The sequence below is a fragment of the Mastacembelus armatus genome, chromosome 10 (assembly GCF_900324485.2).
Source record: "Mastacembelus armatus chromosome 10, fMasArm1.2, whole genome shotgun sequence".
NCBI lineage: Eukaryota > Metazoa > Chordata > Actinopteri > Synbranchiformes > Mastacembelidae > Mastacembelus > Mastacembelus armatus.
This window is the reverse complement of record NC_046642.1, coordinates 19,233,672-19,522,029: the sequence shown is the minus strand read 5'-3', so window position 1 is coordinate 19,522,029 and position 288,358 is coordinate 19,233,672. Positions and strand designations below refer to the sequence as shown.

At 39.9% G+C, this 288,358-nt stretch overlaps 12 protein-coding genes across 18 annotated transcripts in view; 5 read left to right on the top strand and 7 right to left on the bottom strand.

Annotated features, from left to right (window-relative positions):
- The window catches only part of purab (purine-rich element binding protein Ab), a 1,952-nt gene extending 109 nt beyond the window's left edge, over positions 1–1,843 (bottom strand). Inside the window, exon 1 of the mRNA XM_026330340.2 lies at positions 1–1,843. This exon is cut by the window's left edge and continues 109 nt beyond it. Within this exon, the coding sequence (XP_026186125.1) occupies positions 871–1,716 (846 nt within the window). The 5' untranslated portion in view covers positions 1,717–1,843 and the 3' untranslated portion in view covers positions 1–870.
- Positions 1,844–5,564: 3,721 nt separating this feature from the next.
- On the top strand, positions 5,565–62,178 carry nrg2b (neuregulin 2b). The gene is made up of 12 exons (XM_026330457.1): positions 5,565–6,054; positions 37,709–37,871; positions 39,467–39,585; positions 40,579–40,702; positions 47,699–47,757; positions 52,373–52,394; positions 53,687–53,791; positions 54,455–54,584; positions 55,628–55,755; positions 58,022–58,237; positions 59,648–59,831; positions 60,409–62,178. The coding sequence occupies exons 1-12, from the start codon at positions 5,643–5,645 to the stop codon at positions 60,883–60,885; spliced, it is 2,139 nt and encodes a 712-aa protein (XP_026186242.1). The 5' UTR covers positions 5,565–5,642; the 3' UTR covers positions 60,886–62,178.
- Positions 62,179–65,643: 3,465 nt separating this feature from the next.
- LOC113144593 (N-acetyllactosaminide beta-1,3-N-acetylglucosaminyltransferase 2) lies at positions 65,644–66,975 on the top strand. The gene has a single exon (XM_026330759.1). The coding sequence runs from the start codon at positions 65,644–65,646 to the stop codon at positions 66,973–66,975; it is 1,332 nt and encodes a 443-aa protein (XP_026186544.1).
- Positions 66,976–67,546: 571 nt separating this feature from the next.
- Positions 67,547–71,170, bottom strand: eif1ad (eukaryotic translation initiation factor 1A domain containing). Its single transcript, XM_026329642.1, has 5 exons — positions 71,032–71,170; positions 70,295–70,413; positions 70,078–70,186; positions 68,672–68,780; positions 67,547–68,592 (listed from the first exon to the last, which is right to left on the bottom strand). Exons 2-5 carry the CDS (start codon positions 70,379–70,381, stop codon positions 68,367–68,369), a joined length of 531 nt encoding a protein of 176 aa, XP_026185427.1. The 5' UTR covers positions 70,382–70,413; positions 71,032–71,170; the 3' UTR covers positions 67,547–68,366.
- Positions 71,171–72,691: 1,521 nt separating this feature from the next.
- On the bottom strand, positions 72,692–79,277 carry ctsf (cathepsin F). Its single transcript, XM_026330195.1, has 14 exons — positions 78,855–79,277; positions 78,032–78,142; positions 77,354–77,435; positions 76,332–76,393; positions 76,079–76,151; positions 75,466–75,579; positions 75,186–75,334; positions 74,967–75,063; positions 74,744–74,824; positions 74,480–74,599; positions 74,193–74,257; positions 73,897–73,987; positions 73,672–73,730; positions 72,692–73,363 (listed from the first exon to the last, which is right to left on the bottom strand). Exons 1-14 carry the CDS (start codon positions 79,101–79,103, stop codon positions 73,289–73,291), a joined length of 1,428 nt encoding a protein of 475 aa, XP_026185980.1. The 5' UTR covers positions 79,104–79,277; the 3' UTR covers positions 72,692–73,288.
- A 667-nt stretch (positions 79,278–79,944) lies between these two features.
- Positions 79,945–88,442, top strand: aup1 (AUP1 lipid droplet regulating VLDL assembly factor). Of its 2 annotated transcripts, none has more exons than XR_003297147.2 (12): positions 79,945–80,251; positions 81,331–81,468; positions 82,013–82,163; positions 82,577–82,764; positions 83,343–83,415; positions 83,885–83,958; positions 84,364–84,430; positions 84,714–84,816; positions 84,922–85,059; positions 85,265–85,531; positions 87,293–87,381; positions 88,094–88,108. XR_003297147.2 is itself a non-coding variant. In XM_026330196.2 (12 exons), exons 1-12 carry the CDS (start codon positions 80,211–80,213, stop codon positions 88,137–88,139), a joined length of 1,248 nt encoding a protein of 415 aa, XP_026185981.1. In that variant the 5' UTR covers positions 79,946–80,210; the 3' UTR covers positions 88,140–88,442. The 2 variants fall into 2 exon arrangements, 1 of the variants encoding a protein (XP_026185981.1); XM_026330196.2 differs by having other exon boundaries at positions 79,946–80,251; positions 85,265–85,404; positions 88,094–88,442.
- Positions 88,443–90,069: 1,627 nt separating this feature from the next.
- On the top strand, positions 90,070–93,575 carry fnta (farnesyltransferase, CAAX box, subunit alpha). The gene is made up of 9 exons (XM_026331284.1): positions 90,070–90,389; positions 90,751–90,836; positions 90,970–91,084; positions 91,270–91,374; positions 91,539–91,665; positions 91,896–92,044; positions 92,406–92,468; positions 92,709–92,883; positions 92,988–93,575. Exons 1-9 carry the CDS (start codon positions 90,262–90,264, stop codon positions 93,135–93,137), a joined length of 1,098 nt encoding a protein of 365 aa, XP_026187069.1. The 5' UTR covers positions 90,070–90,261; the 3' UTR covers positions 93,138–93,575.
- A 6,673-nt stretch (positions 93,576–100,248) lies between these two features.
- On the top strand, positions 100,249–101,229 carry tmem271 (transmembrane protein 271). The gene has a single exon (XM_026331285.1). It carries the CDS (start codon positions 100,356–100,358, stop codon positions 101,145–101,147), a length of 792 nt encoding a protein of 263 aa, XP_026187070.1. The 5' UTR covers positions 100,249–100,355; the 3' UTR covers positions 101,148–101,229.
- A 14,245-nt stretch (positions 101,230–115,474) lies between these two features.
- pigg (phosphatidylinositol glycan anchor biosynthesis class G (EMM blood group)) lies at positions 115,475–181,390 on the bottom strand. 3 transcript variants are annotated; one of them, XM_026330302.1, is made up of 13 exons: positions 180,963–181,116; positions 180,668–180,873; positions 173,102–173,311; positions 172,132–172,320; positions 168,346–168,484; positions 161,885–162,097; positions 157,134–157,351; positions 156,434–156,718; positions 144,991–145,394; positions 142,939–143,130; positions 130,083–130,392; positions 122,217–122,377; positions 116,292–116,508 (listed from the first exon to the last, which is right to left on the bottom strand). In XM_026330302.1, exons 1-13 carry the CDS (start codon positions 181,114–181,116, stop codon positions 116,292–116,294), a joined length of 2,898 nt encoding a protein of 965 aa, XP_026186087.1. The 3 variants fall into 3 exon arrangements, with proteins under 3 accessions (XP_026186088.1, XP_026186087.1, XP_026186089.1); XM_026330303.1 differs by lacking the exon at positions 122,217–122,377 and having other exon boundaries at positions 115,475–116,508; positions 180,963–181,390; XM_026330304.1 differs by lacking the exons at positions 116,292–116,508; positions 122,217–122,377; positions 130,083–130,392; ... (2 more) ...; positions 156,434–156,718; positions 157,134–157,351 and adding an exon at positions 158,359–158,701 and having other exon boundaries at positions 180,963–181,390.
- Positions 181,391–185,469: 4,079 nt separating this feature from the next.
- On the bottom strand, positions 185,470–193,010 carry guf1 (GTP binding elongation factor GUF1). 4 transcript variants are annotated; one of them, XM_026331268.1, is made up of 18 exons: positions 192,975–193,010; positions 192,612–192,737; positions 192,387–192,498; positions 192,016–192,164; positions 191,550–191,630; positions 191,381–191,458; positions 191,205–191,288; positions 191,049–191,113; positions 190,754–190,957; positions 189,947–190,086; positions 189,540–189,663; positions 188,941–189,073; positions 187,973–188,116; positions 187,475–187,608; positions 186,844–186,945; positions 185,934–186,053; positions 185,797–185,833; positions 185,470–185,714 (listed from the first exon to the last, which is right to left on the bottom strand). In XM_026331268.1, exons 2-18 carry the CDS (start codon positions 192,729–192,731, stop codon positions 185,580–185,582), a joined length of 1,962 nt encoding a protein of 653 aa, XP_026187053.1. In that variant the 5' UTR covers positions 192,732–192,737; positions 192,975–193,010; the 3' UTR covers positions 185,470–185,579. The 4 variants fall into 4 exon arrangements, with proteins under 4 accessions (XP_026187053.1, XP_026187052.1, XP_026187051.1 ...); XM_026331267.1 differs by having other exon boundaries at positions 192,612–192,830; positions 192,975–192,992; XM_026331266.1 differs by having other exon boundaries at positions 192,612–193,010.
- Positions 193,011–197,454: 4,444 nt separating this feature from the next.
- On the bottom strand, positions 197,455–231,548 carry gabra2b (gamma-aminobutyric acid type A receptor subunit alpha2b). Its single transcript, XM_026330179.1, has 9 exons — positions 231,466–231,548; positions 229,651–229,766; positions 224,108–224,175; positions 221,637–221,857; positions 220,484–220,566; positions 219,513–219,656; positions 205,265–205,417; positions 204,398–204,600; positions 197,455–197,763 (listed from the first exon to the last, which is right to left on the bottom strand). The coding sequence occupies exons 1-9, from the start codon at positions 231,534–231,536 to the stop codon at positions 197,455–197,457; spliced, it is 1,368 nt and encodes a 455-aa protein (XP_026185964.1). The 5' UTR covers positions 231,537–231,548.
- A 22,660-nt stretch (positions 231,549–254,208) lies between these two features.
- gabra4 (gamma-aminobutyric acid type A receptor subunit alpha4) lies at positions 254,209–271,908 on the bottom strand. The gene is made up of 9 exons (XM_026330170.1): positions 271,820–271,908; positions 271,573–271,691; positions 270,484–270,551; positions 269,974–270,194; positions 268,905–268,987; positions 263,301–263,444; positions 262,657–262,809; positions 256,758–257,014; positions 254,209–254,739 (listed from the first exon to the last, which is right to left on the bottom strand). The coding sequence occupies exons 1-9, from the start codon at positions 271,906–271,908 to the stop codon at positions 254,209–254,211; spliced, it is 1,665 nt and encodes a 554-aa protein (XP_026185955.1).
- Between the last annotated feature and the right edge of the window lie 16,450 nt (positions 271,909–288,358).

Below are 288,358 nucleotides of genomic sequence, written 5' to 3'. Positions count from 1 at the left end.
TGATTCACAAAATCATAATTAGTACATCTAAGTTAGCACTTTTTTTCATTTAAGTTTATATGGACATGGTGCAAGAGGGTTGATATTCAATATAGTAGCTAGAGATAAATTTATCCCATTGGTTTGAGGCGCACAAAATAGGCTATTTTTGAGTCTCGACCTTTCCATAACAGCATGATAGAAATGCTTTAATTAGCCTACTACTTTAGGTCAACTTAAAGAGTATAGCCTACTTTGCCAAACTTCTTTTCAAAACATGGGCCTACACGCATGCTGACAGGTGTTTACAGGCCTGTAGTGCTGCGTACTGCAATTCATACACTTTTAGAGCGCTTCCATATTTATTCTGCGTACCTTTATAATAAACTATACATCTGGTATCAGATTTTGGTTTCATAAAGTCCATAATATATTTTGTTTGTGCTGATGGCAAATATTTGTTCTGCATGAAGACTTTCCTTTAATATAATAGACCTCTGGTTTTATTTTTGATTAAATCTTAGTTTCTTACCAGTTTGAAAACATTTCAACATTTTTTTTTTTTTTCGAAATAGCTTTGATGTGTGCAAAATCTGTCATTGATAGACATATAAACACTCTGTTCATTGTCATTTAAATCAAGTAGGAAACAGTTCATATCTTACAGTTCAATCCTTGATAGCAGCGGCTTACTGTTACATGGGTGGTAAGTGGGGTGACATCCAGTAAAATGAGCGAGGAGACAGCAGTGGTGCTGCCATGTCTGTGGAGGTTGTGTGTGGGGGGTGATTCCCTTGGAATTTCTCGTTATATTTTACAGTTAAAGTCTCGTTTTCTCTCAAAGTTCAGCTTTGTCTTGGTTGTTTCGTTTCTGCTCTCCTAAAATCCGCGTCAGTCATCGTCGCCGTCGTCTCCGCCGTGCGGGCCCTCAGGTAGCAGTTCAGAGGCCCGTTTCTCTCTACTCCTCTCCTGGATCTTCCTCATCTCCTCCGCGTATTTACAGAAGGTGTTGCCGAATTTGGACCACACTTTACAGGGAACCGTAATGGAGTTCCGGTACGTGGGCTTCACCTCGCTGACCCGCATGAAGACCCCGTACTTATTGGACCCCACGTCAAAGAAGAAGCGTTTGTTGTCGACCGTGAGTGAGGTGCCCTCCGGGAGCTCCGCCGGCTCCTCGTCCACACCGTAGTCGTCTATGAGTTTGGCCAAAGCGTCGCGGAACTCGATCAGACCCTGCGCCGGCAGAGCTATGGTCTGGCCTTGCGCGCTTCCCAAACCGGGCCCCCGATTAACGGTCTGTCGGATCCTCAGGAACCGCCCCCTCTGGTTCTCTTTCAGATCCATGTAATATTTCCGATTCTCCCGCACCAGGAATTCGCTCTTGAGCGCCCGCCGGGGCTCATCTTGCACCATGTCCGGGTTGGTCGGGCCCAGCTGGGCGTAATGTTCGATAAAGTCCCCGAGATAATCGCGGAACTCCACGGCCACCGACATGGAGAGAGTGAGGCGGCTCTTGTTTCCCCCAGCCCCGACCTCGGCTATCTTTAGGAAGCGGCCTTTAACATTTTGCTTCACGTCAAGGTAGAAGCGCTTGTTTTGGATGTCGACGCGCTTAGAGGCGAGCTCCTCGGTGTCGTGCTGCAGCCGGGACATGGCGCCCATCGCACCCGGGGGCAGCGAGCCGGGGCCTGCGGTGGGCCCTCCGTGGTCACTGCCACTGTCTCTGTCCGCCATGATGCTGCCTCCCTGCTTTACCTTCCACCGTCTCCCTATGCCTGCTGCAACCTCGACTGCCCGTCAAACCAGTCCGCCGCTCTATCGCGAGAGGAGAGAGGATGAAAAAATGAAAGTAGCTGTAGTTGGAGCTGCTGTGGTACTCCAGGAGGGCTGCGTTCAAGACACACGCGCTGTTTTTGCAACGTTTCTCTGAATTTTCACTTTAGCCTCTAGAAGAGCCGTGTATTGCAAATGAAAAGTTCCCCCCCACCCATGTGAGCCTAAAACACCGCAGTACTAACACAGCACGGACAGACAGGTAGAGGGATGCCGCACATGACAGTACACTGACATGCACCCTGTGTGAAAATAAATAAAGCGAAGAACAGAGTCACTGCTGATGGTTTTGGTTTGGGCGTTTCAGCACCATGGACAGTTGTTGTGGTTTTCAACACCACAGTCACTGAACCCATACAGTCCCTGTGGAAGGAGACAGAGAGCTGGGCGAAAGAAATTTCTGAATGAACAATAGTTGATGGCTGTGTGGGAGTCTGGGTGGGGGGGGGAGCTGATACACTGTGAAGCATCATGAATCAATACCCTGTGATTGGACTTGCTTGTGTGTCACTGTTTCTCAAAGGGGAAATATTGATGGTCTTAAAGGGTTTATCAGCGTAAAGTGGCAAAAAGCCAGCTCTACGATAAAAAAATTCAACTTGGACAACTTGTTAGGATTAAAGGAAAAAGTGTGTAGTTATTATAAATCTGCACAAATCTTCAGAGATAAATATGACATAATATAAATATAAACACATTAATGTAAAAAAAAAAAAAAAAATCACCTATATTGGAGTCAGCACATATTCTGCTTATACTGTTAACGGTCATGGTGGGGGGCTGGATCTGATCCCAGTGACACTGGGTGAGAGGTGGCATTCACTGTGGACAGATCACCAGTCTATCACAGGACTGAAACACAGAGACAAACCCTCACATTCACACCTACAGGCAATTTAGAGTCACCAGTTAACCTAACGACAACCTGCATGTGTTTGGACTGTGGGAGGAAGCTGGAGTACTGCAGAAAACCCACATGGGTACAGGGAGAACATGCAAACTTAATTATAGTTAATGGATGTTCTAACAGCTTGATGGGACTGGAGGGTCATGGAATATTATTATATGTTTTATTATTTATCAAAAGACTAAACATAGAGAAGGAGAACCACACCGCTTACTTTAGCTGTACACTGACACCTGAATTTGTCTAAAAATCACAAGCATCGTATATATATAAAATTAAATGTCCTAACCCCAAATATAATTGTGGTGGACGAGGAGCCGGAAATGGACAGTAGAAGCACCACAGCCTGCAGACTGGACGTTAAAACCATATGGGATGTGAGTTTGCTCCTGATTTTTTCTGATGACGTAGAAAAAGAGAGAAAGAGGACTACAAAGACAACATCTGGGTCAGGTGTACGAGGATATATTCCGAGTGATTACCGTAACAAAAAAGGGTATATTTTAGCACTGTGTAAGAAACCGTTACCTAGGCAGTGAAACAGATTAGACAGAAAATGTATAATTAGAAGCCACCCCAAATGACCTCTTCAACACCCTGCTAAATATCTGGTGTGTTACCAAACATAGATCCTCTGATACCTCCCACAAGTTTAGTACAGTGGTATCGGAGTATCAAGGGAGTCAGGAGAAAATCCTCCCTGGGTTAGTCAGCAGGAATTGGGTTTTACTCCCCTTCACTTTGTCAACAAATGATTTGCTTTCAAGGCTAATTTGGAAATTCTTAAATTGTGTGCAAGGTCTCTGAATGGGGGCTTTAGTGAATGCACTAATGGCTGAATGGCTGAAGCAGAGAAGATCAGTGAATGGGTGGGCAGTGGGCGGAAAGGGATTGAGGTGGGGGTGGGTCACTGGACAGATCACAGACTCCAAAGGGACGTATTTACCTCTTGCAATGCTATGGTGATCCCTGAACCAGAGAAAGAATCCCCATAATGTGGCACTTGAAAAGATCAAACCTGCGTGTTTGGCAGGATTTAGCACCATGGACAGCACACGGGAAACGGGACTTCACTGCAGCAGCCTGGCTGTGGCCTTCAGTCCATATGAGGTCTCATGTGATTGGTCTGTTGGGACAGAGCATAAACCTGTCAAGCCTTTCAGTACCACGGAGAGAGACTGAATCCCTCTGATGGTGAAAGTGTGGATGAGGCCATGGTGTAGGTGCATACTGTGATGAAATGTCCTTTGGTTTTGAATATTTTCTTCATCATTTCAGTCATCTATAGTATAAGGCTTGTCAGCATGTGCCCTTTAGGACTTAGACCACTATTAGGAGAGACAGTAAAAGGCTTTCTGACCTCTAGCGAAGGGCAAACATCACCTGACAGGACTGGAAAAGGCAAATCTTATGAATGACTGGATTGATGGATACAGAGATGGAGGCAGGGACTGGTTTGTTGGTGGAGGGAGGAGGGAATACCTGTGGTCATAGCAATAACCTGGGCATATTGTGCAAAGCTCTCGTTCCATTGGTGAAGATGCATTCACTGGAATACTTTTATTATCTGTAGCTGAGCAGGGTTGGCAGAATACTCTGGTATAATGTCTTTCCAACAGATTAGGGTAACTGATGTATCCACGTGTTGCCATGGAGTAGTTGAACTGTAGTACTGCTTCCCAAGGCTTTACTGGTGAACTGCAACAACTGGCATCATAGAGTGGCAAATGTCAGGTTTGGGGTGTGCTCTCCTCCAGTGTGCAGCGACCACACATATGTCTGAGGGTTTTTGAAGCTGAAGTATTTTGGATACTTTAGCTGGTTCGCCCCGCCGTTCAGAGGGGTCCATTGAGAGGATTTCGCAGCGTTAGTCATCGCAACAGCTATCCGCAGTGTGTGTAGTGGTCGCCTATAGCCTCTCCTACACCTCTTGCACTGAGAGCCACGGTGGGCGCCGTACAGGGCTTGACTACAGACGCACTCTGTGCTGTGTGCGTGTGGACTGCGTGCGCGAGTTCTCGTGCACCCACCCACAGGGGTTTAACACAGTCCGCCGGCATGATCACATGCCGGTTGGGTCGGTGGCGGTGTGCCGGTGGGTGCCCGGGTCATTAGGGTGTTTGCGCAGGAGGCGGCGAGCCGACGCCAGTGACCGGGCAGGTGATGTTTGCTCACGTAAGCCGCTCGCGTTTGATGAGGGGCGCAGGGGACGCGGCTGGAGGGTGCGCGCTACTGTTGCATCGCCTCACCGGATAACAGCTGCTATCACATCCTGTCCATCTGTACCTCTACGGTTTTCTGTTCTTTTTTTTTTTTTTTTTTTCGCCGACAGACTACTGGATCTGCAGGAGTGGGGCTGTATTGACGGTCGACATAAGTGAACAAAGGAGCCGACCTTGCGTGTGCTTGTGCGAATCGTTTCTGTACGCGCAAGCTGCTTTTTTTTTTTCCTTCCAGAGAGGCAGTGCGCCCACCCATGCGATGCTAGCCTATTAGCTGGAGGGAGAGAAAGAGAAAGAGAAAGAGAGAGAGAGAGAGAGAGGGAGAGAGAGAGAGAGAGAGAGAGAGAGAGAGAGGGGTTTCAGCCCTGGTTTCGAGAGGAGGCTAATTTACGAGTCTTGTTTTGCCTTTCAGGAAAAGGGTAGATAAGAGGGGGAGGGTGGTTGGTGAAGGAGAATGCAGCAATCACATATTTAAGCATGCAGAAGCGGGCCGTTTCCGGTTCCTAGACTGGTGTGTCCCCCCCATCCGAGGCCAGCAGCCGTATGGGGAAAGCAGCGGCAGACACAGATGGCATGGACACTTCCACAAGGTCTGCCGCTCTGCCCTGCCTGCTCTGCCGGAGCCCGTTCACCACCGTCTCTCTCTTCCAGCTCGCTCCGCCGCCCAGCAGCACTGCAGCACAGCACAGGCTGACGGCATGAGGCTTGATCCAGTGCATTTCTCCATGCTGGTCATCGGGGTCTCCTTCGCCTGTTACGCCCCGAGTCTCAACTCCCTCCAGGACCAGGCGTACAGAGCAGCCGTGGTCATCGAGGGCGAGGTGCGCTCCTCCCCGGAGAACGTCTCCTCCCGGGAGCCCTACAGTGTGAATGTCAAAGTGCTGGACGTGTGGCCCGTCAACAGCGGCGGCCTCGAGAGGGAGCAGCTCGTGACCGTCGGGGACTTCGGCTCCGAGCCCCCGTGTACCACGGTGGAGAAGGACCACAGATATATATTTTTTATGGACCCGACCGCCGAACCCTTGGTATTCAAAGCATCGTACGCCCCTGTGGACGCCAGCGAGCCGGAGCTGAAGAAGGATGTGGACAAAGTGTTGTGCGAGGACTGCGGTAAGTTTAAGGCTGTTCCGTTGTTCCTGCCATACTCTCACACCGCACTGTAAGGGCCACCGGAGCTGCCATGATGTAAGGAGACAGTCAGCGCTGTCTGGATGCGCGTGCACTCGTGTAGTCTATACAGTGTGTCAGCGTGCATCCACATATGAACGCGCGCGAGCCGACTGGCACTTGAATTGTGCATAACCCGGTCACCTATAATGAAATGAGAAGCATGGCAGTGTGTGTGTGTCAGAGAGTTAAACCTGGGGTTAAGCTCCACACAACAGTCTCTTCCTGAAGACTAGACCAGCACTGAAACTTCAGTGTAACCTGGATTCCAGCAGCATCTGCATCATCACATCATTACAGTGAAGTAGCCTGCATGTGGAGTCTTAAGGTGGAGCACAGGGGAAGCTAGAGGCACAGAGACAGTTAGGCCAAGCATTTTAGGGCAGTCAGGGACAGAAACCTGGTCTTGAGTTAACCTACTTTCCAAGCGGTATGTTTTTGTCCTCAGCAAATACTGGGTGTCAAAATTGTTGTCCTTCATAAAACTGAAAGAGTTGCAAAATCCTTTGCTGGCATTAAGTATAGGGACGCCGCCAAAATTTCTCAACTTTCTGCCAGTTTCCACCACAGATATCTGAAAACGGGTTTTGTTCTTGTACCGATGACAGAAACTCCTGTAGCACTTACTGCTTTTCAAATGCAGAATTTTTGTGAGAGGTGACTAAAACTGTGTTGCAGCAGCTGGACAGGCCTGCACGAGTTACACCTTTCCAGCAGTATGGCTTTTATATAAAACAGTCTGAACATGACACAAAAAAAAAGACTAAATGACCATTTGCTTTCCAAAGGTCTGTCAGAATTATGGACAGCTCCTCATAAACTGACGTTAGAGACTGTGGTTATTGCCTGTTACTCAGCCCATGGTTTCTTTTAGCATCAACACGGTTCTTGAGATGATTTCAAAACAATTTGTAGCATCTACCACAGTGTTAAGCATCTACCACTGACTGTCCTGAAATAAACCTCACACAGGAAGTAGCTTGTTTACATAAATGAGAAAAATAAAAAAAAGATCTTAACTATGGAAATCATGCATCTTTTTTGTTTTACAAGAAGGTGAAAAAAACAACTTAAATACAGCGTGACTAGACCAAGACTTACTTTCTACCTTTACATTCTTCAAATGAAGATTCAGCATAATTTCCATGTTTGACAACAGCGTCAATAAAATGTTACATCCTAGTAGGAATTAAATCCGATGTCTTGACAAAAGGTTCATCCAACATTTGAGCTAACAAAGCGACGTTCTATTTTTACCTCCCTGACTGGCTAAAATGATCAAGTCATTTATTTATGACAGTGCTTTTTGCAATCAGCCTTTAGTCTAAAACACATTTTCCAGGAGAGGAGATACCCACTTCTGAGCTGATTCACCCAAGGCCTGCACACACACACACACACACACACACACACACACAGACAACACAGCAGAAGCCAGAGAACAGGGAAAAACACAACCTAATTAGACACTTTAGAGTGTGGTGACACATGAGACAGCCACTAGCCTCTGATTGTCCACAGCTTCATAACACTCGTATTTGTTCCTGTCATCACTTGTGTTTATTTCCGAGGATTGATTGGATTCATCTGCTAAAACCAATTACAAAATTGCCAGTACTATGTCCAGAAACAGGCATGATATTAAAGGAACATTTCAGCTAAATGTTTGTTTTTTTTTAAGAATATTTGTGCTGCAAATAGCTTTGTATGTCATTTGTGCTCAATTTCTTCAGCCATATCTGTTGTTATGTAGTTGAGTGAGGATCTGGTTATTAAAAACAACAAACCAATATCACAAAATACAAATTTTCTCCGCAACAGAGCTTCACATGTGGGTAATTGTATGCTTTGTGTATCTGAAAGACATACTATTTTAGTAACGAATTACAGAGCAATGGAAAATGCCTACAACTGTTTGGCCAGCACTCGTGCTTAGTTGTAGCTCAGTCACTGGCTCTTTTCCTAGGGCGGATGCATAAATGTCAGAGTAACAGGTGAATGAGCTATGACAGAGCAGGACTCCTGCCCAGTGACAGGCATACTGGATACTTTAGAAAAATTTCATTTGAGATAGAAGTAATTGCAGCTCATACATTGGTTAAGAGGGGACACACACCTTGAGCCGAACCAATCCTAAACCAAGTTTAAGGAAATCACACCCACTCCAGTCAGCACCACAGTTTTTAATATTACCCAGTAAAAAGCTGTGTCTGAGTTGTGTGGAACATATCCTTCATATTTGAGACAAACTTAGCATTATGTTTTAAATGACATTTGTAGGCATCGTTTGCTAAAACAGCAAACTGCAAGTGTTTCTGATGTAAAATGCTGGTAAAAGAATGGGTTGAGACAAAACATGTAGGTGTATATTTGGAATAAAACAACAAAACATCTTAATAAACATGTCTGACCATTTCACCATGAGAGTATACACTTGACTCTCTGACATATATATGTACCAAGCATAAAGAGGATAATACCTTCCAGTAGCTCTAGCTGGCTTTCTCTGTTTCAGGACGACCAGCACCTGTTGGGCAGATCTGTCAGAGTTTAGAGAGCTACTCTTCATGTTTTTGAGTTACATGAAAACATAGAAGCCTTATGATATCAGCAGTGTTTCCTGTAATACACATAATAATGCTCTAAGCTAATATCTGTTTAAGGCAACTTGTTATAGGTTACTATCTCCCCGTTTAATTCAGACTTTCTGCCAGTGAATATTGACATTTACATCAAGTTAAAATAGCGCAAAGTTAAAAACACAGACCATTCACTGAGAGAAATGATGAGACCTCATTTTTACACTGTAAAAGAACACAGCCATCCTCTAAAAGTATGGAAGTTTTCTGGACTCTATACTCAATTTGCAATTCAATTTGCAATTGGCAATTCAATGTTCAATTTTAACATGCAATCTGAAAATGCATTTTACAATTGGAAATTCAGTGTGCGAAGTGGCAAGGCAATAACCAATTCACTTTGAATAATATTGGTTAAAATCTTCAATAAAAACTCAATCAGTTTCATGTCATTTTGCAATGCGATTTTGGGCGTTTTATTCAATTTGCACTTCTTTTTATAATTGGCAAAACTGTCACTCACTCATCCAGGCAGGTGCCTGCATCTGCTCTGACCTGCTCCTATCCTGCTTCTATATGGCTAACTCAAACCATAAGCTTGACCAATCAAGGCAACAAGTCCCAGACTGTGAGAAAAGGGGTGAATCTTTGGGCTTTTGTTTACAAAGAGTAAACCAATACTATTCAAAGTTAGTTGCATATTGCATTGCCACTTTACACACTGAACTGCCAATTGCAAAAATGCATTTTTCAAATTGCATGTTTAAAATTGTATATTGAATTGCCAATTGTAAATTTAATTGCAAATGAAATAGTGTCCAGAGAATGTCCATATAAAAGTAGACCCAAACGTGATTAAATGGTGAGACTGTTTATGCTATGATGTCTGCCATATCTATCCCACCTTCCCAACTCCAATGCCTATGCCACACCTCACACCTCTAACCATGTAAATATCTCAGGCATATTGTCAGGGCAGTAAGTATGTAAGTAATGTTTTGTCTCAAACAACTAAAACTATACATATGTCTCCACTGAGCTCAGTGGCCTTCACTGCTTTTCTTGTTTTATTGTGTGAAAATAGTGTGTGGACCGCTCCCACTCCTGTTAAAAAGCACGAAATGAATCCTATCTAAAATCCCAGGCAGTCTAATGCGTAATGTAGGTCTACTCTGATCATAGCTGTTGGCATGCCTTTTGAGAAGCATTGACAGTTTCTTCCTAAAATAGCTTTATCTGATGGCCAAACATGCTCATGTCACTGATGCTGTATCTACTGCTGCATACCTCAAGTCTCATGCTCTCCCTCTCTCTGCGTCCTCTTTCTGTCTCTCCTGCTGTAGCTGACTATAGCTGGAGTGTGTGGTTCAGCTTATGCCTGCCCACCCTGTCAGTCAGCCACACAGAGGAGGAGAGAAACGGGGGGAGGGAGCGAACAAGATGGAAAGATCTTTAGTTCTGAGGTTAAAAATTGATGCTGTAATAACACATACTGTAAAGCCTCCAGTAATAGCCTGCACCTTGTTTTACTTCATTAGAGGGAGAACACTAAGTTCAGCGATAATTTTATTGTACCTATAGATTATCAAATTGAATTTATGAATATTTTCAGAAATACTCTTACCTTATTCTACTTTAAAAACATCTTGCTTTTAGTTATTCAGCAACATTAGAATATAGTTCAACATTTTGGGACACATGTTTATTAGATTTTTTTCCCCCAAGAATGACTTTAGAAAATCAATATTAATCTCATGTCAGTATGGAAATGGCATCAGACTAACTTTGTACGATGATTACCCTACCTCAGTTTTAATGCTGAGCTAGGGTATTTCTCAAAATGACTGCAAGCAAGGGGGAACTGCTGTCATGGTGTCCAAACTTAAAAAAGAATATGTGCAACATGTCAGACAGAGTCAGGTCAAATGTGTTCCCTTGTTTCCAGCATTTATGAGAAGCTAATCTAACCACGTCGTGATTCCAACTCTGGTCTTTACACACATACACAATCTCAATCTCTGAAAGACAGCAACTAAGGATACTTCCAAAAATGTCGATTTATTATGGCGTTACATCAACATCAAAACTAGGGGGCGGAAAAACACAGGGTGAAAAATTTTGTCCTGCACATTTTAACAGTTCGCGAGCGCAAATATCCCACTTGTGAGCACAAATGTGAGGCTTGCACGCACAGAAAGAAGAGCTGCATATATTTTTACCATATCATGCTCAAACTGTGTTTTTTCCCTCTTCAAATGTGTTTTTTGCTCTCCATTCGACAGTTTCCCTCTAACTGTTAAAACATGGAGGTCTATATTTTTCACCCTGTGTTTTTACACCCTCTAGTTTAGCGTTGATGTAACGCCACACCTGACCTGCAACATAAGCAGTGATATCTTTTCTTCAGCTGACGTACACTGCTGTCTCTCAGCTTAGGCTCATGTCAGTGTGTTCAGCAGCTGCAGGGCAGAACCACCATGGCATTGATCTCCAAATCCTAGAATTAGGAGACTTTTGCTGTGGGGGCATGTCAAAACAGTCCTTCCAACAGGAAATATATCCAAGGCCACACCCTTGAACAAGTTGTTAAACCAATCCCAGTAAATTTGTGCTTTCATTTGGTCTTTTTTGGTGCTAACACATTCTGGTCTGTAGTGAACTGTTGTCTTGATTAGCCACAGATGAGAGAGAGAAGTGTTTGGAGAAATGTAATAGAATTGGGACTATAGATTTCTTGTTCCTCAGTGCATGTGAATCACATGCCCAGACTGTTTGCACTGGGACTAATACTTTGTGAATTCTTTTAATTAAGATGTATTCCACCTTAAGCCAGAGCAAAGGTGGTGCTCAGACTGACGTAAATAATGTATATTAATATGAATGCGCATCTAGGGAGATTCACTGGTTGAATCAGCGACAAGACTCTTGAGTGTCTGTGTGTGTGTGTGTGTGTGTTGCAAGAGGCCTCTCACTTGTCTCTCTACCCTCTTTGTTGCTTTATCTGTGTCTATTTCAGACATCCTCTGTGTATCTTTTTCTTGTTTCTCTTTCCTTCTGTCTCTCTCACTGTCCTTGCCTCAGCAGACCATTATACCTCTGTACACGCGTGCACGCACGCGCGCGCGCGCGCACACACACACACACACACACACACACACACACAGAGCCATACCAGTTAGCTGTTGCTGTTACTGCTGTGCTGCAGATGCCCCAGTGTGCTGTCATTAGCAGGGAGATCTGGGGCTGCTATAAATTATGCACACTGAATAACAGAAGGCTGAGGATTTCTTCCCTCTGCTGCCTGCATGTGTATGTACAATATGTGAAGGATGTATAGACCGCGCCTTTGCTCATTTAAGTTCCCCTACTGATTAGTTTTACTTGTCAGTGTGTGCGTACAGTATATAGCGCACTTTTCTGTGCCTCAGCTCACTCATGACGGCCTCGTATGCATGTCCTTCAGTTATGTTGCATATCATAACAGAGTATGTGTGCGCCTGTGTGTGTTGTTCCTTGTGAATAATGTATCAGCACTCATCTTTTCTAGTCAGCCTTAGTTGAAAACTTCGACACATGCCTCTTAAAGAGACCAACCCGGTGCCACATGGTTTAGTTTGTGAATGGGAGAGGTCTTTGTGCAATGTTGCCAGACACATATACATAGAAACACACAAGCACACACGGAGATATACTGCGCACACCACCCACACACTCATGCAGTGGCCTCTGCACACACCCTCCTCACTGCATCAGCCTGTTTCAGACAGGATGGATTTGGCTGGTGCCCTCTCAGTTAAGATTGTTTTTTCCACACAATTAGATTAGACATCAAATTCAGATTTGAATAATTAGAAATGGTTATGCCAAGAACTTGTCATGTGCTATTCCATATAAAACATTAAAAAAGAACTAGGGCTGTCAATAGATTAAAATATTTTATCGCGATTAATCGCATGATCGTCATGAGTTAACTCATGATTAATCGCACATTTTTATCTGCTCTAAATGTACGTTAAATTAATACTTTTCAAGTTTTTACTCTAATCACATGGGCATGGACAAATAAGGATGCTTTATGCATATGTGTGTTAATAATTAGTGAAACTATCCTAAACACACAGCATAAAGAACATAGACATGTTTCAAAGACAGTAGATATTTTTTCAAAGAACCTGTTCATGTAAACACATGGAAAAAAAGAACATAGAAAAAACAGAAGTTCATATTATTTCTCTTTCTTTGCACTGAGCCAGTTGCTCAAACAGACAAGCCTGTTTACATTTTCAGATGACAGGGCAGCTCGCTTTTTCTGAACAACATGCCCTGACAGTGAAAACAATCTTTCACTAGGTATGGATGTGGCAGGTATTGCTAAGTACCTGCAGACATCATTTAGTAAATGAATTTACTGTTCAGACCTTTTTCCTTCTCCATTTCTCTTTGTTGCTGCACTCTTTACTGTCTATGAATATTTTCCATTTCTCCTACTATGGGTCAGGCCACAGGTCAAACAGGAAATGCGAGCTGAGTTAATCGCGCATTAATAAAATTAGTGTCGTTAAAATGAGTTTGCGTGAACGCATTAATTTTGACACAACTTTGCTACCTTTTTGATAAATCTGAGGCATCTTAACATTTTCTTGGAAAGTCAGTTTAAACATTGGCATTCTTCTCAAGAAGTTGTCCTTCTGTGCCAGACTCAAAGGGTTTGGCGTGCAGTCAGTGAATGCTTCAAAGGTGTAAAGTCACATTCTGAGTAACATTTCAAGAGCTGCTTTCTTTCTTTTCTTCAAGTACTTTGGAGCAAGGCATTTAATTCATGAAGTCTGTTTCAGAGGTGTTGCTCAGCACAACACTGTCAACACCCATACAAACCTTACTGAAACACTCAGCAAACAGTCATAGGGAAGGAAAGGGTTAAACGTCCCTTTAGTTCTATATCAGACTGTGGCTCAGAACGGTGGGCTATCTTTATCTCTCTTTGTTGTGACGATCTTTGATGGTGACAAGTAAAGTATCTTCATTTGCCTTCCAGATGTCCTCCTCTGTCTCTGGATGTTATCTTGGACTATTACAGGGTTTGGTATCTAGTACTGTGTATATATGTTTGTTTATAACTCTGGGTGAGGACATATTTGACCACTTGAAGGTAGAAATATGTGAAAAGTGGCTGTTCTTTTGAAGGAGTATTGTTCATTTGAGAAGATGATGGTATTACATTGTCTAATTCTAACTTATGAAGTTGTACAAAAGGCCCAATGATGCATGTAATATCCATTCAGAGTTACGCTAGTAGTTCTTTAGCACTCAGAATTCCTACACTCTTGTTGGTCAGTGAAATATACCAATTTTTTCCTTGTAGAGACTGTAGAGAAACATGGAGGGACACAGGTAATTATCCTTGCTAACTCCAACCTGCTGACTCACGGTTATGTTTGAAATAGTGTGCGTTCATGACTAAAGTAAGTTCTGTAACTTTAGTGAAGTTATGAGTGTCTTTTATCTGCTAAATGACTGCCGGTGTTAGCGTATGTTTCTAAGTCAGCAAAATAAACTTTGCTAGCTTCTCAGCCTGTAGCCTGTACATTGAGCTAAGCTAATATTCCTTGCCCTGTGGTGGCGCAAGCATATGTATGTCTTGGGTTTGGTTTGTGTTCTCTATGTGCATGTATTGCCTAAATGAGCAGAGTAGAGCCATGTATATGTATTCTGCTAGTTACGTGTCTGTATAGAAGGTCAGTCTGTAACGTGACCTGTGATGATGTTGCTGTATAATATAAGGAGTTAAAGAACTGCCTCTGTCTCATCATTGCCTCCAAGTGAGTTTCCTTGGTACTGAGTCAGCCTACATACACCTAATATCTCTCCTGGCCTTGAAGTGGTGTTCTGGCGGACACTCCAGGATAGTAGCAGTGACAAAACATGTTCCTGCGTCTTACAGTCATTCATTCACTGATTTAAATTTTCTAAGACACCTTTTGTCTAGAAAAGACATATGCAGGAAGGTGTGTCTGATCATGAACAGTCATGTGATTTACCTGAGAAGACAAAGACCTGCACAAAGACCCACATAATGAGCCTTCCAGTCAGGAATGTGGCTGAGAGGGGATTAGTGCAATACAATGCAGATGTAAACGTTCATCATTTGAGTCGTGTTTTTCCTCTGAGGAGAAAGTAAACACTTCATCGCAGTCTGGAGCATACAAAGTGCTTCTTCACCCGCATAGCGTGCCATCATACAAACGCACAGAAAAAGTGAGTAAATTCTATGATGAAGTTTGACGTTTTATGCCATTTCTCAGGGGCGTGCACATAATTACTTGGCTCACCTCAGATTATTTCCATCTGAACAGTGCGATCAGTGCGAGGTGGGATCAAATTAGCTGTAATGAGGTGAGACAGGAGAAACGTACTTCTTACGTTCATACAGACTAAATAAAAAGTGATGATTTTTTTTAACTTGAATTGTTTCATTTAAAGAAAACATTTCAAGCTTTCTAGCCATATATTTCTTATTTTTATGAGGCAAGTATTCGCTGAGATTCTGGTTGTTTTATTTACGTGTCTGTGAAGAGAGATGACAGAGACAGAGAAGACAGAGAGCGCACCCTGTCTGCTTTCTTTATTTTACAAAAACAGAGCATTTTGTTATGACTGTATACAAATAAAACTAGACCCTTTACAGATTCAAATGATATATTGTTCATCTGTACGATCAAAACCGACGGAGTAATTTAAGTTTTTTTCAGCGTTATCAGGAGAAGATGCCACAAAACGTGCCAGCACGTTCGGCAACCCCTGAGGGTTAAGTGGTCCTTCGAGCCGGATACAAGCTGCTTCTACTCTAGTAAAGATGGATGATGTTCAAAACTTCACAGCCCTTAGTGCACGACCGCAGCGCCATGTTCGCCCGACACGCTGCTATGAGGATTATGAAGTTTACCTCAACCGGACTCAGTACACGCCATCATGAGGATAGAGAGGGAAGGCGCTAACTATTCCCCTCAGCGTTCTCTCTGGATAGAACAATGACCGGCCAAACAAACCCAAGTCCGAGTCAGCGTTCACTTCACCTCTGGTAAAGACCACATCTACTCCATATACAACATCAGTCCAGCGTCATATAGTGTACCACCAGCCAGAGGCCTACATCCCCTCACTATGTACCAGGGCGAGCGCCCCTGGACCACAGCCTTCCCTATCCATTAACAGTTCCAGAGACCACCTACAGGGGGCCTCGTACAAGAATTCCAAACCTCACACCCAGAGACCCAGGGGAGTTTGCCTGCCTCAAGATTGTTCTAGAGAACCTACCTACCTCAGACAGTGCGGAGTACGGAGCTATTCAAGTATGAAGTCCTGTTAGATCACCTGAACCTAGAAGAGGCCAAACTGATAGCTGATGCATACCTTACGACGATATACATCGCCACCCCACCCCACTACGCTGTTATGCCTAGTTTGAGGATTGTAGAGAGAAGGCTCCAGAGAGACCCAGAGCGAGCTAGGATCTACTGCACTGAGATAGAAAAGCTGGTTCAAACTGGTGCTGTCGTCAAGTTATCCCCGTCGGTGGTGCACCGAGCAGCTGAGTCCTGGTACACTCCGCACCACCTAATTAGCCACAATGGCAAGCATCAGCTTATATTTAATTGTTAATTCCAGTACCAGGGTCAAGCCTTAAATGAGCATCTCTTGCCCGGCCCGACCTTGGGGGCATCTCTCCTTGGCATCCTACTTAGAGCATGCAGTAGCAATTAGTGGAGATGTGAAGAGCATGTTCCACCAGATCTGTCTTCTCCCAGAGGATTGCTCTGTCCTGCGTTTCTTGTGGTGTGACCTGCACCTCGACAAACCTGTTAACAGTCTTTGAATGGCAGGTTCTCTGTTTCTGCACAACCTGCAGACCATGTTGGGCAATTTTCGTTCTGCAGTGCCATACAAGGACCGCAGTCAAGCCAATGAACAGCAACGGCAATCTGTGGAAAGGTGCTTCTATGTCGATAACTGCCTTCAGAGTCTACCAACCCCTGAAGAAGCATGGAACCTGGTGGACAAGCTACGAACCCTTCTGTCTCCTGAGGGATTTGTCCTTTGCCAGTGGCCTAGTAATGAGCCCAGTGTTATTAGCCATCTCCCTGAAGACCTCAGATCCACCAGTGCTGAACTTTGGCTTGCCCAAGACAGAGTAGACACTTCTGAACAAACTCTAGGGCCTAGCGGCCATTTCCCCACTGACACCTTAGGATACAAACACCGCCCAGTCAGTTATGGTGCGCCCCTCATGAGAAACATTTATAAAGTGCTCGCTAGTCAATATGACCCCCTAGACTTCAGCTTACCCTACACCACCAGGGCCAAGATGCTGGTGAGGTGTCATGGGACCAACATCAAGGCTGGGATGACCCCCAGCTACCACCAGAACTACTCCAGCAGTGGAAAACCTGGGAGGAAGAGCTGCAGTTCCCCCCTCAAGTCCTTCTGTCCTGCCCGTACACATCGAAGCATATCACTGCACCCATTGGAGAGAGAGAGATTCACATATTCTGTGATACATCAGAGCAGGCCTATGGCGCAGTGGCCTATATGAGAATGGCGATGAGCGAAGGCAGCAAACATCTGGCATTTCTGATGGCTCAGTTGCTCCCAAGCGCTACTCTCCATGCCCCACCTGGAACTGTGCGCTGCCCTCGCCGGGGCTCATCTCTCCAGTCTCCTCAAAAATGAGCTCACCCTGGACAAGAAAACAGTAACAGTCTTGTGGTCTGACTTTACTACAGCACTCACCTGTCGTGCCGCTTCAAAGTCTTTTTGGCACCCGCGTAGCTGAGATCCAGGAGCTGACCCACCGTCACACTTGGCATTACGTCGACTCAGCCCTCAGCCCTTAGAGCCATATATATGTATCCTGCTAATTATGTCTGTGTATAGAGGGTCAGTCTGTAACGTTAATATACACGCAGCAGTACATGTGGACATTTATTCATATTTTGTATCTCCTTTCTGTTATTTGCAGAAACCACACTCATACCCCCACACACGTGGTAATACCCACACCCAGACCTCCTGCTCCTAGTTATGTGACCTGTGATGATGTTGCTGTATAATATAAGAAGTTAAAGAACTGCCTCTGTCTCATCATTGCCTCCAAGTGAGTTTCCTTGGTACTGAGTCAGCCTACATACACCTAATATCTCTCCTGGCCTTGAAGTGGTGTTCTGGCGGACCCTCCAGGATAGTAGCAGTGACAAAACATGTTCCTGCATCTTACAGTCCACAAAGTTAGAGCTATCTCACCTATAGAAGTGATATTTGTTGTTGTTGTCAGCTTGATTCAAGATATTGTTTTACTATTTGTTATTTGGTTAATTATGGTACAGTTCCAGCAACTTCCAGGATCTATTTTGCCTCATTTTGATCTGCTTCAAGGTAAAAAAACAAAAAAAAAAAAAAAAAAAAAACTGCAGATTTGGCATCACACAGGTAGTTGAAAATGATCTGAATAATGTGGCATTACAGGAAGTTTTGTTGCCTTGTTTTTTTCTGAATATTCTTGTTGAACATTTGGCTTTGCATTACCTCTTATCTACCATACCTGTGGCTCTCCGCCCTAAGCCTAAATGTTCCCACTCAAGATCTTTTAACACTACACAGAAATACATACATACATACAGAAAACTGTACTCCATTGTGGTTGTTGAGAAGCATAAGTAAAACAATAGTAAATACTGCATTTTTTGGGGACTATTTTCAGCTATTAATACACCATTGGTTCTCCAGTGAGTATTAACTGCAGCAGGAGCAGGTGTATCTGGGATCAATTGAAAATAAACAAAGTTCCCATTTCATGGTAATGAAGGAGCAAGTCAATCAGTGTAATGGTGTGGCTAATTGATGCGTTTTTAATAGTTTTTAAACAACCATGGAAGTCTGTGGCAAAGAGGAATAAGTACTTTATAGCAGCTTTTTTTAAATACAAAAGCAATATTTAGGTCAGCTCGTTGTTTTGGGCCTTTTCATGGGATTTGTGGATAAAAAAATCTAAACTATAACAATTATCTAAAATATCATTGGAGCTATCCTGTGTTTGTATATCTTTAGGTAAATCATTTTGGTAAGTTGATATATTGGTGAACAATTAGAATGTATGTTGTTTTAGGTGCATGTCATTCATGATTTTACAGTGTTGTCGACGTTTTCGGTCGTCTGGGATGTTAATGCCTTTCTATCCTCATTCACTTTCTGCCTTCATTAGTCACCATTAGTCCATTAATCTGCCATGTGTCATTTGGAAAAAAGCACATACATTTTAGTTTTAGATGTTTTAGATGACTGTTTGACTGTGCTATATTAATATTATCTGTAATTAAAATCTTTTGTTAAAATAAGCCAGAGGTATCTAAGATAGGCTGTTTGACTGAAATAGGAAGATTAAGAGAGTGTGTCATCGTTCTGAGTTTCATAAATTATTACTAAAACCTGATAAGTTTAATTAATTTTATAGTAGCTAACAATTGTAACACCACTAATTTTCTGTGACCAGGGCCAAAAAGGAAGTCAGAAGTCAAATAACTCCTTTCTTCTGTGCTTTAAGGATATCTTAAACCAGACCATGTAAGATTTGTATTTGAAAATGAAAAATCAGGTCTCTTGAAATAGAAAGAACGCAGTTTAGGAATGAGAAACAAAGAATATCTTCAGCAGCAGTAAATGAGCACTCCTGTCTACTGAAAGTTGGGCTATCTCACATGAAGTCTTTTGTTGTGCATCCGAGGCTGACCGGCTGATCAACAAGCATGTAGTGATAGGTTTATTGAGGTTATGTTATTTGATTTCTATGAAATCAATTTCAAACATTAAAGACTGGTTCCTCTCGCTGCTGTTTGGTGCTGCCAACATGCAAAGTTGCCAAGAGCAGATTTAAGCCTCGGTAAACCTTTGTCAGTGCTCTGCACTGGAAAGCCAGTGGGACTTCCATAGACAGTAGTGACAGTTAAACAAAAGGCCAGGAGGCTAGTGGGAATTTTTTTTTAAATTTATAATGTAGTGCCATTGTGTATGAACAAACTTAAACAAAACATTTTCCCCTAAACAAGAACACACAGAGAGAACATTAAAATTATCCACATAAAGGTGATAACATGAAGTAAACAATGAAAATGAAAGGAACTTGACATGTTTGACATTGCTGTAGCAGGGTCTTTCCTTTTCTTAACGTCACACAATATTAAGATCAGAATCAAATGCATTCATATACCACATATACAGTGTAGAGGAGAAAATCTCATGTGTGCATGTTTACATATTACTTGTATTGAGAATTTTAATTTCGTTAGCAAAACCTCAAATGTTCATACAGACACAACTTTGGCTTCCATTTTTAATTACCGTATTTTCTGGACTAAAAGTCATACTATTTTACTCCTCTAGCTTGTCCTGCGACTTATACAGCAAAGCCACTTATATGTGTATATTTACAGTCATTTTGTTGAGTAGTCACTAGTGTTAGATGACACTCTTGACTCAATTGAAGATAATACTGTACCGCTGAAGAAATAAAAATGTTTATGTTCACACTAAACCCTAACTCCTAGTCAGTGGTGGACTTAGAAATTTGGGGGCCCAAGGCGGACATCTGTATGGGGCCCTCCACATTCAGGGTTTTTAGTCATGCCTTTAACATCTTCTCATTCTCTTCGACCTCACACAGCAATGTATTACCCTTGTATTACTCCTGCTCTTCTTTGACTGTTTACTTTCTCTTTCTTGAATCGTTTTGCTCATGTCTTACATTGTTTCTTCTATGTCATCACTATATTTTCTTCTTCTGTTATTCTTTTCATGTCTTTCCTCATTTTCTCGTCCTTTGTCATTGTGTTCCTCCAGTTTTTATTCTTTCTCCCTGTTATTTCTTTCTCCTCAAATGTTATTTTCAGGTCTTTCCTTCTTTCTCCTCTTTTGTCTCTGAAATATGACGTTACCTTTGCCAAAGATCCTACGAACGTCGCCTGGATTGTAGATGAGAACAGGCGGCTATAGCAGTGGGCAGGGAAAAACAGCTGTGTTTAAGTTGGACACTTTCGCGCATCCATTTCAAAGTGTATGAATGCTCCTGTTTCCTTTCCACACCCTTGTCTCTCATATATTAGACACTGCAAATTGTATAAACCTATTCTTTTAGTTGTATAGTTTGTCAGCTTTGATTTGAAATAAATGATAGAGATCTATGATCAGAGGTTAATTTATTCTCAATGAGATAATTATGTCCTCCATATTTAACACCCTGAGCAGTTTCCATCACATTTACGTTTGATAGCATAAAAGTAGACCGCAGGGCTGTAGAAAAGTGGGGCATGATCGTCAGTACATCGCGTTTCTGATCAAAACAACTCGCATCCAATCAGTTGTCAGTGCACGTGTTGACAATGACACCATTTCCCATCATGCATTCAGTGTTTGTAGTCCATGCAGGCAGTTTGCTCAATTCCTTAATCAGAACATAAAATTACAAACAAACAAAAAAATCCAGTTGGTTATTACGTCCTGTTACACTTGTTAAACCTTTTATTTGTATTTTCTCAAACACAAGGTTTATGCATAAAGACAGCAAGACGCTAAGAAAACTGTTTCTCCCTAATTTTTCTGCCCCCCCCCCAACAACCTTGAGTCACAACCTGTGCGTGGCTATTAGAGACAGAACCCAAATTATACATCAGAAAACATAAGAAATAATACTGAAACATATATGTAGGAAATATCAATGTTGCCTCTCAAAGAAGGTTATAAAATTGCACTTTAAGTTATTACATGCAAATCAACACTCTAAGAAACACTAATTATTTAAATTATTGATATAATAAATCAGCTCTTATATACCAGCCCCTAATTGTCTTTGTTAAACAGAACTATTACCAACCTATTTATATCAAAGAGCCAAACAAATTTCTTAAAGATAACCTATATTCTTGACATATTATCAACCATTTCAATATGAGACCCTTATAGTCTGTGATTGTTTGTAGCACACATCCCATTACCCAAGAGTTTCAGGGTGCGGACTCATCAGACATTATTTTCAGCAGTAGCAAATGATTCGAGAGTGAGGGCCTCTAAGTCGTTTGGGTCATTGGACACCTTAGTGGTAGGATGACTATTAATTATTGCCTCCACCTCACATAAGAGCATTTGAAGACTTTCTTCATCAAGAGACTTCTGTTTTACAAAGGAGTTGAGAGTTTTTCGGACATTTCGTATTTGTCTTTCCCAAACTCCTGCATGGTGAGATGCAACTGAGGGGTTGAAAACCCACTGCACACCCTTTGCAAGCATTGTGGTTTGAATCCTGCCGTTATTCAAACTTTGTATGGCCTTTCGCAACTCCCTTTTTGTCCCAATGAAATTCGTTCCATTAGCAGATGTGATTGCAGCTGATCTGCTTAGTCTGCCACCTACTCTTAGGAATTTGTCTTGTAAAACTGGTGACAACCTGTAAAGAGTGCAACTGCGTTTCACAGTTTTACCTTGCTGGAGGGCTTTGATTTCTTCTGGAAACATGATTGTTTGGCTGTAGCGAATGATCTCTTTCCCAGCATTTTCAATGTCACTTACAGTTAATGTAACACCTGACAGTGAAGCTTTGAAGTTTTCCATTTCCTTTTCAAGTTCAGAATTCACTGATGCATTGCATCTTAGAGTGTGGCACAACTCTTTCCTTTTTTCCATCAGTATTTTCAGAATGCTTTTCAATTTGAGGAACCATGCAATGGCTTTTCTCAAACGGTACCAACGTGAGTAGTGTGATAAGAGCTGAGAAGTATAGTCATAATTATCATTATGATTGATACTTCCTTCACTTCAAGATCATTGTCAGATATCTTAAGAGTGTGACTTGGAATTTTTGGCCACTCCGATTCTGGCTTTTTCAGAAAGGCTGGACCTGTGAGCCATGAATTTGCTTTAAGGAAAGCAATGCATCTACAGTAAGTCCTCTGGAGGCAATCCATTCTAGCAGCCATTGTAGCTGCAGTGAGCTCAAGACGTGGCACAGTAACTGATTTTACTGGAGCAACCCTTGATTTACCCATAACAAAGACAAAATGTTGGTTACCTCTGTGATTCTCCATGAGCAAGTACGATACAGTGCCATAACCCAGCTCATTGGCATCTGCAAAAGATGCAGCTGTGCTGAAGTGACTTCACCAAAGTTAAGTGGCTTTATGCACCTCTCAACCTGAGAATCAAGTTCTAAAGACTAGCAAACCACAGTTTCCACTGATGACTGAGCGTTTCTGGAATACTCTCATTCCATTCATGTTTTGTTCTAAATAGCTCTTGCAGTATTTGTTTTGCAGGAAGAATGACTGGAGAAAGTATTCCAAGGGGATCATAAATGGAGCTGACCATGGACAAGATACGTCTCCTTGTAAGAGGCCTTTCCTGTAGACTTACTTTGAACTGCCAAGTGTCAGTCTCTACACACCACTGCACCTCTAGAGCCCTTTCCAATGGCAACTTGTCCTTCTCCAGATCCAAGTCCTTCACTGTCTTTGCTTTGCTCTCCTCACTTTTGGATGTGCTTCCACAGTGTGACTATTGGACATCAATTTGGTCAAATTAAATCCTCCTGATGCACACACCTCCCTTAATTCATGCATTAAAGCAATACCCTGCTGTTCAGTAGCTACAGACGTCAAACAGTCTTCCAAATAGAAATTCCTAAGGACTGTTTGTATTACCTCTGATCTGTAATGTGCATTGCTGTTTTTTGCGCAGCTTTGCAGAGCGTAGATTGCACAATTTGGGGAGGATGTGGCGCCAAATAAGTGGACAGTCATTCTGTACTCCTCCATTTGCTGAGCAGTGTCTCCTTTAGGCCACCAAAGGAATCTCAACAGGTCTTTGTCTTTAGCAGGAACTCCGACCTGATGAAACATCCCTTCTACATCTGCCGCAAGGGCTATTGGCTCTCGTCTGAATCTCATGAGCACACAAATGAGAGAATTATTCAAATTGGGTCCTTGTAACAATTGAGAGTTGAGTGATTTCCCTTGGTAGGTAGCTGCGCAGTCGAACACCATTCGAAGTTGTGTGTTTTTGTGGGTGATACACCCCATGATGTGGGATGTACCAAATTCTGCCAAGGTTTAGTTTAAGTTCACTTGCAGGGACCTTTTCAGCATGACCTTTGAGTAGCATGTCCTCCATAAAACTACAGTAGTCCTTGTGGAAATCTGAATTTCTTTTGAATTTCCTTCTCAGATATTGCGCATGCAGAGAAGCAACAACATAGTTGTTGGGAAATGCTACATCCCTTTTCTTCAATGGAAGGTCAATGCAGTAATGTCAATCAACAAGCTTTATGGACTGTGATACTGATACTGATATGGACATTTCCAATTTTTCAGCTTACTTACACTGTTGAATTAGGTTCTCCAGGCTTACCACTGAAATCCTGTTTGCCATCACCTGTGGCCATTCTGTGCCTCTGTTAGTTGGGATGCTCTCTCTCTCCAAAGGTCCATTTACAATCCAGCCCAGGATGGTCTTCACAGCATAAGGTCCGTCTCCCTTACTGTTGATGACTTTTCAAGGTTAGGTTGCATACATCCTTTACTCATGTGCATACATCCTTTACTCATGTGACCTGCTAACAAGAAACCATAGCATAAGCCCTTGGATTTCAGAAAGTTAAGTTTTTCTTTGTGTGGCATATGCTTCAGAACGTTGCAAATGTCCAATCCATGGTCCTTATTACAACATAAGCAGAGAGTTCTGTGGATTGCTTTCGTTCCATCCTTTTCCTTTGCTCTTTGTTTTTTGAGTTCTGGAACAGGTGTCACACTTGTTACAAATGTGGTTTTCTTGTCTTTCATTTGTAAGTTACTTGATTTGTTTAGTTTGAATTTGGAATTGTCTGTTGCCATTTTTTTTAATCTTGTATATTACCAAACAGTGGATGCAAAACAATCTTTGCCTCTCTACAAAATTAACCAAGTCAGAGAATCTCGCTCCCAAACCAGTCCTTTCTTGAAGCTCACAGGCAACTACTCTCCGCTTTAGCCTCTTAGTAGCCCCTTTCAGAAGGCATGTGTTGACAACTACGTACCAGTACCTTTGGTTGCCCTGTGGTAAACTGCTCTAAAAAGTATAATCTGTCTTAGTTGTTTGTTGTCTTATTCTCTACTCTGTGTTCAAAGGCTCGAATAAAGAACGTGAATTCAAGCGGGTCTCCACTAAAGACTGGAATATCCATAGGCAGGAGAGTAGACAAAGACTCCTGTTTCATGTAAATCTCAGCAATGTTATTTTGACCTTGCATGATGTTGAACAAACTTCCTGTATCAACATGTGCAAATCAAGAGGCAAAGCTCTTGATTTACCAGTTTACCATTAACTGACTGAGTGTTGATGGCTCGTTCCTCCCTTCACTTATGGTCACAAGCTTTGGGTTGAGACCAAAAGAATCGGATCTCGAATATAAGCAACTTAAATGAATTTCCACAGAAGGGTGGATGGACACTCTTTTAGAGATAGGGTGAGGAGCTCAGTCATTCGGGAGGAGCTCATGGTAGAGCCGCTGCACCTTCAGATTGAGAGGTTTTGGCATCTGTTTCGGATCCCTCCTGTGCACCTCCCTGGGGAGATGGTCCAGGCATGTCCCACCGGGAGGAGACCTCGGGGAAAACCCTGGACATGCTGGAAGGATTACATCTCCCGGCTGGCCTGGAAACAGCTCGGCATTCACTGGTCACTGAAATGCTGGCAGTGGTAAATGACAAGCTGACTACCCACTCGCCAATCTCGTTAACCCAATGGTAACTCCAAATTCCTCCGCGGGCGACTCACATTCCTACCCCAGTAACCCATTGAATATGTAACTGACTCAGCAGGTAAAACTGGCTGTGGCATTACCGTTAGATATGCATTAGCTAATTAACAATACCTTACATTAAAATGTTACTTATTTAGCCTAAAAAAGTAATATTATGCTCATGAGTTGGACGGGTTGGACTAGCACTGTTTGCCCAGGAATGCTATTAGCAACCCCAGAGATGCTAATGACTAGTTGTCTCAGCTACATATTTGTTGGGTTACCGAGGGAGGAATTAGAGTCACTCGCAGAACAATGGGAGTAATGGGTGGGTGTGCGTGTGTGTGTGTGCGTGCACACTGTCCCAGAGACAACATAACTGTATCTAAAATATTAATGTTAATTATTTAGCCTACTGACAGTCTAACTCACTTCATGAGCAAGTCTGCTAGCAGCTGACAGTCCTTTGACTCTGGAGATGGAGGTGTAATGTTATAGTTTTTTACTGTTCGTAAAGAGCTACTGCTGCCGATCAGTTCAGCTACTGCAGCCGATCAGTAGAGCTGCTGCTGCCGACTTAGCCATACTGTTAACATTACTATTCTTAAACAAAGGTGGAAGGATTCACTTATCTTCTCATGGCCTGGGATTTGTTGGCTTGATTGGTCAAGCTTACTGTTTAGCCAATCAGAGGCAGAGTAGGGGTGGATCATAGCAGATGCAGGCACCTGACCTGATGAGTGAGTGAAAGTTTGAATTGCAGATTGATTTTTGATACACTAAAAGAGCATGGTGACAGTTTCAGCTGTTTCAGTGCCACATTTGAATAAAGAGCCCCAAAACTCATGGCAATATGACATGCAATTCTTTCTGTTTCCATTTAACATTTAATCAAAATAATTCAAAGTGTACTCCTGCCTTTCACCCAAAGAGAGCTGGGATAGGCTCCAGCAGATCCCTGTGACCCTATATAAGAATAAGCAGGTATAGATAATGGATGGATGGATGGATGAATGAATAATTCAAAGAGAATTGAATATTGCATTGCCACTTTTTACATTGAATTCCCAATTGCAAAAATGCATTACAAATTGAATAACAAGCCCAGAAACACATGGCAATATAACATGCAATTGATACTGTTTTCTTTTACAATTTTAATCAAAATAATTCAAAGTGAATTGCATATTGAACTGCCACTTTGCACGCTGAATTGCCAATTGCAAAATGTAGTTTCAAATTGCATGGGCAAATTGCCATGCAAGCCAGAAAACGTCCATATAAATAGGATCAAGGACGGAACCATGTAGTAAGCCACAAGAGTTATGGCTCACTCTATTTTGACTTTCAAAGCTGCAGTAGGGTACTGTCTAACAACATCCCAGCAGGACATCTTTCTTGTATAGAATCTGTAACTGCTCATGAGGATGGATGTGATCAAGGCTTCAATTCCCTTATCAGGTGAATTGTATCACTTAGTCTGCTTTAGCAGCCTATAGTTAATGGTGTGTGCCCTTGTTGCGTGTGTGTGTGTGTGTGGGGGGGGGGGTGATGTGAGAGATGAAAGGTGAGAAATAGATGGGCGAGGGGTGGAGGAAAAGAGATGGGGGGGCACAAGAGAACAGGAAAGGGGGTAGAGGTGAGAGAGGAGTGAAGATGGATCAACAGAGAGAAAGATAGAAAATGTTGAGGGGGTGCAGAAAAGAGGGGAAAGAAAAAAGATGAATGGAGGACAGGTGGGGAGCAGAATGACTTGCACACAACTCCCAGCCCTGAGAAAGAAAAAGAAGAGAAGAAAGGAGCATCAGAGAATAGCTTTTCCCCACCGTCATGCCCGCAAGCCCTTCATTAACTATTCATTACCAACTCTGCACATCTATCTATCTATCTATCTATCTATCTATCTATCTATCTATCTATCTATCTATCTATCTATCTATCTATCTATCTATCTATCTATCTATCAGCATCTAACGTAAACCATCACCGACACAAATACATTTCTTCACTTCCTCTCATGGTGTTTCTCTGTATTTCTGTCCTCCCCCTAATTCTTCACTTCTCTCAGTCAAACCTTCTCCCTGGCTTTCTCACACCCAATCCCTTTTCTCTCTCTCTTACAAAAGCTTGACTATACATCCGGAGCAGAAGACAGCCTCTATGTGTGTGTTTTTAAAAAAAATCAGATTTCTCTTGAATTTGTAGATTGTATTTATAACTAAATAGATAGCACCACATTCAATAGATGAATACCAACAATGAGACAAGGTCAAGGTAGTGTGTTTGTGTATGTTTCTGTGTGTGTGTGTGCGTGTGTGTGTGTGTGTGTCTGTGTGTGTGCGTGTGTGTGTGTGTTAAACTACAAAAACAGAAACAGAAAAAAGGGAGTGACTTATTGACAGTCATAAGTCATCACACACATCCACTCACATTCACATTCAGATTGGGAGTAACAGGCAAGCACACACATCACACACTGGTAAATGTTCTCCAGTTGCAAAACACAAACACAGACACAAAGGGCTGCCCTGGGCTTGGTATCGCTGCTGTGCAGAGGTTAGCTTGGGTGATACTGCATGAAGGCCTGTTGTGGCTGCTATCGTTCAACAGCCAATACTGGTCTCTGTCTCTCCTTCACCTTTTTATTCTTTTCCTCTCTCCCTCCTTCTCTCTCACAGACACACATACTCTCCTCCCCTAGTATTTTTCAGTCTTATTTCCCCCTTTTCTTTCTGCCTTACATCTTCTCTATCTCCTGCTCCCTCCCTGGTTTCCATGGTGACAGCTGTGTGCTGCAGAAATCACACTGATCACAGAATCAGATAGGAGCTTCTGTCTTTTATACATGAACACACACATGCACACACACACACACACACATGCGCATATACAATGAATGTAATACATACAGTGTGTTTGCAGACTCCTCTGTTGTGACACACACACACTGGTTTCTTCTCCACATGTCTTTGGACATTTTATGAATGTACTAGTCTTCTTCGCTCACTGCTTCACTAGTCAGCTGACTGTCACACACATTCAGCCCATGTGTGCAGGCATGTTGCTGGCCATGCCTTCTCAGGGTGCCATACCTGTCTGTAAACACACCTAATTGGTTTGGCTTACATATCATTCTCTGTTATTGGATCATGCTTAGCAAGAAATTAGTTCAATTTTGTTGATGACTGCTTTGCTGGACAGAGAGAGCCAGTGAGGGAGGAGAGGAGGGAGGGAGCGTCAGCTGACCTTGAAAGAAGGACCTCTTGATGGATGAGGAGCACTGGTCACAAGTGATTGGCTGGTGGAGCATGCTGATCAGAGGCTATTGGCCAGAAGATGCAGTCCATCTGTGTGCCCCTGCCCCCCACACCCACCTGCCCATCCACTACCCCCACCCCTCTGTGCTCTCACTAAGGACTTCTCCCATCACTCAGTTCCTCAGATACAGAAGGCAACAGCAACTTACACTGTATACATGCACACATACAATACACATTTATAGACAGAGAGAATCAAACCGGTGCAAACAATAAAAAGCCCACATACACATGTGTGAGTCACATGCTGTCATGTATGCATTCTCACAAATTCACACACATTCATAGTGCCATGGAAAGTCTTTGTGTCTCTGTGTAAATTGCAGCTGCAGAATTAGACTTGTTATGGCTTGCTTGGTGCCTGTGCTGTGTGGGATGTGTGAATCCACCCTAATTAAGTTTGTGCACATGTTCAGATTCTCTCTTTTTCTTGCCGTTTTTTTTTTTTTGACTGAATATTAATGTGCAGGTTTTCCATATCAAACTAAATCACAATACAACATTAAAACAATACATTTTTAATTTATTTCTTTACAGTTTTTTATTCCATACTTGATATGAAGTAGTGCTGCCAACAAAGGCTTTTTTGTGAGATCTTAGAAGAGGTTTTAAAGGGGCCCAAAGCAGTTACGGCTTGGATGTTTTCCAGTATATTTGCTAATAATTTTACAGGTAAAAACATATAAAGATGGATTTAAATAGTCTTCCTTTTGGATTTTACCACAATTTTAAGGTCAATGTTAGATTGTAATACAAAATGTAAATTTGTGTAATATGGAAAAGGGTTGTACTGATGTTATTTCCAAAGGGAAATTCAGGTAGTTTTGTAGTGAAAGTAATAAGTAGTTAGTAGTAAGAGTAGCCAGTAACAACCATAGATGCGTTTAAATGTAATTAATGTAGTGAAGATGAAGGTCAGTCAGTGTGGTAGGATGGAAATATCAATGGATTTACTTATTTAAAACATCAACTCCACAACATCCGCTTTAGCAGCTCCGTTGACTCCACAATGTCCGCTATAGGTGCTCACATGCTTCTGGCATCGAGAAAGTGGTTTTAGGACTTAATTAAGAACCCTTCACAGTGAAATCCACCTGCTCAGCATTTGTGATGTGGCTGTGGAACGTCAAGCAGCATCGGTCGACTGAGCAGATAAGTTGCTTATATGTTTTACAGTTTCTTAAACCTGTGAAAATCATAAGAATTTTGTCTGTACTGATCAATCATCATCATTTGAATTAAATTTAAAGTTAATGCACATGAGCATTGGAAAAGAGTCTATTGATACAGCAGGCAAGATCTGTGACTATACACTGTAGCCACACAATAACACACAATTTCGATATATCAAATGTTATAAATGACAAACTAATGAGGATGATTGAATACCCAAAGTGACAAGGAGAATTATGTCAGATCCTTAAAACGAGTTGAAATTGGAGAAGGGATTTGATCCAATCAATCCGACACTGTTGTACCCATGAAATGTGGATGTCACATCCATGAAGGGTAATTTCTTAATGGTTTTCAGCTAACCTTCCCAGGCTGACAAAACCTCCATGTTGCCTGAACAGTGTCCCAGAGCTAGATGAGCTCACTGGTGACCAGGTTCACCACTCACAGCTGTTTCAGGGTTCCTTTTACTACTCATTTCAACTCTCACCTGCATTAGAGCCTGACAGTTTCACGTCAGTTGTGTCTGCGTGGTTGTAAAGTGCAGCTGCTACTGTAGAGCCCATCTTAAAAATACAGTCTACAAGTCTTATTATTCTTAAAACAAGAAAGAATATGTGCCAGTAGGGCAAATTAATCATCTTGTTTCAAGTATTCAAGGATTCTTGAATAGTAGCAGAAATTATTTCGCTTACTTGGCCAGTGGGTTTTTAGTTAAGTGAATGTGCATTGGAAACAAATGGGATTTTCCTTCCAATTGGTAAAAGGTTTTTACTTGTTTTATGAAAAATGCAGCTAGGCAGCGGTTTAGTCACAGGAAATATTTCCACTACATAAAACATACAGCACATGTCAGGTTTTAGCTCTTTCTGGAGTCACTGTGTTAGACATGCAAAGAACAAACATACATGAAAGAAACTGAAAAGGCTATGACTCTTCCTAATACTATAAAATTATGTTTACATACTACTAATCTGATGTGTGGATTATCTTCACTGGTAATGCTTTTTCCAGGAAATGCCATGTTCCTGTACTGCTCAGAGGTTGTAGGGAGGTATGGGGGCTTCGCATACAAAGCACATTAATCTGACACCAGAGACCAGAGACTGAAGTTCACATCCTGAGTCTGTCCTAAAAAATCCTGGTTAAGGTGAAGCAGAGTTTAAGTCTTGGTCAGCATTAAAACGTTGACACAAAATCCTGCTGCTTAGTATGAGGAGTTTGTTTGGGAATTCTCAGCTAAGTCCACAGTACTGAATAAAATTACATTTCAATACTTTAGCACAAAATCTGCTGATTATCACAAACTGATGAGAGTTAGTGAGGATTTGGTTCCTCTAAGGAAAATTATAGGGCAGCACTGGCTGGTGGATTACTGGTTAGCACTGTTGCCTCACAGCATGAAGGTTCCTGGTTTGAAACCCATCAGGGGCCTTTCTGTGTGGAGTTTGCATGTTCTCCCTGTGCTTGTGTGGGTTTTCTCCAGGTACTCTGGTTTCCTCCCACAGTCCAAAAACATGTATGTCAGGTTGATTGGTGACTCTAAATTGCCCATAGGAGTGAGTGTGAGTGTGTGAGGTTGTTTGTCTTAATCTCCTACTTGTATGTGCATTTTGCCAAGCTTTAGAAAAAAATGCCAGCCTGTTTGAACCTAAATTTCATTTTAACACCTAACTCCATTTCTCCCACACATATTTTTAATGGACTCCCTGGTTTCAGAGAAGTCACAGCTATCGTGCTGTCAGTTGTTTTATTTTTCTATGCTGCCTTGCCACAGAGAAATTATACAAATATCCTAACAACTGTAGTTTGTGTAGAGTGTAGTTTGACTCATTCAGACTTTGAAACCATGGGTGTTTTACCACAGATGTGAAAGCATTTGTCTGAAAGAATAGGCAGGATTTTTGTAATGTACATACTTGATTCTGCTGTATTATTTGTTTCCTCTTGCTATATTGTCTTTCTTTCATTTGGTCACAAGGTCACAGGTCACAGTTGATTATTTCTACTGTCTTTACTGACTATGTAGGCCTCTGTAACTTTTGTAAGCTTTTGAAAAATGAAATACAAACAAAGATTATTATCCTCAGGGCTATTTTGTCACTGTGAGTCTAAAAGTCAAATCCGTACTGCTCGAATAAGCCTAAAGTTGCCCCTCCTACAATGAAATCTCATCTCTTCGCTACACATGGTACATTGGTTATTGGATTACAGCTCCTCTGATTTCCTCATTGTCTCATGTAAAATATCCAAAGGATAACGCAGGATGAAAACTGCAAGTAGGCTGCTCATTGTCCTTTAAAAAACAATTTATCAGGACCAGGATAAAGACAGCAGACTGGTGAGGTCTGACTTTATGCATTTTTACCAAACTAATAAAGGCTCCTGATAACTCCTCCTTTTTTATATGTGAGTCACACAAAATATTTCCTGCAATAACTTCCAGCTAGCACTATGATGTAGTGTATACTGTATAAGGTATTAATGCCATGGAGGATTCATTATGGATACGACCCACCATCCAGGATTTCAGAGACGCATTAAGCATGTGAGTTTCCATGTGTCTCTGCTCCCGTCCACCTAATGTAGCAGGTCACAGGAGTATAAGGTTTATGGACAAAAAGAAGCTGTTTGTGCGACTTATTGTGTGACCACATAAGCATACAAAAGTGTTTCTAGTTGTTCTGAATGGCTGCTCTGATTTTCATGCAGTGTCAGATATTCATAGTGATGCAGTCAGTGGTCAGCATGACACAAGCCTATGAACTAGGGGTAAGAAATGAAATCATAAAACTAGACAGGAAGGTTCAATAAGTTTTGGCCACGTGGGACAACAAAAAAAGCTGTAAACACAATACTGACACATTAATGCAATATAAAATTAAAGGTCGACCGATATGGGTTTTTCAATGGCTGATGCAGATTTTCAAAATCCAGTTCAGCCGATGGCCGATAATCAATGCTGATTATTTGGGGCCGATATGCATGGCCAGTTTTCTTAATTGTAGGAAAGAAACTATTTAACATACAGTATCACACAGAAGTGAGATACTGTATGTTAGATGATACACATGTTTGTAAATAATATATTATATCTTTTCATGTGACAACACTGAAGAAATGACACTTTGCTACAATGTAAAGTAGTGAGTGTACAGCTTGTATAACAGTGTAAATTTGAGGTCTCCTCAAAATAACTCAACACACAGCCATTAATGTCTAAACCGCTGGCAACAAAAGTGAGTACACCCCTAAGTGTAAATGTGCAAATTGGGCCCAATTAGCCATTTTCCCTCCCCGGTGTCATGTGACTCAGTGTTACAAGGTCTCAGGTGTGAATGGGGAGCAGGTGTGTTAGATTTGGTGTTATTGCTCTCAGTCTCTCATACTGGTCACTGGAAGTTCAACATGGCACCTCATGGCAAAGAACTCTCAGAGGAAACTGAGAGAAATTGCTCTGTGTGAAACCCAGAAACTGAGCTGCAGCACGGTGGCCAAGACCATACAGCGGTTTAACAGGACAGGTTCCACTCAGAACAGGCCTCGCCATGGTCGACCAAAGAAGTTGAGTGCACGTGCTCAGCGTCATATCCAGAGGTTGTCTTTGGGAAATAGACGTATGAGTGCTGCCAGCATTGCTGCAGAGGTTCAAGGGGTGGGGAGGTCAGCCTGTCAGTGCTCAGACCATACCCCGCACACTGCATCAAATTGGTCTGCATGGCTGTTGTCCCAGAAGGAAGCCTCTTCTAAAGATGATGCACAAGAAAGCCTGCAAACTGTTTGCTGAAGACAAGCAGACTAAGGACATGGATTACTGGAACCGTGTCCTGTGGTCTGATTAGACCAAGATAAACTTATTTGGTTCAGATGGTGTCAAGCGTGTCTGGCGGCAACCAGGTGAGGACTACAAAGACAAGTGTGTCTTGCCTACAGTCAAGCATGGTGGTGGGAGTGTCATGGTCTGGGGCTGCATGAGTGCTGTCGGCACTGGGGAGCTACAGTTCATTGAGGGAACCATGAATGCCAACATGTACTGTGACATACTGAAGCAGAGCATGATCCCCTCCCTTCGGCGACTGGGCCACAGGGCAGTATTCCAGCATGATAACGACCCCAAACACTCCTCCAAGATGACCACTGCCTTGCTAAAGAAGCTGAGGGTAAAGGTGATGGACTGGCCAAGCATCTCTCCAGACCTAAACCCTATTGAGCATCTGTGGGGCATCCTCAAAAATGAAAGGTGGAGGAGTGCAAGGTCTCTAACATCCACCAGGTCTGTGATGTCATCATGGAGGAGTGGAAGAGGATTCCAGTGGCAACCTGTGAAGCTCTGGTGAACTCCATGCCCAAGAGGGTCATGGCAGTGCTGGAAAATAATGGTGGTCACACAAAATATTGACACTTTGGGCCCAATTTGGACATTTTCACTCAGGGGTGTACTCACTTTTGTTGCCAGCGGGTTAGACATTAATGGCTGTGTTGAGTTATTTTGAGGGGACAGCAAATTTATACTGTTATACAAGCTGTACACTCACTACTTTACATTGTAGCAAAGTGTCATTTCTTCAGTGTTGTCACATGAAAAGATACGATAAACTATTTACAAAAATGTGAGGGGTGGACTCACTTCTGTGGGATACTTGTATTTAACAAACACGTCTGTTTAATAGATTAACTGTTAAAACAGACATACATTCAAGCAATGTTTCAGTTCAGATTACTTCACGTGGTCTGTAGAAACTGGCCGCCTGCACAAGTGCCTGAACAAACCCTGACCTGGACGCTACAGTGCCAGCCGATAGCCAATTGTCTAATATCATCCTACAGATACTGTTTTGTATCTGTAGAGTGAAACACTCTTTCGTCAGTCAGCACTACTGTAGTGTCAGTCCAGACAAAGTCCCCTCATGATTAAACACAGAGTCTTGGCAGCTGGAGCCTCATTTAAGACAATACCAAACGATCAGCCAAATTATTTCAAAAATATAGTGTGTAACAGTGACAGTGCTCTTCTTGAGAACTATACATCAACAGTGTGTCGAGTCTGTGACAAGACTAAATCCTAGTTACATAACGGCAAGCTGTTTGGGGGATACTTTAAGGGTGTAGCAGAAACTAGGAGGTTCAGGTTGCATCTGAGAGACATAGATGAAGAATTTTTCTTCACCAGTTTATTTGCAGAATTTGTAGTGTCTGGAAGAACAGACTGGGCTGTATGGATGAGAGTGTACGTGTGTGTATGTTTGAGTGTGTGTGTGGTCTGCAGACACAGAATACAACAATTACAATTAGTACATTCTATCACTAATACTCCTTAAATAAAAGCAATCGCTATTGATCACATTAAGAGTAGATATACAATATACTACATAGTGTTTAGAACTGGGAGCAGGCATTTTATTTATATAGTAGCAGTAACATTAATTTAAAACTATGTCAAAATATTATATTAATTATAACTGACTATTTTATCAAAGCGTAATATAGGCATTATTCAGTACACAACAGCACTGTTTAACAGGGTTAACAGCTGAGACATATACTATATAAACATGCTGGCAATACAGCTAACTGCATTATTAGCATTGCTACATTAATATTACAAAACCAGCAAGCTACTACAAACACTTGTATTGGGTAAAAAAAAAAAAAAAGAAAATACTTTTCTTAATTTGCACTATCTTACAATATAGTGTAATTATTTACTCACACACTGCCAAACGCCACACTGACGAACGGTGACTAGCCTGCAATGAGACCATTAATATTAGCTGCTAACCAGCTAACTGATCTAACTAGCAATGGAAGAGCAGGTTTTTCCCCTAATTGTTTTAAGTGTGGACAGTAATTCAGAGGTCTAGGACCTGTTTATTGGTACAGTGCACTAAGATGTGAATCATGTCATCAGTTCATGTTTGGACAGAGACTTTTGTACCATGTCATCCTCATATCTGTTTACTAAATGTTTTTTTTTTCACTGCTGGCAAAATTGTCGAGTAAAATGACACAAGGTAATGTAAAAACCGAACAATCAGAGATGAGTGTAGTACTTAACCATTAATCATAATCATGACTCGCTGTGAAATCTCAACCTATAGGTTGTTTGCCATCCACTGTTTTTTCTAGCTCATTTCAGATTTGTGTATAAAAAGAAAAACTTGAGGGAAATGCCTGAAATTGAAAAGAAATACAATAAATGAGTTGCTGAATCAATAAAAGCAAATTTGTCGACGTTTATTGGAATTAGTGAATTTAGCGAATAAATCACGATGTACATAAATCATGTGACTTAAATGTCACTTCAGTTTACATTGAACAGATAGAAAATAGCAGAGTTAGTCAGATGTGTGTGGATTGATAAGGAGAATATGTCACTAATGTTCCTCCAATTAATACATAAAGCAAACAGAAACGCCATGTGTCCATCATGTTTTCTACATTTTTGTATAGTTTGATGTTTGACTGGCACTTTAATTACTTCGTCTTGTTGCAGTTTAATGGAAATTCACTGGAAAATTAGCACCACAAGCTGTTTATCTTAATAAACCAACTCTTCCTGTTCACCTAACAATAGTTGCACCTTTAGTGACATAGATTTGGTTCCAATATGTGCTGTTTTGCACATTTTGTATGATGAAAAAGATGACGGTTAGTTTCTGGAGCAAAACTGAAAGAACAAAAACTGGAGTTATGAGGTTTGTACGGGATAAGTATCACATAGTATTCGATATGTTGTATGTAATTTGCAAGATTTACAAGACACATTCAGGGACACTGCCCTGCAGTGTCTTATATAAATATATCAAACTCAAGATCTATATAGTAATATCTGCTGCACATACTGTATATGAGGAGTAAATGGAAGATGCAGCAGTGCTGTGAAGAGCTGTGGGCCCGTATAACAGTTGCCATGCAGTTGATCAAGCATGTCCTATCACTACAACACTGTATGTGTGTGTTGGCGTGTCAGTATGTGTGTACAGGCCCATGTGTGTGTTGGGCCCATATTTTCCACACAGACATCTGTGTAAAAATGTACGCTCCGTGTTTTATTGGCTGTGTGTGTAAATGGTACTAGATGTTGCTGAGTTGTCTCTTTGCTTTAGCTTCTGTGTGCGTGTATTGCCGGCGCTGGTGTCAGTGATGCAGTCTGTTGTAGTTTTTAAGGAGAGAAGAGAGAGAGTGAAACTCTCCTGAGACTGATGAAGCATTCACACACACACACACACACACAGATTGCTCCAAAGTGAAAAAATCTACTGCAGAGAGGCAAGATTTTTTCCTATGAGCTTTCAGTTTGTCTTTGTTTTTCAGGATTCAGACCATACCAAAGTTTACCTGTGTGTGTGTGTGTGTGTGTGTGTGTGTGTGTGTGGGTGTGTGTGTGTGTGTGTGTGTGTGCGCGCGCGCGTGCATGTGTTAACTGTCATTGATTTTCGTCCTTTCTTTAGCCATTTCTCATGAGAACTCTGACCTGTTGCCTCAGAATTTTCACCCCGACACCCAAACCAGCACTAGCAGACTTTCATTGGCCACACACATAAATGTGCACATATACTCAGTGACACATACACACTCACACAATTGGAGATGGACAATGGATAGATGAATTCATTATCTGTAGTTGATTTCAATAATGCAAGCTTTTCTCTCTCCCCTCCTTTTTCTTCTCTTTCTCTTACTTTCACTCCCCACTCTGTGTCTCCGTCTCTGTCCAGCTTCTGCTCCTAAGCTGCGGCTGATGAGAGACCAGCCTCTGATGGAAGGGGACAAGCTGAACTTGAAATGCGAGGCGTCAGGGAATCCTAGCCCTTCTTTCCGCTGGTACAAAGACGGACATGAGCTTCAGAAAGGCAGAGACCTTAAAATAAAGACCAACAAGTGAGTCAGACTGGATATTATCCTTAATATTCACACTCCACGCTCGCATGGACCACAAAACTGTTCAAAACCCAGACAGACGACTGTTTCCTCACACATTCTGTACATACTGCAGTGGTTCTCACCACGCAGCGCTATTTTGGTGCCACTGGGCAACTCAACTTTATACCCCTACTTTGAATGCTGGTGAAAAAAAAAACTAAACCTGCAAGTTGAAGCTGCATTGTCATGTTTTTCTATGAATGACTCATATATCATCCACTCAGCCCCTCTGAATATGTTAGCAGCTTTTAGCTTGTTGTTTTGGTTTTACAGTCTGCACCTTTACTGTTTTGGTTCATTCATACTTCTCTCACAAAGGTGTTTTCAGCTGCAGCAGGCAGCTGTTTTCAGCACAAGAGCTCTAAAAACATACTGTGTGTACATGCCCAACACCAAAACGCTGACAAAGTTAGCAACTAATAAACCAGAGTCAGATATTCTTATGTTTGTCATGAAATGCTGATGTTGCCAAGTGTTGATGTCGTGTTGAAAAGCTGTGTATTGCCAAAAAATTATGAAATACTTAGATGGTTAGACGGTCCATGAGACATAGATGGTTCCACTGGCATTGCAATACTGATTTTACAATATTTGATACATTAAAAATGTAAAGTTTATATATTGGCAAGGTTTTATCAACATCCACATTAAAAGAATACAAAAGTCTAACTTAATACAATAGCAGGATGCAAAAAAGTCGTGAAATGTCATTGGTTTTGTAAAGCTCAGTCAAAACTAATATAAGGGTTTAGCAGGGTGACTTGTCCCAGTCTCAGTCTCAGTCCTAGTGTTTTACAAAGCTGCTTCTTTTTAGCATGAAGTTCACAATTTTTCTTTCCCTGGACACTGTTCCTTAGAGGAAGATAGGATTGTTGACAAAATATTGACAATAGCTACCGGATGAATCTATTCAAAAACTACTGAAGCCTCATATTAGCTCTAGTTGAACTTTACAATGCATTTTTCTAATATACATGGATTGTGGATTTTGTACCACATTTCTTATAGTATCTTATGGGGACAGGATGTGTTTCTTTCAGTGTACTGTTTATAGAGCCTTGTATTGAGATAGACTTGAAAAAAATCCACACTTATCCTTTACAGTGCACTGTGAAAACTGTCTTTATTCTGTCCCTTAGCAACATAGTTCACAGATACATTCAACATTTAAGTATCTTCGGTCCTTTCAGATGTGGTTTGAGTGTGTGTTTTTTATGTTACTGTACTGTATCAAATCACTGCCATTGCCTGTGATTAATTTCTGTAATCCTGTAAAGGGTAGGCCTGTTTCTGACCCAAACCTAGTACTTGTACAATAGCTTTGCTGGCCATTGGTTTTGGTATATTTGGTATATATAAATTTGGTATAAACATTTGTATAAAACAATCAGTGGTTTCTTGCTTATCTTGGCTGGAAATAAAAATGACATTTCTTGTCCAGCCAAAGATGAGTCTGCTGCTTGTTTGCAATAACGATAACTGACATTGTCTTTTCCTCTTCTCTGTATCAACCTCTCTGTCTTCCTCCATCTCTGTTTCTCTCTTCACTAAAGGAAAAACTCAAAGGTGCAGATCAGTCGTGTTCGTGTGGAAGACTCTGGCAACTATACCTGTGTGGCTGAAAACTCACTAGGACAAGAAAACGCTACAAGTATAATCAGCGTGCAGATCTGTGAGCGACAACACATCTAACTGTCTGCATGTCTTACATACACTACCACTCAGACATCTGGACAAGCTTTCCCATTCAGCTGAATTATCAAACATTTGACTGCTAATGTAGTTTGACTGCCAAAAATTAGCGATGAAAATTATAAGATAACTTCTGTTATGTTACACCAATATAAATTCCCTTGTTTTGTCCTTTCGTGAATTTCTTTTTTCATGGTTTCTTTCATCTTTCTTTCTTAAAGGCTGAAGCTCTATACTGGGGTTCTCTGTCCATATCCTAAGATCAATGGATATCTTCTCCCGCACTGGCTACTAAAATTTGATTGCCCTGTCCTTTATGAGACGTGATAACTGTTACATTTCACAGTTTCACCTTTCTGCAAAGACTTGACAACACATATGGAGCTTTTTTACGAATAAATAAGTTAAGAATGACATGAATAGAGCACCATAGAGTAGAGGCACATGTTTAATATAAACACTGTTTAATATCTAACATGCAGCAATCTAAAAATCCAGTTATAAACTGAATTTGTCAAACTGTGTTGTGTCACTATTTTCAAAGCTGTGGGAATGTGTGCAGAGAGAACCAAGGCAAGAAAGCGAAAGCAGTTACAAAACTGCAATAAGATAAAACAAAATTATTGTTACTTGTAAATACATCTAAATAATTTCAAGTTATGAAGGAAGAGGATAGGAGTATACTGGCAAACTAAACTGTATCCAGCTGAACCTGGCTCTTTGCACTTACCAAACCAGTAGCTGTAAGCTGGAGAGCTGCAGCAAGCAAACTGACTGAGGGCTCCCAAAAAAGTAGATAGATTTGTCACACTAATGTGTTTGAAGATCACTACAGAAATCCCAACGGTCTGTAGCATGGTGTTTCATAATATCTAGTATTAGGTTGCAGTAAAACCTAAACACCTTTTTATTTTAGCAAAGAGATGACAACTTTTTCCTCTGTCTGCTTCCTGTCCGTCTGTCCTCCTTGTAGTGACCACCACCACCCCATCTCCAGGTGTGAGTCACGCAAGGCGCTGCAACGACTCAGAGAAGGCCTACTGCGTCAACGGAGGAGACTGTTACTTCATACATGGTATTAATCAGCTGTCTTGCAAGTAAGTTGGTTGCTCAGTCAGCCCCCATCCCCTCAGTCATCAGTGCGTAGTCACTCCCCCCTGTCTCTCCTCCCTCCATCTCTCCCTCTGTCTGCCTCTCTTTGTCTCTGTGTTCTTAGAGACTGTGTTTGCTGGTCACTGCACCAGCTTGTCTTCTGTTCCCTGGTTGTGAATTCTCCATCATAAACACACCTACAGCAGCCCACCTAGCCATGCACCGTGTCTAAAGGGCAAGTTATTTACATTCAGTTGCCACTGTTAAAAAGGGTTTTATGCATCTTGAGGAGGCTGGCTTAAGATTGTGACTCTGAAATGTCCAAGTGCATTCAAAATTTGTTAAGTGGACCAGGAAGGTCACTTCAGTTTACAATGAAAATACAGCAACAGTAAGAGAAAGTTATAAAGAGGTGGGCAAATTGTGAGGGGTATTCAAATTAAATAAAGACATTATTATATATACTATATAATATTTACATTTCAGTGCACTATATTGGTGTCAATAAAATCTGATTTTAAATCATTTTTTTTAAGTTGTAACTATTCTAGATGTAATTTCACCAAAACTGATCAAGTATTTTTTCCACTTCTTAGCAATATGCTAATAGAATCCAATGGAAACGATTAGCATTTTCATCACAAGGGTCGATGGTGAAGTTTTCTGTTTGGTTTTGAGTAACGATGCAGGGTGATGCTCTTATGGTCAGTATTTATTTCCAAGCATTTTCCACCCAGTTTTTATGTTCTCGGATGCTTACCATGTATTTAAAATATTTCCAAGCACAGTGTTGATCACACGAACTATGCTGGCATGAAAAGCTGAGCAGGACGACCTGCTGATGTGGCGTATTAGCCGCTGTCTCTGCTGTCACCCACTCTGTTGGCATGCGACCATAAAACACCATATATGCTGAGGGCACTCAGTGAGACAAAGAGGACAGAAGACATATTTTAATTGTTTAAAAAATACAATGATGCAGACTGCCCTGAATTTTTACTGTTCAACTTATTCAATTATTTCTGAGGCAGCACAGTTTTAGGGTAAAGCGGGTCACAGATATTTTACAAAATATATTGCTTGCCCCTGTTAGCAGCTATGCTAGATGCTTAGCAGCCATAATAACAATATTGGTAATTCCTAATAGCTTTAACTGTAACATGCAGATGATAGTTTACCAGAAAATTAAAATTACTATAATGACCATAAAGGTGGTCCCAAGGTAAATAATAGAAATTAAACTGATAATCTGAAGATACTGATAAGTAGACAGTTAACACTGAAAGATCTACATATAGTGCAGCCAGTTTACTACTGGACTGTTGGAAGTAGATTTATTTTTATTTCTTCCTGACTTGCAAAGTTAACAACGTGCACGGGGTCATGAGGAAGCTGGCTACATAGCTAACTGTTTGTCAGAGGTGAAGCAGAAGCCTTGACCGCCGGACAGTGTGTTACTGACAGTGTCTGCAACAAGTTATGCAGCATTGATTATTCGTGCACAATCAGAATTTAATGTTATTAATACATATTTAATATCAAATATATTTAATGCATTGCCCATCTGGTTTAAAATTGTCTCCCTCTGATGCTGCAGAAACATAATTCTACAAAGCTACCAAATACACAACAGACTATATCAATTTCTTGCTGTTTATTTTCAGCTTTTTCTTTATGACAAGAAAGTAGAATTGCTGTTCAGAGCAGCCTATGTGTATTTTTTTAGACACAAACATGTTTAGACATTCGCCCATCAAATGTCTTCTTCCATGTTTTTCTCTTTTTCTCTGTGACTGTTTGTGTTACCATGTTTTGTGTTGTCTCAGTAGAGAGGCAGGATGAGCTATTTGATAGCAAGCTGGATCTGAGAATATTAGTAGTAGTGATGCTTAAGCTATTTCTGCCAATACAGACCAAGAGCAGTTAAAATAATTTACTGCTCATGCTACTTTTGTGTTCCTCTGGTTATAATTATTTGAAATAAACTGTAAACATATAATGCATCACTTCCTGTGAGTGGGAGGATGTCTTCCCCAAGAGAAGACCTAGACTGGCGTTAAGAAGAGTATGTACAAAAAAATGAATATTAGATGAATCACTGTGTAATTACAAAGGAAAAGTGAAAAGATCAATTATTCATATGTAAACGTCAAAAGGTACAGGACAATACAGACACAGTACCATAAAGCATCATATAATAAATAGGTCAATTTAGTGAAAATGTCAGTATTTTCCAGCACATTTGCGAAGTGATATAACATTTAAACCCTAGTGAGAATTTGCAGCTGCTAGTGTAGTAGTGGTGGGAAATGGTTTCATATTAGCAGGTATCGGTACAGTTTCCCTTTAAATGGTACAGTATGACTTTCAGCACAGCGCAGTGTTTGCCACCAAACCTCTGAGCTATGAAAAAAGCTAAAAAGTTCTTGTCTTCCATCAAGTGAAATGTATATTTTCTAAAGTGGAGGTTGTAATCTTTTAGTTCCACCAGCCCTACATACTGGGTCATTTTGTAGATGTGTAACAAACACTTCCCCTGACGGCGCAGATAACAGATGGTGTGTATGGTCATGCATGATCAAGGGCTTTTTCGTTATGCTTTCTGTACAATAGGATCTATCTTCTAGAAATCCATCCTTAGATCCTTGGGCGACTGTTCCAGATCTGCACTCTTTGCTTCCAAGTTTTTTTCATTTCCATCTCTCTGTCTGTCCTTGTGATATCCCATGCTTTTCCTTTCAACTCACTCTGTGCCGTTCTCTCTGTTTCTTATCTAATGTACCTTCTGGCCATTGCTGAAGGATAAATCAGGATGGTACAAATAGACATTAAGAGCTGTGTATATAGTCATTTAGGGTTACAAAATTTGCAGGACTGTACAACCTTCTGTTTATGATTGTGCTACATACGGACACACTGTGTATTTAAAGAAACTACAGCAAACAGCAGCAGACCAGCCAGCAGTTTGCAGAGAGTTACTGTAGCTTCTCAGTTTTGTCATCCTTTGTTGACCTGTCTGTTGGGGCCAATGGATAACAGGATGTAAATAAGACTGCTGTCTGTAGACTGTCTGCACTGCTTGTACATTTCAGAGATACAGTATGTAGATCCCCACTCTCACACTCTCTCTCTCTCTCTCTCTCTCTCTCTCTCTCACACACACACACACGCACACACACATAAAGACACTCCTGAATCTGCGCAACAGCAGCAAATCAGTGCACTGCATGACACTGTCAGGCAGCTGTCATTGGTAATATCCTGAAATCTGAGTTGCTTTTTGCAAGCCCCTTTTCTTTAGAAACATACAGTCTCCTCTCTCCTAAAGGGGAAAGTGATGCTACACAGCCAAGTGGAGTCTGTAGGTTGAAGTGGAGGACAGTGCATGCAAACATTCCCTCTGGCAAGCTGTTGACAGGGTCCTTTCAATCTGTCTTTTCTCTGTAAAGCTGTTGATATCTCTGATTCAAATTAATCTGAATTTGTTAGTAAACTCCAGTCTGACAGCCACCAGAGAATACTAGTTCCTGTATTCCCAGCTTTAGGCTGAAAATGCCAAATTTCCACTTGTGGATCAATAAAGTTATTTTAATCTAATCTAGAAATGCCATGGCTACTATTGATGCCTGAAAATAACATCCATGGTTGTCTGTTTTTTCTCTCTTAAATTTGATAAGCCTTTCTATAATGAATATAATTAAATGAATCACAGGTTTTACATTCATTCAGATGGTTGGAACAAAAGGTGTTCTGACTTTTTTTCCCTCTATGCTCATTCTCAGAGCTGAAATAACAGTACAGTTACCAGAAACAGGGAAAGCAAGCAGAGGCAGATAAAAAAGGGTGGAGAAAAGAGGTGAAATGAGAAACAGAGAGTGAGAGAAAAGCAAAAAGAGAAAAGAAATGATATACAGTAAAAGCTCTGCCAGCATAGGGCTGCTTCTGCTCCAAGTGTCTCCCACCTCCCTCTCTCTTTCTCTACTCTATTTATAACTCTATGGGAAATTGCTGAGTGGGCTTTTCTGAGGGTTTTTGCTGTAATTGATTCAAAATGCAAGTTGTCTCTTTAGTATTGAAAAGGAGGAGAAAAGGATAACCAGTCAGTTATATGGACAGTATCTGCATAAGGGTAAGACACAGGTTCTTGTGTTTTAAAATGTATGCATTTGTTAATCACCGTAACAAATAGAGTGAGGGTATTAAAGCCAGACAGCTTGTGTTAACCTGTAATGGAGCCACACCCATAGTATCATCAGTTGTGTGATTCTTCTAGATGTTCACTGCAGTTGGATCATTTTTACTACATCATGTCTGTCTTTCATTTGACTGCAGGAAAACCTTACCCATTATCAATTATAACAACAAAAAAATTAAGTCACTCATGCTCAGCTTGGTAAAATCCATGACACCCATTGTAACACACAATTGAAGACATTTCAGAATTTGAAGCTCTCTCTTAGAACCAAACTTTAGTTTTCTCAAGGATAAAAATTATAATGAGGCCATTAAATCTTAGGAGCTGATAAGAATTAATAAAAAGGTATTGTAGTATCAATACTTTGGATAGTACTATAAATACAAATATTTTGGACTATGTATGTGTCTAAAATTTCAAGTTGCTTTAATGCATTGAGGAGCATACTTGTTAGTTTCAGAGTTGTGGGTTTGATAGCTGATGCCAGAATATGAATCATACTGAGCCTGTGGTATCGCTGACAGCTTGCCACCCATCCAGAAACAAAACACCACATTCTGCAGCTGCATGTAAACTGTTGCTGTTATTTATGCCCAAGAAACACCAAAGCCTGTTCCAACCATTTTCACGCTCACACACTGTGGAGGGATGTCTCTCTTTCTGTGTGTGTGTGTGTGTGTGTGTGTGTGTGCATGCTCTATTACTTTTAGCTAAAACTGAAGATTTACCATTTTTGCATTTGCCATAAAGAAGGGGTTGGCAACTCCGTTCAAAACGAGGGCCACTGTCCTGCTTGTTTTGCCCGCCCTATCCATTGCTGATGCTGAGGTGTGTTCAGTCAGTCAGAAGCTGGAAGATACCATGTCAGATGTGGGTGGAGTGCTGCATGATTAAAGGACACAGCGCTTTGTTTTCCTGCTGGGTTTTTGCACCCCAAATTTCAGCTTCATTTAACTTTGACCTCAAACTATAGTAACCTAGTAATAGTACAGTATTAGTATTGTATTAGTGTTAATATATTAGTATTAGTATAATAATGCTAAGTCACATTCAAAGACGTGTTGGGTGGAGTACCAACCACAGCGACACTTTTTCACTGCATCACTTTTAAAAAGGCAACATACTGTATATCCCATTTTGTTTGTCAGTCGATTTGGTGGGTATATCACTATTCAGCAGCCTGCTGTCGCTTGTTAGCAGGACCATAGTTGTGCTCAGTGTGGCCCTGCACCCATTACTGGTCGGCTCAGAAGCTTGTTTTCATGCCACAAAGCTTTGTTATCATGGTTACATTTAAAGCCGCACACACCATCTTTATGCAAAAAATGACTTTATTAGGGTTGAAATAGTTACTTCCTTAACATTAAACTGGGAGTATATGTAATAATTATTAGCCTACTAGTAGGTGCAGTTTGTCTACTAAACCCCGTAAAAGAAACTACTACTGGAAGACATGACACCATCTGAATGGGCTGTGTATATTAATAACATAATGGATTTAGCACATTGTCCATGTCAGGTACAATGCACTGAAGCTACCAGCTATCAGTGACAGTATAGCAGCAGTGTGTAAAATGACTCTTTGTAATGTGAATATGGCTGCTGAGTCAACAGACTCACAGATAACTATCACTCCAAAGTTTACTCAGGCTAAAGGACATTTTTGTGTCGTCCAGCTCCGTGTTTTGGTTTTATGGCCCATAACTTTGCCGTTCTGGTTTACTCCCATAGCTAATGTCAGACTGTTTATATTATACACTTCCCGCTCAGCACCGAAGAGCAGGCAAACAAAATTAGAAACTAGCTTGTAATGAAGAAGAACATTTGCAGCTGAAGAGCCAAATATTTTCGGGAGTGCACAGCTAAATGAACAGTGACCATTGGACTTGCATTGAACCTCCTAAAAATTCCCAGAAACATGACTCTGTATTGATTCCTGATGAAAAGCTAATGCCACTCTATACCTCCTAAATGTGTAAGTAGACAATCACCGCTGTTTGTCTCATTGTCTTTATCGTAAATAAGTATGTTTGTATATAGTTTGTTGTATTGCTCCTGTTTGGCCAAATAAATAATATCAATTAATGTAGGTATATGTATTTACTGCCATTGCATCTTGTCAATCAGTGTTAATTACATGAGAACATCAATTTCACTGTGTATCAGGTTAGGCTGTGAAAATGATGTTGTCATGTAATGGTCACCCACTAAAATGAGTTTAGTTTGGATAAGGTCTAAAATACTTTTTTGACTTCTGAGGAAGTTTTACAAATATTAAATCTTAATGGTTTAAACAATTTCAATACACCAATACAAAATAAACATCAATGTAATGGACCTACAATTTTGCTTTGCTTCTCTATGTCATTGTGGTTTAGGTCAGGGTTTAAGATATAGATGCACTGAGGGAGAGTCAATAATCTACTGTGAGACATCTGTGAGTGAATATGTGTGTGTTTGTGTGTGAGAAGGACTGGAGGTTAACAACCTTTTGACCCCTCCTACTTCCTGTACCACCCTTGTGATTGTGATGATGCCTCAACTGTAGCAGTTATGTCATATTAATGGCGGTGATGTCATGGTATGCAGGTCATCTCGCTCTCTCCGTAGTTGGTGGACTGTGCTGTTTCTAATCCCTCATCTCTGCTCTCTTATGTCTCCCTCCTTCCCTTCCTCTCTTTTCCCTCTTCTCTGTCTTTGTGTTCCTCTCCTCTCTTTCCTCCTGTTTTATCCTCTTTCTTCCCTCTGTATTTTTAACCCCCTCATCCCCCTTTCCCCCTTCTGTGTCTTGTTTTCCCTCCATCAGGTGTCCCAATGACTATACGGGGGACCGCTGTCAAAACTCCGTCATGGCCGGTTTCTACAGTATGTCCATTTGCTCTTGTCTGTCTCCTTCCCACTGAGATGCTGCATGCTACATGGAGGGGTTGGACGGAGTGAGCACTGTGTGTATGTGTATGTGTATGTGTATGTCGATGTGTGTTTGCAAACCAGTTCTTAAGCTTCATGTAAGTTAATGTATTTTTGTATGTGAGTGTGAGCTTGCATGGTTCAGTGTCCATTCCTTCCTCTCCCGGTCTCCCCTGGTTCCTATGTGGTGCTTCTCTGGTAACCAGAAACACATATCCGGATATTTTACAATTTACACAGACAGTATTTTTCACAGTAGCTCATCCTGCTTGAAATCGTGTGACTGCTTGAAAATCGTGTGAAGCTGCTAGCTAAAGCCACTCAGAACCCCTAGTGTGTTATGTTGTCTCCTTGTATGTTTTAAAGTTCAATCATTTTAGGCTGCAAATTGCGCACAAAATAGTTATGTTGCATCTTGATCCAGAGAACACAAAAAGAAACAGAGGAGACAGAATGAACACAAAATGCAATAGAGGAGGTTAGAGTTATTTGCTTCTATTGCGAAACTTTGTCACTTTTCTCTGTAGATGGTCCATCAATGCTGCTTATTTTTCTGGCAGTAAAAAATATAGCAAAACAGTGTGGATAGCATTAAGTCTACACTCTATGCTGTACCCCTAAACAAAGAGTAAAAAAGAATTCATTGTTTTTACCTTTTGGAGCTGAGACAGGACTGACAATTGATGGGTTTCCATCAAGAACAATCTAAGTCCTTCTGATGTTTTTTGAACTCCGGCCAGTCATTAGTAGATAGAGTATGTATAAAATCCAAATAATTTGGCAAGTTATCAGAAATAAGATTTAGAGTTAGAGTGTGTTCAACATTTCAAGTCCTAAGGTAATGAGATCTGAAAGCATCACTCATGGTTATTCATCTGAGGGTCAGTACCTTTGTGATATTGATCCTCATATAAATTGAGTTTCTTGATTTCAGGAGATCAGGATAAAACCCACAGTGGTGAATATGATACTCTGTTTTATTTTTCACTCTGAGCATCTATGGATCATCCAGTTAATTCTGTCAGTATGGCATGTGGCAAAAGGCTGCTTAAAAAGGTTTTAGGATTGACTTCCAATATGCTCAAAAATACTGTCACACGTTCAGCTTTTGACCACAATGTCATTGAATTAAAGGAATAGTTTCATGTTTTTATGAAATATGTTTGATTCTCTCTGATTCACTATGAAAAAGCAGCCAGGATATGGTTAGTTTTGTACGGCCTAAACTGGGGGAAACTGCTAATCTGGCTCCGTTCAACGGCAACAGAGTCAGCCCAAAAGCACCTAAAAAGCATACTATTCAACACATTACTCTATAGTTAGTTTATTTACTCTAAGCTAACTTGTAAGGTACAATGTAATTTACATGTCTTAACCAAGGGCAGTAGCCTCCCATCATGCTGTTAGCCTGAGGTTATCTGGCGGTGTGTGGTGCTAGAAGGCAGATGTTTTCCCCTGTTTTCAGCGGTTATGCTACACTAAGCTAACAGTTTCCTGGCTCTAGCTTCAAATTGAGTGTACAAATGTGTCAGCAGCATTGGTCCTTCATCGATCATTCATCTAACTCTCACCAAAAAAACAAATATACAGATGTCCCAAAATATAAAACTATTCTTTTAAGTTAAAGGGATACTTATTGGCTATTTTTGGTCAATCTCCTGTGATTGCATGGCCAGTGACACACATTTTGTCCCAGTTGGCACGATCAGATAAGAGACATGCAGAAGTTTCAAAGATTCCTGGTTGTTTGGCCCTTCTATACTTTTTTTTATCCAGGAAGAGCCTCGCTCACCATTTGCCATGCCATGATCATGTTACTGTCCAAGCAATCACAGAGAAAAAACTGTGATGAAAATGAGCCTCTTTTTGTTTCCAGGGATTAAACACCGTTGCTTCATGCCATGTTGTCTTCCTTTGCAGTTTGTCTGCTGTGAATGTCTCCACTCAGAATAATGCTATATTTACACCAAGAGCTGGTTTTAACTCCTCAGATGTGATGCTAAATATAATGCCTGACCCCATCATTAAGGCCTGTCTACTTGCAGAAATCTGTGTGATGTTGTGCTTTTTGTTTTGCATCGTGATGCTCTCTCAGTCAGAAGAAACACCTTCTGTTGTTCTTAATCTGTCGTGATTTGTGATTGCCTGCTTTCCTCATGGTACAAACATAAAGCACTGTCATGTAGAGCAGTCAAGCTCAGGGTGGACAGGAGATTGGCTGACTTTTCTTTTCTTCATGGCCAGTAATGCATGCAAAGCCACTGAAAATGGGAATGCTGAGATGATTTCTCTGTACATCATATGAAAGGTTATAATAGCTGTACGCAGCAGTAGTGGGACAAAGTGCAATACAAGAGGTATGCTGTAATCAATACAAAGGCACACAATCACCATTAGTCAAATGAGTTACAGCACCCACCTCCATTTGCTGTGCCAGCCTCATCGACTGTACTGTGTCTTTATGTTGGAGAGTAACTCACTGCTTTTTATCGTTTTCTTGTTTTTTTTTTTCTTTTTTTCTTTTGTCTTGTGTTTTTTATTTTGTATTTCTGCCCAATGTTGTTTACTCCAGAAATGAGGTGTAGTAAATATAGCAGTAAGTGATGTGGCTTCTTGTCTTGCTGTCTTTGTCCGCCTGTCTCTGTCTCTGCATGCCTTTTCCTGCCTGCTGGCTTCTCTTTCCTTCTATCTTTGGTTTATTTTCTCCCTTTGCTTTTTGATCCTGTTTGATTCAGTTTTTTGTTTTTTTTTTTTGTTTTTTTTTTTCCTGTCATTTCTGGGGGTCACAGAGCTCAGGCTGTCTGAGTTGTCTGTCTGTTACTGGACGGTACATATGTAAATCACTATGGCTGACAACACTAATTAAATTATATCCTGGTTCAGCATATACAGGACATGAGAGTAATATATCTGCTCCAAAGTGGACATTACACCTGACCCTATGTGTCTCTTTTCTTTTACCATGACAACTTTCTGCGCTGGCAGAGCTTCTCAGAATTGAATTTATGGGTATGGACCATTATTATTCATTTTGCTGTGCTTAAAGGGTTTGCCAAGATCCTCTCACAGTCACGCATTATTGTGCCATCTTCTTTCTAAAACCAACAACTGGGGTCTCTCTCAACCTTTCCTTCTTTTTCTTCTGCCCACTAACCCAGTTTTAAGACATCTAACCTGCCCTCTTTGCATGCACTCTTATTGTAGTATGACAAATTTGGAAAACTAGACACACATATCAACTAGTAAAGATACAGTAATAAAACAAAGTGCAGAGGTGAATTAAATCACAATGTAATGGCCCTTAATACCAATCAAAGCTGTGTTTATTTGGACAGCATATCAGAGCAAAAACTTGTCCAAAAATCAGAGAATGTTTTGCATCACTAATAAATCCAAGTATCTGGCTTGTCGTCTGTGTTTTGGCAATGTGCACATTGGCTTCAACAGCCTGTCATATAAAAACATGCAAGCTATGAGTATTTTTGCAAAGCATTGCCAAAATCTAGCAAAAGGCCTGACCACATAGTCTGTCATTATTCTGCCCTTGATTGACTCAGTGTCAGAGTCAAGAGCTCGCCTGTCCTAAATCACGATTGCTGCTGGCTCCACTGAGCCAGCAAGCTTGCCTTCCCATTTCCCTTTGCTTTTCGGTATCAGTACCCTGTGACACACACACAATGTCGGGCTAAGGCTCTCGTAGGCTTGTCAATCCCTACAGACCCCCTTTATTTAGAAACTCTCCCCCTCCCTTCACTCGGCCCCTTTCCTCCCCTTCAGTGGCGTGTCTAGAGTCTTTTTTAGTGACGGAGAGGGAAAAAGTGAGGTGATGAATTATGTAAAGGGGACAGTTTTTGAGTCATCTGCCCCGTTTCCCACTGATCAGATTTTGCAAATGCTATCAATAAATTTAACTTTCTGATGCATTCTTCTTGCTCATTTTGAACAAACTCCATGAGAACCATAGCTAGATACACAGATATGCTACCAGTCAAAATAACTTTGATACCTATAAATTTCTCTTTGGTGCTACTGTGTTAAGTGGATAGTTTTAGTTATAGCCAAACTAAGAGAAAACATTGAAATTAAGGAATATTTGTGTTTGAGAAAGACATTGAACTGTCCTATTAACCTACAGGGACTTTAAATCTGCCGTAACCAACAATTCAAGGCCTTCTGTAATTCAGTTTTTTGTTAATAAGGGGGCAGTAAGGTCAGTCTTTGATTTGTGGGGACTAGTTTCTCTCTGGGCCTTTTTACTGGACACGTCCCTGCCCCCCTTTTAGCCCCCTTCCTCTCCCTCTGTCTATGTGTTTCCTCCTGCTCCTCATTCCTCATCATTTTGCTTTTCTCCTTTTATTGTTTTCCATGTCTCCTCATGTTCTCTTGCTGGTCCCTCTGACATTGTGTCGTGTGCACTTGCCGTTCGGACAGAGTGTTGCACCACAGCAGGCCCTGTAAGTCTGAATCAACTCAAATACACCAAGATGGTGCATTATTCCCATGGCTTCACTTTAAACCTGTTCATGAGTTTAATATAATGACATATAATGTGATCCAAATCTTTCCTTAGACCTATTCAAAGAAAAGTTCTCATTATGACAAAAAAGGTGCTGTAACCAACTTGACTCTGTCACCAACAAATCAAATAGAAATGAATGATATACTTTACTTGAAAGTAATTTTAAAGTGTGACAACATATCAATAACTTTATTAAACAATACTTATCTTTGACAGTAACTATGACACATTCAGTATACAGTCTTAGAAACTGTTACAAAAAACTAACACCATGAAACCGTGCATAGGGTTACACTATTTCTAACTGAAGCATCAGCCCATGGAAACCTTGTTTTAGTGTCTCTCTGTTGGTTTAGTTTTAATGTAACTCATTTTGCTGCAGTGACACACAAGTGCATTCCACAATGTTTTGACATCACAGTCGGGCGTGGTTAAAGGTGCAAATAAGTGTCCGATCACGCCCTACCAGACGTCTCAGAGAGCAGCAGAACACTGCTTCTCATCCTGGTGTTAAGTGACGGTGTCATTTGGAAGCAAATAAGGAATCAGGGATTAATGGTGTTTCTGCTAACAGAAAAGTAAATAAAAAATTTTAATTATTAAGTACATTTAATTTAATAAAAATGAAAAAATCAAATTCCATCCATAGAAGTGGAGTGGAGTTAAACTGAAAACAAGTTAAAACTTGTTTCAAAACACAGAAAACCTTGAACCAAGTCACCAGAGGGTGCATAAAATTATCTAAAATCATCTCTGAGCAGTTAAATTTGATAGTATGCATGTAAACACCAGTTCATATAATTATGCCAAATGAAAAACATACCTGCAATTTTCATCAAATGTCATTAGTCATGGTGAGCTTTGGGAATATCAAATCTTTTATTTTAATCCCAAGTCACTGTGGTGGTAACACTCTGAACAAACCCTTCTTCCCCTCCAGATCAACTTGTCTTTTTTTATTCCATTCACACAGGCATGTTGCATTAAGAGCCCAGCCACCTGTAGCACTACATGCCCATGGCCATCGTAAATACACTTGCATAGGGACAGCAGGAAGTGTGTGTCAGGATAGAGGCTCACTTCTTTGCATTTCATCATAATATTGAATTGTAGTAGCACTGTATTGTTGTAGTGGAGTTAAAATTGAAAGGCATGTGATAGAGCTAAAGAGTTGTACAGACAACACAGGGGATGGGATGGCAGCAAATAATATTAAGAAAACAGTTTCTGTAGTTACCATCAATGGAGTAGCGCTCATGCTGTCTGTGTGTGTACTGTTGTCTGTTCTGTGTGTGTCTGCAATACATGAATGTGTGCGTGCATGTGAACATGTGTGCGTTTGCACATGCACATGTGTCCATCCACAGAGGCTGAGGAGCTCTACCAGAGGCGGGTGCTGACGATCACAGGCATCTGTGTGGCGTTGCTGGTGGTTGGCATCGTTTGTGTGGTGGCCTACTGCAAAACCAAGTACGTGTCTTTGAAGGGAAGAAAAGTGGACCAAATAGTCAAATTAACCCACTGTGAGAAAAATGGAAATTCACTGAGGAGCTGTTTGGTTTCATGCTGCAGATCAGATCTATTATTGCTATGTTTATATATATATGTCTGTTTATAGAGAAATGTGTGGAAGGCAGTGATTTTTAATAAGGGATCACAAACTAGAAATGTACTGGTTAAATTTTCAACAATATACTGTATTTTATAATATTATTGGATATTTATTAGCTAGTAATTAAATCTGTCATATCAATAAAGTGAGGTTAAAAGTACAATATTTCCTTCTGAACTTTCATGCAGTAGAAAATAATTAATAGAAAATACTCAAGTCCAACATGTAGCTAGAAATTATAAAAATCTTCGCTGAATCTTTAAACTCAACTGTTGATCATGTGTGCGATATATTGCCTTGACCTTAAAATGATCACGTGATGAGTAGTGTCAGAGTAGATGTGTTTGTAATAGAAGTAATGAAAGCAGAATGAAGCTGCGTAATGAAAAAAGAGGGAGATGGGTAGGAGTGAAAACGGCGTAAGCAATTATAGTGAGTGGCAAAAATGTGTCAGTCACTATCTCTACACTAGCACTTTTGCCAGATCACTTAGTGTTCCTTCATCATCCCCGCTTGTCCAGGAAGCAGAGGAAGAAGATGCAGAGTCACCTACACCAGAACCAGAATCAGTGTGTGGAGCAGCCCAATCGCATGCTGGCCAACGGGCCTAACCACCCAGGGCCCGGTCCTGAGGAGATCCCCATGGTTGACGTGAGTCCAGACGACAGAGATACACAGCGGAGGCAGGGTATAGGTGATGCTAAGATCAGATTCAACTGATAAACTGGAAGTACGGTAAAATCATGTTGAGGTCACCTCATTACTCCAGACATACTCCAGATTTCCTCACTGGCAGAGCTGGTCTCTAGGAAAAAATAAATAAGTAACTTTCTTTTAAAAAATGCAACAGAATCACCTATCCAGATTAAATGTAAAACAGCGAAGTTAGTGGCAAAGAGGATAGGTTTATAATATCTCAGTTTTTACATTTTTTTTTAGCATTTGTCATTAAGAGTCATTTTTGGATTGGATTAGGTTTTGTTTTAGCATCTGGTATCCACATAACAGAAATACAGTACAACAATTGTAATTAATATCTATTCACTAATAGTCAGGCCGCATAAAAGTCCTGTTTTGTAAGTTCTGGTTGGACTTAGTCTTTCTATCAAAGTGCTGCTGAAATATAGCCAGCCATATATTTTTGTGCTTTTAATTAACTATAGCCTAACTGTCCTATAAAAAGGAGTTTGGTGTCAAAATGTTCAGAATCTTCTCAGATATGAATTCCCGATAAAGCAGGGACAGAAGAAGAAGAAAGTAGAACAAGCCGTGAACTGCAGGAGACCCACAGTGCTCCCTTCACGTCACTTCACTGAGTGACTTCATCTTTGCACTTAGATTTAACTCCATCAAGACATTTGTTTAAGCCTCCAAATGAATGTCTGTGTAAATAACCTGATCCACTGACAACACAGAAATAAGAAATATGGTGGCACGTAGCTGACAGATGTTAAAGAGAGGGCAGATAACACATACCACCCTGTTGGAAACACAATAGGTGTGTGTCAGCATGGGAGCAACAATGAAAACACAGCGGGAGAGAGAACTGATGAGCAGTTACAGTAGTTTCATACATATTAAGATATCATATTATATTTACATATATTTTGTTCATATTTATGATCAGTTTATGGTTTTTAAAAGAAGGATATTATAAAAGCAATAAAATGTATTTCTATGTGTGCTTTATTCAGTACATCTCCAAAAGTGTCCCTACAACAGAGTGTGTGATCAGCCACGGAGCTGAGGGTGCAGGCAATTATGCTGGCAGCCGAATGTCGACCCGCTCCCACCACTCTACCACTGCCTCACATGCTTCCAGGTATAGCCTACCTTACACTCACACACACACATGCATAAAAGTCAGCAAGATCTTACAGAGTCTGTTGGGTTTGGCGTTGGGAGAAATCTCAGACTGCTAAACCTGGTTATATAAAATGAAAATTGTCTTAAATGGCTAAGTAAGAACATGTGTTTTTGTAATATGGCGAGCAAAAACTTTTTGAAAACATCGAGTGAGGTGATTGACTTGTTCAACAAGTTTTAGATCAACTGAGTCACAGGGAGACAAAGTGTGAAATCACATAGACTTGCAGTGAAAATTTGCTACATTTACATCATAAACCCGTTTTAAGATGTTTTCACCACTAGAGGGCAGAGTATGAACTCAATGGAAACCCAAGCTTCAAACACAAGCTTTGTGGCTCTGGCTTCACATTTTGCTATTTGGCTAGTTGATTGTGAAACTGTCTGGCTGCTCTTCACAGCACCTGAAAGCACTGAAAAGCCAGACACTCCTGCCGGGATTCGAACCTGGTAATTCAACCTGATGTGACAAATGTACTATGGGAACACCACGTGATTTCTATGAATATAATCACCACAATGTTTACCCTACTCAACCTGCATGTAGGTTACACATTAAAAGTATCTTCCTATGACTGCTAATGTTGTAATAGCCAAAGAAGCAGCTACAACAATGTTCATAGTTAAAGCAACAGGAATAGCTATAGCCACGCCCCTAGTCTAATAGTCCAGCGTGCTACAGCCCCAGCCTGTTACAGTCACGTACAGCAGTCAGTCAGAATAAACTGGCTCTGCAACATCCTTAACAAAAGCTGCAAAGACACAGATTTGAGACCATCATATAATTTCAACCACCATCTCAGCACAACATAAGCAATATTCTGCTTAAGTAACCCAAATCAGATTTTTTTCCCTCCATGTGACTCAGATCTGATGTTTTCACAGAACAAACAAAATCAGATGTTTTCATATCAGAGCTATCTGTACTATAAGTGTGGTCAATTCATGTGTGTTTTTTGAAAATCCCACTTCTCATGCACATATGGCATGTGCTTGCAGACAGGATAAAATACACATGGAGGAGAGCAGCAACAGTAATGCTGGACAATATCGACAGTATAGACATAGCAGTATAGACATAGCATAACCAAGCACAGGACCATGTGCAATTTGACTGCTGCCCAAATTATGTTGTTATCCCTGTAATCATGCTTCTCACATAAGAGTTAAATCTGTGCAGGCGTGGCAGGCTCAACATAGGGAGTGTTGAAATTGGAATTAAAGTTTTTCAACACAACACAAAAGAGCAGAGCTGACAAAATATTAGAATTGATCTTTAAGGACAGTAATGTGAATGTAGTCAGAGTGACCTAATATCAGCTATTGTAATAAAATGTATATTACTACATTATGACTAGTCCTACTAACTAAAATATATTTACAGTTAAGATGACCTGACTGCTAAATTGTTGCAAAACTGTTGCCTGATACCTACCAGCTTCTATAAATCGAAGTTTAGGTTTGACTTTAACCTGCACCCATTACCTAGACAACCTGTAACTGGCTACAGCTGTGGCCTGGTAGGTTTTCTTTAAACTCATTAACCCATAATACACATTCTGCAAACACAGACCAACATGAGAAAACCAATTCCCGTACTGTTTGGCACTTAGCCTCTGGTTTATTTACTTTGTCTGGTCACCATGTCATGTTGGACAAATAGTGAAGAATCACACTGTGTTAAGCAGCACAGTTGGCTATTGATTGTCAGTGGGATCAGCAGATTTAGAGTGATTTGACTTTTTCATTAATATTTTGGCATGCAGCTATCCAGCTATATGTATTAGTTTGAGTATCTCTAACTTAAGATATCTGGTGACATCAAGTACTGATCCAGTTGTTCTCTTCCACATCATTAGGCCATGGGTTGCTGTTTCTCTAATTACTGATTTGGTGGCCTGGTCTGACTGTGTGATGGGAAACGATATAATGACATTCACAAAGAAAATTATTCATTGTTGATCAGTCACACCTTGCATAATACACAAACCAGATAACAGGGTTAACATTGACTCCAATAAAGATCAAGTGTGCTGGAGCAAGCATCCCTATTAAAATGATCACTTGATGCTGCTTTTAGTTTTTCTTTATTTAACAATGGCATGTGAACATTTTTGCAGTATAGCCTCATTACCCAACCTTCATTCCTCCTCTGCATCCTCCTGCCTCCTGAGTGCTGTTTTAGCATTTTGCACTTGCTCTGTTAACACCCACAACTGCAGACACGAGGAGCAGACGTGGAGCATGGAGCGAACAGAGAGTATGAACTCAGACTGCCAGTCAGGTGGGCTCTCCAGCTCTGTGGGAACCAGTAAGTGCAGCAGCCCGGCATGCATGGCGAGGAGGGCCGCCCACTGGGGCTGTACAGACACATCTGGACTGGGAATGCAGTATGGGGACTCCTACGACTCTCTAAGAGACTCACCTCACAGTGACAGGTAGGGGAGGTGTTAATGTGTGTGTGTAGCGACAGCAATGGTAAGTGGGGGAGGGAGAACTCTGCTTCTGCGTTGGCTCATGACTCTACAACACTTTTCCTTTGTTGCATTTTTTGTTACACCAGGGCCTTTCACTCTTTGGCTCCCCCCAGTGGCAAAAAAAACTTTTGTAAGTCTGAGGACTTCCACAGCCAGATACTGCTAACTGTAATAAGACGTTAAAAATCAGTAGTAGTAGTGGACCTAAATATGTAGTGGTAGTGAAGGCAATAAAATCATTCGAACATCTTAGCTCTCACTGATCTTTGTCCACCCTGTGTTCTTTGATTCATTACTAGACGTGAAGCTCAATTATCAAAGGGTCATTTAAGGGTCATAAATTTGGCCGTAAATAACTTTGCTTTCTACTTTGATTGAACCTTTCAATCAATTGATTGGACAATAATACAATACAATACAATAATGTATTTATTTGATATTGGACATGTATATGTATGTTTTCTCACATTAAAATACCTTCGAAAAGAACATGGCAAAAATGTAGAAGCTTGTGAGTCGAAAGAAATAATTTTATTATATATTCAAGGTGATTTGTCTGCACTGCATAAAAGCAGTGGTCATCTACTCTGTCTCCCTATTGTGCTTCCTATATCGTTTGAAAAAAATTTCAAGTTTATGTAGGGAGGATTTTAATGCAACAAATATGTAACTTTTGGCGAGATCTCTCCTTTGGAAAAACATCTCTCCTTTGGCAAAACTGTGAATTATACAGTGATGCTTTTTGAAATTCTAACTCTCAGCGATCATCATTGTCAGAAAGGTTCTGAATGTGACCCTGAGCCAAATGGCTGCAGTGTTTCCAACAGGTCAAAGACCTGCAAATCAGGTGGGCTGGAAACATTAACCTGTCTGCAGATGTGAATGTGGTTCCTACTGGCCTGTGTGGGGTGTGCTCCTTCTCTTTTCCAGTGCATGCTGGGAAGGCTCCAAACCCCCATGGCTCTGCAGAGATACAAGTGGTTTTAAAAACAGATTGATGGCACCGACTGACAGAGTGCCTGACACTGATGAGCTACTGTGCTGTCAAATTGAGGGTGTCTACATCAGAGAAGTGCATCCCATCCCCCACTTTTTTATCCCACTGATTTATCTGAGGACTACTGTTAAGGTCACTGGCAATCAAACAACATACCTTAGTGCCAAACAGAACTAAAAATGAAATGCACAAATGTAGCTCTTCAGCGAGGAGTGAATTCAATACCCTGCCCCCCACCAACAGTCGTGTTTTTTTCTTTCTTATTGCTTTGGTGAAAAGCAGCACAAACCAATTGGCAATATGATTGCTAGCTTTGATGTACTGTAAACTGTACATGTAAACTGTAATAATCTGTTGTCATGTTTTCCATCCAGGTATGTGTCGGCACTGACCACACCTGCACGTCTGTCTCCAGTAGAGTTCCACTACCCCCCTCTGCCACCCCAGGTGCCCACCTTCCAGATCACCTCGCCCAACACAAGTCACGCCCTCTCCCTTCCCCCTGCTGCTGCTGCCTACCACAGAGATGACGACCAGCCGCTGCTACGATGCCCTGATGTACGTCAGCAGAAATAATACCTTCATCCATCTCTCAACTTCCTTACCCTGTCTGTCGTATTCAGCCCCATTTGTTCCTAATCTTTAATCTTTAAAAATGTGTCACAGATATCTTTCAGTTTTTAAATGATTAATAACTTCTTATAACATAGCCACTGTAGTTTTGACTTAAGGTTAGTCAAACTGGAGTAAAGACTGTCTATGGTGGGGACTATTTTCTGTTGTAGACTAATACATATTTTTGTATTTTAGCAAGTATTCACAGCAGATAGAGGGTATTTTGGGGACTGAGTCCAAATAATCTGTGCCACCTAGTGCAATAGTGTGGCCCACTGATGTGTTTTTAACCATTTTTTGAGAAACAATGAGTCTCAGTGGCAATCCGCCATCATCTATATCTAATATATCTCGACTTCTTCAACCTGAGGGTTCAACACCCTGAGTTGTACACACCCTCCTGACATTCCTAGTTCCTACGAGCAATCAAACTGACAAACCTACACATTCAATATACAGACAGTTATGTTCAGTGCTGTTGCTGACTTTAACTATTCCTCCACTGTGTTGTCCATTTTAGGATCGAAGTTTATACAGGCAGCCGCGACGTCCGCGGCGACCCTACCTAACTGAGAGCACAGGAAGTCTACCGTCCAGCCCCTATCGTCTCCCTGATGAGGAGGCCTATGAGACCACGCAGGAGTATGCCTCTTCACAGGAACCCATCCGTAGCCAGCGCCGCCCACGACGCAATCGCCTCAATGGACACATCTCTCAACGTTCGGCGGGTCTACGGGACTACAGCTCACAGAGCTTCAGCCAATCAGAGGAGGAGGAAGAGGAGGAGGAGGAAGAGGATGCTCACGGGGAGAGTACGCCTTTCCTTAGTATGCAGAACATGAATGTGGACCCGCCTTTAACCACCCCAGGTTTCCGTTCGTCATCTGGTGTGGAAACACGGACTCATCGCGGGCTGAGTCGGCCGGGGACACGCAGCAATGGACAGAGCAGAGGCTCTCAGTCACAGCGCTCAAAGGCTGACAACATGCCCCTTTAAAACTTAACCTGCCCTCAGCACCCACCCATACACCCCTGCCACCCCCAACCCCTCCACCTCACACTCTCCTACACACAACCAGTGGACTAGAGACCTGCACCTAGGAGAAATATTTTTATTTTGTATAACAGACAGATATTCTAAACAAATGAAATATTTATTTTCATTTCAGCAAAAATTGTCTACTGGCTAACAGCAAAGACTTTTTTTATAACGGGGGGGAATATTTATATAAGTTTTTTGATTTACAGCATTATGAGAGATGAAAAAATAAGAGAATTACGTGCCAATTTTTTCACGAGTTAGATAAATAGAATAATATTGTGGTGCCTTTTGCTGTTTGCTGAAGTTGGAGGTCCCATTGAGTTTTTGTAGCCTTTCTTATAAAGACTCCTCGTTTTTATAGAGACCAACCCTCTTCCTTCCTTTTGCTTTGTTTGTTTCTCTGATTTGGGATCTTCCTCTTTTTGAACTGTGATCTGATTATGTCATCATGCAATATTGATTCCTCCTGTGTAAAAGGTGTCTGTTTACATGAATATGATCCACGCGATGCGCTCGTTTCACAGGGACATTTAGCCACTGACGCAACCAGACGAGTAGGGTAGTTTTCTTTGATGATTTTTGGGTGAATCTTTCCAGATTAACACACATTTATGTCCTAGTTCTCTACTTGTTAGTCATTTGTTGTTATTTCTGTGAGAACAAGATTGTTAGGGAGTTGTTGGGAATGTGGCTCCAGATTCCTGTGTAGGTGTTCAGGGTGCTGCCATGACGGTGGTGGTTGCAGTGCGCGTGTGTGTGTGTGTTTCTGCGTGCATATGTGCATGCCTGTATGTACACTTCATGAAGTCCCATTTCGTTGGCGCCTTTGTTCACCTTTGAGATTGTGGTTTCTTGTTTGACTGACATGCTCCTCACACCAATCCTCACGCTGCCAGAAGCTCCATTGCACTGTAAGAACCTCCCTCCGTGAGCAGTCATTGGCCAGGGAGCTGCCAATCCAAACCGAACCTAACCAATCCAGTTTTAATCCAGCCTGACTCTGGCCTCCCGTGGACTGCCCAGCCCGCCCGTTTCCTATGCCAGCAGCTTAGAGCCGCACTGTGTCTCAGGACTTCCTCATCACATCACAGCCAAAAGACTCAAGACAGAGAGAGCACGTCATCTCAGTGACAGTTTAGTCCACAGGCCAGATCCACATCTTCTCACTCTCCTTCCTGTCCGTCCATCGGGTTTGTTGTTGTGTTCACTTGTGGCCATGATGAAAGGAGCTTGGGTAAAACCTCTTGAAATCAGAGCAGAAATTCAGATTTTTTAAAATTTATTCAGAAGTGTCTGTGTGTGTGTGTGTATATATATGTGTGTGCTTATGTGTGTGTGAGTGGGCGTATGTATAGCTGTGCATGGGTCACAGTGATGATGATGAAAATATGATGTGTGGAGACCACATCAACTTGTGTTTGCTCTGATGCAGGGGTGTAACTAGGAATTACAAGCCCCCTGAGAGGAGGATATCACTCTGGGTTCCTTCTTTTTATCAGCCCTCTCCAGCTATGGGCATCTAGAATCACCATCACTTTTCACCACATTAGCAATGCCACTGCTCTGATGGGAAAAATTGCTTGCGGGTTGCCGCATGCAGGTTCACACTGCTGGAGAGCAGGTTTCTGAGTTTGCTCTATTTTTTCTTTAGCTCACAGCCAAATGATGGTATATGATAATACTGATTACTGCATCCTTGATTTGAATTCTTATACTTATTCTTATACTTTATTGATTGAACTTCTTTTGCCAGGTCATATTGATTGAATGATCTGTGTCTGTCTCTGTCCCCTCCATTGACCCTCACCTTCATGACTTTCTCACCCCTTTATTAACCTTCAGAAGCAACTAGTGGATGAACTTAGGCCCCATCTCTGGACAAGTTTACTGAACAGCACACTAACAGTAGACTGATCATGTCAGCAACTCTTCCACAGATATACATTAAGTTTTAGAAACCCTTTTATCAAGCGCACTGAGGGAAATATTACTGTGTCCCAATTAGACTTCATTTTCAATGTGTAGAGTTTTTTTTTTTTCTTTTTTCACACAGGAGATGCATGGATCACAGAAATGGAAAGTATCTTAAAAATGACAAACAGCCCCACAGATTTAGGGGAATCATAATAGAAATATATAAAAACATTACTTGGGCCCACGGCCCAGAGGCCTGGCTAGTTTTGTCTTATTATCACTGTAATCAATCGGGGATTTGCAATCTGGAAATACTGCAAGTGAGGGTAGTGTGCTTTTAGAGATAGATGACTTGTTAACACCCCCTCCCACCCTATTTCTCTTCACCCTATGTACCCCCTTACCCTCTGCGTAGACACACACACACATTTCACACACATACATATCAACATCAGACATAATGAAGCACACACTGAGACGCACACAAACACACAAACCCTTGTATGACACACTCGCCCACAAGGCCCTTCCATGTTTGTGTTTGTCAAGCAGTTTGCCTTTGTCTTTTTAACTTACCGACTCCCTCTCTTCTCCGCCTCCCTCCCACCTCCCCCTTTTCCTCGATTCTCACCCCTAACTGCTCCCACCCCACCCCCCTCCACGCATGTCCTAGTGGTACTGGTAGTTGGGTGCATGGAAAAAGCAGCAAGCAAATCGTTTTTCCATTCGGTGAAAAAATAAAAATGTGTCTTCATTTTAACATTCAGCAATAAATCCCCTTCTCTTCATGTCCATCATTCTTGGAATATGCTAGAAGATTTTTTGCAAGTTTTATCAAAAACATATTACTTGTAAAAAGAAGAAAAATCCAAAACCACCCCTTCATACGAAAAATAAAACTTTATTCCTACCATTTTGAAACAGTCCTGTCATCTTTTGCTCTGAAACCAAAACTGATGTTTCTTGTTTTTTATTTGGAGATTTTTAGATTCTGGTATTACATCTTTATTTAAACAAAGCATTAGTGCTAAACTCAAAAAGCCACAAGTCAGAGGTGCACATGTACAGTAAAAATAGAAGCGTCACAGTAGCCGATTGATGTCTATAATTTCATATGAATAATGGCGTCCTCTATGTATTAATTACTGAACATAATTTATGTTATACACAGCAGGTACCTATAGTCTGTGGTATAGCAGTCTGAACCAGGTATGTTGCAATCAAAGACACACACACACATACACATAAGTTAACATGTGGTTACAATTTCAAATGTCATAGATGCTTGAAACAGTTGAAATAAATAAACACTGAAGACCAGCACAATATTACTGGTCTCTACCCTTATATGTATACCTGTACATTGTCTTTGTAAGGACCATTTTAAGCATCATTCTAGCAGAGTGAGGCCATTTGGGCAAAGTAAGGACATTTTAGCTGGTCCTCACCTTTTCAGACTCCTCTTTGAGATTTAAGACTTAGGTTTAGGTTAGTGTTAGGGTAAAGGTCTAGGGACTACATTATGTCAACGAGTGTACTCAAAGATAGAAGTGCAAAAATGTGTGTGTGCATAGACATCTTTCTGTTGTGGGGACACATTTTACTCTGATACCATTCTTGTGTGAACATTTTGACCTTTTGTGTGGACATTTTAGCTGGTCCTCACAACTTTACATGTTTTTTTGAGGGTTAAGACTTTGTTTTAGGGTTCGGGTTAGCGTTAGGTTGAGGTTAGTGTTAGGGTCTAGGGAATGCATTAGTGAGACATGACTGTGTATATGTGTGTGTGTGTGTGTGTGTAGAATTGACACTGTCTCCAATTAGTAGATAAAATAAAATTAATTATGGAATATATTTGTGCCACACTAACCTAACTCTTAGCTAGCTGACATCAATTAGTTTGAAGCATTGAAAGCTGGGAAGTGTACCTTTAGTTAAGGTTATGTCTATTTGTCTCTTCTCATCTTAGCTATTTGACCTGCTGGCTGTCAGATGTCAAGGCTCAGAAATGATGACACTTTGCTGGCTTACTTGCTAGATCTTCAGCTAACCAGTTTATTGCAAAACAGCCACCAAACCTGTTCTGAACAACTTTTCCTCCAACACCACTATTGTCTTTAAGCTGAGTTTGTATTTCTCCGGTCTCATACAGGACCACCACCTTTACCTATCAAAGCACAGGAGTATTCAGTGAATAGGGGAACTTTCACCTAAAGGAGGTAAGCAAAGCCAGCTGCTGATTATTTATATTTCAGCACTCTAAGAGGAGATGATTCCATCTTGTAAATGACATATGGTATGTAATGTAATGATGTGTATATATAATTAAATACAGTAAGATAATTGTTATTGTCATTGCACATTCTTGACCTTGTGAACAGTCGGTGGAATATCAGTTTTACCACAATGTCCATTTAGTAGCTGATCTGGAGTTTTTAAGCATATTACACAATCTTTTAAGGTGGATATAGTTAGCCCAGTTTTCGTGGTATTGTAGAAGTGCATGCTCCAATTGCCAAATTCTATCTGCTGATGAGGATCATGTCATACAATCAAAAACCAAAGAACAGCTACAACAGTTTATGGACCTTTTGGTGAGCTTGTTTTGTCAACTTTTATATTTGTGGTCTTTTAATGCTTTTCCCTGTGTTTGTCTGCCTCAGTCTGACTCCTCCTGCCTCCCTGTCCATGCACACTCTAGCTTTGGGTTACTGTGAAATATTTCATGTGTTTGGGTCCTGAATTACAAATACTTGGGATCGGTCCCACCTAACATGTTGTTTGTGCATTTGCAGTTGGATGGCACGGTGTTACTGTCTTTGGCGTCGCGTGCTTATCTGTGTGTGCACCCCATGCATCTGCCTGGCCCTGCTGTTTGTCTATGCTGGTGTCACACTATTTATGACCATGAATAGTTTAAAAACAGCAGAAATCATAGTCACAGAGAGTGTCCCAGGAGATGTTTATTTTGTGGCCCCAGGAGCACTGCCCAACAAAAACTTTGGCCCAGTGCCTATAACTTTCTGGGAGCGACACCCATTTAAAGGTGCCATTTGGAATATTCTCCAGCTAGCCGTTGACCACCATTTCAACCCCATACTGCACCCGCTTAAAGCCAACAGGGAAGCTGACGACGATAGTATTTATGACTCCATACTGAGGCAAAGTTTTACTGAAGTTAATGACCTGGACAGCATGAGAAGAAACTTTGACAAGCTACCAGAGGAGCTGCAAGACTTTGTGAGCCACATGCAAAGGAGGGACTATCCAACACTCATCCAGCCACCTGGAGTATGTGGCGCTGGGGCAAAAGACGAGAAGAAGGCCCCTCTGCTTCTCCTGGCCATCAAGACAATAGAGTCGAACTTTAAGGACCGGCAGGCCATTCGACATACCTGGGGTCAGGTGGGATGGGTGTCAGGGCTGAGGCAGCGTGGCAGCAGAGACGGTGGAGGATACATCCGCAGGGTCTTTTTGCTAGGCAGAGAAAACTCTGAGGAGGTGGTTGTGAATTTTTCTGACATGCTGCAGATGGAGAGTGCACACTATGGAGACATCTTGCAGTGGGATTTCAGGGACACATTTTTCAACCTCACCTTGAAGGATGTGCTGTTCTGGAGATGGTTCTCCAAATTCTGCAGCCAGACTCTTTTTGTCTTCATGGGAGATGATGACGTTTTTGTCAACACCCTGAGAATTATAACCTATCTTGAGGACCAGCTACAGAAACCACAAGCACACAGGATTATAAAAAACTTCATGGTTGGAAATGTATCAGGTACAGGAATACCCAGCCAAGTCAGCAAGTCCAAGTACTTTATACCAGATAGCTTCTACAAGGGCCTCTATCCCATGTATGCAAGTGGCAGAGGAGTCGTATACTCAGGTCTTTTGACCAAACGCCTACACAGTGTGTCTAAAAGGGTTCACCTGTTCCCCATTGATGATGTTTATGTGGGGATGTGTATGATGCGGCTTAATGCCTATCCCATCCACCACCCTGCCTTCCTCACATTCGACTTCTCTAAAAAAGAGACAGAGGAGCAGTGTTCGTACCGCAAAAACCTGCTGGTCTACAAATGCAACTCCAACCAGTTAGTTGAATTGTGGGCTGAAGTAAACGTGACATAGGTGTAGTGTTGGGATGTGCCTCTAAAGGACCAACAACAGAAGGAAAACAAACCGAAACTGTGAGACTCTTTAATTTTTCTATTGAAGAATTGTTACCTTTGCAGTCTGTCAGTCAAAACCACTATTTTTATACTTTTTTGTTTTTTAATAGTTAAATCTGTGGAGCTTATTGTTCCTTTCAGGCAACTGTTAATTCACATTATGAAAACAGCCTGAGAAGTTTTGAGACCGTGATATTTTTGTGTTATATCACTACTTTTTATTATTTTCAAATCTATTCACAATTCTCTTGCCATGAAATTATAAAGTTGTTACATGTAGATTTTTTACTGGATTGATGTCTGCAAATTCATTGTGACATAGTACTGAAATGAATGCAGTCTTGTGCTAGTTTTTGCAAAGACTGTGAATAAAAGTGTACTATAACATATATCAACCTTAAATTACCTATATGATCTTACTGTGGTTGACCTACTTTTACAAAAACTAAAAGCTCAGATTTTGGTTTTTTTTTTCCTTTGCTCAAGCAAATCGGACTGCAATAAAAACAAATCCAATCAGCAAACCGAAATCTTTGAAGAAAAACTGGTGTTTAATGAAAATGTCTGCAGCAAAGATATTTCACAGCATTTTACATTTCACACATTACTATCTATCTCTTTGCAGAAGAATGTGTGAAGAAAAAAAAGTCTGTAGAACTGGTTCCACAGGCAAACTGCTCAACAGCTTTATGTCAAATTCTTTCAGGTTATTTTTATACCCAAAAAGAAACACATTCAAAACAAAATGTTGGACTTTTGTAAGTGGGAGACATGGACAGAAAGTCCATGTAATAGCCTAAGTCATTAAAGAAAACACAGGTTTATTCATCAAACAAACCCAAATCAGTAATTGAATCAGTAATGTTAAACAATGAGGCACAAAGCAGTCACAATGTTATGTTCTACCAGGTCAGCTGAAACTAGAGCAGCTGGACAAGCTCCTTTGGTGCTTAGGCAAAGTAAATCAGTGTAAAAGTTTATTTAAAAATCATATTAATGCAATCAGTACTAACAAAAGGGCTCAGTAATTGAATGACACCCTGAACAATTTACTTACCAACACCCCATACAGAACTAGTAATACAGGAAAATCCTCTCAGTTTTTACCACACACCTGCGACCCTCTAACAACCCCTGAAAGCAGTTTCAGGAGAAATTCACACTGACCTGAAAAATCACTGGATTCTTACTTTCAGACTCAGTTTGAACATAACATTTTTTCAATCAAGTGAGATCTTGATCAAACAAGAGCTGCAGATGGAGCTGTTGCTGGAGGAGCATCATTTCATTTCATCACCACATCAGTTAGTGGTAACAGCAGCACAGCAGAGTAGGTCTTTTGTGCTCCCACTATGACCCATTCTCTGTCCTTCCTTCTTTCTGCTCATCTTCTTCCTCACTGTCCTCCTCACTGTCCTCCTCGTCCTCACTCTCGCTGAACTGGTAGTTGGAGCGGTTGGTGTTCACGAAGAGGTCGCTCTCATCATCTTCAGACTCACTGACGTCCTCTTTCTCACCTTTCTCCTGTGTCTCTTGTTCCTTTCCCTGTTTGCTTGTCTCCATGAACCCCTGTGGCCTGGACGAAGTGAAGGCATCAACAAAGTAAACTCTTGTTCGACAAAATGATGCTGGCCATGTGATGTGTTTCCACTCACCAGAGCTGCTGTTTCTGCAGATACTGAATATGATCTTTGTAGAGAATAACGCTGATCTCTGCCTTCACCTTCTCTCCTTCCTCAATGGGATCCACAATCACATAGTCACCTTAAAGATCAGAAAGCAAACAAGAGTTTAATTGTGACCTAAACTATCAATGTCAGTTGGCCATCCTTTACTCTTCACCTTAATGATTTCTAAAAAATGATTAGGCAGATTTAGACACAGGTTTGTAGTTAACAGGGAACAAATTTAAGGTGATATAAAACAATTCAAATATATATGTCATCATATCAAAAGTGTCTAAAGGGAAATCACTGATTTGGGCTTTATTAATAAAATCTGACTCGACAGACTATTCTGTTTCTTCTTCACTGGTCAGTCAGTCAAACAAAAAGTAAACCTCCTGATGGTTCAAGTGTTACTGTGTATCTAGAGATGAATGCTCTACAATGCAATGATGCTCTCTCTCCAAATGGACAACAAAGTATCCATCATCTAAACCCACTTATTCCTATTTACGGTCACGACGATCTATCCCAGCTCTCTTTGGGTGAAAGGCAGGGGTACACCCTGGACAGGTCACCAGTCCATCACAGGGCCACATAGAGACAAACAACCTCACACACTCACACTCACTCCTATGGGCAATTTAGAGTCACCAATCAACCTGACACAACGAAGTATATGTTATCTTATTATAAACACAGAGAAACAGAGATGCAAATATCTGTCACACTAGTGCCTGATATTGATAAGATATCACCAGAAAGGGCCAACAACTTTTCCCTTTAAAGGGCAAGTCAAAATTCCTGCGTGTGCTAACTTAGTAGCTTATGTATATACTATACATTTTGGAAAACATACTGCTGGAGAATATATCAGTAGTCCATTTCAACAATATTACATTTGCTATGCACTAACACCAACTGAGATCAGATCAGAAACACTATAAAGGACAAATGATACAGACAATGGATTTTTCCCTGCTTGGGGCTATGCTGAATAATAACATAAATAGTGCCATCTTGCATCAGGTCTAGATATTACACTTTTTCTCCAAAATCAATGCAGGTCTTTGCCAGTGGTGCGATGGCTATTAAAACCGTCTTGAAAAAGAGGAAAAGGGGAAAAACTGTTATTTACATAGGCTTAGCTAGACATAACAATTTCTGTTTTATCCAAACATAAAATATACTTCACAGATACAAATGAAGTAAGGAATATCAGTTTGATAATTCACAGAGTGCCATAATTCTGCTCAAGACAGGATCAATAAAAACACATTCATAATTAGGACAAGTTTCCCTAGTAGCAGAATTTAGACTTTTGAGCTGGTCGACTGATCCAGTCTTATCTCTGTAATCTATAACATTTAATGTATACAATCTACTCTGCAACTTACCCCTCTTTATCCAGATGTTCTTGCGAAACTTGGTGGGCATGCTCACCAGGAAGATCTCACCTTGAGCTGTGACAGTCTCATGAAGGTTGTTACCACGGCTACCGATAATCTACAAGTGCACAGGTTTAGGATGGAGACACAAGACATGTCCTATTATTTACCGTAAGGTGTGGTTGTTTCATCATGTTAAACACATCGCCACTCATATGCAGCTTACCTTCACAATCATCTGGTTTTCTGTAGGTGTGACAAAGTCGCCCAGAACCTCCTTGACAACATGTTTGCGTTTAGTGGCCTGTGACATTATAAATGGTCAGCATCAGCTGCCTTCGCCAGCTGAGGACAGAAGACAATGGCTGGTCAAGGTGCTGATTGATGATATCGACTGTACCAGAGCTCATATCGAGGAAAACCATGTGACTGATGACGTCTGAGGCTTCAGAATGGGCCTCACTGGGTTAGTTTTACAATCACACCACCTTGTGACTTCTGTGAATTGTCAATATCAACCAGTAAGTCCAGAGTGACACTGATGCTCAACCTACACTAATTACCTACATTAATATTTAAAGTTAAGCATTAGACTTTATTACACACGTGGTAAAAACTGTTCAAATCAGTAAGATGTCTTTAAGGTCTGCTTTATGTTACAAGCCTCCAAATGTGGTTGTAGTAGCTTTGTTAAAGCCAGACAGACTTAGCAGTCAGTCTGCTGCTGCATTAGAGGAGACAACAACTGAAACAAGAAGGAAAATCCAACGATAGCTCGCTCAAGCCGGTTACCTGCTCCTAAAAAACACGGGCTACATCAGTACTTTCAGTGATGGACGAATGACAACACATTTGGAGCTAGTTAGACAGAAGCGTTTGCAAATACCTCGTTGGCTCGCTAGGCTAACACCAGCCCTCACAATCCGTGTCCCCACCCTGCAACATGTCACATAACTAACTTACCTTGGAAGAATGAAAAGAGGGAACTGCCTCTGTGCAGTTTGACAGCGGCTAGAAGACTCGTTTTGTTTTATTATTAAACCCAAACCACGTGTGTCCGTGTTTTCTGAGATCAGGAGCGACGACGAGCAATACACTTCCGGGGTCAAGGGCTTCGTTTTTCACAATAAAAGTCGCCATCACGTGACAGAAGCTTAATCTTAAACTTAACATTTCAGGTATAAAAATGATTATAGATGAGTTTAACTTTGTCACTTCCACATCAAGGCCATTTATGGTCTGATAATACTAATAATCCATAACAAAGACAGTTTCTTCCCCCACGCTGTCGCTCTCATGAACATTTAATGTCAGACAGTGGCAGAAATAACCACTGTGCAATAATACTGCGTGTATATTTGCACATCTATTCCTATCTCATCGCACCACTGTCAAGGCTATACTTACAGTTGTAGTTAAATCCTTGCACTCCTGCTGCACTAGTTCACAAATTCTACATATTGTAAGGACCCGGCAGTCAACGATAACAGCCAGGTGCATTATGGGTATCTGTATATAGTTGAATTATGTGTTAACTAAGCAATGTGTTGGGTTTTGTTACGTAGAAGTGTTATGCGTGTTTAGGTTCGAGTTATTTAGAGTGGGGTTCATTCACTGCTGTGTTGTGAAAAATGTGGCGTTCACCATCAGGGAGAGGGACGTGTGGTACAAACACTTACCTGTATAATTGTATTTTTTTTTTTTTTTTTTTTTAAAGCTGTGTCCAAAGCCAAGAGTAGAAATAAGATAATACTGTTCTCTAACAGTTTGTGTTTTCTGTGCTCTTATTCATTAAGGCGCTCAGGGTCGTGTAGTCCATGGGACATGAGTGTTGTCCTGTCCAGGCCAAGTGAAGGTCGCGCGGCCTAGACGCTATCACTCTGCTAGCCGTTACCTACGCAACAGTTAAATAGTCTCCTTTGGCGCCAATCCACCCGACGCTTACAGAGCAACAGCCCATTGTTTAAGTCTTACATATTAAAACTATTTTTTTTGTTTTCTAGCCCTCTTTGAAATTTTTATGTTTTATTTCTTTAGCTTTCCATATTTTTAAGCTCCCATCTTCCTGTTAAAGAAAGTTTAGTTTTATTTGAATTGTACAGAGAGAGCTTAGTGAATTGGAGTTACATTTCTTGTTTGTGTGCACAAACTTGGCCAATAAAGCTGATTCTGATTCTTTACAGAACACATTTTTGTTTCTTAATATCTGATGCTCAGCTCAGGCCCAGGCACTCCATGGTAGTACCTTTGCAATGAAATAGTTTTGTTTTGCTAAAATGAGCAACATTCAAGATTGCTTGTGTTACGAATACCACAGGCATGATAAATCTTTGTTTTTCATGTCTTTATTGATGCCAATTTTCAAATTTTAAACTTTTTGTTCGCTTAAGGCACATGATGCTAAATATTTGTATGTAAACTACAGCACCCAGTCAACACAACACAGCATGTTTATGAAACAATGTGGTCTCTCCCTATTAAATTATAATAGTATGTCAGTTTTCATTTTCATGGTTTTTCTGCAAATATAGACACAATATGGAGAAATGTGTTATTTTTTGTTTTTAGATTAAGAAAGTCTGATTCTATTTTTCTAGTGTATGCACAAATCATGAACAACAAATAGGATTCCACAGTTTTTAATTCATTCTCATTGACATTGTGCAGATCAGTATATAGCAACACCCGTATCTTTCAAAAAACCCTCTAGTTCTATGTAACATTAGCACAAAACACTGGTAATTGATCAGTCTACAATTAGTGCACACCTTTAAATCAAACTGTGTACTGCCTTTAAATACACATACATACTGGCTTTAAAACCAGTACTGTCTGAAACACAGCAATTATTTTGACCTGAAGAACTAATAGAAACAAATGCACTTATAACATCTACCTTAAATTTACTATAAAACTTCTCAGCATAGCTAGTGTTAGAGCTGTGTGAGGTATGAACACTAGTCGGGTTTGATGGAAAAGTAACATCTATAGGGTTTTTTCTGTTCCTCATTTTGATGTTCATGCATCCTGGCTGAAATGTGGCTCTGTGTGTGTGTGTGTGTGTGTGTGTGTGTGTGTGTGTGTGTGTGTGTGTGTGTGTGTGTGTGTGTGTGTGTGTGTGTGTGTGTGTGTGTGTGTGTGAAGGTGGGATCAGCTGGTAGCTGTTGCATATGCAGTATGATGATGATGTGTGCGTTTGTGTGAATGTATGGTGAGTTGTTTAATTGACTACAGCAGATGAGCACATCTTGTTGATCCCACAAGCAGCGGACCCCCTGTATAAGTAGTAGTAACCCTATATGAGACAGACAGCAAGAGAGAATGTCAATAACCACACACAGTCTCTTTGTATGGCCAGAAATAAAGGTGGGCAGTGGTTTACGCTACTTTTACCTTGAGTCAAACCTTCCAGTTTAATTTAATTTAGTCTGATACAAAAGAGTAAATAGTTTTGTAAGTACAGGACGACACAAAATCCAACATCTGTGTCAGTGTAATCTTCACAGTGATACAGGTTGTTACACATTCTGTAGTAAATTGTAATGGTGACTTTTTGACATTTCATAGAAAAGTAATTGTTAGCTGCAGCCGTAGCTGTCTTACCTGCTCTCCATAATCCTCTCCCCAACTGTTTTTGATGGCCCAGTATGGGATACCATTGCCTGTACACACACATGAACATACAGGGCACTTGACTTTATCCTGCATCTTGATTCAAATCATCCTCCTTTATGTTGATCAACAGGACAATCAAACATATATCTGTTTTTTGCTGCTGAGGAGTGAGAACAAGATAACCGAAGAGAGGATTAAAAACTGGACACTCACGTTCTCCGTATGCCACCATCAGCACAGCATGGTCGATCATCCAGGGATTGCAGAAGATCTTCAGTGGGTGAGACACACCTTTTCTATAGAACTACAGGAAATCAAACGCCATTGCAGTACAGTTAAATATGGTTTTATGCAGGTAATGGAAATCTAGTAAAACTAGGATTCATCATGAGACAATAAGTGTTATTTTCTCTTGATGCTGCATAGAGGTGATAGTGCATTAAATACCCACCTCACTGCATCAGTAGTTGCTGTGGTGGGTGAGTAACAGCAGTGACACATTTGCTTACCTGCATGGCAAAGGCATTCAGAGCAGCAGAAACCGGTCCATTCTCAGCCAGCCAAGCTGTGATTTCTGAGGGAAAGAAAATCCAAGTCAGTCCATTATTAACCTCCCCTCTCACTTCTCTGTCCTAGACATCATTGGAGTTATGTAATTTGTGTTTAGTTATTTTATCTGAATTAGTGTCTTATCAATTTGAGATAAAAAAAAAAAAAAAAAAACATCTAGGTGTGTAGGAATTTCTGCTGCCTTTTTTTCAGTAGAGTGTTTCTCCTTCTTCTTCAGCTCACTCACCTTTCTCATCTTTGGACAGCTCCATAGAGCTGTTGATGTAGGCGGCCACCTTCTTGGCAGTGAAGTCACAACTCTGCTTGTGACCGGTGTAGGAGTAGTCAGTCTCTGTCTCCAAACCGCCTTAAACCACACAAAAGGGAGAGGAAAGATTTGCCCAGTTTAAATGCAAAAATCAAGACATATGCAAGTCTACATGAAAAAAAGCTGTAATTTATTTCAAAATGGTTTCATATATCTCTTATAGCCCACTCATTTAATCCTCACCTAGCTTCTCAATGGCTTCGTAAGCATTAGATGGTAGCCCTCCTCTGCACGCCTCGTCCAGCCTATCACAGTCAACTAGCTCTGTCAGGGACAAATCAATACACCAATCAAATCATGGATTTTTAGTAGGAAATAGTCATTTTCTGTATGAGATTGTTATTTAATTCTTTTATCCTCTGTGTTTGTTTGGTTCTGTACACATGTGCATATGTTTCTTTGTTACCTTGTTCAGAAAGTGACAGCAATGTTCCATTTTTCAGGAACCACTGGCCTTCGATGTTGCCTGTAACAGAAAACGCCCAGCAGGATCCACACATACCCTGGAGGAAACACACACATTTACACCCCAATCAGCATGAAGTAGGAAGAGGTTTAATTTATTCATTAGGAACAGGCTATTTAGGGTGTATAATTGCTGTATAATTAACCTGTTTGTTGGTACCTGGTTCTTAACAGGACTGACAGCGCCATGATCTCGCCAATCCCAGCTGGCAGGGGCGGGACTTCGGGCTGGAGAGGCCGGTTTCATCGACTGTTGGAGAGTCCATTGGCTCAGATGAGGGTTCAGGTATGTGGAGCGAAACTCCTCCTCTGGACAAAAAGAGAAGAACAGTAACGTGTTTATGTTGCTTCAGAAGAAAATCTGATGAAAACGGCAAAAAGCAGATGTGTTTCTTCACTGGAAACTATTTGGAAATACAAGCATGTGTACACACACGTACCCGTTAGGTCACTGAACTTGGTGACTCCATATTCAGCTGAACCCTGATCCAAAGCCTGCAGCTTCTCAGCAGTCTTGAGGTTCTCATGGAAGATGCGCAAACGATGGTCTGTCTCTGTAGAGTCACATTTAGAAGCACTTTGTTTTACTGACCTGCATAAGTAGATTTTTTTTATCTTTTAAATTTTTAATATTTATATTACTTGATATAATGGCACTCTTAGAGCAAATTAGTTGCATAATCAGTGTTTGATCTGGATTGCTTTTAAAAGACCTTGAATATAAACCAACACATTACTTTTCATTTCCTTTGACCATCTCTCTTCTAGTGATTTTTTGGAATGTGTTGGGATTCTTTTATTATACTTTATACTTTTCTTATTTATTATCTGCTACTTTATAAACATAAACTATTCTTCTATATACCATTGTTTATATTTTGGATTTCTGAAAATGAAGTCATGTTTATGTGGTTAGTTGTCCATATATAGTAATATGTTTTCATATAGCATGAACACAGTAGTTGTGTTTAGGGTGTGTGGACACAAATGCAACACACTATGCACCTGGTATGTTTGGCATGTACATTGTGTGTATGCATGCCAACTACCCACCTTCCTGGCTGCTGTAAACCTTATTGTATTTAACCATGAATGCTTTAAACTGGCCCAACAGCTCCACAGATTCCTGCCAGATAAAAAGCAGACAAATACACTGAGTCAACAACCTTAGTCTCACATTTAAAATGATTATTGCAGTTCACACAACAGATAGACTGGTGGGGTGTATTTAAAACAGACAGCAGGACAGAAGTTTATACTCTATATATACTATTTATACTCCTTTTATTAGTTTATGTATTTATACCTCCAGAGGCTGGCTGGTGGATGGATCCTCCACCTTGTTAGTCTCTTTCACTTCAGGTTGAACTAATGAGAAACATACAGGAATATATGTGTCAATGTACATATTCATAGTTCGTGGCTTCTATGATGCACTGGGTATAAAATAGAAGAGTATACCTGTAAAACAGTTTTGATATTATTCATTATTTCCTCTGCTTGGGGAAAAATACTCTCAGGTTTAAATCAGAAACTGGGGCTACAGCAGTAAAAAGCCTAAAATAAATATTATTCTTATATATATGGACTCATTAGTATTCACCTATTACCTAATTTGTATCACTTATTAACCAGGTTAGTAAACATCAATGTTACATAAGGAATGAAGGTTATATCACCATTACTTTTACTGGAAACATGCATTTTTTTTTCAATGTCCAAACTGAACAAGACTCATGGTTCACATAAAGGGAATGTTTGCTCAGTCAGTAACCTAACAGGTTGATTTGGGCTCCAAGGTGAGATCAGTGCAAGTCAGCAAGATACTGGTGTAAAAAGTATTTTAAAAGATTATTTTCTACATACACTTTGTTTTAATCAGAACATGAACATGCTTTATGGATCATTATCATCTGGGAACATAGTGCTGCTATTATTGAAAGCGCAAAGCATTATGGGAGAACACTAAAAACTACATAACAGTCAACATAGAACATTTTGGGTGTAAATATGACTAGTGCAGAGGAACTAAAACCATTTCCTGTAAACTGTAGTGTATAGTTAGGGCTGGCTTCAGGTAACCCTGAACCATCCCTTAGTTATGCTGCTATAGGCCTAGACTGCCTGAGGACAATCGGTGCACTGAGCTCCCCTACCCCTTTTGTTTTTTGTTTTTTGTAAAGTACCTTGAGATGATTGTATTGTGATTTGGCACTATACAAATAAAATTGAATTGAATTGAATTGTTCCTCAGGTGTAGCTTGACCACAGGACAATGGTAACACAAAAGGCCACGAATCTTAGATGAAGATACAGCTGTCAACTGACCTTTAGGCTGGCACTTTTGTTTGAGCAGAGTTGAAGTGCCCTGCCAAGGAATGTCCCACACTTCGAACACGCACACCTCTGTCTGACATAAACACAGGCAAACACACAGGACAGTGATATTGTGATTACAAACACTGTGTTCATCTGATTATTTTGTCATATGCATAGGGAGTGTTAAAAACTGTTTAGGTAAGTAGAATAATGTGTCTGACACACTGGAGGCCAACCTGAAGAGGTTATTCATGGCTCTTTCATGTATTTACTTATAAAAGAATGAAACAGTTTCACTATGAGCATTTATTTACTTTCTCTTCTTGAATAAACAGCGTTTTTTTCAACCAGGAATGGGTTTCCACTTTCAAGTTTAAGAACAGAGAACAAGAAAAAAGCAACAAAAAAACATTTGTGTATCTGTGGAGTGTATGCATGCATGTGACCATGAGGCATAAGCGTGCTTGTGATTACTCTAAGTCAAAGTCAAGTCATAAGATCAGATGACTGGTGACATCTTGCTGAACAAACACAACTACATTGCTGCCATAAGTAATCAATATACAGAAAACACAAGCACATTCCCACCATGGTATATGACATGCCTCTTAGTGAAACCGGCTGATTGAACACCATGACAGTGACCTCCTTTTTCTCTCCGACTTCACACGTACACACACAGCCTACCTTGAGATTCTCTGACTCAGGATAGAAGTCACATGTCCTCATCATGGTAGATTTCTTACACTGAGTGTTACTCAGTTCCACTGTTATAGTATAGCGGATTCCCTTTACTAGCTGGAAAACAGACACAATTGTCATTTTAAATGGACAAACATAAACTCCTAGGCACAATAAAGCATAATCACTGCAATTCCAGTATAGCAACTGGTGGCCACAATATGTGTGGATTAAAAAGAGACTTGGCCAGACTACATATATAGATATTGTAGTGTTTGGGTTAGTGTTTTGCTGCAGTGAGACTCTAGTGGCATTGGGCCATACTGCACAGACGGATGGGGCTGATAAATAGCAACGCAGCGTCGGACGGGCCATTTGATTGCAGTGTCAAGTCAGTGTCAACGCTCAACGAAGTGACTTTCTAACAGGATGAAAACATGAGCAGTTTGGGGGGCATATGCTGCCTGCAACCTTCTTTGTTCGCTTTCTACAAAGTGCCAAATTCCAAATAAACTACAAGCCTAACAATAAGTCTGTAGAAAATAAAAACAAGTGTATTCTTTAATTTGCACTGAACATTTACACTGCACGGAGCAGTTTATGCCATTATTGTGAAGGTATATCTGCGTCTTTCCGGCCTCTTGGCGTAGCTTTAAATATCCTGCAGCTGCACCGTTGTTTACAAAAAAATATAGCCCTAATTGCAATGTCATAAATCGTTCATTAACCAATATTCTGCAGTCGTATATCGAGATCCTGTGACAACATAAGACGAGACAATATAGTGAATCAATGAACATACTGTTGGAAGTGGCCGTGTTTATGTTACCTGTTTGGTTGCGGAGATGAGCCGGCTGACTCTGCGGAGGTGCATGGCGTTAGAGCCCCGGTTGTAGCGCTCCTCGGCAAACTTCAGGGCATTCTTCAGACCTGGGTCAGACTCATGCAGCCGGATAGGAGAGCCGGGAGGCCCGAACAGAGGCCGGTCCAGGTCCTCACCCAGCCCGAGCACCGAGCCCAGCACAGTAGCCAGGGCCAGCCATAGGATTATCGGACAACAGCGGAATCCAAGAAGCATGTTGGCCCTGGCGTGTTTAAAAGAAAAAGGGGCTGGGGTCCTTTCTGTGCTCGGTTAAAAAGAGGGATGTTTGTTTTCCTGGAAGAAAAATCGATGTCCAGTTATTTCAGCGGTTACACAAGAGATGTAACAGTGATGTTGCCAAACAAGTGTGAGATGAGGTGTGGGAGGAGACAGACTCTTAATGGGCAGGGTGTGTTCAAGAAACATACAGCTACTGTGGCTCCGACACCCATAAGTACATGTCTGTGTCACCTAAAAAAAGCAATAACTGGTTAACAGATCACATAAGATGACAGTGCTCTCGCCTGTTAATCACATATATTGACGGCGGCAGGTATTTAATACACAGGCTCTTTGCACTAACCTGTGAAAAAGTAGGGCACAGCAAAGGAATCCGGGAACCCACTGATAATGTGAAATGTTTGATGCTGGCAGACCAGAGAAAACAGTCAAAATATAATTATTCAAAATCACCCCAGTCAGTTATCATGGACAACACCCATAATACTGGGGCTCAGGGATTACATGCATGAGTTATTAATTTGCACAAATGCAAAAAATTGTATTTAAAAATCATTCTGGCCATTTTTGAAGTATTATTATACTTATATATTATTTTACCTTAATTATATTATGGTAAAATCTAAATATATTAAATACTGAAGGTGCAATAAGTTCTTCAGACGTGCGAGTATCTAACTCAACGACTAGAGGGCGACGACACACCGTCAATTTCTCCGCTTTGCATGGTCAGCGGGCTTTTATTTTGAAAGAATGCTATTGAGCTACAACCAGTACGAGACATTACCATAGAGGCGCTTTTAATCTAGAGGGTTCTGACCGGAAGGCTTCTTGATGCTGTTGGTAGCGCGGGTGCTAGCATTGCTAGCAGCACGGAGCGAGCCATCTGTTGACGTTGCTAACATTGTAAAGTTGATGATATAGGCTGCCAGTAAACGTCTTCATCGGCGGAACAGCAGCGTTATTTGTCAGTTTAACCACCGGAGGACACAGCTGCTGTCGTGAAAGTTATGACTTATTTATTTTTAACGATCACGCTGTGTACTTAGCATTAGCCTCGGAGCAAAGGTCTGACTGGGAGACATGGAGACTCGAGGGATTGAAGACATGTTTGACTTTCGTCGGTAAGCTGCCCGCTTCACCTTTAGCTAATTAGCCACTGTTACAACAGCGTAGGGTATTATGCTGTAACGTTTTGTTCAAGAAAAACAGTAACGCTATATTGTTAGCTAACTACTGTGGCATCCAAACGAAAGGCTAATCTTATATAAAACGCTCCACTAGCCAGCTAACTTAACCGTGTAGCTAGCTAGCTGTGGCGTTAACTTATGTGTTTTATTGCGAACAATTTGCATTTATTATGCAAACATCGACAGTTTTACTTTAATCCACATATTATGTCATCACCAGCTGTAACGTTAACATCAGGATTCAGCGCTTTAGCTAGCTAGCCTAATCTAGCTAGCTAATAGCACGGCTGATAGATGAAAAATTACAACAAAACTGCATTTTCTTTAAACTGGAAACTGGTACCAGAGATATTATCTGTACCCCTGTTTCCCCAGAAAACACTTTTGTAAAGATTGTATCCCCATCATATAATCCAAGAATAAGTGACCCATATTTCACATGAATACAGATGGGACATGAGGCCTACAGGTGCAGCAGAGTTGATTATGGTATGGGACAGGACTAATATTGGGCACCCCAGATGGTTTCGAGCACCTAACCACAGAGTCAATCACTCAGTGACACGTGTAATAACATGTGGAAAGTGAAAGTTGCTGACTGAATGCAGGACTGAAATGCACTCAGTTCTGCAGTTTATTTAACAATGAGTAAGATAATCATGTCCAGTACATGCTAAATACAAATGATTGTAATCACTGGCTCCTTTGGATGACATATTTTATCTGTGTCACTGGTCTTTAAGAAGGTAATGGTTATTGTTAGATAAGATTTTAAAAAAAGCTATAAATATTGGCAATTAATTTTGGTATGGGTTTATTTATTGTCTCAGTGCTTTACACATGAGTTATGTTTTAAATGTTTTTTTTCTAGGGTAAAGTTTATTTTCTGCAATTTGTCAGTGTAATTCATGTGACCCATTAAGATTTCTCCAGCAGTGATATTTTACCTTTTTAATTTTTATTCTATTGCATTTAAAAATGTTGTTTACAATTCTGATTCTTTCCTTGAACAGGTTTCCTAAAGATGCAGCTGTTCTCCTGCTGTTGCTGATTTACTTTCCAGTTGGCATTTGTTTGATGTTCATACGGATTTTTATTGGTGTTCATGTGTTCTTGGTCAGCTGTGCACTTCCAGAAAGTTTTATTAGAAGGTGGGTATAACAGTTTTTTATTTGTACGTTTTACTGTCAGTAGCATTTAAAAGTTCTGGTTATACAGTAGCTGTAGTGTATTGATAATAACTGAGGTGTAAGTATTAGTGCAAATAGAATAAAAACAGTGACAGTATTAATGCACTACATAATGAGTTTGATCTATCCTATTCAAAAAATAACAGCAGCGTGTCTACCTCTCACATCTATAATGCCCATGTTAAGTTCAGACATTAGTAACCATTAAGACAAATGGCTGCTTAGCATATGTGATTATAGTACACTTCTTTTACTCAGTGACCTCTGGTAAATGAGACCATGCTTACAGCCATTTTGACTTTTTAATAAAGGTGGTGACTGTATTTTTGAAGGTTTTTAACATATATACATTATGAAATATTGCAGAGTGTATTATTCCTAAGGAACATTACTCAGATTGGTTCACTACATGTTAGAATAAATAATACATCTTAAATTCTTTTTGGAAAGTGTAGTGACTTTCATGTTAGCTGTTAAATACTGTTTACATCCACTTTGCTTTTAGATTTGTTGTGAGGGTCATGTGCTCAGTTCTGGGGATGCATGTGAGACAGAGAAACCTTCGCTCCAGAGACAAAAACACCAAGCTCTACATATGCAATCATGTGACAGAGTTTGACCACAACATAATCAACCTCCTGACCCCCTGCAATACTGTGAGTGTTTGAATTTGGATCATTTCATTAATTAGTAGTAATATACAGTATGTTTTGAACATCAGTCCTATCACTGTACTAATGGCTTTAGATTTCCTTGTGCATATTTTGTGTTAACTGGTGCATAAAGTTTTTAGATTACCTGCATTTAATTGTTACTTTTGAAGCACTGTAAATGCTCTCCTAGTGAAACTGCAAAGATGAAAGTGCATCATATTCTGTATGAACATGTCAGTGGCTGCAGGTAACTCGTACATTTACAGAGAAGACAGTGTGCATGAAAGCATGTCTGAAGCATTTTACCAAAAAAAGTTTTTATATGCGTTTCCTTTGCCTTTTTGTTTTGCCAGTGCAACATTAAGTATTTTACTGTAACAGTGTTAGGTGAGCTTGGACTATCTCTTTTTTTTTAGCCACAGCTAGAGGGCTCAACAGGCTTTATGTGTTGGGCCAGAGGCTTCATGGAAATCCATTTAGCATCAGGCCAGGGAGCGATAGGAGAGTCTCTTCGAAGATATTGCTCCACTGCAGGCACCCCACCTTTGCTTCTATTTCCTGAAGAGGACACCACAAATGGCCGTGTTGGCCTGCTCAAGTTCAGGTTAGTGCAGAAATTTAATTTGCAGGATAAACTGCTCACTTCAAGAGCACATTTAATTCAGCTTTCTTGCTTTTCTTTCTTGATTTTAGTAAACTGGCCACCCAGCACAGCAGTAACTGCTTGGGGATCCATCAGTTTTTGGACATTTAGAATTTTTTAACTTCATAGTCATGTCGTTGTAAAAAGATAGACTTCTGAGATAGAGCTGAATACTTTTGGCAGTTGTGTCTCCCTACTGACTTTCCTCTTGAATTCTATGGGGGAAATAAGTCTACGGAAGTGAAAACAGTTGCAGAATTGCTCAATTCCTATCATTTATTTGAGTAACTCAGAACCAAGTGTACTGTGTTTTCACTGAAGTCTCCTGGAGATGCACAGGATGCTGATAAAGCTGTTTACTTTATGTTTCTCTGTTTTCACTTTGTGATATAATAACTATAAAAATAGAGCACATTTCACTTGCTCAAAATTCAGTTTGTTTTTAGTAAAAATAAAAGTCAGATTTTGCTTATCCAGATTGATTTGTTCACAATATGCACATGCAGACTAAACATGCTTTTTTTTCTTTTCCTTTTCAGTTCCTGGCCTTTCTCGCTGACTGATTCTGTTCAACCTGTGGCCTTACGTGTAACAAGACCATTGATTGCTTCGGTAGTGTCATTTGAGCATGACTTTTGAGATAGTACAAATACTCCTTGAGTCTTGTATGTGTGTAAAAAAAAAAAAAAAAACAGTACATGGAGGAGAGATTTATGGTGTGGTTGGTAGTTACATAACTAAAACAATATGACTAGATTTAGCAAGATAGAAATTGACTAAGTCAGAGGATGGAAGGAAATCAGAAAAGGAGAAAAATCCATCTAGAAATAAATTCAAAATAAATGTCAGTTTGTGGAAGCAGCAGAAAATTGATTAGTTTGGGCTGTTTAAATCTAATACATGTATCTCAGTACTTAAAATAATTATCTCTGATGGTCAGAGGTGAGTAAAGATACAATCTGTGAGGATATTTTTAATAGCTGCAGGATTGTTTTGGGTCACTAGGACACTACTACAGCTATTCTTGTCCATATCCTATGTGTGTCCTTACACTTCACTTTATTGCCTTTTCTGTTCACAGAGCACACTGGAGTCTAGTTGGCTGATGGAGCTCTTGTGGACATTTTTTGTTCCATGTACAGTGTATCATGTAAGGTACTAAATAATTTGTATCATTATTTATAATGGCAATTGCTTTTTTTATTCACCCATTGTATTCTGCAGCAGAATGACTGATAAAAATCCAATGGTTTAGTTTTTTTTCCTCTTGTAAACTGAGATGATTTTATGGTGATGGGACTCATGTAAACTAGATCCACTGAGTGCAAAATAGCTAAAGCTAAAGGTCACAGTCTCAGACTCATTGTCTGTAGCCAATGATGTTGATTAATGAGCAGGAGTTTGACAGGATGGAAAACAAAACTCTTTACATATAATTCTTGATTCTATGATTTCCAAATTCAGTTTTATATACTCTCCTGTCGCTTTTTAGCCATGTTGCTGAAATCGTTGTCAGAATCCTTCTCAACATTGCTTTGTTGTTTCTTCATTTCCTCCCAGTTGGCTCCCACCAGTGTCCAGACAAGATGGCGAGTCTGCGCAGGAATTTGCCAACAAAGTTCAGGAGGTAACACTCAATGTTTGCCTGGCAAGTCAGTTCATAAAGAATATATATTCTCTGTTAGTAAAGAACATATCTGGGAAAACATGCACTACTGCAATTTACAGTTCTTGCATTGCCTATACTCAGATTTCTCTTAGTAAACTACTAGGAGCTTTAGTTCACTAAATATTATAGAATTTATGATTTCCTTCTTTATTCTGTCCATCTGTGTCCCTAATTGCCTCTTTTCTGCTTTTGTGCTCCAGCTGTACACTAAAAGTACACTATGTATGTTTCCTCAATTCAGCTACTGGCAGGTGAACTTGGTGTGGTCTCCACGAAGATCACTAAAGCTGATAAAGCCGAGCACATCAAAAGGAAGAGACACACTGTGCAACAGACATCTACAAGTAAAAGAAAAAAAAAAAACCCACAACACATTTGAGTATCTGCATGTGAGGATTCAGCTGGTGGTTTTGAGTTTTTTAGTGGGGGATGTCTTGTTTTTACCCTAGGTGTTCGACCTGGCTCTATTGGGCTCAGTTTCATGGTCCAGAGTTTGGGCACAGATGATCATAGGATTGCTAAGATGGCCCAGCAAGTGAAGGATGTGCTGCCTCATGTCCCCCTGAATGTCATCACAAAGGATTTAGGTAGGATTCAGTTACATTTTGACCCCATATCCCAGCCACCCCTTTGTAATTTACTGTCACCCTACCCTACCAATTCCATCGCTCTGTCCACACCACGTAGTCTTCATTAAACTAGTTGTTGCCTAATCATGTGCAACTCTTCCCCTACAAACTACAATTTCATCTTATTTGTTGCACGCTTGAGTCTTCCCTTGATTATTTACAGCAAAAACCAATTGTGTTGATACCACTATAACAAATCTGCTGGAGAACAAGGAGGAAACTCCGACGGAAGCAACTGGGGCATCTGTATTTGGGCCTTCTAAGATCAGCTCCTACTCCCCTGGTTCAGCTACCACAATTAAGGTTTGACTTCTTGATTTTATGTGCAACAGTGTATTTAACTAGGGAAGTTGGAGTTTAGGATCCATTTTCCATGAACACATGAACTCCATGTTCCCTGGATTACTTGGGATTTCTATGTTGCATTGAAGTAAGTACATGTTAATATTTAGCTTTAGAATTAGAATCAGCTCTATGTTGTCACAGCTTTAAATTGATAATATTTGTAGAACACATTGCTCAAAATAATAGCAGTACAATGTGACTAACCAGAATAATCCAGGTTTTTAGTATATTTTTTTATTGCTACATGGCAAACAAGTTACCAATAGGTGCAGTAGATTCTCAGAAAACAAACAAGACCCAGCATTCATGATATGCACGCTCTTAAGGCTGTGCAATTGAGCAATTAGTTGAAAGGGGTGTGTTCAAAAAAAATACTGTCTGCCATTGACTGTACAAACTCAAAACTATTTTGTACAAATGTTTTTGTTTCTAGGATTTAGCAATCCTGTGAATCACTAAACTAATATTTAGTTGTATGACCACAGTTTTTTATAACTGCTTCACATCTGTGTGGCATGGAGTCAACCAACTTGTGGCACCTTTCAGCTGTTATTCCACTCCATGATTCTCTAACAACATTCCACATTTCATTTACATTTCTTGGTTTTGCTTCAGAAACAGCATTTTTGATATCACCCCACAAGTTCTCGATTGGATTAAGGTCCGGGGATTGGGCTGGCCGCTCCATAACATTAATTTTGTTGGTTTGGCACCAAGACTTTGCTCGTTTACTAGTGTGTTTGGGATCATTGTCTTGGTGAAACAACCATTTCAAGGGCATGTCCTCTTCAGCATAAGGCAACAAGACCTCTTCAAGTATTTTGACATATGCAAACTGATCCATAATCCCTGGTATGTGATAAATAGGCCCAAAACCATAGTAGGAGAAACATGCCCATATCATGACGCTTGCACCACCATGCTTCACTGTCTTCACTGTGTACTGTGGCTTGAATTCAGAGTTTGGGGGTGGTCTCACAAACTGTCTATGGCCCTTGGACCCAAAAAGAACAATTTTACTCTCATCAGTCCACAAAATGTTCCTCCATTTCTCTTTAGGCCAGTTGATGTGTTCTTTGGCAAATTGTAACCTCTTCTGCACATGCCTTTTTTTTAACAGAGGGACTTTGCGGGGGATTCTTGAAAATAGATTAGCTTCACACACATGTCTTCTAACTGTCACAGTACTTACAGGTAACTCCAGACTTTGATCATCCTGGAACTGATCATTGGCTGAGCCTTTGCCATTCTGGTTATTCTTCGATCCATTTTGATGGTTGTCTTCCGTTTTCTTCCACGTCTCTCTGGTTTTGCCCTCATTTTAAGGCATTGGAGATCATTTTAGCTGAACAGCCTATAATTTTTTGCACCTCTTTATAGGTTTTCCCCTCTCCAATCAACTTTTTAATCAAAGTACGCTGTTCTTCTGAACAATGTCTTGAACGACTCATTTTCCTGAGGCTTTCAAATGCATGTTCAACAAGTGCTGGCTTCATCCTTAAATAGGGGCCACCTGATTCACACCTGTTTTTTCACAAAATTGATGACCTCACTGATTGAATGCCACACTGCTATTTTTTTTTTTAACACACCCCTTTCAACTAATTGCCCAATTGCACAGCCTTAAGAGCGTGCATATCATGAATGCTGGGTCTTGTTTGTTTTCTGAGAATCTACTGCACCTATTGGTAACTTGTTTGCCATGTAGCAATAAAAAATATACTAAAAACCTGGATTATTCTGGTTAGTCACATTTTACTGCTATTATTTTGAACAATACTGTACATGTGTTTTTTGTTGTTTTTTTTTTTACTAAATTCAAATCTGTTTTTCTTTTCATTTACAGCCTGCTGCCAAATGTTTTGGGAAATCCCCAGCTGATAGACATTTGTCTCTCCAAGAGAGAAAAGAAGCACTGTATAATTTTGCAAGAAGGTGAGATTTGCTTGGATTTTACACTGTCAACTCAAAAAGATTAGTTAATCATTAATAAGAGGAGGTGCATTCATGTTAATATTACAGCAGAAATATGTGTTGAAATAAATGTTTCTGTTAGTCTCGTTCATTTGAATTGGATATTTTGGGGCTCATTGAAAATGCTCCATGTCTGTTCAGTTCATGTTAACAAGCCAGAGACAAGTCAAAGCTGCTTTATTATGCACAATGTCTTGCAGTTTTGCAGGTGTGGATTCATTCTTGGGGTCATGTCTGTCATTCAGCACTGATTCTATGTAGTGTTAAAGCTGTGCTAGGCAAAAGTCTTATGTAAAAAGACACTGCCCTCCCTAATTTAAACCCTACAGATTTGTTCTAAATCCAACACTGGAAGCGGAGTGAGATCAATATGCCCAGAGAAATATGGAATAGGAGTAATACGAGATCCCTTAAAAGACTATAAAAACATTGAATAAAACATTGTCAGACTCATGATGGACAATTATGTTTTTCTTCCTAATGAAAACCTGCACCTGTGAGACCCACAGCTTGACCTCTGACACTTTAGTTAGGAATTCAGGCGAGTTATACCAGTGGTAGCAAGTGTAGCATTATTTGATATGAACACCATGATGGTACCAGGTGTGTCTGTGCTACATTTGTGAGATTAACAAAGCAAGCGTTGACTTAATTTGATGTATTTCCCTACCAGACGTTACATTGAAAAACATGGATTGAATCAAGAAGACAGTCACTGAACGCACTTCGGGTCAAGCCATCATCGAACACTCGTCAGAAAGAAGCATATTCAACTTGCATAGCTGTCTAATTTAATTGGTGATTTTATATTCTGTCAACAGGTTCAATACAGATATTGGAAATAAGTATTCAGAACATGTATAAGTTCATGAAACAGTTATCATGCATGTGTTTAATTCTTCATTCTGGCTGATACATAATTTTGATAACAATTTGTATTATGATCCACTGACTGTGAATCATTTATTTATTTTTATAATGTCCAGAGTTGTCGATAAAAATAAAGTATAGCTTGATCTTGTCTTCAGAAAAATTATTTCAAAAACACAAGATACGCATACTGTGGCATTGGAATTTGAGTCAGATGTCTTAAGGAGAGCATAATTTAGTAACACTTTTAAGCAGGGTCTGGCAAGAAAAATTACTTTGGAATATATATTAATTTGCTTCCTCTCACACAGACTATGTACCACAACTGCATTTTTATCAAAATCATTCATATTTCAGGCGCCACACACAACATAGCTCCAAATGACCTGCCAGTGTTGGGGAAATAAGTCTTACACCTTCACTAATTTCATTTATAATTGTTTGGAAATAAATTTACACATTTACTTATTCAATTTATAATTTCATTACTCTTATAAATGTTTATACATTGTTGCAAAGAGTTGTAAGACTGAGTTGTGGGGGTCAAGGGTTACAGACATTGCTGATACTACAGATAAGATCAGCCTGCAGAAAGAGCAGGCCCCATATGATACACTGTCACTAAGGGGGAGGCAAGGTGAAGTTGCCAGGCTGAGAGAGGCCCTGTATGATACACCGTTGTTGAGGGAGAGGCAAGGCGAAGCTATGGATGAGAGAGTAACAGACATCAAGGGTGAGTTATCATGTAAGGAGTTGTTGTGTAGAAGGCTGCAGTTGTATTGTGCCACCAAATGTCTTGTAGGATGGAGAGCAGCTCTACACATGAAGATGAGAAGAGAAGGATGGTACAGTGCTGAGAGGTTGGGTCTAGCTCAGTGCACCAAGGGAAGGTTAAAGTCTAAACCAAAACCCTCCCCACCTGTAGTTAACCAATGAGATGTGATTTTTGACTAATATATAATGTTATGTTTTCCTTTGTTCTACATCTCTCTTCCTGTGAAGCTGGTTACAGTTAACTGCTTGCAGACTGTGATATTCTGACCAGGAAGCACGTCCTTGTACAAGCTTTGGAATTTCAATTAAATACTTTTGAGACCAACCAACCTCTCCTCTGCTAATTCCAATAAACGAACACGCTGACACCAGCGATGAGGCTGGGACCGTCAATAGATGGCAATACCACAGCGGAAAATATTCAGTAACTCCAGGGATGTGCACTGTAGTCGGCCCAAAGGAGGACACACACTTGAAGCCAGCCCTCAAAGCCTGTGGCTACCCCAAGTGGACCTTCAATAAGGTAACATCCACATCAGGTAGAAAAACAAGAGACACAGCTGAGCCTCAAGATCCACAGAGGAAAAACCTGGTCATTCCCTATGTAGCAGGTGTTTCAGAGAGGCTTAAACAGATTTTTGGGAAACATCAGATACCAGTTCACTTCAAACCCACCAACACACTGAGTCAGAGACTGGTTCACCCAAAAGACCAGACACCAAAACAAAAAAGGAGCAATGTGGTGTATGTTATACAGTGTAATGTAATGTATAGGAGAAACCAAACTAAAAGACACATGAGAAAGCATCGTGCAGAAAAACAGCTATATTTGATACGAAGACTAAAGAATCGAAGTGTTTCTGTTTTTTCGTTAGCTTAGCTAACATTCAAGCCCAACAACTCAGGTCCACCTTCATTCTGAATGCATGCGCGCTCCCGCGGCAGGCGATACAATTCCTGTCGGGGATAACTACTTTGGCACGACACCTGCAGCTCATTTAGATTTCAAGTGCCCCGTAGACGTCGGTAATTCTGGTACCAGTGAATGTCAGAGGCTTCGGGCTGACGAAAACCTGAACATTTGCGCAGTTTTATTCCTTGACCACAGTAAATCCACCGTCCTGCTATACCGGATATGACGTTTTTTTCTTTCCGCAAGGCGCACAGATGCGATTAAACTAAGCTAGCAAGTTAGCAATGTCTGGAGTCGAAGAAACTTCAAATGACCCTGTAGAAGTTACAGAAGACAAAGAGTTTGATGCGGAGCCTGGAGACCATGTCGGGGACGAGTACGATGTTGATCCGACTCGATATTTATTTTACAGGTAGCGTTTAGTTATCATTTTCTATAAATGTTTGGGTGGTTAGCTTGTGCTAACGATACAAAGCTACTTTTTCCCATTAGCTTTATTACTAGTAGTACGGTAATGTTTGGTAATTTTTAGTCTAATGTTTGTTTGGGTAAGGCTCGAGATAATAACGTTACTACAAGTAGTGGTAACATCGTATTACTAAAATAGTGCTGTGCCAATTGAAATGTTAGTTAAGTTCTTCCCACCACTGAATTACTAGTTAATGTAAGAAACCAACAGAAGCGCAAATAAAAATGTGCCCAGTTTTGATTCATCTTTATTGCATTTGTATGAGGAGGAGCTCTGCATTAACTTGACCGTGTTTGTGTTACAGAGACAGGAAGGAATGGGCTGACCTGGAGCCTGTCCCTCAGGATGATGGACCAAATCCTGTAGTGAAGATCGCCTATTCTGAAAAGTGTAAGATTGATGGGACTGGTTGCCAGCAGACGATCTGAAGTTAAACTTAGACTTAATATTTTGCTGGCGAAATTAATGTAACCTTTTTATATATATATATATATAAATTATGTCCCTATATGTTTTCCAACAGTCTCAGATGTTTATGACTATTTCCGTGCACTCCTGAAGAAAGATGAAAGAAGTGAGCGGGCCCTGGCTTTGACAGCAGATGCCATTGAGCTAAATGCTGCAAATTACACAGTATGGTGAGCGTGCTACATGCTTGGAATGTGGAAAAGTATAGGGGTCTGTAGTTTTACACGTCATTCACTTTATTTTCATAGACATTGCTGTGTGAACAAAAATGAAGGGCCATGTCTGTTTATTGTGTTTAAGAAATAACAGTGTCCTCTGTGGAAATGTAACAGTTTTTGTGTTGGGAAATGTGCAGGCACTACAGGAGAGTACTTCTGCAAGCACTATCAAAGGACCTGAGGGAGGAGATGAGGTATATTACTGCCATCATTGAGGAGCAGCCTAAAAACTATCAGGTCTGGTAAGTGCTGGCTGATCCATTTCAGGTCACATCTTCATCTATAATCTGTTAAATGGAAAGATTGGACTGAAAACGAGGATGGTGGGAGCAGGATATTTGTAAAGTCATTCAGTTTAATGAAATACATTATATACTAGTATAAGAACGGTTCTCCAAATTTACAGGCATCACAGACGTATGGTGGTAGAGTGGTTGAATGACCCCTCAGAGGAATTGGAGTTCATCGCAGACATACTTAGCCAAGATGCAAAGAACTACCATGCCTGGCAGCACAGACAGTGGGTTATCCAGGTAGGTGTTGGAGTTCTTGGCTTCAGAATTGAGGACTGACATCCAATTTCCTGCCCACAGAGAAACACTCTGCCAGACTGAATCATTTATTTATTTGTTTGGTTGTTTGTAGTGTGTGTTTGAGTCCTCTTTTAGTCAGTATTTGTCTCAGGCTTTGCAGGGCCACCACTAAAAAGCATTACATGGACACGCAAACACTTTCGTTTCCAACGGCTTTGCTCCTTTTTCAGGAGTACAAACTGTGGGACAATGAGCTGGAGTTTGTGGAGAATCTTTTGGAAGAAGATGTGAGGAATAATTCTGCTTGGAACCAGAGGCATTTTGTAATTTCTCACTCTACAGGCTTCTCTGATCCAGCCATAATTGACAGAGAGATTCAGTGAGTACTTTGCTAAAAATATTTAAGATTTGGACACATAGTTAATTTGCATCTTAAAGTTGGATGAAAAATGACAGCATTTTTTTAAGACTGTTTCTGCCATTAACAGTTTAGATTATTTGATACTTTTACCTGCAAATACATTTTGTACATCTTTCAGTAATAAGATCCTGAATTTCCAGTGACTATGTTTAAGATTATTTTCTTGAGCAATAAGCATCACTTTATCTAATAATTTCCCAAAGTAAAGCTGTCTTAAAATCATTTAGTTAACTAAGGTATTTTTATTATCTGTTATGTCTGTGGCCTAAAGTTTTCTCATGCATATTTTTAATGCAACTGATCTTTTATATTCTTAAAGGTATTGTCTGAACCAGATCAGGAAGGCTCCCCACAATGAAAGTGCATGGAACTATTTGAAAGGGTAAGATGTAAAAGACATTATTTAAATCCCAGGAAATCTGCAAGGAGCAAATATGTTCATATTTTATTTGATATATGAATTTATTCACCCTGAGTCTGAGTGAAAGACATTTCTTTAAGACAACTCTTTTTTTATTTCCAGTCATTCTCAGTATATTACATGCTACAGGGGAAAAACAAGTAGGAGACTTGGTTATGAAAAATGGAAAAAATCACTAACTTTTTTTTTTTTTTTTCTTAGGATGATGCAAGACAGAGGTCTGTCATCTCAACCTGGCCTGCTGGAGAGAGTCCTGGAGCTGAAGGAGACACACTGTTCACCTTACCTTCTAGCATTTCTCTTTGATTGCTATGAGGATGCCTTGGAAAATGAGGAAGAGGAGAAACGAAAGGAAACTTTAAGAAAAGCCATAGAAGTAGGCAAATAGAGCTTTGAAAGTTGTTACAATTTTGAGCCTTAAAAATGATTCCATTTTTTATCATTTTCTGACCCTTGTGTTGTTTGTTCTCCCCCTTTAAGATTTGTGAACTTCTGGCACAGGAGAAGGACACCATCCGTAAAGAGTACTGGCTGTTTTTGGGCCGTTCTTTAAAGAGCAAATACGGCAGCACTGACGAGCCTGAGGGAGACAACCCTGAACCTTCAGTCCAAGCACCTGGACAGAAGTAGATGAGCTATACAACCAGGAGACTCCACTCTGAGCTTTCTTCAACTGTAATATCTGCAGAAACGACCCACGTGTGATAGTGCTGTAGATTGCTCTGATGTATATTGCTGAAGAAATGCATTAAACGAGAAGAACTGACTATAATAACACGTCACAGTGCCATCTGCCTGCATTTCAAAGCAACAGCCAGTTTATCAGCATCTTCCTTCAGCAGAGTATTGGGGCCACACTGATATTCACTTCAATATAGAAATATTGGTAGGTGAACATCTTAAGTTAATATCTGATTGACTTATCTTACAGTGACATTATTGTGTGCATGTGAACCTGTGCTTCAGGTAAACTAACACATTTCTTGATTTGTGATGTTGGTCAGAAAAATCATGGAAAAACCTTTTAAAAACATAAGAATAAATCTTTGTATTAATATAAATACAAAATATGATGAGTGTGGCTTGTTACAAGTGATGATGAAACAGATGAGAGATGAAATGCAGTGGTATGATCCTGCATTCTGAGCAGGGACTCACACAACATCAGCCTTTTTCCTTCAAGTCTCTTATCAGTTCCTCTGAATGAGCCAGTTTCTTACTGTCAGGCAGAGTTTGTTCTGTTTGGTTTTCTGACCTGTGCTGCCAGGCGAAAACTGAACTAACCACCCCCTGTGCACACAGCACATGTATTGACACACAGCCTCATGTCCTGGACTTCCTTGGAGCCAGGAAATGGACTTATTCCACTAGATGCAGCTGGTTCTACTTCTGCTGACACTACAACACAATCCAGCCCCTCCAGTTTCCAACCAAGCAGCCAATGTGCCAGCAGTGTGTAATTACTGCTTCCCTAGATACTTGATATTAATGTAGAAAAGCTTGCTTTCCTCTGCTTTTCCTCAAAGGTGTGGAGGACACTGATCTGCAAGTTCACGTCATCAGCAGTTATGACTGAGCAAGAGGGGCCATACAACACTGACGATACAGGGCAACAAAACAAATGATGTGCTCAATTTAGACCAGTCAATTCTAAGAGTTTCCCCCCTTGTCCTTTAACACAACTTTAGTATTTGGGTCTTTTATAGCTGGATTTGTGTGAATGACTACTTTGTTCAGAGCTGAAATAACATAACAGGCTGTGGAGTGAATGTAAATGTTGGCCACATAGTTTCAAATTAAAAGCAGATGTAACTGCTGCATCACTTCCAGCTATATTTGGAGGACAGTGCTCTCTAGTGGTTAAAGCTAGAATACAAATACAAAACAGGTCTGAGACAGTGTATAATTAAAATACTAATTAAACCGAGCACAAGCCCAAGCAAACCACCCAGGCTCCCTTACAGCCTGTAGGCTATGGGAGTTATTAAATACCGGTGAAGATGACAGATGGCAGACAATGTTACTTTTCCGTTGTCCATATGTGATGTTCACAACAGCAGATTATCGTGAAGGCTTGTGGGGCCACAGACTATATTTTAAGATGCATACACACAGACAGTTGATTAATGGGAGACCAGTGTATTGGTGTAGAGCCCAGGACAAAATCCAGATTGGTTTTGAGACATCTGTTTTTTATAAATGGTGCGAAAAACATATAATCCTGTGTGGGTTTCTACTGTCTCTATTAGAATAAGCCACTGTTTTTAACACTGACATAAAGGATCATTGATAACAGGACCACATACGTTTTTTTGTTGGAGTTTATATTTGCAACAATACGGTATTTTCCACATTGCAGTTTAATACAGAAGACAGCAGAAGCTAGAGAGAACTGGAAATTCAGCAAAACAAATTTGTGACTGCATGAGTCTTCCCTGTCATCTGTCTCACATTTGAAAAACATGTGATGTCTAATTGTTTTCTCTAGCAGTTTGGCTCCAGTTTATTCTGGGTCTTGCTTAAAAGCCAATTTAACTGACACAGGGCCTTGTTTTCCAGATGTCCAGAGAGGACTATTTAAAAAAATACAGACTGTGTTTATAATGCAATTTAAATGGAAAAGGCTGCTCAGCACCAGTCCAAAATTACATTTGCAAAGTAGGTGGAGACAGCTCAAACCACACAGTAAAGCATGCGTTCAAAATGGCTGCTCCTATCAGCCTCTTTTTAACAAACCAAAAAGCACCATAAATAAAACAAAAATACCCCAGACAGTTCAATTAACAGGACACTATAAAACACTGGTTAAATTTACTACAAACAGCCTTTGTCAAACAGAAGCACAATTAAATAATAAAAGAAACAAGCAAACCGGACTGATTCTGTGTTTCCCAAAACCAACAACGAACTGATTCAACTAGCAAGTAATAAGTATTATGTAATAGTAGTAAATAAGTAGTCTGATAGGCTGCTGTATAGCCATTACCTACAAAGACTATTAAAACACACTAATGACTCACACTGTTGCTCTGGCTGACATGTTCCTTTATTACAATGAGCTTATTTTGACTCAGTCCCACACACAACTTTCTGGTGCCTCAAATACCAGAGTACTAAAGTAATCTATTTTAGTTATAAACACTGTTACCATGGTGACATTGTACCGAAGTAAAACTACTTAACTTTGATTAAAGTGATGCATTATAACAATCCAATAATTTCATATAATTGAATGTGAAATGTGTTTTTGTGCAGAAATTGAGTAATGTTTACTTTTGGTACTTTAAGTACATTTTGATGGTGATAACAAAAAATTTGAATGCAAGGGTGACATGGATGGTTTACTGAATGGACCTATCAGAGACAGCCCAGGGGCCCAAGAGGTCAGGGGGCCTGTAGACCAGAGAACTGTCAAACAAATGACTGCAAAAAGCAATGGAATGAAAAAAGAGTAGAATGTACAGAGCTATACAAAATTACTACAAATAAACAGAAAACACCACCAAAGCCAGAAAATTACTATAAATATCTAAAAGGACCAAATAAAAAATAAACCAAGTAAAATGTGTGGAAAATGACTACAAAGAGATATAAAATGAATACAAGTTGACATTAAAACAGACACAAAACCACAAGAAAACACAAACTGACTATGAGTCATGTGGTTGCTCTACTTGTGAGTCTTATTCTGAGAAGTGTGTGAGAAGTGAGGGCCTTTTATTTTACCAGGGTCCTGATGTCTCCTATTCCATCCATGGTAACAGTATTTTTACTACTTATATTACTTATATTTTTACTACAGTAAAGAATCTGAGTACCTCTTCGACATTCGACAGTAAATATAAATATAAATCCATGGCTTAAAATAGTCCCCAACAAATGCATAATTATCAAACGATAATGCATCATTATTTTGACTTTATAAAGGCAGAAATAAAGACCTCACACTGCTGGGAACTCTTAGGTGTTATCATCATTAAACAGGAGAATGTTTTCTGTGTGTTTAGTTCTAGGCAGGTAGTGTACAGTGGGTTTATTAGACCTTTTTTTTTTTTTTTTTTTTTTTTTTTGCTTGATTACAGCAACCTGCTGTGGCTGTATGTGAGGTTGATAAGAGCAGGGAAAAAAAACGGAAGCCATGAACTAAGAGGAGCTAAAAGCTCTGTGGAGTTGCAGAGTTAAGAGATGATTTTCTTAGGGTTACTCACACCAAGTAACACCTTCCACCTTACGCACTGTCATTGATCCATTGCTCATATAAAAATATTGATTAGTGCAGCTTTAAATAACACTCCTGCTTTTTGATGACTGTGCATCTTTCTTCATTTTCCTAACAGTCCCACCCAGGTACAGGTTCTGATCAATGCCTCTCTGGGAAAAACATTGTTTGAGTCCCTACTAGTTTCAGCCAACAGCAGTGCAGACTGCTTTAGAGTTATTAATATTTATAGGCTAACAACGGATTTTACAGGCTGACCTGTCACTGCTGTTGTAACTGCTGCTGTAAAACTGCATCTCAGATGCCGAAGCAGTCCCTTCACAGCTGACTCTTGGCACGGCTAAACACACACACACTCTTTCTCTCTCTCTCTCTTTCACACACACACACACACACACACACACACTGTGACTTGTAGTGATTTAAGATAGAAAGCTGCTTAAAAAGAATAAAAGCGACGTCACCGCAATGTGAGGGATCTATCTGCAGTTTGTGCCATTGAACAGCAGTTTTATATTTGGTTCTGAGTTTTTCCTTATACTGATGGGAATGTCTGTGTAGAATTCATATTCGTTGCATTTCTACAGTGGTATATGGCTTCCCACCTCTTGCAGCCTTGTGTGTGAAGGGTGATTTTACCTATTAGGATGGGAATTACTTTCCTCCTCAATAGCAGCATCTTCCAGGTCTGTGACCATGACAGGGAAATTGTCTGTGTTATGGAGGTGAGCAGGCCTCTTCTTGTGCCCTGATGAAAGACATATGCTGTTAACAGCTCCTGCTTCATCAGATTTGTCAGACAATTGAATTTAGTAACCTTCACTATGATTCAAATGTATGCTGCATATCTGTCACTGCACCCACTGTGAGTTAAGTAAAGCCATTTTCTGAGCTGGGCTGGTCCAAATTTATTTGTATAGCTCTTAATCACAGTTCATCTCTAAAGACTTCACAACGCCCACATTATGGAACGACAAATGTTAAAATTGGTTTGTATTTGCTGATCAGCAAAGTGTGGACATTACACAATACAGTAACAGAAGGATGGACTCAGAGCTGTGTTTGTTCCCTGCTGAAAGCCTGGTATGTTTGGGTCATAGGACCAAGAGGACCAACCCACACTGGCATAGACACCCACTGCCAGCAAGGAGAACCACCAATCATTAGATACTCAACTCATCATTCACAGCACTGTCTCTTATCTGAAAACGTGTGCAAAGTAGTAATGGCCCAATTAGACACACTCTCTCTCTCACTCACACACACACACACACACACACACACACACACACACACACACACACACACTGGCAGCTTCACTTGTACGGTCAATGAGGTGGCTCATTGTGATGAATGGATGGGAGAGGGCTTTCCCTTGTGTAATTTTCTCACCTGCACCCATCAAATGCTTGGTTCATTAGGTCAAAACGTGTGATTGTCCTCTGAAGGGCTTCACATCCAGAGTAAATGAATTGGAAACAAATCAAATCCGACACCCTACAATATTCTGCCAGCAGGTCACACTGTGGGGCCACTTTACATATCCTTGAACTTTTTCAGATGGTTGCCTTTTAGGTCTGGAAACTAATTTAGTCATTTTTCCAATGTTTTCATAAAATGTGGTTCCATAATATGTATTTGGTTTTTTTGTGTGTGTGTGTTTTTTTTCTTTTTAAGCCCTGCTTTGATGCGGCTCCAGGGATGACATTGACTATCAAAACAGTGACGTCGACAGTCAGTCGACCACTGGTCCAGACTGAAATATCTCAGCTACTACCAGATGGTACAAACATTTGTGCTCCTCAGAGGAGACATCCTGCTGACAGTGATGCTCCCCTGACTTTCCCATTATCAACTCAACATTTCTTTTCCAGACCATCATGATCCCCTCTCTGGATGATTTGTAACAACTTTGGTGATCCCTTAGAGGATAAACATTAAACCACATTGGCCTCAGCTGTACTTTGATTTAGCCCTATTTACCAGCCAATCTAATTAGATGTATGTGTATTGTTAGCACTAACAATTTGCTTGAATTGCTAACAGTGAAATTGCTAAACATTCTAGCTGTTCACCATCAGCATGTTAACATTATTGCTAGTGAGCATGGCCACATTACTACAGAGTAGTATGACCGGAGGCTGGTGCTTCAACACAAAGATGTATCTTTACATGTATGGATCTCTGATATGTTCTTATTTTAAACACTGAGCTAAGGAGTATCTCTTTCATCTGCCTGTTCTCTTCATCTTTTAATAAGAACCATATTGGACTTCACACTCAAACATTTACTTTTAGACTGTGGGATGCATCAGCTTCTGTTAGAACTTACAGCTTGGCCTTTGAATGACTCATATGGTACGTCCTTCTGCGTTTGTTTTGGGACTAGCAGAAATGCTCCAAACAGATAGGCCTACCTGCGCTTCTTCTGGTTTCTCTGCCCGTGGCCCCCCTCACATCGAGGTCATCTGGGCGCAAAACCAAAATTAAAAAAAAAAAAAAAACGCACCAGCAGCTCTGCCCCCGCCTACATAACAGGTTGTGCTAATTAAAACATTAGAACTATAGCTTCTCCTAAACCCACCTGGTGGGTTTTTAGAAGACTGGCTGAAGGGAAACATGTTGAGGCTCGGGCTGGATGTTCCAGCACCACGGACAGCACACAGCCTCCGTCAGGGCCCAGCAGCGCTGCTCTATTATTAATGCTCCTGTTTATGGTTTATGGAAAAATCCACCTGACAAACAGCTCTACCATCACACACACACACACACACACACACACACACACACACACACACACCACACCACTGTGGCGTGTACATAACACCCAGTGCAGCTGAAACACTCATATAAAAATGTGATTCCACCAGAACTTAGTTTATCGACCATTTAGTTTATTTGCAAAAAATAAAGTTTACTACGTGCGCAAATGAAATTCATTGCCTCAAATTCACTGCTACCAAAGTGATCTTACTGCTGCGCTAAAGGCTTTTAATGGGTCTAGAGAAATAAATGTTTCGTGTCCCTGCTGGTGGTTGCTTTCTTGATCACCAACCAAAACTCGTTTATTCACTTTTCCATTTCCCACCACGTCGCTATAAACTCACAACGGGGCATCTCAGACACATTCAGAGTCCCTGTAGGTGTGTTGCAATTATTTGAAGGCCTGTGGGTTATTGGTCATTGGTCCACCCTACTCTCAGGCTCTACAGCCGCCTTCTTCTCTGCCACAAAAACATGCCACACACCACTCATCCCGCAGACTTGGCGGACTGCAGATGCGGCTCTCTCCTCAGGAGGAGAAAAACAGGAAAAAAAAACTTTGGTTAGGAGAGTGCTTCAGGAGTCTGATGGACAGTTGGGTGATCTGGGGCTGAAAGTCGTCATTGATTGTGTATGGATTATCGATAAGTGCAAAAAGGAAAGCATTCTTGCCATTAATATTTTATATATTCCCGTAAAGCGGCAGAGATGCGAGAAAGACGCCACAGCGGCGAGGATCGCCCGCTCTGAACCGGAGAAGTCACCGGCAGATGATGTCCCAGAGTGCTTCCAGAGGAGACGAAGGAGAGGACGAAGGAGGATGAAGAAGGGGGGAGAGGAATCGAGAGCGGCACAGGTGGAATATAATGAAGTTGAGTGGGAAAGGACTGTGCACCGTCTTCTCCAGTACCCTTCTCTTCGTGTGCGCCCTGACCGAAGTTGTCGTTGGATTAAGATGCGTCTCGCTGGGATCTACGGTAAAAGCGCATTTCCATCTCGGCGCCGCGGCCGGGGCTTTCTACTCCGGGTTATTTGTGGGAATCGGGCAGGTCCTGCTGGGCACCGCGCTGCTCTGTTGCACGGAGAAACCCGGCTGCAGAAATTTCTTTCTCCTCGGTGTGGTGGTCTTCCTGTTGGGAGTCCTCACCGCCTTTTCCGGCGCGGTGGTGGACGGGGACACGGCTTCTCTGGTAGAGAGGAAATATTCCCACTACTGCTTCCACTCTGTGGTTATGACCCCTGCCTGCGAGCAGCTGAGGGATTACCAGCGGAGTCTGGTCGTCTCCACTGTTCTCAGCACCTTGGAGTGCCTCCTCGGGCTCATCAACCTGCTGATCATCAAAAGGTACAAAACAGCGCAGTTCTCTAGGAGCAGACAGTCTCAGAGACAGAGCGCCGGGGCGATCATCTTCAGAGAGGAGCGGGACTGCTCCTCGGCAGATTTCCAGCCGGTGTCTTACATCAATTTGGGTGTTTTTAATGTGTTTGACGAGACAGGTGCAGAAGTGCAGTGCGGGGGACATCCGTCCATCGAGCTGCCGGGATACTCGCCCACGAACCCGGAGCTCAATCATTGCTTCCCTTTCTCATACCCGCTCCCAAGTGAACTGCCGCCCGCATACGAAGACATTTTCCCCGGCGAGGCATGCAACACATAGCCGCTCAGGAGGAGCCCCAGCGGCGCTTCCCTCTGCTGTGACAATCACTGACTTTGTGCTTAAACAGTTTCCCTCTCCTCCTCTTCACTCCCAACAAAAACCAGTAAGTTACACTGAAGGACGGCAGCAATGAATTTTAATCCACCTGAATTTAATTCCTTCTCATGCCCATATTTTCTTATTATCTGCCTGGTAGCAACTATCACCAGACTGGTGTAGATGAACAGATTTAAGGGATACAGGCCCAGACAGTACAGGCACATCAAAGGCCCATAAACGCAACAGCTTGCTAGTATATAATAAAACCAGAGTTTGTGTTTGGATGTTTGCTGTTTAACATTTTTACTTGTGAATAAAATCTGTATTTAACCTCATGTGACGTCATGATGCCGCTGCTTAGATTAGCTTTTGAAAATCCCTGGTGTTGCTGTGGTCAGTATTAGCCTTTAACTTTATTTCTAAGGGTTGACTCCTGCAGTTATTCTGTAAAGTAAACATCATATGCTCAAGTATCACGAGTATAGGTCTCACGGCCAAAAGTGCTCAGCTTCGTGCACTGTGTACATTTAAAGGGGTAATCTAGCACTGCACTTTTATAAAGTCAAGAAACCAAAAAAAAAGGATAGAAATTTAAATAAGAGTGGTCAACAATCACAGCAGCAAAAGCTCAAATAGCTCTTCTGACCAGTTTGGAGCCAGGTACAAAATGCATCCTCTTCCATATTGCAACTTCATAGCACCTTTAGTTTGCCTTGCTCTAAATGTGTGTAAAAACCCTGCAACCCCAGTTCATAATGCAGGTTTTCCAATGTAACTGGTCTCCTGGCCCAAACTGATAGTGCTATCAGTTTGACAGTATCAGAGTTACTTTTTCACACTTTTTCACACCGATGGAGCCCCGAAGAGCTGCAGCAGGAGATATACAAATGTTTACACCGACTGAGTCTTCACGACAAGTTGAATGAACCGAATGTGTAAAACAGGTGGACTTTCGTTTACAGTTTGAGTTCTGCCAAAGGCAACTCTTTAATTGGTACGAGGTTCACTGAACTGCGGTACAGTCTGAACTGAACACACTGCAGCTCATTTACTGGTCCTCTAATGCACTGGCATCTGTAAGCAGGTTGTCAGAATGTGATACAGTGTGTGGTCCTGCACTGTTTCCAATTTAAAAGATTCAAAGCACTGCTTCCAATATCGCTCCACTGGATGTTTAAATCATTTATCGACTCCACCGCACACAAATAACCATATAACAGCTCTCAGCATGGATTTCACTTAAGAGCGAGAACTGTGACAGAAAAAAAACTGATAGATTTGGCTTTGATCATTATGTGGCCTTTACACAACGCTGCTTTGTTGGTAAATAAAACTGAAACGGTCCCTTTTCCCTCCAATTAAAACTCTCAAGTGAGCATCCATGGCCAAAAGTCTCTCCAGGGACACTTGGACAAAAAAACTTTAAAAATTACTTTACTGGCTCAATGTAATAATCCTCCTCTTATCCTTTTCAAACTGTTTAATGATGCTTTCAATTCACTTATTCTTCTTACATTGGGCTGTTTGTGCCAGGACTAAATGCAAGAAAGAATAAAAAAGGAAAAATAATTGCTCCTATCTTCCTACTAAAGTTGTATGCCTGTGAAAAAAAAAAAACAACAACCTCAGACTAACTCAGCAACTGATGAGAGACATAAAATAGGTCTTCAGGTAGCTGGTGTCCTGAAAGGTTGAAGCAGGGGAGTCTCTAAACAAAGCTAATGGTAAAAGCTCTATAAAGGTCACCTGCTATGATTGTGGAGCCACAATGTCCATTCATAGAAAACAAGACTTCTGGTTCAGACCCTTTCAAAACAAAAGACAGACCCAGCGGCATAAACAAGGTGTGCATCCTTGGCAAAGCAGCAAGACTCTCAACTTGGAGCACAGACCAGGTTTAATGAGTTAGCTGTTAGCCATGATGTATTTCAGGTGGACTATTGTTTCTGTTTTATTTGATGGATTTAGTTCTAGTAGTAGGAGCTGAGAACGATCACTGCCCCCTCTTATTTCTTAACACCTCAAAATATAGTGAGGTGTCAAAAAATATAGCAAAGTGTCAAATTTTGTAAAGACCACCATTCAAGGAGCTGGTGCAATAAAGCAATTCTGCTTCTTTAGCCGTTTTTATTAGCCATGGTGCTTGTTTCTTTCAAAAAGTGGCTCAACATTAAATAACTGAAGTCAAAATAAGATAAGGAAAAGCTGAGGTAAACGGGCATCATTTGGTTTTACTTGACTGCTTCTAAATGGGATCTTTAGGAGACTGACTGTGGTATAAATAAACCCAAAGTGAAGATGGTGAAATAAACTCTAGACGAAACTCCAGTGTGATGGTACTATGATTACTCCTGTTAGATCACTGACACTGAGCCAGCCCTGGTTTTGTTTGCAATGAGAGTTATTGGACTGAAGATATTCTCCATTTTCATTTTCTAGTTGATTGTCTGGTTAAGACAAGAGGTTTTTCTATTTACAGACTCTAACTTTTTCCAATTCTAAGTCAAACTCTGCATAAACATCACTACAAAACTTAGATAGAGTGCTGATTATATCTTCAAACTTATGGAGACACACAGAATAACATATTGTAGCATTTACTGCTCACACCCATGATATCAGCGGTGGGATTATTTGGCAGGCTGTATTCAAAAACATTAATTATTGAGTAGGGGTTTCTGAAACAAAAGGACAACGCATTTTAGTTGAAAGGCTGAGTGACAGCGTTCATCTGTCTTTTGCACTGCAAAATCCTCTGGTCATATCAGCTCCAACCCATTAATCAACAACAACAATACAGTTTGCAACTGGTGTTAATTTGGGTCTCAGTCAATCAGAGCATGTTGGGACATTTTGTGCACAGCAACAAACAAAACTTTATTCTGTCCTCAGTAATTAGGCATGAACTTGGCAGTATGCTAGATTTCATTTTAGAATCACTAAGAAGAGATTAGTAGTAATTAGAAACAAAATACATTTATTCCACTTTCTACGTAAGTAATACTTTTTTGTGATGAAGTGTGAAGCTAGAGTTACATTTTTAAAGATAGTTTTTAAAAATTACGTTAATGATTTATACACTTCGATCATGTAACTGGAGATTTCAAGTTAGCCACCTAGCTACGACAACTATTGTTTTCATTGGGAGAAGCTATAGAAGTTGGCTATGGCTGCATACACCACTCAACTACAGTTGCATGCAAATAGATTTTTTTTTTTTTACAATCATAATATTCTAAATGTTTACGCACCAGGATTGTATAAAAGTGTGGCTGTGAGGTTTCTTTCAATGCTCTGTCACACTAAAAATTTGTCGAGTAAAAATGAGTGTGCTAATGTGGACAATTAGGAAACATGGAAATACATTTACTTGGCAATAATATGCATTTTGCTTGGTCAAATTAAACTCTTCTTCATGTAATGATCATTTCTCCATGAGATACGATATGTGTTTGCTTCATGTGTGGTCATATTGGCCCAACACTTTGTCAGGATTAAGGCACAAACAGGCCTGTAACTTAAGAGTATTCAGGCTACACCAAAATCTGAAACCCAGAAAAATACCCACCTGAAAGAAATTTTGTTTAGTCTGACTCATTTTACCCAGCAGCATATCTCACAGTGTTCCTGTGTTTAAGTGTCAGCTCCATCAGACGTAACTATGAAAGTGTATTCACCCTTATAAGGAAAAGAGGGAAAGATCAATTTTCTAAAAGTCACTATGCACTGTGGGAACAGTCTATAACCTGCTAGCTATCATGACAAATATGTCAGTTCTCCGTGGCTGTTAACAAATGTCACCTGCCTGCTCACTGGAAAGAAAAACCAGATTACACAATAACTCTAATCTGTATGTGTCCACCAAGGTTGGCTGAGTCTCAATGCTCGTTTACAACAAATCACACCCACAAATTCACACACATTCACACCCAGTGACCCGTGCAGCCACATTTTCGACTGATGGCCATCGAGCCGTTACAGGAGGGGAGACTGGGTTTAAGGACTTTGCTTCATGGCCCCTTTTTCATGGGATTTGATCTGGTGACCTGTACACGCACCTGTTTTTATAAGCCAAAGTCTGACTTCAAACATCTCAGCTCAGAGCTGCCTGATGCTGAAAAAATGTCAAACTGGCGTTAAAATTTCCTGGAAAGTGTGTATTTGAAAGTGACTCCCTGCATTAATGAATGAACTGTGCCTGTGAAGATAGTTCATATCCTCTCTAGCAAAAAAACCCCCCTGCTCCCTCTTAGATTTAATGATGAGTAAATGTGCATTTTAAAACCACAAAGACACGTGAGGATCCTCATGTAGGCTTGAGTATTATCTTTAGATGTGTGTTCTCTGTGGTCTGGAGAGTTTTTTTCTTCCTGGTGGCAGATCCTTTGTTGGATAGTAGTGCTGCATTAGTGTAATGACAGAGCCCAGCTCTGGTCACACAAAGTAAAAACCGCTGACTTGCATCTGAATGTTTCTTACTCTGAGGAATATGAGGGAGGGTTTCTGCACAAGTAATTACACTGCAGATACTTGGATGAGTGATGTATGTGGACAGGAACGTGCGACTTGAGAGAGACTTGAGGCGAGGAAGTGAGATCAAAAAAGTCTTTAGACAATTAGCTCATTATTGCGTGTAATACATTTTTAAATGTGGTGGTGCCACTTCTGTAGCAGCTCACACAGAGAAAATAATTGTTGTGCTGCTGAGAGACACACAGGGTTCTCTCACACACACACACACACACACACACACTGTACAGTATTTGTTCTTACTTTTTTCCCTCCATTTGCATACTTGTGCAAATGTATGTCAAGGGCAAAACTGCCAACCATACTTATGGAAGAAAAAAAAAATCAATACCCTCTGAAAGCCTTTCATTAGCCATTTGTCTGTGTTCAGGTGCCAGGGAAGGTTGTGTCTGGAAAAGTGGCTCTTAAAAACCAACAGTGGGACTTTCCTGACCGAAATGTGGTTCATTACCTCTGTGAGCTTCTAAACATCCGACTTGCTTGTGCTAATTTCTCAAAAGCTTGATTCTTCTTTGCACTGAATCTAATGTTCACGTTTCCAAACAGGAGCAACAGTTCAGTCTCTTTATGACTGAATGCACCGTGAACAACACAGCAACTAACGTTACAGGAAAGCATCGCAGGGGCTTTAAAATTGCTACAGAACTGCTTGTTCACCAAATATTATTTTAAGGAAATGGAGAACACAAGCTAAAGCCACGTGCTTTAGATCCAGCTTGTGAAGGGCTATTTATATTCCTGCAAACTACATTATGGCAGTCTGCCTGGTTTTACACAGACCAGTGAATCTGTATTCGGGATTTTTAACCATATCATTTGCGTTATCTATTCATCTGATAATTACTTTTGTGATTAATGAATTAATTGCCAAAAAAAAATCTGCAAATGGTGAAAAGCCAAACTTTGCTTCATATGTTTGACAAACAGTCACAGTCATGTAAAAGAGAGAGGGAAGAACATAGATCTGGACATTGTTTAGCATTTTTGGTTTAAAAAAATGTATTTACTCACTAGATGATTAGTTGATTGGTTGATCAAGACTGTTTCCTATTATGTAACAACTGACTGCTGAGTAATTTCCACTTTTAGGACTTCTTGTCATTGTTGGCATCAAATAAATTATGACAGTTTACTTTTGGAAACGGCAGTTTTGACAAAACTATCACAATTCATGAGCTTTCATCTACTGATGATACCACTGTGGTACGGGTTCACATGAAATGAGCTCACGTGGTTAACAAATCAATCTCCATGACAACTGAACGAACTCGAGCCACAGATGAAGACTGATTAATCAGAATCAGTGACTGTGGCTATTTTCCATCCAGCACTGTGTCTTTGAATGAAAGTACAACTTACTGAGAGAGGACAGTCTGAGTACCGGAGGAAAGTTGTGTTAGGTGACTTCCTGCTGGCAGCCCCAGAAAAGGTCGATGTGGGTCATGGTTGACTTTAATGACCAACTTGGCTTCCACCATCAGTGACTTGCAGCTGGGATTTGTGGATTACAGTCGACTCATTCGCACTGGGTGTGTGGGCTGTTGAATTAATATTTAATGAGTACTGCTCCTCACTGTTGCTATTTAATTATCTTTTATACTCAGTATAAACGAAACTCTTTGCACCAGATGTCTGTCTGTTCGATTTGTCTGCCAACTAATGACCACAATTTGCTGTTACAGCTAACTCTTGGCTAGTTTGTCGATCAGCTTGTCCATGCTGGAAATGATACTGTTACTGGAATTGGTGAGTGTCCCCTTTCTCACCAAAACCTTCTCCGAGACAGATACCCCTATGTTATTATGAATGTGGAGTCGTTGTATATGTCCCACAGTGTCTTCTCAACACTTCCTGACATTTAAAGAGAAGTTAAAAACAATTTTGAGTCAGAATCACCTCAGTGTTTTACTGTGACTTGAACCCAGTCAAAAAGTCTGATGCCTTTATCAGTAAAAGGATTTTGATGCAGGCAGTCGAATCGTGTTCACAGCGGGTTAATAAACAGCTTTCCACTGCTGTGTAAGTCAAAGCCAGGAGTAATTTTATGCAAACAGCAAGTGTTTCCCTCCAGGCTTCTTAACAACTGAGCAGAGTTTTTGTGAGCTGGATTCATCTCAGTAGCTTGGAGCAGATAGTGTGGCAGAGATGCAGTGAAGGGAGAAGGGGAACCCTGGCAGCATCTGCAGCCACAGAGTGAGCCGTGTGTCAATCAGTGGCTCCTGCAGTCGCTGTGTTTTCAGAGGGAGGCAGCTCTAAACTTGCAATAACCTCTTTGGCTCGCTGCCATCTGCCACTTAGCAGACAACTCCTGAAGCATCAAAAGAGCACAGAGGTGCAGCTGAGGTAAGGTTGCTTTCACAAGGAAAGGCACCACTAGCCAGCTGCTCTGTTCCTGTAATTAGCTGGGTATTTTGGACTGGATGGCCAGATATGCTTCGTCCTTACTTCACATGAAAGACATATGAGGATACAAATTAACATCCTCTAGATAATGTATATCTTCCAACAATGTACATGTTGAGGAGGCACAGAATGCCTTCTGATTTATACCCATTTATATGCAAACACAGGTGCATGAGGATTTAAAGAGACATCACATTGCAACATTAGGACATGCCATTTTACACTTACTCTGTCACATTCATTTATCATTCAAGAGGTGACTGGCAGTTTAGCTGCTAGACCTGCAATAAACTGATCTTTCTGGCCCCACTGGTTGAAGTGGAAATGAGCTGTATTATTGTCCCTTTTTGAGTAATATCATTAGCAAACAGGTCATTTATGCAGAAAGCAGATAAGAGACAACATTAGCATTCATTTGGAGCCATGATTCTGCACTGTTAAATTGTTTCCTGTAAAAAGAGCAGTAAGGAACTGGCAGCAGGGTTGCCATTATATTACTGTAAAATTAACATTTTTTTACTGTCACTAAAATTTACAGTTTTTGAGTGTCAATGAAAAATACAGTATGGAGCTGTTTTTGATTACTTTCACAGTATTTTACAGTTAACTGATGTGCTTAAAAATACATTATATAGCTGTTTTTCTTTCACTGAATTTTACAGTTTAGTGAAGTATTTTAATTAGTTTGTATTTTTTTTACATACATTTTAAAAAAACATTTTATTATTATTATTATTGATATTCACTTAGAAGGTTATACACACTACACACTAAACTGTTAAAGGCACTTTAGATACAAAACAGGAAAATATCCTCAGGTTCTCTCTGCATTTTACATATTACTTTAATGTAACAATGGAAACAGTTGCATGTTACGGTAGTACTCACAAAAATCAGAGACAGAGCATTTTTTTTTGGAAAAATGCTCATTGGCTTTTTGCTGAAATGAGTAGAATGAATATACAAGGTACACAAGACTCATACAACTTATCAACTTTGTCACATTTTTAAATAAGAAAATGAAAGTGCTTCTAAAACTAAAGACCAGAACAGAACAGCTGAAGAAAGTCCATCATTTGCTGTTGTGCACTTTGTAAACCAGGTGACTGCTACACAAAGCAGAATTTGAAAGTTGAAGTGTGATAGTATTTTGTGAAGTGTCTGTAAAGCCACATTCAAACTGGCTCTTTGAATATGACTCAGTTATGATTCATAATTCACTTAATGATAGCAAACCAAATTTCTGAATTTACAGCATTTCTAATGTCATTAGTCAGACTGATTATTCCTGCTGTGTGGAGCAGCCACAGTTAGATACTTGAGCTACAATCTAGAGTTACAACAAAACTCACAAACATTATCTTGGCCTGTGTCACACAAATCTACATAGCGTATCAGTGTTACAAAAACAGAACAAGAAGTAAAAATATTTTGTCTCTCTGTAGAAATAGTTTGAATTAAAATCTAATAAACACCACCAGCCATGTCCAAATAAAAACAGTTTGTTCAGGCTGAACAAAGAAAGCAAGTGGTTAAGTGTGGAAGTTTTAACCTGCATTGCTGAGTTACCACCCAATAACTAGAACGATCTGATGTCTTAATGTTACTTAACCTGTTTAAGATAAGACTGGAAAAGGTTTACACTGTCAGAATTAATAGCCACTTGCTAAATAGACATAGAGATGATATAGAAATAGATCTTTGTGTTAATAGGCAACCATCTATGAAATTCTAGCTAGCTGCTAATATGCAGCTATTCTGCAATGCAGACAAACTGGAAACATCACTGACAGACTTTGCACCAATCAAGGAATTAAATAAAATTGATACTCTCAAAATAATCAGTCGAGATGTGGATGGATAAATAAAAGAACATATCCAGCTTCACGTGTGCTGTTCCAGTGAATTTGTCTTCCCATAATGCAGAAAATACTGCATGATACTGTTGCATAGCGAAAGATGATTAGCGGCAAAGTGCTGCATTTTAGGAATACATTATAGTTATGTTAAAGAATGGTCAACGAGCTGTAATTTAACAGAGTTGATTTTTATTTAACAGTAAAGTGCTGTATTTATAAATAACAGGTTAATACTGTTGAAATCCTGCTGTAAATGTACAAAAATCCTTGGCCACATGATGAGGATAAGTCCTGCTAAATGCTCCACCATGTTCACCTGCTAGTTGCTAACTTTGTCTACTGTTTAGTGCGCTGCAGATGTTTCTGGGTTTATCACAGCTTTTTAAAGAAAAAACAGATTTCTCTTGTTGATGGGAGTGAACCAGAGCAATGAAGTTGTGGGATATTAAAACCAGAACAATGATACAAAAATGCCCTGTAGAGCTGCGAGGAACTGCAGTATTGAGTGATAACTCTCTCTGTGTCACTATCAGCAGCCCTCTTCCATTATGATATACAAACATATAATATAATTACAAATTATGTATAATTGATAAATATATTGGGCAGCACAGTGGATGAGTGGTCAGCCCTGTTGCCTCACAACAAGAAGGTTCCTGGTTTGAAACCCATCAGGGGCCTTTCTGTGTGGAGTTTCCATGTTCTCCCTGTGCTTGTGTGGGTTTTCTCCAGGTACTCTGGTTTCCTCCCACAGTCCAAAAACATGTATGTCAGGTTGATTGGTGACTCTAAATTGCCCATAGGAGTGAGTGTGAGTGTGTGAGGTTGTTTGTCTCTATGTGGCCCTGTGATGGACTGGGGACCTGTCCAGGGTGGACCCCTGCCTTTCACCCAAAGAGAGCTGGGATAGGCTCCAGCAGATCCCTGTGACCCTGGTTAAGGAATAAGTGGGTATAGATGATGACTGATAATTGCGTTATGAATTATTATTTAAGATTTAAGCAAACTGCTATTGGCAGTGATCTTACAGATTGCAGATTTGTAATTTGATGGGTAAAACTGGATATCATGGATAACACAGTGAAAGCTCTGATATGAAATCAACCAAAATACTTGCAGATTTTATGTTTATGTCTCATATCAGCTCTTCCAAAGTTGATTCTACAGCACCAGCTCTGAAACCAAACTCCTGGTCACTTATCCAGAACTGTTTGGGGTAAATAGAGCTAGATGTAAAGGGGGTCTCTTGGGCTCCCAGCTGAGTACTTCTGCATGTTGTTGCAGGTCTCAGAGGGTTGTTGGCTTTTTTGAAGACTGGATTCTTAAGAGGACACTGCCTGAGGTTGGGGAATACTTGGCCAACAACCCTGGTGAATGGGACTACCTGATGTGAACCTGAGCACTTGCACTGGGCCTCTGTGTTTCAGCATGAGGTGCTCCTGGTAACAAAACTCCTTAGGCCAAAAAGAATCAGAGTGGGGCATTTTAAAGGCTCCTTTTCTGACGCAGCAACTCAGTGCTGTGGCCAGAAGCTCAGCGGTGCTAGCGACACAAAAACTCTCTAGTGGAGGACGCTGTCAAGGTGAGGTCTTTTGGGCTCAGTTTACCCCAGATTCAAATGTGTTTACCCAATAAAATCAGCAAGTCAAAAGAAATGTGGTTGTGGAATCCAAAATCCTTCAAAATATATGGGATGAGTACAAAAAGTCCATTGAGACTTTTGGTCAAACTCACTTCAGGCAAACCGGCAGGTGCATCAGGAAGCAGGGTTTTGTCCAGACTGGTCTGTGGAAAATGAAGTGTGTCCTTGTGACACATGGGTGTAGCTCTGCAGTGAAAGGAGCCAGTCGAGGTGGTCTGGATGTGTGATCAGAAAGCCCCCTGGACATGGTGGCAGTAGACCCCAGAATATACCCAATCTCCAGCGAGATCACATATTTGTGTTAGCCTGTGAATGCATCATCATTATCTTCCAGAAAACCTGGAGGACATGGCTGTGATTAATAATGGCAAAAGAAATTAAAAGAACTTAAGTGAAAATATTCAAAAGAGAAATGTAAGTATGTGTGTTTTAATTTAGTAACTGCAGACATTTGCTATGCTGGGAATTAAATCAAAAATGTGAAATAAAAAATGAAAATGTACCAAACGGAAAAACAAAAATGCTGCTAAATATCTAAATATCTTTTTCACTTTCTATTAAAAACTAATTAAATTCAGCTTTTCGTTCACTACCTTTTTTATTTCAGGGCAACATCAGTGCAGCATCATCAAATTAAGCCCATGAAATGTGCAGCTCCTTTAACGATGGCATGTAACTTCAGCTCCTGAAAGCATGAAATAATTATTTAAGAATAACTTCTTATTAAAAAATTGTTTTGGGAATTGGTCCTCTGTCACTTTTCTTTCATTTCACATTTGTTGCACAACAAAAAAAGACTAAACCTCAAACTGAGTTAGAAAATACAGTGAAGGAAACTTAATTAAAATTTTCAAACAACATTTAATTTCAGGGTTCAGAGACAAAACAGTATCATGTGTGCAAATACACAGACTGGATAAATTGCATAGTTAGCATAAAGTACATAAAACATTTAGTGGGATGTTACAAGAAGCACATTTTGGTCATTAACAGGAAGTCCAAATGTTTTTCCTTACAATCAGATATTTTTAAAATGAGGGAAAAAAAGAAAAAGAAAAAATGAAACATAAAATTAAAAAAAAAAATCTCCCAAAATCCTCAGAAAGGTTTAACCCAGAAACAAACAGATATACAGTTGAAACCAGAAGTTTACATACACTGTGTAAAAAGACACATAAACATTTTTTTCCCACAGTCTGAAATTAAATCAGACTAAACTTCTCCTGTTTTAGGTCAGTTAGGATCTGCTAAATGCTGCAATAATGACAGAGAATATTTTAGAAAGATTTGTATTACTTTCTTCAAAGTCAGACGTTTACATATGACTTGGGTCAAGCGTTTTGGGTATTGGGAATTCTGGCCCATTCCTGGTGACAGAACTGGTGTAGCTGAGTCAGGTTTGTAGGTTGCCTTGCTCGCACACGCCTTTTCAATTCTGCCCACAGTTTCAACTGTAGGTTTCATTTGACAATAGTTGGAAAAAATAAAATTATTTTGTGAAGACTATTGGGCATGTAAAACAACACACATGAAGGATCATACAATGTTAGTGGGATTTCTATGACGACAGAGCTGCAAAAAAAAAAAAACCAGAGAAATTAGTCACCTTTTTATGTGATGTATGACTGATATGCTGAAAAGCTGTCAACCATGTGGCCACTACAGTTATTCCAATCCATTTCATGGGCTGTTGGGTATTTGGATACAGAGGAAGGATTTCACACAGTGTTATCCCATCAAATTTGTGGGAAGGTGCTTTGAGGCTGCTTCTTGCACTGGTGCACAAAGATCCACAGGGTTTTAAAAAACATCAATCCACTTAAGAAACTAATGTGATGGTGATGGTGCTTATTATCAAAATAGATTTTTTTTTCTCTGTGAGCTGAGAATTTTCAAGTAGTTCATTGCATTAACCCTGATCAGGCCACCAAACTCTTATCAGCTCTGCTGATCTCACACTTTTAAATTACTTTTGACTTTTGATTAAATACAGCTGTTGATCTAAAATACTAAGCATCTTGATCTTTGAAAAAGTGAAGCATTTTACATCGCTGTTTTGCATAGGATGAATAGATGTGAAACCTTGAACTGACAAACTGAATTCACAATACAGACCCTGACAGCAGATCTGCTGCCAAAAAGAAAAATGACCGCTGTAATAGTCTGATCAGTGCCTCTGAGTTCTGCAGGAGTTTTCTCAAACTCCACAGAAGTGAAGTGGTGTTTTAGGTTTTCATTAGGTAGTTGATGAAATGCAGAGAGATGCTGCTCTCAACCATAACTCATCTTCAGCACTGTAAAAATCTGCTGAGTGGTCCAAAACAGCAGCTTCCGCTTTTCTCTCTTAGTACAGAAAACGTGTTTTTTCATCAGTTCTAGTTTCTCACAGGGTTAATTGTCCAACTATCTCATCGCCTTTAAACTGTCAAACACCCAGTCTGCTAAGACATTGTGACAGATGTTAGACAAGAAAAGTGATGTGAAGTACACTGAACGCTGAGAATAATCCTCATGAAGACTGGAGATTATTATCTAGTGCATCAGCTATTTCCATCAAACTTGAAAATTTGCGTGAGATTCTTTTTTCGACTAAAGAGAGGAGAGGCACCTGACAAATAATATACAGTATGTACTGCTTCTGATGCACACCAGCTAACCTGCTGTGATCCGTATGCAGTGCGTGTCTCCGTGTCCCTATCCAAATGTAAAATCTCTCATTTGTCTAACTTTCCAGTGATGTTCAGGACATTTACATTCCATTTTCTGTGTGTATAGTCGGCGTTGAGGTTGCCCCTGTCAAGGTGAGTCAATAAAAACCACAACGGCAACAAAACAGAGTGAAGATCGGCTTTGACCAGACAAAAATCTATTCAAAAAACACATCCAACATCAGCGTTGTTTTTTCCCCCCTCCTTTCTCGATTTGTTGCCATCTGCTTCCTGATGCCTGTGGCAGCTTTGGGGATGTTAGTGTTCTTAGCCTCAGGCGAGATGCAGTGTCAAGGCAGACACCTCATCAAGGTGAGTGACAAGTTTTGGGGCGGGAACTTAACAATTCACTTTTCTGCCTAGAGGTGAAAAGTTGCACACTGCAGCTTTAATACTAGATTTTCTTTCATTTTTTTCTGGACAAATCTCAAAGGGCCATGAAGTAAGAACTGCCAGGTCAAAGTCAGCAGGGAGCTTTGAAGTTGTCACCATTCACTGACATAACGTAGTCACTGCTGGAAAGAACCACTTGCTTTTTCTTTCTAACACACTGCTGACATTTCATGACATAAATGACAACTGTTTGCCTTTTGGCGTCATACCCTTATTGTTTTGGATGACAGCCAGTTTTACTTTGCTGGTATTCACAGTGATACAGAGGGAGCACACTGAGTACACATTAGAGAAGCTTATAAATCTGCAGCACACTGCCAGAATTATACAGCATATCTAGAGTCTCCTACTTTTAATCTGAAACTGTTTATAACCCAGAGCTCAGTGTGCGTGATTCTTTGTTACTGACATCTTGCCTCAGTCGAATTAAGGAGAAAAATATTTGTATTTATACACCAGCCTGATAGCTGATGTGCATCTGTGCCACGTTGTAGTGTTTCTTTCCCCTTGAAGCCCCCTCCCTCTCCACGCCAAAACGGTGTCAGAAAGAAAAACAGTCATTGGCATTGTAAAAAAAAAAAAAAAAAAAAAGGAGCGGCATTGTACAAGAAAGAACGTCATTGAAAAAAACAAAAAAAAAAACAAAACAGGAAGTATCAAAAGATTACCACTGAAAAACACACCATAATGCAAAAAGATACAAAAATAAAATATATTTTTAATGCCCATTTGCAAAAAAGGTGTTTTGATGCCAATGCTTCTTTTTTCAATGCCAAACTTTATTTACAATGCCAAAACTTAAAGACATCAAATTGGCTCCATAGACCTGTTCTTGTTGGGAAATGATATGTATTACTAATAACATTAACTATGGTGCTGCTTTATTCTCAGGAAGTTCTAAGAGTGTGAACAATACCCGGACCCTAAAACTGAAGTAGCTTAATGGAATTCAGCCGTCTTTATTATTCACAGCTGTGTTCTTTCACTCTCCTTAGTTTGGCGAGCTTATGTAACACTCAACATCTAATCAGCCAGAATAATTAAAAACACCGGTGCGGCTGCAGGTTGTTACTAAAATGACTGTCAGCACAAGAGCTGAGCTCCATTAACGCCCAGACATCATGTTCACACTCTATTTAACATAAAAACCCATGTAGCATCAGAGCCACTAAATTAGACATGCCAAAACATCAGACATGGTGTTTAAGTAGCTTTGCAGCTCACAGTCCACCAGTCCCTAAGGTATTTTACACTATGTATATGTAAAAAAGTCTATGCTCTTTCAATAGGCATCACTATATCATTTCACTTTTATTCACCTGCAAACATTTTTTTCCTTCACACCAATGAAATATTAAATAAAACACTCAGAAAAATACATTTTTGATGCTTTCTCAAAGTACTTTTTGCAAACCAGATATACAGAGCGCAGAAGATGGACTCTCTGAAGTACCTAGTCACACATTGTGAACAGGTCAGTATAGAGTGAGGATAAATATATATACACGTATCAGTCAGCATTAATAGATTTCGTGACGTCCTAAAGGGAAGACAGTCAGTCTATGGTTCTCTAAGACTTACTGACACTTTGCTCCATTGTGTTGAAGAAGAGACAGATGCATGTGGTCAGCAGCAGGTGCATGGACTCGTACAGTAATTTGGGTGAAAAGACACTCCATATGAAGAGATGGTAGCGCAGAACAGTTACCAGCACAATGTAGGCTGCAGCTGGCACAGACCTCAGCAGGGCCAAACAGTAGCAACCGTGGCTGACTGCAACCGGGCTCCTGCAGGGAGGAAAGGACTCATCAGAGGAGGAAAGCACCACAGGGAGCAGAGCAGGAGTTTTGTGAATAATAGGCAAACTTCCTCAAGCAAGACAGACAAGTTTTTTATGTGAACTGAGGTCATCCCAGGCTAATTCATGTTTTCTAACTGTTGCATCATGATGTTGATTCACTAAACCTTCAGATTGTTTCTAATGATTCATTTTCCCATTTTTACCTTACAGGAGAGGAGTCTGATCCAATTATCTTCTCAGAAAAATAGAGATTGCTGGCAAATTGTGATAAAGAAGTTAATGACTTCAAAACCTGCATGACAGGAGGAGTGATGCAGTGAGGAGATTAGGAGATGATGACGTGAGACCAAACACATGCGGACACACACACTGTTATGTATGCTCACACTAAGATTTCATCTCTGACGCACTGAAGCACATGCGTAAATTAGTACAGGCATCCTGTTCATTCAAACAGGCAGAATCCCAGCTGAGGGGGAGGAACTTCAAGCCTCTTCCCAAGACAAGAGAAAGCAAACTGGTGAAGTAGGAGACATGGGAAGTCGTCCAGTTTGGAGGTGGAAATTCAATCACTCTCTCTCGCACTCACACACGCACACAACATATCTACTTCTGTGTAGATGCCACACGCACAAATGTCAGAGAAGAATGTATCCATCAGTGACCAATAATAAATCATAAGCTTTTTCTGAATGGAGTGGGCAATAGAGAAAGTAGTAGTATGTAACTGTTGCTATGCTGTTTTTTGTCTGGTAGGCAGAAACTCAGTGCTGGTTTTGTAAATCTGGAGACTGGCTGAAACCTACTGACTAACTGATTAAACCACACAGCTGCCATCGGCTGCACCTCAAGACTTAATATTAGAATCTTTATACAGAATCACATATTATTACAATTAGTGTAACATTATTATTTTTCAGTTTTTACAGTCATGAAACAAAACATACTACTGTAACATTTGAAGAAGGGATAATTTTGTTTTTCACTTTTTCTAAAACAAAAAAAAATAAATTGAACTTTAAAACTACACAGAAATGATCAGAAATCATTCAAACATTTCTTCGGTATTACTAAGTTGATTATAAGTGAAAAAGCTGTGAACACTTGAAAACATCCATTATATCCTTTCAGTCATTCAGGGCTGTTTGAACCTGCTGGAACAGGAAAAAAAAAACTGAAAATTGGAGGAAAAATTACACACAAACTGAGATAGATCCCATCGCCGGAATGCCGACCCAAAACACTAAAACATGAATTTGATCAGAGGCTACAGCAGGATATCCTTCCTACAATGTAAACCATTTTATTTTTGAGCTCACAAAGCAGCAAGCTGCACAAAAGATCACATTTCCTGTGTTTTAATTCAAATGCAGACAAAGCAGGCAGACATGAGGAGAGGGCATGGCAAAGAACAATTTATTAAAACAAAGACAAAAGACCAACTCAAAGTGTTCCAGAAAATCCAAAATAGGAAATCCAAAAGCCAAAGCAAACAAGTGCTAGATGAATTGCAAATAACAGAGATTGAACAGGACAAAGAAACAGGACAGACAAGAAATGGAGAAAAAAGGTATAAAAACACAAGAACTAATGAGGCATAGGTGAAGAGCATTCAGCCAAATGGAAGATGTAAAACTGAAAAACAAAACTAATTGTAATACAGGAAATCCTAACAAAATAAAAGTCAAGACTAGGAAGTTCATTAGAACCATGACAACCAGTGACCACCGCAAATTCTGCTGTCTCACAACACTCAGCACAGGTATTGTAAAGAGCCAATGCATAGTGGAAATATTCTCATCAGAATATATTTAGGCAGCTTTATTAGAGAAAGTGAAGTTATGATGTATCTCCTCTGTTTGGCCAGTGACTCTACAGACTAAAACAATATAAACATTGGCCTTTAAATTACACTGGTCCATATATTTTGTGAAATGATTGACCTCTAAGATAAAATGCTCTTATTCATATTTTGATTAGATGAATTAGAAAAGGTGCTGAAAGATTTATTATCATCTATACACAGGCGAGTATATTTACTTACAAATTTCTATCAATAAAAAGGTACATTTATAATGATTGGTGTGGCACCATTCTCACTGCTGTATCACATTTTGAGGAAAAGTAGGATCCAACTATGAAAAGGAGCATAATTGCACACCAACTACCTAATTTTGAATTATTTTGATGTAATTTTAACTTGAACCTGTATCTTGGAATCAACACTCGGGACTTAATTTTACTTTATTAGTGACTCAAATCTGGTAAAATTTAGCTACTTTCATTTCCGAGGCTTTCTCCGTGTAGACCAGTGTTATGGGACTACTTTAAATAGAGTTTGACAGTGTCAGGGAAGGCCAGATGAACAGCTATTGATCAAAATCCATTTCCAGTACTTGCCTTGTGGTCGAGCTGCTGATAGTGCAGAGTGAATTTTAAATGAGTTACTGTACTCTGTACAAGACTATATTAGAGTTCCATTTGTCACAGTGTCTGCAAGTGCATTATAGGTTGGGTTTCTGTGGAAAGTACCACACCGAAGAATGTCAAGCAAACAAAGATAGTCATATGTCCTCCACTGCAGTATGATTTTATAAGGATTTAATGTGATCTTATTTAAAGGCTATCAGAGAACAAGGCTAAAGTTGCTACTGTGGCCTCTAGAGGTTGATGTTTGTTCCAGCCTATAATATGAAATAAGCTGGTGATACAGATGTTAAAACCACAGTGAATGTGGCAAAGCTGCCAGGCACCACCGTTACCTCCCATAATCGGCTGTTTGTAGGCTGATCAATACCACTGTCAGACTGAATGCGATTTACTGCCTGCACTGTTGTTGCTGTTTAGGCTCACAAGCAAATTAGATCAATATAGGTGCTTCATCTGAATTTAGTCTTCAGAGGTCACATTTTAGACAGCATTTTAACGTAATTTTCCTTTGCTGCTGTGTATGAGATTGTGTCATGCATCTCACAAGCTGCTTCTAGTACAAAGCAATGGAACAGACTTGCCTAGGATGCCATGTTTTTACTCTGGGCAGGTTATGAAATTCAGTTTCCCCCACAGGGAAGATGGTGGAGGCCATTATATTCATCCTGAAACCAGGGATGCTGAGTAAACTATTTCTGAGTAAAAGGGAAACGTCTGGGGTGATAATGATCATGATGAAAATGTCACCATTTCACCATGTTTCTGCTGAGTCTTGTCATAGATCAAATATTTGGACACACATTTTACATAACAGTAGTGCTAAATAAAAGGTTGGGACATCATAAAATTATTCTCTGAAGACCTTTAATAAACATTAAAGTTCATGGAAACCCAACAAGGAACTGCTCACGACCAAAGGGCTGCATATTTGAATGGATCAACCTCTTCATCCCTAGGTTGCGCCTCAAGCAGCATGAAAATGTAAAGATGAGAAGAACTTCATAATCAGAGGCTGCCTGGACTACTAAAATGTTAAACACATCATATTCAAATATGGGATCAAAGATTATTAACAAAATAAATAATGCATGAACATATACACCATTTGCAGGCTAATTTCTATGGGCCTTTTGTGCTAACAAATGAAACTTTGTTTTATATAAAGCAGTGGTTCTGAGCTGCAGTCTTAGATTTATCCTACCTACAGTAGTATTTCTGTTACTGGCATCTGAACAGAGGCAGGTTAAATAAACTCCTTTTAAACAAATACCATGTTTTATCTACATTAATACAACATTTCAGCCTTGGCTCGTTCAGCAGAGCAACTGGTGCCCAGTCACAGACCTCATGAGTCAGCACTGACAGGGAGTGATCTCACTAGAGGTGTCATAAGTGCGACACCCGAACGTGTCTGACATAAGAATCAAACCCGCCATTTTTTAAAAACCGGCAACAGTGCCTGATTGTTTCGCATTTTTCTAGTATTCAGCAAAGCAAATGACTAATGCTACTCGCAAAACAACACCGTTGTCCTACGAGGAGGTGCATTTCTGTGCTTGATGGCATCACCCCAGTTTCGCGCTGCCGCACTATGATGGCCCCGCCCACGTTGAGGTGGTACTCAACTGTAATGAAAAATGACCAAAACTGAGTTGAGTCGAGTAGAGTAGAGCCGAGTAGTGCTAAAACTGTACAATGGAAAAGGGGCAATAGTCAGTAATCCAGGAGATCCAGAGTGGAGGAGCTGACACCCATCCTGAGCAGCTTCTCACTCATCAGAAAGGGTTGAATGGTGTTAAGGGCACTGGAGAAACCAAGGACCATGGTCATAGAGGTGGTAGTGCCCCTACCACCATCAAGGTGAGAGTGAGCACGCTGCAGCAGGTAGATAACAACATCGTCCATACCAACAAGAGCTGATACGCAAAATTGAAGAGTCCAGGGCAGGGGCCACCAAGGGTCTGAGTTGAGCCAGGATGAGACTTTCTAGGAAATTCAGATGGGATGGGCTTCTTGGGCACTGGCACTATGGAGGATGTTTTCCATAGAATCTGTACACTTCTCATCTTCAGGCTCAGGTGGAAGATCAAGGGCAGGATCCCAGACAGCTGTGCAGCACAGGTCTTCAGGCCCCGGGTGCTGATGCAGCCTGGGTTTGCTGCCTTGGTGGACTTTCTCCAGGTTTCTTCGCCCTTGGCTAGGTGGGAGTGAGCTCCACCTCACTCCCTCCGCTCCGGAGGTGTTAGGCAGGAAGGGGTCACTGGTGAGATGTGTATTGGCTGTGTAAAGACTGGCGGGGGAAGGGCCAGCAGGGGCGTCCAGTGCTGAATCTATTGAAGAACAAATTCAGCTCATTTGCACCTGCTGCCAGGCTCTGGTGTTTAAGCCAGTGATTTCCATCATGCCCTTCTGGATATCCTGGGTGTTGTTCTGTTGGAGCTTGTCCCCCAGATTCCTCCAGGAGGTGTCTTTAAACTCCCTCAGCTTCATCTTGAATTTCCCCTGTATCCTTTTCAACTCATCCTTATCATCAGATCTGAAGGCCTGCTTCTTCTGGTTCAGCAGATCCTTCAGCTGGCTGCTGATCCATGGCTTGTCATTAGGATAACAGCGGACAGTCCTTGTTGGGATAGCTATATCCTCACAGAAGTTGACATAGGGTGACAGTGTCACTGTATGCATTCTTTGTATTTGCATACAATAGGTCCAGGGTTTTATTGTCCCGGGTTGTGCAATGAACAAACTGGTAAAAAGTTGGTAAAACATCCTTCATCAAGTTGAAACATATGCTACATGAAATGACAGAGGATGGACATTTTAGCCCCTTTCTGTACTTCTGAGCTACTCTAATGTTTCAAATGTTTATCAGTGCTCTTAATTAACTAGTTGATTTATTAATGAGCTACTTTTAGCTCACTGCTTCAACAGTTTCTTTAGGTTAACTACCAGCTTTTCCCATTACTTTTGTCTATTTCAACCATTTATTTACTGTTGCTCTTCATCTTCTCAGCTCCTATACTACATATAGGTTAATGGGTAGTTTACAAGTTATAAGCTTTTATCCAATTTATCTGTTTTTCTTTTTACTTCATGTTGGTATATACTTTATAACAATGAAAGTAATGATGCAATTATTGAAAATATAATAATTTCATTATTAATCTAATTATTGTAGCTCTGATAACAATCCTTATATTTCAGTCGAGTTTAGCTGCGCTAGTGAGTTGATTTTTCCTACAAAGTGCAGAGGCCTCTGACACTTACCTTCTCTCTGAGCTAAGGTAGCAGACAAGGTGACACGCCCACAGCAGTGGGCCTGCGTAAGTGCTGAGGGCCGTTAAGAAGATGGCAGGTGCCTCTACGTAACCTTCCAGTCCAACGAAGCCAACCGAAATGTCAATGGTGGCGATGTTGTTGGAATTGCCCTGCAGGAGCACAAAGAAATCTCCTTTTACCACCAGCAATGGTACAGGAATATTTTACCCTGCATGCAGACAAAAATGAGTACATAAAGATTTGTGTGTGAAGCTTTGTAGACATCTCAGAGCTCTAAAGAACTGGTTCTTTGCTTTATCATCATTACTCCAAGCTTCTGGCAGTTTTCCAGTGGCCCAATTGTTGTGTTTTCCTGTCACTGACCAGAACAGCGCACACAACTTTTGTCTGCAGCTGGACTGTTGTTAGAGAAACTCAGGGTACTGTTTATGTGTGCATATAGTTATGTGCCAGTTTTTTTGTTTGTTTTTTTTTAAAAGTAGAATATTTGGGGCTTATTTTACTCTGCAACTGATTTCTAGTACATGGGCAACTTGCCAACTATGCCTACAGTAGACAAAGTATTAAACTTTTCTAATCTTGTTTTCTTTTGTCTTAGAAATTTCATCTGAAGATTTTATCACTGCAACGGAATTAGGATTTATGACCACAGTATAAACGGTAGTTGGTCCTATAAGTGTAGGATGTGTGAACACAAAAAATAACCCTTTGTTCAAATGTAAAAACATGGTACAACTCAAAGGTCTGCTAATATGACACATTTCATAAACTTAAAATATATGTTTATAATTCTGGCTTTTAAAGCACTTTTTCACTTCTTTGGCAAGTGCAGATCACATCTTGACAAAATTTCTAGTCTAACTTTATAATAATTATATAAGTCTATCCATCCATCCATTCTCTGCCATTTATCTGGGACTGGGTCACCGGGGCAGTGGTCTAAGCAAGGATGCCCATGCTTCCCTTTCCCTGTCTCATTTTTGGGCTTTGCCTGGCCAGGCCCCATGGGGAGAGACCTGACCACAAGGCACTTGCCTGCGAGACCCAACCCAACAAAGCTCCTTGTCATGAGGTGGATTTCTTAGTTCCGGTTTTGGACTTTTATTTTGGTTAGTTCCTATTTCCGCCAGTATTGATCCTAGGTAGCTTTATGTTCGTTAGGTTTGATTAGTTTCACCAGTTGGTAATTAGTCTTGTGTTCTGTCTATTTATACCACCTGCCTTCCTTTGTTCCTTGTCGGAGCATTAATGTTTGTTAGCATTGTTTGCAGTAGTGAGAGGAAGAGTTTGTTTGTTTTGTGTCTGTTACACCGAGTGGCGTTTTGCCTGTCTACCCGCTAAGTGGCAGAGAGTTTTCTTGTTCGTTTTGTGCCTGAGCTCTAGGAAATAAACCTGCTTTGTGTCTGCACTTGGGTCCTACCTCTCCCCCTTCACCATCACACAACACCGATTCATGCCACTCCTAGGATCATCCGGGCACTCAAACCACTCCACCACGATAAGGTGGCAGTTCATGGAGGGGTAATTATTTAAGTTCAAAACTTAAATAATAAGCAAAGTAACCCGTGCTCGAACTTGCGCTGCTCAGGTCTAAATCTGATTTCTAGCTGGCAGATTCAGATTACTGAAATCAGCTGTGTCCTGTTAACATGTACAAGATGCAACACAGCCTGAACAGCACCTCACAAAAACACTTTTACATCTGCTCACATCTTTTCCTACAAACTCAAATTGCCTCATTAACAAGAGTTTTGCTTAATGCATTCAATTTCCTTGTGCATAACAAGTGATAATTGCATTTACATTTTATTGTTAGGCTACTGCATGTACCTTACACATGCATATATACACACAGGGAGAAAAATCTCTTGGCATACAGCTGAGATAAATGTTGTCTTTCTTGTTAAATTCCAATGCAATGATGATCCATAAGCAGCAGCGCATCAAGTAATGGTTTATTTCCCTTCTGTGCACACATCTCTGATCACAGAGGAAAAGAACATTAACAGCTGGCTCAATTTTCAACAGACAATGGATATCAGGGAGCAGGTCGGAGGCTCCATATGGAGATTTTGCATTTGCTTTCTTGCTGAAATCATGCTGTGATCATTCAAATATTCTGCTCCATCAACAAATATCTTGCTTATGTCTATATATGAGTTTCAGACAAAACTGATTGCCACAACAACTGTCAGAGAGAGGGGCTGGTCCAATTTATTATTGCCTGAAAGAAAAAGTGTGCACAACTCCAACCACAACTTTAAAGTCTAAATATTGATGCCAAGAAATTGTGTTTTGAGTGTTATGTGTACCAAAATGCATTACCAATTAGAAATCTGTACATTAACTTGCATGTTTATTGTAAGTAAGCTTTGTCAGATTAATTAAATATGAGTCCACCTTTCAGCTCTAAAAACTTCCTTGTGATGATTCATATTTTCTACAGAAGTCGCATCTGAATTCAAACCTGTGGGGTGATTCGGCCCTATCCATGAAGCAACATATACAAAAACTGTCTCATTTCAGAAGAATAAACACCTCCTTGCTGCCTTACTGACCATCTGGTTTTGGGACAAAGATAAATCCTCAGAATATACAAAGTCTGACTTGTGCATCACTCTAAGTGATGAAGAAAGATAAATGCTGGCAGCCCAGACTTCTCCTGTGAGACAGTTAATTTATCAGGTGATAGGATTGACCTTTGTTGTGACACCAGTCTCTGCAGCTGAGGTTACCTGGAATATTCCCCATAAGCGTTCTTGTGTGTTTGGCTGCCAGCTTTCGACCAATATTTATAATAAAGCCTGTGAAAAAACATAAAGTTTCTAGACGGCAGTCTAGAAATATAGTAACTCAACCTGCAAATGAGAGCTCTCTTATCAGTTGCAACTCTACTCAGTGACTACAGATTTCATCCATCCATTCATTATCTATACCCGCTTATTTCTATTTAGGGACACAGGGCTCTACTGGAGCCTATCCCAGCTCTCTTTGGGTGAAAGGCAGGGGTCCACCCTGGACAGGTTACCAGACCATCACAGGGCCACATAGAGACAAACAAGCTCACACACTCACACTCACTCCTATGGGCAATTTAGAGTCACCAATCAACCTGACATACATGTTTTTGGACTGTGGGAGGAAACCAGAGTACCTGGAGAAAACCCACACAAGCAAGGGCAGAAAGGCACCTGCCAGGTTTGCTGTGAGGCAAGAGTGCTAACCACCAAGCCACCATGCTGCCCTAGTTTGTGTTCAGAGCCCCAAATTTAAATCACGTATGTTGCTGCTTTACACAGCCATTATGGTTGCAGCTTCATTAAAGATGTTATTACTTGAGGTTCTGTAATTAACATTCTTGAGCGCCTACACTGAAAATTGTCTGGTGGTGGAGTATTCCCAAGCCCATCGTAGTATTAATGACCCAAGGGTGATGAGGGTTATTAAACTGTTAGTGATGTGGAGGTTCAATGTTGATAACGATACATAGCTGCAAACTAACTCTCTGTTCTGTGTAGAGGTTAAATTAAAAGGCAGCATCCTGTCTGGGGGGGGATGCTATTAAGATGCTATTGTAGTGGGGGTGTGAGGGGTACTGAACCCTTGTGCACTGTTCAAAAACACTACCCTTTCGTTATGTTTGGAATGAAAACATCCACTAAAATAAACTGCTGTGAAAACATATCTGATACTTCAGTTCTGATCAAAACTATGAAATGTTAAAAACAATTCCAGGATTCTGGAATCCTCTCCTTTCCAGAGCAAACCTCCACCTCTCTAGATTTTCCTCCACCTGCAAACATCATGGTCCACAGAGATTCCTGTCTAACTTCATCTGTCAGCCTGTCCATCACCACGGCAAACAAGAAGGGGCTCAAAGCCGAGGTGAGGTTACAGGAAGTAGAGGTGAAGAAGGTGGAGGATTTTAAGTACCTAGGGTCAACAGTCAAGAGCAACGGAAATTCTGGAGGGAGATGGATGAGGTGATTCAGGGTATCCCTAGTGGTGAGAGAGTGGTGATTGGGGCAGACTTCAACGGACATGTTGGTGAGGGAAACAGAGGTGACGAGGAAGTGATGGGTAAGTTTGGTATGCAGGACAGGAATGCAGAAGGACAGATGGTGGTAGACTTCTCAAAAAGGATGGAAATGGCTGTGTGAACACATTTTTCCAGAAAAGGAAGGAGCATAGGGTGACATATAAGAGTGGAGGCAGGAGCACACAAGTTGATTACATCTTGTGCAGACGTTCCAACCTGAAAGAGATCAGTGACTGCAAAGTAGTGGCTGGGGAGAGTGTAGCCAGACAGCATAGGATGGTGGTGTGTAGGATGACTCTAGTGGTGAGGAAGATGAAGAGGACAAGGACAGAGCAGAGGACCAAGTGGTGGAAGTTGAAAAAGGAAGTGTTGTGTGGCTTTCAGGGAGGAGCTGAAACAGGCTCTGGGAGGTCAGGAGGTCCTTCCAGATGACTGGACAGCTGCAGCTAAAGTGATCAGGGAGACAGGTAGGAGGATGCTTGGTGTGTCATCTGGAAAGAGGAAAGCAGATAAGGAGACTTGGTGGTGGAATGAGGAAGTTCAGGAGTGTGTTAAGAGGAAAAGGTTAGCTAAGAAAAAGTGGGACACAGAGGACAGAAGAGAACAGACAGGAGTACAGGGAGATGCAGCGTAAGGTGAAGGTAGAGGTGGCAAAGGCCAAACAAAGGGCGTATGAGGATTTGGATCAGTTGGACACTAAGGAGGGAGAGGTGGATTTGTACAGGTTGGTGAGGCAGAGAGACAGAGATGGGAAGGATGTGCAGCAGGTTAGGATGATCAAGGACAGGGATGGAAATGTGTTGACAGGTGCCACAAGTGTGATGGAAAGATGGAAGGAATACTTTGAAGAGTTGATGAATGAGGAAAATGTCAGAGAGCACAGAGTAGAAGAGGTGACTGTTGTGGAGCCGGAAGTAGCAAAGCTCAGTAAGGATGAAGTCAGGAAGGTGTTGAAGAGGATGAAGAATGGAAAGGCAGTTGGTCCTGATGACATACCTGTGGAGGTATGGAAGTGTTTAGGAGAGGTGACAGTAGAGTTTTTGACTGGGCTACTTAACAAGATCTTGGAGAGTGAGAGGATGCCTGAGGAATGGAGGAGAAGTGTACTGGTGCCCATCTTTAAGAACAAGGGAGACGTGCAGAGTTGTGGAAGCTACAGAGGAATAAAGCTGATGAGTCACACAATGAAGTTATGGGAAAGAGTAGTGGAGGCTAGGCTGAGGTCAGAAGTGAGCATTTGTGAGCAGCAGTATGGTTTCATGCCAAGAAAGAGAACCATAGATGCAATATTTGCTCTGAGAATGCTGATGGAGAAGTACAGAAAAGGCCAGAAGGAGCTGCATTGGGTCTTTGTAGATTTGGAAAAAGCGTATGACAGGGTGCCGAGAGAGGAGCTGTGGTTTTGTATGAGGAAGTCTGGAGTGACAGAGAAAGTATGTTCGAGTGGTGCAGGACATGTATGAGAGCTGTAAGACAGTGGTGAAGTGTGCTGTAGGGGTGACAGAGGAGTTCAAGGTGGAGGTGGGACTGCACCAAGGATCGGCTTTGAGCCCCTTCTTGTTTGATGTGGTGATGGACAGGCTGACAGATGAGGTTAGACAGGAATCTCCGTGGACCATGATGTTTGCAGATGACATTGTCATCTGTAGTGAGAGCAGAGAGCAGGTGGAGGAAAATCTAGAGAGGTGGAGGTTTGCTCTGGAAAGGAGAGGAATGAAGGTTAGCCACAGTAAGACAGAGTACATGTGTGTAAATGAGAGGGACTCAAGTAGAACAGTGAGGTTACAGGGAGTAGAGGTGAAGAAGGTGGAGGATTTTAAGGACCTAGCGTCAACAGTCCAGAGCAACGGAGAGTGTGGAAAAGAAGTGAAGAGACGTGTGCAAACAGGTTGGAACGGGTGGAGGAAAGTGTCAGGTGTGATGTGTGACAAAAGAGTGTCAGCAAGAATGAAAGGAAAGGTGTACAAGACAGTGGTGAGACCAGCAATGTTGTCTGGTTTAGAGACAGTGGCACTGAGACAAAGACAGGAGGCAGAGCTGGAGGTAGCAGAGCTGAAGATGTTGAGGTTCTCTCTGGGAGTGACGAGGATGGATAGGATCAGGAATGAGGACATCAGAGGGACAGCTCATGTTAGATGTTTTGGAGAAAAAGCCAGGGAAGCCAGATTGAGATGGTTTGGACATGTTCAGAGGAGGGACAGTGAATACATTGGTAAAAGGATGCTGAGGTTAGAGCTGCCAGGAAGGAGGCCTAGAGGAAGACAAAAGAGGAGGTTCTTGGAAGTAGTGAAGGAGGACATGAGGATAGTTGGTGTGGGTGAGGAGGATACAGAGGACAGGGTTAAATGGAGGCGGATGATTTGCTGTGGTGACCCCTGAAGGGAGCAGCCGAAAGGAAAAGAAGAAGATTATTATCATATTACACAAAATTTATGTCAAATTAAGGTTTGTCGCCAAAAATAATTCCATTTGGAGAAATACAGTGAAAGTTATGGCCAAATGAAAAAAGAAAAATGACCCTTGGTGGATGAAAACATCCTGAACAGTACATGAGGGTTAAGCACTGATAGCATAACAAGTTAAGATGCCATACTTTCTTATTTTGTTCAATAATAAATTGGAGTTTTGTTTTGTTTTGACTTACAAAGTTTAAAATAAATTTAGTTAAAAAAAAAATTCCTATCTAAAAAAGGGTGTGGGCTTGGGAACCACTTCCATACCCCATTCGCACGAACAAGTCCAGTTGGCCTTCATGCCAGTGCTGGATTAGAGTAATAAAATTCATACACAAACACTTCCTCTACCCAGAGCTGCACACATTATGGTATCCGTCACTTTATCAGTGGTGACAGCTTTCCTAAATGTTGCTACACTCTGTGTCAACGCATTAAATTAGATGTCTCTTACAATCAGACAAGAAAAATGTACCGTTTTGCTTACTGCTCACTGTTTTGTTGTTCCCTGAACTTACTTTGGTTCATATCAGTGACTGTGACTCCTATACATAGCTTCAGACGCGTCAGCAGCAATTGGTTTTTCAGTGTGTAAAATGGTTGTAATTTGTGAACTGGAAATGGTTTAGTAATTGCTGTTTTTTAATATAAATGTATTGCATGGTAAACTTTGCTGGTCTTGACTGTAATCAAATTAATTTGGAGAGGACAGCAGGAGGCTTAATACGTTCTTCACTCTTCCTGCAAACAAGACTGCATGACATCTCTTTTTAGAGATGAAATGTAACTTTAAACATAAAATACCAATGGCTACTATTCTTAGTTGTAATACACCTTGTGTTAACCTTGATTTATTTTTATTTTTGTGAAATATGTGTTTGCTATCCCGCTTGCTTTTTTTTTTAATTCATCAGAAGTGATGCAGCTGATTAAGGTTGGTTATGGTCTTTCCCAGAACTAGTTCTTAAAACGTGCTTTCTGGCCACAAACATGTTCATGGCTGTTCTGCACACCTACACTAGAAGGTGGAATGAAAACGTAGCAGTCATAGAAAAGGCGGGACATGTGACATAATTTAAAAACAGTGCATATTATCAAACAGTCTCTACAGGACACATTTACAGTGTTGACCTACATTGAGCCCATTAAAAATGCCATAAGAAGTTCCATACCAATTGAGAAGAAAGAGCTGAGAGATAAATACAATGTCTTACTCCTTTGTCATTTCTGCACAGCTGGTCAGAGGGGGCTGTAAAACAATGCTTTAAAATATTGGATTACATATCCAGATACTGTGTTGCACATCATATTACTTAAAAGGTATGATAGCTTTTCCAGACTGATGTCATTACTGTTGCTTACCTGAAAGTAAAAGAAGGCCTGACCAAACCAATAGTGCATGATGGTGGTCTGGGCTGCATCATAGTAGAGTTTCTTCCAGATAAACTGAGCCATGAGTGTCTGGATCAACAGGCAGCAGCACAGCATTGGCAGGTTGTGAGCACGGAACAACAGTGAAACCAACAAAACCAAGCCGCTGTAAATCTCCCATAATCCCCTACTCTTCAGTTTGGCATCTGCTGTGATGATCTGGGAACGCAGCAGGTCCTTGGTGCCCGTGAAGAGGATGCCCAAAACGAAGACATAAACAAAGCGGGCCTCCACAGTTCCCCTAAAGGAGAAAGATTACAGACTGTGTCATTTTGGCATCTGAAATAAGCCAATATTGATTTTCCCCATAAAATAATAAAATAACTGTGGTAAGTGACTCTGAGATGTGGATTCTTGGTGTACCTGTCCATGCATTCAGCAATTAAATATCTAGAGATGTGGGTTTTGGGACAGGAGGAAAATGATTTACTTTTGGTTCTATATGCTGAATGATAAAACAAAAATGTTTCCTACCCAATTAAGGGTAACAATGGATAAGGGGAACAATGGATAAGAACAAACTCCAACAATTTAAAAGAACAAAGCATCAATTTGATTAAATCAAAAGCAAAACAACATGAAGCCCCTACAAAGTCTTCATAAAGAAGATAAAGTCTGAAACTGATTTAAGTTCACACTGATAGTCTTCTTATACAAAGGAATGGAAAACCCTTTCTCTGATTAAAGTGAACTTTAAGAAATGATTTAAAAGAAACTACAAAGTTAGCTAACCTGAGACACTTAGACAGGGACACTAAGAATTAAAGAAGAAAATTACAGCTGAATATCATGTGCAATGCTGTGAAAAACTGATTTTAAAAAGTGCTTACGGATATCTACAGAGCAAGAAGACAGGTTCATGGAGGTGACTGTGCTTTCAAGATTTGACAGATCAATTGGCTCAAAATAAGCCAAAGTAAATTAGAAGAGATTTGAATTTCAGATGACGGGGATGAGAAATAAGAGCAGCTTGATCTCTGTTATTTTATTGATTGATGGTGATTGAATGGGAACCTTGTGAGAGAAAAGACAGAGTGGTTTGAAATAAAGCCATGATATTGTGGCTATGAAATGAAATCAGGTAGGAGAAATATGTATTCATTCTAGTTTTACACTGTATGAATAACAGCAGATATGGAATATGAAAAACAAAACTTAGATATGTTTAATTCAACTGCATTTATATAAAAGAAAACACATGTTTTCTAAAAGGACAGACAATAAGCCAGTGATCTTGTGATTTCTGCATATTTCCATCCCCTTTGTCATAGCAGGATTTCAAAGTTCACAGCTTTAATTAATTTCATATTTCTGTCTTTTCATAGACAAAATTCCTTATATTTCTGTAACTCATAACCTTCTTTCACTCAGTATGCAGTGTGTCAATGTAACATTAATAATTAAAGGTGTGAGACTGGAAGACAGAATGAATTGCCTGAGGAAAACAGACTTTTCTCATAACCATCACTGTGTCTGTGCTAGTTGTTCCTGCATCATTATAATCGCAGAAACACTCTATTAACATATTTTTAGTACATTTTATAGTCTTACAGTATTTTATCAAAATTCTCTTCCTTGAATGGCGTACAGCTGGCTGTAAGGAAAATGAGGACGACAACAGTGGCAGTGAAACAATCCAGATGGTAGACTAATCTTTAAGGTTACAGAGGCATTCATAACAGCCACTCTGAATGTTAAAAACTTTCACAGATGTAATTTGGGTCTGCTGCTGTTAGTGACTTAAATGTCAAATACTGCTGATCTATTACACCCACAGTCACCCATAGCTCCTACTACTGCAAGTTCACTTCTCCTCTTGGACACTGTTTTCATTTGAAGTGCAAAACAGCTGAATTTATAACACAGCGATATATGCCTAACAAAAAAAAAAAAATCAAGCCTCTAACCATTTTCATAAGAAACAATCTGTGTAAATTTCACATAATATTTTGACAGAAAAAAAAGGAATGATTAAATGACCCAGTAAGAGGCCAAGACAGAGGATATGAAGGAATATTATGGAGAATGTTCATTTGCAGAAGACAAAAATTCTGTGTTAACATTATTAAACTGTTTTTAGACACAGTATGCTAATTATTGATGTTTGTGCCATTATCGCTTTAGTTTTACACAATGTTACACATTTCAAATGTAAAAGAAGGCCTGTCTCTGCACTACTGCCCCAAATTAAACCAATGGATGAGATTTGCTACCACACAAATGAAACTGCCTGGACAATCAATACGTTATAACTAAAGATAACTGAATCCAAGTCTAATGTGCTTATGATACTGAAAAGAGTCACATTATATCATAATATCTGGAAACACTGGAATAAGAATTAAGAAACACATAATATTCTGAATTTTCATATGTTACTCTTTGAATGTAAATGTGCATTAATTTGCCAGTTTATTGGCTATACCTAATTAAAATCAGTTACAAACACTCTGAGGTGTTTGTAACATTTTGTGTGGTTGATTCTTATAACATACATCCTATAAAATGTAGTACAACCCTACAAAAGGCAGTTCTGTAAGTTTCTGCCTGTATAACGAGAAAGCATAGGGTTGTTTACTGGATATGTCTAGACATACTGTAGTTAACGACCTGATACACTTTTGCCTTCAGTCTAAGTAAAATATTTCAAAAACAGTCAAAAAACACACTTTATCGTTCAAAGTATGTAAGCTATGAATTCACAACATTCATTACAGCTTCAAAGTCAGACAAGGCCCATAGTATATGCCCTGTTGTGTACCACATTAAGTCTGGGTCCCAAGTCTGAAGCTATTACAAGGTCAAAAAAAAAAAGTGTCCATAACCCTCTCCTCCTTACAAAAGCCTTACTTTATAAAATTCCTTTTCTAACTATCAATTTATAGGCTCAAAAAGATAAAAATTGAAGTTTTAAAGGAAAAGTGCTTTCGATTATGAAGGCAATTACATTTAGTCTAATTTCCATTTCAGGCATTCAGCCTGAAACTCAAAAAAAGATTCCCCTTCAATTTTTTAAAATTAACTAGAACATTTTCTCTTTTATTTATACAGTCTCAGAAACAAGAAGCAAAATAGTTAATGAAAAAAAAAATTAATCGGACAATAAAAGGGTGGTAAGAGACGTGAATGCTGTTTTATTCTATTTTATAATAAATGGAGTGGAAGTAATGAATATTAAGAGCTAATTAAAATGAATTTTCAAGCAGTCACAGCCTGAGGAAAGTGACACTTTCAAATATATTCTTAACAAACTAGTGAACATTAACACAATACTGATTAGTGTGCTCACCTACTGACTTACAAAACCCAGATGACATTCAGAATAATGTTTTATCTAACATTTCTTTAACATTAAGAACAAACCTCTTAATTCAAAGACTACCACACAGTAAAGGGACATCATTTTACAGCAGGATGCAGTCAAAGCTACAAACACACAGTGGATAATAGATGACCCTGAAGGAGTTGAGCACGAATAGGCCATGTATTATTAATCAGTGTGTTTTATGGTAACTTGTTCCAACAGTGGAATGGAGCAGAGTAATATGCTCCATACAGCACTATTCTTTATTATTCACAACTCCCCTAACAATATAGCAGGGATTGTATTCATCATTATTTTATGCAGAAACAAAGTGGAAAATCCTGGCCTGGATTTGATGGCTGGTATAGTACAACTATGCTTAAAACAGAGATGGCAGGATAGAAAAAACATAGGGCTGCAGGGCTAATCCACATAAGCCAGAAGCAATAAACATTTTGTCAAACAATAAGACATACAAAAGGTTAAATTTGATATTTTCAGATTGGAAATCAAAACCTTTCCTTCTTGTCTATGCAATAAATGCTTTTTTTAAAATGTCATTTCCCCAACTGCAGCCCACCAAATACGTCTGTAGTTATTTTAAGTGTCTGCTGATTATACCACATCACACAACGCCATTTCTGCAGTCCAGTCAAAAGTGTAAATGAGATAAGTCTGCATGTATTGTAGTCCTCAAAATTTCCAGTCCTTACTTAAATTAGAGCAGTCAACTAGCTAAAGTGGACAACTATTCTATGGCTTCCATCCAGCTATAAAGACAAGCAGCAGAAACTACAATAGCACTAAACAAGACTGCAACTTCTCTTGTCCGTGGCCTCTTATCCCTTCTGTTCACCTGAAGGTCAATGATGATAAACACAGAGATGTCAGTATGCAAACAGAAGCAGTGTATAACCAAGACAAATGCTGCGTTAATAATGCTCTATGTGTATTTTCTGGTGGCACTTGCAGTGTCTTGGAAGAAAAGTTTAGAGGGAGTTCTTGTTCTGATCAGCCTTCAACCAGAGCAATTGTTAAGTCAACATTACTGAATGTTAAGCCTACTCTACAACCCTCTTCTGTCAGACTTACAAAATTTCTTTTGTAAGCGCAAAGACTGAGGTCACAGCAAGCCCGGTCTTCTTCTAGAACAGTAACAAGAGGAGGCCAGTACTGTTGTGATAATGGTGCTCAGCTGTGTCCTCCAGCACAGCACATTTATCTTTACGAAAAATGCAAAGGGTCCATTTTGTTATTTTTGGCATTCCTTTGATTACTCGTGGATTTGAGATCAACACTGTTTTGTTTCAGACAGTGCCACTATCAGATTAATGAGTCTAGACAGGTCATTAAACACGCATTAAAGCAGTTACAGTCATGTAATGTATACATTAATTAATGTATATTTAGTATAGGTCTAGATAGAAAATTACTATAAATGAGTCAGAAACAGCGCCACTCAAATTGGTTCTGTCTGGTATCACTATGTTACCAAACACAGTCTTCATTTTAATCAAGGGACAATCAATATTTTTAAAGTTTTCTCTATTAGCTTCAAGCTATGAGTGACATCGACATATCATTTTCTAAGTTAGAACTGTTTTGGGTCATTTGGTTGGTCATCTTTATCTCTGATGTTCTGATGGATACAAATCACTCCCTCATTCATTTATTCATTAATCCCTTTACAACAGTATACTATAATAACTCACTATACAGTGAACTGTAAATTGAGACTCATAATCATCTGAATCTTCATCATTTAGCTTCATCGCCAACAAGTGTAGTGTCTTATCACTATGGATGATTCAAAATCTAAACAGATTGTAAATTATTAAGAACCTGGAGACTTTTGGTACCAATAAGAGTAATTTATGAAAACAACATTTGCGAGATCTCGCAAACTTTTTCATTGTAAATCTACTTCCGGGTCAGACTGTCTCCATGGAAACCAGAGGGATGGAGCGCACATGTCACATCCATAGGTTTTTATTTTGAGATTATTTTTTGCGAGATCCCGCAAGGTCATCTTTTTTTATTTTTTGCAACCATCTATTTTTTTCTCTCCCATGTACCTTTTGGGGCTCCGTAATCTCTCACGTAACTGAAAAACTTAATATTTTGTATGGCTTCCTTTGGCCTCAATGACAGCTTGCATTCTTGCTGGCATTAAAACTTATTTTTCCATTAAGGAATACAAGTAAATAACTACACCTGGGCAGCTGAATAAAAAAATAATAATACTGTGCTTTACGATTTCTTCTACCTTTCTGAAACAGTAAATTCCAATATTAGTGGATAACAGCAATAATTATTTGACTTACTCTATTTTAGTATTAGAAATACTACCATGGCTAATGATCTTGCACATACTGGTGGATTAAACAACACAAAATGATTTTGGTAATCACCAATACTGTGGCACGAACACACAAAGACCACAAACATTGGTTGGTAATCTATTAAATTTGTTAAGCACTATATATTTGCAGAAAAGGGGTATTTTAAACTTTGCCCCTAATCTATTCTAATCTGTTATAATCTTTCTTTCAATAAGTGTATTGCTGAAGTACTGTATTGATAAGGAGTGTCAATAAGTGTTGAAAAAATCCTAACAATATCAATCCCTACTCATGACTGCAATTTTTGCATCTACATGTCAATCAATGTTTATGAGGAGGGAATTGAACAGGTGTAAAACTGTTGCCACTGTAAATCAAATCTGATTAAACCACATCCACACATCTGGAATGTACCAAATTTCTTTTCAGGAGATACACAGTCTATATAACTATAAATGACCATAACTATTTTATAACTATAAAAATGCCAAAAAGCCAAACTGAAGTTAATCCTGGTTGTTGCTCTTTGTCCCACTCTCTGTGCAAAAGAACGTGAAATCTTTGGTCTGACAGACTGAGACTTATAGCGGCTGAGAGCTCACGTTTGAAAAATGCTTCAAATATAATCTATAGGTGGCTGGCAATTCATGTAGCATAGTTTCACAACCCAGTAGAGAAGTTTAGTAACCACAGTAAGGCTGTAGGCAGCGGAGTGTCATGGAGGGGTCAGTTTAGCGGAGAAAAACTACACACTGTCAGATTTTTATTTGGTTTTGTGGAAAATCTTAGTTAATGCACCTTTAAGCATTAAATTCTTCATATGTAATATTAAAGGTTGTTTCCTATTACTATAGATAATGTATGAACACTTTAAATTCCTCAGAAAACCTAAGACGTCAAACCAAGTCTTAACGGGCTTTAAAGCCTTAGAGGATCCTCCACATTGCTTGATGAGAGAACATGACCAGTCAGATCAATCTGACTGCATTTTGTAGTGTTAACAGTAGTAACAGTAGACAGAAAATAGTAGATTGTCAGGGCTGTGGCACAGATGAGCTCACTGGATTTCATGTTACCTTGGAAACAAGCACTGGTGTTTCAGCAAGTGAATGAGAAAAGGTAAGGCTACGTCCAATCCCCCTCAACATGTTTGGTATATCCCCTTCATCAATCACCAGCATCAAGCTAACACTTACAGTAAACCAGCCAAAACAAGTCATTCACCGCCAGAGAAAAGCTTGACAAAGCAGACAGGCCCTCGTTATTCTAATGCTCCTTGAAAAAGGCGCATTAGAATAACGAGGGCCTGTCTGCTTTGTCAGCCCCGGTCTTTGTGTGGGATAAAGCCAAGCATGTCGTAGTCACAAATGGGAACAGGACTTTAAAACAGAAAAACCATCTAATTACGCAGAAAAACACTACATCAACATCTCCTTTGCTGATAGCATGTGCTGATGCCTTTTTCCTGAGGCTTTATGTTAGATTAAAAGAATCACCTCTTAAGAGTTATTTAGAAACATAAAGCATAGAAAAAAAAGCAGTTTTATGAACAAGTCTTTTAAATCAGTGAGTAGTCTGTTAACTGTTACCACTTATAAATTGCACCAACACAAAAAAAACTGCCTTTGAGATTGTTATAAAATAGTTTACCCCTGGGTAATAAAACTGAAAACTGAATTCTGTGTGAGTGTGAGTTCGTGTGTATGTGTGATTCTGGTTGTGTGGCAGGAGTTCACAGGTGTTTTGAGATGAGTCTGAATACATTTCCATTTTTAAGTGGAATTGCAATGCATGAATATTTTGAAGTTGGGAACCTGCGTAAAGATAAAATGGGTCAAGTCTTGTGCAGGTGGAAAGAACATACATGCACAGATGAAAACACAAACATTGGGAGGCTTTTTGTGGCTTTATATTTGGTAAAGAATGTGACATAAATGCTCAGTAGGAAAACAGAGACTGCACCAAACTTGGGCTGTGATGTACAGCAGCTCAGACAGGTGTGGCCCTCAGCCGGCTGCTTTGATGTTGAGCTACTTCCTACTGGCACACTTGCTCGGAAAATTTGATTAGATTAATCCTTTATTTTGCCTTGATCATATCTTGCTTTATTGATCGTTTGAATAATGGTGCTAGTTGCAGTGATCTCACAATATCTTGTTGCAAAGTAATGCAAAGCACATGCTTGCCCTGTCAGTTGACTGCTTGTCTATTTTGAGGTTCATTTCTGAGGCTACAAGGATGGGTGTGCACAGAAAAGAAATAACAGAAAGGGACAGACAAACTGTATGCACAGTGACATCAATCCAAGTAACACTTTGAACAATTTAAAGTGAGCGCATTGGCTGGTCTCAACCCCATTAGTCATTTTGAAAGATGCAACACAGCAATTAGGCAGTTGGCAGAAAGCAAAGACGAGGAGGGAAGGAGGGAGGCTTTACACTTATGAAACACAGAAGGAGGAATCCTGGAAAGACCAAACCTTAAAAACGGTCATTATACAAAGCCAATTTTTTTTTTAATATTCAAATTGCACACCAGCATGAAGAAAAAAATTCAGTAGTAAAAAAACAAAAAAACGTTTTTTGGGCTTTTATTCCTTTCCCTCAGAGAAAGGGAGAAACCACTTTGATACTGCATCTGAAATAATCATAAATTCAACTCGACTTTTCAAAAATACCAAACCAAAAAGAAAAAAAAAACCTGACCCCTGGGAAACTTATACAGTATTTCATCCCAATAACTCAGCAGCTGGGAGCTATACTACCCCTGCAATCAAAGCACTATTTTAGTATAACTGCACAAATATCTTTACCCAGTAATACAAACACAGGATCTACTGTAAGTTGGACTCTATGTTATTGTTTTAAGGCACAAGACTATGCTACATAATTAGCTTTGGTCAAGGACTAAATCTAAAATAGATCTGAGGCCAAGCACTGTAACAACCTACTCGTTGATGTCTGAAGAAAAAGCCGAAGCACTGGGTCAACCTTCAACCTTGTCGGTCATAGTTTGTCAACAGGAGCCAAGGTCCCTACATGGCTTTATTCTGGTGTCTTTGTATGTGAAAGGGTGAAAGGGTGAAAGGTTGAGCTTTTAATTAGGTGAGCAAGTAGGAGAGACTGCCAAGGAGAACAGAAAAGGTTAGGGAAGGCCAGGTACTGGTGGTACATGAAGGGAGGTCAGGAAAACTAGACAGGAGAACTGTGTGCAGCCATGCACACTCATTACTTTCTGACTGGGGTTAGCAGCAGGCAAACCAAGCTGCAATCTACAGAAAGAAAAAAATACCACACTTAGGAGCTGCAAGATTGTCAATTTGTTCTGTGCATTAGAAGAATTGTTTTATTATTAACTGTAAAAAATGAATATGATTATGTAGCTAGTACATTTGTTTAAGGTTGAAGGGTCTCAGAAGGAAGTGTTTTTTACGCTCGGGGATGGACAGTACAAGCTTTAATGCATCTGCAGGTTTATGAAATGCAAACACTTCTCAGGATTTATCTTTTAATGATAGTAGGAGGAACTGAGGATCATTCTAAGAACTAAGAATACCAAAAACAAGCCTCTTTACCATTAAGTGCTACAACAGCTACAGTAGTAAAATTACTTTTTTCTGAAGCTCTGTAAGGCGTTGCAGTTCAGTAGAAATCTCTCCTAACGTTCAGAAACTGTTAGTCTTGATTTAATGGGAATATTTTGTTTTTACATACTCTACTTAAACTACATCTTTGCCAGTTACACTGAGCCAGGTACAACAGTGCTTCATGCTGTATGTCATGTCAGTACACTAATTTGCTCTCAATGACACGTTTAGCATGCAGATATCAAGGAGCAGTGTTTTATTGTTTTAATAATTGATGCTAGCATCACTTTCTGGGGAAAACCCCGTCTGGTAGCGAGAGACGGCATCCATCCCACTTTGGATGGTGCAGCTCTCATTTCTAGAAATTTGGCTGGATTTATTAGCCGACCCAAAGTTTGACAATCGCAGAGACTCAGTCTAAAACGCTTCTCTGCAGTTTCCTTAGAGCCGTCACCCCCTTCAAACCACATAGAGACTGTGTCTGCCCCTCGAACATATAAATCAAATAAATCAGAAGTTAACAGAAGAGGAGTTATTCATAAAAACTTAATAAAAATTAAGACCACTCCTCTTATTGAACAGAAAAACAGAACTGTCAAATGTGGATTATTAAATATCAGGTCTCTTTCATCTAAATCTCTGTTAGTAAATGATTTGATAACTGATCACCAAATTGACCTACTTTATCTTACTGAAACCTGGTTACAGCAGGATGAACATGTCAGTCTGAATGAATCAACCCCCCTCAGTCATAACAATTATCATGTTCCTCAAAGCACAGGTCGAGGTGGAGGAGTAGCTACAATCTTCCACTCAAACTTATTATTAAACTTTCATCCTCAGAACAATTTTAACTCATTTGAGAGCCTCACTCTTAGTCTCTCACATCCAAACTGGAAAACACAAAAACCAGTTCTACTTGTCACTGTGTACCGTCCACCTGTCCCTTACTCAGAGTTTTTAACTGAATTCCCTGACTTCCTGTCTGATTTAGTGCTTAGTTCAGGTAAAGTCATTATAGTGGGAGATTTTAACATTCATGTAGATGTTGAAAATAATAGTCTCAGCATTGCATTTAATTCTATATTAGATTCAATTGGTTTCATTCAAAATGTTAATAAACCCACCCACTGTTTCAATCACACCCTTGATCTTGTTCTGACTTGTTCTGATCATTAAGAAAATGATTCCATCTTTATTTACATCTATGCCATGTGCCAACACATTGGAGGGCAGCTGCTTCAATCCCACTCCCTACCAAGTTGATCATGTTGTTGACAGTGCTGTAGCCTCACTGCGTGAAACTTGATATTGTGGCCCCTCTGAAAAAGAAGTTAGTGAATCAGAGGAGATTAGCTCCATGATACAGTTTACATATTTGTACCTTAAAGCAGGCGTCACGAAGGCTGGAAAGGAAGAGCCGTTCCACATATTTAGAGGAAATTTATCTAGCCTGGAAAAACAGTCTATTAACATAGAAAAAATCTCTCCGTAAAGCCAGAACTGCATACTATTCATCACTAATAGAGGAAAATAAGAACAACCCCAGGTTTCTTTTCAGCACTGTAGCCAGGCTGACAAAAAGTCACAGCTCTATTGAGCTTCTACTACAGCAGCTCTTGAATCATCTGTAGGACCTCAGTTATGTTTAGACTGCTTCTCTCCCATAGATCTCTCTGAATTCACATCAGTAGTTGCTTCATCTAAATCATCAACTCATAATCATCATCATCTCTTAGACCCATCCCGACTAGACTGCCATTAATTAACTCATCTTTATTAGACTTGGTAAATTTATCCTGACAGGAACTAGCAAGAGAGATCATATTTCTCCTATATTAGCTTCTCTTCTTTGGCTCCCTGTAAAATACAGAAGAGAATTTAAAATCCTTCGTCTCACGTACAAATCCCTTCACGATCAAACTCCTTCATACCTTAAAGACCTCATAGTACCATATTATCCCAATAGACCACTTCGCTCTCAGAGTGCTGGTCTACTTGTGGTTCCCAGAGTTTCCAAAATTAGAATGGGAGGCAGAGCCTTCAGCTATCAAGCTGCTCTCCTGTGGAACCAGCGCCCAGTCTGGGTTCAGGAGGCAGACACTCTCTGTACTTTTAAGGCTAGACTTAAAACCTTCCTCTTTGACAAAGCATATAGTTAGGGCTGGCTTCAGGTAACCCTGAACCATCCCTTAGTTATGCTGCTATAGGCCTAGACTGCCCAAGGACCATCGGTGCACTGAGCTCCCCTACCCTAACCCTCCCCTCGCCTCCCCTTTTTGTAAAGTGCCTTGAGATCATTGTATTGGGATGTGGCGCTATACAAATACAAATTGAATTGAAGACCAAAGTGGTGGACCAACCTGAAGGTCTGTGGACAAATGGGACTCATGATAAAAACAACTCGTAATTATATTTGCTGGTATGGTGAGTGCTAAGATTTTTCATTTTAAACCTTTTAAACCAGCTGTCTCTATTTACTTCCAAACTCTATAACCTCCTGGCATTTTTTACTGCTTAACACAATGCAATGCATGATTCTGTACTGCAGTCATCCATCCATCCATCCCTTACCTATACCTGCTTATTCCTATTTAGGGTCACAGGGATCTTTCTGGAGAATACCCCAGCTCTCTTCGGGTGAAAGGAAATGGTCCACCCTGGACAGGTCACCAGTACATCAAAGGGCCACACATATAGACGAAAAATAACACACACTCACAGTCACTATTATGGGCAATTTAGAGTCACCAATCAACCTGACATACATGTTTTTGGACTGTGGGAGGAAACCAGAGTACCTGGAGAAAACCCACACAAGCACAGGGAGAACATGCAAACTCCACACAGAAAGGCCCCTGCTGGGTTTCGAACCAGGAACCTTCTTCTTGTGAGGAAACAGGGTTAACCACCAAGACACTGTGCTGCCCTATTGGAGTCATGACAGCTAAAAATGCATTTTCAAGCCAAATGAAAATCAAATTTACAAGCTGTCATTCTAATATTCTACATGGTGATGCATTACCTCTTTACTTTCACTGTTCATTTTCTGCTTTAATTAGCCTCCTGTCTGTTGTGAAAATATGACTTTATTTTCATCAGTTACAGATGACAAAAGAAGGTGGGAAGTCCAGTGACTGTGCCAGGGACTCATGCTGGAGAAACAACATTTCAATACTACTGCCGCTCTTAATGGCTGCCAATGTAAACCAACAGTCATAGATTGCTTGATGACTCTTTCACTCTACGTTAATTTAATTTAAGACACTTTCCAATGTTTTAAGACTTAAAGGTACACTTATTTGGGGAGATTTACTATAGGCAGGCAGACGTAAAGCAGAAGGAAAACTGTACAGCAGTTCATCACCACAGTTAAAGTGAGACAGGCCTGAATGTTTGTCCCAGATGACACCTGCAGCAATGAAGCCTGCACACTCAGCTGCATCACCAACAAAACCCAGCAGTCCTGCACATTAAATCACACTTACTACCAGGGGACAACAATTTGCCAGCTGTTATGGTGAATGAATGGTCCTGAGGTTCACATAAACTTACTTGGACATAGTTTGACCATAGCGTTGCCAGGGAAACAAGACATTGCCAACAGCTGCCCGGTAGCTGTAGACACCCAGAAGTCCAAGGGCAAGGGCGACTTTGGAGACCCACGAACAGCGTCTTTGGACCAGGAAGTAGATAAGAACCAAGCAGAAAGCTGCCAACAGCGATAGTACCATCTTGTTCTCAGAGCTAGAAAAGAAACAGTCATGGGGTGAAGGAAACACTCAACAGTGTAATATGAATTTCAAATTGAAATTCATTCATATCATACGATTTTCAATATACTTGCTTATTTTAGCCTAAAAATATAGACTGAGTGAAAATAAATAAAATTAAAAAAAATACAAACTTTAAAATGCTGAAGTCATCTATTTACAAAGAAACACAGAACATTTTGATGAGATAAAACACTGTCAGCCAGACATATTGCCCAGCTGTAGTTTAAACTTTAAAGAAGCAGTTCAGTTGTTAAGAACATACACTATACTGAACACAGACAGGGAATAAATCAAAGCTGAACAGAAGCTGTGTATTTATCTGATAGATGGAGCAGACAGCAGTGGACGTTGAGTACTTTCAGACAAGATGAGGCGTAAAGCTACCTAGATCTCATTATCCAAGCAACAGGCAGTGCAGGTAGGAAGAAAAGCCAATGCTGGACAGGGAAAAGGTCAGAACCCACGTCTCTATTCCACAGTGTGGTGCATGTTAAAGAACAAACCATAATCCCCCTGCCCTACGTTGTTGACAGAATATTAATGACTCTGAAACAGTTATGTTTTACAGAGAAATCACTGTTTTTCTGCAGAAGGCAATTTTCCTTTCTTGAATCTTTTCTTAAATGCTAAGTGGAGGGTCCTGTCAGCTGTTCAGCCAGAAACACATTTTAAAATGCTGTAATGTCAGAAGAGCAGACGTGTACAGAGATAACACCGTATACCTACCCTTCACTGACTGTGATGACCAAATTATTCAGAGGCTTATTTTGTTATCAAGTGCAATTTCCCTCGACCATTTCCTATATTTCCCATAATGGCTTTTGACATTCTCCAGAGAACAAGAAAGAAATTGTGACACTGATCTCTTACATTTATGTGTTGGTGGAGAGCCAAATGGAGACTGAACTGATGTCACTGCCTTTTTATAATGAATTTATCCCTGAGTGACTGTTGAACGTGAAAGTGAAAAAAGCTCATTTCCTGATCTCAAGTGTATCACACCCTCAACAGCAGCTGTATTGTAAATGACTCCTTGTAATGTCCTGTCACCTACATGTTCTCACATAAGCAAGAAAAATACAGTATAGTCTCTATAAAGCAAGACTAATAGTCCTCAGGTCGGCTAGTGGCCCCATGCTCATTACAATCCATGATGCAATATTGTTTGTCAAAACACAAACATGAAGAAGATGTTGCTGTTTGTTGAGCCTCTATCAGCAGTGGAGATCAAATTTTAAAGTTCATTTTCAATAACGAGAAAAAGCATGAAGTCTGTGCACTCAAATGGATTAAGCTTGCATTTAACAGAGTTTGTATCGAATGTACTTGGATTTCAACATAATCACTTAATGTATCCAGCTCTCAGTGTTTAACAGTGAACTCAAAAGATTTCAGAGAAACTAAATAGAAAGACACTCTATTCTGTTTTGCTATTCAAACAGTGTCTCAGTAATCTCAATGCAGTCAAAGTGTTTCAGAATCAACCGGATAGCTGCTGTCGTTACCTCCCTCCCTTTGCTTTGCTGCCCACTAAAACAACAAGCTTACAAGTCCGGAGCTGGAAAATATCACCAGCCTTAATGAATAAAAGATGCTGTAACCAATACTTGTGTATTAACAAAAGAAGGGACAGCTTTGTTTAATATGTAGGGCATCACTTGTAGTGGCACATGTCAATGATTATCACTTGACCAGTTATTTGACCATTATTACTGAGTACTATGGAGCTTGGCATCTTCCATCTCTTTGTTTTGGTTTCACTGCCCACAAAGCCATGCAATACTTCGTGTAGTACTATATAAATAATTTTAAAAAGACTAGTAACTCCAACCTGTTAAGCCAATGTCCAACATCAGGAAGATGAGCCCATTGCACCCCCGTCTGGTTAAGGGAGCGCAGCAGCCTGCAGCATAGCAGGGTGAATGGTGGTGTGGCTAACGCTAGCCATTTCTCTGAGTAAATCCCTGCCTTGGCATGAGCAGAGGAATGACAGTCTTTGGAAGGGAGAATGTGGTCTTCTTCATCTCCAGAGCCTCTCTGTTCTCTGAAATACTTGCGGCAGACATCCTGGAAAACAGCTAGGCAGAGGGTGCTGAGCAGAAAGTACCAAATTTGGTGCTCCTCCTCTACAAAGCTGCTGGACGCCAAGCTGAGAGTGTGCCCGACTGTGCCAGCCAGCAGCAACACATCCAGCTCTGACAGTGACCAATCACCACCGCTGCTCCTCAGTGGAGACTATAAAAGAGAAAAGATGTAATAAAACAGAAGATTTAGAACTAAGAGTAAAAAATGTCCCAAATGTGTTTGTTGGGTCAAACATATAATGTTTAATCCTGACAAAGAGGTCAAACCTTTGCCTTCCACTTTCATCTGTGTCTTAGCGGAGGATCCCATAAATCAAAGAGCAGATTTCCAAGCAAAGGATGCAACTACAACTTTATAAGCCTGCTTAGACACTCAACCAATTTTCACTTCACCCGCCTCTGAGCTGTGTATCCATTGGCTATGACAATTTTTCTGCTGAGTGGGACAATTACATGGATCAAACAATGTCTTAGGTTACCTGTTCCAATGTGTATTTTATTACCTGCTGTATTTTATTATTTTTGTGGAGCAAACAACCACCAAGCACAGACATGCATCTTCGTAGCCTGTTTACCTTGATGACAGAGAGAGGCTGAACTGGTACACACAGTACCTGCAGGCTGCAGGGGTTGGATCTCTGTGGAACTGAGCTTTGTCATACTTTTTCTTTTGCAGAGCTACAAGATACTATTGTTTTACACAACATACTGTATGGTGGTATTAAATATTCAGTTCTAGTAGTTGTGTTCCCCAAATAAGAAATGACTAAAATAATTATCCGGTTAAACAGATATGGCTCATTAATTCTATGTACAAAACTGATCCATCCTTGCATTCCTGAGAGGAGGACTGATGTCCTATATGCCTACAACTTCTTTGTTTTTAAGATACAGTATAACATGCCATGGCCTTAAGGGTGTTGTAATAAATTTCCCAGCTCCACTGCTACCTGTTCAAGTCTTCTACTGAGAAATTGGTTGGCAAATTGTGAAATCTCAAAAACAAAAATGCTCCTGTCTTTCAGTGGGTAAGTACTTTGAAATCTCATCTGTATTCATTTAACTGTTGCAAAATAGATGGAATACTTAGTTATATTATTGATATTCCTGAATTAATTTAGGTGCCTTTGAATTTACAAGAATTAATAATACCCTGTTGATATACTTCAAAAACCATGTCAGTCTGTTGTCCAACTACTTCAATTTCAAACTATTTTGTAACAACTGCAAACATCTAATTTAAATTAGCCTTTATCAAAATTAAGGGAGTAGCAACGGTCAAATATTGAAGAACTATCTATTTTATGTCAAAGAAAAATACATAGACAGAAAAGTTAACATAAAGCCAGAAGTATCATCTGTGTATAGATTATGTCTACTATGCCAACTCTTTTCATTTTGGGTTCAGGCAAAATATTCGCTTCTGCGATTTTTGTTTTATCTCATTGCTGCTTCTGACACAGCTGTTGGTGGGCAGGTTTGAAAACCAGGTTGAGCTCTTTGTTACTGAACAGAACTGGTTCAGATCCAACTTTGAAGATAGGAATTATTTTATCTCCAATGCCAAATTTACTTCTAAGCAAGTAAGTATGATCTGCATGGTACCTTATGGATCAAAACTTGACTTGATCTATATATCCTACTGTTAAGTCAGATTTTTAAAAACAGTACCATTAACAACTGGACATGTTCTGATGGTACTCAAATCTCCTTTTGATTTGTATTACATGACTACTGTAACTAAATCCTGATTTTTAAAAACTGAGTCCAACACACTCACAAATTACCAATGCGCATTTTTTACACTTATGATTTTGTATGGATTAAACAAAAAAGATACAGTACCTGTAATCAGTAACCTTCAGAGACGGATTAGCACCATTCTTCCCATTTCTGGTCTGTGTGTTTTTATATAAGGTATTGTAAGTGATTCCAGGCTGTGGCCTTACATTTAATGGACAGATAGGAGTAGTACTGATCTTCACATCTCCCATCTCAACCAGAAAGTGAGAAGCATACTGTATATCCCAAAATACTCAACTATTCCTTTGATTATCAAAAGACTGTTTCGAAATTTGAACAATGGCGGAGAGCTTGGTTTTGCTCTCCTGTTGATTTAAAAAGCACAAAACACATCCTCTAAAATGCCTCAGGCCCAACATATACAGCAGAACTTCAAACAGGCAAAACCTGTGCTGAAGCCTGACGTGCTCAGGATAAAGGATATTTCTCTCCTGCTCTGTAAAAAGCCTTTTCTGCATCCCCACAAAGCACACTGAAATTAGAGATCATGATATTTTCGTGGGAAACCCAATATTTCTCCTGAAATGACTGAAGGAATTTGTTTTGCTATAACTGCATCCATGTCATTTAATATGAAGGTTCTGTCATTTTAGATGAAAGCATAACAGTGACAAATCATTTGTACACCACACGTTGCACCATTCTTGGGTCCTACATGTGTGTTTCACTTTTCATATTCTACTGCCAGACCATTGAACTGCCTTTCCATTATTCAGCTGTTAAACTGCCTTTCAGAATCAGCCCTCTGTGACAGGACTTTTGGGCTTTCTTACTAGAAATCATATTTCAAATAAAAAGCTTATTCAACTCTTGTACTGTTTTCAGCCTTAACTAGGCTTCTTACAAAAGTCATTAGAAAGTCAACTAACTTATTTGTTAAGGGGGTCTTAGCTTTTGTAATGTTCTGTAATGGTATTTTACTCTTAGCATGGCTATTTTCTCCTGCATCTCCTTTCCCCCCATTTATTAACTCTTCCTTAACCATCTTCATTAAATACATTTGTGTTTCTAATAACTCTTATTGTGAGACAGACTGAATTTGTTTTTATGTTTTGAAAAGTTGGATTTTTCATTAATTTGTTCAACTGGAATTCTAATCACATTTGGTTCAAGTGTTGAGTTAGTAAATGTGTTGCAATGATTTGTCAAGCCTAACTAGGCACAGCATAGATCTTAGATCTAAAGTGATTTAAGTGATTAGATACTCTAACAACAGTGTACCTCCTTGCATAATTTCTTATGATTTCTTCCATTTATTTTGGAACTTTTTGTATAATATTTCCCTACAATTTTCTCCTGTAACTCAAGAGGTTTATTTGAACCACTTTAAAATACATTTAAACTGTCCAAAATGATGCCAGGACTTCCTCTAGATTCATGATCATAATGCTAACACAGTGTAACAACAGAACAGCCTCAGGATCTAATCTCAGATCAAAATGACTTTGTCAGTCATGACTTGGAGCGCACAGAGACCAGTAACTGTATCTCCTCACAAGGTCATACTTTTGGGATGTAGCAGTCTGTCACTGACAGAGCTCCCCAATGCTGCCAGAGTATCATACATTGGATGAGAGTCGTTCTTCAGCCAGGATATCAGCTTGGCCAATATTCTCCTGTCTCCCACTACCTGCACTGTGTCAAAGGGACTTACCAGTACAGAGCTGGCCTCTTGACCAGTTTGTTCAGTCTTACTGTCTGCAGTTGAGATGTTGCTGCCTTAGTAGTCCACTCCATAGAAAATGTCTGATGCCACCACTGTGTCAAAAAAGGTCTTCAGGAGTGTCCCCTGTACTCTGAAAGACCTCAGTCTCCCCAGCAGATAGAGCCTGCTCTGGCTTTTCTTCTAAAGGGCTTCTGTGTTACTTGACCAGTCCAGCTTATTGTTGAGATGAACACCCAGGTACTTACAGTGGGTACGGAAAGTATTCAGACCCCTTTAAATTTTTCACTCTTTGTGTCATTGCAGCCATTTGCCAAAATCAAAAACAGTTCATTTTATTTCTCATTAATGTACACTCAGCACCCCATCTTGACAGAAAAAAACAGAAATGTAGAAATTTTTGAAAATTTATTAAAAAAGAAAAACTGAAATATCACATGTTCATTCTCTGGATGGCTGATGTCGGCGAGGGGTGTCCGCTTGGTCTTTCCTGCATGGATCTGGATTTGGTTCCTCAGGCATCCTGCATTGGACTGGTGTACCCATCGCCTATCCAAGGTGTACCCCTGCCTTTTACGCAAAAGGAACTGGGATAGGCTCCAGCAGATCCCTGTGACCCTAAAAGGGATGGGTATAGATAATGAATGAATGGATGGTTCCTCAGGCACCAGTTCACAAAGTCCTGGATCAGTCCTCTGTAGCCTACTCCCCGTCGTGCTTGTCTGAAATGAGTCATATGATCGCAGAGTCATCAGAGAACTTTTGCATGTCAGACACACAGTCTGACATAGTAGATCGTACTGTGGACGATTAGTGAGGTAATCCAGAATCCAGTCTGATAGATTGAAGTCTACCCCCATGTGCTCCAGCTTGTCTCTCAGAAGCCTTGGCTGTATGGTGTTGAAGACACTGGAGAAATCAAAGAACATGATCCTCACAGTGTTCCCAAGCTTCTCGAGGTGAGAAAGAACTCTGTGTAGGAAGTAGATGACAGCCTGGTGCTAGACTGATAAGCAAACTGAAGTGGGTCCATAGATGACCTCACTGGAGGACAGAGATTGACAAGGACCAGCCTCTTCAGTGTCTTCTGCAGGTGCAATGTCAGTGCCACCGGCTTGTTACTGTTGAGGTACGTTGGGTGCCGTGTGTCTTGGGTACTGGTACCACACAGGGTGTTTTCCACAGTTGTGGTACTCTTTTCTCCTTAAGGAGACCCTTGATGTCAGGGGTGATCCAGGGCTTGTTGTTGTTACAAGTACAGCTAAGGTTACTTCTCCACAGAACTTTCATAGCCTGTATTGTAAATTGCCTGTAAATTTGCAACAGTCTTCTAATCAGGATTCATCACTCTTCTGAGTTGTTCTTGATAAGCATTTAAGATGTACAGTAATCTACTTATTTTTTATATTACTAATTACTTAATACAACATATGCATTTAGAGAAACCTCTGTTGAAACCTCTTTTTCAATAACCAAATAACCATATAAGATGTTCATCAGAGGAAGCTGACAAATATTTTAATATTAAACTAAAAAGTATTTTTATTTTTATTCTTGTGTGAATTTTATGTGTGAACTTTTAGATTATGAAATTATGTTTAACTTGCTTTTTAATTAAAGTTTACTTGCAACAGTGTAACGGACCTAAAGCAGCAGAATATGGTCACATTCCTGATTGAGGCAGGAGTGATATCTCTCTGACAATTTATGACTATGAAACTCTTTGTGACCCACTACGGTAAACAACATGGGACGGCACGGGCCCTCTCCAACAAGTAGTGCACTGTCAAGACTACATTTGATAAAGAGCAGATCACTGGCTCTTTACAAAGAAACCCCTTTTTTGGTGCTTCACATCCTGCTGTAAATGCTTTGAAACTACCCCCTTTTCAGACAAGACCTGAAACCTATACAATGACTTATGAAATGGTCTTTATATCCTGTTCTTACATTTGTGCTTTGATTGCTAAACATGTGACATGTGTGATCAGATCTACAGAGCATCATTGTCAGACTACGGTGTGAAATAGAAGCTGTGCTATTGTTTATCTGTTATTCATGCTTGTAGTTAATCCATATAACTTTGAAGTTTTATTGATTTTCATTTATGATGTTGCTGAACTATTGACTAGTTAGTTACTAAGTTTGTCATATGTTTGAACTTTGCTGGGTGGAAATTTCCCATTTTAGAAAAACTTTCTTAAAACTTACAGTACAACATAATAAATTACTCTCTTGATTCAGACATGACCAGTGAGATTTAAACCAATCACCAGCAAGAATGCAGCACTTCCTGGACCAATCACTTCGTGTCATGCACAATCATGGGACGAACCAGACGGATTTCCCTGCCCAACGTGGCAAGACACAAAAAGACAGTACACAGACAGACACACCCTGAGAACTCTTAAAGAACAAACTCTGAAACTGAACTCTGAAAATGAACAGATCCTGAAGAACAGATTACTGAAGAGAAATGAACAGAGTTCCAGACAGATTCAAAGAAAGTTAAGAGATTTCCAGACTCCCAAAGTTCTCTCACTCTGAGAAGAAGATGAGGTAGAGAGTTGCTTTTACTGCCCAGCAGAGGAGTAACAAAGACATTCTCCCTGCGTGTGGTTGTCCTAGAGCTCATCTCCAGCTGACCATCTCACATCAACCAACTCCATGAGATGACCCTACAGTGATCAGATGGAGAGTGAGGAAAGGCGACAAACGGACTCCAGGCCTGCAGCCCAGGACTTCGGAGAAGGCCTACTCTCTCCTAGAGACTGCAGTCAGACCAGCCCACAGCAGAACAGATTGAGCCTCAGTAAACCCGAGGACAAGCAAGTAACCTGTGGCTGTGTGCTGTCTCACACTAATCTCAGATGGTCTCCAGAATTACTTAGAGTTTCCTCCTAAACTGTGTTTAGACCTCAGACTCAAACACAGAACATAAATTAATTTCAAGATTTCTTTTCCACCACTGCAAACAACTTACTGTTAGACTGTTTTATTCGTTAATTCAGCTAATTTCTCTGATCAGTTCTCCCTCCATTTCCCCCTATGTAAATAGCATGTATGTATATTGTAAATAATAATAATAATACTTTTATTTATAACGCGTTAGGGCTGAACGATTTATTGCATTTGCAATTAAAATCGCGATTTGAAAAAACGAGATTTTTTTAAACAGCAGAGACTGTAATTACACTCCGTCACGTGATATGCAAGAGTTTAGCAGGCTGCAGAGGAAGAATAGAGTTGGCACGCTACACTACAGCTTAATCTGTTAAACAATGGCTTCAGCATCGACAGAACTTGACACTGCGGAAACTGCTTTAGTGTTAGTGCTTTAAAAACGAAGATGCTGCGCAGCGTCAGGTATTGTGCAAAACCTGCCTTGCTAAGGTTGCTACCTCACGGGACAATACTGCTAACCTGATTCAGCATTTAAAAAAAACACCACAAAGTACTGTATGAGAGTTGCATGGAAAAAATGTCGACCACCAGTGTGCTCAAAGCCAAACTTTATTGTAAGTTTTATATGCTTACAAGGCTGGAAGTTCAACAAATCAGTCAGAGTGCTACTGTGATTGTAGTTGATAAATAAAAATTTAATTTATATCAATTCTTGCATCACCGGATTTGATTGTAACATATAGGCCTGGTCTACAGAAAAGAACATTTATGTTTAATCTATCTAAATGTTGTTTTGTTCATACTTCAATTATTTATTGCTTGTCATTGTCGAAAAATACAGAACAGAAAAAGCTTTGAAAAAATATCGCAATTAGATTATTATCCAAAATTGTTCAGCCCTAGCCAGCCATACACAGTGGCGCCATCTTGGGCTTCTGAAAACTGAATAAATCTTAAAAGAACTGACTGGTATCAATGATGTTATTTCACACAGTAAATACGTCATTAATTGACTGGTTGATCCACCGTTTAAAGGATCGGGTGCCCCAAATTATTAAGATGGTTTATGATATTCATAGTTCATAAGCCAGACATAATAAACCTTCATGTTCAATAGCTATATATTAGGGCTGTCAATCGATTAAAATATTTAATCGCAATTAATCGCATGATTGTCATGAGTTAACTTGTGATTAATCGCACATTTTTATCTGCTCTAAATGTAGCTTAAATTTATACTTTTCAAGTTTTTAATACTCTAATCAACATGGGCATGGACAAATAAGGATGCTTTATGCAAATGTATGTTAATAATTAGTAAAACTATCCTAAACACACAGCACAAAGAACAAAGACATGTTTCAAAGACAGTAGATATGTTTTTCAAAGAACTTGTTCATGTTTATTAAATACATGGAAAAAAAGAACATAGAAAAAACAGAAGTTCATATTATTTCTCTTTCTTTGCACTGAGCCAGTTGCTCAAACAGACAAGCCTGTTTACATTTTCAGATGACAGGGCAGCTCGCTTTTTCTGAACAACATGCCCTGACAGTGAAAACAATCTTTCACTAGGTATGGATGTGGCAGGTATTGTAAGTATCTGCAGACATCATTTAGTAAATGAATTTACTGTTCAGACCTTTTTCCCTCTCCATTTCTGTTTGTTGCTGCACTCTTTACTGTCTATGGCTGCGTTCTCCATTTCTCCTACTATGGGTCAGGCCACAGGTCAAACAGGAAAGGCGAGCTGAGTTAATCGCGCAAAAAAAAATTTGTGCCGTTAAAATGAGTTTGCGTTAACTTGTTATTAACGTGTTAATTTTGACAGCCCTAAGATATATATTTAAATTCACTACAACAGCCTTCTTGAAAACACCTGTCAGCTCAACATTGTGCATATTGTTTTTGTGTGACATTCAGACTCAAAGAAAAAAAAATGCTTTCCTGAGTCAGAGAAACATGTACAGTTAAGTACTGTGTACTTCCTCCACATGCTCCAGTGTATAGATCTGCAAGTTTATTTCTTCAAACAAAGTAATGGCCTGAGTGGATTCTTTCTGACTTTTTGCCATATCAGCACTTTCTCAATGTTCCCCAAAGGGAAATGATATGTAGCCTTTACAGATAAATTATAATGAGCAAAGAAGTGCAGTACTAAAGAGGATTCATCCTTGATGCCAATGTAAACAAACACTGAAAGATTTCACCTTCAGAACAGCTACTCTCATATTTGACTGATTAGTTGATCACCTCTGGAAGAGAAATCTGCTGCACATATAGCTGGCATTTACTTTTACTTGCTGAGGAAAAATGTTACATGACTCACTTAGGAAAGACAAAAACAATTGAGCTGTATTTCTAAGCACCTGTAGTTTCAGATCCATTTGTTAGGTAAAATTTTTGACACGGTCAATGAACAGTTAGGTTAAAAAACTGTTTACCATGACATGTTAAATACACTTTTTAGGCTCGACAGCTTTGGCAGAGAGGATTTGGGTTTTTAAGTTAATTCTCGTGTCAGTTTACAAATGCACATGTAAACAAACTGATCAGGTCTTTTGTATCTGACAAATGTTAAAAACTCATAATATGACAGACCTTTGAAGTGAAAGTTTGTAATTACATTATTACAAAGTACAGTCTGGCTTTAGCTAATAGTTAAGTTTGATTGGACTATTTTCACATTTTCCATTGTGCCAAACTATTGTAACCTCCTTCTGACAATGAGGCAAAACAAAACTTTCTATAATACAAAGTGGAACATGCCATCCAGCTGGAGATGCTGATTTGCAAAGACTAAAGATTCTGGTAGACTGGAACAGTTTTTGATATGAGTGCAATAATTGTAGGGTTATAAAGTAATTTGAAAAAAAAAATACAATACATAAGCTATTTAAAATGATGGATTATGTTCATCAATGCGACACTGAGTCAGAAATATGAGTTAGTGGATATGACTATGACTTCTAAGATGGAGAACAAACCTGCTGCAGAACAAACTGAAGCAGCTTCTGTAACAAATTCATGTTCCTTTCGATTTTAACAGTTAAGGATTTAGAGAAATGCTATGTGCGCTACATACAATGTATATAAATACTGTTTGAGTTCTTTTTCTCATAGTCACTGCACTGACTAGGTAAAGAAATAAAACATGTAAACCTTCCTATGCCTAACTATAGTGTCATTAAGGAATAATTAACACATCTCTTTGAATATTCAATTACATACAGTACATGTCTTCTTTTCCTTTCGGCTGCTCCTTTCAGGGGTCGCCACAGCGAATCATCTGCCTCCATTTAACCCTATCCTCTGTATCCTCCTCACCCACACCAACTATCCTCATGTCCTCCTTCACTACATTCAAGAACCTCCTCTTTGGTCTTCCTCTAGGCCTCCTTCCTGGCAGCTCTAACCTCAGCATCCTTTTACCAATGTATTCACTGTCCCTCCTCTGAATATGTCCAAACCATCTCAATCTGGCTTCCCTGGCTTTTTCTCCAAAACATCTAACATGAACTGTCCCTCTGATGTCCTCATTCCTGATCCTATCCATCCTCATCACTCCCAGAGAGAACCTCAACATCTTCAGCTCTGCTACCTCCAGCTCTGCCTCCTGTCTTTGTCTCAGTGCCACTGTCTCTAAACCAGACAACATTGCTGGTCTCACCACTGTCTTGTCCACCTTTCCTTTCATTCTTGCTGACACTCTTTTGTCACACATCACACCTGACACTTTCCTCCACCAGTTCCAACCTGCTTGCACACTTTTTCCAAATCTACAAAGACACAATGCAGCTCCTTCTAGTCTTCTCTGTACTTCTCCATCAGCATTTGCAAAGCAAATATTGCACCTGTGGTTCTCTTTCTTGGCATGAAACCATACTGCTGCTCACAAATGTTCACTTCTGACCTCAGCCTAGCCTCCACTACTCTTTCCCATAACTTCATTGTGTGACTCATCAGCTTTATTCCTCCGTAGTTTCCACAACTCTGCACGTCTCCCTTGTTCTTAAAGATGGGCACCAGAACACTTCTCCTCCATTCCTCAGGCATCCTCTCACTCTCCAAGATCTTGTTAAGTAGCCCAGTCAAAAACTCTACTGCCACCTCTCCAAAACACTTCCATACCTCCACAGGTATGTCATCCGGACCAACTGTCTTTCCACTCTTCATCCTCTTCAATACCTTCCTCACTTCATCCTTACTGAGCTTTGCTACTTCCTGCTCCACAACAGTCACCTCTTCTACTCTGTGCTCTCTAACATTTTCCTCATTCATCAACTCTTCAAAGTATTCCTTCCATCTTTACACCAATTACATACAGTACATGTAACTGTTATAATATAAATGTTGCCCAACATCTTAATGCTTTTTAAATTTTCAATAATACAAGAATATCTTTTAATTTTTCCCCCAGGCCTCTGTTTCATGGTACATGAACATTTAAGTAATGTAAACCTGCAAGACCATGCAAACTTAGTTAAATAATGTTGGTGTACAATAGACAAGCAAGCCTCAGTAGATTTAGTCGATTTACTCTAAAACAAATTCTAATAGCCTCATAGGCAATGCCAACAGGAAATGAAAAAATAAAACAAATGAGGGAAAAAACAGCAGTGAATATATTTTCCATCCAAATAAATTCAACAACCTTATATCATGTTATTCAGTTGTCCCTTTAATATTTTAGCTCATAAATCCGTCACGGACACAGCCCATCTGAACAATTTCTGGGGTATATTAACATCCATGAGGGTAAACATCTGTTACAATCTGTACCTGTGTTAGGAGGCAGATTTAGAGATGCATGAACTCACCTTCCCTTGAATTTTTGGTCCCAGGGGGAGTCGCCGTGTTGCTATGGAGATCAGAATACAAAACAATGTAGAGGAGAAGGCAACGGCAGCAAACACAAGACCCCAGGAGAGGCTGCAGAAGTAACAGGAGCTCTCAGCAGATGTGCACACCAAGACGTGCACTGATGCGAGCAGCAGGCACAAGAGGTAGAAAGGCAGGGAGAGCAGGGCCGAGAGGACTGGAAGGTCCACTGCTGCTGCACCACTGAGGGCTTCAGGCATCGCTAGTAGTAAGACCAACAGGAGCTTGAGGGCCAGGAGAGAGGGGGAGGGGGAGAGAGAGAGAGCGAGAGAGGAAAGTTTTTAAGAAGTTTTTCTGAAATTGATACAATCCCCCAAAACCCTGCTTGTCATTGCATAAGCAATATTTGTGAACTGTGGACACCTTACTCCTTTATTTTGGTAGTTAAGAAGAAAGACATTCATGTAAAGCAGAGCACAGCATTTTTAAACTTATATTCCAAGTGTGCAATTTTAATAGTGATCCGGAGCCCTCATATCAAAGTTTTCTTGTTTGAATCCTAATAAAAAAACTTGTCAAAACATGGTTCTTTATTTTTCATGCCTTCCCTGAACCACAATGACTTTTCATAGCCTAAGAAAACAATCAATCTATCTATTGTTAAAGTGCTTAGCATGAACAAAATTATTCTGTGTTTACCTGAAACACGAACATCATGCCAGCAATCATGGAGTACATGTCGTATTTTCCCAGCTGTTTGCTGAGAGCCGAGCTCATGGCAGCCAGGGCCTCCAGATATTGTTTCAGAACCTTTTTGCCCATGTTGGTCAGCACCTCAGAGGTGTTTCCCTCTATGTAGAGCTTCATCCAGTTCCCATGAGCCTTTTCTGCCACACGGAACTGCTCAAAGCCAGCATCTGAGGTGGAGAACAGAGCAGAGGGGGGAAGCAGTGATATAAGCATCTGGCATGTTTAAATAGTGACCATCAATCAGGGATTACTTGATGTTAATGTTTGTCCAATTACTCAAATACTTGGCATTAATGTTATGTAACCTTCTTGTTGAAGCTACTGGATTTATATATACTTTGTCAAAATGAGGACATTTGCAGCATCTCATTAATAACCTCTATGTGGCATCACATTAAATTGCTGTTTATTTATCACCACATACCTTGATGTATCAGGACAATTAAACATATTTATGAAACCAAACAATATGAGCTTTCCATTTATATAACTTAAACTTCTGCTTGCAGAATGTCTCCAAACCCTATGCAATATAGTCAGGATTATAGAAGAGCACTGTTGCCAATTGGCCGCATTACTTTTTTGTACTAGGTGATTCATCTCACTTCAGAAAAAAGCCGCTTTAGATTGCTGCCTATCCTGAAGTATTTCAACATAAAAACCAAAACAGGCATTTCTAACTGTTCGTTTTCTTACAAATGAGACTTCAATAATGCTATTTATGACTCAAGCAATCACTGTGATGTATGATGGATGTTTTACACATATTTAGTAATTTCATTTTCACTTTCCAGGTTCCAGCAGATCCCCGTGACCCTGGTTAAGGAATAAGCGGGTATAGATAATGGATGGATGGAGGAAGCAATGTATAATTTGTCAGGACCCTAACTAAGACAAGCTATGACTCATTCTCATGTTGACTCAAGGCAGATGAAATGATGCCTGTTTTCATCTTATTCAGTGTGTTAGGAGCTTGTTCAAGGACAAAGCAATGGATAGGTTTAATTTGTTGTCTAGCTCACTGAAACATACACACACACACACACACACACACACACACACACACACACACACACACACACACACACACACACACACACACACACACACACACACACACACACACACACACACACACACTTTTGTTTCCATTCCTTGTGAGGACTTGTGAGTTATATTCCCTTACATTAATTTTTGTAAGGTTAACGCTAATCTTAACTACACATAACTATTACCTGCCTAACCTTTAAACCAAGAGGAAGCACAAGGAGGCTGTGTCCCCACAATGTGAGTATGTGTACACGCACACTCCTAAAAACAATGTTTTACAGTACAACACCTATCTCAGCAGCATAGGCATAGAGGTGATAAATAGTGACTGTGGCTTTGCCAGACAGAGGGGTTGGTAGAAATATTAGAAACTTAAGCCACAGGCATGAATCATACAACATCGATGGTCCTGGCCATGTTTCATCTGTCTGAAAGTACAGGGTTTGCTTAATGGCCCTCCAAGATGCCTGAGGTCAGAAGCACAAGAAAAACACAATATATGAAGATTGAAACAAGGGAAATAGAGAATGTGGCAAGCATATACAGAGGCAGCACAAAGTTATTTAAATCTTCAGTTACCAGAGATGAACTTTAAAAAACATTTCTGGTTATATTGACTTTGAGACAACTACAAAAAATTGTAAAAAGTTAACAGATACCAACATCAATGATAAAATCATAAACTATCCAAATGCTAAATGATTTTTCTATTGAAACCATTTTTGTCTCCCTGATGAAACACATTTGAATGCTGAAATCAACAACACATCTTTAAAGACAGAAGGCTGATTTCTTCTGTGCGACTTCTTTCAGACTTAGTAAGATGTGACCCCACCAGGTGTCCAACAGACATGCTACTTAAAATACCACCCTAGCAGTGACAACTATTACATTCTACTGCGAAACAGCTTTGTGATTACCCAGTGGACAGATTCAGAAAAATCAACACATCCAAATGTAGATCTGCTGAAATAATTTCCAATTCATCCCATCACTATGGAAACCGAGAACCAAAATAGAGTTGAAAATGTTCTGCCAGAGCCGCAAGTATTTTTTAATGTTAAAAGAAGTAGTTTGCTTTAATTTAAGTTTCAAAAATACATAATTTGCTGCTTAGATCACACATCCCTGTGTCAGTGTTTTCATTTATGTAGGACAGCATACCTTTGTCTTACATTTCAACAAAAGACAATATTGCTTTTGTAATCAACCTACATTGTACTAAAAACTGGGACAACATACAAATATATGTGTGTGTGTTTGTGCAAAAGACAACACAAAACATTCTATTGGATTAATTGTCCAGAAATCATCCATCCATCCATCATCTATACCAGCTTATTCCTTAACCAGGGTCACAGGGATCTGCTGGAGCCTATCCCAGCTCTCTTTGGGTGAAAGGCAGGGGTCCACCCTGGACAGGTCCCCAGTCCATCACAGGGCCACACAGAGACCAACAACCTCACACACTCACTATTAGAGTCACCAATCAACCTGACATACATGGTTTTGAACTGTGGAAGGCTGCAAGATGGATAACTCTGACAAAACAGTGTGACCCCGAGATATAAGTAGGGAGAAAGAGTGTGTCGGGATATGTGCATGCATTTGCACAAAGAGTGGGCTGCATTATTGTTCAAGAACAGACTGTTTGTAGGTCCCCTGTGAGGAGGTATTTATTTTCACAAACAGGGATGCCTGTTTCCTACTTAGGTGAAGCTGAAGCATTTGGAGGATTATCTAACTGCAAAATGAATATTTTCAACCCATTACCCAGTATTAGAGACCATTAGCCAAGCTAAAACCATGTGCTGGAATGGATTTATTTGGATTTGAAACAATGAACTCCAAACGTACAAAATCCTCTTTTTTTAAAGGATTGCAGTGTTGATCAGCTTCAGTATTATTAAACTGATTCAACTTTTATCTTGATCAGGCTGTTTCAGGTTAAATGTTTTGAGTAGCTGCTGTGATGCCATCAACAACACGGAATGAATAAAGAGGAGATGGACTTCTACTTAGAATAAACCATTTCAGCCTAAGTCTGTACCATTTGTGCTTCTCAAGTAACAGTAATTACATGAATAAAAGTGAGTGGAATACAAATAAGAACCCCCGAATAAAGCCCCAAAATGCACGGGGGTTATATTCCTAGAGCACCCGCAAATTGTGAAAAACCACAAATTTTGGATGTGGTCAAAAAATGTCTATTTTTATAGTTTAAACCCTAAAGATGCCATCACATATGCTCGCAAAACACTTTCATTTCATTTCAAATCAGCTTAACCCTTTAATATTCAGATCAAGCATTTGGTAGAGCACATTCTTGTTGAGAAAATTTCTTGAACACAGGACCATACAAACCCAATGTGGGGTCTAAAAAAAATGATAATGAAAACTGATTATTTGTTGTTTTTACTGATTGTTGTTATTATTGCCCTATGCAGATAAAAAACATTTTTCTTAGTGGGGATGTATTAATACATTAGTAAATAAATTGGTGACCTAAATTAGTAAATTATATTGTTCTTAGTACAGTAATTTAGCATTAAAACGCATGAAAAATTATATATTGCCACAAAAAAGCATTAAAAATTGTGGAGGATATTTGCGGTTTCCGTGAAATTATGGAGGTTTCCGCGAACAATTATTAGTTAGGTTCAAAGGAAAAATTTGCAGACGACTGAGGCCGCAAACTCGGAATCGCAACTTCGCGGGATTTCTATCTTACCATATGGTATTTTTATGGTATATTTAAATTTGCTTGATGATCTGAAACATTAAAGTGTGACAAACATGCAAAAAAATAAGAAATCAGGAAGGGGGCCAACACTTTTTCACACCACTGTATATGGAGCGAACTGATTTTACTGTCTGTGACAGAAACCCATCTGAATAAGAAAACAAAATTTTACTTCTTTAAAGCTGCATTATCTGCATATTTGACCACTTGGTTGCAGCACTACACTGATATATTATCAACTCAGAGTCATTATAGATAGAATATTAACAAACGTTGCTTATCCACTCTTCCAGCAGACATTGAGACATATTAACACTTATTTGTAGTCATGCGAGTTCCATTTTGGTGTCAGCGAAAATACAGGCTCTTTAGCTGCTAAATGTTCACTGGCTGGTCGCTAATGTCTGTATGTAGTTTGATGCTGTACAGGTTTATCAGAGGTATTAAATAAAAATAAATAAAAACACTGCTACAGAGGGCAGTTAAATTGAAGCAAAACATTAAAGCTGCAGGCTGAAAAACCAAAAAAGAAGAAAAAAAATACTAAATGAGCTGAAAGACTAAAATGCTCCATAGGACAGAGGGAAACTGAAGAGACGGGTGATCTGTCTTTGGTTATGAATAACTCAATATTAAAAGTAATTTGTTAATAGAAAAATAGTCTCTTGAGGTGAGCTGTGAGTCTAAAAAACATTTTGATTAGAACACTGAACTCTGTGTATTATTTTTTGGAGTTACAATACAATGGGGGCATTAATTATGATAATTAGAGAGAAGGCTATGTGTGAGTTTTGCCACTGATACCAACAGTCTGGAAGTAATACATCATAATGGTGAGATTTGTGTCAAACAAGGTCCTGGATTTCTGGGCCTTTGATGACTCCAGAGCTTAGACAGAGTGGCCTACCTTTCTCGTAGTTGGACATGCTGTCTTTGAGCAGGCAGCTGAGCTGGTGCCCATTGAGATGCAGGAAGCGCAGCTGGTCTCGGAGCGAGGTTTCCTCCAAGACAACTGGGATGACACGGCCCACACTGTTCTGAGATATGGGCAGGCCAAGTCCCAGGGCCAAGGTTGGAGTCAGATCAACCTGCTCCACCACTCCAGGCTTCTCCGTTCCTACTGACATGAGAGGGGCAGAAACACACAAGCAAAACAGTGGGGATGAATTGTAAAAAAATGTTGTTGAAATAATGACACACGGCACACGTACAGTCCTTTGCTTTTTCCTTATTTGCATTTTGGTGGCATCTTTGTTTTGCTGTGTTGTTTGCGCACCTCCATAATCAGTGTGTTTAGTACTGTACTCTTTTCTGTTCAAATAAGTAACAACTATCAGGTTATTTGATTTATTCCAAAAATACTTAAAAGTTATAATCCAATCCCTGACACCTTCTGTGTGCTTGAGTGTTTTTCACTTAAAACATCTGCAGTCTCAGACACAGAAAATGGAAAAGCTTTAAAAAAATAAGCTAATGATGAATCATTATTGTGTCACATCAATCAGGAGCAGCGAGCAACAAAACTGATATATATTTATATATTTTACTACTATAAAGCAATTCACAGACAAAAATTATTTACAGGATGTACATCAGGAAATGGCTCAATTTTTCTCAAAGAATTTCACAACCCTCATCAAGATAATTATGAAAAAACAAAGTCCTTCTCCTAAAGTCATAAACCTGACACAGACACCAATAGTGACAAATCACAAGCACAGCACAACTTTTTTGTTATTTGGAAATCAGTGATTATGTATAAAATACTTTACATAATACAGCAACAGCTTCTCATTGCACCTTCTTTTTCTTTCTAGCCCTCAGGACAGCCAAACTGTGGCCACGGAAAACAGACAAATATCTACAATCATTCCCCATAGTTAGCGCACATTTTATCTATTGGGATAAAGGGGTTTAGTGACATCTTCTCTTGTCGATTAGGTTCAGGGCAGTGCTGCTTTTGAATTCTAACACAGAAACACTGAGATAGAGCACAAACAACGGTCATAATCACTCTTGCATTAACAACTGTGGGTATGGCCATGGGGAGGGGTGTCACAGCGTGTACAACAACCAAATGAATGAAATCATTATCATGTGAATTGTGGCTTTCATTTTTCAAAGCTTGTCTCCTGTCAAACATTTTTTATGTAGAGAGGGAGTCACTTCCCAAATTGTCTGTGTTTGAGTGAAGTTTTCAGGTTGCAGTAATGAATTGCACTGCTGTATAATATGTCTAAAAATGAACAATACAGCTCACATGTGTGGGGAATTCAGACAGCTGCAGACTAAAGACTGAGACAAACCCCAGAGCTAAGAGCTAATTTGGTAATTGAACACAATGAGATAAGCTGGGGAATTGTCCATTTTATATTAAAAGGAGATGGATTTTCAACAAAAGAAGCACTTTGCTGTGTTAAGCTCACAGCTATTCAGGATAATGCCATAAGTCTATTATGTATTTCAGGGTTGTTTAAATCTTAACACTCAGTGTCTAAAAATGTTTGCTCATACTTGTACTGTTACATCCAACCAAAGTACCTTAGAAGAACATCTCATTTACGTGTCCTGTACTGCTGGGCTCACACCGAACTGAGCCACTCACACTGTGGGAGAACAGTTGTAACTCAGTTAAAGGTTACACACACTGAATGCTGAGTCACAGATGAGAAAACTGTAGTTGATGATGAGGCCATACTGCATGCATTACACTAGTTCTAGCTCGCTAAAATTATCTCTAAAATACCATTATTATACCCATTTGTAAAATTTTAATATGTCTACAGAGTCTGGTGCTCGCTCAACTTGGAGATTACTTTGTATGAAAGCTGGCACAATAACAAGGTTTTCTCAACACATTACAGAACAATTAACTGTGAGGGAGTTTAAATTGATGCAGGCACATATGTGAAATGTGCATACTGGGTACTAAACCTCCATCCATCCATTATCTACACCTGCTTATTCCTACTTAGGGTCACAGGTATCTGCTGGAGCCTATGGTACTAAGCTTTAGTTTAATAATATTTCTCTGATGGCACTAGGTTGAAATTTTGTTCAGCAGTCTAAAATCAGTTACTGATGCACCACCACCCAGTGATATTGACTAAATGTTTCAGCAACCAGCAGTAAGAGGGCTGTTTTCTCAATGATGCATTCAGATTAAAAAGTGAAGCTCAGGTACTGAGCCAGTAATTAACTCTGATCCACAACAGCATGAGCTAATGAAAACAGGCCATTCTGCTTTCTACTAATGACCCACCATTCGCACGATGTTAAATACTTAAAAATAGCAAGTTCCGCTGATGAGTGCACCAATGCCATTAACCGATGCAATGATAAGACCACATTTCTGTGTCAACATGTGTAAATTCATTAACATAAAGTCTACCTTTTTACTGAATGTCTGGACCCTACACGAACACACTATCTAGTGCTGAAGTCAGATTTGAACACATCCCATGAGCGTTTTCTGTTTATTTTTTTCTTCGTGGTTTGAAGTGGAAATGATGATGTGACATGTTTCAGTGTATCAATCAGGATTTAGCAACAACTGAATCAAAATCTGATGAGACTGTTTCACCTCTGTTAATCAAGCCAGCCAAACTAGAATCAAACATTCCTGAAGAACCAGATTAGTTTTTTAACCATTTTCACACTGTATTACAGCAGTCTATACAGTTCTCAAAGTGACAACAACCTCCCACAGCTCAACCACCTTTTTGGTAAACTCACTGTCCCTTCTGTGTCAGCTAAACAAAACTCTGTACTGGGAGGTGAGATTTACAATGCAGAGACTGTACAAACTACCAATTCCTTAAAAAGCAACCAAACACCTGGTCTAGATGGGTATAAGTCCAAATTTGACATTTAAAAAAAAAAAAAAAAAAATGCACTGGAGCTAGGCCCTCTGCTCCAAGCCATGTTTTATCAATCTCTCATCTGGACATCTTCCACCAACCTTACAAGCTATATGAAGCCTTAAAAAGGTGGTAAAAACCCACTTCAGTGTGCTTCCTATCACCCCATTTCTTTGTTGAATCCAGACTAAACAATCTCATCTAAGATTCTGACAGCAAGAAGATTATCCCACAAATAAGCTTGTCAGAACAAATAGGCTTCATTTCAAGTCAGCATTCCAGCTCAAATCTTAAAAGGCTATCTCAGTTCTCTGAGATGGTTATATCACTTGACACTGAAAAAGAGCTTGACCGACGTGAATAGCAAAATTTATTATCAGCCCTACAAAATTTGGATTTGAGGATTTTTTTTCCATCACTTGGATAAATCTTTTCTACTCTCATCCTCTACCTGAAGTAATTACTACAGGACAACAATCTGAGTATTTCTCTTTCCACAGAGGCACTTGCTCGGGCCTCAGTCTGTGCCCGTTACTTCTCACCATTGAGCCTCTAGCCCTTGGTCTTAGACAATCCAAGGACTTCCTGGGTATAGAATAAGGTGTTATTTGTATGTCTTGTACCCATTAAAATATGTTTCCTCTGTTCTCAGCCCCTGGTTCAATTTCCAAAAAAGTGAAATGTTTCCCCTTACCAGACAGCCACCCTATTCCATCCATGCATTGTCTATACATGCTTGTTCCTACTTAGGGAGACAGGGATCTGCTGGAGCCTGTCCCAGCTCTCTTTGGGTGAAAGGCAGGGGTACACCCTGGACAGGTCACCAGTCCATCACAGGGCCACATAGAGACAAACAACCTCACACACTCACACTCACTCCTATGGGCAATTTAGAGTCACCAATCAACCTGACATACATGTTTTTGGACTGTGGGAGGAAACCAGAGTACCTGGAGAAAACCCACACAAGCACAGGGAGAACATGCAAACTCCACACAGGAAGGTCCCTGATGGGTTTCAAACCAGGAACCTTGCTGTGAGGCAACAGTGCTAACTACCAAGCCACTGTGCTGCCACCAACCCTATTCCCTGCTTCACATTTTCCACTTAGATTCGTCAGCAAAGGCGTCATGGGGTTGAGACACACCTGCATTTTCTTAGTCTTCACTAAGAATTTTGTCATTTTAGTTAAAAATGTACAAAAGTAGATGATTAGATGGGTTAACCCCCCTCTATCAATAGCTGGGCAAATTAATCTGATTAAAATGATTATGCTGTCAAAGTTCATTTACCTTTTCCCAAACATCCCAATTAAACATATTTTATTTCATTGCACAGCAGCATACTGTGTATGTAACAAGTAGCATGTAACTGGTTGTTATCAGGATGTCCCAGTATTTTCATAAAAAGCCTCCAGCTAATCCAGAATGCTGCAGCCAGAGTCCTGACAGGAACTAGCAAGAGAGATCATATTTCTCCTATATTAGCTTTTCTTCATTGGCTCCCTGTAAAATCCAGAATAGAATTTAAAATCCTTCTTCTCACATACAAATCCCTTCATGATCAAGCTCCTTCATACCTTAAAGACCTCATAGTACCATATTATCCCAATAGACCACTTCGCTCTCAGAGTGCAGGTCTACCTGCGGTTCTCAGAGTTTCCAAATGTAGAATGGGAGGCAGAGCCTTTAGCTATCAAGCTCCTCTCCTGTGGAACCAGCTCCCAGTCTGGGTTCAGGAGACAGACACTCTCTGTACTTTTAAGGCTAGGCTTAAAACCTTCCTCTTTGACAAAGTGTAGAGTTAGGGCTGGCTTCAGGTAACCCTGAACCATCCCTTAGTTATGCTGCTATAGGCCTAGACTGTCTGAGGACTTCCAATTATGCTCCAAGCTCCTCTCCTCTGCTCTCACATGTTAATGCCACCACTGAATGTCACCAACTTTGTGCTCTCTAGCTGTTCTCTCTCTCTCTCTCTCTGTACCTTCTGCAGGTGTCCCTGGTCCTGGAGCTGTATATTGCTGATGTGCAGTTACTGGCCCCACCAACCTGCAGTGTCTGTTGTTTATTGTTGCTGTTCTTTTCTCTCTCCTCTATCCACTCACCCCAACCGGTCGAGGCAGATGGCCGCCCAAACTGAGCCTGGTTGTGCTGGAGGTTTCTTCCGTTAAAGGGAGATTTTCCTCTCCACTGTCACCAAGTGCTTCCTCCTAAGGGATGTGTTGGGTTTTTTGCAAAGTGCCTTGAGATTACTGTATTGTGATTTGGTGCTACACACATAAACTTATTGATTTGAATAGAATTGTTTATCTGGAAGGGTAAACCACAAAGAATTAAAGGAATTGCTCTTCAAAGACCTAAGAAACTCGCTGGCATGACCTTCCCCAATTTTCTTCATTATTATTGGGCATGCAATAGAAAAGCTATGTTACACTGGATTGACAGAAACTGGCCTAACAGAAGTTAGGCCTGGCTGCACTCTCCTGTTAATGATCACAAATTCACACCCTGTCTATCTAACTCTTCGTGGAGTTTGGTCTTCAAAGGCCATTAAATCCATCTCTAATTCATAAGTGGATGACAAGCCTGGATCATCTGCACAACTCTATCAATTAATAAATTTACCGAACTCTCACTTTTTTAGATATCTCTGGCTTCGACATTTTGTCCAGAAAAGTGTCACTTCTTTTCTTGAGCCTGTTATAGCATTTGCCTCCCTAATTGTAGGTTGTGTACCTTTCACAATTGTAATCATTTGACGTATAGAGTTGTCCCACTCTTGTGAATAGTTTTATTTGGTTGGGTTCAATGGAAACTCAAATGCCAGACTGCAGTATATTATGCATTTTATGTCTGTTAACATTATTCTTATAGTAAAGACTTTGTGTAGACAGCTCTTTCCAAAGAAAGAGTGTTAGAATCTTTTAATATCTATGTTAGTAAAACACAGAAATTATTCCCATTGACAACCTAAAGAATTAATTCAAGTGGCTCTGAATGTGAGGGAACACAGAATTTGGCATTTACTTCCTACCTCTCGTGTGATTTGTAAATTTTTAGAATTTGATAGAAATAGTTTCAGGCTGTTAGAGTGCTGCAGAGTGTTAGCAAACCCATGCAGTATATAGCAAAAACTGTAAATGATTAATTATCATGAATGATCTATAAATAAAAACATCCATGCAAGGAAAGATCTCAAAAATAGACTTGGCTGAGAAAGAAGCAATTATCACATTCACACTTCACACTCCACATCTATCACTCGAAAATAAAGTTCTACTCAGGAACTTCTATTTTCACACTACTTTCAGAAGACACCATTCCTCATGCTAAAATTAATGGAAACTTATGACCAGGAAGAGTTTTTGATTAATAATTACTTGTCATAAATAGACCACACAAAGTAGTTTAAATTTAAAAAAAAAACAAACAAAAAAATACATAACCTACAAACATCTCATTCATGGGTGTCTGCCCTCAGGCTCTTTATGCAACACCAGAATATTTACCTTTTCTCTTGAAGGCCGAACTTATTAGCACCAGGGGTGTATTGACTTCTGGCTCAGAGGAGCCTCCATGGCTGCCGGTCTCTGACATGCCGTGATCTCCGCACAGCACCAGCAGGTAGGGCAAGGATCCCTCTGCCTCCTGAGAGAAACAAACACAAAAGGTAATGGACTCTGACTGCATGTGCTGATAGAGGAGAGCAAGCCTCAAAACTTTAAGGTCTAAATAATTTAAACCTGGCACCAAATACTTTCTGTGTCAGCAACCAAATAATAATAATAATTTAAAAAATACATCCACTTTGCAAAACAGCGCAATAGCAAAAATGAAGGCTGCTGGGGTAACAGACTGCTTTACATATTTTTCATGTTTTCATGCTGGAGAACAGCAGCAGAAAAGTATTATAGTGTTAATTTTACAAAGGGAGTAATGAAAAGCACTTCTTGCCACTGCTACCTTCTATCTCCAGACTAAAAAAAAAAAAGATGTGAACAAATACAGAGAATAAATCATTTTTGAGGATGACAGACTTTGATCAAGCTTCCCAATGTGGTTCCCTTTCAACTAGACTCCAGAGAACGTTCCACTGACTATGAATTCAACAGGGATGTGTTATGAGGCATGGCAGTGGCGGGTTGATTTAAAAACATGACTACAGATGTTAATGAAAACAAAAGCTAAATCCTAACACACAAGAAATCTCAAAAGACTCCTCAGTTTTAGTGTTGTATCATACAAAAATATCACACACTTCATTAATAGACAGCAATCATTCCTGAATGGCTTGGATTAACTCTGCTTCAGTCAGATAAGTGTTTTTTTTTTTTTCATTTACGATGGTTTTATCCAAACATCAGTATAAAGGTTTACTGGAGCAGTAGCTATAAAAGTTTGTAGCTGAAGCTGTATTAATCTCTCAAATCATTCTTTTCTGATGCTGTGAAAACATGAATAAAAAAAGTCATAAATGCACTGAACAAACACTGCAGCCTGCAGCCAAACTATGCTATTGTACTCAGCTGTCCTATTATATTTGTTACTCACTCAGCACACAAAGAGCAAAAGACTATCCTCTGGCCTGGATTCTACCTCTTATTCTACCTGTTATCCAAGAGTGGAAGTGTCTACAAGGGACTAAAAACACCTTAAGACAGGTACTAAATACCACTGAGCCCCACCCTGAGCAAGATTCTTTTCTGTTTGGGATAACACAGAGGATACTGCTGCTTTTCAGGATAACAGCACCAAGCAAGCCATTTTTTTGTAAGACCTTTTTACAAACTGAATAAGAAAGCTTTTTGTTTTTAAAACCAATACACAAGGACTATGCTCAATCATACGGTTGTGCCGGTTCTCCAAGAGCACACCAGAGAAAACAAGCTAAGTGGTTTTCATTTGTACTCTGTATTCATGGTATTCTAGACAGTAAATCAGTGATTCCCAGCCAAGGGTACTCTACCCCTGGGGGTTTGTCGAGAGTTCCACTCATTAACTCAACTCAAACAGAGAAATTCCAATTTGATTAAATAAAAGTCTATATCCAAATATTTATATTAAGGGGAAAATAAATAGCTAACAACAAACAGCACAATGTAAATGTGCTGTGGGGATATGTCAGCCAAGGAGTACATTTGCTGTACAGTGGGTGATGCTGTTACAACACAATAAAAAGGACAAAATTCAAGTCTTCTGTCAGAGCAGACTATTATAAGATAGAAGCATAAAATTAAACTGCAGTAGAAATTCAGTCTAAACCTGCAATAATGAATCTCCATTTCATTTATGTCTCTTAAGAACGGCATGGCTCAGATTACATGCTCGATCTGCAGGTCAGGTTTAAGAAGTTCTGCACTTCAAACAGCGAAAGCAGTGGCCCAAGCTTAAAAGGTAAAATATTCAGAAGAGAAGATTGGGGCCATGTGCTCTCTATTAACACAAAAGTCTGACAGAAGTCTTTATGACTACGAGGTCCTGCGTTCCAATCATGTTTTAATGGAGAGTGTTGCATGTGTCTTCTCCGCAGGTAGAGCCTTTTTCTGCCCCTAATACATGCTCACTGAAATAGGCGGCTTGCATCACATTACAAACGGAGCTTTGAGTTTTGCCATTTTAATGCCACAGTGCTTACCCAGTGCAGCAGGTGCCATCATTCCTTTCAATACTAAAAGAGGCAACAGCAAACAACACCAACTTATGTATGCAGGAAATGATGAGGTTACACCAACCAACATGTTAAGCACATGTGCGGATCAGAAAAAAAAAAAGCATGACTGTTTTTATATAAGCTTCTGAGATATCCTGCAGATCTCACAGAGCTGTGTCTATATTTAGGTCACTGTTGCTGTAGAAAAGAGCAGCCACAGCTGTGACAAAAAGCAAGATTTTCAAACACGTTTACTGAGTTTACTGGGAGTGCCACTGCCCACAACACACATGCTGCCTGGAGAGACAAGCCTGAATTACCAACTTTGGGAATGTGGTAAAATGTTGCATGAACATTTCCAAAGATACTGGTGACTGTATCTTTTGCAAATCGGGAGACGTTATAAGCAAATGTGCACTTGGCTTCTGTTCTTTGCTATTCAGAGGCAAAGGGATGAGAAAGAAGTGGGAAATTGTGGGCTCATGTAGACATGACTCAACAATCTAAATACAAGCTCCACAGCTGAATGACTGTGAGACGATCCCCATTAACAGCGCATACATGGCACAAAGACAATGCACAGCTGTCAGACTGCACTGACAAAACAAAGCCACAAGAAGTGCACACTGATCAAAGATAAAATTAAAGAAAAGCTAAACAGTTTATTAAATCTCTGAGACAGCTCAACAGGTAGCACAGCTGAGTGAAACAATGCAAATCAGCTGTGTAATTAAATGACTATCCAAAAACTGATAATGTAAAATATTCCCTGGTGGCATCACATTAAATTAAGTATTGATCATTGCTTCATACTTGCAATTGTCATCAATTTACTAAGTGAAGACATTGCCTGATATTGTAATAAGGCTCCAGACCCTTAAAAAAAAAAAAAAATCTATTCAAATTTGAAGTGGAATACTGAGTTTAAATGGAGAGAAACAGATGTTGACAAGCAACAATTAAATTAAGCAGCAGACCAGCAAAACACAAAAAATGAGTCTAATTAGCTTGATTTGAAAATTAGAAACCAAGCCAGTATCTCCGAATACAGTGAGTAAATAGCAGATAGATTAAAGCTGTGGTCCACGATGAAATGAAAACGAGTTTTGGCAATTTTAAGGTTGACTTTCTGTTATTACCATGCAGTATTTTGCAATGCAAGAATAATTCACAGGAAACAATTATTTCCTATGACTGTAATATCAAATATATGTACTTCACTATTTTGGACTTCGTCCCATTAAGGACAACTGTGAGAATATGTTGAACAAGCTCCCTCTGCCTGTTGTATTTTATATGATTAATGTTAATGAGTCAAGTCTAACACTGTGAGCAGTTTTAAAGCTGCATTCATTGTTTTCCTGGCAACCTGAGACCAAAACTCCACAACACACTGAAAACTACACATGGATTTGATATATTATTATTCTCATTATTGATATAATGCTGCATCTAACAACGTCGGAAAATAGTGTAAATGACCATCACAATTTGACAAAGCCCATGATAATATCATCAAAATGCCTGTTTTGTATGACCAGTATTTCAAAAGGTGGACAAGAGCAGTGAGACTCAACAATAGCAGTACAGCTAGCACAGGCAAATGCAACATGACATACAAGCAGAGGTTAGGGTGAGAAAATACCTTTAAAATGAGGGCACCGTGAATCTTTTTCAGGATGTCGTCCATCTCCAGAAGTTTGGGTTGGATGAGTGAACTGTGGGGTCCACTGATATGACCAATATGATCCAGGCCTAGGTAGTGGAGGATCAAAATGTCCCAGTCATCTCTTTTAAGAGTGCTGTCCAAATGACGGGTCACATTGTTGTCAACCTAGTTGGAAAAAAGATCCACATTTACTGATAGACAGGATTTCAAATGGTAATCAATCTAGTATGATATTATTCAAAATAACCCCCTGAGCAAACTAAAACTGAGCTGAAAGGAGCTTTACCCAAAGCTGTGACAGAGTCGGATTGCTGCCTGATTATCATCGGGCAAATATTGTTTGTGAGGTTTTCCAGCATTTCAGGTAAAGGGTGTACAAAAAAAGGCACCAGCAATATGCTAGTAGAAACAAGAGCATATTGCATACAGTCCCTCAGTGCATTTGAAGGTGTTGCACACAGAGTTAAATGATGAGCAGTTTTGGTGCATGATCTCAGCTCTGTGACACCCTGGTTGATCAGTTGCCTCCATCTCTTTAATGCAGACGACTTGGTCTTGTAGATAATGCAGAAACTGAGGCATTTTCAATCATGCATGTGCAGAATTTTACACAGAATAGATACAGACACTGTATAGATATAGATAAACCCCTGCTATATTAGTCATTACTGCACCATGCATAGCATTTGCAGTAAATATTGGGTGGTGGTATATGGTAGTATAGTTTTGTAATTTTGTCATATTTACAGAATGAAACACCTGAGGCTGAACTGGGTCAGCTCATGCTGCAAAGTTTAGTTCAAACTTCAACCTTGTGTAATACAGAAAATGTTTTTTTATGTAGTATCTTTAAAATTCCTGAATCATATCACTCATCAGCCACTTTAATCCTTTACTGATGATAGGAGAGAAATAGATCACACGTATCTGTTTGACTCATACAAACCTCAGTGTAGTCAGACACAAAGAAGGAGGTTGTCCCATCATACTCCATGAAATGTTTGGGGAAGAGGCGCACCCAGGTGTCATCGCCATAGAAGACTATCCTCTTTCCTGCTGTTTTGGCCTGCCAAATAAGGTTGTCTTCAAGCAGTGCAGGAGAATTTAGGTTCATTACCACATCAATGAAGCCTGGGATGCTGCCGGTGGTAAGAGCCTGTGGAAGAATATGTTTTGTCATTGTCCTTTTAATCATAACTCTTTTAATTACAGTTTACTGATTAATCCAGCCAATTAAGATTTGTACCCCAGTACTGTGTCTATGGGAAACTGATTGTATTCATTATAATAACCTACAAAAACAAAATAAATTAAATGAATCAATTTATTTTTACCTGATTGGTCACTACATTGATGTGACATTTGAAATAGCATTAATTCCCAGATCCCCAAGCCAATCTTCCTGCCACAAATTGGAAATTGAAGGGAAACTGCCTGGAAATTGAAAACTGTACGAGGTATCTGATATTTATGAAGTATAGTTTCTACTGATTACATCATGGAATCTGAAATCAAACAATGCTGGCTAACATTTGCGTGACAAGGAAAACTCAGCCTCTTCTGAAAGTCAGGAGGAAAGCTGGTGCATCATCAAGGAGCGGCTTTTATGCATTGAAGGAGATATGAGATTGTAGACTCTGGCAGGAAGCTCTGTTATTTAAACCCACTATAAGCTGCCTGGAGCACAGCCTGAGATCCTCTGGGACTCTCAAAAATCCAGTTGAAATCAGAGGTGACCAGCCTTTATTGCGTGTGGGCCCAGGTGTTAGAGGAACCCGTCAGGGGAGCTAGTCTCAAAAATTCAAAGTCATCTTTGAAATCACTTCTTAAAACACTGCTTTGCCCATTTTATCACTGATGTATTTGTCCTCTCATAACACCATATTTCAGCCCACATCTGGGTATTTTGTTCATCTTCTCAGGTTTTACATGTTAGAGGATTTTTTTGCTTGCAAAAGCCCTTTGTAGCAGTTTGTGCGTGGTTACTGTGTGAGCACCACTTTAGCTGTTCTATAGCAAGTCTCTGGCTACTTCACAGACACAAAAGACAAACAGACCTAATAAACTAAAGATGTCACACCCCCACAACGAAGGGTAGAACGGTTTTAAAAACAGTCACAAACCACAAATCTTTTTTTTACAGTGGGTTACAGAATGTAATAAAGACCAAGATGTCATTATTAATACAAGTTCAATGCGTGGGAACAGAATTCTCACCTGCTGCTCTCAATAACCTCAACTCATTCACAGGTATTTCCCTGATTGGAAACTGAAGCTGAGATTGTCAGCCTCGTCTTGTGAGCTTTGTTCCTGAGCTCAATTATTTACTTCCTTCCTTGCAATTGTTTTGCTCCTGCCAGTGCAGATGCTTGTTTCAGGAAGAGATGGATGGTTCCACTTCAAAGGCAGCCGTTTCTTTCTGCCTGTTCAGTCTCTCAGTCTATTTATAGGTCTGACTAATAAAACCAGTGGTTTGGACAAAAACAGACCCCCTTTCTATTTTTGCTAAAAAGATAAAAAAGAGTTTCAACACACAGAGAGATAATTCTACTCATACAAAAACCTCTGTGAAAAAGTTTAAAAAGGTTAATTCTGAAAATTTCTCCAGATGCTAAAAAAACATTAAGAATCTGCCCAAATGAATCAGTGACTCAAACATACTAATTATGGGCCCACAGTATGTATCTAGGCTTGAGATGTGCCACTGCTTAACAGTCAAATAAAACATCAGTGGGGTATACAGACACTCGCTGGCACAGAGTTGAAAACTTGTGAAGGTGCCAAAACACAGATGGAAGGGGCTGTGACTGCAAGTCTGGTGAAAGATTTTTCAGTTTCCTTTTCAGTCTTTACTGAAAATGTCATCAGTCCTCTCAGGTATTATCATCAAATACCTAGAGAGGTAACACAGCAGACCAATAACGCGCTTGATCTGTGGCTCAACTGGCCACATGTGAATACAGGTCTGGCAAGGAAAATCAACTTCTCTTCTAGTCATGTTAGAAAGCCCAAGTAAATTGGAGCCATTCAATTTGGGGGGGAAGATCCCAAAGTAGTATTTTAAACATAACAGCTGTTTCCTGCCTAGCTTAAAAAAAAAAAAAACACTCTGAGTAACCAGATACTAAAACCTATCAGTATCTAAGTGAGTATTCCAGATCAGCTGTGATGTATATCTATTAGGTTTGTGACTTTATTACACAGAGTGAAGGGAGTGTTGGCTCTAGCGTGTGTGCATGTGTAAATTTATGGCTGTGCCACAGAGATTATGATTTAGGTTAGTTGGCTGTGTCATACCAGTTAATTGGGTGCAATGCAGTGATAGTGGGCAGTAAATGACAGCTGGTCTGTACTGCCACCTATTGGTGCATCACCAAACCTCAGTGATGAAACAGACTGATTTAACCTTAAAACTGATGTTAAAAGAGCTCTAAGAATAAAAGAAAATTAAAATCACCTGCTGGTTAAACACACATTTACAGCAACTGAAGCAATGCATTGTCTCACAGCCTTGATCACATCCTTGCTTTGTGAATCAGCAGCTGCAGTATGACAGTGTGCCAAGAAGAAATCAGTGGATGTCCTATGGGATTTCATTACAGTAGGTTGTGTTTATCAAGTTTACAGCAGCCACTCAATAAAATAAGTCTCGACTCTAGTTCAAAAACCAATTACCAATCAGTCAGTCTTTTATTTTGGAGAGGTTTGCCAACAGATGAAGAAGAATATAAATCAGTGTAGTGACTACATTAAAGTGTGGACTCTCAAATCTACTTAATTGCCCAGCTACTTAAAAAAGATTAACTGGCTCTCCTGCAGAGCTTACTGCTGGTCTTGTATGCTCTCACCTAGCCTGCAAATCAAACAGTTTCTAACAGCTGAGAAACTGGCATTTTCAATTTTTCCTCTCCTTCACATCTACATTCTGTACTGTACTACTTGCTATGACACAGACCTTTCATGCTGGTACTTTGAAGTCAGAAAAATTTTAATTTAAATTTCCTCTCTTATTGTTTTCAATCCACACACTCCTGCCTGCTCTTTTTCCAACAACAAATCTTTTGAGAAGGTTCACATCCTGTGTTTCTAAGCTGCAGTGAAAAAACAGTGGATTACGGTAGAACATCTGACTGTGCAAGTCCACCTCAGTCCAGCTCAGCTCTAAACCACCATACCTCCCCCACATCGTTACTGGCCTGCTCCATTTCACTGATGCTTTTCTTGGGCATCTGTTGTTTTTTTCTCACATTTCAAGCAGCTGTGCTGAAATATTTAGCTCAAAATTGGATCTACAGAAAAATTATCTGCAATTTTTTTTAAATCATCAATGAACTGATTCTGTAACTACTTTTAGCAAAAACCACAAACATTTCCCAACTCTGAAATTTGCTTCATGTTTTCTCTCATGTGACATGTTCTGGAGTTAAAGAGTAATTGGCCTTTTTTGGTATTTTTTTCTAACATTTCATACAGTACAGTATGGTACACACAGTAAACAACTTATTAATAAGAAACAAACTGCATAGTAAGACACTAAAGCCTAAGTGAAGGACAATTTTAGAACTACGCTGACTTTTCTTTATTAACTATAAATTAAAACAAGCATTTTTATTTATGCAGTGCTCTGTGAACCTCTGGGAACCTTTAAGCGGCATTTCTCATTCATGTTGATATTTTACAGGCTAAATTATTAATCAATTCCTGAAAACACCTACATATAAATTGATAATGACAATAACTGTAATCTGCACCCCCACGCTGTTCCACGCTCTATTGGACCAGGTATCAGAAAGACTTTTATTACCGAGACTGTGTGTCTCCTTGTCTTCATCACTCATCCTGTCCACCCTCTTTGACAATGGCAATCAACACATGCCCTTTATGACACGCGCTGACCTGAGGATTGCTGAGTCTGCACTGTGGCTCCCAGTCTACCTGTCTGCCCACATAGATCAGACATTACTGAGCAGGATTCTGTCCACATTGTGTTTCTTCAGCAGCAGTGTTCTCCAGGGCTGAGTTTTGACTCCAGTCATCTTCTATTTTTACAGCAGCTCCATGCTGTCAGCACATCCTCATTCCTCCCACCATTGCTGAAGCATGAATGCTGCTTTTTGTTCTGCCCCCTGACACTGAGGCTGAATATTATGCTCCTCCTGACAGCTTTCCCTTAGATGCCTTCCCACCATCTCAGCACAGCCCAGCACCCATATGGACAAGAGTGAGCTGCTATTTTTACTGGAAAATCATTCCCTTTGCAAAAATCTTCCCAGCACCACTGAAAACAGTACACTGACTCTGCTCTGCCCACAATGTCAATACATTTTAGCACGACCAACTGTCACCCAAGGCACACATAACATCAGTGTGACACGACACCCAAATGTGATAACACACCATGTTCACCAAATTCTGCCATGTAATGCTACTTGCACTTTACTTATAGCACTTTCACTTACCATTCAGGGTAACCAATACTATTATTTGGGCATTTTGGCTCAAACACCTATAGGACAGGATGACATATTTCTGACAAAGACATTTTTTTCCCCCCTCAGCCCAAGGAGACAAATTCAAATAGCTTTTGTCCAACCAACAGTGCAAGACATTAAATCATAATGACATAAAACAGAACAGCAGCAAGTCAACCCATTTGAGAAGATGAAAGCTGTAAATGTTTAGCAACTATTAAGACCCAAACCTTAACAATTGCAGCTGCTTTTCTGATTACTGTTATCATGTGATTAGTCCACTAATCATTCTAGCACTGCTTTCACATCTGAGCAATTGACCAGAAACATCTTATTAAATATTTAAATTAAATATACAGTGGGTACGGAAAGTATTCAGACCCCTTTACATTTTTCAGTCTTTGTGTCATTGCAGCCATTTGCCAAAATCCAAAAAGTTCATTTTATTTCTCATTAATGTACACTCAGCACCCCATCTTGACAGAAAAAACCAGAAATGTAGAAATTTTTGCAAATTTATTAAAAAAGAAAAACTGAAATATCACATGGTCATAAGTATTCAGACCCTTTGCAGTGACACTCATATTTAACTCATGCTGTCCATTTCTTCTGATCCTCCTTGAGATGGTTCTGCTCCTTCATTGGAGTCCAGCTGTGTTTAATTAAACTGATTGGACTTGATTAGGAAAGGCACACACCTGTCTATATAAGACCTTACAGCTCACAGTGCATGTCAGAGCAAATGAGAATCATGAGGTCGAAGGAACTGCCCAAGGAGCTCAGAGACAGAATTGTGGCAAGGCACAGATCTGGCCAAGGTTACAAAAGAATTTCTGCAGCACTCATGGTTCCTAAGAGCACAGTGGCCTCCATAATCCTCAAATGGAAAAAGTTTGGGACGACCAGAACTCTTCCTAGACCTGGCCGTCCAGCCAAACTGAGCAATCGTGGGAGAAGAGCCTTGGTGACAGAGGTAAAGAAGAACCCAAAGATCACTGTGGCTGAGCTCCAGAGATGCAGTAGGGAGATGGAAGAAAGTTCCACAAAGTCAACTATCACTGCAGCCCTCCACCAGTCAGGGCTTTATGGCAGAGTGGCCCGACGGAGACCTCTCCTCAGTGCAAGACACATGAAAGCCTGCATAGAGTTTGCCAAAAAACACATGAAGGACTCCCAGACTATGAGAAATAAGATGCTCTGGTCTGATGAGACTAAGATTGAACTTTTTGGCGTTAATTCTAAGCGGTATGTGTGGAGAAAACCAGGCACTGCTCATCACCTGCCCAATACAATCCCTACAGTGAAACATGGTGGTGGGAGCATCATGTTGTGGGGGTGTTTTTCAGCAGCAGGGACAGGACGACTGGTTGCAATTGAAGGAAAGATGAATGCGGCCAAGTACAGAGATATCCTGGAAGAAAACCTCTTCCAGAGTGCTCAGGACCTCAGACTGGGCCGAAGGTTCACCTTTCAACAGGACAATGACCCTAAGCTCACAGCTAAAATAACAAAGGAGTGGCTTCAGAACAACTCTGTGACCGTTCTTGACTGGCCCAGCCAGAGTCCTGACCTAAACCCAATTGAGCATCAATGGAGAGACCTGAAAATGGCTGTCCACCAACGTTCACCATCCAACCTGACAGAACTGGAGAGGATCTGCAAGGAAGAATGGCAGAGGATCCCCAAATCCAGGTGTGAAAAACTTGTTGCATCATTCCCAAGAAGACTCATGGCTGTACTAGCTCAAAAGGGTGCTTCTACTCAATACTGAGCACAGGGTCTGAATACTTATGACCATGTGATTTTTCAGTTTTCCTTTTTTAATAAATTTGCAAAAATTTCTACATTTCTGTTTTTTTTCTGTCAAGATGGGGTGCTGAGTGTACATTAATGAGAAATAAAATGAACTTTTTTGATTTTGGCAAATGGCTGCAATGACACAAAGAGTGAAAAATTTAAAGGGGTCTGAATACTTTCCGTACCCACTGTATATGAGATTACTGCCATTCAGGATTAAGGTTGCCTGTTTAGGTGTCCTGTTAAGCTAAGAACTTCAAACTCACATGCAGAAACTGATTCCAGTGTGACAAATCTGCAAGCACATAAATAACATAACTAAGATAACATCTGTATTTGCTCAACAGTAAAAAAAAAAAAAAAAAAGACCCTCCAACATTGTATATATATAAATATCTATATATTGATAAAAAATAAATAATTTATTTTTTATTTCTTTTCCTTTTTTAATTTTAAATCAGATTTGTGAATTGTTAAAGAATTGGCAGAGGTTTGAGCCCTCGTGCATTGAGTTAAAATCAAAATATTAGCAGTCAGTTCCACCTGCCTTAGACTGAACGGAGGTTCCTTTCTTGATCACAGCAAAGTTTAAAATTGCTCATGTAAAGGTGTGATATAAAAGAAACATTTCTCAATGTGTCACAATGTTATTCACAAACTGCAGCATCTGAAATAAATAATAAGCTGAATCAACACATTTTAAAACAGCACCAACGAACACCAGGGTTTACTAGCACCAGGCTGTGCTACTGGACCACATTAATCTATGTCTTTACACACTGTGTAATGCAGTGCGTAATGATATTACTCTTATGTGTCATGCTTGGTTAGGAAGATAGTTTCTGTTTTAAGATTTAAACTACATATTTGTGATGAGGCTTTAAAGATTTACTTCTTCAGTAGGGGCAGATGGGCTTGGGCCTGAGCAGCAGTGACAGATAAACACATCGTTGCCTTTTGTCTTTCTATGGAATTTGCTAACACGAAAACTACAGAATAACATCGGCCTGGTGGTTAAATTTATGGTCCATATGTTTTTTCAGGGATGTATCTAATACAAATCAGCATAGTTTTGCATTAAAAAGAGAGATTTTAAAGTATGTAAGTGAACAAAACACAGCTGAGCAGGCATCAGTACAAAACAAGTGGTTTTAAAAGACACATGGCATGAGCAGGAACATACAAAGTGGACAGACCTCATGAGTTCTCATTTAATCCTCCAGGACATCGGAATGAAATCTCACCTTGATCCTGGGCATGGTGACTGTTGGAGGCCGGGCCTTGGCCACAAAGCTGTGTGATGAACCTCTTTCCACCACGTGTCTGGTGTAAGGCATATACATGTGACCACTGGGTCCAAAGACAAAGTCCTCTCGCAGGGCGTCCACTAACATTACAACCACCTTTTTAAACAAGGGGTGTGGGAGGCGTGATGAATTTGGAGAGCTCCCTGTAATGTAATGTAAGCAGAGAGGAGGTGTGATAGATCCCAGCCCACAGGGCAACTCATACGCACAGGTGATGATGCTGTGGACTCACCTGTCAGCGGCTCCGCGGGCAGATCTGACAGCTTGTTCTTCGATGAGAAGGAGGATTTGACAGGCACAGGGAAAAATCCCCGCAGGAAGAGAGCAATGCCAATCACCTCGAACATTAAAATGAACGAGGCAAAAACAGACGAACGCACTTTCATTTTGCTGATTTGCGGACACTTTAAGGGTGAACGACGAGTGAATTAGTACAACCTGCTAACTAGCTACCGGCATGACGCTCTACACAGTCCAGCCAAATGTAGGAGACACATAACCTCCCATGTAAGATGCAGGCACTGTCAAACAACAAAGCCGCGTCTCTCGGTATTTAATTGACTGCCTTAATATCATATGTTTATTGACGTAAAAAAATAAAATAAATAAAGACAAAAACATTACCAGTTACCGCTGTAGCTACTCACAGCGACTTCCGCATTGACAGCATGGAACTACGGGTATGACGTAGAACCAAACAAGACCAATACGCTTTTCCCTTAACAGTGTTTACCTTTGCTTGTGGATATGTAAATAATGAAGGCAGCGTTAAATATTATGGCTCGTTAATCGTAACTTTAACGACATATAACTGGTAGAAGAAACAGTAATGTACAACGATAAAACAATCTCTATTAAGGCGTGAATTAATACAGAAAATGTTGATGTTCCCAGCAGAGGTGTTAATAATTTTAGTTAATGTGAGCTGAGTCTGGGGCTCTTTGTATAGTCTTCTCCTCAGTGCTCCATTGTCTGCAGTTCACCTACTGACTATCTTCACTGTCCTGTGGAAACGCAGGTCTGTTCTGTCTGTAATCTCTCTGGAGTAGCCTACTGCAAAATGACAGAACACGACCATCAGGTAAACATTTTCATTTTCACAGAAAAAGCCAAAATCAATAAGAGCAGGCACATTATTCACAAATTAAACTCTCATTCAAAAGTTTGATTCTCATTAAAAAAGGAAAAAAAGCATATTTTGTAAAGTTCGTATACAGGTAAATAAAAGTTCTTATTCTTTGTGTTTTAACGTGAAAATTAGGAATTAATCAATTTTTACGTTAATCGATTTCCCATTTCAAAATGTGTTTGGACTGAATAAATTATGTGCACACAGAACAATAAAAACATATATTTTAATATTTATTTATATAGGTCAATAAAGAATACAGGATAAAGAAAGCATCAGAATCAGCAGTAATACTAACACTAATACTAAACAGTAAAGACTGCCTTGCAGTTTTAAAGTTGCAGCCTGACATATCTCAAAGTCTTATGATCAAACATTTGCAGAAGTGTTGCCTTCCTTTATGCTAATACTTTATTTCAATCTGTGTAGAGTGCAGCAACTTACAATTTATTGTGTTACATATCCAGAGCTACATATTGCTTTGTCATATCAAGTTATGTTGTATATGAATGTTCACAAATTCACTGAAACATTAAAGCATTTCAAATAGCTGGAAAGATCAATAGGCTCTTAATTTTAGAGATTTTTACAAGTCATTGCAACGAGTATTTAACTATGAAGTTAGCTGCAATGGCCAATGCAAATTTTAGAAGAAATGGCAGAGAAATCTCAATTTGTTTAACGGAACCAATAAATATGACATAAACACAAGATTTCCATATTTAGGGTTATTCACATCAATAGATACTATCCCCGAGGTGGAGGGTAATTAACCTGGGCAGCCAAACCAACTCTTTTTCTATTCTATAGAGACAATAAAACATTCTTTTGCTAAGACAGGAGTGGGTCTGGCTGGCCAGGTTAGAGGGGAATGAGCTTCTAATACAAACAGATGAGCAGGTAATGACCAAGGCAGTGATAAATTTATCATGTGGCAAGATTTGCAAAAACCTGTAAGGCTTGAAGAGCCACCAAGCCAAGATAAAATGTTTAGTGAAAGTACAGCTGCAGCAACGCAGGGGGAACCAGGCCAGGAGTCACCCCACATTCAACAATAAAGAATATAGCTGATAAGAGATCCAGGTGGTTGGCAAGGTTGCCAGAGCAGGCTCAGGCACCTGAAATTATTGGAACACCATACCTGGTGGATAAGAGTGTCCCAAACTTAAGAACCAACTGTGGAAGGTCATAAGGGCAACCTGGAAGAACAGTGGTCCATTAAAGATTTGCAGAAGGCATATGGGTATCAAAGGAGGAAAACTCAACTAACACTGAGCAGTTCAGGACAATCCTACTGCTCAGCGTTGAGAGGAAGATATTTTTTAGTGTTACTCCATATTGGCTAACAGAGCATCGACTCCTCTGAACAGAAAGGGGGATCCCAGGGGCTCCAGGATGGGTGGAGCATAATGGAATGGCAACACAATTGATCAGAGAGGCTCAGGAAAGGTTCTTGACTCTATTATGGCTTGATTTAGCCAATGTATATGGTTCCATCCCACATAAAATAGTGGACATGACATTGGAGCAGCACCCCATCCCAAGCAACACCAAGGACCTAATTATATATTACTAAGAAAATTTCAATTTTGGGTTCAGTTCTGGGACCATTAGATCCAGGCAGCACTGACTGGTGTGCTATCTTTGTGAGGCTATATGTGTGCAATTTGAAAGACATAGCAGCAATCAAGTCAGGACTCTCTGGAAATTCAAAGCATCCTGCCTAAAGATCTTGTGGCCACTGCTATTGTGTGAATTCACACTTCGCAATGTGAAGGGGCCTTACGAGGAGGTCTATCTGGGGATGCCAAGAAGCCTGAGTGGTATCAACCGCTACAGCTGCTCAAAGAAGCTAACACTCCCTATTAACCGGAGGTTAGGGTAAGTAGAGTGAGGGAGGTGTGGCAATATAGCGAATCCAATGAACCAAAAGTCTCTCAGGCTGGCATCAAGGTGAGGACTGGAAGTAAGTGGAAGGCACAGGAGGAAGATGACCAGGCAAAATCTGAGATATGCTACAAATTGCTGGTGGGATCCATGGTGAGAGGCCAAGCAGGTCTGTGCAGCATCCCAAATAACATACATCAAAGCCAAGGGCAAAGAGACATGGAAACTATCACAAAAGAAAATGAGTGCTGGGAGGAGCTGCGAGTAAGCCAGACGGTGACCAACAGGGAGCATTTAGTTATAGATCGGAAGATCTCATGGTTTGAGCTGTAGAAGGTAGAGCCCTACTGTATCAAGGTCTACATACAGAAAGGAGGAAGCTAGTGAGCAGAAAAGATAGAACTATACTGAACTGGTGAAGGAGTGCCACAGATAGGGGTGGACTGCTCGGTGTGTGCCCATCAAAGTGGGGGTGGGGGGCTTTGCAGGAAAGTCACTGTGCGCGATGACCCATCAGCAGAGATGCAGAAGCTGCAAGTTTTTAGGTGTCAGCCGGTTTCTCTCCAGCGTCTCTGTGGCATTCATTGACGAGAATGTTGACTCACACATGAGGGTTGAAGGAAACAGAAAGCACATAAAAAGCTTCTTGAGTGTACTGTAATCCTCAGAGCACATGAGCCAGAATATGCACACAGACTCTGCACCTTGTAGCGCAGTGCTGACCAGGGAGGATGCTTGGAAATCAATTGACTCCATCTCAAATGTTGCCTCATTTAAATTACAGCCTTAAATTACAACATGTGCTTCCTGGCCCGCCCTCTAATGACGTAGGGAAAAAAATGGCCTGAGGCCAAACCAACTTGCCAAACCCTGGTCTATATATTTCAACATATTTTTTCTTACAGTCTGTCACAAACTGTCCTTTGTCCTCCTCTATTTTACTGTAGCTAAATATGAATTAGTCCCTTAATTAGATTGCCTTCATTTGCCAAGTACCATATTTTCCATATTTTTTATTTACTCATCTGGCTTGTCTTTATACAGCAAAGCGACCTTTATGTGATTTTTCACAGTAATAGTAGTGGTTTTCAAGTATGTTTTTGCTAAAAGCGACTTACAGCTCGAGAAAATACAATATATAAGCCAGCACACAGGAACAAAGAGATATCAACCCACTCCAACTGCTGGGGAAAGTGTAATTTTATATAACTTAAAAATGAGGCTGATAGGGTCTGACTGGTAATTAGCCCCGGATGGAATTTAACTGCATTTAGATGTGTTGTGTGTCAGAGCTGCTGCTGCTGCCATCTGGTGGGGAAAACGATTAAATCAAGAATCTGCTGGAACAATAGATGCATGCACCATGAACATATGTTCATTGAAAATGTTTTGGTTTTCTGTTATCTTTCCTCTTGTCCACCCAGAAGAGACATATTTTATGGCTACCTTCTACTCCAAAGTGGAGATGGAGCGAATATATTTCTGACAAAACAAATGAATCTTTTCAGTACCAAATTCTCACTTCATGTTACTATCCCTGTGCCATAGCTCAGGAAGCAAACAGAGAGAAACAGAGAGAAAAAAATGTAACTCAAGGTTGCTTAACCAAGCTTAATATGAAACATAAGTTAGTATAGAATTAAACTTGGACTCTGTAGTTGGTGAGGAAAAATAGTTTAAACGTCAGAAAGTAATGACAGCGAAAAACACAACACCTTGCACAGTAGTTTTCAAGCACCTAAGATCATTTTATTTAGAATAAAATCATATTATTTCAATAATACCGGCTCCACATAATGTTATTAGATAATAATATTCTTATAGCATTGCAGTCTATTTCTCTTTCCTCTTCAGAACATTGATGAAGGCATCTTTGGGAACTTCTACATTGCCAATCCGCCTCATCTTCTTTTTCCCCTCTGCCTGTTTTTTCAGTAGCTTCATCTTCCGTGTTATGTCACCTCCATACTACCAAGACAAATAATAATTCAGTCTGTGGTACATTCTTCGATTCACCAGTTTTTTGCATTTAGGAAAAACCTTTACTTACACATTTTGCAAGGACATTTTTTCTGTATGCCTTTATTCTGAAAGAGGATAATAATGTTATGTCACGTTTTCTAGGAAGCTAGTTTATTTCATAATTCATATGGAAAGACAAACGCTCAGTGCAGATTTTGTACTTACGTCTCTCTGGCGATGATCTTACTTCCAATAGCTGCCTGTACAGCGATCTCAAACATCTGCCTTGGAATAGAGTCTTGGAGTCGCTCACACATGGCTTTTCCTGTACTGTATGCTCGACCTCTGTAATGAAAACAAACCTATCAGAACCAAAAGCAGCAAAGGAAAGCAAACGAGTGATGCTTAAGATCTATTGTACTCACCACATTATGTCAAAAAACAGTAGTTAATAATGACAAGTATATGGGACATCTACAATATATGCATGTATCCTTGTGAGCAGTCATTGACAAGATACATCATTTGTCCAAGGTTAATCAAAATAGGGCTGAGAGTAGAGAAAGACTGTTCTTTCCTCTTGCTTAGGTAGAAAAAAATCCTTCACATCCACCAGAAGTGAATGACCTATCTGCTGTACTTGGAACTCTTGTCCAGTCAGTCATGTACCATAAATTTTCGATCTTCTTTTAAACAGTCCTCCCGTCAAAGACAGATTGCTCAGTGACTGGTGTGGTGAATGTACACTCAGCTCGTCTCCAAGGTTTACACTATAAATGGTCAGGTAGAAGCCATCACCGCTGAACCATAGCAGCCTTCATTTACCAAGGCCTGCATGGGCTCCTGTCCTGGCTTTGGAAGTAAGTACATTAAATACAGATCTGCTGTGCATCATCACTTTTTGCCTGTGAAGTTACTGAGAAAAATTTATCTGAGAAATCAAGGACCACATAACCGTGGAATTATACAAACCAGTAAAATCTTCAGTTTCTTTTCTGTGACAGGAATGATAATTAAGTTGAGGAGACTGGAGAAACGGAAGACAATCCATTCCAGCAGTTACACCTCTGATGTGTAAAATGAAACAATCTCAGACATTTTTACTTGAAAGCACCTGAAATCCGTCAGCATTTACCTGTGTACAATTGTGGCAAGTTCTTCTACAGGTCGCCCATTCAGTAGAATATCCATTTTTATCAAATCAGCTGGCTGGTAACCTGCATTCTCATAATCAAAGCTGTGGATGATAAAATCTAAATGATGGTCATCTGAATGCTAGGGGTCAGAGAAAAGTGATACAATGCAAAGTAGCCAAAACTACGGTATACGACAGGGGGGAGTATGGATTTGAAGGGGAAAGACTTCTATGCTTGAGTGTTTTTGTTATCTTTTACTATAATGTCATTAAGAATTTAATTTACCAATCAATAAATCTGAAGATCTGAATGCATTTGATGAGTTTCTAATCTACTGTAAGGATTCAAATATGTTACTCCATTTTTAGTGTCCTACAGTTCCAAAACCACAAAAACTTTCCACCCACTCTTTCTTAGAAAAACTCATGAGCTATAATTTTTTTTAAAGATAACAAATTTCTCTCTCCTAAGCTAGCTGTTGTCTTCAGCAGATAAATGTGTAAACAATTTTCTGGGGTCAAATTCTGCAAAGGGAAACATCCAAGAGGATTAACAATAAGAACAAACATTTCTGAGTGGTGGGTGACATGAAGTATGATATGTATTTACACAATAATTTCTTAATTTTACCTGGCATATCCAGAAGACAGCGATTTGAGGAGGTCATAGAAATCCACAATGATTTCATTTAAAGGGAAGAGATACTTCATCATAACACGTTGGTCATCTATATACACCATGTTCTTCTGGATGCCTCTGCGGTTCTTAAGGACACAACACACAAAGAAGGGATACTGTGGTAATCTAAGTAAATAATTACCTGAGGCAGATACTTGATCATGTAAATGTCATCAGAAAAAATAAAGGCAAACCAGAGGAAGACAGTGTTTATTTCTCTCTGGCTCCAGACCAAATTGGAAAGAGTAAAAAGCCGTGGATACACTCCAATATCAACTGTCAAACTCCACTTTCCAGCAGGCTGTAGGTCCTGCCTGAGCATTTAAAGATAGCACCCTTCTCTGACTTTAAATAAGACATTTACAAAATATACAGACAAATAAAACTGAACACCAAACAGGTGTGACCATTTTTCAGTCATTTCACTTGCATTTTCCATTTTCCTCTTACCAGGCAGAGAGTTATTATCTTGCCAGTGTAAATGTCTGGAGCAAGAATGGTCCCCAGCACCATAGGTTCCAAATACTCTGACACAACCGACCTGTCAGGGAACTGCACTGGATTCACGATGGTTATCTCTTTACTGCCATGTTCCTGTAACAGGAATCAACAAGACTTTAAGCCTGCAAATAAATCTCCTTCATCTGTCTAATAATCCCAATCACAAATAAAGATAATCATCATGTACTTAAGTTGAGGACACATGAAGACATTGTAATCTTGTCTTCATTGAAGATGCTCCTTAGACACCGACAGTGCTGACGGATAAAATAAGTGAACCCTTGAAATTAACAGGTTGAACCTGTTTTGGCAGCAGCTGCAAATAGACCTGCATGGCGACTGGACCACTCTTCCTTATAGAACTGCTCAGCCTCAGATATATTCTCAGGGTGTCTGATGCAAATGGCTCCCTGGTGGTTCTGTTCATTTCACAGCATCTCTGTCTGGTGGACAGCCACCCTGACATTGTCCTGTAAGATACCTTCATAAACCTGGGAATTCACTGGTTAACTTCTAAAAGTTACACTCCCGGTCATAAGTTTGGACATGTTTTCTCAATAAATTCAGCGATAGGAGCTTTTGTTAATAATCAATACTACCAAAAACAACACAATAAGGATTTGTGTGTTATCAGTTAAAAATAAACTGCTTGTCATTGTAATTTAGATGAAAATCTGATCATATTTATACATGGATACAGTTATTTTCAAAGGGTTCACTCTTTTTCTTGCCAAACATAATTGATTCAGTTGCCTTCACAACAGAACGTTTTGATTTGTCTCTCCTCATCAAAGACCTCCCTTTCCTCTGGAAAGCGTGCCAACAATACCAGAGAGTATCTATTTATCATCATTTTTCAAGTCAGTGGGAACTCTGCTGTATGAGGAGAACATATCCAAGAAAGAAAAAGCTCTCACCTTGATGACTTTTGCTGAGGAGAGGACAGCCTTGTAAGGCACGGTGGGTGCTGTTACTATAACAGAGGCATTGTACTCCTGTTCCAGCCTCTGACTGAACACCTCCATATGGAGAAGACCTAGGAAGCCAAGTCTGCAGGGGCACAAATTGGTTCACAGTTCCACTCAAGTTTTATAATTGATATTCATGCTTTTAATTACAAGAGCTTGTCTGAAAGAAGTTCAAGACTCAGTGCTATATGCTTGCAGTCACAGAATGATATTTATCATCTGAAGTGAAAATATGATTGTTAAGCTAAATTAACACTTACTTGGCTCTCTATTTGGCAACATAAAGAATGCCTCAAAGAAAATTGCAAATTACAAATCATACAATATGTTGTCCAGGTTTGTATTGACAGGTCTCCTAAAAATTAGAATAACTTTTCGACAACAACAAACTACCTGAATAATGTCCAGACATTATGACTTCGGGAGGGGAGCTAAACTTTCAGGGTTGCACTGTTCAGTTTCTCAAAATCCATGATACTCTTCTCATTTCCAGCTCAAGTGTGGCACTGAAGCCATTTTTTATTCTAATTCAAAGCAGACATCCTAACCTCCAGCCTGCTCCCAGTGCCAGACTGCTGTCTCTCTGCACTGTGACACTCGAGTCATTCAGGGTCAGTCTCTCAATGGCACTGCGAAGGCCAGGGTATTCCGACTGGTCCATTGGATATATGCCTGAGGGACACAGGAAAAAAGACAAGAGTCTACATCAGCAACAGACAGCACTCATTTCTTTTATTTACAAAGTGCTGACCTCATCTACTTCACTAGCCAGTGAAACACATACAATGAATGGGTTTCATGTTTGACTGCATGTCCAGTGATACTGAAATAGCTAAGCCAATTTTTCTAATAGTTCAAATCAGTGCTGTCTAATAAATTTCAGTCCTTTTTCTAGTTTTGCAGAGCAATTTTTATCTGGCAGTAAAAAGCGACTGCAGACAAGAACAGATCTTACCAGCAAAGACCATGGCTTTAGCGGGTTTAAACCCTGGAAGAACCTCCACTGGCTGCTCCTGGAGGTACAGTGTATCACCAACCTGGGCCTCTTTGACGTCCTTCATCCCTGCTATTATGTAGCCCACCTGGCCTGCAAACCTACACAATAGACCACCTCAGAAAGTCAAAGAAATGCAGTGCAAACAAGCCTCACAGAAGACAGTCAGAAAAAAATGATTCCAGTGTTTACCTACAGTGTGAAACAAACCTGTAGACAGACATACACTTGGCTGGTGTATCGAGCAAAAATGGCTCTACTGAGAATGTCAGAATCATATTCAAATGTATTAAAATTAATGTTTTACTTGTCCACTGCACTAGGCAGACCTTAGATAAGCCAGCTCACAATTTTTTAAAGCCTGTATTAAAACAATAGTTAGATGTAGATTAAGCTTATTTGAATCATTCCACCTGTTCATACTGGCATCAAAAACAAAGCCATCCAGGCTTTGTTTTTGATTAAATTGACTGTATTAAATTGACTTGGATGGCTAAATCCTTATATTAGCTTCACGTCCACTTCTGAATTTTTTTTTCACAGAACAAGAACTCTTTATATCTTTGCCACATTTTCATTAACAATGATTAATATATTAATTGTTCAGTCTATAACGTGTATGCTTATGTTTGGCTTTTTGGCTAAGAGACCGTGACAATTATTCAATTTTTTTTTTTTTTGATAAATAGATAGGATCTAACCCCAATACCAGCTCTGTGAGGTATCAAATAGCATAAATTACAGGAAACGAGACAGAATGGCACGTACAGCATCTGTGTTGGATGCTCATCAGGTCGGAGAAGCCCCAGTTCATTGACCTCATAGGATTTCCCCAAATGTACTGACACAATCTTGTCCCCTTTTTTGACCTGACCTCCGAAAACGGCAATGTTGGCCACAACACCTCTGTAGTGGTCAAAGTTGGAGTCAAACACTAGGGCTTTAAATGGGTCTTCAACACTCGCCACTGGCCTGTGAACACAAGTACAAAAAAAAAACAGCTTCAGTTGTTTTATGGGAAATATGTCTCATATATAAAATGAAATCACCATAACCTTCTTACGGTGGAATTCTGTTCACAATCGCATGGAGAACCTTATCAACATTTGTTCCATGTTTGGCGGAAATCTGAAAAAAAAAAAGAGACCACACATGAAGAGACATTTCTCAGAGCAGTGATCAAAAACAGAACAAAACAGCTTATATATGCTCGGCTCACCCTGATGCATTCTTCACTTGGAATATCAAACACCTTTTCAATCTGTGACTCCACTCTCTCTGGATCAGCATTTTTCAAGTCAATCTGAGGGAGAAAATTTCACATTAGAACCACCTGCAACATAAGCAGAAAACACCACATGTAATTAACCCAGACAACAGTGGGTCTAAATGTACCTTGTTGATGACAGGGATTATTGACAGCTGAGCTTCAAAAGCCAGGTAGAAGTTAGCCACTGTCTGCGCCTGAATCCCCTTCATGTCAACAAAATAATAATGTGTTTATTACATACAGGACGATTATTTGACAACGCAAAAACTGAGAGCTATAAATGTGGCTTCGTACCTGATTGGCATCAACAATCAACAGGACACCTTGGCATGCAGAGATCGATCGAGACACTTCATAACTGAAGTCAACATGACCCTGGAGAGGGAGTAAACAAAAGGTTATAAAAGGTAACACATAAACAAATTAACATGACAGAAGAATGACATGTAAGAAAAACATGAGAATGCTAAGGAAAAAACATTTTCCTATCTCCCCTACTTTTTCTCCTATTTTTATGAGTTGAGATGAGCAGCATTCAACTTTTTGTTATATTACAATTACAAAAAAATAGCACAAATTTGACATAATCAGTGTATTTAAATTGAACGATCTATTTTAGATTCACGTGGGTGTGAAGACTTCCAATCCACAAGACATCCTTTAAGAGAAGAAAGAATTGCAGCTCTAAATCAAATAGTAAAAGAAACTTCTACTGATTGATATTTGGTTTTTATCAGCAACTTCCCAGCTGAGTACTTACTGGTGTGTCAATGAGGTTCAGGAGGTACTCCTGTCCCTGGTGGTTGTAAAACAATGATGCTGTCTGGGCCTTTACTGTAATCCCTCTCTCTCGCTCCACCTGAAGCTTGTCCAACACCTGTTTGTTCTTCTCAGTCTTTGCTATGGCACCTGTTTTAGAGCGACATCCACAGTGAAACCTCACTAGGTATCGTTTTATAAATAGCTGACTTGTATAATATTGAGATCAAGTCATTGTCATTGTTTATGTGTCTGTGTATGAGGTGAATAATCATATTTAGCTCATAAAGTGAGTGAACAGAGTCAAACTGACTCTTGATTTCATTAAAGATAAGTCAAAAAGCTGAGACACAGCTTAGTGAGCAAACATACCTGTCATCTCCAACAGCCTGTCAGCCAGTGTGCTTTTTCCATGGTCAACATGAGCAATGATGCAAAAATTTCTGATTCTGTCCACAGGGAACTTGGACAAGTCAATGGCCTCCTTCAAAACAAAAGGAAATGAGCCAAACACTCCAAATGATAATAACAATAGTATTTATTGCAGCAGTGCAGCTCACATCAGCTGACTGAGCACCCTTTAAAGTGTTTCCTTACCTTGGCTGTTTGTGTGTTGATCAGCCTGAAGCTGCTGGAGATAACAGGTAGTGTTTTCATCCAGCGATGTCTGAACAGCGTGCACGTCCTGTTACAGCTGAGTATTTTCCTTCTGCACATTTTAAACTGTAACACACGTTTTAGTAGAGGCGTTTCAAAACACTGTTTGGCCAGGGAAAACCACATGTCTTCCTTGGGCGAGCTAACAACCTAACAGCACTGAAAGAAAGGTAAGTTAGCGTTAGCTATCTGTGGAAACCTGTGAGGAAGGGTAGGCTATTGCTACGTTGGCGGGCCATTTGCGTACTGTCGCGACGAATATAAAATTCATACTAAATTTAAAGTAAATAATCCAGTAATAACCTTTGAGCATGAGATCCTAGGTTGCTGACATTTTGAGTGACGATTCACTCGCAAAGACTTGTGGGAATTGTTGTTTTTTTTTTTTTCGAGCCAAAGATGATGGAAAGGAAAAAGATAGTGTCTTACAAAAACGTACTTTTAATTATAAACCTGTCAGAACAAACTGTCAGTGTTTTTAATTTTATGATGCATCATCAATTAACTGCTGTTATTGCATTTCGATGTCGCACTGTAGGTCATTTTTAAGCTAACGCTAATATAGATACACATTTTACTACTATCATATTTTACTTATCATACTGTAGATAATGAATTCCGCTAGGGACCACTCACATAGTTTAAAGTGAGAATAATGCCATACTTTTTGCAAAATATAATTTGAAACAATAATGTCTGGAAATCTTATACTATCATCTTGGGAAACGCTCAGACAACCGGAAGTCCCGCCTACTCAGCCTATCACGTGAAGGATAAAAATGGATATCAGTTGCTATGACAACGGAGCTGCCGCTAGCACAAGATGGGAATAGATGCCTGCTTCTTTTCTTTATGCAGCCAGAGATAATAAGACTTTGTTAGCCCCAGTTTCTGCTTGCCTTTAATCTTTTTTTTCCCTTTTGAGACTTGTGCACTTGGGATTGTATTCGAGTCACATCTTGAAGCGCCTGGTTTTTCTTTAAAATACTCACCGATCATTTGATGACACCCAAAAAGTTCTGTATCGTAAAAAAAAAAATTTTAATCCTATTGTCTAAAGCTGCAAATGTGTTTCTTACACCTGCATTTTTTAATAACAAAAGATTATATGAATGCATTATAGTATGAAATGTAAAAACATAAAATGATGGAACATGATGAATATTCATAAGATGTATGTGATGCACATGACAAGAAAAGAAATGTACTACATTGTGTTAGCATCTGACGACACTTTTCACTGCTGCATAGAAGCTGTAACTTAGAGCAGAATATTTTTTTGTAATGCTAAATGAATGGGTCTGTCTCTTTTCTTCTGTTTTAAATACACACACAGTTAACACAGGCCTTGTCACATGTCATTGACTCTGTTGAATGGTTTTAATGAAGAAAACTGAAGCTTTTCTGCCTCACATTCAGCACTTTCCACCTTAAAATTTGAGGACTTTTTCATGATTTCATAGCACATACATCCATGTCCATACATCCATACGATGCATGGACATGGATCTCATATGTATTAAGCATTTAGCTGGTCTTAGCTAGTTGATTTTTACAGTAACCCACTGTCTAGTCTTTCTCCTCCTACTGCAATCAAATACATCTCATTTAGGTGTAACAGCTTCAAGCCAGTGTCCAATTTAAACTATTAGCTTGAAGCATCACAGGTTGGGTTTTACTTCTTTCACATGGTTGGACTAAACTGTATAGAAATGCAGTCTATGGCTCATTCTTGCTCCAAAGTTTAAATACATTGTAAATTATCCTCAATTATGGACATTTATAGAGCTGTATTTCAGCCACTCTGCTATGTGCTGCAAACTACTGTACTTCAGAAGCTTCACACCTGCCAGCCCTGATTTCTGTCAGGAGGATGAGTGGAGGGTCAGTTGTGAATTGAGGAAAGGGTGCTCAGAAAAGAGGAGACGTCACACTGTGCAGCACCAGAATGGCTGGAAAATTAAACTTCAGCAAGCTTTGCCTTACAGCTCAGCGCCGCAGGTCTTTCTGTGGGTTTTACTAACTTATAATGCAAACATGGGTTGACCGCATCCTCTCCTGCTCAAGGAGGACTGAGCTTCTTCACTCATGGTCACATGTTCTGACAGGCTCTTGTAAATTTTGAGCTGTATTTCTTTAGTATAGCTGTTCTGGAAGCAATAATGTGATTGGTTGAGCTAATCTTAACAGAGTGTTAATAATTTAGACAAGAAATGCGATTTTTTTTTTTCTATAATTGTGGTAAAGTTTCAAAAACCTTAAATTTATGGTGATTATAAATCTGTGTTGGTTATGAACATCCAGTCAAGCAGGAATGTCCCAAACGTGCAATGTTTCTATTTATTGTAGTTATGTAAGGTTAGGTAAATTTCAGCTAATATATGAGTATATACAAGGAGTTTAGAAAGAGATTAGTAAACTGAATGCCAACTGAGTAACCACCTTCAAAGATCCAGGGTTGGGCCCTCATCCAAAAACGTGACACACAGTTGGGCTGAAATGATATGTGCTTTATTAGAAACTGTGCACTGAGTCAAGCATCCACCCGTGAACACTCATTTCATTGGGAATGGTTAAGGTGATATTGAAGAAAAACAGCACTAAATAATAAATAAATAAACAAAAATTAAAAAAAAAAAATCTAGAATTTCATGTTCATGCAAGGTTTCAAATTCCACAATCAAATAAAGTTAAATTAAGTTGAAATATTGATGTGAAGCAAACTCAGATCACTTAAATAATCACAGAGTGCTATACATGACTGCTGATATGGGGCTTGATTTGTCTTACCAATATGTAATAATGGCAGGCATTGTGATAAAACAACCGTTTTCAACAAATTAGTTTTATACAATGTAAACTTTTTTTTAGCATAGTGCTGTATGCACATAATAGATAATTGTTAGTTGTCCCTGTTTCTGATGGAACTGGACTACATTATGACTGTATATGGCTTTTAATTTAGTCCAGCAATCAATTAGCTTAAAAATATAAGAATAAACGGAAAAGCTGATTGTGATTTCTTGATGAAAAATATGAATTAATCTTGGCTGTATCCTGTCACTCACAAAATGATTTGCCAGCAAATGAACGTGACTATTAAAAAAAATTCCAAACATGATTCATTCATGAAGATCATTTTGGCATTAAACAGTGTTTGCAGCACTATCCCTTTTATATCTGCAATTATATATAAAATAGCTGGTGGGATGATGAAACATGTTGGAAATAGCCCGACACTGGATAAAGATGATGAGCAAAAACTGTGCTGATTAATACTGCCACAGTGCTCAACTCAACATCAACAAATCCACACTGTCCTCCAGAATTATCACCATTGCTGGTAAGCTAATAAATAACTGATATAAACATTTTGTACAGGTTTCACAAGACATTGCTCTATTAACTGAGTTTGCATGCATTTAAATAATATAATACTCATGATAATATTTATTATTTTTGCAACTCAACCTTTGATGTTGCTAAGATAACAAATAAATCGAACAAAACTGTACCAATGACACCAAAAAATATAGAAAAATATGCCCCAACTCTGCAGCTCTGTGTTGTAGCTCATTATTTTGGTTTTAATTTGTCAATTCACTTGACCACTCATCAAAACAAACAGCAGCAGATACTGGTGAATCATCTAAAAGATTCCCAGATATTTTGGTCAGGAGTTGTTGGAAAAGGACACTGAATACTAAACTTTTATTTGTGGCGTAGCAATTTTAATGGGATGACAATCTTACTTGTGTGTGCTGGATCTATAACTAAGCATTTTGTTTGCTAATGTTATCTGTAAACTTTATAAGACAATATTCAAAGTATTCTGGGACAATACTTTGTCAGGCTGTCAAGCTTCTTTTAAACTCTAGTGTATTAAATGTTTATTAAATGCTTTTTTAAGCACATTAACTCAAGCAAGGCATTTCAGTTGATATTTCTTCAATCTATGAAAATCAAGTTCTTTTGATAATATTAAGTTGTCACAGTTTATTTTTTAATCAGAATAATTTTCAGTATATTTTTTCAGCATACAACATTTTTTTCTAAATATATGTATTCTCAGTAGTTTCTCAAAGAATAAATCCAAATGATAGCACTTCATTGTTAGTTGGCAGTACTAAACAGTATCATTTGCACAAGTACACAAGTCTTGTAGTTTTTATTTGTTTTATCGTGTTATTGGCTCAGAGGGTTTCAATACTTCTGGAAGTCAGTGTATGATCATAGCCCCATATCTGTAGTCACAGATAATAAAACAACTTTACACTGTAACAATATTATAAAAGTGTATTTTTGCATTGGCTTGGACAGAAAAAAAAGAGTCAGGCCACTTTTATATGGCTAAGACAGAAAGCAATATGATATAACCAGTTTCTTTCACTCAAAAGAAAAGTACATACCGTAATATCAAGACAGTGGGCATTATCAACAAAATTCAGCACATTTAGAAGTCATTGTCAACAAAATGTAGGTATTGATGATTATGTGTTCACTATTCATTTGATTTATATGTACAATGGCCATGCTGGAAACATATTTTCAAGGAAATATGCACTCTAATCAAAGTAATCACACAGTATACCACCATGAATATAAATACACATTTACAAAAGCCAGGCTTCCCAAAAATGCTGCATACAGTGTAGAAAACAGGTGGCGATAGAGGATCACACTGCAATCCATGACTTCACTCTGCAAAGGTATGTGTACACAGTTGCTGGAGGTATTTGGTTTGTCTCTTAGTCCCCAGACTAGAAGCCGTTAAAAGTGGTCTCTAGTTAGAGGGGACCATGTCCTTTATAACGGGTTCTCTGTTTAGGTAGGTTGCCCAGTAGACAAGGTTAAAGGTGCCAAATAGAACGGGAAACAAAATCCGTGACATCCTGTCAATTTTGCTAACACTGTTGAAGGTCTTCTTGTTTTCTTGGGCTTTGCTGTCTACTTTGGCCTTGTTGGGATCTGTAGTTCCACCTTTGGCAATGGTTGGAAGTGTGCTGGAGTCCTTGGTGATATTAGGCGCGTAGTTAGCCACCGCTACAGCATAGGCATTATTCTTCTTGACAACAGATGCCCTCTCTTTTTTCTGTTGAAAGATCAGAAGTAATCTCATTATTTAAAATACATCGGATGCTTGTAATGAGTCAGCACATTTGTGAGCTTTGTGTTCAGATAGTCAGGTATGGTGAAAATAATGAAAAATCCATTAAAAGTTGTTGTAGCTGTTTTTACACTTTCATTTTACCTCAGCAAAGCCTTTCTGCTCACACTAACACTATGAATCACTTAAAAATAAAAATGTAAATATGTTCTAACTGCTGCTTTCATTCACAACACCAGAAGAACACAAACAGGTAACACTCTTAAATCCACAGTTTACTTCTGCTTTTGTGTTTTTAAAAAGTCCTGATATGTAAAATGTAAAATTCTAAAGAAATTGCATTGGGAATGCTGACTACTACAAAATGCTTGAGGCAAACTGCGTTGCGGGCTGCTAAACAGCTGAAGCATATTATGAATTCTCTGACACAGTTTGAATAATCAAGACTTATGAACTGTAGTGAGGGGCTTTCAGAGCTTTTAATTTGAGAAAATGCTATTAAAAGGCTTTTATTTTGAAAGGACAAAGTGCAACAGGAGTCTCATGGGACCTTTTACTAGAATCTGGACTCAATTTTGAATGTTCCTTTTACTTGACAAATATGTAATATCTTCCTATATATAACTGTAGACTTTCATTGTGAAAGTCTGACCATGTCCTAGGAGTAGACACTGTGGCTGACATTAAAAATGGCCTCACTTGGTGACTGAATCTGTATGCCAATGGCAAACGCCCATTTTCAGAGCATGTTGCTGTTTCAGGGCTTTTATTTTGAGAAAATGCTATAAAAAGGCTTTTATTTTGAAAGGACAAAGTTCTACAGGAGACTCATGGGACATTATTTTAGAATCTGGACTTTATTTTGAATGTTCCTTATACATTATCTTCCTATTAATGACTGTAGACTTTTATTGTGAAAGTCCAAACATGGCCTGCTGGGAGACAACACCATGGCTGACATTTAAAACAGCCTGAGTCATTGTCTAAAGCTATATGGCAATAGCCAAAGTCCATTTTAAGCTCTTTTTATTATTTCTTGGCTTTTATTTTGAAAAAATCCTAAACAAAGGCTTTTATTTTGAAAGCACAACATGCTCTGTGGTATTGAGATAACCCTCAACTAAAAGCTTAAGTTTAGTCTTAGTCTTAGTCTAAGCTTAAGTTTAGTCTTAGTCTCAAAGTCTATACTATAATATGTGAGCGGCATGTTTATAGATGATTGTGTTTTTGAGAAAACAGCGTTCATGCATGGTTAGTGAAAAACTACAATTTTTTAGTCACTGAAATAAGGCCAAAAAACACATACACAACACCGGTTCACAAGACTTTTAAGAAATGCATCTTGTAGTGTAACGTGTTTGCTTCAGAATGATGTGAAAGTCATCTTGTTCACTCACAGAAAACAATACACTGTTTTAAATTTTCTAAGACACTTTTTGTTTAGAAAGGGCATATGCAGGAAGGTGTGTCTGATCATGAATAGTCATGTGATTTACCTAAGACAAAGACCCGCACAAAGACCCGCATAATGACCCTTTCAGCTCAGCGCGAGGCGAGATCAGATTAGCTGTAATGAGGTGAGACAGGAGAAAACTTACCGCTCCTTAATTTCATACGAATTAAATAAAAAGTGATGATTTGTTTTTTGACTTGAATTGTTTCATTTAAAAGAAGACATTTCAAGCTTTCTAGCCATATATTTCTTATTTTTATGAGGCAAGTATTTGCTGAGATTCTGGTTGTTTTATTTATGTGTCTGTGGAGAGAGATGACAGAGACAGAGAAGACAGAGAGCGCACCTGTCTGCTTTCTTCATTTAACAAAAGCACAGCATTTTGTTATTATGAGGGTATACAACTAAAACTAGACTCTTTACAGATTCAAATGATATATTGTTCTTATCTGTACAATCAAAACTGACGAAGCAATTTAAGTTTGTTTCGGCATTATCAGGAGAAGATGCCACAAAATGAGCCAGCGCGTTCGTCGACCTCTGAGGGTTAAAGTCGGTATTTGAGTGTTCATTATACTTCAGAAAGGTGCAGTCACTTGCCCTAATTAGACAGTCGTGGCCTAATGGATAGGGAGTCAGAATTGTAACCCAAATGTTGTGGGTTCAAGTCTCAGGACTGGCAGGAATTGTCATTGGGGTGGAATGAATAGTCAGCACTCTGTCCACCTTCAATACCATGACTGAGGTGAAATCCTTGAGCAAGGCACTGGACCCCCAGTTGCCCCCTGGGCACCACTGCTCCAGGTGTGTATTCACTGCTGTGTGTGTGTGTGTGTGTGTACTATGGGATGGGTTAAATGCAGAGCACAAATTCTGAGTATGGGTAACCATACTTGGCTACACAAGTCACTTTCACTTTAAATAACTAACTGCAGACTCTTATTGTGAATTTGTTGTCACATCCTGCTTGGAGATGACAAAATGGCCCACACTGAGAATGGTCCCCATGTGTAACAGCAGTGGACATTAGGCAGCCAGTCAGTCTAATTACCAACCACAGGCAGCTGTGGTCTCTGCTAATGCTGTGTGAGCTGTTGCTATGGTGACCTGAGCCCAGAGTGGGAGGCGGAGTGACAGTGACTCAGCCTATCAAAATAATTCCTTCACTAACAGACCCAGGAGGCTTCAACAAAGAGACTGATCCATTTTTTGTGAAGATATTCGGCTTGCTGCAGAGTTAAAAACAGCCTTCATTTGTGTTTTTCACCAGAACACTGAACACTGTCTTAAACTGTGATTAATGAAAAATCGTAACAGATATTAAAAAGCTGAATACAACACTAATAGATTAATGCCTTTAGAGCAGTTTAAAGGTTAAGGCTGAAAGAGGACAAAGTTGAAGAGGATTTGCACATTCTCTCCATTCATTTCAATGGGACAAAAAATCTGAAAGAAGCTGAATATCCTAAGAAAATATAAAAAAAATACAAGCAGAAATGTCCTTAAAAAGCTGTACATTTTGACATTTGAATGGTCTTTCTAGCACAAAGTATGTGGAAGCAGTTAGTAACTGAAAAAACTGTGAAATAAAAAAAAAAACTATAATGTGCATTTCCTGAGGTGTAATTGCTGAAAGCACGCTCTTATTGCCACTTGCAATACATATGGACCACTTCAGAAGCTGGAGCATGTGACACATTGTCAGGCACCAACTATCCTAATTATAAAGAACTGCTACATGCCCACATGATGGTGCTGTAACAGTTGTAAAACGTGATTAAAAATTTCAAAACCCTGGCGTCAACCTGTCTCGAATTCCCAATCTACTGCATCCCAGACAAGCACCTTAACAAGTGAACTACAATAGGTGGGCTGTGAAGCGAGCTGTTCATACCGTATAAGAACAATGAACATGCTAACTAGCAAGGACGCTATATGCTAACGCGACACCAACTCGCAATTTAATCAGCAAATACTGTCATGTGTGGATGGAAAGAGGAATGGAGTAGGAGTTATCCTGAAGGAGGAGTTTGCTAAGAATGTTCTGGAGGTGAAGAGTGTCAGATAGGGTGATGAGTCTGAAGCTGGAAGTTGAAGGTGTGATGTTGAATGTTGTCAGTGGTTATGCCCCACAGGTAGGATGTGAGTTAGAAGAGGAGGAATTCTGGAGGGAGATGGATGAGGTGATTCAGGGTATCCCTAGTGGTGAGAGAGTGGTGATTGGGGCAGACTTCAACGGACATGTTGGTGAGGGAAACAGAGGTGACGAGGAAGTGATGGGTAAGTTTGGTATGCAGGACAGGAATGCAGAAGGACTGATGGTCTGATGCAAAAAGGATGGAAATGGCTGTAGTGAACACATTTTTCCAGAAAAGGGAGGAGCATAGAGTGACATATAAGAGTGGAGGCAGGAGCACACAAGCTGATTACATCTTGTGCAGACGTTCCAACCTGAAAGAGATCAGTGACTGCAAAGTAGTGGCTGGGGAGAGTGTAGCCAGACAGCATAGGATGGTGGTGTGTAGGATGACTCTGGTGGTGAGGAAGATGAAGAGGACAAGGGCAGAGCAGAGGACCAAGTGGTGGAAGTTGAAAAAGGAAGAGTGTTGTGTGGCTTTCAGGGAGGAGCTGAAACAGGCTCTGGGAGGTCAGGAGGTTCTTCCAGATGACTGGACAGCTACAGCTAAAGTGATCAGAGAGACAGGTAGGAGGGTACTTGGTGTGTCATCTGGAAAGAGGAAAGCAGATAAGGAGACTTGGTGGTGGAATGAAGAAGTTCAGGAGTGTGTCAAGAGGAAAAGGTTAGCTAAGAAGAAGTGGGACACTGAGAGGACAGAAGAGAACAGACAGGAGTACAGGGAGATGCAGCGTAGGGTGAAGGTAGAGGTGGCAAAGGCCAAACAAAGGGCGTATGAGGATTTGTATGATAGGTTGGACACTAAGGAGGGAGAGGTGGATTTGTACAGGTTGGTGTACAAGTTTTGTACAAGTGTGATGGAAAGATGGAAGGAATACTTTGAAGAGTTGATGAATGAGGAAAATGTTAGAGAGCACAGAGTAGAAGAGGTGACTGTTGTGGAGCAGGAAGTAGCAAAGATCAGTAAGGATGAAGTTAGGAAGGCGTTGAAGAGGATGAAGAATGGAAAGGCAGTCGGTCCTAACGACATACCTGTGGAGGTATGGAAGTGTTTAGGAGAGGTGGCAGTAGAGTTTTTGACTGGGCTACTTAACAAGATCTTGGAGAGTGAGAGGATGCCTGAGGAATGGAGGAGAAGTGTACTGGTGCCCATCTTTACAAAGAACAAGTGAGACGTGCAGAGTTGTGGAAACTACAGAGGAATAAAGCCGATGAGTCACACAATGAAGTTATGGGAAAGAGTAGTGGAGGCTAGGCTGAAGTCAGAAGTGAGCATTTGTGAGCAGAATTATGGTTTCATGCCAAGAAAGAGAACCACAGATGCAATATTTGCTTTGAGAATGCTGATGGAGAAGTACAGAGAAGGCCAGAAGGAGCTGCATTGGGTCTTTGTAGATTTGGAAAAAGCGTATGACAGGGTGCCGAGAGAGGAGCTGTGGTTTTGTATGAGGAAGTCTGGAGTGGCAGAGAAGTATGTTTGAGCGTTGCAGGACATGTATGAGAGCTGTAAGACAGTGGTGAGGTGTTCTGCAGGGGTGACAGAGGAGTTCAAGGTGGAGGTGGGACTGCACCAAGGATCGGCTTTGAGCCCCTTCTTGTTTGCTGTGGTGATGGACAGGCTGACAGATGAGGTTAGACAGGAATCTCCGTGGACCATGATGTTTGCAGATGACACTGTCATCTATAGTGAGAGCAGGGAGCAGGTGGAGGAAAATCTAGAGAGGTAGAGGTTTGCTCTGGAAAGGAGAGGAATGAAGGTTAGCCGCTGTAAAACAGAGTACATGTGTGTAAATGAGAGGGACTCAAGTAGAACGGTGAGGTTACAGGGAGTAGAGGTGAAGAAGGTGGAGGATTTTAAGTACCTAGTGTCAACAGTCCAGAGCAACGGAGAGTGTGGAAAAGAAGTGAAGTTAGATGTTATGTTATGTTATGTTAGATGTTCTGGAGAAAAAGCCAGGGAAGCCATATTGAGATGGTTTGGACATGTTCAGAAGAGGGACAGTGAATACATTGTTAAAAGGATGCTGAGGTTAGAGCTGCCAGGAAGGAGGCCTAGAGGAAGACCAAAGAGGAGGTTCTTGGACGTAGTGAAGGAGGACATGAGGATAGTTGGTGTGGGTGAGGAGGATACAGAGGACAGTGTTGAATGGAGGCGGATGATTCGCTGTGGCGACCCCTGAAGGGAGCAGCCGAAAGGAAAAGAAGAAGCACAACCCTGACAGATTAAAGATATAAAGGCATTTTAAAATTTAGTCTCTAGCGACATGTATGCCAGAGATATATGCTCATGGAAATATACCTGTTTCAGTAAAATCAGATAATTTCTCCCATTTATTTGAATGGGAATTTTTTAATTCTAAAAAAATTTATATAAAATCACAGAAATGAGATACAAACATGTAAAGTAATAGCACGCATATGCACAACATGCTTAACATCTTACAGTTGGAACCATGTTTCTAGCTGTAAGCGTGTAGGAGGAGAAGCGTGTCAAAGAGGAAAATAGAATAATAAAGAAATAACGAAGAACATATTTTAGGATTGCTTGTTGCACAGCAAACCTAACAATTATAATCTTTACAATAAAAAAACTCCTTTTGCATGTATTTAATGTGACATTTTCTACATGGATAAATAGCTTGAGTGCATTATTACTTTATCCTTGGTATTTACACTGTGACAACATTTTGAATCTATGTCCACCCTGTTTCTATTAAGATATGTCTGACAGCTGCAGTTTGACAGTAGTACCCAGTAAGTCACTCGGTCACCCCCTGCAACAGTTTGAGCATTAAATGCTTTGCCATGGGGCACATCATAACTAAATGAGAGTGCATTGATGGTACTTCAAGGTTTAGCACAGTACTAATCAGCAATCTAGCATATAGTATACTGTATTGGATTACATGTTACACACATGTTCTCGTGTGACTAAGCGCTTTGATAAATGTTTCATTACCTTCAACATAAAGTAAAGAAAATGGAGCTTGTCATGTCTTTTTATTAAGATAAGACCAATTCTTTGTTACCTTTTCATTCACAACACTCTTTCCATCCCAGGCCCAGCCCCGCTTTGTGAAGTAATTAACAGTGGCAAACTCAATCAAAGCGGAGAAGACGAAGGCATAGCAGACAGCGATGAACCAGTCCATGGCAGTGGCATAGGCAACTTTGGGAAGGGAGTTTCTTGCACTTATACTCAGTGTTGTCATTGTGAGAACAGTGGTTACACCTGAGAATACAAAAAACAGCTCATGAGGTTCATAAGATGGGACTGTTTTTATATAATAATACACACATTCAGATGTAATAATTGTGATACTGCAATGTAGCAGGCAGAAGTGTTGTATATTTGAAAAGTTAAATTAACTGAAATTAAATTAAATCAAAATAACCAATCATTGTGCTGTAGAATGGGACCACTATTAACCTACTCCACCTTAAACCCACCGACCCTCAGTAATGTGGTAACTGTTTAGCAGGTTTGGTTAAAATAAAAAACACAGTCTCTTCTCCACTCCTGTACCAGTTTTTTTTCTCTCAGCTAACCAGTCTCAGGTCACTGTAATTAGTTCCACTCGGCTTACAAAGAAGACCAGCACTAAATTTTTCCAGTTGGACTGAAAAAAAGCACTGAAGCCTGCAGAAATATCTGCTCATTATCCCTCTTCATCCTATTTTCTCTTACACTCACTATTCATCATTGTCAGCTTTCAACACTTCACTGTATTCATCCACTGTGCTGCCAAAGGCTTGGGTGATTCCATGTGCCCGTGTGTGTGTTGAGGTCAAACATTTATCACACTGGATCTAAATTATATTAGTGACATTGGTAATTTGGGTATTTCAATAAGATACAGGTTTATTGCCTGTTTAAAATTTAGTCATACACTTACCAAACACAGTTCTAGCTGGCACTGATTCTCTATTCAACCAGAAAGACACTTGGGAAAGAATAACTGTCATGATGCATGGGAGGTACGTCTGGATGACAAAGTAGCCAATCTTCCTCTTCAGATGGAAATGAGCTGTCATCACTGTATATTCACCTGTGGAGACAATAATCAGAGTTAATTTAAAGTGCAGCCACTGCAGCTGATTCTACTACTAGTGATAATTTGGCATTTGAGTACTTTTGATTACCTAATACATTTAATGAATATACAGATATAGGATCTCTGCTTTGTAGGTGTAACACACCACCCTCTAAATAGTAAGTGTGAGTATGTGACGACATAAAGTCATTTAACATTCCCTCACTCTTCACCTGTGCAGAAAACAGACTTTTAGACAGTACTACACTCATTTAGGATTGCACTTCCATAACACGTCTCACAATGGAGAAAAAAAAAAAAAAGATAGAGCAGAACCAGAGATGATATCTTCCTTTTCAACACATGGTTCCTACATTAGCCATTATGCAACTCCACCACAGACAGACAGTCTGATGTGTTATGCTAGTGTAACCTTGAGCCAGCAGCTCAAGACTTACAGTCTTCAGATCCAGCTGACACTGACAATGGTACTGACATCAGTATAGGCAATTTAACTTTTACATTGAATAATAATATTTTAATTGGGGCAAGAACAATAAAAAATGTCCATGATTTTGTTTTCATAAAAATCAATTAGCTGAAAATGTCTTGTGAATCTTAGTGTTATTACATTAGCATGAGCTGTATATGGGTTTGTTAGAATTACTGGCTAAATTATCCCCTTAAACTTTTTCACATGATAATTCATAGGTTTCCTCTGGATTTCTTGTTTTATCAAGCACAAGACTCATGATTGTTTATTTGATTTAAAATAGTAGTACCATGATGCATGACAGTCTACTTCAGTTGTTAATAGTACATATTTGATATAATTACATATCCCTACAGAGAAAAATGATTTCCTAACCACTACGCAAAGCCTAAGAGCTGACAGCCAAACAGTACCAATGCTGTAGTAGGAGGCAAGCCTTCCAAATGGGAGATGTCTCAAGGAGAAGCCAAGATTAGACATGAGAAGGAAAAGATGTGTTACCCATGGCAACAGAACAGACAAACACAGCTCGTTTTCTGAGATTCAGAAATGAAAGCCCTCATACACACTGCCGTTTGGCAAGGGGAAAGTCCTTTTCAGCAGTGGGGAGGAGGGAAAGAAGGGTGTCCATTCCAAGAAATCATCCTTAAAGATTGTTTTATTCCCTCATTTCTTTATAGCATTGCAGCTGTGTACCCTATTCCTAGCTGTTAGGTGAGTACTAATTCTCTCACCATATACATGCACACACACTCGGTCAGGCACTGAAATTAAAAGGGATTGAGTGCATACTCTTTACCCTATGGAGCTCTATTTCTTCTGTAATTTAATTTACAAGTCAGCCCTGATGCCTGTGTTTGGAATGGGGGAGGAGGCTGTACAGACTGGAAATCCACTGACTGTAGCTAAATTTCCAGAGGAGCCTTTACTGAGAGGGAAGACAGCAATTACTGCATGAAGATGGCAATCACGTCGTGCAGGAAACAAGGTTTCCTTCTAACAGCACAGCAATACCTACCTCCTTCAAGACATGCTGTTTGGTGTCAGTTGTCCGACAGAGGGCACAGGCTTACACCAGACAGCAGGCTTTGCAAATGGAGACTTCATGGGAATTTATATTGCAGAGCTGCTGTATTCAGTGCCGTGGCACTTTGTTTTATGTTTTCACAATTTTCTTTATCGTAAATAGTTCCTGTGATGTACTATAATGTTCTATAAGCAACACTAATTAAACCGAATGCTAAGGGTTATCTGCATATACATCCATTGATTGAAAGGCTACAGTAAAACAGAACTACAGCGAGTTAGCCTTGCACGTCCGTGAAGTAAAAGATAAGAGATATCCAGATGTTTTGTCCTAAGCGTGGATACAAAAACACTGGATACTACACTCGAAAAGTGCCTATTGTTTGACATCACCGCCCAGTGAAATACATAAGCTCTATACTGTAGAATTCAAACTCACTGCTTTTCTATTCTGGTTTAATTTATAGCATCTAAAGCCACAGTGAGATTACCTTGATCACATCCTCAGGGCCATTTCTCAGAATTTAAAGAGCTCCTTAAGAGAGACCAAAGGCATTATACAACTGTTGTCACAGGCTGAATAGTAAAACCCACAACAACCATATCACTTTACAAAACCTGTAGCTTTCCCCTCTAAAATATCTGCTAGCATATAAACAGCAACCAGTGAACAACTGCCAACATGACTTCAAATGAACACCAAATATTACTCTGTATCTGCTAATGAGTAAAAAGGTATCTCATTACTAACCCAAAAATCGGATTAGCATTATAATCCAGTGGTAATTCTCATAACTTCGGCACCCAGTGGCCACTTTTAGGGTCACACAGTAACTTCGTTCAATGCTAATATAAAAAATATCAGCATCATGCAGGATTAACTAGTGAGGTACAATATAAAGGGACATTCGTGGGACATTCAAACAGTTATACAAAATATTCATAAACACATGACAACACTCGCATGTAAACAGGTTGCTCATAGAAATAATCTTCAACTTTCACTCTCGAAGGACTGTTTCTGGATTCAGCAGGCATCTGTTTTCTGTGAAAAACCCACTGTTAGGTACCTGCTCAGAAATAGTCAACAGAGAGATATAATTAGCTGCAACTAGTTGCTGTATATTGTGGAGCATTTATCAACTAAAGTGCCAGAGTCGCCAGAAGTGCCAAGAAACAACTACAAATGAGAATGTTAATGTTATTCTGTCTCTGCTGGATGTTCAAAAACAACTTTTTGCTAACAAATTAGGAATACCAACCTAAAAGATGCAAACTGTGTTTACAGCTTGCTCGTTGCCTTCATGTCACCAAAAATCATCTACTGAAGATTTTAAGAACAGAATTTACCTAAAGTATAATCAGTATACAATTACTTCATTAATATTATACAAATGACTACAATCTAGTACTACAGTAGCACTGTATATTATATAAAGTGCATCCAGGTAAATATTACTGCATTCCATTTTGTGTAGTCAGGGTTTTTTATATGGGTACTTACACAGAAATACTCTTAACAGCAAACAAAAACAAGTAAGACTTATGGAAATTGCTATTAAGTGCTTTATAGTAACAAGCTGAGCGTGACGGTTGGACAAAAAGAAGGTATAGTGTGTTGATATGTTCACAGGCTTATGCAATATGTCTTCCCCTGTGAAGCCAGACAGTACGTTCATGCGTATCAAATGACCTAGTTTGCAAGTATGCAACCACTGACACAATAGTAATGAATCATTAATTTAAAGTCATCCAATCAGATAATGCAGAGTGACTAGTTAAAGAGAAAGAGCCACTGGCAGGCAGGCTACTTTTGCCCGAGGCATCATACTACACTTAACCTAAATAGGAACATGCAGTCCATGGAAGGATAATCTTATTTAGTCAAAATTCAACAGTGAACCGTCTTGATAATTAAATGCAGTGGAAATCTGTACTGGGTATTGATACATATATGGAGTACTGGTGAAGTACTTGTCTCAAGGATGCAGGAGCGTCTGTTTTTCTGTGGTAGATGTAGTTTGTACATATAACTGAGAATGTATCTGCTGTAGAAAGACAAAACATTTTAGCAATTCTAACCCATTTACATTGACTAAATTATACTGAGTGCATCCATCCTTTATCTACACACATGGACAAAATTGTTGGTACCCTTCCATTAAAGAAAGAAAATCCCACAATGGTCACTGAAATAACTTGAAACTGACAAAAGTAAAAATAAATAAATAAATAAAATTAAATAAAAAATACTGAAAATGAACGAATGAAAATCAGACATTGATTTTAAATTGTGGTTTAAAAGAAGCATTAAAAAAAAAAAAAAAAAACTAATGAAACTGGCCTGGACAAAAATGATGGTACCCCTAGAAAAGACTGAAAATATTTTTGACCATAGAGACATGTTAAACTAGCACGTTTCTTAAAACTTTTAATCAATCAGTCTGTCTAAAGGGTGAAAAGTAAAGGTCTGTTGAACCAAAATTCAAAAACTCTGATTTATTAGGTCATTTTTTTATCACAGTGTGATGGACAGGTCACCAGTCCATCACAAGGCCACATAGAGACAAACAACCTCACACACTCACACTTACTCCTATGGGCAATTTAGAGTCACCAATCAACCTGACATACATGTTTTTGGACTGTGGGAGGGAACCAGAGTACCTGGAGAAAACCCACACAAGCACAGGGAGAACATGCAAACTCCACACAGAAAGGCCCCCAGCCAGGTTTCGGACCAGAAATGTTCTTGCTGTGAGGCAACAGTGCTAACCATTAAACCACCATTCTGTCTACATAGGAGATTTTACAACAAAAGTAATGATTTTGTCACGTTTGGTGACAAGTAAGTAGGGTCAAACACCAAAGTATAGTGCAGAATGAACTTTGGATTTATTTCTGTTCTTTTACAATCAACCAAAACAAACCAAGGAAAGAGTCTCTAGCTTTCTTCTTTGTACATCAGACTACTCATCCTACAGGATTCTTGACATGAGTAGCCAAAGGGAGGAAACAGTGGGGAAAACCAGGCAGGTTGAAATGTGTCTTAATCAGGGTCTTGGAATGAAGAGGAATAGGCGAGTCTTCATCTCTCTACACGGGGAGAATGAAATCACCCGGAGGCAGGGAGAATAAGGACCTGGAAGTGATCCAGGTATATTTTCCTGGTGAAACACAAATATTTATTTCTTCTTGTCTTAACAGCAGGACGGACAGGGATCTTGGAGGAGAGCGTCTTAGAATCTCTCTTCTGAAGTGGTGAAGTTTATAACTGTCAACAAGGAGGCAGAGAGAAAAACAAACCGGGAAGCCACAGTACCTTGAAAGATAAATCCCCTTGTTGCTTGAGATAATTCCTATGGTGGAATTTTCCACTCCAGGTCTCCTCCTCTCTTGGGTCCAGTGTTGAATTCGGCTGAGCGATGAGGAAGATCGGAATTCTGCAGTATCACCTCTTAGAAAGCCCACGGCATCAGAGAAATCACAGAACCTACCGCCGGCCAGGAGACTTGAAAGAACCGAGTCACTCACCACTGAATGGCAGGCATCTGAAGGGGGTCAAAAGCATTATGTCAGGTAATTTATAGCAATCTTACTAACACTGTAGCTGATCCTCGACTACACGGATGATAGATGATGGACTGGTGCAGGTCTCAGGTTCAGCGTTGTCTTTAATCTTGTGCAGGTAAATTGAATTAATGAGTGCACACCGCCCTTCTTCTCTCTCATCACATGTGGAGACATCTACAGGCAGAGGGAGAGCACCTGTACACCAATTAGTGAGAGAAAGGAAGTGAAGTCCTCTCAGACAGCATTCAGCATTGACAGTACCCCCCCCCCCCTCTCAAATCATAGTATTGGGAAGTTTGAGCTTAACAGCTGTTGGATTTATCATTTTAATGATGGGAAACTGACCGATGAACCTAGGAGATAATTTCTTGGAGTCTGTGCATAATGGAATGTTAGAGGTGGACAACCAAACCTTCTGACCAATGGAATACCGTGCTACTGGTCTTCTGCAACGATTTGCCTTATTCTCGGTCCTCGTGTTGTTGTGGGTTAAGAACTCTCTAGTGTCTATCCAGACTTTACAACAGAATCTCATAAAATCCTGGACAGCCATTGACTCCAACTCTCTCTCCCTGGCAGGAAACTGCCTAGGGAAACCTGGAAGGAAGATAGACCAGTAGCTGAGGATAGGAGAGAGTTGTGAGCATATTCGACCCAGGCTATTTCCGAACTCCAGGTGTCAGGGTTTGACTCGCAGACACACCTTAAGGCCGTTTTCAGTTCCTGGTTCATGCGCTCTGTCGGCCTGTTAGATTGTGGTGAAATCTAGAGGACAGGCTCACCTATTCTCCTAATGACTTACACAAGGACCTCCACACTGCCAGAGTGAACTGGGGACCACGGTCCGAGACAATGTCCCAAGGGATGCCATGATGTCAGAACACATGTTGAACCATAAGTTCAGCTGTCTCAGTTGCTCTAGGTATCTGGGGAAGTGGTATAAGGTGGCTTGCTTCGTAAAAACGATCAATAACCATGACACAATACAGGTGTTTCCCTTGGATGGCGGTAGTCCTTCCACAAAGTCCATAGCAATGTGTGACCAGGGACAGTGCAGCACTGGTATTGGGTGTAGCAGACCTGTGGGTAACTGATGAGAGGGTTTGTTGTGGGCAAATCTGACATGCATTTATATATTCCTTTACAACGAAATTTCTGCATGGCCACCAAAAATGCCTTTTTAACAAAAACAGAGTGTGACTGATACCAGGGTGACAGGTAAACTTGCTCTCATGGGCCCATTTGATCACAGTTGATTGGGCGTTTGACAGCACATACCTCTTGCACAATGGACCATTACTGGGAACAGGTTCCTGTTGTGATCTGTCCTGGAGTACTTTCTCAATTTCCCAGGTAAGAGTCCCAATGATGTAGGTTTGCGGCATTCTACTGGTCGCTTCTGTTTCAGGTTCCTCTGAGTAGTGGAGTCGGGAAAGAGCATCCGGTTTAATGCTCCTAAACCCTGGATGGTAGCATAAGAGGAAACTGAATCAGGAGAAAAACCGAGAAAGACCGTCGGGCCTGCTAAGAATTTAAACGTTTGGCTGTTTTAATAAATTTCAAATTCTTATGGTCGGTATAGATGATGAATTGGTGTTCTGCACCCTCCAACCAATGTTGCCACTCCTCCAGAGCGAGCTTCACAGCCAAGAGTTCCCGAATGCCGATGTCATAGTTCTGTTCCGAAGCAGAGAGCTTCCTGAAAAATTAAGCACATGGGTGGATCTTTCGCGTGTCTGGAACTCTTTGAGAGAGAACAGCATCTACACCACCATCCGAAGCATCAACCTCAATGATAAATTGTTGAGTGGTGTTTGGTTGAATTAACACCGAAGCCGAGGTGAATCTGTCCTTTAGTTCTTGAAATGTGCTTTCCGCCTCAGAGGTCCATGTGAAAGCAGGACTTGGAGATGAGTTGAGTGAGCGGAACCACAATCTTGGAGTAGTTCTTAATGAATCTCCTGTAGAAGTTTGCAAAACCAAGGAAACAGAGTTGTTTGTGGGATGTGGGAACTGGCCATTCAGTTACAGCTTTGATTTTGTCTGGATCCAATTGGAAACCCCCCCACCCCCGGTGAATGATGTGACCAAGAAAAGATACTGTGGGGACGTGAAAATCGCACTTGTCGGCCATTATGAAAAGCTTGTTCTCCAACAATCGCTGTAGAACCATTCGGACATGATGATAGTGTTCTTCAAGGGGGGCAGAAAAAAAACTGAATTTCATCCAGCTATACAAATACAAAGTAATTTATGAAATCCCTAAGAACATCATTGATGAGAGCCTGAACAACCGCAGGGGCATTAGTGAGTTCAAAATTCATGACCGAGTATTCAAAAGGGGTGTGTTTTCCATTCAACCCCCTCCCGAATTTTGATTAAGTGGTAAACGTTTCTGAGGTCAAGCTTTGACAAAATCTTTGCTCCTTGGATAAGTTTGAAGGCAGAGGAAAGTAGAGGCAGTGGATATTTGTTCTTTATAGTTATAGCGTTTAATCCTCAAAAATCTATGCATGGACGCAATGAGCCGTCCTTCTTAGAAACAAAAACAAAAAAAAAATCTGGCTGTGACTGGGGAGGAGAATGGGCGGATAATGCCGTAAGGAATCTTTGATATAAGTCTCCATGGCTTCTCTTTCAGGTTTGGAGAGGTGATAGAGTTGGGAGGAAGGTTATGTGGCCCTAGGATGAAGATCTTTGCACAATCATATGGACGGTGTGGAGGCAGTGATAGATCTTAGGCTCTCTCCCCTTCTGAAGTGGTGCACTTTATAACCATCAATAAGGAGGCAGAGAGAAAAACAAACCAGGAAGCCACAGTACCTAGAAAGATAAATCTTGAGATAATTCCTATGGTGGAATTTTCCACCATAGCGTTGAATTCGGCTGAGCGATGAGGAAGATCAGAACCCGAAGTCTGCAGTATCACCTCGTAGAAAGCCCACGGCATAGTAGCGGCGTAACTAATGCCTCCTCACAACATTCGTATGCGGGGAGATTACCAGGGAGATGCTGAAGAGGAATCCAGACTGGGGGTGAGAACTTCAGGAAAGTTCCAGAGAACAGGATCGAGGTGGTCTGGGTGACTCATGGGCTTGGAAAGAAGCGTAGCTGGACGGCAATCCCAGAAACAGGAGGAACGTCAGAGAAATCACAGAACCTACCTACCTACGGTCAGGAGACTTGAAAGAACCGAGTCTCTCACCACCGAATGGCAGGCATGTGAAGGGGGTCAAAAGTGTTATGTCAGGTAATTCATAGCAATCTTAGTAACACTTTCTGTAGCTGGTTCATCCACTACATGGGCGGTAGATTACGGACTGGAGCTGGTCTCAGGTGCAGGTAAATTGAATTATTGAGTGCACACCCCCTTTTTCCCCCTCATCACACGTGCAGGCATCTACAGGCAGAGGCAGAGCACCTGTACATCAATTAGTGAGAGAAGGGGAGTGACGTCCTCTCAGACTGAATGCTGTCTGAGAGGGTTATGACAGATTTAGTCTATACATTCTAGATGTTTCACCACTCTTTAGAAACAGTACTATATAACACACATTTTTATATTACGCTTTCACCCACACTAGCCTAAAATACATACAAACTTCAGCATAAAAAGTTCCAAGAATGAAAACTGGAGCAGCTTGTGAGGAAAGAAGGACTCGCTGTACATGCTCAGACACATAAGGAAGACATCCAAAAACTCAGCAATCCTTTGCAAACCACCCACTCCATCCTCAATTTTACAGTTAAAGTGTGGAAGCTGTAATCCTAAGGTCAATATCCTCTACCAGATACAAACTTCTCAAACTAATTTTTAAAAAGAAAAATTAAACCAAATTTTTGTATCTATTTACCTGAATTTTCCTTCAGGGATCAATACATTTTTTCTCATTTCATCTCATAATTCACATTTTTGAAAGAAACTCCCATCCGTAGTTTTGCATCTTGTAGCATATTTATACTGCAAATTTTAGGTTCTTTACATTAGGGAAAACAATTATTTCTAGACTGTTATTTGGATTAAATCAAGCTTAAGATCAAGCTTGCTACAACTCAAACCACTTTAGAAAATATCATTACAGCCATGTCAGGTAGGAACAGAATCTGAAGAACCTCTCCAGTGGTTTTCCCCTACAAAACTCCTTTTATTCATGCAGTATTTCTCATAAAAAAAGTGATAAATACAAAAATGTATCCACCTTCAGAGAAATCTATATACTATCCCTGTAATCATAACCCCTCCTATTTATCTCATGACCTTTGGAAGAGCCCCACCCCACAGGTTGTGCTGAATCACAGCTGAAGTCTTTGAACCTTTCTCTTTACAGCTTGCTTGTGACTTCTGTTTTGAAAAGTGCTGCATAAGTACTTTATTATTAGTTTATGCTTATGTTGCCATGGCAACAATGTATGTTGCCATGGCAACATGCACTGCAATAAATTGTGTGCCTGTTGAAGTTGGCTCATCTGTCTGGTGTAATTTGAGGTCCTTCGAGGTTCAGTCACAAGTCCTCGGTTATTCTGACTCATTAAATTATTACTATTATCTATAAAAATGACAGAACATCAGTGATAAACTGTGTTTAGCAGCATTGTCCACCTCTGCAGTTACCATCTACACCTGTTACAACTGACTGCACTGATGTGGTGGCCTATTTAAAGACCATCACATGCACATTCACTCTGTAGGCTGAGGTACTATTTCTACTGCTCCACTCCATGCGGCTTCCACCTTCAGTTCTGCTCAGTTTGTACACCCCCTGAAGGGCATTTATTTCTAAGTTAATAACCACAGGGATTATTTACAATGGTCCCTGGATGTTATTTATCACTGTGCTTCGCTTCTATTGCCACAGCAGGGAGCCTTACAGAGGAGAAACCCATACTTCAGAGACAACTAAAGATGAACAGTTAATAGCACAAGGTAGATGAAAAATTCCTTCTGTTACAAAGGAAAGATGTGTCCTATTTCAAACCTGTTATAAACCTCAAATGACCCTTTCAAACGCATCTTTAATCTAGACTTGTTTTCCAGATACTTATTTCCAGTTATCCCAAGGTTTTGGCATTTCTTCTTCATACACACTTTCAGAAGAAATACTGTTTCACAAATAAATAATTATCATTACTATAATGTAATATAGAGCGTATTAAACCTACACTTGTTCGTTCTTGTCTGCCATCTTGGACTTCTGGAGAAGTTGCCAATCCATCATTCAATGTATAATCGATCACAAAGCAGCATTTACTGACAGACACGTCCATGAGGCCCATGTCTTTAGCACACTTCACAATCAGTTTTTGATCTCATATGTCAAACTATTTCCCCTTATTGGACAGAAATAAAGTGTGGTAAATACATATATTTTGTCTGGATTAGAGCATAGCTCTGTAAAGCAAGGCTTTACACATCACCAAATTTAAGTGTTTTAGCTAAACTAAACCTGTTCTAGTTTAGAAAGTTACTAAGCCTTTACAGGAAAACATCTTGATGGCCCCTTCAATTACTGTTACTACGTCTACGGCGCTTTCTGTTAGGGTATACACACCCAATTCTTAATACCAGTGACAGATTTAGCATTTAAAATTCATAGTAACTTGCAAACAATGTGTCCTTGTTGCACACTAAAGCAGGCTTCTACATGGATACCAGAGTTTTGTTGCTAAGAACTATATAAAGTTAAGGTTAATTTGACAATGTTAAACTTGTATAATGCTGCTTAATTACTCAATTTACATTCCCAGACAAGCACAACAATCTGATTAAAACATCAGCAGATAAGCTTTTTGTCAAGATTACTCACCGGGAAAAAGAAGTTTAAGTTTGAACTTAGAAAAGGTGCGGAATCAAGACGAATGGGTTTTACAATGTTTTATTTTAAAGAACAAAGTAAAATGCTGGAAAAACAAAAAAAGTGAAAATCACCAACTTCTGGTCCACAAAACAAGTTTTATCCTCAAGGTTCAAATTGGAACAATCAGGCCCTCAGCAATTCAAATATGTCCATGTAAGTCAAATCAAGTTAGGTTCTCATATAGCAAATATTGCCTTTAACAATCAAGTTCTGCCTTAAAAAAAAAAAACAATGCTCTCAGTTAACAGGTTTTAGCCTTTGAAAAACATGTAAGAGTGGTATCCAAGTTTGGCCAAGAGTCAAGTTTGGCCATTCGGAAACCAGACTTGGCTTTAGAGTATCCAAGATTCAAGAATTGAGTGGTCGAGATTCAAATAATGCTTCAAGTGATCGAGGTTCAATGAATACACCATACTCCTCCACCTGAGGCAGGATCCTCAGAACTCAAGTCAGGCAGGACTAGAGGGTGAGTATTGTCTGATAGCATCCACAATCTAGCAAAGACTTGTGGCTGCAGTTCTGCTTTTAAGCAGCCAGTCACAGGTGCAGCAGATTCAGGTAATTACTAGGTATGGAAACAAGTCCAGGTGAAACTAATCAAAGTAATTAAAACAAGCTACCAGCACCACACTAAAGGAGCACAGCAAATGAACTGTCAAAATTAAAGCTTGTGGCAGGAAGTTCACAATCCAGAATCCTAATGCTTTTTAGCTATTTTTTTTAGCAAACAGAGCATATTTTTGGATAACAAGTTTGGCTGAATTTGCTGGAGACTCTAAATCCAAAGCTGGCAATGTTAGTTTAAACTCTCTTCAGCCTCTCCAGTTTTAACTCCAGCCACCAGACATATGGGAACACAATTAAGCTAGTTAGCCAGGGATGCTAATGCTTGCTTCTTCGGCTGTGCTCTTTAAGCCTCTGTTCTAAAACTCTACCAGAGTTTTGCCCTGTCCACTAATGAGTTTGTTCCTGAATCATTTATTAATGTTTCCTGCAGGTCCTTTTGAGTGAATGCAATACATGCTGACTTATTCACATTCTGGGCCCAGATCATAGATTTTCTTTCATTTCATGCATCACTGCACTTTTGTGAGAAATTCATGTGTCTTATGATGCCAACAAAAGACACTGAAATCAATGGAGAACACAGCAGCTGTTCCTTTCACCTGCTGCTCCTTTGTTAGTGTGTCTGACAGCAACAACAGACAGATGTGCTTCCTTATGTTTAGCTTTAAACAGAATTTATGGACAGAATTTCTAGGCGCAGCCAAGGGCTAGAGGGAGTCCAGTTCAGGGACCACAGGATTTCATCTCTGCTTTTTGCAGATGATGTTGTCCTTTTGGCTCCATCGAGCCAGGACCTTCAGCTGGGGAGGTGTTCTGGGCATGTCCCACCGGGAGGAGACCCCGGGGAAGACCCAGGACACACCGGAGGGACTATGTCACTCGGCTGGCCTGGGAACCACTTGGTGTCCCCCCAGACGAGCTGGAGGAAGTGTCCAGGGAAAAGGAAGTCTGGGCGTCCCTGCTTAGGCTACTGCCCCCACGACTCAGACCCGGATAAGCGAAAGAAGATGGATGGATAGATGGATGGATCTATTTAAAAGCACTCCATTTGAGTGCTTGCCCATCTTTGATTTCTAAAGGAGAGAGTCAGTTGCAGCAGCAGATTATCTCTCATGCTGCTTTTAGCTCTCCTGGACATGCTAAATGCAGATTAACAAAATACAGAACAAAATTTTAGTACTTGGCGGGTCTTCTAACATCTTGCACACCAACTCGCAAGTTACGATCGTCTCATCATCATCTCTTAGTTGTTCCCAAAACACGGCTGCGATCTAGGGATGATAGGGCATTCTCAATCATGCTCCTGTGGAATTCTGTCCCAGCTGACATTAAGGATGGTAGTTCCCTAGCTGTTTTTAAAACCTCTCTTAAAACATTCTTCTTTACAAATGCTTTTTGTTACTAGTTTTTATTGTTTTTATTGTATTGTCTTTTCTTGTCTTCTCTGTGATTTTTAATTTTCTCTTTCATGTGCTTTTTATTATGTAATATTTTATGTACAGCGCTTTGAGAAAGCTTCTTTTAAAGGTGCTTTACAATTAAAATGTATCATTATTATTATTATGTATCATTATATTATTCATTATCATTATTACTATGCTATTCAATAGTCCATTTGGGTTCCCTTCAGACTGTAGTTACAGCTCAGTACGTCCCTACTCACCTACTGGAACCTACTGGAAGGTTCAGTAAGTCATTATCATCCCACAGATCTTCATTGTGTTCATTACGTACATTAAGTTTAAGCACAACAACTAGTTGGTTATATTTAGGCATTAAAACATGTTGGTTAGGTTTAGGCAGTAAAACGTCTCAGTTTATGTTTATTTATTTGACACAAACATGAACATTGCTACAACAATAAAAAAGTGCAACCTATGCTATGTTCCTAAGCCATATAGCTAAAAGCTAATTTGCGGACCTTGTCCCTGGTAAGGACAAGGACAACAGTACATTACATTGATGAATCAAACAGTAGTTAACAATGAACCAAAGACACAAAACATTAAAACATGCAAACAGTAAAACAGTCAAGTAACCTAGATGTGTCAGTAAAAACAGCTGTTTCGTAGTTTTGATGTGCTCACCGAGATCGTGCTCTGAGCAAAGGAGGTTCTACAGAAAGGCAACTTACAGTCTCCACCTGTGTCTGCTTTATTCTGTGACTTTCTCCGCCCCCTTGTTTCTCTCCCTCTGTGTGTGTGTGTGTGTATATGTCCACCTTAGGCAATTTGGTGATTAGTTACACCTGATCCTGATTAGGCAACTGGGGAATAAAGTATTTATACCAGCTCTCCACTTCACCTAGTTGCTGGGATTGTATTGTGATCTGACTGTTCCCTGAGTGTCTCAATTGGTGAGTTGGCTTAACGGCTATTCCACAGAATGACAGTAAAATTAACACATACTTTGCTAATAATTAATTTGCATAATTAAACAATTAAACAACTTAAACATTTAATTAAACAATTCACTTCAAACCAGAGCACCGAAAAAAGTGTAAATATGGTAATTTTCCAAGCTTTAGAGGACGGGGGTCAGGAGGAGGTGGAGGAATTGTGAACTGTATTGTATGTAAACCTCCACAAAGGCTTACCTGTACTTGACTTGATAGTTTCTTGCCCAACTGTTTGTCCAAGCAGGTCATACTGGTTCAGGCGGGAACTTTCTCCTTCTACCACCACAGAGTCGGAGGCATTTCGAGTCCAAGCATAAGTCACTTCTGAGATGGTGTAGGCATCTAAATAAAAGAGAGAAGAGGACAACCCATAGAGGATTCATTTGGAGTAGATGCAGCTATTGATGATCTTTGGAGAAATTATTTCAAAGTAAAAGAAAAGCTACACTACACTGTGTTTGGTGTTGGAAAAGGATACTGAAGTTTGGATACTCAGTGGTTGAAGATGTAAACTTTCAAGCTTCAACAAGCACTCAATTTGCCCTTTTCAGTCACAGCATACAGTGAACATAATTGGAAATCTTGTTTGCTATATAAAATACATTTTTTTAATATGTTTTATTATTTAAATATTTTGGTAATCTTATTATGCTACAGATTGTTGTGACAGGGCAGTAAATAAGCAGAGACTAATGTGAAACACTGTAAGTCACCACATAATGCACTTAAAGTAAGCCTGCCATCTAATTAAGTCAAGGCATTTCAGACATGACCCTCAATAATGTAGGCTATATTAATAAATCAATATATTAGTAGCTTGAAGCAAAATGTGTTCATCCAAATGTAAGTAAGCCATGGCAATAAAACTGTGATTAAAACAGATTTAATTTCACAAAATAAAAATATTTGGATGAGTTTAGAGTCTTTTTTCCCCATATTTCCAAGGGACATTTCCACACATTTTTTTTTTTTTGCCAGTTCTTATCTGTTTAATTGTTGATGGAAATTTTGTTATTGTGTATGGCCAAACTGAGCCATGCATTCCAGCTTCACTCAGTTCTTAGACTGCTCTCTTGCCAAAGAACCAGTGAGAAGTTAAAAAAAAAAAAGAAAAAGAAAATAGCACTTTTCTTAAAGCTCTCTCAGGCACTAGCATCAGAGTTACTCACAGCTGCCAAATTTTAGTGGACAGGAATGAAAGTCCATGGGGAAATCCTCCAGATGCATTGGGCACTCTGCATGCACAGTTAACCTGCATCCAATTCACAGAAAATTAAGGAGACTTTGCAAATGCATGAAAAGTAAAGAGCACAGATTAGGCAAGGTCTCAAAAACAAATTAAAAAAAAAACTCACAAGCCTCATGCATTACTCAAGACACTTCTCATCTGTAATGCCTTGAAAAAAATAAGTCATATTAACTATAATCAGCAGAGCAAAACAAAGAAGGTACTGCTGAGTCCAGCAGAAATCATTATACTGTATGTGTTATTTCAAATATCGTTCAACCACTGTAAAATATCTTTCAGTGTGTTATCTTTCGAACTGATGTTCTTGAAAAGCATGTTAACAAAAGGACGCTATGTTGTATAAAACCAGATGCAAGAACAATACATTTGTAGAAATGGTGATCTCTGTCACTACAGGACATAATTCTGTAAGGCAGTTACATGCTTTAGTAAGCTGTGTTTTCTGTCCATGTCTGTCCTTTCAAAGAAAAAGTTTGATATTTGGAAATTATGCTTATTTGTTTTACTGATGAGCTGAAAACTGATACCATTCTCATGTCTGTATAATAAACATGTGGCTAGAGCCAGCAGCTGGTTAACACTGTTTAGTTTAAGTGCTGGAAACAGGGGGATATAGTGGTTCTGACCAAAGGCAACTACTGTACAGCATTTCTAAGCCTCACAAATCAACACATAAGTTGTTTTAATAAATAGACAGACAGACAGATAGACAGACAGATAGACAGATAGATGGATGGATACTTTATTTATCCCCCATGGGGGAAATTCAGATTGTCCAGCAGCTCTTATATTTACTTTAACATAGAGATGTCACTATAAAATATAATAAACAGACACAGTCAATAACATATAACATGAATAACAAATCAACAATCTATATAAATGTAAATAATATAATATAATATATAAAAACTGAACTGTATAGGGTTTTATTGGGTTTATATGTTGGACTATTGCTACCAATCTGCTGGCAGTAGCTTCATTTTGTACATGAGGAAGGTGTCAGTCTTCTCAGCTAATGCTCAGTAACAAAGCAAATAAGTTTTTCTTTAGATGCACTTTTGTGACTTTACCTCATGGTATACAGCAGTGTCCCATCATCTTTGATCCTCAACAGTTTATTAGGCATGGTCATGTTATGAGCCACAGACTTCTTCCCATTGTGGAAGAATGTGTCCGGAGTCCAGATTTTACTTGCCATCAGGTTGTTGAGGGGCAAAATATTCATTGGTCCATGAAATTTCAACCTCTCGTCTTTCCAGCTTTGCCGGAAAAAAACATCTATGGTGTACTCCTGTAGACAGAGGAGATGAGTAGATGAAACTGTAGAGCTAAAGAGATTTTGATTCTGTCGTTTTTAATGGTTCAGCTTTCCTATGTATCAGATCAGTCCTGTTCGTCTTCAAAACTTATGAAGTAAAATACAGGCACCTTTCCACTGCTATGCTTTATGGGAGCCTACAAGAAGCAGTTCTTTACAACTGACTTCACCTGCCACTTCAAAACCTGCTTTCAGCTTTCTCCGTTTGTCAAAGCTCCATCGAGGTGAGGTCCACATATCTGTGTTCCCTGCAGCTCTCTGAGCTGGTGTTTTCCTAGGCTGGCACTGAGGCCAAGACAACCCCTTGACCTACAATACTCCGTTGTCAAAAGAAACCACACACAAGAAAGGATTTAGAGCAGAAAGTGCTGCACTGTGAAATTTGTGTACATGTGAGACGTGTGTGTGTGCACTATGTACACAAAGTGAGATAAATTCCTCCAGAGAGTTTTTTTTTTTTTTTGTAAAGCCTCTGACATTTAGATCTTGGGACACTGAAACTGTCCACTGAAACCAAGACTGATGCAATTCTTTTCAGATATATCAACTCTCACATTAATAAAGTTGTCCCTAATTCAATTTAGATCTTGTTTTACAGGTTTTGGACATTTTTACCATTGGTTATCACTGGGTTTTACCCACAAGCCATGAAATCTGAGAACACTGCAAGATAACTGCAACAAATCTGACAAGGCCGGAAATACACTACATCAATGTGTATTTTCATTAGTGAAATACACTAAATTAAGTATAAGTATAGTTAGTTAAACACATATAGGTGGTCTGTAAACTTGTTTTGACCAGTTTTTAAAGATATATGGCTTCAGATGGAAGAAATGGACTTGATGGATCACAGAAAGGCCAGAGAGATCAGAAAATGCTGAGAGACAGATACTCTTTCCTATTTATCTGACAATATGACATATAAAATGTCACCTGTCTTGTGCCCCACTGACTTTATTTTAAGACATTTTAGTTGAGATCTTAGAATTTAATTACCTTTAAGTATAGTGCCGTTATTATTATTACAATGAGAAGTGAGCACCAGAAATAAAGAAATGCGCCCCATGTTGTTTATGCTTTAAACTGTTTTTTTTTTTTAATCCTGGTGTCACCACACACACACACACAGACCAGCAAGTAGACAGCTTTTTGGGCTGTGGTTTTAAACATACCTCTGTCATCTTTGTTTGGCCAGTGCTCTTACAACAAATACATTTTGTTTTTTCTTCTACTGTTTTCTTACATGTCTCATTTATTTGAATCCTATAAAGCAAACACCTTAGCAATCAATTGAATTACACTTCAGTAGAAGAATCAATCAGTCAGAGGAGAATATTTCATATCTTTCACATTTTTATGACTGAAATAAATCATGTATTTTGTATTTTGACTTGTGTCCTATTATGCCATACCATATGTTTATTTTACACACAAATAATTAATATGATCAATTTCCAAATTTTAGCATGCATTGAATTATTTTATCCACTGATTTAACAGATGTTTCTGGCGATAAGCTGTAATTAACTCAGTTAACTCTGCCAGTGAAGGAGATGGTGTTTTCCTGTCGGCTGTCTGTCCGTCAAGATATTTTTAAAAGGCAACATCAGAAAAAATTTGTCCAGACCTTAGTAGGCAGATCAACCTTAGGGTAGTGATCTGTGATTCCCGCCGTAAGATCTTTTTTTGTTTTTAGTCTTAACAGTCTTATTCGGTCCCTGAGGCCACCCATAAGTGGTGACTTGTGTTCTGTGCCTTCAAGGTACTTCAAGGCCACTGCATTGAACTCAGCATCATAACTATGAAATTAATATATCAATCACTTGGAAAATGGGACTTCAATAAGAGAAGAGATGTTGATGATATGATGAGACGGTGGATGCTTGTTTCAGGCTGATAAACAGCAAAGCACAGGATAAACCAAGGACTGACTTGAATAACAAAAGGACTTTTAATAATTTAGAACATAAAAATTCTCAGAATAGACATTGCGCTTTAGTGAGGATTACACGTCTCATTTCACTGTGTGTGGAGAGAAATAAAGGGGAGAGGTTGTAATGAACCTAAAAAGAAAGCAAAAGAAGCATCTTTTCATTCTTTAAGCTTGACTTGGGAGAACAGGGCTGTCGTCTGGAGTGGTGTTATTCTCTACATCCATATACAACAAAGATATGGCTGAATAATTAAACACAATGAATAATATCCGATATAACCTCTCACCATGTCTGTGTCTGAAACTGGTCCAAAGCTGGTGACATAGATGTTTGTCTTCACCTCAGTTACCCTGTCTGGATAAGAGACAACAATTAGACACATCAATTCACCAAATCAGAGAAAAGAAAAAGTCAAAATGAAATGTTGCAAAATTGGGCAGTTAATCATCTTAAAACAGTGAGTTCAAAGTTACAAGCCTTTACATTTTCATGTAGTATTTTATTGGAGTTTGTATTAGAATATTACCAATATTGCTAATAGAAACTCAATATTTTTTCTACCGGTACTTTTCCACATTAAATGGATTCGACTAGTGAAACCCAGGGGATATTTTATTGTGAAGCAGTCACAAGAAACATAATGTATTTGCCAATGAGGTTAGCGCTAACAGCAAATGTTCATCAAATGTGTTTACAGAAGAAGAAATGGAGAGCAAATCAGTTTTAAGCTGTACAGTTTAAAACAGTAAAGACTGGTTGCCTCAATATGAAAAATCTGTTATCACCAGTACTTGAGGGTGGATTGAAATCCAACTAGGATTGAAATCCTAATTAAACAACAGACAATAGGAAACTATTTCTCTGCAGATTAATCATAAATGTGAGTCATTTCATCAGGTACCGACCATGCACTAGTGTTGCTCATCCTCTTAAATAAATCTTGTTTCTTTCCAATGTCATTCATTTGTGTACAAACGCAGCTCCTGAATATATGACCTGTGCAAACCATTTTATGTGCAACTCTTGTAAGATTCCATTTAGAGTCACATATAGAATATAGTCACATACACACCGTATACACAATGTTTTTTTAGCACAAAATATGTGTTTTAAATGTTCACTCGAGTCCATTTGCTTTCTTTTTGTCTCTTTCCATAATTACTGAAGCTCAGTTTTTCATGCTCAGTCAATTCAGAAAGCTTTCACGTTTTCCCATGCACTCTACCACACAGCCAACAGCATCTCACATGCAATCTAAAGAGATCATTACTCCTAAGTAAAGGGCTCTCATGCACGGCCGGGCAAGCTGTCATCCACATCTCTTTGACAAGACATATTAGGAAATGCTTTCTTATTTAGAAGGTCTTATAAATCAAAAGCAAGTGGCAGGTTGCCTAGTAATAGGTGTGATCCAAAGAAAGACATACAGTGGAGTGCATTTATTTATGTTAGTCAGGCCTTTGTATATGAATCAGGCTGATTTAAAATTATAAGGGTTTTGCTGTGGCTAACAGAGGCCTCCATTAGTTTGATTTATTTAAAATGAATGTTTTTGTGGAGACACACATGAAACACCAACCCAGTAATAAACATGTTGGACACCAAACACAGCCATGGTGGACTGTTTCTTCTTCTTACAGCAGACTCACATGATTCCACAGTGTAATGTAAAAAGCAGGGCTCAGTTGATGGTCCCTAACCAAAAGATAAACACTGTCATACATCGTGAAGTCAGAAAAAATTGCATTTCTAGAACTGCCAGATAAGCAGAGTGACCTGAGTAATGTCTAGATGTAAGTAGACTGGTTGTTAGTATACAGTATATATACAGTATATGGAGGCTTTGTGTCATTTGTTATATATAATAAAAACTGCTTGACCCACACATAACTATTTAATCGGTTTAATGTTGAGTTGAGTGTGTAGGAGATAATTCTTGTTATATCACAACATAAAAAAAATCAAAGCCCTGTATCAAACCCCCCCACAAGAATTAAAAAAAACATAAACATGGTTCTGTGGAAAACAAAATCCATCACCAATTGACAGCGCCATTCTGTGTGCATTACATGAATGGAGCAAATTCACAAGCAAGGCTAACTATATTTGCACAAATGATGCATTCTGACAGTAGCAAACCTAGAAGCACACAGCCCTTGGGGAAATATGTGTTTACTATTTAAAACTATCCAGAGTGCATTTAATGCCTGAGGACATTAGGACATTTATTTATGGGAACAAGGACAAAACCTAAAGTTCATTTATTCAGCAAGAACGGTCATAAACATGTGCTTTTCATATAACCTGAATCATTTGGTACAGATGGGCCTGCTGAACCATGTTTAATTGGTCAGGCACAACCTGCCTGTGTGAGGGGACTGTGCATCCTGCTGTGCAACTATCCAAATGTCAACTTAACTCTTGCCACTTTGGACAGGATAAAAAACAGCAGCAAAAATCCAGCCCAGTGGGTTTGGGGATAGCTAGAGGTATCACTACCAAACAATCTAATCTTCACAAGACAAGTCTGATTCATGATTCTGACTACAGCCTGACAATATTCATCAAACTGACATATGTTTTAATAGCAGCCGTGCAGTAACAAGCTGTAGAGCTGTAAAGCTGCCACCTTCCTGCTGCTGATCACTTCATTCATTCAAATTCATTACAACCTGTTAATTAAATGCCTTTAACACCTCATGCCTTACACCGTAGGTAAAGTGTGTTTAATATTTCTGTGTAGTTAGCATTGCTAGCTATTTAAGAATCAGCTGTTACAGAAGTCTGCACATCAGTTTTATCCTCCTTTGCAGTGACTTGGTTATCATCAACATGTAGTTTAGCTGCATTACTGAGTCAGCAGGTACTATAGAACAAACTATTATCTGTTTAATTAAATTAATTCAATTCAAACATTCACTCTCCTTTCAGTTCTGTTTGAAAACCACAACAGCTAGCTGACTGATCGCCCTGCAGAACTGAAGAGCTGCATGGTCTGTGGGTTTGTCACTAGATGCCACCTGTCACATTTCATCTAGCTATGTTTGAACCAGTGTCCATATAGAAATACCAAAACCCAGTTATGGCTGAATACAGTTTTTACCTATAACCCATAGTTATACATGGATGGATTTTTACTAACCATGATCACCTAGGATGTTCAATAGCAAAGATGGGCGAATCGTTCCTATGCTTAGGACTTTTCATTTCTATTTTGAGTGACTTTACTTAACAAAATTTTATTGTCGGCGGTTACAACAAATCCACAGCATCGTAAACAATGGTTCTTACTATGCAAATAATACATTTCTTGGGTTTTGACATAAAATACTTGCTAGGTGCATCTTTAAAGCTTGAGCATAACGTTTAGCTCTTCTCCTGCAGTTTTAGTTAGATGATCTTTTTTTTTTTTAGGTTGGAAAACAAATTAGTAGCATAAGTGTGAATATGAACAGAAGTGAGCTGCCTCGCAGTCACACTAATGTGGGAGCAACTGTGGTTTCTGCGCTCACTCTGCAGCCTGGCTTGACTTCAGGGAAAGTGAAAGAAACCAATTGCTGTACGGTAAAAGAGCTTGGTATGGCTTCAGCACTTCAAACAGATGAAGTTTGACAAATAAATGTAGAATTAAAGCAGTAAGGATTAATTTAGTCCAGAGTAGTTACATTAGAGACTCAGTATGACAGAATAACTGTTTGTGTTTTGTGCCTCTACAAGCCATCAAATGGTTGTGGTTATAATGTGTTTGGAATAAATACATTCAAGAGAAATATACAGCCTAAACCCACACACCAATAGTTTTATTGTTAAGACAATTTCAGTTTTTTTTTTTTTTTTGGTTGTTTAGTTTTAGTTTGTTTTTTTCACTCCCTTGAAACCTTCCAGTAGCCCCAAGGAAAGATGAGTTCATTTTGAAAACCTCTGACCTAGATTCTTTTCTATCTTTCTCATTTGATTATCAGTGGAAGGCACAGAATTCACAATATGACAAAAGCTCAGTGTTCAGCCTTGACGTAGGATTGTTTGTGTACAATCCAATGCAATCTATTGTAAGAGCCCTGGAACTGATTCTATCTTTATGAAGTTTTTAATGTTTAATTTTGCCTGAAACTGAGTCTGGGAGGTATTAGCTGTCCTAGACTGCTGTTTTCTACGGAGGGAATAAAAAATGTTTAATCTGTTTGATTTAGATGAGTAAAATATAGAGACATCTGGCTAGAAACTAGTTTCAGGCTTCACAATCAGTACATGCAGTGAAAATGGATTTTGTAATATGCTCTGCATGTATGTATAATGATGATGCAGGCAACTGATTGAATGAGTCACATGAAGGCAGTGCTTGTGTTGTACAGCATACATCAAATACACTGAGGTGCAGGCAGTTTTTTTGTTGCACTCTACCTGACCTGTGGAAACTGTCAAAGATTAGATTATGTTATATTAGATGAAAGAGACTGACTCGGTATCCTAAAATACTACATGTATGAGTGAACCCACTCATCCAGCTGTGATGAGGCACTTATTCATTTATTGCTTATTATAAATGTGTTATAAACCAAAGTCCAGTGAAGTGTGAATATGTTTTTCTTACAGATGAAACATACAGCTCTAATGTGTCTACAGTGTGGAAAACTCCATGTGATTTTTTTCTCTTTTTAGACTGAATTCTGAACTTAACACATTTAGTCCAACTAAATGTGACTAGATGTGATTTATGTTGTATTTCAAAGCTCATATCTCCTCTAAGTCTGTCTTTAACATTTCTTCAGTGCTGTCTATTGGTGGAGAATCACTGGTTTACTAAACTAATTTATCTGTCAAAATCAATACAGTTTAATTGATGCAGTTTAAACAACATTCAAATGAACTATAAGAATTTTTCCTAATGTACCAGGGCTAAATTGATGGAGGATGCCACAAAATATTAATAAGATATGTACCAGACCTACACTGTAATAGTAGACCAAACTTTATGCTTGTAATAAATTAACTAGCATCACTGTTGCTTTAATTGTACAGGCTGAGCACTGCCAAGCTGAAGAAGGTTATGTTCCCCATATGGCAACTCATAGGCTGGACTGATGGCCCAGGAATTTGAATTGCAAATGGCATTAAAATCCTGAGGGAGGAGCTTGAAATGAGATGACAAACATGGTGGGTGATGGAAGAGGTGAAGAAGGAGAAAGAAGCCCTCCACTCAGGGTAGAGGATAATACACAGTCCAATACACAGTGAAAAGAAAGCACTGAAGCTCATGTAGCTTAGAATTTATCAAACCCTTTAAAATCTCAGGAAACCAGAAGTCCAAAAGTATTAACATATTTGAGGTGACATATTGTTATTTTATATAACACATATTGTATTTTTATTTTATTATATATAAACCTTTCAATCATCTGAATTTACAGATGAATCACACTTGATATAACTTGCAACTGAATCAGTGAATGTTCAGTGCTGCATCTGCAGTGTTGGCCCATGTGTCCATAGTTTCTTTGCTTTAGTATCTGACAGATTTAGTGGGCATTTGGTTTGGCTGCTGTTACTTCACAGGAATTGGACTGAGTGTTATATAACCTAAATATTTTGTGCACAGAGTGTTTGTCAGTATAATCCTGAGGGGATTGCTGCCAAAGGTAATTGGTACTAAAAAAGCTGATGTTAAACGAGTGTTTTCAACCATTAAAAAAAAACAACACACACACACACACACACACACACACACACACACACACTTTGTTTTGTTTCATAACAAAGACACACTGTAATAAATACAGATATTAAATGGTGAACTTGTGCACACTCAGTGATAGCATATCATTTTCTTACCTCCAAGACCAGGCCGTAAACGGTTGTCATACCCATCCAGGAGTCTGTCAAGGATCCGTGTGAACAGGGTGATGTTGGTTTTAAAGGCATCAGATGTGACATCGGCATTCACTGATCTAGTTGACAGACATACAATTGCATCATTGCCAGATGGGACGCTTCGACAAACAGGAATCTGATTAAACTTAAATATGTGTATTTATGGAAAAAGGGGGTTGTAATGTGGTAGCATACATGCCCACACACACATCATCCACACTGACAACCCAGTTCAAGGCAGAATATTTGAGTGGCATCTGATCTTTGAGCCAAAACACAACTGAATATGCAAATGTAATCAGAGCTGGAGATTCATCGTAAATAAATTCGGACGGATTCCTACATTAAAGAAAGCAAGGAAATCAGATGTATATACAATATTAATCATTTTTCACATCTGGTTATTTACTGTCTGGTTTTTCTCTTGGATTACATTTCTCCAATTAACATAAGAGCAAGTGCTGGATGAATGGATCATTTGCCTACTGTTAATACGCTTGAAATATTTTCCTTCTAATCTAGTACAGTTATCTAGTACAACACTACTTGGCAAATCACAGAACAGCAAATATATTTTTAGGCTTTGTTAGGACTGCATTAAAAATAATACTAATTAATTAATCATCATATGTATAAAAGCACATGCAGAAAATGTTCAGTTAACCTATGGTAAAATAAAGTATAATTTATCACATATATTAATAAACATATATTACATTACAATTATTTAGCTTTTTTATTGCTTTGTGTTAACATTATTATCACACATTATCATTAGTTAGCTGTCTTATTAATATCTTGCTAGTTTTTGAGGTTTCATTAGCTACTTACATTAAAAAAAGCAAATAACTGCTATGTAACATTTTCCTCACTATTACACAATTAGTATATAATCCTTAGAAATAATGATGAGTAGTTCATGTTGCCGTTGCAAATATAATGCTAAGGGGAAGTTTGCCAGCTCTTTTCTTCAGATACTGATGGTACAAATAGGCCTTTTTCACACACAACATTTTAACTTGTCACATAAGATTTTAATATTAACCAATATTAACCAAAGCTCTGGACCAGGACCCTGAAAACCAACACAGCTACAGAGTAAGGTCAAAATTTACTTCATTATTTGCATTTTATTTAAAAGGTCTGTAGCTTAGAGCACTATAGGCCATGATGGACTATTTGCTGCCCCAGACCTGTTTCAGAATGTGTACATCATAATGGAGCCTTCAGAACATTTTAATGGCCTTATTTAAAATGCCTCTCATGCTTCTGACTTTGACTGTCCAACTTATGTCGACAGTCCTGTGGTGTGAGTGGCTGAGTGACCTGAATTGTCACTCTGGCCAATATCAAAAGACACCTCTACACCTGAGGTGCCCTGTGAGATGTTCTCTGATTTCAAAGAGCATCTAGCCCGTGCCAAGCTTTAATGGAGACATACCCTTTAGAATGACTCATACCTAAGATTATTCATTCACAATTGATTGCGTGTGTATGTTTTCTGTCATGGATGCAATAACAACATCAAGGAAATTTGTTAAGTAAGTTACCAGCCATAAGAAGTGATCATTCCTCAGGAATTGTAGGTCAACTGCAATAGTCTGCATTTTCAACAAGGCTGCAAGTCATTACCCACATTCCCTCTGGGCTGTTTTTATGGTCAGACTGAGGACGCTGACGGTGATTAAACCGTCTCCTCCAGTGAACACACAAACAGACAAACAGAGACCCGCAGTCCGTCTCCGGAGTGATTCGTCTCCCACTGAAAAGACTCACCTGGTTTTCCACAGAGCTGTGAGCGCCAGCAGGCAGAGGAGAAGTACAGGAGCGCTCTCTCTGCTCCACATGGCTGCTTCACCACCTACACCCAGCGCCACGGCCGCTGCAAAGAACGAGGGCTCATTTCAGTGGATTTATGTGTTACCTATTCAGCCATCACTGTAAATATACTATCTCCCATCCAGCACGCGAAAGAAAAAAAAAAAAAAAACGTAGAAGAAGAAAAAGCAGCCATTGACAGTAATTGGTATTCACTGCCACGTCCAACGCCTCCACACACTGAGCATCGCTGTCACCGAAATATGTGATTTGAAGCTGTGACACAAATTTATACCATCAAAAAAAAAAAAAATCATTCATGCAATGCAGAAATAGCCAGTCATGGAATGGAAAATGTGTAGTGTTGGATCTCACGCGACTTCCAGCATCTGAGAAGATAATACATAAAATAAACGTCTGCTTTTTGTGGTGGGGGGGTGGAGGACACTCACCTCAAGTGCAGAAAGTACCTGCTGCAGCTGGGGCTGCTGTAGATGCAAAAAAGTTATGTCACGAGAACAAAGCTGATAAAATCATAGTCTCAGAGAGCAGCAGGGATGAGCCCAAAATGCACTGGCTTTAAACGTGTCCCGGAATTTTGTAATCAAAAATAATAACGAGGAGAAGGAGGAAATGACATATGAAGTCATAAATAAATAAACAGAAAGAAGTAGTCGAGGGAGCTGATCCTGGTTTCAAACCGCGCTCTTCAGCATCCTCTTCAGCTGGTACAGAAGCTCGATGTGGATCGTGATAAGAAAGAAGTACATCTCCACACAACTACAAAGGCTGAGGAGGAGACGCACTGGGTCCTAAAGGTAGTGTGGTATGTACTCAGCCTCTCTCTTGACGCCCAGACCCAGGACCGTGAGGATGTTCATGGATGTTTACACTCACAGTCAAATGCTGCCAAGCCGCATTGCACTGATGGGATGGAAAAGTGTGGAACTGGAGCATATGTGGTTACCAATTTCATACTGACATTTGGGATTTTCTTTATTTTTCAGGCTCACACGAATATATACAAATGCACAAATATTAAATACACACAAATATTAATAAAATCTTTATAATTATTTCAATTCCAGGACCTGGATATTTACTGGGGTGGAAAAGCCAAAGCAATTAAACCACCTCACTTAAATACTAACTGATGGCTGATGCTCTTTTTAGCAGGGTGGCAATGGTATGGTGTACGTGACTTATTTAAAATGAAAAATGAATTACCAGATTACCAGATCTGTATATATGGTCAATCTGGACACTTGCTGAAATATAAAGAAATGGTCAGCGTGATGCACAGTATTATATATAGTACATATCACTCAAACTATGAATTGCATCAAATGAAAGGTGTTCTCTTTATTGTGTGTTTGTGTGGAAGTGGGAGGCACAGAGAATGGATGACCCTCTTGACATGCTGCAGTTGACTGTGTATTGTGATAGAAATAGACCACCTTTTCAAACATCTACAGTAGCTTAGTTTAGTAGGTTTAGTTCTCTGAACCACTGCAAATCAGAAACTCACTAATAAATAAAAAAATCTTTCTTTTAAAAAAATAGTTTCCATAATACTGTTTTTCTCTTTACATGTGTTATGTATTCAATATCAAGTTGTTCTTTTAAGACCACATACTGTAGACATTAAGGGTAAATACAGCTGCTTCTAACATGTAACACTTTTTTCTTTGTCTAACTAAATCTAACACTTGAGTAAAGCTGCTGCACGAATCACCAGTTGCACATAAGTTTATGTAACTTATACTGTATTTGTTTTTTTTGCTTAAACTGAACAAATGAAACAAACTCAAGAGAAAATGGTGGAATGCCTTAAATAATTTATAGCATTGTAGTTTTAATCTTTATTATCCATAGATTACAGACACGAGGAAGTTAAATATCAGATTCTTGTACAGATTGTCTTATTTGTCAGCAATGTTTTGTCAACTTCTTACTTTTTTTGTCTATGTATTTCAAAACATAAAGTTAAAAAAATATATATCTACATGACGACTCCTTTCAGGCAGCATGGTGGCGTAGTCATTAGCACTGTTGCCTCACAGCAAGAAGGTTCCTGGTTCGAAACTCATCAGGTACTCTGGTTTCCTCCCACAGTCCAAAAACATGTATGTTAGGTTGATTGGTGACTCTAAATTGCCCATAGGAGTGAGTGTGAGTGTGTGAGGTTGTTTGTCTCTCTGTGGCCCTGTGATGGACTGGTGACCTGTCCAGGGTGGACCCCTGCCTTTCACCCAAAGAGAGCTGGGACAGGCTCCAGCTGATCCCTGTGACCCTAAATAGGACTAAGGGGGGTATAGATGACTCCTTTCGTGACTGTCTTGCCACTTGATAAAATGAGCAACTGCTGACTACCAAGGTCCTACAAAGATTCAGATGTTCATTACATGCCACTTGGTCATTTGTTGCATTGTGATTGTTTGAACAACAATTCTTCATTTAAAACGTTTATCATTATCATTGCAGCTTACATTATGCTCAGATGGCACATGTTTCTAAACTAATTTGTCAGAAAAAAATTAAAAGACATTAATGTAACCATGAAGGTTTTTGAGTTTTTAAACTAACAACTGAGCTCTAGGCAACTGAAAAAAATAGAGAAGACATTTCAAATAGTGTTTTATGCCTCAGCAGACCACTGTACCTCAGGGGTCAGGCCATTATCGGCAGTGGTTGCCTCCCTTTGATATACTTCACATCCTTGCTCTAATCCATACTTGTGACAGGTAATCGATGAAGCAGGTCATCTTAATAACAGTGGCCCTCAGGCCCATCATCAACTCCAATCAAACAGGCAGAAACAGCCAGCTGAGGAGAACTAGGGCATCAAGAACAAAAGAAACACAATCCTCATATTTATTGTGTTAAAAGTCTTTGCATGTGTGCACATGTTGCCTTTTCTCAGAAATGGAATATACCATCCCCTAGGTTACCTACATTTATTGCATGTTGTTTATTGCAGAATTTTGCATCATATTCAGCTAGGGCTGAGTGTAGAAGCAGGGTAGTAAATTATGCCAGGTTGGCTGTAAATACATTATAAAAATAAGAACAGAACCCACAGTTTTATATATTTTACAACCAGAGGTGTCCTTGGTGCCTGAAGAAAACTGGACAATTAAGCATGTGTGGAAGAGAAGTACCTTAAAATCCTCCTGACATGGTAACCCATTTGCCAAATCACACATTTGTTCTAACAGCAATGTGATTTTATGTCATTTTGGTTAAAGTCACAAACCTAATATGAACAGTGCACTTCCAATATGTAAATTAATTAATCATTTGTATGATTAATGGAGAGCTGAGCAATTGCAATCTGTCCCTTTGCTGGTAACCAAGTCTTATCCATTAACCCTTTCTGTGTTTTTACAGCCACTAGTTTCCGACTGACAGATTGAAGATAGAATGCAACAAAACCAAGGGAGCAATATGAGTGTTATGCTCTCGTGATGTCGGTGGTGAAGGGAAAGAGTGAGGACCCAAATGCAGGACAAACAGGCAGGTTTATTTCCCTGGATCGTCCAGGGCTCAGGCAAACAAGGTTCTCTGCCGTTCGGCAAGCAGGCAGGCAGGCAGGCAGACAGGGAACAAAAAGGCTCTTTTTCTGGCAAACATGAATCAAGGTAACTAACTAATGTTCCGGCAGGGAACAAAGGAAAACCAGGGACATATATACACAACTCAAGACACAGGTGAAAATAATCTAACTAATGAGCACGGACACAAAGCTAACTGGGATTAACACAAACAGAACTAGAACACAGGAAACTGACCAAAATAAAGTACAGAACAGGAAACCAAGACTCGGGGCCTAACAATGAGTACAGATACAGACAGGCAGAAATTAACTGTGCCTTCAGTCACTGGGGGAGCAGCTCAGTAATGATCTGATTAAAAAAAACGAAAACAAAACAGGCAACAGGAAAGTGTGCTGTCGCTGTACAAGGTGAAATGAATAGGTCTATATAAATATAGTTAATAATTCATAGCTGCAATTTGAGCTTAAATATTCGGCTGTTGTAGAATAAACAATAAAATAGGCCTGCTTAATAGCCATGTGAGGTGATTTAACTCACATGAATGCATGAATTCACATACACTCTCATACATATTCACACAAAGGCACTGGTGACAGCTGGTGATTTTTTACCTGGGGGGCTGCAGGTACCGAAGGCTTCTGCTTATGCATGAGCATTGCTGGACCGAGCAGCACGCTAAGCCTGACTCCAACTACAAGAGGACTGTTTCGTTTACTCAACTGAATCAGAAAACAGCTCCATTTGGCTGTTTAATCTGTCTCTTTTCGCACCGAGCAGAAGGATCATCTACAGCCTAAACCTCAAACTTGAGTATTTCTTTAAATTTAAACATTTAATTTGATTATAAATGCACATTATTTCCCATTTCTCATAAATAGAATTACTTGTTTATCACAATCTGTTTTTCTGCTTAGTAATTAAAGCCTCCTGTTTTTGTAGCCACAGCAATACAAATATGCAATAGTGCATGAGTAGCCTAATAACCATGTTTTGGTCAAGTTGTTGCCTTCTGTCGGACTGTACTGGACCAGTGGAGGACATCCTATGAGGCCACCGTACTACAACCAAATATGAACAGGAAGAGGTTGAAGTGCAGTCAAACTAACACAGTCATGGAAGTGACCATACTGTGTCCTCCTTGCAGTGTCAACATGAACATTAGAACTTATTTAATACTTTATTTTCAATGAGCAGAATACACACACTTCGCAATTGTCTGGTCACCAGTCTATCACAGGGCCGCATATACCTGCCTTCCACCCGAGAGAGAGCTGGGATAGGCTCCAGCAGATCCCTGTGACCGTGATACAGGAAATAGCGGGTATAGAAAATGGGTGGATGGATATTTTATTATAGCCTGGCCAGTCAGACCTACTCCTTTCTTAGTGAAAGAATGTGGGTCTGGAACCCCTGCCATAGGGAGACTTTTCCGGCGGTCTCAAGTAAGCTGGGCCAATCATAGCCGTTCATCTGCAATGGAGCGGGCTTTATGCACTGACTTGTTCGTAACGTTGCTCAATGCCAGTCCCAAGTCTGCAAATCTTTCTACAACTGGCTTTTGCTGTTTACTCTGTTTAACAATATGCACAGAAGTGGTGATAACACTGTGGATTCTCATGTTTTTATAACAAAAATGTCATTCACTAGCATCTCTACTCTACCACACGCATCATATCCTTTGTTTCTCTGATTGCTTTATTCTGCGTCCATTGGCCTGCCCCCTGGAATTCGATCTTAACTGAAGAGATTCCCGACTAATTCTTTGTATAAAATAGAAAAAGAGTTAGTCTTGCTGGCCAGGCAAATTTTATTAAGTTTATTAAGTAGTGTGCATAGCCTAGCCCTGGTGATATAAAAATAAAATATTTTAGCTGGGAGTAATACACTGCATAGCATCCTCTGCTGGAGAGACACAGTAATGTTTCACAGATTCCAGTTGGACAGATCTGAAAAGTGATTCCACCAGCACATTTCCATCATGCATGATACATGATTTCCATCACCAAGTTTAATTTTCTGCTCAGCTCACTGCAGTGCTGTCATACAGCTCAGTAATCATGCAGACCAGCTAAACACAAAATCATGTATAGCATCTTAAATATAATATATACTCCCATAAATCAGTAAATAGCATCAAGTGGTTGATGATTCCTCTGGCTTTTTAGGAGGAAAATACCTGAGCTAGTCATAGAGCATGTTGTCAGTTGCATGTCAGTATGAGTCGATTCACCAGGCAGTGCTTGAAATGCTAAACCATTCTCAGGCCTGTTACCTCGGCAACAAGCCATGCATGGCAGAAGAAAGATGCTGTGAGAGAAAAAAGATGAGGAGCCCCTCGAGGGGCTCTGACACTCTTAAAGTGATAGGTCACCCTCAAAAATCCTTTGGCAACCTGCAACCTGTATCTATATACTGCTCACATTCACGTTGCAATGTTAAAGCAGCTGAAATATAGCTCTGCTCCTTGTAGAAATAATATCAAACAGTATCAGCTTTATTCATTAATCACATTTATTCAAAGTAAAGGCTCAGTTGACTTACAGTAGTGCACTCTCCCCTCAGATGATGCTCTACGCACTCTAAGGTGACCTAAATACAATATGTCAAATGACTCAAATGCTGATAATATAGAAAAAGTCATTCCAGGGTGTAGTCATTGTTTTACAGCTGTAATTGCGGTGTATAGGACAACAGTTGGTTTGGGCCAGTGTGCATCACATAGTCCTCCAGCACCAGTTGTGGTGATTGTGCCGGTTATCGCACTGAAACAGCTACACACAGTGCAGTCATTATTGATGATGATTAGTACACCCGTATATTTTTATTTTCATCTTTTTATTCATTCATTTATTTTTAGTGAGAATAAACATTTACAAAAAATTCTAATAATCATTTCAAATGGACATAAATCACTGCTTATTATTAATTGATTTAAAACTGGAGTCATTCAAACAAAAAAAATTGTTAGAATATTAGTTATAAAAAAATATTACAGACTAACCATAAAATAATTAAGCCAAAAATGTAACAAATTCCATAAAGGGCATAGTCTTCACAGGAATATTTACGATATTCAGTAGTATGCTCAAAGCTGCAATGAAGAATAACAGTAACTGAAATGACAAGGTGTTTAGCAGTCTGACAGCCATTTGACTTCACTTTAAAGAAGTATTTTTATTTTGGACTCAGTCCATGAATAAACTGAAACCTTACAGATGACTGTAGACATAATTTAATTTAAAATTAATAAATGTCCCATATAATTTTAATGAACAGAAATTTAAAGGTCTGACCACACTTGAGTGTTTGATTGACTGGTGCAGCACAGAAGTACCTCAGCTCTGAGGCCAGAGCACCACAGATGGCAACAAATAAAAGTTCACGTAGAGTTCATGAGAGTAGTATATACAGCTCCCTGTATGCACGTGGACATGCACATGCATGTAGCCGAGATGCACTCAACATGAGTGTGCATGTGAGTATGGGGGTCACATGAGTGTGTATGTGGGTAGGTGTAATCAATATAGATAATACGATTGGTTCCTGCAATCCATGTGGCCTGTTTTGGAGGACGGATAAAAGGGTGTTGACATTTTCTCTCTCTGTACTTTAATTCATTATTACAGAAGTGACAGTGTCAGTCGTCCTCAACCTGTAGCATTCAATCAGCCATGGCTAGCAGCAGCAACAGCGTCAAACCTGTCGATTACCTCAGTAAGTAACATAGTTATGTTTGGATGTCCTGTGAAAAGAGATGCTGTCATGTACCACCTCAAAACCAGGTGTGTAAACGCTGACTTATCACCACAGTATGAGAAAGTACTCACGTGCAGTGTATGCAGCCCAGCAAGACAGTGTAACAGGTCCAGCATTGTACAGAATGTTGATGGATCATTTATTTTGGTATCCAGATGAATTTATTTCTCTAGCTGGTGGTGGAGACAATAAAGATGAGCCAACCAATGGCAGTCTAGTTGGAATGGGGTCTAAGAGACACGTTGATGATTTAGATGAAGCAACTACTGATGTGAATTCAGAGAGATCTATGGGAGAGAAGCAGTCTAAACATAACTGAGGTCTTACAGATGATTCAAGATCTACTGTAGTAGAAGATTCATTTAAATGAATGAGACTGTGAGACATACGTATTTATTTATTTGCGTGAGAATTACAAATGCAGACGGCAGAAACATACCTAAATACACTGATGTTGGCTTCGTAAACAACCCAGCATGTTGCTTCTCTCCCAGGTCAACCACACAACCACGGTCAGGCTGTACAATGCACTGAGAACAGCCAGATTGTTGAATTAATTGCTCCTATACACACAGATCTTTTTTCAGGAAAGATTGCTGCTAAACGGAGTTGATATTTCTTTGAGATTTCCCGTTGGAACTAGGGTTTGCAAACAGGAAAATCTCTATATTGGCCAGATTCCAAAGTTTGTCATAGTTGTGTTTGTTGACAACGAGGCATATACAGGAAGATACGACTACAACCCTTTTAATTCTGAAAACTTTGAGTTTATCTGTCTTTACGCAGACGGTCAATCCTGCCCTTCTAATCTGTTTCAACCTCATTTTCAGAGAGGTCAGTACACAAGGGAGTATTACCAACTAATACAAACCATGGGGCAGCATCTTAAAGACAGATCGCTGGGCATTTCAACATGAGAATTTTGGCCAAGGATATACATTGTTCTGTTTCAATCTGGAACCTGATGATGGAGGCTCGGGGGAATGTCTCTCTGATTAAAACAGGAAATGGGAGACTGGAAGTCACTTTCAGAGTGCCTTTACCCCACATGGTTATCTTGATTTGAATTTCAGAATACTATTGAATTAAGCAGTATTGTTAAAAGAATTATTAAGTGTGCAGATTTTTTGGGAGTTCTGGCATGCGACCGACTCACAAAACCTGTCAGTCAATATCTGGCTCTGGTTGTAAACACAGACCCTTCTTATTTACCTTGTGAACACTGGTTGTGAACGCTGGTTATTTCACACAGGGCAAACACTGCTATTTCTTTGACAGTTTTGAAAATCTGACAGACTATGACAGATTTCCCCCTGAGATATTAAAATCTCTTGTAAAAAATTGTACCTGTGTATTTTATTCTGAGATAGTTTCAAAGTGAGCTATCTACGACACGCGGACAACACTGTATTTTTTCTCTACCATACACAAAAAGGAATGCCTTACAGATTAACAAACCATAGTTTGTTAACATAGATTAACATAGTTTTTTTCTTCCTCTTTTTCTTCTTTTTTTTGAATATGTTAAAAGATTTGTTGTTGTTGTCAAGGGCTACTTTTGGTTTTGTTAGATGTTTTATAGGTAATGCCGGGTATTTGAAATGTGTGTAACTTGTAACTTGTAACTTGTGCGGCATCCAAAGTAGATCATGGGTTACATGAATCAACCATACCATAGATAAGCCCCCAAAATAGGTCACATGTATTGCAGAAACCAATCATATTATCTATATTGGTTACACCTACACCTGTCCAGGGTGTACCCCTGCCTTTCACCCAAAGAAAGCTGGGATAGGCTCCAGCAGATCCCTGTGACCCTGGTTAGGAATAAGGGGGTATAGATGATGGATGGATGGTCACACGTACTGGGCAGCATGGTGCATAGTAGTTAGCACTGTTGCCTCACAGCAGGAAGGTTCCTGATTTGAAACCCATCAGGGGCCTTTCTGTGTGGAGTTTGCATGTTCTCCCTGTGCTTGTGTGGGTTTTCTCCAGGTACTCTGGTTTCCTCCCACAGTCCAAAAACATGTATGTCAGGTTGATTGGTGACTCTAAATTGCCCATAGGAGTGAGTGTGAGTGTGTGAGGTTGTTTGTCTCTATGTGGCCCTGTGATGGACTGGTGACCTGTCCAGGGTGGACCCCTGCCTTTCACCCAAAGAGAGCTGGGACAGGCTCCAGCAGATCCCTGTGACCCTGGTTAGGAATAAGTGGGTATAGATGATGGATGGATGGATTACACCTACTTACATGCATATGCTCATGTATGCGCAAAGTGAGCGCATATTGACCACATGCACGCACTTTTTTATGTGCACACTCAGAAAGTGCTGTATATACTACTCATGATATCAGGTACGAGATGAACCCACTTTTACAAAATGCTATTTTTTGCTTGCTTTGTACCTTATATAACTCTTTAGATGAATCACAGACACACTTATAAAAATTAAAAGTTCACTCTCATGACCTTGGCAATGCTATTCATGTAACAGGAGTTTTTTGCACTGTTGCTAATTTCCCTCAGGTTACCAAGGAAACTAAACCAAGTCCATTGGGCAGTCCTAAGTGTTTTGCTGGTCATTTTGCATCTGTCATGTTCAGTGATGAGTTTCTACAATGATTTCCTTTTTCATGTGTTTATTGAACTGCTGAGCCTGTGCACAAGAGAACTAAAGTGTGGGCCTCACATCTGGTTTCCACAGCACACTTTCACACCGCAGAAAAATATGTCAGTATCACAGCACAGGAGAGAAACTGAGGTAGTGACAGAGGTCTTAGATTTGGGACCTGTATGCGGACAGTTTTATATTGTGTCATATACTACAAAGGAAAGGTGAAGCAGCATCTTTTTTGCATGAATACCCAAACCTCTTAAGAATCTGTTTTTAGTAGGAACACTGTACCTTTCTTTAGTATGACAAGATGAGTGGTCAGCACAAGCACTCAGTGGCCCAAAGTGATTATGCATAAAGTATTCTATCGTATAGGCCTCAGCACAGTGCAAAATGAGTCGCCTTATTCATTTTAGAGAAAAATAACAGTAATACCAACTAAAATATACAGCTGTATGTTGCTGTGGCAGAATTTATTTTTAAAGGCCACTACACAGTCTCTGCCTTCTGTTTTTAAAAAAATTAATATTTACAAAAAAAAAACCTGATATTTACTTTTGAAGTTAACTAACCTAACAATGACAATGAATTACTAGGACAGTGGTTAATACTGAGGCCACATTGTTTGTGTTTGTGTCTTTTTGTTGGGGAATGTAAATATGTTTGTCCCATTTGCATTAAAAAAAATGTGACACTTGTGATTAGTGAATGAAAATGATTATACACACATACACATTCATGTTGGAAATGAATAAATAAAATGTTATGTATCTAATTTGGAATTGGCATTGGAAAGACTTGGATTTATGATTATAGTATGTCTAAAACACTGGCTACTGCCCTAAACAACCAATAGGTTTTTTTGTTGAATTACAACAGTTTCCTCAGGTACTGTTAATGTAAACATCAGATACCATTAATGTAATTAATTATAACTGTCAATTTAATGTTTCTCCTCCAGTGACAGAGCAGTAATTTGTCCTGGTGGAGCCTTGACAACCTTTTGTTTATATTTTTTACTCCTTCTGCATCTTATTCACACTGACCTCTGTGGGATTTTTATTACTCTCTCTAGTAGAAATTTTTTTTTAAATTAATAACTTGTAAATATATCTTTGTATTTGTTGTTTCCTTGCCATCATGACATATTTAAATTAATACAAGCAAAGAGGTAAAACTGAGGTAAAATAGGTAAAACTTTAAAGCATTTAATGTTAAATGCAATATCATTATCTATACTTATTTTAAGGTACAGGTATCCATGAATATTTTAGCATTGATTGTCAGTGAGTGATGTTTCCACTATTTAAGCATCACATCTTAAAGTACTTAATATATCAGCACTTATCAGTTGTATTATTAGGCCTATATATTTTTTTCTCAACTGCAAAGTATATTTGTATTTACATTAATATTTTCTAATTTTGGGTTAGGTTATGAAATACATCTCTCAGATGCACTGGGATGCATATTCAAGGCAAGGCAAGTTTATTTATATAGCACAATTCATACACAGAGTAATTCAAAGTGCTTTACAGAAATAAAAGACATAAGCAAGAATCAAAAATAGTGAAATTAATATTAAAGGAAACTGAGTGCAGATAAATCACTTTGGATAAAACACTGTCAGTTGTCATATGTTATATGCCACACTAAAGAGAAAGGTTTTTAGCTTGGACTTAAACATTGCCAGAGATGAGGCTTGTCTAACGTCATCAGGAAGACTATTCCAGGTTTTAGCTGCATAGAACTGAAATGCTGCTTCTTCCTGTTTAGTCCTGACTCTGGGCACGAGCAGAAGGCCTGTCCCCGATGTTCTCAGAGTTCGAGATGGTTCATATGGCATCAACATGTCAGAGATGTAATGTGGTGCTGATACACAGCACAAGCAGTGCTGTTTTGAAGTCTATTCTCTGAGAGACAGGAAGTCAGTGCAGAGATCTGAGAACAGGAGTAATGTGGTTGTACTTCCTGGTTCTAGTCAGGACCCGAGCAGCAGCGTTCTGAATGTACTGTAGCTGCCTTACAGCTCGTTTTGAGAGCCCAGTGAACAGGCCGTTACAGTAATCTAACCTGCTGGAGATAAATGCATGGATGAGTCTCTCCAAGTCTGATTTAGACATGATCCCTTTGATTCTGGCAATGTTTTTGAGATGATAAAAGGCTGACGATGTTATAGATTTAATGTGGCTGTTAAAGTTCAAGTCTGAGTCCATGATTACCCCTAGATTTCCAACTTGATTTTTAAATTTTAGAGAAAGAGACTCGAGGTGACGGCTGACACTTTCTCTTTGTTTCTGTGGCCCAAAGATGATTATTTCAGTCTTGTCACTGTTTATTTGGAGAGAGTTGTTTTGCATCCACAGAGTGATCTGTTCAATACAGCTGCACAGTGAGTCGACAGGTCCATATTCACCAGCTGTGAGTGAAATGTAAATCTGCGTGTCATCTGCATAGTTATGGTAGGACACATTATTGCTGCGTATTAACTGGCCTAAAGGAAATGTAAAGATTGAACAAAAGGCGTCCCAAGATGGACCCCTGTGGGACCCACATGTCAACGCCATTTGGTCTGTGAAACAGTTACCAACTTCAATGAAATACTTCCTGTCTTCAAGATAGGACTTTAAGGGCAGTACCAGAAATGCCTATCCAGTCCTCTAATCTTTGTAACAGGATCAAGGATGTTACTGGGAGTTTTCGGTCTTTCAGCATCAGACCTTCTTGTCCAGGTGACCTCGCCAGAGTTAGTCAAGGCACAACTTTCATCACATTAGTAACAAACCATGACTCTTTAACCAAAGCCACCTCGTGGCTCTTTCATCTGTGATGGGATGGAGACAAGACAGGGGGGCCCCTAGATCAGAGAATTATGGAGTGACTTTTAACCTTTCAGAATCAGAATCAGAATCAGAATGAGCTTTATTGCCAAGTGAGTGTGCACACACACACACACAAGGAATTTGTTTTGGTACAGGGGGGGGGGGGGGGGGGGGTACTCCAGTGCAAACAGACATAAATACAAATGCTACAAAGGGTCAAACAGTAAACATAAATGCTACAGAAATGCTACAAAAAACTAAAAGACTAAGAGAAAAATGCACAGATAACCTGAGAAACAGGATGAAAGGGGAACTAATTGGTGTGCAAAGAGCAAGAAGGTGCAAGTGTCATAGTGCAGGTGGTGGAAGGGAATGGTGGAGAGCTACGAGTTTAAGAGTTGGATGGCCTGAGGGAAGAAGCTTCCTTTGTGCCGGGCTGTCTTGATGTTTGGAGCTCTGAAGCGCCGGCCAGACGGTAAGAGCTGGAAGAGGTGGTGACTCGGGTGGGTGGCATCCAGAGTGATTTTCCGAGCTCTTTTTCTCACTCTGGAGGTGAACAGGACTTGGAGGGTGGGTAGGGTAACACCGATGATCTTCTCAGCGGTCCGGACTGTCCTCTGAAGTCTTCGGATGTCTGATTTAGAGGCAGAACTAAACCAGACAGTGATGGAGGAGCACAGGACCGACTCGATGACCGCTGAGTAGAACTGGGTCAGCAGCGTCTGTGGAAGGTTGAACTTCTTCAGCTGGCGCAGGAAGTACAACCTCTGCTGGGCCTTCTTCGTGATGGAGTCGATGTGGAAGTTCCACTTCAGGTCCTGAGAGATGGTGGTGCCCAGGAACCTGAATGACTCCACTAGTGCCACAGTGCTGTTCATAATGGTGAGAGGGGGGTGGGTGGGGGCATTTCTCCTGAAGTCCACAACCATCTCCACTGTTTTGAGCGTGTTTAGCTCCAAGTTGTTGTGACTGCACCAGCGAGCCAGCTGCTCCACCTCCTGTCTGTATGCAGACTCTTCACCGTCCTGGATGAGACCAATGACAGTGGTGTCATCTGCAAACTTCAGGAGTTTCACAGAGGAGTCACAGGAGGTGCAGTCGTTTGTGTAGAGGGAGAAGAGCAGTGGGGAGAGAACACACCCCTGGGGGGCGCCGGTGCTGGTGATGCGGGAGCCAGAAGTAAATTTCCCCATCCTCACTAGCTGTTGCCTATCCGTCAGGAAGCTTGTAATCCACTGACAGGTGGAGTCAGGAACAGAGAGCTGGGAGAGTTTATTCTGGAGGAGTGATGGGATGATGGTGTTGAATGCTGAGCTGAAGTCCACAAACAGAATCCTTACATAAGTCCCTGGTTTGTCCAGATGTTGCAGGATGTAGTGCAGCCCCATATTGACTGCATCATCCACGGACCGATTGGATCGGTAGGCAAACTGCAGGGGGTCCAGGAAGGGTCCAGTGACGTTCTTCAGATGGGCCAACACCAGTCTTTCAAAGGACTTCATGACCACGGATGTCAGAGCCACTGGTCTGTAGTCGTTGAGTCCTGTGATTTTTGGCTTCTTGGGGATGGGAATGATGGTGGAGCGTTTGAAGCATGCAGGGACTTCACACAGCTCCAGTGATCTGTTGAAGATCAGAGAGAAGATGGGAGCCAGCTGGTCAGCACAGGTTCTGAGGCATGATGGTGAAACCCCATCTGGTCCTGGTGCTTTCCTTCTCTTCTGCTTCCTGAAGAGCCGACACACATCGTCCACACTGGTCTGAAGTATCAGAGTGGGGGAGAGGGGGTTGATGGATGGAGGTGTTAATGGTTGCTCTGGAGGACAATCAGAGCGGGTGGGGGGTGATTCAAATCTGCAATAAAACTCATTCAGATCGTTCACCAGCGTTTGATTGCCTATTGAGGAGGAGGATGGAGTCCTATAGTTGGTTATTGTCCTCAGGCCTCTCCACACTGAAGCAGAGTCGTTAGCTGTAAACTGGTTTTCCAGCTTTTTGGAGTAGCTCCTCTTAGCTGCTCTGATCTCCTTATTCAGTGTGTTCCTGGCCTGATTATACAAGACCCGATCACCACTTCTGTAGGCATCTCCTTTGGCTTTACGAAGCTGTCTGAGTTTTCCAGAGAACCATGGTTTGTCGTTGTTGTATGTTAAGAAGGTCCGGGTGGGAATGCACATGTCCTCACAGAAACTGATGTAAGATGTAACAGAGTCCGTGAGTTCATCCAGGTTTGTGGCAGCAGCTTGAAAAACACTCCAGTCAGTGCATTCAAAGCAGGCCTGTAGCTCCTGCTCTGTTTCCCTGGTCCATCTCTTGACAGTTCTCACTACAGGCTTAGCAGATTTAAGCTTTTGCCTGTATGTTGGTATGAGGTGGACCAGACAGTGGTCAGAGAGTCCTAAAGCTGCTCTGGGGACGGCGTGATATGCATCCTTTATTGTGGTGTAGCAGTGGTCCAGAGTATTCCCCTCTCTGGTGGGGCACTTGATGTGCTGCCTGAATTTTGGCAGTTCGTGGCTCAAGTGTGCTTTATTAAAGTCTCCGAGGATGATAAAAACAGAGTCCGGGTGTTGCTGCTCCGTGTTTGCGATCTCCTCAGCCAGCTGATGCAGCGCGTCGCACACGCGCGCTTGCGGGGGAATGTAAACACTGACCAGAACGCACGAGGAAAACTCCCGCGGTGAGTAGAAGGGTTTACAGTTAATGAAAAGTGCTTCCAGGTCAGGACAGCAGATCTTCTTCAACACTGTTGCATCTGTACACCACCTCTCATTGATGTAAAAGCATGTCCCACCACCGCGCGATTTCCCCGTTGCGTCTGAGTTGCGGTCCGCTCTGATCAGCTGGAATCCGGGCAGATGGAGCGCGCTGTCCGGTATGGCTCCATTAAGCCAGGTCTCCGTGAAACACAGAGCAGCAGAGTTCGAAAAGTCCTTGTTTATCCGGATAAGCAGGTGTATTTCGTCCATCTTGTTGGGTAGCGAGCGGAGATTCGCCAGGTGTATGCTGGGCAGCGCTGTCCTGAGGCCGCGCTGACGAAGTTTCACCAGCGCACCAGCGCGCTTCCCGCGTTTGCGCTTTCTGAGAAGCGCAGCTGCTCCGCCAGCTAAAACGCTCCACAAAACGTCCGAATGTGCAAAAATTGGAGGAAAAATATCCTGGGAGTGCTGCCGAATGCTTAGCAGTTCAGCCCGAGTGAAACTTAATAACTTTCTGTTGGATTGTCCAACAAATGACTGCAAAATCACTACAAAATTCAACCAAATTGGAAAATATATAGGCAAATCTATAAAAAATTACTAAAACACCAGATATATGCAAAACAGATATATGCCACTAGGCTCAGGGGCTAATTGTTTCCTAATCCATCCAGAGCTAAAGCTGACAGGATAATGAATATTAGACTTGCAATCAGTTGAGAAAATTTCTTACTGTTAGTTTACAAAATGAATACTGCTTTTACAAGCATTACGTTTGTTGCACACCTGGTAATTTACCATGGTACAACTGTGCTACTGTGTGTCATACAGGCTCTATTTAGAATATTTCCTTTTTGATAGTTTGCCAAATAAAGTAACAGCATGGAGATGAAATTTGTCTAACAGATTCAAATGTGTTTATTGAAAACATTGCATTGAATAAGGAGTAACAAATGAAACATTAGTTCAAAAAATTTTTTGTCATCATAATGAATAATGTACAGTTAGTACCATAAGGAGTTGTGACCTTTTAAATAAATTCGACATGGTATCAGTAGTAAATACACAACATATATATATATAACTTTTTTTCAATGTTGCAGAAAATCATCTGCCACCTAGTGTGCTCAACATTTGTTAGAATATTAGTACTCTCTTAGGTCTGTTAGTGTTTGGTTATAAGTTGAATTAAGGTATTTATTTAAAATTCCTACATAATGGAAAAGCATTTTAATGAATGCTTTGATGCAGCATTAGTTTGATGTAAGGTTGTGACCATACTTTATGTCTGTTCAGTGATTTTGTTTACATTGTTGCTGTGGCTTATCTAATCTTCTATATACTGCATTAAGTGATGTTGCTATTATTATTATTTTTACAGGTATAACCAGAAATCACCGTGCCACACTCCTGAAACCTACTGCTAAAAGCATGTACCTGCAGAAAAGACAAGATTTTAGGTTCTTCACTCTTTCTGTGCAAATGTTGAGACACAACAAAAAAACAGCAGCATGTTTTCATCCTTCACTGAGAAGATTTGTGAACTCCCAAGTGACTTGCACTTGTCCTAGAAAGTATAATACAAATTAGACTGCATTATCCTATTAACTACCAAGGGCCTACGCATTAATTATCCCAGCCTGTGGCATTCCCAAATCTAGGTTAAGTGAGGTCTTATTACACATGAAACCACTAGGATTTATATGGGGCTTCATGAGAAATGTGCCAAAAGCAATATTAGAAAAGATCATTGTGAATTTAAACTATTTCGCACATAATAAATCCAGCATCAGGTAAAATTTAACACTGATAAAACAATAGAATTATTCATTTTTAATTGCAAAATCTGTAAGAAAAATGTACATTCAAACTACATCCCAGTGTTTCTCGAATGTGATATGAGTTCAAGGTTCAGTGTCTTCAAGTGCTTCCAAAACACGATACAGACGTGAAATATGATCATTTTAGGAATAAGGACTAATCCTATTGGTTGAAAAAGCTAGTGTGTTTACATCAAGAAACCCCACATACCTTCACGTACCTAAAACACTATGAAGACAGGTGAGAAATATGCAGGGTAGACCTACACTGTTACTGCACTAATCTCTAGAGAGAGGATGATTAGGCTCATGAAATGAACCAATTCCTCATTTTGGTGTAGACCTTGAATCCTTTGGCACCACAGCATGAACAATCTTAAACACAATAAAAAATCTTAAACACAATAAAATGCTATTAGGAAACTAAACACTAATCCTGTTTGTTTCTCTGTTGGATGCTGATCATATGAAATCATTTGGATCCTGAAAAATCATGGCTTAATGCTCCCTCTAGTGGTTCATTTCTGTCAACATGAAATAAATAGTTAGCTCTACTGTTATGGTGTTATGTGTATTTGTTCAAAACCAAACATTTCTATGGTTAAACAACATAAAGCAAATCTCCTGCACTGGGTAATTTATGTCAAAATAATGCTCTTCTAAAATTAATTACTTTCTTCACACATTTTTTTTGTGGTCATGTTTGCACAGATCTCACACGCAGAATAAAACCATGAACATCTGATCTTAATTAAGTAACTAGAAGCCTATTTATTAAAAAAAGGAGTATTATATACAGTTTTAATACAGTTTTTGCAGCACCGTATTTCAAGATATATACAGTGTTTTCCTCCTGTATACAATACACACCTTTCAGAGTTAGTGGGCCTAACATTTGAGCTAGGGCAACATAGGAAAATATCCTGAACCTGTACTATACTTTGTAGGAGCTTATACACTTACAACCACACACCAGTTACTGAGTGGAACTGTCATTAATTAAAACTAATACAGTAACTAATTGTAAATGGCATTCTACTATGTGCATTTCCTGAGGAAAACGCATGTGATTGCTGAAAGCACGCTGTTATTGCCGCTTGAAATACATGTCGATCACTTCAGAAGTTGGAGATTGTATCTCATCTCAAAAATTTAAAAACACAACACCAGCTGGGATCAGAACCCAAGTATCTTACGCAACAGACGCGCCCTACCCAGCAGGCTGTAGCTGTGAGCTCAGCCGCTTTTTGGCCCATGAGAATAAAGCACATTCTATCTAGAATAAACACCGTGAGAAGCTAATGTGCCGCAAACTTGCAATTTCCTCACAAAATACTCATTATATAGGAGAAATTCTTTGACTGTTAGATTCCTAACATCTTCTACAACAACACCATGTGCAGTTTGTCCAGATTGGAGTTAAAATGCCACCGTGAGAGCAGTTTAGGCCGACAGCCTCAGACAAGAGCTGCAGGCAGCAAATTTCTATTGGAGTCAATGAGGCAGAAACGCGACTTGCCTGTTAATTAAGGCTTCAATAGCAAAAACTACAACTCTTGTGGATTATATGTCTTGATGAGTGGAGACAAGAGGCATGTGGCAACTTCTGAGGTGTGTTTTGTGCTTGTAGAGTTAAAACTGAAGCCGTGAGAGCAGTTGAGAGAATTTTTTTCTGAAAACCAGGCTGTTCCCTGCTCTAGCTAATGACATCACACGCTGTGACATCCCTCACTTTAGACTTGAATTAATAAAAACCTATACAGGATATGACAACACAGAGCACAACCCTGACAGATGAAAGATATTTTAGCATTTTAAAATTGAAACAGAGTCTCTAGCTGCACGTATGCCAGAGATATAGGCCCATGGAAATCAACATGTTTCAGCAAAGTCAAGATCATTTCTCCCATTCATTTCAATGGGAATTAATTTTTAAAAATTCATATAAAATCAAACAAATGAGATACATACACCATAACTAATAGCACACTTGTGAACTATTACTTTCAGCAATCACACTAATTAATGGATGAGTGCATCCTCAAACAGGATTCACTTCAAAATAAATTTGAGCCACCAGAGGGAGTGTTATGCCATGGTTTAAAACAACAGTGCTCTACAACCACAAAGAATAGCCCATTTTACAGCATCCATCCATCTGTTCTCTTTACCACCTAGTCCAATTCAGGGTCACAGGGGCCTGGAGCAAATTCCAGCTGACATTAGGTGACAGGGAGAGTACACGCCAGACAGATGATCAGTCCAACACAGGGCTGACACATTCACACCTACAGGCAATTTAGAGTCACTAATTGACCTAACCCCAACCTGCATGTCTTTAGACTGTGAAACCAGAGTACCCAGTGAAAACCCACAAAGACAAGGGAAGAACATGCAAATTTCACACAGAAAGACCCCAGGGCCAACGAAGATTCAGTCCTAACACCTTCTTGCTGTGAGGTCACAGCCCTAATCACTGCACTGCCCCATTTTACAGCATCTTCTATTTTTTCTTTTCTGGTGCCCTGGAAACTATTTAAACAGCTGGAATGACAATAATTAATCGAGAGCTTTAGAATAAGGCTGAACTTTCCACAAACCTGCCCTGTGTTTCGAAATGGCAAAGTGAGCGTCTATTAACTATCTGCCTGTCATCTAGAACAGCATGCTTCTGAAAAAAAAAAACATAAAACGCACAACCTGGTGTTGGCAGATCTTTCAATCACACACACACACACACACACACACACATTTAGAGCAGTAGAGTCACACCACATAAAAACTGAATATCAATCTGTTGTTGACACTGTCCTCATTAGTACATGCGTGTTCTGTGTTTTTATTATGAGATACATTTTGTATACTTGTGGGACACAGAGAGCAAAGGGAGCGTGAGGGACCAACAGGGAGGCAATGACAGCAAAGTCAATTTCACACATGACTGTGTTTGGGAGAGGTGTGTGGTGGCATCTTGATCTGTCCATCAGCCCGCACTTTTCTAGCTTCTGTGGCAGCATCATAACTTATGTTAGACTAACCAATGGATGAGATTAAACAACACTGACTACAGGGATGACATGGCTATTACAGCAAGAAACTAGGCACCCTCTACATCATGTACCAGATCTGTTTGACATCTCTGTCTACAGAGGTGGAGCATCAACTGTACACTGTTCAACATCAGAGAGGACTCTTTTCGGGCATCATGTTGACGTCCTTCATACTTTGAAAGATTCAGTCAGCAGAATCTTTCATTACCTGTGGGGGTCGCCAGAATGTAAAACCTCAAACTGAGGGCTACTTCCTGTGTGTCTCCAGTTATTTTGAGCCCGACTGAAAGTTTTCTGTGTTGTCTTTGCATTAGTATGAAACAAGTCATGTCAGGTCTTTTCAACAGGATTTCTATCCATCCATCCATCATCTATACCCACTTATTCCTACTTTGGATCCCAGGGATCTGCTGGAGCCTGTCCCAGCTCTCTCTGGGTGAAAGGCAGGGGTCCACCCTGGACAGGTCACCAGTCCATCACAGGGCCACATAGAGACAAACAACCTCACACACTCACACTCACTTGATTACCAACAGGATTTCAAACAAAAGAAAAGCTCAGCATTTTTTGTAAATCTAACTATCGCAATTGTGCATTGGACTCTGAGTGCTACCAAAACAAAGGTGTCTTACACTCCACATTGTACCTGAATGCATCCTGTGCGGAGACAGACATGAGACTGAAGCTGCTGCTGCTTTCACTGTGTTCACACTGTGCTACAGGTGCTGTCTTTATGCTAATCTACACTAACAGACTGCTGGAGGGGCTTTATGTTTAGGTTGATACTTATATCAGAGAAGTATCAATCTTCTAATGTAACTTACAGCAAGGTATTTAAACCACAGTCTTATCAGGATGAACACGGCAAGAGGCAGTGCTGCACTCATACTTTTATTAAGAGTGTTTCGTGCCTGTAACATTGTGCAGTATTACAAGTCACATTACTCCTAACTCTGGTTCAGTTAACAACAGTGGATTAGATGTGAGACAGCTGCACATCAGATAATTCAGGCATTACCTGACTAAAGAAAAGGAAAATAAATCATTAGGGAGTTCTACTTTGCTCACTGTAAGGATTCAACTAAATGTTCATTTGTTCTACCATCGAACTATGTCAGATGTGGCTCTATAGTAGCTTTAACAACAACACTGCTCAGACTCCAGTGAAATGTGGTAAAAGTGAAAGCATGTAGCAATTCTCAGTCACATGTGTGGATGACAGCAGTCAGCTCCTCTGTTTCCTGTGGAGCTGCCATCAAACAGCTCAGACACGTTCCTTTATTGCACATACAAAGTGCCCCTAAACAAACAATTCACCGTTAACTGTAACTGCTGCAGTGATCTACTGTCACATGGTCTTTCTTTCTGTTCCCTCTATGTGTTCATGCTGTCACTGTATTTTAATTGCTTTCACAATCTTCTATGATCTACTATTTGGCAACCCATTATAGCAGGAAAGAAGCTTAAATTCTACTGTTACATGAATTAATTGCGTCTTTTTACTACTTTCTACCTGACTGATCCCCAAATTTAATTTTCGGTATTTCCAGATAGGACTAGTTAATCCATCTTGTATAAGAAAGACGCTTTCCTTTTAGGTACTGTACAAAACAAAAAACAAAAAAACCTGTCATGACTGATCAGGTCCTGGCCAAAGCTCCACTCTTCATGGCTTGAGGACTTCCATTCGGACCAGAACCTGTCTATTCCATTTTAGTTGGACCATTATTTGGCCTGTATTCAGGAATGAAAGTATTTCAGTTTAATCTGAACATCCATCGAAACCACAGCTAGATGAAAATGTACCTACTGTACATTTTCATCTAGCTTGGTGGCACCAAAGCAACAAGTCTTTATATATACATATATAGATATCATATTAACCTATGTAAATGTATATATTTACATAGTGTCAGTGCAGTTTGTTTCTGGACAATGGTACACACATCTGAACATCTTGCCAGTTGCAATGTATAAAAATAGGAAACTGAAAAAATCTGATGCTTTATCTTGACTGCAGGCCAAAAGGGATCATGAGGCAGTTGAAGCCGAAGAAGACCTTTACAGTCAGGCATAGCATGTGCTGTATAAAACAAAGAGGACAGAAGCATATTCCAGTGTGCAGGTGTTCTTAATTATGATGAGTCAGATATTTCTAATTTGGTTGGTTTCTTCCTATGCTTGCTGTTCATGGACCTTAGGAAGAAAAATATAAATTATTCTGAGTTTGTTCTCCAGAATATAGAAGTGCATGAGTGAGCACATTTTGTTTATCTGTTTGGCAAGAACACCAGTTTCCTCTTACTGTTGCCAAACTCCCATAATGCTCATTTACTCTCCATCTGGTTAAAGAAATGATCTTCAGTGTTACTGCCACAGCAGTTTAGCCACCATTAGCCACTACCATTGTGTCCTTTGATAAATAAACAACCCAATAAACCATATTAAACGCACCAAAGGACACTGGGAAAAAGATCCGTGCATACTTGTCAATTTTGCTGGATCCACCTGTACCAGCGGTGGTGGGCTGGGAGCACGGTGTCTGCTTTGGCTCCGACTTGTTCGCCATCTTCTGGATGTGCTCCAGCTTGGGCGCCAGCAGATGCTGCAGAGACGATGAACTGGTGTTCTGCTTGCATGGTGTCCCTGCCATCACGTCCGGCGTTGAAGCTGTAGCCTGGGGTGTGCTCTTCACCAGTTGGACAGAGGAGGAGGCCACGCTGAGCAGGCTCTCAGACTTGGGGCTGGAGCGAGAGAGGGTGGAAGAACTGCCATTGACCCCACTGGCTAAAGGTCTCAGTGGCCTCACTCCTGAAATGTTGGTAATGGATTGGGCTCTCTGCTGACTGCTTGACTCTTGGTGGGAAATATAATTTATCCGCTTTCTCAGGTTACCGTTAGTATCAGGATTTTGCTATAAGAGAGGAGAAAACAATAATGACATATTTGAGATGTGCTGATAAGGAATTTTACTGATATTGGCATTGTCCTGAAAACTACAATATGAGTTTCTTGCATTTTACTTCATTTCTGCCAAGGATACACATAATTTAAAGCCTGGCGGATAAATCGATGAACTGAGCAAAGGTCCAGTCACAGCTGGCAGCCATATCTACGTATGGCTGGCTTATATGCTTTCGGGCTTTTCTGCATGTAGCATTGTAAAGTTGAAGTTTTGATCTGAAAAATCATAAAATAAGGAAAGCCTTTTTGCTCAAATGTGTACTCGTGAAAAAAATTTAAAGAATTTACATGATTTGTAAACTCTCTTTACTTCTGTGTTCTTAATGTTTGAAATCACTTGTAGGCAAAGTAAAGCTCACTTGCATTTCCGCCAGGCAGAATAAACCCTGTCACACTGATCTGATTATACAGTCCCCATGACACAGATGGCCTTCATCTGAAAGCAGATGACAGAGTGTGTGCAATACAGATGTCACTTACCAAGGATTTTAGTCATTTCACACAAGCTTATGAGAAAGAAAGTAGGTACAGTAGTAATGCAGTATAGCATCAAAAGAGCTTATGCTTTGAGAGCTGATGTTTTCAAACAGGGAGGGTGTGATGCTGGTAAGGTATTTGCAGAAATAATCCACCCCCCTGAAACTGAAAGGATCCTGTGTTATTCTGACCCGTGTGCAGCAGACGAGGTGTGAGAGTGCAAGATGAATAGCATGGTTGGCTAAAAGCTGAGAAGCTAGAACCTTCAACACCCCCTGACCTTCAGTGCCATCCTGGTTGAAAGTTCCGTTAACACTTGCTCTTGAGGAAAAGAGCCTTATTTTTTCCATCCCTCAGTGCCAGAGCCTTTCTGAAATATATACAGATGTACCCAGGCTGTGTTGGCATGGCAACCTACTAATCCACTGATGTGCTGTTGTCACTGCACTGCATTCAGGCATGATTACGCCACACTGGGATTTGGACTGGAGGGAGCAACTAAAAGAAGTAAGTGTAAAGCTGACATTTGCATTACTGGGTTATGTCAGCTTGACTAATCAGTTAACCTGTATATTTTATTTTAATCATTTGAAAGAACATAATGAAGAAATGACCATTCTTTCCCAGCTCTCCCGTCAGTAAATTATTTTTTATACACTACCATAAATGCATACGGTTATATTAACACTGAGGTGTAATAAATTCATCATATCTGACTGAGAGCTCTAAAATTATGAATATAGATTCAATCCATATGGCAGATGTCAGCTATAAGGGTGTGACTGTCATTTGTTTCAGAGGAATAAAGGCTCTGCACCAGACACCAAAACTGAGAAACACCTCGTGATTAGCTACAAAGACCTGCTCTATGGTTTTGAAAGGAATTTCAGAGTGAGTTGTTTTTTTTTTTTCTCACTTTAATATTATTTTAATCTTCTCCAAAGAATAATCAGCATATTATCCACTGCAGTTATGGCTGAACATAAGCTGAATTTGTCCAGGCTGATTAACAGGTATGGAACATTATAAATCTTAAAGTTTATTGTCGGCTTGTCTTAGCACATTCAACAAGCAGTTATTTCACCAGGTCACGCTGTGGCTGACAGAACAATTATCTGTGTAATCAAGTCAAAGAAATCGAGCACTTGTTTTGACGTTTTGCAGAGACAATGACAGAACAATTGTTAATGTTATATGTATGATATGTTCACAGTTGTGGTGCTAAAACATTCATTTCAGTTTAATTCAGTTTAAAACCCATTCTGAGATAAAATGACTCCCATGTTTCCTACAGCTCGGATCCTTTCATCTGTTATGAGCAAGAGCACAGCTGATGATCATCAGACAGGCCCACTGCTGGCCATTGAAAAATCTAGGCTAAAGGCTAGATACAATAAGCACATAATAGGGCATGTGCTGTTTAAGTGGTCCTTGATGTTAAAGTGCTGTCAGATTATTTGCTATGGTTACTTTGAGAAAAACAGAAATCACCTGCAGCACTTCGTCTTTGTCCTTGACCTTGACAGGTGTGGTTTGAGGCACTGGGGGACATTTAGCTGGCTTCTTTTTGGCCTGCTCGATCTGTGCTTGGGTAAAGTAGTTCACAGCGGCAAACTCAATGAGGGCAGAGAAGACGAAGGCGAAGCAGACAGCAATGAACCAGTCCATCGCAGTGGCGTATGAGACCTTGGGGAGGGAGTGGCGAGCGCTGATACTGAGTGTCGTCATGGTCAGGACAGTGGTGATACCTTCAACGGTAAAGAAAAACAAAAAAACAAAATATCCATTGCATGAACCTCCACCTCAGTATGAGTGTTTTTATATGTGGTCATATCCAGGAAGTTTCAGTAGTTCCAAAAGTTACATTTCAAATTTTCTCATCTTTCATATCCTGTATATATATCCTGAAAATGATTTTCTTTATTTCATTACCTAATAAATTGTGTTACTGAACATTTACAGTGTTTAATAGCCCAAGTACATTGTGCTTTCCTCATCAGCAAATTTCATTAACAGAGTGCAGAGCGATAATGAACCTAGTATATTTGAGTCTCTGAAATGGTAGATGTATAAAAAGAGCCACAGTATTTACAGCATTTACACCTCCATTAACTACATGTGGCTAATGTAACAATCTGTAAACACAACATCGCCATGTTAATATAAATTGACAGCTTTGAAGGACCTGTTTCATCTATGGCTGAAAAACATTTCTACATCTTACATTCAAAAGGCTTTTTTCATGAACTTTCTACTGGGATTCAGTCAAATGTACTTCAGGGAGAAAAAAGACTCAGCACCCATTGAGGTTTCAATAAACCACTAGAATTATGTCTTACTTGAAAACAAGCTCAACCTCCAAATAACGTTTGTATTAGATAAGAAGATTTGAGACATTCTGCCACCGAGAGTCTTCAGTTGCACTAAGTATCTTCAACTGTAACAACTAAGGACTCAAGCGCTGTGGAAACAATGCATACTCTACTAAAGGACTGAGCCCATCCTGGGTCTGAATGTCACATGGCCCGCCACGCATTTCTGTGCTAATAAGAGAGATGCTATAAAAACAAGACACCAAGCTGACCAGCACACAAAGTCAAGCATGGTTCCTACAATAAAACAAGGTTATACTGTGAGCCTGTACCTCAGCACATGTCCTTGGCATTAATAACCAATAACAATAATGTGATTTGGAGAAAATCCCCTTTATGTTGGAGAGCTGGAACAATCTGTGCTGCAGAGTCCTTGCACAACGTAATTCATCCCCTGTGCCTGGACGTGACCGCCATATAATTACCTGTCAATCAAGAGGAGTAGAATGACATTGATAGGTGACTGCTGCTTGAGGCCACTGAGCATATTAATCTCTAACACAAAGCTGTTTTCAACATAAGCAAAAACCGAGATGGTTGATGGATACACTGGTGATAAAGGTTTCTGTGCTTTCATTTTCGTGTTCATAACTGTAGAACCAGTGATCGTGGTAATACTATATATATATATAATATCAGAGAAATGATGAAGATAATCTTCTGACTGAAATTAAGCTGTATCTGGGTATTTTTTGATCTTTTCAGTGTAAATTATAAGGCTCTTTTTTGACTGATCTGCTACACTTCATTCAATTATATCTTTACACCAACTTTCATTTTTCATTTTCACCTCCACACAATAACACCATTGCAGCCTGTGAGGGATATTTTGGTTCTTCAGCTACGCCTGTCTGCCATGCACCACAGGGTGCACTACTAGAAGTAAACTGACATTTCAGGAAAAATGGTGTTAACAACCTTGTTCTTAATATGAAAGAAGAAAAGATGGAGAACAGTGGAAAAAATGTCTACTTTTACTCATTAAGCATAAAAATCTAATATGTTTGAACTACGTAAATATATATCATTGCATGATTTCATTGTGTTTTTCCTTCACAGATTGAAGTTGAAGACTTTCAAAGGTGCGTTTGTTTTTTAATCCAGCGGTACCCCTTATCAGCTGTGGCAATACTGGGCCAACATGCCTGCTAGGAGCAAATTATCAGAAGAATTCAACCATGCTTGGATTAATTACCATATATGTCCTACAATGTGAAATCATACAGTGAAGTAGAAGACATATCAATAAATCCCTGCAGTGCAGCTGTAGCTGTAACTTACCTATAAATTTTGAGCACCATGCATACACCACAATAAACATTTGTAAACATTTATTTTATATCCATCCATCCATTATCTATACCCACTTATTCCTATTTAGAGTCACAGGGATCTGCTGGAGCCTATCCCAGCTCTCTTTGGGTGAAAGGCAGGGGTCCACCCTGGACAGGTCACCAGTCCATCACAGGGCCACATAGAGACAAACAACCTCACACACTCACACTCACTCCTATGGGCAATTTAGAGTCACCAATCAACCTGACATACATGTTTTTGGACTGTGGGAGGAAACCAGAGTACCTGGAGAAAACCCACACAAGCACAGGGAGAACATGCAAACTCCACACAGAAAGGTCCCTGATGGGTTTCAAACCAGGAACCTTCTTGCTGTGAGGCAACAGTGCTAACCAGTAATCCACCGTGCCATTTCTTTCTTTCTTCTTCCTCTTTTTAAACAGGTTGCTTTCAAGTACTGAAACTGCAGATACCAGTTTTTACAAAAATACTTTCCTCTGAAATGCCTCAATGTGGTGACACAATGCTCAATTTAAAAGATGGAGTTTTCCACAAAACCACAAACTGTCCTATTACTGGTTGACTACTGAATAAAGTATTGAATAAGCCAATTACTTACAGTATCCTGTATTAATTAACTAATTTCACTCTGCTCCTAGTCTTTATGTTAAGCTAAACTAATTGCCTCCAAACTCCATTCATGAACTTAACACTAAGTCTGGTATGAGTCTTCTCAACTTTCGCAAGGAAAGTATGAAGGCATATTCTGTCAACTTCTAAACTCCTTCTATAAGGTGCCATTAACTTATGCATCTCTGCCACGGGCAACTCAGCTGGGAATTATACTTTTTGACCTTCTCGACTATTAATGGCACCATCTGCACACTCTCCTTTCAAGCTAATATTACAGTGGACAACAATCATGTTACAGTTGAAAGGCATAAAAAACAACACTTGACACTCTGAAAGAGTTTGTTAGAAATGTGCTTTTTACTTTGAGTCCTCTATCTGAGACCAGCAAGTCCCAACAGCAACCCTCCCTCCACTTCCGTTTGTCTTCTTGACAACCTGCTTTTTCTACGCTCATAGCACGACGCTATGGTTGAGTCACTGAGGCAGCAAGTCAAAGCGGTTTGTGTCTGTTGGGAAGAAGAGGAAAAAAATACCAACCACCCTCCTCCCTTCTCACCCCACCCTCACCCACCACAGCCACACACCCACACTCAATGCAGCAGATAACAACAGAAATCCACTGCCTCACAGGCTCTAGTGATACAACAACAGTTGTGCTGCTGTGGGTCTGTCACGCTGAACAGTAATGGGGATAATGCAGCTGGACTGTCAGATACAGTGGCCACTGCATGAGAGCAGCACTGACCCCCGTGTGCTTTATTACACTGCCCGACACAGGGACTTTTCTACTGATGCTCACACAGGGTTTTCTGCTCAGCAGACTCACAAACAGTGCAGTCGACAGCAGAAACACACACTGTATCAAATGAACACTGAATTGAATTAGGCTGTTGACACTGCAATGTGTGTGTTTGTGTCACCATCAGCAAACCCACTAGGGAAGCTTGTTGTTTGGTCAACATTAGTGATTCAGTATGCTGTCACGGTTTCATTGAATGCTTCTACCAGCCAGGAATATATATTATATTGACCCCTGAGGAACCCAAAAAACACATATTAACAGCCTTTGATTGATATGTAAAGCTTTAGTCAAGTCCTTGTGCACCATTAATTAGAAATGTTCACAAATAGAATCTAGTTTATTAAAACAGGTCACAATAGCAACAAGAATCCTTTACCAACAACACAAACTTTATCATATTTTACAGTCAACATGTCACATAGCTGAATTATTACTTACCACTACTCTATCACTTTCTCATGGTGATAAGATAAAGGTACCTCTTGAAAATGATTTGCCACAACAAAATCTATCAGAGCTATTTTTAAAATGGAATACAACTATCAATGCCATTATCTGTGAATGGCTTTCCATCAACATAATGTACATGGAGGTATGTGGTCCATTAATCAGTGCTATGTCACCTAATGATAAAACAAGAAAGCTCAGCAACACCGATCTAGTTTTAGCAGGTCTATCTGTGCTACCGCCTCTTGATCGACACACAACAATCAGTTTATTTTAGGACAGGGACCCAAACGTACCAGGGGAGCCTGGAAGAAGGCAACTGGGTCACAGGCCAGAAAATGAAAGCAAATGTACTTTAGAAAATGTGGATGATGAAGCAACTCCTACATGATAAAATGTGTTAAAATGTCTCTCTCTATTTATAAAACAGCATCACATCTTTTCGATGAATATTTTCAACTTACTGTAAATGTAATGTGACATTGTGGTTTAACAAGCAGACAGCCCTATAATTTGGATGTTTCCTGAACAACAAGCTTAGTTTAGCATTCAGATAAAAAAAAAAACCAACCACAACTTCGTCACAGACCTCTGTTTAAAATGTAGAAATGGTGATAGAAATATTGGTTATTAGTTTTCTTTGAGGCATAAACACATAAAATTCTCAGAGTACTGTTGGGACATGAATTAAAAAGTTCATATTTGACTCAGTGAGAGTAATCAATTTCAGTGAAATTTTTGATGAAACCTGGTTTGATTAAGATAATATTCATTATCCATCCATTTTCTTTCCTTAACCAGGTTCACAGGGATCTGCTGGAGCCTATCCCAGCTCTCTTACCTGCCCTAATATTCATTATGTAAAACAAAAAATACAAATAGATACCAACCTAGAAGCTGAAGTCCGGTGTCTGGACACCAAAACAAAATAGGAGCAATGTAGTATATTCTGTCTAGTGTAAGGAAGAAACCTCTACATTGGAGAAACCAAACAACCACTCAAAAGGAGGATGGTCCAGCACAGGAGGAGCAGCTCCTCAGGACCACAGTCAGCTGTGCACCTCCATTTAAAAGAGACAGGACACTCATTTGAAGACAGTGTGGTACATATTTTAGACAGAGAAGATAGGTGGTTTGAGTGAGGGGTCAGAGAAGCTATATATGTTCAAGTGGAAAAACCCTCCCTGAACAGGGGTGGAGGGCTGCGACATAACGTATCTTCAATCTACCAGGCTGCCCTTTCATCTATTGCCAAGAAATTAAGGAATGCATCAAATGTCTTCCAGGGAGGATACACAACACTCTAATACACACAGCATCCTAACGACCCTCACCTGAGCTCACATCTATTGTTCACCTAACAGGCCTATTCAGACCTGGTGTGAAGTGAAACCAACTCAGGAATGTGGGTCTAACAACTCTCACCTGATTTACATAGCTCACCTAGTGCCTCTAGATAACTTCATCTGGATGACTGAGAATCTTCACAAACGCTAGGTATCAACTTTTAATAGTCGTGGAGGCTATCTTTCCCCATCTTACCCCACAGTTGTTTTTTTTTTTTGTTACCTCTAGAGGAGTGAGTTGAACTATAAAACAGTTTTTTAGATCTAAATATCTGGTCTTTGTTTGAGGCATTTTGAAAGAAGGTGCATCAGTTCTAGCTTTAAAACTAATAGCAGTGGGAAAAGTGGCTCTCAAAATCATTGTAACATCACTTTGTTGTGCAGAGTTTAGAGAAACACCAGCTCAGATTGCTCTGTTGGCTTGCAGACATCCAGTAAATAAAGAGAGACGAGCAGAAAGACTGTGAAGGATAAGGGAAGTGAGGGCTACATACCGAAGACTGTGCGTGCTGGCACTGATTCTTTATTTATCCAGAAGGACACTTGAGAGAGGATTACTGTCATTATGCAGGGGATATACGTCTGAATCATGAAATAGCCCATTTTACGTTTCAAGTGGAAGTAGACCGTCATCACCACATATTCACCTGGAGGATGAATCAATGAAATAGTTTGATTAGTAAAGAGGTTAAAGGTCCAGGCTGACAAATTTCACTTAATACAACTTGAGACATATTTGAATATATGCAATCATTTTTCATGGTCCTTCACATTTACAACCCTCTATCCAAAATGGACACATCCTGCCATCCACTACACTCCTACTACAATTAGATTTGGATTCTTCAGTAGTGATGTGAAGCAAAAGGCCATTAGAAACATCTCAGTTTTGGGTCTAGTACTTTCAGCTAACCATGGTCTAATACACTGAGCCAAAGGTCCAGGTCCATCCGATATTTACCACCCAAGTTGCATGTGTACAATATTTGCCATTTGTCAGTCGTGGAAAATGCAAATCCACCAAATTTGCCATAATATAATACATACAAACACATCATCACAGTAAAGGAAAGCAGACTGTAACAGAAAGACAAATCTTTTCTGTAACCAGTTTAGTGAAAGGACAAGCAAGTTTCACCTGTGATGGATTTAATAGTTTCACTGGAGACCGTCTGGCCGATGAGATCATACTGAACGAGGCTGGAGGACTCAGGAGGGACCTCCACTGAATGCTGAGGCCCTTTGGTCCAGGTATAGATCATCTCTGTTTTGGGATAGGCATCTGTGGGCAGACAGCAAAGACGCACCATTGAGTCACTTACTGTAAGTTTTCAAGAGTATGTAGAGTATATCTGTTGATGTGTTGCCTGCATGGCAGCTAAGGTTTCCAAAAGATGGATTTTTCACTGTAAATATACCTACATAGAAATGAATTTACACTTCATTGTCATGAGTGCATGAATACATGCATTCTCAATATACTCACACAGATATATTTGTATATCTTGTTTATGAGTCCATGGAAAACACCTTCTGCCTTTAAACTACTGAAGCTATTTCTCTTTCAATGACAGCTTTTCTAAGTTTCTGATTTACGTTTTGCAAATTGGGTAGTTTCTAGCTAGAATGTTCACACTGCAAAATATAAGGTCTGTATGTGTACTAATGAAGTAGGACACAGTGAAATGCCAGTTGTCTTAGCCTGCCACTCCTTATGGGACTCCTCATCAGCAGGATGCCAACTGTGCTACCAAAATGAAATGACTCTGGTGTGTCATGGAGTGGAACGCGATGCCTGTGTGCACAAGTCCAGATGGAAGAACAAAAAAGGAGACAGAGCAAGGGAGAGGGAAAGACTGATGAAGGAAAAAATGAAGGCAGGGCAGACAGAGAGAAAATTACTGTAACACATACACACCAGCTATGGAAAATAGCTGCATATGTCTGTGCTACCCTGAGGCAGAGGAAGGGACTCTGACCTTTCCTTGGCTTTAGGCTGCATCAGAGCCATGGTTGCTTCCTCCTGACTGGAGGCCAGCAGCAGCAGCAGAGCAGGATGGTGAAAGGAGGAGGATGAGGAAGGACAAAAATAACTGAGAAATTGAATTTGTCCTCTGCAATGTCACCAGGCTGGATAATAGAGAGCTGACTGGGAGAGTGTAAAGGCAAACTTGTTGTCTTTTCCTTTCTTTCTCTTGCAGATGTAATCTTCAAATCCCTGTTCCTCTCTGATAAGATGGAGCCATCCTGTTTCACAATCTCCTTTATTTGAGATAAATCATTCTGCTGAATGGTAGGCTGACTAAAAACACTGATGCTGAGTTGAGGCTTCATTGTTCATAATGAAAAATGCAATACTTATTTAGCATTAGCATTCAGCTGCTTTGTGCCTGACAAAGTGCTCAGCTCCTCTGCAGAATACCTGCATGTGACTTTCCAATTTACCAGACCAAGCCTGGAAAAACTACATGTTTTATACATTTTAAAATGTAAACATGTCTCTCACAACTAAATCAGCAAACCTTAGCATAAAGTTGTAGCTAACAAATGATTAAGATGAATGATAATTACTTCTGTCACCTTTCCATGTTTCCTTTATGCACGTTTCTAAAAACATATTTTTAGATCTAAATATCTGGTCTTTGTTTTAGGCATTTTGAAAGAAGGTGCATCAGTTCTAGCTTTTAAACTAATAGCAGTGGGAAAAGTGGCTCTCAAAATCATTGTAACATCACTTTGTTGTGCAGAGTTTAGAGAAACAGCAGCTCAGATTGCTCTGTTGGCTTATATATATATATATATACACCACCCCCCCCATGTACCACCGACAGATACAAGAAGTGGCTGATATCGAAAAGTCCTACCGGTGGTTGGAAAAAGCTGGACTGAAAGACAGCGCACAGAGGCACTGATCGTAGCAGCACAAGAACAGGCCCTGAGCACAAGATCGATAGAGGCCGGGGTCTACCACACCAGGCAGGACCCCAGGTGCAAGCTGTGCAAAGATGCCCCTGAGACAATCCAGCACATAACAGCAGGTTGTACGATGCTAGCAGGCAGAGCGTACATGGAACGCCATAACCAAGTGGCCGGCATAGTGTACAGGAACATCTGTGCCGAGTATGGGCTGGAGGTCCCAAGGTCAAAATGGGACACGCCTCCAAAGGTGAGGGAGAATGACCGAGCTAAGATCCTGTGGGACTTCCAGATACAGACCGACAAACAGGTGATGGCTAACCAACCGGACATAGTAGTGGTGGACAAACAACAGAAGAAAACCGTAGTGGTAGATGTAGCGATCCCAAGTGACAGCAACATCAGAAAGAAGGAACATGAGAAGCTGGAGAAATACCAAGGGCTTAAAGAAGAACTAGAAAGGATGTGGAAGGTGAAGGCAACAGTGGTCCCCGTGGTAATCGGCACCCTCGGGGCTGTGACCCCCAAACTGGGAGAGTGGCTCCAACAGATCCCAGGAACAACATCAGAGATCTCAGTCCAGAAGAGCGCAGTGCTAGGAACAGCTAAGATACTGCGAAGAACCCTCAAACTCCCAGGCCTCTGGTAGAAGACCCGAGATTGAGGGAGACACACACCACCCATAGGGGTGAGACGGGAAATTATATACATGGATAGCTCAGTGGTTAAGTCCACTGACTTCGGTGCAAGGAGAAGGCTCGGGGGTCTTTAGGCAAGGTCCTTAACTACTAGTTACTAGCCTGCCTCATTACAAATGAGGGATAGAAATACAGGAGTCATACTCGGATGTTGACCCGGGTCAACAAGGTCAGGTGCTAGCTACTGTTGGAATGCTACTACATGACTAACCCCAGGGAGAGGATGTGCAACCTATGGAAACTTCGAAACCCACCATCTAGACTAGGGCCAAAACAACTTGTAGCTCAGTGTTCCAACGTTACAACTGGAGATTGAAGAGATACAACACAAATGCTAGGGCAAGGGGGAGCCAGGACACATGGTCAGGGGGGAAACAATACCATCCCCACCTGAGATTGGGTACCAAGCCGCAATAACAAGCCACGTTCAACATAAGAGCAGCTGACCTGAGATTGAAAATCGTGAGTAAGATGGACACCTGGAACCTTCGTAGTGGTTACCAAGACTAAGTGATGTACCATCTGAAAGTCTACTGGAATGCAGCATTACAAACAATCCCAACTGTGACCATCACTGAGACCAACAAGCTGATATACACCACGGCAACAGTGATCCTTGAGATGCTTGGCCACAAAATATACACCATCACCAAGGAGATGGAGAAGGAGGTTGACTACAAGAAAGCCTACGACTCAATGCCTCACACATGGATCCTGGAATGCTTGGGGCTATACAACATCAATAGGATTCTAAGAACCTTCATGGGACTGTGGAAAACAACCCTAGTGGCCAACCTCAAGCTGATTGGACAAGTCTCCATCAAGTGCGACATCTACCAAGGAGATGCTCTGTTCCCACTGCTGTTCAGCATAGGCCTGAACCACCTCAGCCAGATCATCACTAAGACTGGCTTCGGATACCAACTACAAAATGGAACAACCATCAGCCACCTCCTGTACATGGATGACATCAAGCTGTATGCCAGGAGTGAGAGAGACAACGACTCACTGATTTACAACACCAGGATATACAGCAATGACATTGGAATGTCGAAGAGAGGGAAGGTTGTCAGGCCTGAAGTTGAACTTCCAGAAGGCAGCATGGTGGATGTTGAGGGAAGCTACAAGTACCTTCACACAGGCAAATGGGAACCAAGAAGAAACTGCAAGGAAAGCCGCCACAGTCAAATACCTACAGAGACAAGCCAAGACAAGTCCTAAGAAGTCAGCTAAATGGGAAGAACAAGGTCCAAGCCATCAACACCTACGTCCTGTCAGTCATCAGATACCCCGCTGCCATAATAAGCTGGCCAAAAGAGGAGATAGAGGCCACTGATGTCAAGATAAGGAAGCTCCTCACAATGCATGGAGGGTTTCACCCCAAATCCAGCATCCTGAGACTGTACACTAAGACGAAGGAAGAAGGCCGAGTACTGGTGAGTGTCAGAGCCACCATCCGAGATGAAACAGCAAAGATCCATGAGTACATCAGGAAGATGGCCCCGAGCGATGGAATACTCAACAGAAGCTCAATGCAGAGGAAGAGGAGCAAGAACCATAATGGCAGGACAAACCCCTGCATGGTACGTACCACCGACAGATACAAGAAGTGGCTGATATCGAAAAGTCCTACCAGTGACTTGAAAAAGCTGGACTGAAAGACAACACAGAGGCACTAATCGTAGCAGCACAAGAACAGGTCCTGAGCACAAGCTCGATAGAGGCTGGGGTCTACCACACCAGGCAGAACCCCAGGTGCAGGCTGTGCAAAGATGCCCCTGAGATGCTAGCAGGCAGGGCATACATGGAACGCCATAACCAAGTGGCCGGCATAGTGTACAGGAACATCTGTGCCGAGTATGGGCTGGAGGTCCCAAGGTCAAAATGGGACACGTGGGTGGAGAATGACCGGGCTAAGATCCTGTGGGACTTCCAGATACAGACTGACAAACTGGTCATGGCTAACCAACTGGACATAGAGTGGTAGACAAACAACAGAAGAAAGCCGTAGTGGTAGATGTAGCAATCCTAAGCAATAGCAACATCAGAAAGAAGGAAGCTTGAAAAATACCAGGGGCTGAAGGAAGAGCTAGAAAAGATGTGGAAGGTGAAGGAAACAGTGGTCCCCGTGGTAATCAGCTAAGATACTGCGAAGAACCCTCAAACTACCAGGCCTCTGGTAGAGGACCCGAGACTGAGGAAGATACACACACACCACCCGTAGGGGTGAGAAGGGAAATTTTGCTTTACTAAGCACTTTGTAATTACTGTTTTGAACAGTGCTATAGAGATAAAAATAAATAAATATTTTCCTCTAAAGAAATGACTGGTATTATCAGTCTTCTGAAAAAACAAGCCTATTTACCAAAAAGGTCCACTCTTCCTTAAATGATTCTGTCCTTGCTCTCATTTACTGAAGTGATCACTGGCAACAAGATGATTAACAACTAATAACATCTGAAAACCAAATAACATGACCCCTCGTAAGCTAATATTAATGCAGGTCTCCTGTGAAACAACATCAGGAGGCACAAGATTTATTAAGGAGGCCGGTAGAGGCTGCCTGTCACCCAGCAATGGGTTTATTTGTTTACTGCTATTTAGAAATGACTCACATATGTGATAATGTGTCATAAATGAATGAAATAGTAGGTGTAATTCCATTGAAAATCTTTATACAACAACATAAACATGTCATTTGCACTCAATCAATACAGTACCATCTTCTGTATGTCTTTCCTATTCAAAAAAGCATGACTAATAACCTTTGTGCTTCTGTAATAGGGCCAGCGGTCAGGCTTATGACACTAATGTGTGCTTCTGGAGTACATTAGGATTCACTTCATGATTCAGAAGCACTCCAGTAGTATTAGGTAGCAACCACAGATGTATTAGTCACCAGCTGGTTTTATTTCCCTGTCAGAATACATCAGCAGACATCCGGTTGTTTATCATGGGTTCAGCTCACTTCCCTACTAAGGGCCAGTTCACATTAAAAAGAGAAGATTAACTCAGTTTTATGGTATTATGTGGTATTGTGTGAAATTCCAATGTGTGTTGAAAGTTGCCCCTCTTAGTTTCTGTTTATATCTATTAATCTGTTACTCTTGCACACATGCAGGACTTACAGCTTCCAAACTTGAGAGGACATGCATGTCCATCCATGGGGAAGTCCACAAGCTTCATGGGACACTCAGCACTAATAGTTATCCTGTTGCAGCACAGAGAAAAGAAGCTCAGTAATGAACCAAATAAACATATACAGTATGCAGGTTCAGAAGCGTTTCTAGGTGTCAGGTACCCAGAAGCTGCTAACATTTCACACTGTGCTAAATGTTAAAATACACTGATCCTTCTGATGTAAATACATATCAGTGATGTGATAGAAGGTTAAAGTGTGAAAAGGTTAGGGATTTCTTTATCAACCCATCCATTATCTATACCCACTTATATCTAACCAGGGTCACAGGGATCTGCTGGAGCCTATCCCAGCTCTCTTTGGGTGAAAGGCAGGGGTCCACCCTGGACAGGTCACCAGTCCATCACAGGGCCACATAGAGACACACAACCTCACACACTCACACTCACTCCTATGGGTAATTTAGAGTCACCAATCAACCTGACATACATGTTTTTGGACTGTGGGAGGAAACCAGAGTACCTGGAGAAAACCCACACAAGCACAGGGAGAACATGCAAACTCCACACAGAAAGGCCGTAATGGGTTGCGAGCCCTCTTGCTATAAGGCAACAGCGCTAACCACTCAAAGACCATGCTGCCCTTCCTTTACCAACCCTTTCACTGAAAAGACAAAGGAACAGTTATTTGACTGCTATGATTTAAAAGATTGTCTTACCCAGGACTGCCTCCAAACAGCTCTATACTGTTTACACTGTGAGTCTGGGTTTGATTCCACAGAAAATCTGCTTGATTGCTTTAAACTAAACAAAATCTGTCTCTTCTTCCATTATTTTTAATTAGTACAATCAGTGCAATGCAGAACACAAGTCATGTCAAGAGTCTGTTCCTTTGTGACAAATCTGGCCATGGTAAAAGAGCAGATAATATACTGAACAAAACCATGTGATGAGTGAGTGAGTCTAATGTTTTGGTTTTGAATATTACTTCTACTGTTTAATGTCAATAGATCATTGGTTATATATCACATACTGATGGAGTAAAGTTTACTAGAGTACCTCATGGTGTAAAGAATGGTGCCATTCTTCATGATGCGGAAAAGCTTGTTTGGGGCCGTCATGTTATGAGCCACTGATTTCTTGCCATTTCTGAAAAAGGTGTCTGGTGTCCACACCTTAGTCACCATGAGATTGTTTAGCCTTAAAATCTCTACTGGGCCCTCGTACATCAACCTCTGGTCCACCCATGTCTGGCGAAAAAACACATCCATTGTGTACTCCTAAGACAGGAAAGTTGATGAAAAAATAAGAAAAGAATATTGTGTTTGTTGGTTGGTGTGTGGGCTCATGTTGTTTAATGATTTTCTTCATTAAACTGAAAGAAAGTCTAAGCAAAAAACAACTAGATAAATATAATGTACAGTAGCATATATATGCAGCCTCCAAGTTTGGAGCAAAGTGTGAAGCAGGGTGCATAATTAAACTATGAATATAATACTTCATTCACAATTTAAACTACATTTGACATCATGTTTTACGCAGATGAAATACCAATGTGTGGGTACATACCATTTCAACATCGGAGACGGGCCCAAAACTTGTCACATAAATGTCAGTTTTGACCTCAGTCACAGGACCTAATGAGCCGATGAAACAAGCGTCACATTTAATCACTGTGTCCTGTTTTACATCCGTCCATGTCACAGCTGAGTCCTAGAGAGACACCAGTCTTATTTACACTTTAAAGGCCTACAGCCCATTAGGATCAAACTCTACAGACATGCAATAGCTTATCAAATCCAGAGCTGTACGGCCCCTACATAATGGAAATGGAAAAAAAATACTTAAATAATCCTGTTTAAGTTTCTTTCAGTGAATAACTGTTGAAAGACCAGTAAGTGATAAAGCTCCAGCACAGTGAGCCTGAATGGTTCTTTACTTATCATTAGTGAAGTCATAATACACGGAAACTAAATGTGCAGGTCTACACTGTGCGTTTGACCCAGCACCGACACGGTTATATAACTACCTCCGTTTATATAGACTTAAGATTCGTCCTTTCAGGAGGCAAGAACTACTTGGCTCACAGGGAAAGTTAATATAACGTCATGTGTTGTGTGTGTTATGAAACACCATTAGACGTAACGTGTTGCAAACAGACAGAGGTGAGTAAAACTCATAATATTGATGCAACATAACCAGATGTACACCAGATATATGTTGTATATCTTGAAAGAAGGACCTGTTCTCTGATGCTTTCTCAATGAGGTGCGTTTCTTTTTTACACCAATTAAGGGTTTTGGTGGAAATTTTTGCTTATCTTAATGTAAAGATCAAAAAGCCATTTGAGACAGAGTTATGACTTGAATTGATTCGTTGGGTGTATTCGGGGCTCACTGGTAATTTTACATTTCATTTTTAGATTTTTTTTAATCTCCTGGGATATACAAAGTGAATTAAAAAGAAATAAGAACTGAAAAAAGCTGTATTGACTTACAGTGTGTACAAGTCTCATTAGCGATGTTACAACTGCCTTTACTGAGCTTCACTACACATTTAACGCACGAAAAGTAGAATAAAAGATCAGGTTTCTTAATACAAATGCAAAATGTTTGTGTACAAAAATTCTCTTTAAAAAAATCGTATTTTCCCACGTACCCCCGAATCCAGGTCGCAGCCTGTTGTCATAGCCGTCCAGAAGTCGGTCCAAAATGCGAGTAAAATTCTCCGGATATATCCTTTCATCTTTCCTTGTCTGTGCAGAGACTTTGTTTGTACTGGAAAGAAAGAAAAATGAAAGCGGGATGGTTAAACTTAAGAGGTAACAAGGAGAAGCATCATCAGTCTCGAGGTGAGCCGAGCGGGAGACTTCAGCACCACGGACAGAAACACTGTGGAGACTCACCAAGTCGCCAAACACCAAAAGTAGAAGAGGGTCCGAGTAAAAGCGGGACACATCGCTGTCACCGTCTCCTTCGTCTTGGCAGAAACCATCTCTGCATGCCATACTTCAAGCCTCTTCACATCTCACCACGCCAGATGCCTGTGTCCCGGGGAGAAGGAGGGGAGAGTCGGCAGCGATACAGAGGGCAGAGCGGCGCAGAGGGGAGGGAAGTTGTGAGCCTCTCTCCCGGTCCCGCAGTCTCTCCGCCAGACGCACGATTCACACATGCACACATACTCACACACCTGCACCCCCAGCCTCGGTCACCTGGGGGTCCCGCGAATCCGAGCTTCTGCTGCTTCTGCTGCTGCTGCTGCTGCTGCTGCTGCTGCTGCTGGTGGTGTTGGTGGTGTTGGTGGCATCCAGAGAAAGAAACAGTCCTCCCTCTCTGTTCTCCACTCCCTCTGTTTGCTTCTAGGTCATTAGACTCCACTCCCTCCCTGTTCTGCTCTTTCCCCACTTCTTCTCTCTTTGTTTGCTTTCTCCTTCTCCCTCTCTCACACACATCTGCTCTGGTTAGGACACAGGTTAGACGTGCACTGCTTCGAAATGTCTTAAACAGTGTCATCTCTGTGAAAACCAGAGAAAAGGAGGAAGCAGAATGTGTAGGTCCGTTCATCTCCTCCACAGTCATCTCAGCATTTGTTGTTGCCTGACAGTATGACCCCCCTGTCTTTCAATATCTTACAGCATGATTTTTGTTCTTTTTTAATTTAACAACATTTTCTTGTCTCAAAAGCACAACAAAAATGTAGATGTACTCCCAGCGTACATCTAGCCCTTTGACCTCTGCATCAATCTGGATGCCTTGTGAGAGTGGTATCCGCAGCCTGAATATGTTTCAGCAATGCATTGGTGTGCGCCTGTATTAAGATTCAAATGGGTCAGTCTTGTCGCAATGTGCAATAACACACACACACACACACACACACACACACACACACACACACACACACACACAGGCACACACACAGGCACACACACAGGCACACAGGTACTGTAAAGGAACTGGGACAAGCCACATGCTGCTTCACAGATTTCTCTGCACCTGGGACAACCACAAGACCTTCACTTTAAGTTTGTGTGTGTGTGTGTGTGTGTGTGTGTAAAGTGACAGCATGTGTGTGTGGCTCTGAAGGTGAAGTGCGGCCTAAATCTCGCAGGATAAACAAAATGCCTGGGTTCCACCACACTGGCTTTTCTGATTAGTTTTGAAGTGTATACACACACACACACACACACACACACACACACACACACAGGGCTGAAACAGAAGCTACTTAGTGTGAAGGGAAGGTGAGGAAACATTATCTGGAGATGTATGCAAGCTGAAGTCATGTAATCTGAAAACACAGCTCCCAGTCCTCTGCACAGCCGCCCACCCCAGTCCTCCCACAATACACTAGAGCAAGGCGGCTCTGTGGGGGAAGAGTAATCTGCATGCTCTTTGTGGGTGCAGGCAATCATCCAAGTGATTCTTTTTTTGAATTTTTCTTATTTTTTAGATATTTGATTACAACTTGCTCTTTTAAGAAACACTTCAGGCAAACTGTACAAGAATGTCGTAATAATAAAAGTAGTACAATACCATGAAAAAGAACACAGTTTTGGTAAATATCAGTCTGGCCTTATATGCTGTTTACCTTTGCCTGCTCTTTGTTTAAATGACAGTACATGATGCGTCATTGTGTTAACATTTGTGGGCTAAAGAGAAACAATGGTCATGGAACACTAGCAAATAGTTTGAGGTCTTTAATTTGCTTTATTGGACTCTCCTGGCTGTGAGTGTGATTGTGACAGAGTTTGTCCTGATATTACTTGAACCTCATTCTTTTGCCTTGTAAGCTATATGCCCTGCAGTAGAAATAACTGCTATGTTAACCTAGTTTTCCATCAGTGTGAGCACATACGTATGTGTGTGTAGGGGGAGTGTGGAAGATGGCTGAGTGTGTGTTATAAAGTGTTGAGGGACATAGCAATGAACATAGCGGCTTTACGTTACAGAAACTCCTGTAGGATCCGCGTGGGGCCTGATGACACACACCTGCAGTTGCTGCAGCAGAGCTTGTTAGCTGGAGTTCAGCTCACATGAAAGACTGCTGTCTTTACTGTGTGACATCTCATTAAGTTTGCACAGAGTGATTTTTAGAGTGGCAGCCAAACAGACCTCATTATCTGCTGCTTGTTCACCAGGAAACAGAAGTGAAAAGTAACATGCACTTAAGTTTTGAGATCCTTCTGTTATTATTTGTTACTACTGATGACAATTTTGACATTTGATTTATTGACAATAAAGAAATTGAATAGAGTAGCACAGAGTAACATAATGTTAAGTTGAGTTAACTTAGGTTAAGGTTTTTAGAGCCAATTAAAAGTAGTCTTGTTGGAGCAGGAAAGTCAAACTATGAAGTAAAAGCTGTCCCATTTCCTACTTGCTGCTTAGTAGCACAATAAAAGCCTCTGATCAGCAAGTCACCGAATTTTTTTTTTCCTTTCATATGTTGGGTCCTTTGCAAAACCACATCAGACAAATCTGCAGCCCACATTGTTTGTGCACAAATAGCATGCACCTACATAAAACACCAACATTTTTCTTCATTTCTGATATAGCCCGAATGACAAAAATAATTAATCACTGTCAAAATCTTCGTCTGTGTTATTTATTTCCCTGCAGTGAGCAACATCGCACTGTTTCTAGGTTGTGCTTCTAAGCAGAGTTATAATAGCCAGGTAGAAAGAAAACAGCCCTTTTTGCGCTGGAAGTTACGATTGATGAGGCTCATTGTGGCAGTGCAGGAAGCTAATGAGTCAGAACCACGACTCAAGCTGTCGGGAAATCACACACCCAAAAAAACAAAAAAGCCCAATGTGACATTTTCAACACTAGACAAATGCAGAGGAGAAACACACTGACAGACTGAAAATTAAACACCGGAGAGAAAAGCTTATGCCATGGCTTCATTTCAGCAGTAATTTGTTTCTTGAACATGCATTTTAGCTTATCCATGCACATATTACACTGCGAAAGTGAATTTCAGCACAACTACACATACAATTGCAATATGTAACAGGAAAAAACAGAACACTAAGGAACTCTTGATGGCAAAGGATGCAACCAAAACACTAATATGTTTCTCTTTGAAACCACAAGAAACACAAGCACATTTTCTTCCGTCCTTCTCCTTTCAGCCTCGTACAGCAAACCGCTCTTAATTCAACACAGACCAGACAAATGCTTCTTCCTTTTCAGCTTCACATTAGAGCACAGTAATAACATGGCACTAACTGACCGACAAAAGGCTGATGGTATAGACATCACATAGTTCATCAGTAGACGCCAGTTTATTTTTTTAGCTGTGTTTAATTATTATCACATTGCTGAACATCTTAGCAGGCTGGAGCCAATTTACACATCCAGGCACAAGCACTTCAGCTGCTAAAAGCTCCACTGAGTTGCCCTGCTAGTCGCTAAATTTGTCTGTGTTTGCACTGTGACAGAGAACACCACTCACATGGGGATACCATGAATGAATGAGTCAATTTAAAAATTCATGACTAAGTTTGAATATAATGTCCTGAGCTCTTCATAACTACTGGCTAGTTTTCAAACAAAACCAGATTTCACCGTCAAAACTTTGGAAACATCTTAGATATGCTAGTTATGACTTTAAATGTTTCTGCGTCTAAGTATCCCGTAAGGCCTAATCGCAAACTGTTTTAATTCAGTGATCTATAAAATGTCATGTAGGCTAAGTTTGAACCAGGATAGGTTTGACTGTGTGCACAGGATGACAATGACACTGTCTGAGAGAATAACACATAATTTTAGGAAACTTTACTCTGCCCTGTGCAGTTTCTCTCAACCAAGTATGATCATTTCTGCCTCCAGAGAACCTGTGCTTCTGAGAAATATTTGTCAAACCAAGCATCCCAGCTGCTGGTAAATCTATTTTTCTCATGGTTAACATGACCAGGAAGACCTTTAGCTGGAAGATAGGGATGTTGTTTGATACCTTACTATCACCTCTGACCTGCATGTAGAGGCAGGAGGGGAGCCTGGGGAGCCCTCAGGGTTGAAAACACACATAAAAAAAATCCTTTTCTGACATATGGTTCTGTAAAAATAACATTTATGTTTGGAAAAAATAATATTTACAGAAATCCTTTCATTCAGGGTCCTAGAAACCTCTGCACAGAACACATTGCTGCTGGACTATTAAGACTTTGAGGAAACATGTGGGAAGACCAACAAAACACAGCCTTAACACAGAGACCATAACTTGACAAAGGGCAGTCTTCATCTGGAACTCATTTTCCAAAAGTCTACACTGTCTGAAAGACTCCGCTTGTGATATTGAGGCACTGACATCTTTGGCAAAACATGACATCTTCAGATAAGCATTCAGAGAACAAGAAAATGTCGGAAAATGTCTTATAAATAACTGGTTCTTTAATGCTATTGCTATACACAGTCATGGACAATGAAGTTGTTCCATCCATATGCAAAGGAGGCATCATGCTGAACCATTATCTACTTGTGAAACTGAGTGCTTGGGAGTCGTATATTCTCTGCAGTGCCCTAGTGCCCTCTCACATACTTCAATAGGCCTGCCCACCCATTACATGCAAGTACTTGACAACACTTGAGTGCTCTATGATGTGCAGATGGCAAATGCTCCTCTTTCTAGACAATTCCTGCACTGAGTCCATCTTAACTTTGAAGTGCATTGATCACTCACGTCAGAATTGTTTCACAAAGGTAGACCTTTAGATTGCTCTTCCTTCTGTGTTTAGCAAAACCCATACAATGACCATAATACAGTAAGTGGTGTCCATTTGATTACCTTTACATCCCATTAAACTGTTCTGTGTGATGTGGCCAGCACTATAGGAACTTTACCTCATTTAAAGGGATATAGTAGATTGGTTGGAAAGAAATTCTGCTGTGTTTTTTTTCTACGCACTTGGAAGAAGACTAACATAATTAACTAATTCATTTTTTATGTTGCAGTAAGATTATTTCAGTTACAGGAGATGGTTTAATCTCTGTCTGCCATACACATACCAAAATAGCAGCTAGCACATGTTGCCAGATATGTTTAGTAAGCTCAAGATTTACAGTACAGGCACAATGCTAAAGTACAAACCTGGCAATTTCACTGTGATAGTAACAGTTGATTAGTCTAAGGCACAAAATGTAATTTCATATTTCTGTTTGCATCTATATCTATATATATATATCTATATCTATATATTCCAGTTCAGGCTATTCACCTCCTAGCTACAGCACTCTATGTAGCACAACACCATGAGCGGCAACAATCTCATTATCAGCAATCTCTATCATTTTAATAGTATTTATCAGTTCCCCTGGAAGCCATCTGGAACAATCCTGTGATTTAAACCATAAAATCATATCAGATTCAGAACTGAGCACCTGATGATTATGTTTGAGCAAGTAAAACACATTAACAGCACAAGAATAACATTGCCTTCACATTCCTATCTGAGAATCTCAGCTCTCTCTCCCTCTCAGCTTCAGTTTTCTCTGTACCTTCTAATGTTCTGATATGTTTTGCCCAATTGTATTGTTGATCAAAGCAGCCCAGTCAATCAAATTATTATTTATTAATAGATAGATTATTAATAAGAAAGGATATATAATCAGCACACAACTGTGCACTGTGTAACATTCACAAACGTACTGCTCGAAAGATTCCTCAAAATAACATGACAAAATATTCATTTTTTAAATCTTAGCACCAAAACAAACACATGAAAACACAGTATCCAGCATGCAGAGGAGCACAGCTGTTGTAGGTGGTAGCTTTTTTGTTTTTTTTTTATTTCCTTAAATACAGGCGGAAATGAGGCGTTCATGAATTTCTGGTGATGATTTTGAATTTGTCTGCAGGATACGTGGCCTGTAGGAGAAGATGCAAGTCATAAATGTTGGTGGGAGTATGTTTGCCCTGCAGGAAATGGTCTGTGACTGCATGTATTAGTGTGTTTTCGTGTACATGTATATATGCAAGTGTGGGATCCTGCATAAATTACTTGCACTACTCAGGAAACTGCATTTGCACCAGGTTTTTAAAGCAAAATGATATAGGCAGTCAGATGTGAATAGGCAAAAACATGAAAAACAACTTATAATCATCACCTATTTAATTATGAAAATATTATTGATGATTAGCTAATTACACAATACACATATGTTTTGACAAAAGATAAAAAAAGAATTATCTGTTAATGTTATTTTAATCTTAATGATTGCAAGAAAACTAAACACCAAATTATCGGTTTGAGTCTTGTTAATGACACTGTATTCCCTGTGCAGCCAAAAATGAACTAATCCCACTTCTCTGGAGGGAGCACACAGTTTTTCCCAATGGAAGGCATGATGGAAACACAGTTTGCTCTTGCTTTATTTCCTCAGTTTTCTCCCCAGCAGCCTGGGCCCCCCACCAGCAACAGCAGATGTAACCACAACGCTTTCCTGAGCGATTCTGCTGAGCCATGACAATTGCCACTAAAACGGCCTGGCATTAGATAACCTTGGTATCTGTGACACAGCATAGGCACATACACACACACAAGGACAAACTTAGCATGTCAATATGGTGACTGCAGATTGTTGCAGTGCCCTCCAGGCATTGCAGCCTCAGTAGCCTGCAGCAGATGCATTATCCAGCCAACTTCAGCGGGAGTAAATTAAATAGCACTCCCAATCCAGAAGATTCAGTTAAAGACAGTGGTAGGGACTAGATGGTGATCATAGTGGAGCATTTAGCAGTTTAAGAGTGTTATGATCTCCTATGATACTGATTTCCTGTTTGGGGACTTTTATTTTGTGTTTATTTCCTGTGTCCCCTGTCATTAGTCCTCTGTAGCTTTAAGTTTCATTGCCCTGATTGCTTTCACCTGTCTGCTTTCTTTCCCTGGTTTGCTCCTCCACTTGGTCCCTCCTTTCCCATGCGTATGTGTGTGTTCTCCTGGGGCAGCTAGGTGATTAGCCACACCTGATAATAATTAGGCATCAGGTGGCGCAAGCTTTATACCAGCTCTCCACTTCATCTACTTGCTGGATTGTATTGTGACCTGATTGTTTTTTGTGTGTTACACATTTCTGAATCTCCTTGGTTTCATCCTGGTTCTGTTTCTTTGTGAGAGAGCACACTCTCCTGAGTCTCTTTGGTCTCTCTGTGTTCTGTGTTGCTGGAATCCTGCTTCCCTGTGAATGGACTACACTTTTCTGAGTCTTCTCATTCTCCTCCTGGTTCCTGAGTGCTGTGGTTCCTGTTTCCTTGTTTATGACCACACTGTCCTGAGTTTCCTGGTCAGTTGAGTCCAGCTTTCCTGTGAGTAGACCACACTCTCCTGGGTCTTCTCAGTCTCTTCCTGGTTTCTGAGTCCCGTGCCTCCTCTTTCCTGTTTTCCTGTAAGTGACCACACTCTCCTGAGTCCCCTCAGCCTCTCCTGGTTCCATGTTGCTGGACTCCAGTGTTTTCCCTGGTTCCCTCTTCCCTGTGAATGACCACACTGAGTCTCCTAGGTCTCTCTGTGCTCCTTTGTTCCATGTTGCCAGACTCCCGTTTCCCTGTGAGTGGACATGCTCCTCTGAGGCTTCTTGATCTCCTCCTGGTTCCTGAGTCCTGTGTCACCTGGCCCTGTAATTAGGTCATGCTTTCTTAGGTCTCCTTGACCTCTCCCTTATCCTGTGTTATGCATCACTGGTCTCCAGTTTTCCTAGTTCCTTGTCCATGTCTTCTGGCTCCTTGTTCTTGTCTCCTAATTCAGCCCCTGCATTCCTGGATACCTGTGTAAATACCTGTTTTCATGTGTGTTTTAATAAACTCTGCAATCTTGTACCCTGTTCAAAGTTCTATTACACAAAACTGTGACAAAGAGCCAGATATTTTACTCAGGGGTTAATGACCAAAGTTAAACTAGAGAGGGGTTGAATATTAGTTGCGTACAAGACATGTCACGTACATACATGCAGAAAGTGTTGTGTTAAGAGTATGATCTCAAGTCTCATTGTGAAAGTGGATATTTGAACACTGAAGCCTTTACTTTCCTGGCCTGATTGCTGTGATGATCTTGCTTCATTTTGCCTCTCTATTCAGGCAGGCACTGTATAAATAGGCACACTGGAAATAGACCTTCACTCTCAGAGGAGCTTCTCAGGAGACGGCCTGGACCAATGGCCAGATTTCCAACACTGAGATATAGGCCATAGCATTACATACATCTGGACTATAATGTTTAGTGGATCCTCTTCACGTTTTGAAAATATATATTTGTAAAGGGTTTAAGATCCTTTAGAATCAGCTTGTCTGCAGAATTTGAGTAGTATTTCATCCACTTTTAAACTCTTATGTACTAAAATATTTTCAAAAAGAATGTACTGATGTGGACAAAATGGTTGGTACCAAAAACCTACAAAGCTCACTGAAATAACACATTGACAAAAGTAAAAGTTCATTAATAAAAATCACATTGCTTTTGAATTGTGGGTCAACAGAAGAATTAAAAGTAATAAAACTAGCCTGGACAAAAATGATGGTAACCTTAGGGAAGATGGAAAATAATTTAACCATAAGGACATGTTAAACTAAAGTGTGTCCTGTAATTAGCATCACAGGTGTCTTCATACTTCTAATCAGGAGATTAGAAAGTAAATGATAGACAAGCATGTTAAAGGTAAAGGCTATAAGACCATCTCCAAGCAGCCTGACGTTCCTGTGACTACAGTTTCACATATTCAGAAAGTTAAGGTCCAAAGGGACTGTAGCCAACGTCCCTGTACGTGACCGCAAGAGGAAAACTGGTGACAAATTGAAGAGACGGATAATATGAATGGTGACCAAAGAGCCCAGAATAACTTCCAAAGAGATTAGAAGTGAACTCAAAGGTCAAGGTATATCAGTGTCAGATCCATCTGTCACTGTTTGAGCCAAAGTGGATTTAATGAAAGATGACAGAGGAGGACTCCACTGTTGAAAGCAAATCATAAAAAAGCAAGACTGGAATTTGCCAAAATGCATATTGACAAGCTACAAAGCTTCTGGGAAAATGTCCTTTGGACAAATGAGACAAAACTGGAGTTTTTTGGCAAATCACATCAGCTGCACTGTATCTGTCCAGTGACTGTTAGATTCATTTATGCTGGTCCAGTAATGCTGCCCACACACTGAAAGTGCATAGCACTGATTCTGAATCTGATACTGCATGGTAAAGAGCCTTTGTCCTACATTAAATAATAATAAATTAATAATACTGATTTTAACAATGAATGGAGTCATTTTTAGCAGTGAATGGAATCACCATGGTGTCATGTTGGCAGAAAGGGAGAGAGGAAAACACAGAGGAGCAAAATGGCTACAGAACAGAATCTAATCCAATTCCAACTTCATTCTTTGAGTGGCACAGCACTTCAAGAGAAAATGATTTGCACGCAATTGTCTTCTGATTAAATGCTGAGCTATTTTTACACCACAGTGACAAAACTGTCTTTGTTTCAGCACCCATCTTAACACAGCTGAGGGGTGACAGCCAATGTAGCACACCCCATATATTCTTGTGAACCATCCGGCCATTACAAACTGGAGGTTAGCTCACATTCTTTAATGGTGCAATCAGGATTGGCATCAGATCAGATGGTAGTTTGGACAGGGTATTAATTATAAGGTTGGTGGTTTGATCCCCAGCTGCACATGTCAGATTGTTCTTGCACAAGACACTGAACCTGAATTTGAAATCGCTTCCCATGTAAGTCATGAGAGTGTTAAACAGCTTTTCACTGGCCTGGGGTGACTGAACTAACTCTGTACAAGTGAGCAATATAGATGATAAATGAAGTTAAATGTCCAAAAAAGCAGTAGAGGATCACATTATCTCAATCAATCACCTTCTCCTATAAAAACAAATATCAGTGTTGATGGAGGCAATGATTTCTATTCTATTCTTACATTTCCAGAGCAAATTATTACAGATTAGAGACAATTACTGGGTTTAAATCAAGCAAATTTGTGGGCCAAGGTGAAAGAGCTCATTATTCTTCATCATTAGCAGTTTAGTCTAAGAGGTAGATCCCGTAAGTCTCAATGGCAATTAACTTTCCTGGGGTACAGTCCATGTGCTTATAATGTTGAAGTACTTCATATTATGGTATATTCAAGTAGCTGTTCATTTATATCAGAATAATTCAAGGGCATGTTGAGGTTCACAGAATAAATACCTTTACAAATATCTCAAGAACAGTTTACACAATAGCAAAAATTACAAGTTACAGGATTACAGGCCTAACAAGAGCAAAATTAATTTAATTAAAGAAACTGAAATAAACTGAAGGTGTACTGTTTGCATGCCAGAGAGAAAGACTTTTCTTTGACTAATATGACTACTAATTTGAAAACAGTGTTCAGGCTGGAAATAAAATAGATTTGCTCTTTGTTACACAATGGTGTCTTGATTGTGTTCTGAGGAAACTCAGACCAAGTGTCCCCATATGTGGACATCTTTTCTTTTTTTTTTTAAAGAAGTGCTTCATGTTCAAAGATAATATCTGAATATTATATTTATTGGTTCCACCTACCCTCAAAAATGAAAGCCAGACCAAAGTTTGGGTCTTAGGAGATTAAAATATTTAATTTTAACTGTGTCATCAGGCAAAAACAGGCAATGAGATGGTTTGATTTCTAACACTGCAACTGTCAACTTGACAGGCATTCAGTTTTTTCATTTTAATTTAGACAGTGTACTATTTAAAGATTTAAAGAATATTAAAATGTTAATTAGGCTACTGTCAGACCTTTCACAGGACTTCATAGGATTCTAAAAATCAAGTATAAACTGTGCTGGTTCTTCTGATAGACATTTGGAGAGTTAGATGAAAAATAATGTCTCATTTTCTGTGCTTTTGTCAAGCTGGAGAGTCACCCATTTCCCAGTAAATAATTAAATAAGTAAAGCAGCACTAGACATGCTTCACAGCATCCTACATTTAGAAAACATCTTTCCAAATTTCCCATTCACTTTATAATAATTCATTCAATTCAACTGATTGTTACAGTGTACATGAAAGGATAATCATAGTACTATATATGATACATTTTTCATATTCATTACATTCTGAGGCTTTGTCTAACACATGCCATCTTTCTGTTAAATATTTATAAATTACATCAGGATACTTTGAAATGCTTTATAAGTCAAAAAGTGAAGATACAAATAATATTTTATATACATCCTAGCGTACAAACACACATTTTTTTTTATTTCTATCTATCTATCTATCTATCTATCTATCTATCTATCTATCTATCTATCTATCTATCTATCTATCTATCTATCTATCTATCTATCTATCTATCTATCTATCTATCTATCTATCTATCTATCTATCTATCTATCTATCCAGTACCATCACACCTTTAAAGAACACTCAGAGAATGTTTTGTCTTTGTAACCAAGTGGACAAGTGGAAACCTTTGGGGAACATTCCTGGAAGGTTATTGTTTGCTGGGAATCGCCTGCAGAATGACTGTTGCACTGCACCTCATCTAAGTTGCACAATTTACATTAAGGCTCATGGTGTCCAGTAGCCTGGACAGTAGAGATTTGGCGCAGGTCACAGACAGAAGAGCATCACCAGTGCCTCTGCATTTTCCTGATGCTTACAGACATTGTTTCCTCACTGTTGCCAGTTTGGTCACTGCACTCCAGTGTGATGAGAAATGCAGTACAGGGTCGTGCACCCTCTGCCTGCAGTGCAAATGAATCACAAAACTCAGTGTTTTGTCATTGAGTTTTGTTCTGGAACTTATTTTTCACTCTTGTCCAGTTTCAAAAAAGTTACGTGATTTATAATTTTGACAATTGACAGAATACATTCCCTAGCCCTCTGTATCCAGAAGAATACCACTAACAATAATACTTGAGTCTGGAACCCTGTACCAGACACTTATGGACCTGAGCTCAGTCTGTATCTTACAACCCTAAAAACTGCATGTCAGAGTGGCACATCCAGCTCTGCTCTAATGTTTCATGACAGGAGGTCAGTGCCATTTATTAAGATGAGAACCCATCCATCCATCTCACATTTATTCTCAGACTCACATTTAGCCAACAAATGCTTTCTTTTTTGACTTGTTTATTATCTTATAATGTATCTTGTAATATGTAAATGTGCATCTAAAATAGCTTTTTGTGTTCATTTATAAAGGTGGCTGTTAAAGAAAGCTGTCAATCTCATTATGCATAGAAGGGAGAAGCTCACCTTTTATATAATAGCATACCAAATATCCTTTGGACTGCACAAGTAAAGGAGGGGGAGGTAATGTGTAATGCTAAAACAGCCCATGCAATACTGCAAGAAACCAGCTGCTTTTACAGCATCCTCATACAAAATCCACTCAGCAATGTAAGGTGAATCTTTGTGCTTGCTGTATGTTGCCTATCCACCACTGACAGGCAGCAAACACTTCCATCGATTCTGAATATAACACCATTCCTTACACAACATGCACCTTTTTACTCTCCCATGTCCTTGCATTACTTTAACCTCACAGTCTGACACTGGGATTTCCTACAAGCAAATGTAGTGTGTGTGTGTGTGTGTGTGTGTGTGTGTGTGTGTGTGTGTGTGTGTGTGTGTGTGTGTGGGCAGCTCTGTTGAGCTGAGATGTGCAGAGTGATGCGTGGATGTGTAGCAGAAAAAGTAAAATATCAGAGTATATTTACTTATACACAATGAACTAAAAGAAATGTTAGCAATCATGTTACATTGTAGGAAATTATCACTATCATTGATGCAGTTTCAAATACAATCATGTCTACATGTCTTCCAAAAATTTCTCTTATAGTCCTGAAAACTAAATTCTCCACTTGTGATGACAACCCAGGTCAGTAATGAAGGTATTGTTTTCTGCCTGAGAAAGACTGATCTGTCTGTGCCACCTAGTGGAGAATGAACATTGCCCACAGATTTACAGTGCACACACTTTCTGTATCTCACTTTGGTAGTAAAAACCTATAAGTAACAAGTATTGTTTTTTATGTGTTTGTGTTTGGAGTATTTTTAATTTAAAACCAGTGGAACAGTCCAGTGATTCTCAAACTGTGGGGCGCACTGATGTACAGGATAACACTGTATGTTGTGTATTGTTGGCTTCATTGTGCATTTATTCAATAGTTATATTTTAGATTGTAATAGGGTCCATTATATTCTGCTTTCTTTGTTTTTCAATTCAATTCAATTCAATTTTATTTGTATAGCGCCAAATCACAATACAAATCATCTCAAGGCACTTTACAAAAACTAAAACTAAAAACCCAACAATTCCCTTATGAGCAAGCACTTGGCGACAGTGGAGAGGAAAAAACTCCCTTTAACGGAAGAAAAAAACCTCCAGCAGAACCGGGCTCAGTTTGGGCGGCCATCTGCCTCGACCGGTTGGGGTGAGTGGATAGAGCAGAGAGAAAAGAACAGCAACAATAAACAACAAATAGACACTGCAAGTTGGTGGGGCCAGTAACTGCACATCAGCGATAAACAGCTCCAGGACCAGGGACACCTGCAGAAGGTACAGAGAGAGAGAGAGAGAGAGAGGGAGGGAGAGAGCACAAACTAGGGGAGAGAGAGAGCACAAGGTTAGTAACATTCAATTGTGGAATATACATGAGGTGGGAGAGAACGGGGGGGGGGGGGGCGGTAGGGTAGGGGAGCTCAGTGCACCGATGGTCCTCGGGCAGTCTAGGCCTATAGCAGCATAACTAACTAAGGGATGGTTCAGGGTTGCCTGAAGCCAGCCCTAACTATATGCTTTGTCAAAGAGGAAGGTTTTAAGTCTAGCCTTAAAAGTACAGAGAGTGTCTGCCTCCTGAACCCAGGCTGAGAGCTGGTTCCACAGGAGAGGAGCTTGATAGCTAAAGGCTCTGCCTCCCATTCTGCTTTTGAGAACTCTGGGAACCACAAGTAGACCTGCACTCTGAGAGCGAAGTGGTCTATTGGGATAATATGGTACTATGAGGTCTTTAAGGTATGAAGGAGCTTGATTATGAAGGGATTTGTATGTGAGAAGAAGGATTTTAAATTCTATTCTATATTTTACAGGGAGCCAATGAAGAGAAGCCAATATAGGAGAAATATGATCTCTCTTGCTAGTTCCTGTCAGGACTCTGGCTGCGGCATTCTGGATTAATTGGAGGCTTTTTATTAAGATATTAGGACATCCAGATAGTAATGAGTTACAGTAATCTAGCCTTGAGGAAACAAACGCATGGACTAGTTTTTCTGCATCATTTTGAGACAGGATGTTCCTAATTTTGGAAATGTTGCGCAGGTGAAAGAATGCAGTTCTAGAAATTAGTTTTATGTGTGAGTTAAAGGACATGTCCTGGTCAAAAATAACTCCAAGGTTTTTTACAGTAGTGCTGGAGGCCAGGGCTATGCCATCTAGAGTAGCTATAATTTTAGAAAAGTTTTTCTTATTTGTCTGTGTATCTACCTGTCTATTCATCTATCTGTGTGTCTGTGTATCTACCTGTCTATTCATCTATTTATGTGTCTGTGTATCTACCTGTCTATTCATCTATTTATGTGTCTGTGTATCTACCTGTCTATTCATCTATGTGTCTGTGTATCTACCTGTCTATTCATCTATTTATGTGTCTGTGTATCTACCTGTCTATTCATCTATTTATGTGTCTGTGTATCTACCTGTCTATTCATCTATTTATGTGTCTGTGTATCTACCTGTCTATTCATCTATCTGTGTCTGTGTATCTACCTGTCTATTCATCTATCTGTGTGTCTGTGTATCTACCTGTCTATTCATCTATCTATGTGTCTGTGTATCTACCTGTCTATTCATCTATCTGTGTCTGTGTATCTACCTGTCTATTCATCTATCTATGTGTCTGTGTATCTACCTGTCTATTCATCTATCTGTGTGTCTGTGTATCTACCTGTCTATTCATCTATTTATGTGTCTGTGTATCTACCTGTCTATTCATCTATCTGTGTCTGTGTATCTACCTGTCTATTCATCTATCTGTGTGTCTGTGTATCTACCTGTCTATTCATCTATCTGTGTCTGTGTATCTACCTGTCTATTCATCTATCTGTGTGTCTGTGTATCTACCTGTCTATTCATCTATGTGTCTGTGTATCTACCTGTCTATTCATCTATCTGTGTGTCTGTGTATCTACCTGTCTATTCATCTATGTGTCTGTGTATCTACCTGTCTATTCATCTATCTGTGTGTCTGTGTATCTACCTGTCTATTCATCTATCTGTGTCTGTGTATCTACCTGTCTATTCATCTATCTATGTGTCTGTGTATCTACCTGTCTATTCATCTATCTATGTGTCTGTGTATCTACCTGTCTATTCATCTATCTATGTGTCTGTGTATCTATCTGTCTATTCATCTATCTGTGTCTGTGTATCTACCTGTCTATTCATCTATCTATGTGTCTGTGTATCTATCTGTCTATTCATCTATCTATGTGTCTGTGTATCTACCTGTCTATTCATCTATCTGTGTGTCTGTGTATCTACCTGTCTATTCATCTATTTATGTGTCTGTGTATCTACCTGTCTATTCATCTATCTGTGTCTGTGTATCTACCTGTCTATTCATCTATTTATGTGTCTGTGTATCTACCTGTCTATTCATCTATCTATGTGTCTGTGTATCTATCTGTCTATTCATCTATCTATGTGTCTGTGTATCTACCTGTCTATTCATCTATCTATGTGTCTGTGTATCTATCTGTCTATTCATCTATCTGTGTCTGTGTATCTACCTGTCTATTCATCTATCTATGTGTCTGTGTATCTACCTGTCTATTCATCTATGTGTCTGTGTATCTACCTGTCTATTCATCTATCTATGTGTCTGTGTATCTACCTGTCTATTCATCTATGTGTCTGTGTATCTACCTGTCTATTCATCTATCTATGTGTCTGTGTATCTACCTGTCTATTCATCTATCTGTGTCTGTGTATCTACCTGTCTATTCATCTATCTATGTGTCTGTGTATCTACCTGTCTATTCATCTATCTATGTGTCTGTGTATCTACCTGTCTATTCATCTATCTATGTGTCTGTGTATCTATCTGTCTATTCATCTATCTGTGTCTGTGTATCTACCTGTCTATTCATCTATCTATGTGTCTGTGTATCTATCTGTCTATTCATCTATCTATGTGTCTGTGTATCTACCTGTCTATTCATCTATCTATGTGTCTGTGTATCTACCTGTCTATTCATCTGTTTATGTGTCTGTGTATCTATCTGTCTATTCATCTATCTATGTGTCTGTGTATCTACCTGTCTATTCATCTATCTGTGTGTCTGTGTATCTACCTGTCTATTCATCTATTTATGTGTCTGTGTATCTACCTGTCTATTCATCTATCTATGTGTCTGTGTATCTACCTGTCTATTCATCTGTTTATGTGTCTGTGTATCTACCTGTCTATTCA

Excerpts from the sequence above, each read along its gene's own strand:
- nrg2b (XM_026330457.1), top strand. The coding sequence starts at position 5,643 with ATGAGGCTTGATCCAGTGCATTTCTCCATGCTGGTCATCGGGGTCTCC. Across the intron at positions 40,703-47,698 it reads ATTAATCAGCTGTCTTGCAA|GTGTCCCAATGACTATACGG; the intron begins GTAAGTTGGTTG and ends TCCCTCCATCAG. Across the intron at positions 55,756-58,021 it reads ACTGCCTCACATGCTTCCAG|ACACGAGGAGCAGACGTGGA; the intron begins GTATAGCCTACC and ends CCACAACTGCAG.
- LOC113144593 (XM_026330759.1), top strand. The coding sequence starts at position 65,644 with ATGGCACGGTGTTACTGTCTTTGGCGTCGCGTGCTTATCTGTGTGTGC.
- eif1ad (XM_026329642.1), bottom strand. The coding sequence starts at position 70,381 with ATGTCACAGGCCACTAAACGCAAACATGTTGTCAAGGAGGTTCTGGGC. Across the intron at positions 70,187-70,294 it reads AAAACCAGATGATTGTGAAG|ATTATCGGTAGCCGTGGTAA; the intron begins GTAAGCTGCATA and ends GTGCACTTGTAG. Across the intron at positions 68,781-70,077 it reads GAACATCTGGATAAAGAGGG|GTGACTATGTGATTGTGGAT; the intron begins GTAAGTTGCAGA and ends CTGATCTTTAAG.
- ctsf (XM_026330195.1), bottom strand. The coding sequence starts at position 79,103 with ATGCTTCTTGGATTCCGCTGTTGTCCGATAATCCTATGGCTGGCCCTG. Across the intron at positions 75,335-75,465 it reads CAAGTTCAGTGACCTAACGG|AGGAGGAGTTTCGCTCCACA; the intron begins GTACGTGTGTGT and ends CTTTTTGTCCAG. Across the intron at positions 74,825-74,966 it reads GCTGTCACTTTCTGAACAAG|AGCTAGTTGACTGTGATAGG; the intron begins GTAACAAAGAAA and ends TGTCCCTGACAG.
- aup1 (XM_026330196.2), top strand. The coding sequence starts at position 80,211 with ATGGAGACTCGAGGGATTGAAGACATGTTTGACTTTCGTCG. Across the intron at positions 82,164-82,576 it reads TCCTGACCCCCTGCAATACT|CCACAGCTAGAGGGCTCAAC; the intron begins GTGAGTGTTTGA and ends CTTTTTTTTTAG. Across the intron at positions 84,817-84,921 it reads TGTGCAACAGACATCTACAA|GTGTTCGACCTGGCTCTATT; the intron begins GTAAAAGAAAAA and ends TTTTTACCCTAG.
- fnta (XM_026331284.1), top strand. The coding sequence starts at position 90,262 with ATGTCTGGAGTCGAAGAAACTTCAAATGACCCTGTAGAAGTTACAGAA. Across the intron at positions 91,666-91,895 it reads ACAGACAGTGGGTTATCCAG|GAGTACAAACTGTGGGACAA; the intron begins GTAGGTGTTGGA and ends CTCCTTTTTCAG. Across the intron at positions 92,045-92,405 it reads ATAATTGACAGAGAGATTCA|GTATTGTCTGAACCAGATCA; the intron begins GTGAGTACTTTG and ends ATATTCTTAAAG.
- tmem271 (XM_026331285.1), top strand. The coding sequence starts at position 100,356 with ATGAAGTTGAGTGGGAAAGGACTGTGCACCGTCTTCTCCAGTACCCTT.
- pigg (XM_026330302.1), bottom strand. The coding sequence starts at position 181,116 with ATGAAAGTGCGTTCGTCTGTTTTTGCCTCGTTCATTTTAATGTTCGAG. Across the intron at positions 162,098-168,345 it reads TTCGGCCTTCAAGAGAAAAG|TAGGAACGGAGAAGCCTGGA; the intron begins GTAAATATTCTG and ends CTCTCATGTCAG. Across the intron at positions 122,378-130,082 it reads AGGCCTTCTTTTACTTTCAG|GGCAATTCCAACAACATCGC; the intron begins GTAAGCAACAGT and ends GTGCTCCTGCAG.
- guf1 (XM_026331266.1), bottom strand. The coding sequence starts at position 192,797 with ATGTGGTTTTCCCTGGCCAAACAGTGTTTTGAAACGCCTCTACTAAAA. Across the intron at positions 191,289-191,380 it reads TAATCCCTGTCATCAACAAG|ATTGACTTGAAAAATGCTGA; the intron begins GTACATTTAGAC and ends TTTCTCCCTCAG. Across the intron at positions 185,834-185,933 it reads AAGATCATCGCCAGAGAGAC|AATAAAGGCATACAGAAAAA; the intron begins GTAAGTACAAAA and ends ATCCTCTTTCAG.
- gabra2b (XM_026330179.1), bottom strand. The coding sequence starts at position 231,536 with ATGTGGAGCAGAGAGAGCGCTCCTGTACTTCTCCTCTGCCTGCTGGCG. Across the intron at positions 220,567-221,636 it reads ACACTGCTGTATACCATGAG|GTTAACTGTGCATGCAGAGT; the intron begins GTAAAGTCACAA and ends AATTGGATGCAG. Across the intron at positions 219,657-220,483 it reads TCCACTAAAATTTGGCAGCT|ATGCCTACACCATCTCAGAA; the intron begins GTGAGTAACTCT and ends TCTTTTATTTAG.
- gabra4 (XM_026330170.1), bottom strand. The coding sequence starts at position 271,908 with ATGGTTTCTGCCAAGACGAAGGAGACGGTGACAGCGATGTGTCCCGCT. Across the intron at positions 270,552-271,572 it reads GCTGCGACCTGGATTCGGGG|GTCCTGTGACTGAGGTCAAA; the intron begins GTACGTGGGAAA and ends TCGGCTCATTAG. Across the intron at positions 257,015-262,656 it reads GCCAGCACGCACAGTCTTCG|GTATCACCACTGTCCTGACC; the intron begins GTATGTAGCCCT and ends TTACCGTTGAAG.